Here is a 250,295-nt window from a genome sequence, read left to right on the forward strand (position 1 = left end):
TGTCGAAGGCCGAAAAAAATACTTGGGATCGGGTCCTTACGATGCCACTTTGTGAATACCTTCATAAGACGTTGCTCAATCAAGATACACAGGTCATTTGCGGGCACTCGTAGAAGATTCGCCATAAAAAAATAAAACTTAAAAAATTGAAGAACTCAACTTATGGTCCTATATCGAAGGCCAAAAAAAAAAACTTGGGATCGGGTCCTTACGATGCCACTTTGTAAATACCTTCACAAGACGTTGTTCAATCAACATACGTAGGTCATTTGCGGGCACTCGCAGCATATTCGCCATAAAAAAATAAAACTTAAAAAGTCGAAGAACTCAACTTATGGTCCTATGTCGAAGGCCGAAAAAAATACTTGGGATCGTATCCTTACGATGCCACTTTGTGAATACCTTCATAAAACGTTGGTCAATCATAATACACAGGTCATTTGCGGGCACTCGTAGAAGATTCGCCATAAAAGCAGAAAACTGGAAAATTTTAAAATCTCAACTTATGGTCCTATGTCGAAGGCCGAAAAAAATACTTGGGATCGGGTCCTTACGTTGCCACTTTGTGAATACCTTCAGAAGACGTTGCTGAATCAAGATACATGGGTCATTTGCGGGCACTCGTAGAAGATTCGCCGCAAAAGCAGAAAACTTAAAAAAATTAAAAACTAAACTTATGGTCCTATGTCGAAGGCCGAAAAAAATACTTGGGATCGGGTCCTTACGATGCCACTTTGTGAATACCTTCACAAGCCGTTGCTAAATCAAGATACACAGGTCATTTGCGGGCACTCATAGAATTTTCGCCAAAAAAAATGAAACTTAAAAAATTTAAAAACTCAACTTATGGTCCTATGTCGAAGGCCGAAAAAAATACTTGGGATAGGGTCCTTACGTTGCCACTTTGTGAATACCTTCAGAAGACGTTGCTGAATCAAGATACACAGGTCATTTGCGGGCACTCGTAGAAGATTCGCCATAAAAGCAGAAAACTTAAAAAAATTAAAAACTCAACTTATGGTCCTATGTCGAAGGCCGAAAAAAATACTTGGGATCGGGTCCTTACGATGCCACTTTGTGAATACCTTCACAAGACGTTGCTCAATCAACATACGCAGGTCATTTGCGGGCACTCGCAGCAGATTCACCATAAAAAAATAAAACTTAAAAAATCGAAGAACTCAACTTATGGTCCTATGTCGAAGGCCGAAAAAAATACTTGGGATAGGGTCCTTACGTTGCCACTTTGTAAATACCTTCAGAAGACGTTGCTCAATCAAGACACACAGGTCATTTGCGGGCAATCGTAGAAGATTCGCCATAAAAAAATAAAACTGAAAAAATTGAAGAACTCAACTTATGGTCCTATATCGAAGGCCAAAAAAAAATACTTGGGATCGGGTCCTTACGATGCCACTTTGTAAATACCTTCACAAGACGTTGCTCAATCAACATACGCAGGTCATTTGCGGGCACTCGCAGCAGATTCGCCATAAAAAAATAAAACTTAAAAAATCGAAGAACTCAACATATGATCCTATGTCGAAGGCCGAAAAAAATACTTGGGATCGGATCCTTACGATGCCACTTTGTGAATACCTTCATAAAACGTTGGTCAATCATAATACACAGGTCATTTGCGGGCACTCGTAGAAAATTCGCCATAAAAGCAGAAAACTGGAAAATTTTAAAATCTCAACTTATGGTCCTATGTCGAAGGTCGAAATAAATACTTGGGATCGGGTCCTTACGATGCCACTTTGTGAATACCTTCAAAAGACGTTGCTAAATCAAGATACACAGGTCATTTGCGGGCACTCGTAGAAGATTCGTCAGAAAAAAATAAAACTTAAAAAATTTAAAAACTCAAGTTATGGTCCTATGTCGAAGGCCGAAAAAAATACTTCGGATCGGGTCCTTACGATGCCACTTTGTGAATACCTTCACAAGACGTTGCTAAATCAAGATACATAGGTCATTTGCGGGCACTCGTAGAATTTTCGCCAAAAAAAAAATGAAACTTAAAAAATTTAAAAACTCAACTTATGGTCCTATGTCGAAGGCCGAAAAAAATACTTGGGATCGGGTCCTTACGTTGCCACTTTGTGAATACCTTCAGAAGACGTTGCTGAATCAAGATACACAGGTGATTTGCGGGCACACGCAGCAGATTCGCCATAAAAAAATAAAACTGAAAAAATTGAAGAACTCAACTTATGGTCCTATATCGAAGGCCGAAAAAAATACTTGGGATCGGGTCCTTACGATGCCACTTTGTAAATACCTTCACAAGGCGTTGCTCAATCAACATACGCAGGTTATTTGCGGGCACTCGCAGCAGATTCGCCATAAAAAAATAAAACTGAAAAAATTGAAGAACTGAACTTATGGTCCTATATCGAAGGCCAAAAAAAATACTTGGGATCGGGTCCATACGATGCCACTTTGTACATACCTTCACAAGACGTTGCTCAATCAACATACGCAGGTCATTTGCGGGCACTCGCAGCAGATTCGCCATAAAAAAATAAAACTTAAAAAATCGAAGAACTCAACTTATGGTCCTATGTCGAAGGCCGAAAAAAATACTTGGGATCGGGTCCTTACGATGCCACTTTGTGAATGCCTTCTGAAGACGTTGCTCAATTAGGATACACAGGTCATTTGCGGGCGCTCGCAGCAGATTCGCCATAAAAAAATAAAACTAAAAAAATTGAAGAACTCAACTTATGGTCCTATATCGAAGGCCAAAAAAAATACTTGGGATCGGGTCCTTACGATGCCACTTTGTAAATACCTTCACAAGACGTTGCTCAATCAACATACACAGGTCATTTGCGGGCACTCGTATAAGATTCGACATAAAAAAATTAAACTTAAAAAATTTCAAAACTCAACTTATGGTCCTATGTCGAAGGCCGAAAAAAATACTTGGGATCGGGTCCTTACGATGCCACGTTGTAAATACCTTCACAAGACGGTGCTCAATCAAGACACATAGGTCATTTGCGGGCACTCGTTGAATTTTCGCCAAAAAAAAAAATGAAACTTAAAAAATTTAAAAACTCAACTTATGGTCCTATGTCGAAGGCCGAAAAAAATACTTGGGATCGGGTCCTTACGTTGCCACTTTGTGAATACCTTCAGAAGACGTTGCTGAATCAAGATACACAGGTGATTTGCGGGCACTCGTAGAAGATTCGCCATAAAAGCAGAAAACTTAAAAAAATTAAAAACTCAACTTATGGTCCTATGTCGAAGGCCGAAAAAAATACTTGGGATCGGGTCCTTACGATGCCACTTTGTAAGTACCTTCACAACACGTTGCTCAATCAACATACGCAGGTCATTTGCGGGCACTCGCAGCAGATTCGCCATAAAAAAATAAAACTGAAAAAATTGAAGAACTCAACTTATGGTCCTATATCGAAGGCCAAAAAAATACTTGGGATCGGGTCCTTACGATGCCACTTTGTAAATACCTTCACAAGGCGTTGCTCAATCAACATACGCAGGTTATTTGCGGGCACTCGCAGCAGATTCGCCATAAAAAAATAAAACTGAAAAAATTGAAGAACTGAACTTATGGTCCTATATCGAAGGCCAAAAAAAATACTTGGGATCGGGTCCTTACGATGCCACTTTGTAAATACCTTCACAAGACGTTGCTCAATCAACATACGCAGGTCATTTGCGGGCACTCGCAGCAGATTCGCCATAAAAAAATAAAACTTAAAAAATCGAAGAACTCAACTTATTGGTCCTATGTCGAAGGCCGAAAAAAATACTTGGGATCGGGTCCTTACGATGCCACTTTGTGAATGCCTTCTGAAGACGTTGCTCAATTAAGATACACAGGTCATTTGCGGGCGCTCGCAGCAGATTCGCCATAAAAAAATAAAACTGAAAAAATTGAAGAACTCAACTTATGGTCCTATATCGAAGGCCAAAAAAAATACTTGGGATCGGGTCCTTACGATGCCACTTTGTAAATACCTTCACAAGACGTTGCTCAATCAACATACACAGGTCATTTGCGGGCACTCGTATAAGATTCGACATAAAAAAATTTAACTTAAAAAATTTCAAAACTCAACTTATGGTCCTATGTCGAAGGCCGAAAAAAATACTTGGGATCGGGTCCTTACGATGCCACTTTGTGAATACCTTCACAAGACGTTGCTAAATCAAGATACATAGGTCATTTGCGGGCACTCGTAGAATTTTCGCCAAAAAAAAAATGAAACTTAAAAAATTTAAAAACTCAACTTATGGTCCTATGTCGAAGGCCGAAAAAAATACTTGGGATCGGGTCCTTACGTTGCCACTTTGTGAATACCTTCAGAAGACGTTGCTGAATCAAGATACACAGGTGATTTGCGGGCACTCGTAGAAGATTCGCCATAAAAGCAGAAAACTTAAAAAAATTAAAAACTCAACTTATGGTCCTATGTCGAAGGCCGAAAAAAATACTTGGGATCGGGTCCTTACGATGCCACTTTGTAAGTACCTTCACAAGACGTTACTCAATCAACATACGCAGGTCATTTGCGGGCACTCGCAGCAGATTCGCCATAAAAAAATAAAACTGAAAAAATTGAAGAACTCAACTTATGGTCCTATATCGAAGGCCAAAAAAATACTTGGGATCGGGTCCTTACGATGCCACTTTGTAAATATCTTCACAAGGCGTTGCTCAATCAACATACGCAGGTTATTTGCGGGCACTCGCAGCAGATTCGCCATAAAAAAATAAAACTCAAAAAATCGAAGAACTCAACTTATGGTCCTATGTCGAAGGCCGAATAAAATACTTGGGATCGGGTCCTTACGATGCCACTTTGTGAATACCTTCAGAAGACGTTGCTCAATCAAGATACACAGGTCATTTGCGGGCAATCGTAGAAGATTCGCCATAAAAAAATAAAACTGAAAAAATTGAAGAACTGAACTTATGGTCCTATATCGAAGGCCAAAAAAAATACTTCGGATCGGGCCCTTACGATGCCACTTTGTAAATACCTTCACAAGACGTTGCTCAATCAACATACGCAGGTCATTTGCGGGCACTCGCAGCAGATTCGCCATAAAAAAATAGAACTTAAAAAATCGAAGAACTCAACTTATGGTCCTATGTCGAAGGCCGAAAAAAATACTTGGGATCGGATCCTTACGATGCCACTTTGTGAATACCTTCATAAAACGTTGGTCAATCATAATACACAGGTCATTTGCGGGCACTCGTAGACGATTCGCCATAAAAGCAGAAAACTGGAAAATTTTAAAAACTCAACTTATGGTCCTATGTCGAAGGCCGAAAAAAATACTTGGGATCGGGTCCTTACGATGCCACTTTGTGAATACCTTCACAAGACGTTGCTAAATCAAGATACACAGGTCATTTGCGGGCACTCGTAGAAAAATTTAAAACTCAACTTATGGTCCTATGTCGAAGGCCGAAAAAAATACTTGGGATCGGGTCCTTATGATGCCACTTTGTGAATACCTTCACAAGACGTTGCTAAATCAAGATACACAGGTCATTTGCGGGCACTCGTAGAAGATTCGTCATAAAAAAATAAAACTTAAAAATTTTAAAAACTCAACTTATGGTCCTATGTCGAAGGCCAAAAAAAATACTTGGGATCGGGTCCTTACGTTGCCACTTTGTGAACAACTTCAGAAGACGTTGCTGAATCAAGATACATAGGTCATTTGCGGGCACTCGTAGAAGATTCGCCATAAAAGCAGAAAACTTAAAAAAATTAAAAACTCAACCTATGGTCCTATGTCGAAGGCCGAAAAAAATACTTGGGATCGGGTCCTTACGATGCCACTTTGTGAATACCTTCAAAAGACGTTGCTAAATCAAGATACTTAGGTCTTTTGCGGGCACTCGTAGAAGATTCGTCATAAAAAAATAAAACTTAAAAAATTTAAAAACTCAACTTATGGTCCTATGTCGAAGGCCAAAAAAAATATTTGGGATCGGGTCCTTACGTTGCCACTTTGCGAATAACTTCAGAAGACGTTGCTGAATCAAGATACACAGGTCATTTGCGGGCACTCGTAGAAGATTCGCCATAAAAGCAGAAAACTTAAAAAAATTAAAAACTCAACTTATGGTCCTATGTCGAAGGCCGAAAAAAATACTTGGGATCGGGTCCTTACGATGCCACTTTGTAAATACTTTCACAAGACGTTGCTCAATCAACATACGCAGGTCATTTGCGGGCACTCGCAGCAGATTCGCCATAAAAAAATAAAACTTAAAAAATCGAAGAACTCAACTTATGGTCCTATGTCGAAGGCCGAAAAAAATACTTGGGATAGGGTCCTTACGTTGCCACTTTGTGAATACCTTCAGAAGACGTTGCTCAATCAAGACATACAGGTCATTTGCGGGCAATCGTAGAAGATTCGCCATAAAAAAATAAAACTGAAAAAATTGAAGAACTCAACTTATGGTCCTATATCGAAGGCCAAAAAAAAATACTTGGGATCGGGTCCTTACGATGCCACTTTGTAAATACCTTCACAAGACGTTGCTCAATCAACATACGCAGGTCATTTGCGGGCACTCGCAGCAGATTCGCCATAAAAAAATAAAACTTAAAAAATCGAAGAACTCAACATATGATCCTATGTCGAAGGCCGAAAAAAATACTTGGGATCGGATCCGTACGATGCCACTTTGTGAATACCTTCATAAAACGTTGGTCAATCATAATACACAGGTCATTTGCGGGCACTCGTAGAAGATTCGCCATAAAAGCAGAAAACTGAAAAATTTTAAAATCTCAACTTATGGTCCTATGTCGAAGGCCGAAAAAAATACTTGGGATCGGGTCCTTACGATGCCACTTTGTGAATACCTTCAGAAGACGTTGCTTAATCAAGATACATAGGTCATTTGCGGGCACTCGTAGAAAAATTTAAAACTCAACTTATGGTCCTATGTCGAAGGCCGAAAAAATACTTGGGATCGGGTCCTTACGATGCCACTTTGTGAATACCTTCACAAGACGTTGCTCAATCAACATACGCAGGTCATTTGCGGGCACTCGCAGCAGATTCGCCATAAAAAAATAAAACTTAAAAAATCGAAGAACTCAACTTATGGTCCTATGTCGAAGGCCGAAAAAAATACTTGGGATCGGATCCTTACGATGCCACTTTGTAAATACCTTCATAAAACGTTGCTGAATCAAGATACACAGGTCATTTGCGGGCACTCGTAGAAGATTTGCCATAAAAGCAGAAAACTGGAAAATTTTAAAAACTCAACTTATGGTCCTATGTCGAAGGCCGAAAAAAATACTTGGGATCGGATCCTTACGATGCCACTTTGTGAATACCTTCATAAAACGTTGGTCAATCATAATACACAGGTCATTTGCGGGCACTCGTAGAAGATTCGCCATAAAAGCAGAAAACTGGAAAATTTTAAAAACTCAACTTATGGTCCTATGTCGAAGGCCGAAAAAAATACTTGGGATCGGGTCCTTACGATGCCACTTTGTGAACAACTTCAGAACACGTTGCTGAATCAAGATACACAGGTCATTTGCGGGCACTCGTAGAAGATTCGCCATAAAAGCAGAAAACTTAAAAAAATTAAAAACTCAACCTATGGTCCTATGTCGAAGGCCGAAAAAAATACTTGGGATCGGGTCCTTACGATGCCACTTTGTGAATACCTTCAAAAGACGTTGCTAAATCAAGATACTTAGGTCATTTGCGGGCACTCGTAGAAGATTCGTCATAAAAAAATAAAACTTAAAAAATTTAAAAACTCAACTTATGGTCCTATGTCGAAGGCCAAAAAAAATACTTGGGATCGGGTCCTTACGTTGCCACTTTGCGAATAACTTCAGAAGACGTTGCTGAATCAAGATACACAGGTCATTTGCGGGCACTCGTAGAAGATTCGCCATAAAAGCAGAAAACTTAAAAAAATTAAAAACTCAACTTATGGTCCTATGTCGAAGGCCGAAAAAAATACTTGGGATCGGGTCCTTACGATGCCACTTTGTAAATACCTTCACAAGACGTTGCTCAATCAACATACGCAGGTCATTTGCGGGCACTCGCAGCAGATTCGCCATAAAAAAATAAAACTTAAAAAATCGAAGAACTCAACTTATGGTCCTATGTCGAAGGCCGAAAAAAATACTTGGGATAGGGTCCTTACGTTGCCACTTTGTGAATACCTTCAGAAGACGTTGCTCAATCAAGACACACAGGTCATTTGCGGGCAATCGTAGAAGATTCGCCATAAAAAAATAAAACTGAAAAAATTGAAGAACTCAACTTATGGTCCTATATCGAAGGTCAAAAAAAAATACTTGGGATCGGGTCCTTACGATGCCACTTTGTAAATACCTTCACAAGACGTTGCTCAATCAACATACGCAGGTCATTTGCGGGCACTCGCAGCAGATTCGCCATAAAAAAATAAAACTTAAAAAATCGAAGAACTCAACTTATGGTCCTATGTCGAAGGCCGAAAAAAATACTTGGGATCGGGTCCTTACGATGCCACTTTGTGAATGCCTTCATAAAACGTTGGTCAATCATAATACACAGGTCATTTGCGGGCACTCGTAGAAGATTCGCCATAAAAGCAGAAAACTGGAAAATTTTAAAAACTCAACTTATGGTCCTATGTCGAAGGCCGAAAAAAATACTTGGGATCGGGTCCACAGAACACCCCACTAGAAGCCAAATGCAAGCGATATTGTTCGAGACGCAAATCACCAATCCTTGCGGGGTGAGGCGGGCGCGCACGGTGCTGCCATTGGTCGTTTCAAATAATGGCGCGCCTTTATGATTAGCAGTAGGGATGGGAATGGGACATGTCTATTATAGACAATGGTACCGGTACCAGTACTGTGGTGAATTTGTTTTGCAACAAATTATAATATTATAATTAAATTATAATAAGGCCTAGTTACCCTTCGGGTTGGAAGGTCAGATGGCAGTCGCTTTCATAAAACTAGTGCCTACGCCAAATCTTGGTAGTAGTTTCCAAAGCGGACCCCAGGCTCCCATGAGCCGTGGCGAATGCCGATGCCGGGATAACGCAAGGAGGATGATAATTGTGATAGCATCTCAATAAAAATCATTCTAGTAACAATAACTAAACTGTGCATTTTTACTTACGTTTACTAAGTTAAATAACCAACTAAATATTCTAAACTAATCAATGAACTAAATACCACTACAGACTCTACAGATTCTAGATAATTATTCACTATTACAAATCTGCTTTCTTTTATATTTCATAAAATGGTAGCACATGGTACGAACGGCAGTACGAAGTTCCCGCAACAGACATAAACTAACATGGCCCCATGCCTAGTCGTTTACGTGAAAGGGATAGCATATCACATTGTTAACTCGGTAAAGAGGGATGGACGCGCCTCGGCGCCGCTCAGCACAACCATATTGACCAGTATAAATGAACTCCGCGGACAATAAACAATATTCAACAAAATAATTAATTTGACTTAACTGTGGAATGTTGTTCCATCTTTTTTAAATGTAGAAGTGTTAGAAGACTTGCCACACCACTTTATGCTGTAAGAGACCATTGTTTGCAACCAAAATTGATTATTTAAGATTTTTTCCCGAGCGGACACGGACACTGTTAGCGGGTCGTATACTTGGGCACTACTGATCGGTGTCGCACGCGTTCAAACTTTTATAAACCTGATTTGTCGTATGCTTGGTGACCGCGAGTCGCCCTGTAAGGGCCATCTTGTTGTATTGATCTGTGGATCGGGTCCTTACGATGCCACTTTGTGAATGCCTTCACAATACGTTGCTAAATCAAGATACACAGGTCATTTGCGGGAACTCGTAGAAGATTTGGCATAAAAAAATAAAACTTAAAAAATTTAAAAACTCAACTTATGGTCCTATGTCGAAGGCCGAAAACATTGCTTGGAATCGGGTCCTTACGTTGCCACTTTGTGAATACCTTCAGAAGACGTTGCTGAATCAAGATACACAGGTCATTTGCGGGCACTCGTAGAAGATTCGCCATAAAAGCAGAAAACTTTAAAAAATTAAAAACTCAACTTATGGTCCTATGTCGAAGGCCGAAAAAAATACTTGGGATCGGGTCCTTACGATGCCACTTTGTGAATGCCTTCACAATACGTTGCTAAATCAAGATACACAGGTCATTTGCGGGAACTCGTAGAAGATTTGGCATAAAAAAATAAAACTTAAAAAATTTAAAAACTCAACTTATGGTCCTATGTCGAAGGCCGAAAACATTGCTTGGAATCGGGTCCTTACGTTGCCACTTTGTGAATACCTTCAGAAGACGTTGCTGAATCAAGATACATAGGTCATTTGCGGGCAATCGTAGAAGATTGGCCATAAAAGCAGAAAACTTAAAAAAATTAAAAACTCAACTTATGGTCCTATGTCGAAGGCCGAAAAAAATACTTGGGATCGGGTCCTTACGATGCCACTTTGTGAATACCTTCATAAGACGTTGCTCAATCAAGATACATAGGTAATTTGCGGGCACTCGTAGAAGATTCGCCACAAAAGCAGAAAACTTAAATAAATTAAAAACTCAACTTATGGTCCTATGTCGAAGGCCGAAAAAAATACTTGGGATCGGGTCCTTACGATGCCACTTTGTGAATACCTTCACAAGACGTTGCTCAATCAACATACGCAGGTCATTTGCGGGCACTCGCAGCAGATTCGCCATAAAAAAATAAAACTTAAAAAATCGAAGAACTCAACTTATGGTCCTATGTCGAAGGCCGAAAAAAATACTTGGGATAGGGTCCGTACGTTGCCACTTTGTGAATTCCTTCAGAAGACGTTGCTCAATCAAGACACACAGGTCATTTGCGGGCAATCGTAGAAGATTCGCGATATACGATTCGAAAATTTTAAAATCTCAACTTATGGTCCTATGTCGAAGGTCGAAATAAATACTTGGGATCGGGTCCTTACGATGCCACTTTGTGAATACCTTCAAAAGACGTTGCTAAATCAAGATACACAGGTCATTTGCGGGCACTCGTAGAAGATTCGTCAGAAAAAAATAAAACTTAAAAAATTTAAAAACTCAAGTTATGGTCCTATGTCGAAGGCCGAAAAAAATACTTCGGATCGGGTCCTTACGATGCCACTTTGTGAATACCTTCACAAGACGTTGCTAAATCAAGATACATAGGTCATTTGCGGGCACTCGTAGAATTTTCGCCAAAAAAAAAATGAAACTTAAAAAATTTAAAAACTCAACTTATGGTCCTATGTCGAAGGCCGAAAAAAATACTTGGGATCGGGTCCTTACGTTGCCACTTTGTGAATACCTTCAGAAGACGTTGCTGAATCAAGATACACAGGTGATTTGCGGGCACTCGCAGCAGATTCGCCATAAAAAAATAAAACTGAAAAAATTGAAGAACTCAACTTATGGTCCTATATCGAAGGCCAAAAAAATACTTGGGATCGGGTCCTTACGATGCCACTTTGTAAATACCTTCACAAGGCGTTGCTCAATCAACATACGCAGGTTATTTGCGGGCACTCGCAGCAGATTCGCCATAAAAAAATAAAACTGAAAAAATTGAAGAACTGAACTTATGGTCCTATATCGAAGGCCAAAAAAAATACTTGGGATCGGGTCCATACGATGCCACTTTGTACATACCTTCACAAGACGTTGCTCAATCAACATACGCAGGTCATTTGCGGGCACTCGCAGCAGATTCGCCATAAAAAAATAAAACTTAAAAAATCGAAGAACTCAACTTATGGTCCTATGTCGAAGGCCGAAAAAAATACTTGGGATCGGGTCCTTACGATGCCACTTTGTGAATGCCTTCTGAAGACGTTGCTTAATTAGGATACACAGGTCATTTGCGGGCGCTCGCAGCAGATTCGCCATAAAAAAATAAAACTAAAAAAATTGAAGAACTCAACTTATGGTCCTATATCGAAGGCCAAAAAAAATACTTGGGATCGGGTCCTTACGATGCCACTTTGTAAATACCTTCACAAGACGTTGCTCAATCAACATACACAGGTCATTTGCGGGCACTCGTATAAGATTCGACATAAAAAAATTAAACTTAAAAAATTTCAAAACTCAACTTATGGTCCTATGTCGAAGGCCGAAAAAAATACTTGGGATCGGGTCCTTACGATGCCACGTTGTAAATACCTTCACAAGACGGTGCTCAATCAAGACACATAGGTCATTTGCGGGCACTCGTTGAATTTTCGCCAAAAAAAAAAATGAAACTTAAAAAAATTAAAAACTCAACTTATGGTCCTATGTCGAAGGCCGAAAAAAATACTTGGGATCGGGTCCTTACGTTGCCACTTTGTGAATACCTTCAGAAGACGTTGCTGAATCAAGATACACAGGTGATTTGCGGGCACTCGTAGAAGATTCGCCATAAAAGCAGAAAACTTAAAAAAATTAAAAACTCAACTTATGGTCCTATGTCGAAGGCCGAAAAAAATACTTGGGATCGGGTCCTTACGATGCCACTTTGTAAGTACCTTCACAACACGTTGCTCAATCAACATACGCAGGTCATTTGCGGGCACTCGCAGCAGATTCGCCATAAAAAAATAAAACTGAAAAAATTGAAGAACTCAACTTATGGTCCTATATCGAAGGCCAAAAAAATACTTGGGATCGGGTCCTTACGATGCCACTTTGTAAATACCTTCACAAGGCGTTGCTCAATCAACATACGCAGGTTATTTGCGGGCACTCGCAGCAGATTCGCCATAAAAAAATAAAACTGAAAAAATTGAAGAACTGAACTTATGGTCCTATATCGAAGGCCAAAAAAAATACTTGGGATCGGGTCCTTACGATGCCACTTTGTAAATACCTTCACAAGACGTTGCTCAATCAACATACGCAGGTCATTTGCGGGCACTCGCAGCAGATTCGCCATAAAAAAATAAAACTTAAAAAATCGAAGAACTCAACTTATGGTCCTATGTCGAAGGCCGAAAAAAATACTTGGGATAGGGTCCTTACGTTGCCACTTTGTGAATACCTTCAGAAGACGTTGCTCAATCAAGACACACAGGTCATTTGCGGGCAATCGTAGAAGATTCGCCATAAAAAAATAAAACTGAAAAAATTGAAGAACTCAACTTATGGTCCTATATCGAAGGCCAAAAAAAAATACTTGGGATCGGGTCCTTACGATGCCACTTTGTAAATACCTTCACAAGACGTTGCTCAATCAACATACGCAGGTCATTTGCGGGCACTCGCAGCAGATTCGCCATAAAAAAATAAAACTTAAAAAATCGAAGAACTCAACTTATGGTCCTATGTCGAAGGCCGAAAAAAATACTTGGGATCGGGTCCTTACGATGCCACTTTGTGAATGCCTTCATAAAACGTTGGTCAATCATAATACACAGGTCATTTGCGGGCACTCGTAGAAGATTCGCCATAAAAGCAGAAAACTGGAAAATTTTAAAAACTCAACTTATGGTCCTATGTCGAAGGCCGAAAAAAATACTTGGGATCGGGTCCTTACGATGCCACTTTGTGAATACCTTCACAAGACGTTGCTAAATCAAGATACACAGGTCATTTGCGGGCACTCGTAGAACATTCGTCATAAAAAAATAAAACTTAAAAAATTTAAAAACTCAACTTATGGTCCTATGTCGAAGGCCAAAAAAAATACTTGGGATCGGGTCCTTACGTTGCCACTTTGTGAACAACTTCAGAAGACGTTGCTGAATCAAGATACACAGGTCATTTGCGGGCACTCGTAGAAGATTCGCCATAAAAGCAGAAAACTTAAAAAAATTAAAAACTCAACCTATGGTCCTATGTCGAAGGCCGAAAAAAAATACTTGGGATCGGGTCCTTACGATGCCACTTTGTGAATACCTTCAAAAGACGTTGCTAAATCAAGATACTTAGGTCATTTGCGGGCACTCGTAGAAGATTCGTCATAAAAAAATAAAACTTAAAAAATTTAAAAACTCAACTTATGGTCCTATGTCGAAGGCCAAAAAAAATATTTGGGATCGGGTCCTTACGTTGCCACTTTGCGAATAACTTCAGAAGACGTTGCTGAATCAAGATACACAGGTCATTTGCGGGCACTCGTAGAAGATTCGCCATAAAAGCAGAAAACTTAAAAAAATTAAAAACTCAACTTATGGTCCTATGTCGAAGGCCGAAAAAAATACTTGGGATCGGGTCCTTACGATGGCACTTTGTAAATACCTTCACAAGACGTTGCTCAATCAACATACGCAGGTCATTTGCGGGCACTCGCAGCAGATTCGCCATAAAAAAATAAAACTTAAAAAATCGAAGAACTCAACTTATGGTCCTATGTCGAAGGCCGAAAAAAATACTTGGGATAGGGTCCTTACGTTGCCACTTTGTGAATACCTTCAGAAGACGTTGCTCAATCAAGACATACAGGTCATTTGCGGGCAATCGTAGAAGATTCGCCATAAAAAAATAAAACTGAAAAAATTGAAGAACTCAATTTATGGTCCTATATCGAAGGCCAAAAAAAAATACTTGGGATCGGGTCCTTACGATGCCACTTTGTAAATACCTTCACAAGGCGTTGCTCAATCAACATACGCAGGTTATTTGCGGGCACTCGCAGCAGATTCGCCATAAAAAAATAAAACTCAAAAAATCGAAGAACTCAACTTATGGTCCTATGTCGAAGGCCGAATAAAATACTTGGGATCGGGTCCTTACGATGCCACTTTGTGAATACCTTCAGAAGACGTTGCTCAATCAAGATACACAGGTCATTTGCGGGCAATCGTAGAAGATTCGCCATAAAAAAATAAAACTGAAAAAATTGAAGAACTGAACTTATGGTCCTATATCGAAGGCCAAAAAAAATACTTGGGATCGGGTCCTTACGATGCCACTTTGTAAATACCTTCACAAGACGTTGCTCAATCAACATACGCAGGTCATTTGCGGGCACTCGCTGCAGATTCGCCATAAAAAAATAAAACTTAAAAAATCGAAGAACTCAACTTATGGTCCTATGTCGAAGGCCGAAAAAAATACTTGGGATCGGATCCTTACGATGCCACTTTGTGAATATCTTCATAAAACGTTGTTGAATCAAGATACACAGGTCATTTGCGGGCACTCGTAGAAGATTCGCCATAAAAGCAGAAAACTGGAAAATTTTAAAAACTCAACTTATGGTCCTATGTCGAAGGCGGAAAAAAATACTTGGGATCGGGTCCTTACGATGCCACTTTGTTAATACCTTCTGAAGACGTTGCTCAATTAAGATACTTAGGTCATTTGCGGGCGCTCGCAGCAGATTCGCCATAAAAAAATAAAACTGAAAAAATTGAAGAACTCAACTTATGGTCCTATATCGAAGGCCAAAAAAAACACTTGGGATGGGTCCTTACGATGCCACTTTGTAAATACCTTCACAAGACGTTGCTCAATCAACATACACAGGTCATTTGACCATAAGTTGAGTTTTTAAATTTTTTAAGTTTTATTTTTTTATGACGAATCTTCTACGAGTGCCCGCAAATGACCTGTGTATCTTGATTTAGCAACGTATTGTGAAGGTATTCACAAACTGGCATCGTAAGGACCCGATCCCAAGTATTTTTCTCGGCCTTCGACATAGGACCATAGGTTGAGTTTTTAATTTTTTTAAGTTTTCTGCTTTTATGGCGAATCTTCTACGAGTGCCCGCAAATGACCTGTGTATCTTGATTCAGCAACGTCTTCTGAAGTTTTCACAAATTCGCAACGTAAGGACCCGATCCCAAGTATTTTTTTCGGCCTTCGACATAGGACCGTAAGTTGAGTTTTTAAAATTTTTAAGTTTTCTGCTTTTATGGCGAATCTTCTACGAGTGCCCGCAACTGACCTGTGTATCGTAATTGAGCAACGTCTTGTGAAGGTATTCACAAAGTGGCATCGTAAGGACCCGATCCCAAGTATTTTTTTCGGCGTGCGACATAGGACCATAAGTTAAGTTTTTAAAATTTTCAAGTTTTCTGCTTTTATGGTGAATCTTCTACGAGTGCCCGCAAATGACCTATGTATCTTGATTGAGCAACGTCTTATGAAGGTATTCACAAAGTGGCATCGTAAGGACCCGATCCCAAGTATTTTTTTCGGCCTTCGACATAGGACCATAAGTTGAGTTTTTAAATTTTTTAAGTTTTATTTTTTTATGACGAATCTTCTACGAGTGCCCGCAAATGACCTGTGTATCTTGATTCAGCAACGTCTTGTGAAGGTATTCACAAAGTGGCATCGTAAGGACCCGATCCCAAGTATTTTTTTCGGCCTTCGACATAGGACCATAAGTTGAGTTCTTCAATTTTTTCAGTTTTATTTTTTTTATGGCGAATCTTCTACGATTGCCCGCAAATGACCTGTGTATCTTGATTGAGCAACGTCTTCTGAACGTATTCACAAAGTGGCATCGTAAGGACCCGATCCCAAGTATTTTTTTCGGCCTTCGACATAGGACCATAAGTTGAGATTTTAAAATTTTCAAGTTTTCTGCTTTTATGACGAATCTTCTACGAGTGCCCGCAAATGACCTGTGTATTATGATTGACCAACGTTTTATGAAGGTATTCACAAAGTGGTATCGTAAGGATCCGATCCCAAGTATTTTTTTCGGCATTCGACATGGGACCATAAGTTGAGTTTTTAATTTTTTTAAGTTTTCTGCTTTTATGGCGAATCTTCTACGAGTGCCCGCAAATGACCTGTGTATCTTGATTCAGCAACGTCTTCTGAAGGTATTCACAAAGTGGCAACGCAAGGACCCGATCCCAAGTATTTTTTTCGGCCTTCGACATAGGACCATAAGTTGAGTTCTTCGATTTTTTAAGTTTTATTTTTTTATGGCAAATCTGCTGCGAGTGCCCGCAAATGACCTGCGTATGTTGATTGAGCAACGTCTTGTGAAGGTATTTACAAAGTGGCATCGTAATACTCGATCCCAAGTATTTTTTTTGGCCTTCGATATAGGACCATAAGTTGAGTTCTTAAAATTTTTCAGTTTTATTTTTTAATGGCGAATCTTCTACGATTGCCCGCAAATGACCTGTGTATCTTGATTGAGCAACGTCTTGTGAAGGTATTCACAACTTGGCATCGTAAGGACCCGATCCCAAGTATTTTTTTCGGCCTTCGACATAGGACCATAAGTTAAGTTTTTAAAATGTTCCAGTTTTCTGCTTTTATGGCGAATCTTCTACGAGTGCCCGCAAATGACCTGTGTATTATGATTGACCAACGTTTTATGAAGGTATTCACAAAGTGGCAACGCAAGGACCCGATCCCAAGTATTTTTTTCGGCCTTCGACATAGGACCATAAGTTGAGTTCTTCGATTTTTTAAGTTTTATTTTTTTATGGCAAATCTGCTGCGAGTGCCCGCAAATGACCTGCGTATGTTGATTGAGCAACGTCTTGTGAAGGTATTTACACAGTGGCATCGTAATACTTGATCCCAAGTATTTTTTTTGGCCTTCGATATAGGACCATAAGTTGAGTTCTTAAAATTTTTCAGTTTTATTTTTTTATGGCGAATCTTCTACGATTGCCCGCAAATGACCTGTGCATCTTGATTGAGCAACGTCTTGTGAAGGTATTCACAACTTGGCATCGTAAGGACCCGATCCCAAGTATTTTTTTCGGCCTTCGACATAGGACCATAAGTTAAGTTTTTAAAATGTTCCAGTTTTCTGCTTTTATGGCGAATCTTCTACGAGTGCCCGCAAATGACCTGTGTATTATGATTGACCAACGTTTTATGAAGGTATTCACAAAGTGGCATCGTAAGGACCCGATCCCAAGTATTTTTTTTGGCCTTCGATATAGGACCATAAGTTGAGTTCTTCAATTTTTTCAGTTTTATTTTTTTATGGCTAATCTTCTACGATTGCCCGCAAATGACCTGTGTATATTGATTGAGCAACGTCTTGTGAAGGTATTCACAAAGTGGCATCGTCAGGACCCGATCCCAAGTATTTTATTCGGCCTTCGACATAGGACCATAAGTTGAGTTCTTCGATTTTTTGAGTTTTATTTTTTTATGGCGAATCTGCTGCGAGTGCCCGCAAATAACCTGCGTATGTTGATTGAGCAACGCCTTGTGAAGGTATTTACAAAGTGGCATCGTAAGGACCCGATCCCAAGTATTTTTTTGGCCTTCGATATAGGACCATAAGTTGAGTTCTTCAATTTTTTCAGTTTTATTTTTTTATGGCGAATCTGCTGCGAGTGCCCGCAAATGACCTGCGTATGTTGATTGAGCAACGTGTTGTGAAGGTACTTACAAAGTGGCATCGTAAGGACCCGATCCCAAGTATTTTTTTCGGCCTTCGACATAGGACCATAAGTTGAGTTTTTAATTTTTGTAAGTTTTCTGCTTTTATGGCGAATCTTCTACGAGTGCCCGCAAATGACCTGTGTATCTTAATTGAGCAACGTCTTCAGAAGGTATTCACAAAGTGGCATCGTAAGGACCCGATCCCAAGTATTTTTTTCGGCCTTCGACATAGGACCATAAGTTGAGTTTTTAAAATTTTCCAGTTTTCTGCTTTTATGGCGAATCTTCTACGAGTGCCCGCAAATGACCTGTGTATTATGATTGACCAACGTTTTATGAAGGTATTCACAAAGTGGCATCGTAAGGATCCGATCCCAAGTATTGTTTTCGGCCTTCGACATAGGACCATAAGTTGAGTTCTTCGATTTTTTAAGTTTTATTTTTTTATGGCGAATCTGCTGCGAGTGCCCGCAAATGACCTGCGTATGTTGATTGAGCAACGTCTTGTGAAGGTATTTACAAAGTGGCATCGTAAGGACCCGATCCCAAGTATTTTTTTTGGCCTTCGATATAGGACCATAAGTTGAGTTCTTCAATTTTTTCAGTTTTATTTTTTTATGGCGAATCTTCTACGATTGCCCGCAAATGACCTGTGTATCTTGATTGAGCAACGTCTTCTGAAGGAATTCACAAAGTGGCATCGTAAGGACCCGATCCCAAGTATTTTATTCGGCCTTCGACATAGGACCATAAGTTGAGTTCTTCGATTTTTTGAGTTTTATTTTTTTATGGCGAATCTGCTGCGAGTGCCCGCAAATAACCTGCGTATGTTGATTGAGCAACGCCTTGTGAAGGTATTTACAAAGTGGCATCGTAAGGACCTGATCCCAAGTATTTTTTTGGCCTTCGATATAGGACCATAAGTTGAGTTCTTCAATTTTTTCAGTTTTATTTTTTTATGGCGAATCTACTGCGAGTGCCCGCAAATGACCTGCGTATGTTGATTGAGCAACGTGTTGTGAAGGTACTTACAAAGTGGCATCGTAAGGACCCGATCCCAAGTATTTTTTTCGGCCTTCGACATAGGACCATAAGTTGAGTTTTTAATTTTTTTAAGTTTTCTGCTTTTATGGCGAATCTTCTACGAGTGCCCGCAAATGACCTGTGTATCTTGATTCAGCAACGTCTTCTGAAGGTATTCACAAAGTGGCAACGTAAGGACCCGATCCCAAGTATTTTTTTCGGCCTTCGACATAGGACCATAAGTTGAGTTTTTAAATTTTTTAAGTTTCATTTTTTTTTGGCGAAAATTCTACGAGTGCCCGCAAATGACCTGTGTATCTTGATTTAGCAACGTCTTGTGAAGGTATTCACAAAGTGGCATCGTAAGGACCCGATCCCAAGTATTTTTTTCGACCTTCGACATAGGACCATAAGTTGAGATTTTAAAATTTTCCAGTTTTCTGCTTTTATGGCGAATCTTCTACGAGTGCCCGCAAATGACCTGTGTATTATGATTGACCAACGTTTTATGAAGGTATTCACAAAGTGGCATCGTAAGGATCCGATCCCAAGTATTTTTTTCGGCCTTCGACATAGGATCATATGTTGAGTTCTTCGATTTTTTAAGTTTTATTTTTTTATGGCGAATCTGCTGCGAGTGCCCGCAAATGACCTGCGTATGTTGATTGAGCAACGTCTTGTGAAGGTATTTACAAAGTGGCATCGTAAGGACCCGATCCCAAGTATTTTTTTTTGGCCTTCGATATAGGACCATAAGTTGAGTTCTTCAATTTTTTCAGTTTTATTTTTTTATGGCGAATCTTCTACGATTGCCCGCAAATGACCTGTGTGTCTTGATTGAGCAACGTCTTCTGAAGGTATTTATAAAGTGGCAACGTAAGGACCCCATCCCAAGTATTTTTTTCGGCCTTCGACATAGAACCATAAGTTGAGTTCTTCGATTTTTTAAGTTTTATTTTTTTATGGCGAATCTGCTGCGAGTGCCCGCAAATGACCTGCGTATCTTGATTCAGCAACGTCTTCTGAAGGTATTCACAAAGTGGCAACGTAAGGACCCTATCCCAAGTATTTTTTTCGGCCTTCGACATAGGACCATAAGTTGAGTTTTTAAATTTTTTAAGTTTCATTTTTTTTTTGGCGAAAATTCTATGAGTGCCCGCAAATGACCTGTGTATCTTGATTTAGCAACGGCTTGTGAAGGTATTCACAAAGTGGCATCGTAAGGACCCGATCCCAAGTATTTTTTTCGGCCTTCGACATAGGACCATAAGTTTAGTTTTTAATTTTTTTAAGTTTTCTGCTTTTGCGGCGAATCTTTTACGAGTGCCCGCAAATGACCTATGTATCTTGATTAAGCAACGTCTTCTGAAGGTATTCACAAAGTGGCATCGTAAGGACCCGATCCCAAGTATTTTTTTCGGCCTTCGACATAGGACCATAAGTTGAGATTTTAAAATTTTCCAGTTTTCTGCTTTTAAGGCGAATCTTCTACGAGTGCCCGCAAATGACCTGTGTATTATGATTGACCAACGTTTTATGAAGGTATTCACAAAGTGGCATCGTAAGGATCCGATTCCAAGTATTTTTTTCGGCCTTCGATATAGGACCATAAGTTGAGGTCTTCGATTTTTTAAGTTTTATTTTTTTATGGCGAATCTGCTGCTAGCGCCCGCAAATGACCTGAGTATCTTAATTGAGCAACGTCTTCTGAAGGTATTCACAAAGTGGCATCGTAAGGACCCGATCCCAAGTATTTTTTTCTGCCTTCGACATAGGACCATAAGTTGAGTTTTTAAATTTTTTAAGTTTTATTTTTTTATGACGAATCTTCTACGAGTGCCCGCAAATGACCTGTGTATCTTGATTTAGCAACGTCTTGTGAAGGTATTCACAAACTGGCATCGTATGGACACGATCCCAAGTATTTTTTTCGGCCTTCGACATAGGACCATAGGTTGAGTTTTTAATTTTATTAAGTTTTCTGCTTTTATGGCGAATCTTCTACGAGTGCCCGCAAATGACCTGTGTATCTTGATTCAGCAACGTCTTCTGAAGTTATTCACATAGTGGCAACGTAAGGACCCGATCCCAAGTATTTTTTCGGCCTTCGACATAGGACCATAAGTTGAGTTTTTAAACTTTTTAAGTTTTATTTTTTTATGACGAATCTTCTACGAGTGCCCGCAAATGACCTGTGTATCTTGATTGAGCAACGTCTTGTAAACGTATTCACAAAGTGGCATCGTAAGGACCCGATCCCAAGTATTTTTTTCGGCCTTCGACATAGGACCATAAGTTGAGTTTTTAATTTTTTTAAGTTTTCTGCTTTTATGGCGAATCTTCTACGAGTGCCCGCAAATGACCCATGTATCTTGATTCAGCAACGTCTTCTGAAGGTATTCACAAAGTGGCAACGTAAGGACCCGATCCCAAGTATTTTTTTCGGCCTTCGACATAGGACCATAAGTTGAGTTTTTAAAATTTTCCAGTTTTCTGCTTTTATGGCGAATCTTCTACGAGTGCCCGCAAATGACCTGTGTATTATGATTGACCAACGTTTTATGAAGGTATTCACAAAGTGGCATCGTAAGGATACGATCCCAAGTATTTTTTTCGGCCTTCGACATAGGACCATAAGTTGAGTTCTTCGATTTTTTAAGTTTTATTTTTTTATGGCGAATATGCTGCGAGTGCCCGCAAATGACCTGCGTATGTTGATTGAACAACGTCTTGTGAAGGTATTTACAAAGTGGCATCGTAAGGACCCGATCCCAAGTATTTTTTTTGGCCTTCGATATAGGACCATAAGTTGAGTTTTTAAATTTTTTAAGTTTTATTTTTTTATGGCGAATCTTCTACGAGTGCCCGCAAATGACCTGTTTATCTTGATTGAGCAACGTCTTATGAAGGTATTCACAAAGTGGCATCGTAAGGACCCGATCCCAAGTATTTTTTTCGGCCTTTGACATAGGACCATACGTTGAGTTTTTAAATTTTTTAAGTTTTATTTTTTTATGGCGAATTTTCTACGAGTGCCCGCAAATGACCTGTGTATCTTGATTAAGCAACGTCTTGTGAAGGTATTTACAAAGTGGCATCGTAAGGACCCGATCCCAAGTATTTTTTTCGGCCTTCGACATAGGACCATGAGTTGAGTTCTTCAATTTTATTTTTTTATGACCAATCTTCTACGAGTGCCCGCAAATGACCTGTGTATCTTAATTGAGCAACGTTTTCTGAAGGTATTCACAAAGTGGCATCGTAAGGACCCGATCCCAAGTATTTTTTTGGGCCTTCGACATAGGACCATAAGTTGAGTTCTTCAATTTTTTAAGTTTTATTTTTTTATGGCGAATCTTCTACGAGTGCCCGCAAATGACCTGTGTATCTTGATTCAGCAACGTCTTCTGAAGGTATTCACAAAGTGGCAACGTAAGGACCCGATCCCAAGTATTTTTTTCGGCCTTCGACATAGGACCATAAGTTGAGTTTTTAAAATTTTCCAGTTTTCTGCTTTTATGGCGAATCTTCTACGAGTGCCCGCAAATGACCTGTGTATTATGATTGACCAACGTTTTATGAAGGTATTCACAAAGTGGCATCGTAAGGATCCGATCCCAAGTATTTTTTTCGGCCTTCGACATAGGACCATATGTTGAGTTCTTCGATTTTTTAAGTTTTATTTTTTTATGGCGAATCTGCTGCGAGTGCCCGCAAATGACCTGCGTATGTTGATTGAGCAACGTCTTGTGAAGGTATTTACAAAGTGGCATCGTAAGGACCCGATCCCAAGTATTTTTTTTGGCCTTCGATATAGGACCATAAGTTGAGTTCTTCAATTTCTTCAGTTTTATTTTTTTATGGCGAATCTTCTACGATTGCCCGCAAATGACCTGTGTGTCTTGATTGAGCAACGTCTTCTGAAGGAATTCACAAAGTGGCAACGTAAGGACCCTATCCCAAGTATTTTTTTCGGCCTTCGACATAGGACCATAAGTTGAGTTCTTCGATTTTTAAAGTTTTATTTTTTTATGGCGAATCTGCTGCGAGTGCCCGCAAATGACCTGCGTATGTTGATTGAGCAACGTCTTGTGAAGGTATTCACAAAGTGGCATCGTAAGGACCCGATCCCAAGTATTTTTTTCGGCCTTCGACATAGGACCATAAGTTGAGTTTTTAATTTTTTTAAGTTTTCTGCTTTTATGGCGAATCTTCTACGAGTGCCCGCAAATGACCTGTGTATCTTGATTGAGCAACGTCTTGTAAACGTATTCACAAAGTGGCATCGTAAGGACCCGATCCCAAGTATTTTTTTCGGCCTTCGACATAGGACCATACGTTGAGTTTTTAAATTTTTTAAGTTTTATTTTTTTATGGCGAATTTTCTACGAGTGCCCGCAAATGACCTGTGTATCTTGATTAAGCAACGTCTTGTGAAGGTATTTACAAAGTGGCATCGTAAGGACCCGATCCCAAGTATTTTTTTCGGCCTTCGACATAGGACCATGAGTTGAGTTCTTCAATTTTATTTTTTTATGACCAATCTTCTACGAGTGCCCGCAAATGACCTGTGTATCTTAATTGAGCAACGTTTTCTGAAGGTATTCACAAAGTGGCGTCGTAAGGACCCGATCCCAAGTATTTTTTTGGGCCTTCGACATAGGACCATAAGTTGAGTTTTTAATTTTTTTAAGTTTTCTGCTTTTATGGCGAATCTTCTACGAGTGCCCGCAAATGACCTGTGTATCTTGATTCAGCAACGTCTTCTGAAGGTATTCACAAAGTGGCAACGTAAGGACCCGATCCCAAGTATTTTTTTCGGCCTTCGACATAGGACCATAAGTTGAGTTTTTAAAATTTTCCAGTTTTCTGCTTTTATGGCGAATCTTCTACGAGTGCCCGCAAATGACCTGTGTATTATGATTTACCAACGTTTTATGAAGGTATTCACAAAGTGGCATCGTAAGGATCCGATCCCAAGTATTTTTTTCGGCCTTCGACATAGGACCATATGTTGAGTTCTTCGATTTTTTAAGTTTTATTTTTTTATGGCGAATCTGCTGCGAGTGCCCGCAAATGACCTGCGTATGTTGATTGAGCAACGTCTTGTGAAGGTATTTACAAAGTGGCATCGTAAGGACCCGATCCCAAGTATTTTTTTTGGCCTTCGATATAGGACCATAAGTTGAGTTCTTCAATTTTTTCAGTTTTATTTTTTTATGGCGAATCTTCTACGATTGCCCGCAAATGACCTGTGTGTCTTGATTGAGCAACGTCTTCTGAAGGAATTCACAAAGTGGCAACGTAAGGACCCTATCCCAAGTATTTTTTTCGGCCTTCGACATAGGACCATAAGTTGAGTTCTTCGATTTTTTAAGTTTTATTTTTTTATGGCGAATCTGCTGCGAGTGCCCGCAAATGACCTGCGTATGTTGATTGAGCAACGTCTTGTGAAGGTATTCACAAAGTGGCATCGTAAGGACCCCATCCCAAGTATTTTGTTCGGCCTTCGACTTAGGACCATAAGTTGAGTTTTTAATTTTTTTAAGTTTTCTGCTTTTATGGCGAATCTTCTACGAGTGCCCGCAAATGACCTGTGTATCTTGATTCAGCAACGTCTTCTGAAGGTATTCACAAAGTGGCATCGTAAGGACCCGATCCCAAGTATTTTTTTCGGCCTTCGACATAACGTATGCGGAATGAAATCTGGACAAAATTCAATGTCTTATAAAATTAATATAACATAGTTTATTTTTGATATCTTTCGTGATTTTAATTATGTATTGAATATCGATAAATAAAAGAGTTAGTTTTCGCCAATGTGAAGCTTCTAACAGAACTTGTGATACTTTATGTCCATCGGTGTCGACAAAACCAATGTTAGCATTTTTTAAGGTCCAAATTTATCTTCCATGTGATAACTTTTTAAAGAAGCTTCGTATGCTCGACATTTTTCACATTCTTGTCCGTAGGATCATTAGTGTTCTCAAAATAATAGTTTTCTTGTCGTGAAATTCCATTTACTCGACATATTATTAGTCATTCATAAACCCAGAAATGCAATAATAGCTGTTTTTTACATTTTTTGACTTAACGGCGTAGCAGCATTTTCAAAGTTGTTTATTTTATTTTTGAAGACTATAGGCCTAACTTTTTTTGAATGTGTATCGATACTCATGTCTTCAAGATAATTTTTATCACTTTCGCTGCCCCATTCGAATGCTGTCTCGAGCTCTCTGTGAGATTTTGTGCCTTAGGGGGCCGACATTTCTTTTAATTAAATCTCTCCCAGAAAACTTGCCAATGCTGTAATGTTTTCTTGGACCACGCTTTGTTGCGGTAGTTTTTGTATAGAAAAAGGACGCAAAAATATTATAAATTGACTGTTAGCTTCTAACCCTTCCTCCAAAACTTTCCTCGGGCTTTGCATTCGGTCACAGAAAATTGGTATGTAGAAATTACAAACAGTTTCGCTAGGTCGTCCTTCTCGATTGACCATCATTTCGAGAAAAGGAATCCAATACTCATGAAACTTACCAGTTTAAATGACAGATATGTAAACTTTAATCTGGCATTTATACATTATTTTAGTTTATTTATTTACTTACTCTGTACGATATCAAAACTTTGTCCAGATTTCATTCCGCATACGTTAGGACCATACGTTGAGTTTTTAAATTTTTTAAGTTTTATTTTTTTATGGCGAATTTTCTACGAGTGCCCGCAAATGACCTGTGTATCTTGATTAAGCAACGTCTTGCGAAGGTATTTACAAAGTGGTATCGTAAGGACCCGATCCCAAGTATTTTTTTCGGCCTTCGACATAGGACCATAACTTGAGTTCTTAAATTTTTTAAGTTTTATTTTTTTATGACCAATCTTCTACGAGTGCCCGCAAGTGACCTATGTATCTTGATTAACCAACGTCTTCTGAAGGTATTCACAAAGTGGCATCGTAAGAACCCGATCCCAAGTATTTTTTCGGCCTTCGACATAGGACCATGAGTTGAGTTCTTCAATTTTATTTTTTTATGACCAATCTTCTACGAGTGCCCGCAAATGACCTGTGTATCTTAATTGAGCAACGTCTTCTGAAGGTATTCACAAAGTGGCATCGTAAGGACCCGATCCCAAGTATTTTTTTGGGCCTTCACATAGGACCATAAGTTGAGTTCTTAAATTTTTTAAGTTTTATTTTTTTATGGCGAATCTTCTACGAGTGCCCGCAAATGACCTGTGTATCTTGATTGAGCAACGTCTTGTGAAGGTATTCACAAAGTGGCATCGTAAGGACCCGATCCCAAGTATTTTTTTCGGCCTTCGACATAGGACCATAAGTTGAGTTTTTAAATTTTTTAAGTTTTATTTTTTTATGGCGAATTTTCTACGAGTGCCCGCAAATGACCTGTGTATCTTGATTAAGCAACGTCTTGTGAAGGTATTTACAAAGTGGCATCGTAAGGACCCGATCCCAAGTATTTTTTTCGGCCTTCGACATAGGACCATAACTTGAATTCTTAAATTTTTTAAGTTTTATTTTTTTATGACCAATCTTCTACGAGTGCCCGCAAGTGACCTATGTATCATGATTAACCAACGTCTTCTGAAGGTATTCACAAAGTGACATCGTAAGGACCCGATCCCAAGTATTTTTTTCTGCCTTCGACATAGGACCATAAGTTGAGTTTTTAATTTTTTTAAGTTTTCTGCTTTTGTGGCGAATCTTCTACGAGTGCTCACAAATGACCTATGTGTCTTGATTGAGCAACGTCTTGTGAAGGTATTCACAACGTGGCATCGTAAGGACCCGATCCCAAGTATTTTTTTCGGCCTTCGACATAGGACCATAAGTTGAGTTTTTAATTTTTTTAAGTTTTCTGCTTTTATGGCGAATCTTCTACGAGTGCCCGCAAATGACCTGTGTATCTTGATTCAGCAAGGTCTTATGAAGGTATCCACGAAGTGGCATCGTTAGGACCCGATTCCAAGCAATGTTTTCGGCCTTCGACGTAGGACCATAAGTTGAGTTTCTTAAATTTTCAAGATTGTTTTTCGGCGAATCGGTTTCGAGTGCCCACAAATGGATTAACTGTCTGCAATCAGCACGGTCTTCTGAAGGTATCCACAAATTGGCATCGTTAGGACCCGATTCTAAGCAATTTTATCGGCCTTCGACGTCGGACCATAAGTTGAGTTTTTAATATTTTCAAGTTTTATTTTTTTTCGGCGAATCGGTTTCGAGTGCCCGCAAATGGCTTAACTATCTGCAATCAGCAAGGCTTTATGAAAGTATGCACAAAGTGGCATCGTTAGGACCCGACCATAAGTTGAGTTTTTCAAATTTTCAAGTTTTTTTTTTTTGGTGAATCTGTTTCGAGTGCCCGCAAATGGCTTAACTATCTGCAATCAGCAAGGTCTTATGAAGGTATCCACGAAGTGGCATCGTTAGGACCCGATTCCAAGCAATGTTTTCGGCCTTCGACGTAGGACCATAAGTTCAGTTTTTCAAATTTTCAAGTTTTATTTTTTTTCGGCGAATCGGTTTCGAGTGCCCGCAAATGGCTTAACTATCTGCAATCAGCACGGTCTTCTGAAGGTATCCACAAAGTGGCATCGTTAGGACCCGATTCTAAGCAATTTTATCGGCCTTCGACGTCGGACCATAAGTTGAGTTTTTAATATTTTCAAGTTTTATTTTTTTTCGGCGAATCGGTTTCGAGTGCCCGCAAATGGCTTAACTATCTGCAATTGGCAAGGTCTTATGAAGGTATTCACAAAGTGGCATCGTTAGGACCCGATTCCAAGCAATTTTTGCGGCCTTCGACTTAGGACCATAAGTTGAGTTTTTAAAGTTTTCAAGTTTTATTTTTTTTCGGTGAATCTGTTTCGAGTGCCCGCAAATGGCTTAACTATCTGCAATCAGCAAGGTCTTATGAAGGTATCCACGAAGTGGCATCGTTAGGACCCGATTCCAAGCAATGTTTTCGGCCTTCGACGTAGGACCATAAGTTGAGTTTTTCAAATTTTAAAAAATTTTTTTTTTCGGCGAATCTGTTTCGAGTGCCCGCAAATGGCTTAACTATCTGCAATTAGCACGGTCTTCTGAAGGTATCCACAAAGTGGCATCGTTAGGACCCGATTCTAAGCAATTTTATCGGCCTTCGACGTTGGACCATAAGTTGAGTTTTTAATATTTTCAAGTTTTATTTTTTTTGGCGAATCGGTTTCGAGGCCCGCAAATGGCTTAACTATCTGCAATCAGCACGGTCTTCTGAAGGTATCCACAAAGTGGCATCGTTAGGACCCGATTCTAAGCAATTTTATCGGCCTTCGACGTCGGACCATAAGTTGAGTTTTTAATATTTTCAAGTTTTATTTTTTTCGGCGAATCGGTTTCGAGTGCCCGCAAATGGCTTAACTATCTGCAATCGGCAAGGTCTTATGAAGGTATCCACAAAGTGGCATCGTTAGGACCCGATTCTAAGCAATTTTTGCGGCCTTCGACTTAGGACCATAAGTTGAGTTTTTAAAGTTTTAAAATTTTTTTTTTTTTCGGCGAATCTGTTTCGAGTGCCCGCAAATGGCTTAACTATCTGCAATCAGCAAGGTCCTGTGAAGGTATTTACAAAGTGGCATCGTTAGGATCCGATTCTAAGCAATTTTTTCGGCCTTCGACGTCGGACCATAAGTTGAGTTTTTAATATTTTCAAGTTTTATTTTTTTTCGGTGAATCGGTTTCGAGTGCCCACAAATGGCTTAACTATCTGCAATCAGCAAGGTCTTATGAAGGTATCCACAAAGTGGCATCGTTAGGACCCGATTCCAAGCAATTTTTTCGGCCTTCGACGTAGGACCATAAGTTGAGTTTTTCAAATTTTCAAGTTTTATTTTTTGTCGGCGAATCTAGTTCGAGTGCCCGCAAATGGCTTAACTGTCTGCAATCAGCAAGGTCTTATGAAGGTATGCACAAAGTGGCATCGTTAGGACCCGATTGTGTTATGAAGGTATGCACAAAATAGCATCATAAGGTCATCATGCAGGAGCGTAAGTTGAATTTTTCAAATTTTCATTTTATTTTTGGCAAATCTAAGGAGGTCCTAACGATTCTAATATGTGAACAAACGTCAACTTATGAATATCTGTCGATTGAGATCAAAAAAACTTGCAATAGGTGGTTTGGGGTGGCTAGCGTGAAGACAGCCACCCCACTTTGAAAAAAAAATAAAAAAATGAGGAATAGGGTCCTAACGATTTTAATATGTGAACAAACGTCAACTAATTAATATTTATCGATAGAAATCAAAAAAACTTGGAAATTTGACATTCAACAATTACTGTCATTTTGATTTTAAAAAAAAATGATGTTAGGAGTCAGTACTTTTACTCATGAAGAATAGAGGTAAGGAGGAAAATCTGTTGAAGTAAAAGTAGCAAAAATGACCGGCTGAGGCCTTAAAATTGCAGTTCTCTTCTTCTTTCTTTCCGCTTGGAGCACAATGAGCGCATAACAGGTGTCCCTCAAGGACGTTAGAAGTTATTAAGACTAGGCTAATTTCGTCAGGATGAGCAAGTATAGACGTAGCCTTGTGCGTAGAAGTGCACTGGCTTCGTTATTCAGATGTTATCGGGTTCTATCGTGGATATCGGTCTTTATGTTTTTTTCATATTTCTATTTTCTTTTTGTGTATTTTTATTGTATTCAGTTATTTTTTTATTTATATAAATAATTTTACATAACAACTTAATCCCTTTTACATTGTTTGCCCCATCTTTAATGTTGTAAGTAATGTTGTAAGTGTTGTAAGCGAATGAAATTACCTTTATATTTTTGCATACATTTCATTTTAAAGTTGTAACACCTCCGATTGCAGCGCCGCCTATCTATTGCTTTATATCTGCACTTCTGATACATAAAGATACTTCTCCTTTACCTCTATTCTTCATGCTTTTACTGTCACTAGTGTCACTGTCACTGTCAATAGTGTCAATGACACACAGTCAAGTGTGTGATTTACATACCACCAAACCAAACATACAGCCATGTAAAAGTTAACCAGACACTAAGGCACGCCTCAGACAGTCTTAAAAATTCATAATCTTAAAAAAGATTTGTATGCAATCTGTCAGTTCAATCTGAAAATTCTGTCAGTTTGAACCACAAACTACTAAGAAGATATGGTTTGAACTGACAGGATGCATGCTAAACTTTTTTAAGATTATGAATTTTTAAAACTGTCTGCGGCATGCCTAATTGGACTAAATGCCAGTTAAATAATGTACTCAATATTTATTGCGTTTCATGCGCAATTGCGCACATATTATGATCTTTAGCTAAGTACAGGCGTATTATATTCTTTGATACAGTCTCAGCATGAACCCTGTTATGGTTTAATCATGGTTTAATAGGCATAATACTCATAGTCATAGTATTTATTATTCAATAACAATGCAGGAACAGCTGGAACAGTGCTATGAAGCCCCGACTTTCAAAGGTTGACATTGACATCCAGAAAAATATGCAAATATAATAAGATTTGTACATCCGACGCGTCGCCAATAGGCGTACTTTCCATTTCGTAGTAAATGCAGAAAGCGAATGACTAAGATTCGACTCGTCGAGCCTAGTGGACGCCAGCCATTAAGTTGTAAATACGACTCTGCTATATTAATAGGCCCGAAGATAATGCAGAGTGTACTAATCTACTGTGACTCTACCACCGTATGATCAAGCTAGGAACATACTACGCGGACGTCCGTCGTAAAACGACCGCGACCGCGACCGAACAGTGTGCACGGAACAAAACATCCAGCGAGCCAGATTTCGAACGGACGTCCATGCGCTCAAGGCCACGTCCACATCCGTCGACCGATAGTTTGCACGGTTATGTGTAATGTCATTGTCCAGATTCCCGTCCGCGGTCGATTTACGACGGACGTCCGCGTAGTGTGTTCCTATCTTAATGCATCATTTTGGTTGTACATTAAAGTTTTTTTTTTCTAAATAATGGTGTTGCCATTAAAAGGTATTCAAAATCAATCATGATTTTATTGGTGTAAGATAATTAATGTAAGTGTTGTATTGTCAAGATATCATTTTTATTCTGGCTTTTGAGTTATGTACTTTTTCCAACTCATTTTAATTTATTACCACATTATCAAATCACGTCGTCATCAAATTAACTCAAAACTGTAACTGGCAACATTGATAGTTTGTGGCTTCGTTTTCTAGGGTGAGGTGCGAGTATATTTTTATGGATTATTTTGATATCGTTATCAAACGAAAATGCTGAAATAATATTCGAAATTAAAAAGTGCTCAAATATGTGTCGTGAAAGTGATTTAACATTACATAGTTTGTTTGAAGTGTAGTGATCAACATGTTTCGATGTATACCTTTGTTCAAATGTAATCGCCAAGTGGAATGTGTAGACAAGCGGCACTGCTCGTTGCCAACAGTACCCGAAGATATTTTGCGGTATTCCAGGAGTCTAGAGGAACTGTTTTTGGATGCGAATCACATAAGGGATTTACCGAAGGTTTGTTTTCTGTAACCTAAAATATAAGATCGTGGGCGTTCACCTTATCACTGAACTGTAAATAATATTAAAACGACTACAACGGACCGTTGCTTGTTTTACTTAAATTTGCACAGAAGTTTGTGGTATTTTACTACATTAGTCACGCAAAAATATTAAAATATATGTGAAATGCATTAACCAATAGTTTTATTCGTTATATACCAGGTAATTTAAACCTAGTAAACAAACCAGCTTCTATTTTATTTTGCGCAGCAGTTGTTTTGCACACTTAAATTGTTCCAAGATCTAGAAAGACTACTAAGTATCTTATAATATGAAAGGTCTAAGTACCTAGAATAGGCCATAAAAATCAACACAAAACATTGGTATGTGAAAACATTGAATTAATTTATTCAATTTCATCTAAACCTTACAGGGGAATGTTAAGTTAAAATTAAATAATTATTGTGTTTTTTCTTTGAAGCATACTAGCATTTGATTTTGTTGTTTGTATTGTACACATTGCCTCACAGAGGCACCCTAGATGTGAAACCAGCTAATAATGTTAAAATGTGTTATACCTGAAAAAAAAAATGGATTGACTTAGTTAAGTGCTTGATTGATTTAGGATTTGGATCAGTGGTGGGCAAACTTGTTTCATTGGGGGCCGAAATATAAAGGAATTTTAGAGGCAGGCCAGTTACATGTAGTGTGAAAAGATTTGCCTTCGTATTGTTACGGAAACGTACGAACGTGTCATGCTATTTCAATCAGTCTCAGTACAAGATGTACTGACATTGACTGAACTAGCATGACAAATACGAATGTTTCCGAAGGAAACCCTTTTCGCACTACATCTGTAGTTGTGATTATCCCGTCATTAAGTGATAGTGGATAGTCCACCCATCATAAGCTTTAAACAGCTGATGCATGATACTGAACATGATGGGTGTTATTTAATTATTTTATACTAGCTTTTGCCTGCGGCTTTGCTCACGTTAGAAAGAGACAAAAAGTAGCCTATGTCACTCTCCATCCCTTCAACTATCTCCATTTAAAAAATCACGTCAATTCGTCGTTCCGTTTTGCCGTGAAAGACGGACAAACAAATAGACACACACACTTTCCCATTTATAATAGGACGTATTTATTCAAAATGGAACCAATCCACGGATGAATAATTTTGAAAATCGATTTTATTGATTAAACAAAGAAGTAAACATTTGAATGTAGTTTTCATGTGGGTTGGTTCCATTTTGCATAAATACGTCCTTTATTAGTATGGATCTCGGGATGAGACAGCTATTATTCCATAAAACTACCAGTTGTAAACTGCTAAAGTATGGGGATATTTTCACACCTTTTTTACATGCACTTTGATGTTTGTTCTTCCTAATGACTACAATATTTGTATAATTCAATAACATTAACATTCATTAACAAGATAGTTGAAGGGACAGTGACATTTGTTACTTTTTGTCTCTTCCTAACCCCCTACTTCCTAAAATGGGGTTGGTGGAATTTTGTATGGAGCATTTCGCAATTTTCCAATTTAACGTGAGCGAAGCTGCGGGCAAAAACTAGTCCTTAGTATATTTTTTTTAATTTTAACATTTGATGAAACTGAAATTGGATATGAAAACATATTTTATTGTCACGATTTTATTTTATTGCCCGTGTGGTGACGGGTTAAAATTTCACCACCCCCTTTCTTCCCGTGGGTGTCGTAGAAGTCGACTGTGGGATTTGGGTTAAATTCTGGCGTAGGCGAGAGGCTGGCAACTTCCTTTCAACCCTTTAATTGCCAAGAGTGGCACTGAGACTTTTTGTAGTTTCATGTGCTCTGCCAACCCCTTTATGGGATACAGGCGTCAATGTATGTATGTATGTATTTTATTGTCATTGTAACAGGTGTTCTAGACCTAGTTCTCATATATAGCAGGTTATTTGAGTTGTTATTGTCATAACGAGGAAATCATTATGTGCCTATACTTGTGTCATCAACCTCCAACAAGTATACTGTATTTTTAAGTACAATTTAAAGTTAAAAAGTTTATAATATCCCTTTTTTGTTACAGAATTTCTTCAGACTTCATCGACTAAGAAGATTAGGGCTTAGTGACAATGAAATACATAAACTCCCACCAGACATACAGAACTTTGAGAACTTAGTAGAACTAGACGTCTCCAGAAATGGTGAGTACTAATAATAAATCTAATTATAATTATGCTTAGGGCAAAAAACTTCAATAGAGATTAGAGTCTGGCTAATGAAAGTTGAACCCAGTATTTTTTTAAAACAGCAACTCTGGATGTCATATCATTGATTGTCATCTGTCAGTGTGACTGTCGCTTTAACGAATTTCGGTAAAAGTTAACAGCGAAATCTATAAATAATAATGAATAACACCATAAAAAATAGTAAAGTAAGTGCTGTAAATTAATTAGAATTAATAAAAAAGAAACCATGTTATCAATGTGTTGCCCTTGCCAGCTTCAATTTTTTTGAAATTGACACGTTTTTTCGGGCTCAACTTTCATTAGCCAGACTCTATGGCACAATATGAAACCATAGTCTGAAAAAGATGCCAAAAATAATGCACATAGAGTATAAAACACTAATATTATATGTATATCTGTAGAATTGTTTTTTTTTTAAGAGCAATAGTATTTTTCATCTTTACATTATTTTTATTCCTAATTCATGCTCTTCTCGTGTATGGCAGTGCAGTGACAAATGGAGTTTTTTTCATGGTGCAAAATCTGGTTAATATACAACCTGTTTTTATTGAATTCCGTTAACTTTAAGGGAAGATTCTTTAGATCAAATACAATTAATTTCTCTAAGAAACTAGCGTCTTAACTCTTACGGTTATTGAGTTATTAAAAAAATAAAGATAATTACTGAACATGTGTGTGACAGCCTTTACCAATTCCTAATGTTATTTTTTTGACATGTGCCGTCAATCACTTGACACTAACTTGAATGTTATTCTTAAGGGTCTCTCATACTAATAAATTCATTTATTATGTATGAAAATGATGAAAATTTTTTTTTGTTAATTTAACTAAAAGTGATATACAGGATGGTTCCTGATAATGAACGTACGTAAAAATTCGACACGTACGAACTACGTGTCGAATTTAACGGAAAACAAAAAAAAACACGGTGTATATAGTTAAGTCAAGAGGCACACTGCACTGGGGTCATCCTATTAAGAGTAATTAAATTGGCAATATATAGGCAATTAGGCAGCCTATTTTATATATGTATAATAATAAATATTATTAAAAAATTAAAACACGTATTTTACCAGTTTACCGACGACCGTGACGAGGTTAATTGCAGTTGTGCATGATTTCTTATCTAAACATTACATAATGTACCTGTACATGATAACTATATCTTCTGGTGTTTTTAAAACTTAATGAAAACTGTCACAATACCTTTGATTACCTGTTATATTGTTGGCTACTTATTGCAATCTATATTGGAAATTACAGTACATTACTCAGGTAATTAGTAAATTAGGTAACTTATTCAAATTAATGTTAATGAACCGAATAATAAGTTTTATTCTTAACCCAAGAATTTCGGAAATTAGTCAAATATGAATTCTGTCAAATTGTCAAATAAAGTCTAAACTATGGTGGTAACTATAAATATATATTATAATATAGTGTTTGCTTGCATTGGTGTCCAATAAATTCCTAGAGTTCCGTACTTGAAAAGATAAAAAAATCAACCCTTTTTAAATTACCTCGTCAATCTGTTATAAAAAGCATCAAGTTCCTTGTATCGGTAACGCGTAATGGTATCTAGTTGAAGTTAAAACGAACGATGTAGGGAATAAAGGAAAAATAAATAGAGAGCTAAAAATTTGTCAGAAATAAAAAAATAAGTTTAAATTTTGCGCAACCCTCTAGAAGTTAGTACGACTTGCACTTGTCCTATTTATTTATAAATTCGTGTCTCCGAGGTTCAACCTGTCGTGTCGTGTAGTTTACAGACCGTTAAAAAATGGCTACCAACCAATGATTATAACATAGAAAAATAAATAAAGAAAAAACATTCACGAACGTAACCATGCACGTCGCGTGCTTCTAATGCGTCACCGCATATCTCCACGTCGCTTTAGGTACGGCTCAGGTGCGAAAACAATAGTGCTCGTTCAATGAAAATTGTCCTTCTCCTTACTTAGTTCCTACCACGTCACTGATGGTTGTAAAAAAACATAGTTTACACGTTCTTAGTACACAGTAGCATCGTCATTGTTGATTGTTCTCGGGTTCTCAGGTAAATGATAAATTGCCACTAATTTGATGACCTGCTTTTATTCGTTGTAGCATTTTTGAACGCAGTTCGCATAAGCTCCGAGTGAATAGCGAAATGAGTTGAACAGAAATAACAGAATCTTGTAAAGCAGGAAAATGAAGTTAGCTTGAAATGAAATTGTTCGTTTTCTGGTAAATTGAACTTCTGAGAATATTAAATACGACGTGAATGTCTTTTATGGAAGCTAATTTAATATTTCTATTAATTTCGTCTGCGAAAGGTTAAGATGTTTTACTTACCGCTTCTACGGGCCCTTAGCTACACATAAGTTATGTCTGTTGAATATATACCAAGACAGTATTTTGAAAATATAGCATCATCTTCATCATCGAGTTGGCATCGTTTGTTACCCGAACTAAGGCTAACCTTTAATCATTAGTGTATTCAGTAGCTATGCTGCACCTCTTTTACGAGATTGACTGCCACCTAAGATCTTACATTCTAGAGAGGAAATTCACTAATAATACCTACATAATAATACAACATACCGCGAGCAAGCGCACGGATCCAATTTTATTATATTGTGTGAAAATGTGAAATGCAAAGGAGCACCCATTCAGAGTTCAAAAATGAAAAGTATCGGGACTGCTGATAGATATCTAATCAATTAAGTATGCCGCTCATACTTTTATTAAAAATAATCGTCCTTATATCCCTTAAACACATTTTCGTACAGAGATCGCCTGTTCAATAAGATGGTACTATAAAATTTGTAGTCCCTTCGGTGTTGTAGATAATTTAATACAACTTAGAACTGGTACATTCTGCACCTGTGAGTGATGACAATTAGCTCACATGAGGTTTCCATCGACCTTGCGAAGTGCGCGCTGACGGTCGACTCTACGCAGAAAATCTCTGCTTAGCACCTTCCCGTTAGTGTCACTATGTATGTATGTATGCCTGTGTGGTTACATATTTTTATTTAAACAGCTATCAATTTACTTTTCCTAAATAGTTTTTAATCAAATGTAAAAAAATATTGTTAGTCTTTTATACACATGACATGAGCCTATTTGTGATTGTTCAGGCCAATGCTCGAGGGAAAAAATGGTTGAAGTATTTCATCATCATTCAGCGTAATTTGTGGTTTCCTAATAAGAGTTATAATATGTGAAAAACCTGTGATTTACAAAACGTGAATAATTGAATACCCGACCGTCAAACCGGTTAACTTTGCCATCTAACAGGCACAGGACATAACAGGGTCTGATCAGGTATCGTGCTTATATTACCCGACCCACTAAAAGTATACGTTGTAAAGGAAGTGGCAATACTGCATTCCTCGCCATTCACAGTATATTTTGTTGCACCGGTTTATATGTGCGGCGTTTAAAAATAGAGTAACAAGTCCAACAAGTGTGACATCGGTACAATCGTTTGGGAATTTACTTGTCCAAGGAAACAATGTTCATATTTTTATTGATATTGACAACACGGACATTCGGATTAAATATGAATAAAATGTATTAAATAAATTATTTATTTAGAGAGATAATAATAATAATAAAAATAAACTAACTCATCCAAACTTCAACCCATAGACCTGATCTATTCTTTCCATTTTATTGACAATAGTTTCCAATGCCTGCTGAAACCGGTTCACGGGTATCTATTCATGTACCCGTGAATGGGTTCCAGCAGGCGTTCTACATGACATCAAATATCTCCAAACGGCCTCTACGTGTTGGATCTATATCCCCACGCACGCCTTATAAATGACCGGGCTCGAAAGACCCGAGAGTTTAAAAACGGAGAAACAAATAATAATAAAATACTTTTCTCAAACATGGTATGAAATATTGATGTTATGTGCCTTATAATTGGCAGCGAAGTATGACGTTGCAGGTGCGGCTAGGACGATTGATAGAAATGGAATTTCATACAAACCTTGCAGGCCAAGGCCGGCAAAGTCCTCTTTTTTAATTTCCAAACACAGATAATTGTGACATAACATCCAGGTATTTAGCCAATTAAAAAAAAAAACTATAAGGGGCTTTATAGACGTGCCGACTGCAACTGGTACGGGCCCTAGACAATATTTGATTTTGGGTGCGTTTTCATACAAAAAAAATTTTTTTCGTTTTTTTTGAATTTTTTTAATTAATTTTGTTTTTTTATAAGCGTATACTAACGTAGCGTATTAATTATGCGTATACGGGGTATCAAAGGGGAACGAAAATTCAATTATTTTTGCGCTACGACGCACCGTTTAGGAGATACAGCCATCCAAAGTTACTATTTTCAGTAGACTTTATTTATTTCATACCATGTTTGAGAAAAGCACTATACATACCTCGGCGGGAAATGGGGTTGCCCGCCTCAGACCTATCCTGTCTATATGTCTTCGGCCGGCAACCCCCTTTGTCCCGGCCTCTGTAGTAATGTACTATTATTGCACACTACAGAAGAAAAAGAAACATAATTCAGAACAGATACAACGTGGTAGGTAACAACAGGTGGTCTTATCGCTAAAACAGCGGTCTCTTACAGACAACCTTCAGATAGTCGAGTGGCGATCGGAATAAAATTTACGGGTGGTGCAAAAAAGAATAACAGAAGGCTAGTATCTAAATGTACAATATAATAAAATACATATACTACAAATATAAAAACTATGATAGACTACATATACTAATAAATACAAAAATATATGAGATATAACTATGGAGACCATTTCAACGACATGAAATTTCTTGGAAAACAGAAAGTTTATGAAGTAGACAAATAATGATCCTTCAACATTTAAAAAAAAATGGGTAATGAAGTTGCACGTCTAATATTAATGGGCAGATTATTCCACAGTCGAACCGCACGAAAACTGAAAGAGTTGTTGTAGAATTTTGAAGTGGAAGGAGGTGGGACAAGCAGCAGATTTTGCGCACATCTAAGGGAAGAAAGAAACTTAAATCGGGATTTGAGATAACAAGGAGTATTAGGGTGAAACAAGGTGGCATACAAGAGAGAAAGAATATGAGTATTGCGTCGGAGACGAATAGGTAACCACTTGAGCTGTGCTCGAAAACTAGAAATGTGGTCAAATTTGCGCAACCCAAATATAAATCGAATGCAAACGTTTTGGAGCCGTTCAAGTTTGTTCAACTGCTCTTCGGTGATATCTACATAGCAAGTGTCAGCGTAGTCCAAGATGGGCAGAAGGAGAGACTGGGCAAGCGCAATTTTAGTAGTCAAAGGCAGAAAGTTACGGACTCGGCGTAAAGAACCAACAGTAGCAAAAATCCTTCTGCTCACCTCGCTGATCTGCGGAATCCAGGATAGAGTACGATCAATAATTACGCCTAAATTTTTAACATGATTTGAAAAAGGAATCGATACTCCATCGAACAAAACACCAGGGAGGTTTTCAAAATCAACTCTTGCTATGGTTCTTGGGCTGCCAATTATAATTATAATAATAATATAGATAATTATTATAGATAATTATTTAGTGGCTGAAATGATGTGTATCAGTTATTGTACTATGAAGGGAATTAACAATGATGAGTAGGAGGACCTAATTTGCCTCACTTTTATGTATCTACTATACAATATACAATAAGGCACTGGTCTCACGAAAAGCGAGTAAGCTATGAGCTATCGGCGGCGATAGAAACGGACAAAAGATAGTCTCTCCCTTGTAAATAAAAGAGACGCGATGATAGCCCGACGATCATTACTTACACATAAAATGTACAGTTTCATATTCAAAGTTGCCTATCTAATTGCTGCACTTTACTTAAAGACGTTTTAGGTTAACCTAAGAAAGTTCAATTAGCTACGATATAAAGAACACAGCGGAACGTTATGGATACCGTTTTAGAACCGTGCCTCGGGCGAGGTCTCGCAAATTATGCTTCTCGGTGTAAGACGCGAACGCTGCAAACTGCAAAATAGAGCACAGCTATTTGCATATTATTCTGCTATAGGAAATACAGCCAACCAATGCTTCCATTTTTTTACGATTAATATCACTTCGTGTTTTTAAAGATTGGGAATTGGTTCACCAAACGCGAGTGTTTTAGGGAAAACGTCCCACTTTCTCGATAATGGAGTTCCTTTCCTAATACTATGATCTAAATCTACGTAGTTATTAGAGGATACATTAATAGATAATGGCATTGCATATGCGTTAACATTAGATGATAGTATTGAGTAATGTAATAGCTGTAATAATAATGGTTCCAGATAAATGTAGAGCTAAATGCTATTCTTATCAAAAGTTAAATACAATTAAATAATGTGTATTTATTGTATTTTAGTACTATAGAAAATAAGAACACTTGAAAACAGATTCTTGCGCCGCAGTATTCGGTTCTGTACCGCTAGATCGACGTCAGTTTGCATTTCGAGAACTCATTGTGTTTAACAATAATTCCACACCGCGGGTGCTAAGCAATGTTGCCTTTGGTGGGATATTTTGTAAATAGTGTAATCGGTCGGTGTATCGTTTTGTATATTATGTATGGGCGATGTCATGTAGCTATAGGCCAACCGGTCGACCATGGTTATATTGACCTTATAAATTGAAAATAGATATCATACATGGGGGTGGGGGGTTAGGAACATATCACGTGTATTTTTTTTGTTACACTAACTTAAAGAAAAAATCATATTTCTGAGCCATTTTTATATCAACTTTTACAGTCAGAACTTGCGTTGTGCAGTGCAAAGAGAACAGAATAGAATAGAATATAATTTATTCGTGAACACAGTCAAGATTAATTGCACATTACAACACAAACAGAAAGGAATGAAGTGCCACGAAATGGCCTCATCTCAGCGTGTTGCTGGTGACTTCCAGCGCTGATCTTCCGATGAGACCATCAAGTGAGAAAAATAGAGCTGTGTGCAGTCAGTTATTTTTAATTCTCAAAGATTCTTTTAGTTTGCCCTCATCATGTGTACACGGACAGTCTGTTATAGACGGTCAACCTAATCATGGCACTGAAAAAAGGCGGCAAATTTGACAAATGTAGAGCTCACCGGCCAACTGTCTTCAAAAAACGCATGCCTTCCTAAACCTTGACGTTGGCGGAATCATAGAAATAAATAAATAATTAAATAAATAAATAAATAATTAAATATTACAGGACATTCTTACACAGATTGACTGAGGCCCACGCTAAGCTCAAGAAGGCTTGTGTTGTGGGTACTCAGACAACGATATATATATATATAATATACAAATACTTATATACATAGAAAACATCCATGACTCAGGAACAAATATCTGTGCTCATCACACAAATAAATGCCCTTACCGGGATTCGAACCCGGGACCGCGGCGCAGCAGGCAGGGTCACTACCGACTGCGCCAGACCGGCCAAGTGTGAGTTGGATTCGTGTTGCAAGGGTTCCTTACATCACAAGAAGAGCTTAAGCGCCTTAAGTCATTTTTGAAAACAAAATAATCGATATTTTGAACAATTTATAAAAAACCGGTCAAGAGCGTGTCGGGCCACGCTCAGTGTAGGGTTCCGTAGTTTTCCGTATTTTTCTCAAAAACTACTTAACCTATCAAGTTCAAAACAATTTTCTTATAAAGTTCTACTTTTGTGATTTTTTCATATTTTTTAAACATATAGTTTAAAAGTTAGAGGGGGGGGGGACACTTTTTTTTTCCTTTAGGAGCGATTATTTCCGAAAATATTAATATTATCAAAAAACGATTTTAGTAAACCCTTATTAATTTTTAAATACCTATCTAACAATATATCACACGTTGGGGTTGGAATGAAAAAAAAAATCAGTCCCCACTTTACATGTAGGGGGGGTGCCCTAACAAAACATTTTTTTCCACTTTTTATTTTACCACTTTATTGGCGTGTTTGATATAATGATACCAAATTTCAGCTTTCTAGTGCTAACTAGTGGTCACTGAGATTACCCGCCTTTTAAATACGTATAAGGGCCATTTTTTTTCAAAGTTGTCCACCCCATTTTTTTTGTCACATGGGTATTTTTTACGCGATTCATATTCAGAATCGCGAGGTCTTTTGATCGTGATAGGAGAAAAAAATGTCCCAAGATTTCCATATTTTTTTTTAGACCTTCCATTCCGTTACCGCCATACAAAATGTATGAAAAAATGGTAAAGGAATAGAGAAAAACCTTGGGACACTTTTTTACTCCTATTAGGATTGAAGGAGCCCGCGATTCTGAGTGGAAAGCACATAAAAAAATCCAAATAAAAAAAAAGTGGGGTAGACAACTTTGAAAAAAAAAATGGGCCAATTAACGCTCTTTCATTTGATATGTAACACGCTAAAAAACTATTTCAAAAAACTTTGATTTCTAATTTTCACTTTTACCCCCCAAAAGTGGCCCCTATAGTTGTTTTTTTTATTTTATTTAAATTACATGCCCGTCTTTGGGTCATAAGTTTACATAATTATGTGTGCCAAACAACTTAATCGGTTCAGTTGTTTCGGTTCAGTGGTTTCCTTTTTGAGGTACGGTTTAATTCTCATAGAAAATTTGAATTTCGTGCCAAGATTTGGTTGATTCGTGAGTTGGAAAAAAGTCTACTTAAGTTGCCAAAAAATCATACACGAAAGAAAAAACGACAAAGCCCACGCACTGGTGGCCGAGCCGGGAATCGAACCGCGGCTAACGTCTTTACCACTAGGCCACCCACCCGCCGTGGTACCCGACGAAATTTCTCTAGTGTATGTTATCTCTGATAAGGCTAGGCGCCTTTTGACCAACTCTAAGGGCGAGCAATTAGTGCTTGCACCTCCTATATGAATCCTTTGCAGGATTACGATATAGCGAGAGAGATGGTGCTGCCATCTATACAACTAGGGAACAAATCAAATTATTTAAAAATATTCAATAAAATAATTTGATTTGTCCCCTAGTTGTATATTGACCTTGAGTGTACCTACTGAATACGTTGTCAATGTGTTTAACTGCTCAACATTGTCAACCCAACCTTGCCAAGCATACTGACTAAATAAGCTAGTGATGTGCCACTAAATAATATTTATATACTCACATATAGGTCTTATTCAACAATTTCTAATAAACATAAAAAGCTGTTCGCCGTCAAACACCAACTAAAAAAACATCTTGCCTACTGCACCATCCAAGTCTTTACTTAACTATAATTTAACCGAAATGACGATAACATTTGAACTTTGATCCCACTTCTTGGCTAATTAAATTTTGTGTATTTTAGACCTTCCTTGCTCCAGCACAGAGAGAGTAACTTGTTTACGGTGGTTTAAACATAAGCAAGTTTGAACTTGCTTATGTTATTAACTTGCTTATATTAACTTGAGTTAACGAGGTAAACATATTAATATGTATGAGCAAGTTTTAATTAACCCAAATTAACTAAACAGAGATGAGTAACGTAAAACGTTGAGGAGTTAGTGCTACCGATTCACGTTCACTAACCTAGAGGATGTACCTTTGCATTGTTCACAGTTATAGGCTCCGTTCTAAATTCAAAACAATGACGACGCTTTTCCAACTTTATTATATAGCCGTTAAATAGCGAATCGGCACCAAACGGCTTACTGGACGGTTTATAGGCCATCCGCGGTCCACGAATATAATCATGTCATCAATCAATCATTGCATGTAAAAAAGTTTATTGCAAAAATTTCATTTTTGGCACAAGCGTTTATCGCCGACTGTACATTTCTTTCAACAGTCATCTACTGCTCTTCGAGACGTTTCTAAAAATCCCTTACTCGATGGGTATACGACATTTCATTAAAGAGTTCCTAATATGGCCACCTTTCTGTCACGTGATTTACAAATTTTACAATGTGTGCAAAATTTCAGCTCAATCGGTTAAAATTGAATTCTTCTTCAAAATTGAGTCGCAAGATTTCACCCGAACTACATACATACTTTCTTACATTGCAAGTTAAATAAAAGCTTGTAAAAATTGCATTACTTTTACAAAGGCTTTTCTTCTTTAAATCGTTAGAATAAAACCGTTAACATGTAGACTACCGCTCAAAAGTATTTAGGCACTATTCAAATTCAGGTAATAGTTAATAACAACAAAAAATTTAGTTTTATTTTTAAAAGTATAAATAGTTGAATACATAATTACAAAGAAAATAAACAAAATTATAGTAGAAAGAAAGCCTGGCACCAATTAGTCGCCATCCAGATGGCAAAGCATTCTCCTCCAAAAAATTTTTGTCATCCCTTTTTTCTGAGTTTATGAAGTATAATAGTAGTTAAAATACAAATACAAATTGAATTGATTGACTACTTAAAATACAAATTGAAATATTTTCTATGAAAATAATTTAATTTGTTCTTAGAATAGGATAGAATTCTCCCCGAAGAGGTTTCATTTCATTTGCATTCACTATTTCTAATCTAACTTAGTTTTCCGGTCTTCGCTTATCGCCATAAGAATGCAGATTATACAGAAAGCTCTACACGGTAAATACTAAATAGTTGCAATCGCGGCGCCCCGCTGCGATATTAACTGCAACCTCCTAACTCTCAGGGGTTTCCAACCGTTATCTTGTCTGGGATTTTTTGTTCCTCATTAAACATCAAAACTATTGCATTGCATTCTCAGCATCAATCGATTACGAATGAGGCTTAATATTTTAATTTAATACACAAAGACAAATTACATTCATCTTTAGTTACTTATTAAGGACATTGCAAGTTTAGTTCAGGTTGAGAACTGCTGCATTAACAGATCGTAGCTACGATACTACGCGATGCGATAGGCAAGTTATCCTATACCTACGTACGGTAAAACGTTTTGGGTCATTCATACAAACGAGTTTATTCTAGGTACTTGGAGAATTAAATTATTGCATCAATGCCTCGTTGTTAAATTTTGGTCTAGTTTTGCGATTATGCATTTTTATTTGAATTGTTGCAAATATTTCGTATGGAAAGTAATTAGAAACTTTTAATTTTAAGATATTTAGAATTCCTTTCCGCATTTTTACCAAATGCTCTTAAGTAGATAAGAACGTTAAAAAATGATGTCAAGCGATTAACCACACGGTTCTTAGATAAAGTTAGAGCTTTATGATAAGTGATAGTGTTTGTTGACATTTCGCTTTAAACGATAAGCCACAAATACAAGCTAGATTGAAACATAACGTCGAACTCGATTTATTGTTGTCGAAGGGTATAATCGTAAATCAGTGGGTAAGGTTAAACGTCGTCGCCGTTGGTTTAGCGGTCGTCTGGGTCGGCAGAGTGCTGCTCGGGCTTCGATGGCAGATCACTCGGCTGTTGACCCTGCCGCATTGTCCCCGGCGTATGCTTCCAATGCTTACGCAGGTGCGGGCGAGGTGAGTTCTCCAGCAAACCAGCGTCATGTGACCTCGAAATGCGTAACAACTATTAGTAGTCTGTCAGGACCGTGATACTGGTTTGTCTAAACCTTTGACTCCTCCTTATTCGATACGCGATTTTAATGATTGTCTCCCACGCCGTTCACTCCGCTCCCGGCGCTCGCGATCCGTGTCAGAGCACATCGTATCCCCATTTCACACATTCCTATTGCATTTTGCAAAATTTAATTAAGTTTACGTTTCATTGTGCTTGTTCGATTTCGTACAATCCATGTTGATGCGCACGCTGTTGACAATTATAATTATATATTTTCCTTCTTTACTGGGTTCTGATTTCTGATGACGAATTTAATGAAATGCATAGCAATTTGCATGCGCTACCATAGTAATTTAGGTATAAACTCCCCACTCAAGGACTCACGTCAGTGCGAGATTTGTTAAAATTGTTTGCATCGACAGTTAATTTTCGAATTAAATCGTCATTTCGACCGATATTAGCCTAGAGGTCATATATCAAATTTATTTGTTTCTGAGAGTTGTACTAAGTTACCCGTAGTTACTTCATTACAGTATCGGTTTCCAATATCTCAGAGTTAAAATTAGTTTTTACTCTCGTACCTTTATTTGTCACTTACAGGGTTGTGCACCCCTTAAAACCCTACCTTATAGAAGTTATAGATGTCAAAACAATTCTGTCTTTTCCCCAAAGACGCATTTGTGCAGACACGCAGTATGTTTTTGGCACCTTAAAAACGATCATCTGTAAATATATATATTTTTAACACATTTCATTGCTATCAACTTATCAAACAATCAAATTACACAATCACTGAACCATAATAAGAATAAAATGAATATAGACATGTTTTTCGTTTTTAATTGTCATGTTTCCCGCCCGTACTCTTGCTACTGCTTGAATGTGTCAAAATCCAGTAAACAGTGTGTATTTCAAGAAAGTTCTCTAGAATAACTTTCTTCTTCTTTCTTTCTTCTACCATGGATTGTCGTTTTTGCTCATATTCTAGTGAAGTTATGATACTTATGATATTTATGATGTTGATGTGGAAAAACTTCCTTGAAATTCAATAATGTTGGGTTACTATGCAGGTCGAGAAGGCTAACGTGCGAGAAAAAGCTAACCACAGTAACGACTATACGAAACTTGAAAATAACCAGACAGTGAGGTCATGGGGAACCGGTTCATGGCCATAATAGCGTTATGTATGGTTACGTTACGAGCCATAACATTTAGGAATTCATAATTATTTATTATTATGGTTGCTTTTTACCAATTTGTATTGCTAATAATGATAACAAACTGTACATATACTTAACATATAAAGTATTATAAAGTGATTTTTTGGTAACTCTACTTACCTATAACTTATGTTGCGGTACTTGGGGATATCAATGTTTCATTTAAGGTCGACATGCAAAAAGCCAAACTTGTTTCGTTACTTTTTTATATTGTCCGGAGTATCTTTAGATCTTTACATATTTACCAACTGAGGCCCGAGTCAAACTTGAAACGTACGAAGTTAGGTTCATTATGTGCTCAATGGCCTCTCTGGCCCTGGGCCCATGGCATTTGGCTCGATCTGCCGCCACACGTTACGCCACTGGGTTTAACTATCGTACGCAGTGTTATATTATACCTATCCGGTCAAACGCACAGTTTACGAGCCATAAATTGTAGCTTAAATATGTACTTACTTTACTCTTTACTGATAAAGAATTCGTATGTTACTGAAAAGGAATGTAAATTAAATCTCTTACACCGTGCACGTGCAATGTTTGATAACCTTTTAGGCTAGCTGCTATCGGCCAGCTCCCTGTATATTCATCATTTTGCTGAACAGTAGCGAATTTCTTCGTAAATGTATGAATGTGGTAATTTATTTCTTACAATTCCGAGACACTAGAACTAATTTAGAGGCCCAAAGTGGAAAACGCGGGTTTTATCTATTTCCACGCCATGACTACACTGTTTCATCTATTTCACACCCAGCAACAGGAAGACAGAATCAGTACACAGTAAAATCAGCGACTTAAAGATGTAACCTGGAGCAATGGCCGTTTAGTCGCAGGTGTGCTGAGCCTGTGAAGTTGTGACTTGTGACGAATCCACACCCATGCAAAATTACCGCTGCTTATAACTTTATGACCGATTTACATTACATTGTATAGTGTTCAGCTGTTAAATTAAAATTCCTCTTCTTGCTAATCTTGAGTTACAATATAAACAAATGGAAGTGTTTGACTTGGAAACGGTTACGTAAGCACGCAGGTTGGCGTAAACGCACGTATTGCGAACAGTCTATCGTCTAGTTATTTGTTTATCCTGACCGCATAGCACCACGTTCCTATTTTCTTTTTATACCAGCCAGCCTTACCTACTTTATTTCTTGGATGTATTTGCTCACATTAGTTGTTGTAATACAAAAACACCACAATGACCTAATAAGGTAAATTGATAAGTAAAATCTTAGAATGGACTATAATTTTATTAGTGGCAGAATAAAGAAGAAAACAACAGCTAACATAATATCTTAACAGCAACATAGATATACCATACCATGGCTGGGCTAGCGCTGTTCTACCAGTATATCCATTATTATTAATTTATTAGTACAAAAAATGTTCATTACTCCTTATTTAGGGGGCTCCACACGGTTTTCACTTTTCATCGATTTTTGACAACTTTTGAGTTGAAATTCCTAAATTTGCACTACAGATACAAATATAAGACCGACGGCCATCGGTTCTTCAATATTTTATCTCTATTCGTAAGAGCCATATTTAAAAAAAAACCGGCCAAGAGCGTGTCGGGCCACGCTCAGTGTAGGGTTCCGTAGTTTTACGTATTTTTCTCAAAAACTACTGAACCTATCAAGTTCAAAACAATTTTCGTAGAAAGTGTTTATAAAGTTCTATTTTTGTGATTTTTTTCATATTTTTTAAACATATGGTTCAAAAGTTAGAGGTGGGGGGGGACGCACTTTTTTTTCCTTTAGGAGCGATTATTTCCGAAAATATTAATATTATCAAAAACGATCTTAATAAACCCTTATTTATTTTTGAATACCTATCCAACAATATATCACACGTTGGGGTTGGAATGAAAAAAAATATCAGCCCTCACTTTACATGTAGGGGGGGTACCCCAATAAAACATTTTTTTCCATTTTTTATTTTTGCACTTTATTGGCGTGATTGATATACATATTGGTACCAAATTTCAGTTTTCTAGTGCTAACGGTTACTGAGATTATCCGCGGACGGACGGACGGACGGACGGACAGACAGACATGGCGAAACTATAAGGGTTCCTAGTTGACTACGGAACCCTAAAAAAGGCATTCCTATTTTTGAATGAATTTTTTATACATGGTCTAAAAAACACTTTTATCGAAATTTGATTTTAGTGAAGGGACATACATAAAATCCACATGTTTTGGATAGATCTTTGACTTTTCTAAAAACTGAAGAGTTTTTAATTTTAAGTTAATTAAAACAAAAGTTATGACCAAAAAAACAGTTTTTGACTCTAAAATTGTTCAACTTTGATGCCAAATATCACAGAAACAATGAGATGTGAAGTAATTATGAAATACTATTATAATATCAATGGATTCAAATCGAAGGTCATTGGCGCAGGGAACGCCCTTAACACTTTCGCTACCAAGAACCCGACTGTCGGGTACACCGCTCGTAGAAGCGTAGCCGATTACATGGGTTTCCCCGTATGTAGCGAAAATGTCGTAGCGCCGCGTAGAGCCCGGTTTCGAAAGTGCATAGGTTTACTAGTTTCAAGACTTTCAAGGCATATTAATAGGATGAAAGCAGATCATTAGCGTAATGTTGTTTAAGTATTAATCTATCGAGTTATTAATAAGAATGGTATTTAATTTATAAATAGTATTCATGGTATGTCAGGAAACTCGATGAAGATAAATAAAACTAAATGAGGCGAACCGGTCTACATGGAACAATGGAATAATAACATTCTGTTGCTCTTGCAGAACGCATCTCATTTCATTTTACACTCTACTGACTAAAATACTCTGAGAACTGACTATAGTATTTGTTATACAAGGGTGCAAAGTTGTATTTTAACGCCGAGTGTGGAATTGAAAAACGAGCAAGTGAAAGGATTCCATAGTTGAACCACGAGCGAAGCGAGTGGTTCGAAAATAGAATCCTGAACTTGGCGAGTTTTTCAACACACGAGAAGTAAAATACATTTTCCCCTCACTGGCTCGGAAACACGTGTTTTATCCTTTAATACCAGCGGGTAAAAACGCATTTTATCCACTAGTGGATAAAGTAATTTGACCTTGAATATAGTCAAATTCAGTGCTTTAAAATTAATAAAAGTGGGTGAATCTAGTGATGAAGATGATTTACCACCTGTGGAACTACTGGAAGCAGTGATAAACGCGTTTTTTGCGTTGTACTTTCCTCGCTATAGTGAGGGGGAAAGTTTTGTGTTACGGAACCCTAAAAACGCGTTTATCACTGCTTCCAGTAGTTCCACAGGTGGTAAAACATCTTTATCACTAGATTAATCCACTTTTTTCAATTTTAAAGCAGAACATTTGACTATATTCAAGGTCAAATTACTTTGTCCACTAGTGAGGGGAAATAAGTTCGCTTTTATCACCACATATCTTCTCTACGTTCTGATTCCGAAAAGAAAACAATTGCCCGTGTACCTACTTAATATTTTGTCATCGTTATCGTCAGGGGCATTTACAATATAACGTATTTATGAATTTCGTAATGTATTACAATCTTCATTGTTGCCACAACAAAAACGATTCTAACAAAATACAATAGGTACATAAAGCTATAGGCAAAGACCTATATAACTTCGTAAAGACCGATAAAGTCTAAGAAAAAAACGTACCCCAAAACCATACAGAAAAAGGTACGGTGAGCTAGATGGCGATAGACCTTTGGGGTACGCTCGGCTAGATGGCGCTAATATTAATATTTGACATTTTAAAACATATCAAGCTAAGAATATGGGCCAAATTGTCAAAACTGAGGTTCAAAAGTTTTAAGCTTGTGTCGAGAGATGGCAGTCTATGCACTGTGATTACACATTTTACTTTGACAGTCATTCTCTATAATACTCGATCCTCTTTGGCTATAGGTTACATGCAATCTGAAGGCGCTGTTGCGCGACGTACATACCCTTATAATAAGATTTTTGCCCGCAAGCTGTCTTTTGTGTCCAGGGTATTAATAAGTTTTTGCATTACGAATGTTTTCCGCAAGCTGTCTTGTATATTTATTTATTTATTTATTTATATATATATATATTTATTTACACTTTGTGTCCAGGGTGGGCATTGCAATCGCTCGTCATGGATGCGGATTACGGGTGGACCGCAGTGTCCCGTTTAGCACCGCATTACGAATGTTTTCTACGGATCTCCAGGTCACGATCAAATGGTTATTATTTTATCCAAGGACTTGGTCAAGCAATGGTAATACACGGTCAGCTGGCCCGGCCAACCACGTCCATTAAAGCTGACATTCGATCGAACAACTCTACTTGCTTTGTGGAAAACTCAATAACCACCCTAATGGGATTCCATCCAACGTGGCGAGCCGCGCGGAACTTCCAGTTCGCTGTAAATAAACCTAGGTCATAACTTAATTGGTTCACTTTGTTTAACGCGCAGTCAATTTGCTTATCTATAAATAGATCAGTCACTGCTTTTAGGTAAAGCTAAGTATTATATATTAATACCAATAATAAGACAAGGGGTGGCCCGTATATGAACATAGTTTCTTGTTACCATATGCGCACTGACACGCGATATTCCAGTAGACCGTATTGCACAAATCTCCGTTGGCACTTGGTATTAATACCTGTTTCAGGCGAGGTGTGTTCTGGCCAGTTAGTGGAATTTTCGGTTTGCGAGATTGTGTAAACATTGTAGATAGGACAATCTGAATCAAAATGTATTGATTACAGAAATTAACGGAATTTGTTTGATAGAAAGGAATGATAATATAGTACATTACACCAGAGGCCGGGAAAATGAGGATCTCCGGCCAAGTGGGTATATACCGGATAGGGATACGAGGCCGGGAATCCGTTTTCACGCCGAGGCATGTATAGTGCTTTTCTCAAACATACAATTAAATAAATAAAAAAATGCTCTAAAGGACAATATTTTATAAAAAAAGTTACTTTGCAGGCCTAGGCCTAAAAAATAATATGAAATCCCTTTACAGTCCTCTCGAGTTGTTGCGCCCAAAAAGCGATAAAGCCCATTTTAAGGAACGTAAAGACAATATTTCATTGCATGTTTGAGAAAACATTATTATAACTATTATAATATACAATAGTATCAGTCGAGATGGTCTTTTTTATTCGAAATTAAGTGTTTCAGATCATCAGTTACAATTTTGATAAACTTTGCAGGTTACTTGAGACCGGACGATATGACCCATGCATCGGTCCCGACTCTAGTTTTTTAGTCTCAAAACAACTGTGGATGCGTGACATTCGTGAAAAGTTTTCATTTGCAGCCATTTGACGTTTAGTTGATCTTTTAATTACCTTGTAATTATATGGGCAATTTGTTGTTTTTATTGTTGAAGCTTTTTATATGGAAAATATAAAAAGCTTCAACAATAAAATAATAAAAAGCTTGAATTCAAGGCCCAAGCACAAAAGTCGGTTGCCCTTCTAATATTTGGCAATATTTTAAGGGATAATGGGTTGACCCAACTTCTTTTTATTGTGAGGGAAATTACCTATTTGACTTACTTACTTGACTTAATGTCCTGTGTCCCCTAGATGGGGCAGAGGGCATCCACAGTGCGTCGCCATCCCGAGCGGTTTTGAGCTTCGCGCTTTACTTCGCTCCAGGTCATCCCTATCGCCTTCGCTTCTGCAGTGATCGTCCTCCGCCAGGACTGCTTAGGGCGGGCACGTCTTCGCTTTCCTTGGGGATTCCAGTCTAGACTGGAATCCCCAAGGAAAGCGAAGACGTGCCCTAGCCCTAGGAAGCGAAGCCCTAGGGCTTGCCTCGGTATGTGGTCGGGGTCCCTTCGGAGCGTATGGCCAATCCAGTTCCATTTGCGGCGTTTGATCTGCTGGTTGATCGGCGTCTCACCGCAGCGTTCCCACAGAGCTGTGTTGGAGATTTTCTCGGGCCAGTATATTTCGAGAATGCGGCGAAGACAGCGGTTGACAAAGACCTGGATCCGTTGCGAGATGTCCTTAGTGACCTTCCACGTCTCACATCCGTACAGCAACACGGGTTTCACGTTGGACCGGAATATCTTGAGCTTAACTCTCCGAGTCAGTTTCCGCGATTGCCATATAGGACGGAGTCGTGCGAAGGTTGCTCTCGCCTTGGCGATCCTCGAAGCGATGTCCTCTTCGGTCCCTCCAGTTTCCGACACTACACTACCAAGGTACGTAAATTTGTGGACTATCTCCACACCCTCTGTGCCGATGAGCAACGGTACCGAACTGGTTGCTCTGCACCTCATGTCTTGGGTCTTCCTGGTGTTGATTTTGAGTCCCGTCTCCAAAGCCTCTCGCCGTAGGTCGTCCAATTTGGCTTGCATGTCGGCGCGTGTGTGGCTCAATAGGCATAGATCATCGGCATAGTCTAAATCTTCCAGCACGTTGGACAGCCCCCACTCTATGCCGCGGCGCTTTCTATTGGTCTTGACCATGATGCCATCGAGGACGACCAGGAAGAGGAGAGGAGAAAGAAGACACCCCTGTCGTACACCGGCCTGAACCGGTATGTCCTCCGAGATGAGACCGTCGTGAGTTACTCTACAGGAATAGTTCCTGTAGATGGCCTTAATCAAGTTTGTTATTTTCTCGGGGACTCCAATTTCTTGTAGCCGGTCCCAGATACAGTTCCATCTCAAGGTGTCGAAGGCTTTTTCGAAGTCCACAAAGGTCAGGTACATTTCCCTCTGAAATTCTGATGCCTGTTCGAGAATTATGCGTAAGGTGTTGATCTGGTCCGTACACGATCGGTTGGGCCGGAAGCCAGCTTGCTCTTTGCGCAGAAGAGGTTCTACGGCCCTCGAGAGTCTATCCAAGATGATCCTGCAGAGCACCTTGGAAGGAATCGAGAGCAAAGTGATGCCTCTCCAATTGCCACAGTCACTGAGGTCTCCCTTCTTGGGTACGGTGATCAGAAGGCCCTTGCTCCAGTCACAAGGTAACTCTTCGGCTGACCAGATGTTCCTCAGGAGAGGCGTCAGCGCGTTTGCAGCGGTAGGGATGTCGGCTTTCAGCATTTCCGCTGTGATGAGGTCCTCTCCTGGGGCTTTCCCATTGCCTTTTTTAATTACCTATTTAATGCGATTTTAGTCTACGGTATGGTATTTATTAAGTCTCTATTTCAATACCTAAGGGCCGGTTGCATCAAACCGTCTGTCACCGTTAAAGCGTTTGTTAAATTTTATTGTATGGGAAGTTCCATAGACATCTGCTGCGTGACGATGATGTGTCTGTCAAATGTGGTTGATGCAACTGGCCCTAAATAAGTTAGTAGAATATGACAACCGGTAAAGCCGAGATCCCGGGTTCGAATCCCGAAAAGGGCATGTATTTGTGTGATGAACACAAATTTTTGTACCTGAGTGATGTTTTCTACATATGTACATAATGTATTATTTATGCACATAAGTATGTATATCGTCGCCTATATCCTTAGTACAAACCAGCTATGCTTAGTTTAGGACAAAGACATATATAACTCCGTATAGACAGATAAAGTCTAAGAAAAAAAGTACCTCAATACCATACAGAAAAAGGTACGGTCGCCTAGATGGCATTACACCTTTGGGGTACGCTCAGCTAGAAGGCGCTAATATTAATATTTGACATTTTAACACATATCAAGCTAAGAATATGGGCCAAATTGTCAAAACTGAGGTCCAAACTGAGGTCCAAGGAGGTCTGTGTCAAGAGATGGCAGTATATGCACTGTGATTACACATTTTACTTCGACAGTAACTGTCTATAATACTCGATCCTCTTTGGTTTAGGACTAGGTCGATTTGCGTAAAATGCGCCGCCAATATTTAAGTATTTATGTTTTTTTATATATGATGAAGTATCCATTAGTCAAACACGTATCAAATAGCGCACTCAAATAATATTGACGATGACTTCACTCGAATTTAGTTTCTAGATAACACGGGTTTATGAATGGGCGACTGATTTACAAACGCGCAACCAGCGGCCTTCTCAGTGGGTTACGGCGCGGCCTAATTGCGCGTGCCATTAATTTGATTGTCTGGAAATCAGCGATCGTCTGCAGTCAGTTGTTGCGTCATCGCGCACATGTATCGCAGTTATTCATATTTTACGTGACCTACTTCCACCGGCATGGGTAACGGAACAATTGGGACAACCCTCTCCCTTTTTTAATACAAAGACGTTCTGTAATAAACTCAATACAGTCCTATTCTGAACATCGTACTTGAAAGTCACCCAGTTCGATAAATTCGTTCGTTAAGTGAAGGCAAATGAGATTTTCTTTTGCGGTTCGGGAATGTTCTTTGAGTTGAGAGAAGATAAGGTTGTTTTTTTTACTGACCGCAATGTTACGTTGAGCAACATCTTGATTACGGATTGACTTGTATATCATATTTGAAGTATGTATACAAAAACTCATATGTCCTGATTCTGACGGTATTCTTACATCCATAAATAGTAGGTACTACAGTACTTATCTACTGTAGTTGAAGCAGTCTGAGTCTGAGCTTTAATGAAGACAAAACAAATTAACGTTATTTCAACTTGGTTCCATTTTAATTAAAACGGGATTAGTTTTCATGCTTTAATTAATATTACTAATAGTATTTTCGCTCTGGTTTCAATCTCTAACAGTTTCAAATGATTGTTGCCATTAAGCTCTACCTAATCCTACATGTGTTGGTTTGTGGTTGTTGAAATTAATACTTATTTTTAGAATCCGACGTATGTATGTGCACTTATCTAAGAGTATCAACCTAAAGTTAAAATATATCTATGTACAAAACAAGGATTTTCTACCACTCATCCACCTACATTGTAAATTTATAAATGTATGTCAGAGTAATATCATCTTACTTACGCGACTTATGATTTTTTTACTTCATTCGGTAGTCATCATTGCGTACGCATGTGTGGGAAATAGAATTTGGTTTAGCAGGAGTCACTCTGCCCGGTCGCAGAAATGGGCGCTGACCGTAGTAAAGTATTCAATATTTTTGAGGTCCTATTTTACGGATCCATATGCGAGAGGTATCGTTTCAAAGCTAATTAAACCTACTATATTTTTTTATTAATAACTATAATCATAAAGGTAGCTGTTTAGAAAATATTTGAAAATATGTGTTTTATAGACCATGAGTCGCACAAGTACCTACTGGTAAAAAATGCTTCTTAATCAATAAACAACAACTTTTCCGGAATTGATGTTAGTATAAGATTTACGCGGAATTTTGTGCGCTTTCTAATAACATAAGTTTTATTGGTGTATGATATTATATAACCAAGTAATTACAAATATGGTTAAGTAGGGGCCACAGCGCCCGGCCACGTATGGATGCTGACCGTCGCCAAATTTTCTATATTTTTCAGATCCTATTTTATTTAACAGGAATCTTTTGAAAGCATATTATGCGTACTATCATTAGTTCTCAATAATTTTAGTTGTAACTGTAGTAGCTAACAAAATATTTGAAAATATGCATTGGAACCGATGTGAGTAAAACATGCTTCTAGCTCAATGAATTATATTTTTTCCGCAATTGATATAATAACAAAATGAACGGCGAAATGTATGACCTTTTCAAATAATAAGTTTTGTCAGTATTGCATAAACAATTAATGTTAATTTATCCATCATATACCATTTTCGTTGCCGTGTTCATAATTTTTAAGATTGTATCTTGGTGCATGACCAATAAACAATAACTTTACCGCAAATAATGTTATGATAAGATTTACAGGACATTTCATATGCTTTCTAAAAATATAAGTTTTATTGGTGTATGATATTATACAACCAAGTAATTACGAATTTGGTTTAGCAGGTGTCACTGCACCCCCGTGACGTAAATAAGTGCTAACCGTCGCCTAATTTTACGTATTTCTCAGATCCTATTTTAGCGATAAATTTGTGAGAGGTATCATTTGAAAGCATATTATGCGTACTATCGTTGCTTTTTAATAATTTTAGTCGTAATTGTAGAAGTTAAAAAAATATTTGACAATATGTGTATTTTTACTGTATATGAATAGCATTCGCACTGATACGAGTGAAACATGCTTCTAGCTCAATAAATTATATTTTTCTGCAATTGATATAATAACGAAATGAACCGCAAAATGTATGGCCTTTACAAAAAATGAGTTTTGTTAGTTTTGCCTAAACAATTAATGTTAATTTGTCCACCATACCCACTGCGCACGGTCAATCGTCATATAAACGGATGTCCACCGCCGTTGCCTTAATTTTTTCATCATTTTACAGATTTTATTTTACTGATCAATTAAGTATATAAGTAAATTCGATACGTGATAGATTATATTTATTATGAATATACGATTAGTGAAATAAAATCTGAAAAAGGCAACGACGGTGGACATCCATTTATATGATGGTGCGCAGTAGGTGAGCTGAACAAATTCAAATTAATTGTTTATGCAATACAAACCAAACTTATTTTTTGTGTAAGTCATACATTTTCCGTTTATTTTGTTATTATTTCAATTGCGGAAAACTATAATTTATTGAACTAGAAGCGTGTCTTATCAATGCCAATGCTATTCATGCACAGTAAAATACACATATTACTAATCAAATATTTTGTAAACTTCTACAGTTTCGACTTGAAATATTAGAAATAAAGATAGTACGCATAATATGCTTTCAAATGATACCTCTCACAAATTTATCAGTAAAATAGGATCTGAGTAACGTAGAAAATTTGGCGACGGTCAGTCAGCACCCAATATCGTGACAGGGCGCAGTGACCCCTGCTAAACCAAATTCGTAATTACTTGGTCATATATTATCATACACCAATAAAACTTATATTTTTAGAAAGCGCATGAAATTTCGCGTAAATTTTATAATAACATTAATTGCGGTAAAGTTATGGTTTATTAAGTTAGAAGCATTTTTTATCTGTATATGTGCAACTCGTGCTCGAAAAAAAAAGTCATGTTTTCAAATATTTTGTAACCAGCTACCTTTATAACTATAGTTATTCAAAAATAATTATAGCAGGTTTAATTTGCTTTCAAATGATACCTCTTACATATGGATCCGTAAAATAAGAACTTAAAAATATTGAATACTTTACTACGGTCAGCGCTCATTTTTATGCGACCGGCGGAATGACCACTACGAAACAAAATTCGTAATTTAATGGTTATATTATCACTTACCAATAAAACTTATATTTTTAGAAAGCTCATGAATAGTGGCGTAAATTTTATAATTACATCAATTGCGGTAACGTTATTGTTTATTGACTTAGAAGCATTTTTTACCAGTACTTGTGCGATTCATGCTCGATAAAAAACACATATTTTCAAATATTATGTAAACAGCTACCTTTAATATTATAGTTAAGTGTAAACAATTATAGTAGGTTTAATTATCTTTCAAACGATACCTCTCCTATAATAGCGGTGGTTGCCGGAATTCCGAGCGCTCGACTAATTTCCTAGGCCCGACCCTCACCGCCGACGGATATTACTTGCATCGTACCTTACCTTCCCATATCACACCATCTAGAACCATGTGCTTTATCATGATCTACCCATGTGCATACGGATTTCTGTGTTGACTATTATAATGCACATTCAACTGGTTGGACCATCTTATCACTGGAGATGAAAAATGGGTCTTATATATAAATCACACACGCAAACGTCAGTGGCTAGCTCCAAACGAAAAAGGAATAGAGGCACCAAAAACAGAGCCTCACCCGAAAAAAGTTATGCTGTCCGTTTGGTGGGATATTCATGGTATTATTCACTGGGAACTCCTACCAAGTGGAATGACTGTTACCGCATCAGTATACTGTAATCAGCTTGAAAATTTAAACCAAAAAATCTGTCAGAATCGTCCACAGCATGCTAAAGTTTTTTTTCTTACACGACAATGCTCGCCCACACATTGCAAAAGTGACTCGGCTGAAGCTATTGGAGCTAGGTTGGTAAGTGATACCTCATCCACCGTACTCTCCAGACTTGGCACCTACGGATTACGCATTGTTCAGATCTCTAAGCAATGCCTTGAATGAAAAAAAGTTCGATGATCAAGCCCATCTACGACAGTACATAGCTGAGTTTTTTGAATCTAAACCTAAGAACTTCTTCGCCGATGCTATTCATTCTTTACCAGAACGATGGAGACAAGTAGTAGATAACGAAGGCCGTTATATTTTTGATAAATGATTAAAATAATAAATTAAATAAAAATTACAATATTGGTTATGATTCGCTCATTACTTTCTTACCAACCCAATAATTTAAAATACACCTACATACATAATGATTCGGTCAAACTGTTTTTTGAAAAAAAAAAATTAAATCCAAATAAAAAGAAATGCGGTTTGATACCTTAGGGTAAGGTGCTTTGCGCACACTATAGCGTCCCCTCCCCCCGACCTGACGCAACCCCCCCTTTTACCCTAAAATATGGCTCAAAATTCAGTTTTTCTTCATTTTTTGGGAATGTATACATTTTAGAAAAAAGTTGTCAATAATAATAATAATAAAAAAAAAAAAAAAAAAAAAAAAAGTCACCACCCTCGCCCGCCTCGTCCGTCTCCTCGCAACCGCCGTCGAGTGACGAGTTCGCCACCGCGGCCGACACCAGCGAGTCGAGCGACGAGAGCGGGCCGCCGCCGCCGCCGCCACGACCACCTGCGCGACGAGGGCGGCCACCGCTGCCGGCACGCTTGGGGCCTGCGGGACATCCTGCCCCGCCCACGGCTCCCGCTGCCGGTGGTGTAGTGCGTCGCATGACATGGACTCGAGAAATAAACGAGAATGTCATGCGCGCCTATTACGGGGCCACAGAGGGGGGAACCCGGCTATCCGCGTACCGTTCGAGAATGCTGCCTCTGTTTCAGGCACTCGAGCCATCCACCACCGTATCGGAGCAGCGGCTATCGGATCAGGTGCGCGTCATTCAGCGGTCAAAGCGTTTGGATGACGCCACACTTGATCGGCTCCGCCAGGAGGCTCTCGCTACTCGCGCGGACCCTGCCTCGGGGCGGGATTTGCCCGCCATGTCGCCGGACCCGGTGCCCGAACCCGACCTGGCACCGGAGGCGCCGCGGGTTGATTCCGGTAACGACGGCGGGGACTTCGCGAGTCAGAGCGAGAGTGAGCCTGCCAATGAGCAACTGAGGAGGTCTTTGGAAGAGGCGATTACGCAGTATCGCTCCACAAGCAATCCTAGGCCACGATTACCACGTCTGCCCATGAATAGACGCAATCTAGCGCTAATAGGAGCCTTAAATGCTTTACTAGATCCATATATGCGGACTAGTAAAGATCTAGATGATACACACTCGATCATGTACTGCGGGGCCATCGCGGCGTGCCGTGTTGCTCGAGTCAAGTTTCCGGACGCTGACCGTGCAACTAGGACCGCCGAAGGTGTCCCTGCATGGCAAGTACGGATCGAACGTCGTATCAACTCGTTTAGGACTCTCATTGCAAAGCTGATCTGCTTCAGAGGGGGTAATAATCGCCCCCGAGTAATGCGCTTTGTGAACCAGGCGTTCGCGGGGACGGACATCAGGCCCCGCGACTATTTGGCCAATGTCACAGAGCGCATCGACTTCCTGAAGCAGAAAGTCTATGCATGGGCAAGCCGTATTCGCCGCTACAGAAAGCGTGTGGACCGATTCCAGCAGAATCGTCTTTTTCAAAGCGACCAAAGGAAAGTATACCGAAGGTGGGAGGAAACCGACCCTCGTGTGTCTGACGTGCGGCTGCCGGATGCTACTGCCATGTCTGATTTCTGGCGTAGCATCTGGTCGGTGCCCGTCGAACACACGGAGGGTGAGTGGATGACCGTTGTCGAACGCGAGTGCGAGAGCATCGAGCCTATGGGGGCTATCACCATCAGCCCCGACGACGTAAGTTGTGCTACCCGTACGGCCCAGAACTGGAAAAGTCCTGGACCGGACGGATTGCACAACTTCTGGCTAAAATGGTTTCGATGCTCGCACTCGCGTTTGGCAACGCAATTTCAACAAGCCCTCGATCTTGGTTCTCTCCCACCTTCCCTAACAACTGGTGTTACTTTCCTGCTCTATAAGTCCGGTAGTACCACGGAAGCAAAAAACTACAGACCCATCACGTGCTTGCCTACACTTTACAAGCTCCTTACATCCATTTTGAGAGCAAAAATTAACGCGCATATTGTCGCTAACAACATTCTGGCTCCCGCTCAAAATGGATGTAGGGTTGGGTCCCGTGGTACTAAAGAGCTCCTCCTCATAGACATGACCATCTGCCAACAAGTTCGGCGGAACAAGGGGGCCATTTCGGCCGCTTGGATTGACTATAAGAAGGCCTATGATTCGGTGCCTCATTCATGGCTGAGAAGGGTATTGGAGCTGTATAAACTTGATGCAGCTTTAATATCCTTCCTGGCTGCATGTATGAGGCAGTGGACCACAGTCCTTCGTCAACCAGGAGGCAGGGATGGCCCCCTGGCCCGCAGGACTTCATAAGGATTGAGCGAGGAATATTCCAGGGTGACAGTTTGAGTCCATTATGGTTCTGCCTAGCTCTGAATCCCCTCAGCACGCTGCTGAAGGATTCTGGGCTAGGTTGCCGGCTTCGGAGAGAGGGTGAAGTCATCTCTCACCTTCTGTACATGGACGATCTCAAACTATTTGCACCGAACACCCAAGACCTGATGGTGCTATTGAAAACCACAGAAGTTTTCAGTACCGCCATCAGAATGGAGTTTGGTGTCGATAAGTGTGCGGTCATGCATGTACAGCGGGGGAGGTTGTAAATTCAGAAAATTTACAACTTTCTGAGACGATGTCGTTCAGATCTATCTCTGAATCAGAAACCTATAAGTACCTTGGTATGTCACAGTCGTTGGGTATTGAGGATGTTGGCATTAGACGGTCGGTGAAGGAGCGCTTTTTCAGTCGGCTGACAAAAGTCCTTAACAGTCTTTTGTCAGGAGGCAACAAAGTGCGCGCCTTTAACGCCTGGGTAATGCCTCTACTCACATACTCCTTTGGCATACTACGGTGGACCCAGACTGAGCTGGACGCCCTGGATCGGAGGGTCCGCTCACTGCTTACCACACACCGTATGTTACACCCGCGCTCGTCTGTTATGAGATTGTACATCCCACGGAAGTGCGGAGGTCGAGGCTTCCTAAACGCCAAAGATCTCCACAACCGTGAGGTGTACAATCTCAGGAATTACTTCCTTAACAACGAGTGCGGGATGCATCGTGATGTGGTGGCAGTGGACGGAAACCTCACGCCGCTCTCCTTGGCGAAAGAGAACTGGCGCAAACCTGTGGTACTAAATACTGCGGACCGCAAGGCGGTATGGGAGAGCAAGCAGCTACACGGGCGGTTCTACAAGGCCCTCACGGGACCCGATGTAGATCTGCTCGCATCGGTGAACTGGTTACGATTCGGGGACCTCTTCGGAGAAACCGAGGGTTTTGCCTGTGCAATTGCGGACGAAGTTATGATGACGAACAACTACCGGAAATATATCCTGAAGGACGGTACGGTCGACATTTGTCGGGCATGCCGCCGTCCCGGAGAGTCACTCAGGCATATTATTTCCGGTTGTTCTCATCTTGCTAACGGCGAGTACTTGCACAGACATAATCTCGTAGCCAGGATTATTCACCAGCAACTTGCTCTTCAATACGGCCTTGTGGACCGCGAAGTACCGTACTACAAGTACTTACCTGCGCCAGTTCTCGAAAATGGTCGTGCCACGCTCTATTGGGATCGATCTATTATCACTGACAGGACTATTGTAGCCAATAAGCCTGACATTGTGATAATAGATCGACTGCAACGCCGGGCAGTGCTCGTTGACATCACCATCCCCCATGATGAGAATCTCGTGAAAGCCGAGAAGGACAAGTCCAGTAAGTACCTAGACTTGGCTCACGAGATAACCGCCATGTGGGATGTTGAATCAACGATCATTGTTCCGATAGTCGTTTCAGCGAACGGTCTCATAGCGAAGAGTCTCGACCAACATCTTAAGAGACTCTCGCTAGGTGGCTGGATCAAGGGCCAGATGCAGAAGGCGGTGATCTTGGACACAGCGCGGATAGTTCGACGGTTCCTCTCTCTGCAGCCCTAACCACCGGCAGCTTGGGCCCTGCCCCGCTGCTGGCGGCACCCTAGGTTAGGTTTTTTATAATGTGTTTATATGTGTTTTATATTGTTTTGTAAGTGGTTTTGTATTTTACTTTGATATTCATATTATAAACAGCCTAGCCTAAGATTTGAAAGAAATAAAGAGAAATAATAATAATAATAATAAAATTCTTTATTCAAATATAACACAACTAACAGTTACATTATTGGTAGATAGGTATCAACAACTGTCCGATTTACATAAACAGTAAAACTAATTAGTTGCAAGTTATAGGTACATAATGCGAAGAATGAGTCCAACCCGCTAAGGAAGGATTTTTCAAAATTCATCCCCTAAGGGGGTGAAATGGGTGTCCAAAATTCGTATGAGGATCTAGCTTTATTTTAAGAATATAAGCTTGAAACTTCGCATAAAGACTATAAAGGTTATATTAAAAGGGAGAGACTAATTTTAGCGTTTTTGGATTTTTATCCTTTAAGAGCGTTAAAATGAGGCTGGCTGAAGTTTGTATGGGGAACAAGTTTTATTTCAAGCTACAAGCATGAAACTTGGTAAAAAGGTACTTCAGAAGGGCAAAAACTAGTAGCTTGATAAACATTGACAAAATTCAGAAATTAAACCACTGATAAACATATTACTATTTCATTAACTACTGAGTTATATCGAACTTCAACAAGCTAATGCACGAATATGGTAAGTGGTTCAAAAAAATGCATATAACCTTTTTTGTTTAAAATTTAATAAGAATTAATTCTTTCATAAACACTTTTTTCCTAACTGATACTTTTTTAAAAATGAAGAAAAACCGTAAACCGGGACCTATTTCGTGCTAAAAGGGGGTTTTGCGTCAGGGGGACGGTAGGGGACGCTAGTGCGCGCAAAGCACCTTACCCTAAGGTACCATAGTCCATATTACATTAAAATTTAGCTGGTTTTTTTTTTTAATTTCCCATACATTCGAACACAACTTGACTGAATCAATAAGGGCAATGCATGACATGACAAATGTGCACAATACACAACTAATATTGTAATTCAAATGATGTGTAAATATGTTGATCAGTGCAACATGCACAATAACGACACTAAGAACTTCATAAACAATTAATGCAACAGCGCAGCAGTACGTGCCTTGCCTTAAATATGTACTCCTGATCGGAAGTGAAGCTCCATGGTTACGGCACCTAAATAGTTGACACTAAAACACTTCCGTATCGCTTTTAAAAATAACTGTACAACTTACACTGCGTTAGTCACCAACTACGGGCGCGGGCGCCAAAATGTTACACTTATTATTCACCTAAAGCAACAAATTAATGTAATAAATAAACAAAGTACCGATGCTTGATTCCTCCCATACGGATTTTACGGACTTAAAATAAACTGACCAATAGCTTTTAAGTTCTTCGTTGCATCGAGCGGAAGCGCTATTTGCCGCAGGCTTATGCCCTTTGAAAGTTTGAATAGACGCCCCATCTGATAAACAAAGATGCACTTAAAGCAGAATCCTTGTGGCTGCATACCGTTCTTAAAATAGCTGCACGCTATTACAAGTTGTACTTACGGCGCTAACACCCTCAAAACATTCACCGCATTCTTAAAACAAATAACTAAGTAGAAGTTTGAGCTCGCTCGTACGTATTCAGTAGAAATTGATATCAAGACACGAAGCAAGAAATTTTAGCTTACCGAACAATACATGAGTCTGTTTTTCAACGCGCAAAGTAAGTTACTATAAGCAAGTACATAAACGTGACGGCCCCTGTAAAACACTAATTGTTTGACTTGACCCAGGAAATGTTGAAACATTGAGAGCTCTTTTACATAACCACCGTTTGACCTACTTCCTACTCCACAGTTTATTGGAACTTTTAATTCAGACGGCTTCATTGTATTTACCCATGGATTACTCCCTCCGCTCCGCTCTGCTTGACAAATTATTGATGATGACACGCCCGTTGGAATTCTAGCCCGCGAACCGGAAACCGGGGCGCACTACCGTTAACATAGAGAAATTATCAAACCAGCCGAGAATTGCATAGTTATAAAATGCCTATTTTGCTAATCACTGTCGCAATGAAGATCTCATCAGAATGAATTTAAATTAAACAGTAGAATTACCGTAACTCAAAAAATTTAGAAAAAACGAATCTGTAAACATACATACATATCTATTCCTATTACTAATTATAGGCTTAGGGAAGGTAGTTACTCCTTGCATTACATACGTTGGTACAGTTAGAATAACTACATAAATTCCAAAATTAATTTGAATAATTTTTATACCGTATCTCCTACTATCTGAGTTTGGTAAATTCGTTACGAATCAAGCCCCGTAATATTCAGCTTAAAGAATATAGCCATAGGTTGTTTTACCTGGTTAGAGTTATAACCGCATGAATGCCAAATGCAATTAACTTACTTAGCGCAGTGTGAAATAAAACAATCGCTAGCTAGAGCTGCCTTTATCAGTCAACATCTGACGTTTCCGCCGCCGTCGTGGCGCACTTTGTAATTATAAAATGTCATAAAGATTGCTGTATTTCTTGTACATTATTGAATTTTATACTTGTAAGACATTTTCTTCTCCAGAAATAAAGATAAACTATTCCTACCGTATTCTAGAGTAAAGCTTCACAAAAATAACTCGTTCTGTATGGCAATTCAAATTTATAACCAGCTGCCTAAATCGATCTTAGAATGTCCTACAGATCGCTTTAAGAAATCACTTACGGAATGGCTACTAAACAAATGTTTTTACTCGGTAAAAGAATATTTAAGTTACCAAGATCTCAATTTAATGTAAATCCTGAAATTAAGTAATTTATCTATGCCTATATTTGACATCTTAGCTGTGTAATTTATAAAATGTAATAAATTGACTCAATCCTTGTGTTTATTTGTAATGAATTATTGTGTAGCAAATTATATTGACATTATATTGTACATACTTGTAAATAATTGTTAAATATTGCATGCCTTGCTTGGTAGAACATAAGAACTGCTATTCAATGTTATCATCTTATGTAATCTCACTATGTTCTTGCAATAAACTATTGACTTTGACTTTGACTTCTGCCCTCGGCCCTAAATCGACGTAATGAATGGAAGGCGCCAAATATGTTAATCTGACGGTGACTCCGTCGAGTAGACTAAAAAATCCCCTCTTGGCTTGGGCTCTCTCAAAAACTTCATTAAGCAAAAAAGTGTCCACTTTCGCTTATCATTTTGAATACTTGGTTCGCGTAACAACGCTGACTTATCAATTTCTCTTGCTTCACCGTGCATGCACTATTATCGTGACACGAAGATTCCTTCGTAACGTACGTGACGCCCAATAGTTTTATTTACATCTTGTACGGAGTGCCGTCAATTGGAGCCAATTTATATCTATGAAGATCGAAATGTGTACCACATTTCTCACTTAGTGATTTGATTTCGGTTGTTAAATAACAATATCATATCAATCCCCTTTTTAACCGTCGCCTCATATCTCTCAAGAAGGACGGTTATCAAGTCGTCTGGAAGGTTTTTTTTTATTTTTTTTTTTTTAATGTTTGTTCCTCGATATCTCCGTCGTTACTGGACCGATTTCGATTTTGATTGAATGTATATGCATACAGATTGGTCCCATTTTTCTCAGAACCCAGTTCTGATGATGGGATCCTGGAGAAATCGAGGGAACTCCTCGAATCTGAAAGGCATACATATGGTGATTTTTGTGTTTTTAAAGGAACAGCATGCATTTAGGTACGGAACAGTGACATTTGGTGCAGTGGAACTGCTGATGATGGCCAGAACGGAACTCTTCAAATCTGAACGGCACGCTTATAGTGACTTTGGTATTTTTATAAGAACAGCATGCACTTTCGTCCAGAACAGTGACATTTGGTGCAGTGGAACTGCTGATGATGGCCAGAACCAAACTCCTCAAATCTGAACGGCACGCTTATAGTGACTTTGCCATTTTTATAAGAACAGCATGCGCTTACGTCTAGAACAGTGACATTTGGTGCAGTGGAACTGCTGATGATGGCCAGAACCAAACTCCTCAAATCTGAACGGCACGCTTATAGTGACTTTGTCATTTTTATAAGAACAGCATGCGCTTACGTCTAGAACAGTGACATTTGGTACAGTGGAACTGCTGATGATGGTCAGAACCGAACTCCTCAAATCTGAACGGCACGCTTATAGTGACTTTGGTATTTTTATAAGAACAGCATGCACTTACGTCCAGAACAGTGACATTTGGTGCAGTGGAACTGCTGATGATAGTCAGAACCGTACTCCTCACATCTGAACGGCACACTCATAAGTGACTTTGGTATTTTTGTAAGAAAAGCATGCATTTAAGTTCAGAACAGTGACATTTATTTAGTTATGTTTGTTAAGCATATTGAGTTTTCAAGTCAAAGTTTGTCAAGCTTCGATTTCTTATAATATAATCGGATTCATGAGGAATTGAGGAAACTCCTCAAACCTTAACGTTATACGTATATTCATTTGTGTTGCCATCTAATAATTAAAGCATTAAAAGCAGTTTAAAAAATACCTACACATTTCTACATAATCCAACATTCGCAAGTAACTTTCACCAGAACCCGAAAGGCGACGGTTTTTTTTTCTTAAAAATTATTTAACATCAAAATGAACAACACCTCGTGTGTTCATAAGTTTTGAGACGAATTTAAAAAGTTGAATTTGAAATAAGAACATGCCCGCAGCTTGCATCCAGTGTTTCAAATTTTGAATTTGGAACCAATGAAATTAAAAAAAAAAATGCTGTAAAGGACAATATTTTTAATTTGCAGGCCTAGGCCTGAAAAAAAAAGGATATTTTATTCGATTATTTGTCATTCATGTTTTATCGAGATGGCGGGAAAGAAACAGTTACGGTCAACGGTGATTTCGTTGTATGAAGCCGGTGCAAAACCTATGGAGATTTTCAATCAGATTAAAAGTATTGGAGCTAGTCGCAATTTTGTATATTATACCTTGAAGAGGTACAGGGACACCCAATCAATTGCTGATCGACCAAGAACCGGCCGTCCGCGATCGGTAAGGACTCCAGCAAATATTAAATTGATCAGGGAACGACTCCGCCGTAATCCGTGCCGTAAACAGAATTCTTAAATATGATCTTAAGTAAAGGCCTACAATCGGAGAAAAGTTCATTATTTAAATGATCGCCTTCGAAAAATGCGGCATGTTCGATGTCGGATGCTGCTAAGGACACACGATCCTAAAAAAAATTTATTCACTGATGAAATAACCTAACCACAAAATTACAATTTTGAAAAAACCCCCGACTGCGACATAAATGACCGATTTTCATGAAACATGGCTAAGAACACTCCCGACTGACTCAGCTTTCAGACAAAAAAAACTAAATCTAAATCGGTTCATCCGTTCGGGAGCTACGATGCCACAGACAGACACACACACAGACAGACAGACAGACAGACAGACGGGACAGACAGACAGATAGGCTGACACGTCAAACTTATAACACCCCTCCGTTTTTGCGTCGGGGGTTAAAAATATTTACAGTTGAAAAATTTAACAGACAAAATAACAAAATCTATGCAAAAAGCTCGAAGGACAACCAGGCTAACGTGCGAAACGTCCAACGTACCCATCACCCTGCTAGTGCTAGCGTCATGGTATGGTGGGGCGTTTCGTATGAAGGTGTTACTCTGCTACATTTCTGTCAACAGGGGGTCAAAGTCAAGGCACAAAATTATCAGAATGACATACTAGAGAAAGTTGTAAAACCCTTATCCCACCTTATTCACTGGAAAAGACTGGATTTTCCAACAAGATTCTGCCCCGTCTCATAAAGCGAAATCTACCCAGAAGTGGCTAAAAGACAATTTACCCAGCTTTATTAGGACTGACGAATGGCCTTCGTCAAGCCCCGATTTAAACCCGTTGGATTATGCTTTGTGGACAGAGTTGGAGCTAAGAGCATGCCGAAAAACACATCCGAACTTTCAGTCCCTAAAACGCACGCTAGTGAGAGAATCGAAACGAATCCCCATAGAAAAGGTGCGTGCCGCTATTGACGAGTGGCCAGCCCGCTTAAAGGCCTGTATAATAAAAAACGAGGCGGTCATTTCGAGTAAATTTTATTTATTTATTAGTTATTTATTGTATATCGATAGTCCTATGTTTGACATATTACAATAAATTGTTTCAGTTTTTTATAGTGTCAGTTTTTTTCTCGTCTCAAAACTTATGAACACACGAGCCGACACGAGGTATAATATATTGTTGCTGTTTGTTGGAATCAATTTGATCCCAAACTACGGGAACGATTTAGTTGTTATTTAGCAGACAGAATATATAATATGTTTTAAAAATTTGACTGGCTGACTGCTATTTTAGTAAGTATTAAAAAAGTACAGCAAGGAAATAATAAGTAAAAGAAAATGTTTTATATAACATTAAAGTTAATCAAGACACGCTTTCGTTTTCCTGGCTTTGCCTCTACAACGCATTTTCGTTACATACCGGTACCGATAAATCTACTTAAATAAGTACCTAACACTCTTATACACATGACTTAATAATTAGCTCTAAATATTCACGAAGTAAATCATTAGTGAATACATAATCTTTTGAAATAAAGTTTCTTGCCCTAGTACTCTTAACGGTTAACAAACTTTGTTAACGTTATCGTAAAGAACAGACGGTCTGATAAATATTCTAATTCTACTAAATTTTGTTCTATGAAGCTAAGAAATGAACAAATATTTTCTTTAGCGAACAAATTGTTCTTCGCTTCTTTTAAAAACGAATTAAGTAAATCGAAAACTTAATTTCGAGCAAATTGAATAAAACATTTCGAACTTCTTGTGTAACAACACAATAGTTAGCAAAAAATAAATTTAAAAATAAAGCTGTTTTCTTGTTCATGTGCCGAGTACGTCAGCCTTCGATTACTATAAACGTCCAGTCAAAAGCATTACAGATGCAGAGAACGTTTCGCGAACCCTTTTATAGTCATCATTTTCAGGCCATGGTTTTGAACTTGCCTGACTAGTCGGCTACAAATAATTTAATCAAGTTTATGTTATTAAAGTCCGAGTAATAAAAGTCAGAAAGATATTAAATTAGAGCCATTTAAGAAAGCAAAAATATTCACTAATTTATACACATGTTTTAATTATTAGAGAGTATTTTAGGTCACCACTGTCACCAGTGTATGTTACCCGTGTAACATAACATGGCAGACCTAAATTAAACCACATAGGGATGCCCTAAGTTACCGAAAAGTAATCGTATAATGTGTCCACTTGTTAATATTCCCTGTTTCCCCAGATATTCCCGACATTCCCGAGGACATCAAGAAGCTGCGGGCGCTGCAGATCGCGGACTTCAGCAGCAACCCGATCCCGCGGTTGCCGGCCGGCTTCAGCCAGCTCCGCGCTCTCACCGTGCTGGGCCTCAACGATATGTCGCTCACCAGTCTACCCAGTGATTTTGGCAGGTGAGATGCCCGATCTTCTTCTTCTTCAACCTAGCGTTTTCCTGGCCTAGCGCCAGCGTCCGCTTTCCGGCTCAGTCTTCTCCACTTTGCCCGGTATTCGGCATCCTTAGGTGTGAGATTGTTCTGATGACCTTCATATGAGTGATGCAACTGATTACATACACATAGGTAACCCTGAATGATTTGAGTATTAGTCATGATGTTGACCGCTCATTATCGTTCCTCAATGCTATCGAATGGACAGAAAAATTGTGAGGTCTTCAATAACGACCATAGCTAACAATATACCATTGTTATCAGATTTTTTTGCATCTACGATACCCTAAGCAATAAGCAACAAAGTATCATTTAATTTAATAACAGAGGTACAATCGCTTACGGTCATGCCATAACAAATACTTTTTTTAGGAAATGACATAATGACGCGACGGTAAAAACCCCAAATCTTTGTCCGAGTTCAAATCGTAATGACTCGAGGATCACTTAGAGATCAAAGCAATTTATATCGGTTAATTTGTGGCTGTGAAAGTGATTGGCTGGTTGAAAATGTTCACAACGGGATTTGTATGCAGTAATCACCTGGGTCTATATATAAGTACAAGTACCTAAGTAGGTATGTACATGCGAAAGCGAAAGTTTGAACGGGAAAGTTTTGGAGCGGTCGAGCGAGCTTGATAGGTGGACTATACTGACTATACAAACACTATGGTGAATTCATTTGTATGCCTATTACCTCAATTGTGCTATATCCTTAAATTTTCATCAAATCATCGCTGTTTATTCGTTTTCTTTTTGTAATAAATTTCTATCTCTGTTTTCTGAAATATAGGTTTTTGAACTATATTATATTTCTTAAGAAAACATGACTTGGTTAGTTCACTGAATTCTTTAGTGTGACAAATAAGGTCAGTGGTCTTTATTTTGTAATACTTGCTTATCCAACCGAGTGCTCTGTCGTCTCGTCAGCTCGTTACAATAGAAACAATTAGAACATCATTATCTTAACTTGCTTACTTTTTACTTGCTCATTCTAACGGCCTTTTCTGTATTATTAACGCATGTGGTTTCATAGAATTGTCTTGTTTTATAAAAATCAAGAACACGCGGTTATCTTGTCATGAAAGGTGATCCTGTACGTTCATGTTTTCTGTCACCGTCAATGTCGATTGGTCACGCTTGAGATGACTAATAATATTACTCCATAATATCAGTGCGTATTTATTTATCGATTCTAATTATTGTAAAAAAAAAACCATATAAATTCATTAGTATATACCTCACATAAAATGAGTAAGTTCACTAAATGCCTAATTCTTCACATGCACATGCAATGTCTGACAAATGAGACACTCCCTCTGAACTTTTCTACCCGTGGTGAAAAGGTAAGGGTTCTTGAAACGGTATCTGTGGGACCGGCAAGTGGCGACAAGCATATGACCTCATTGAAAGATTCCACATGTCGAAATGTGTAGAAAAATCTTGTAAGGCGTTCTTACTAACGCCCTTTTTATATCGTAGTTATGTGACAAATGCCGGTGGCATGTCACTGAATTGTTCAGATAGATTAATAGATCAAAATAAATATAGATCACATGAGGATAGAGGAAATTATATTTCAGGGTTCGAAAATATCCGATATTTATAATAAATATCAAAATATCGGATATTTATGATATATATCGGATATATATCAGCTTTGATATATATCCATTTTGTATGGAAGGCATAGTATTATTTTGTTGCATTATTTATGAATACAACTTTAGATAAGGAAAATTCTACTAAAAAACATAACATTTAGTAGAAGAACAGTAACAAACACAAAAAAAACTATATTTTTAACAATGTCACATTTTTTAAACCATTTTTGTATTGCAATATTTATAAACAAATGATAAATATCGGATATTTATATCCATTGATATATATCGTCGAACCCCGCTTGATATATATCCGATATATATCCATTTATATATATCCTCGAACCCTGTTATATTTTAATGAAACCATGTAACATTAAGCTACCCAATGCTTACATTACATACCCTTAGTAAATACAGTCGCCATCAGGTATACATATAAGAGGCTAAACAAATTCTCAAAGCCCAACATAGGCGACATACAAGACAGGTTTAGCAGTTTATTTAAATCAATATCTACAGGGTTTAACATGTTGAAATCACAAATTCTAAATCTGTGTCTAAAAATATGTCTGTCTGTAAATATGTCATTAACTGAATCACCTCGTCTAAACAGCCGCCGCGTGGATTTAGATAGAATTGTGTATTAAATTAAATACATTAAAGTGGTATAGATTTTACCACGGAATGAAACTAACAATCAGAAGTTAGTACATTACATTATATATTTGTGAATTACTTTTCACAACCTTCTATTTAATGCTTGAAGGGAACTTATCACAAAGCTTGCCAGTTGCCTTTGTAGTCATTAGAGATGGTTTAACAAGGCAGTTTGAAATTACAAAGTGCTTCAGTTTGTTTGTGCTTTCAGGGAGCATTTTGGGGATAAGCAGTATTAAGTAATTAATACAAGAAATATGTTTAATTAGTAGCAACGCAAGCAACTGTTATTATTCATTTGAATCCCACATCTACTACTAGTATATCTTTAAAACAATTTTTGGGATGCAGTCCGTGCAGTCAGTGTAGTCCGTGTTTGTTAATTTGCTTCAAAATCAAGCGATGTTGTTGAATGATTGGCTTAAAACTGGCGTGTAAACGGTGCAAATACTTTGAGTGCCAGTGCCATGTAGCCGTACCCACACTTTTTCTTGTAACGTAAGAAGTTACTCTTCGCTATGCGTGATCCAAAACGTACTTTGCCGTTTTTTATCAGGCAATTATGCGTGTCTTTAGTCTTTAGTAACAATTCAAAAAATATTACACTTAAACCTAGTTTAATTATGATTGTAATAAACCTAGATTTCAAATGCTAATAAACCGTTCTCGTGTGGCTATTGCGGTCCGGTAAGATGTAAACAAAAGCGCCTATTTGTGCTGCTGACGTCATTAAAAAAAAATGTATTTTTGTAGTGTATATTTATCAAAAGACTGCGTGCTATGTATTCTTTAATAATAAATAGGTATGAAACTGGAAAAAATGGATGCACATCATACTTGAGTTAAGTAAATAAAATCTGTCATTGATTGATAGGAGAAAACATTTCGTTTATTGTACAGTCAAAGTGTTTAGTAATTGAAGCATTAGTTGCCACACTTGCCACAGGTTTCTAATGATCGTAATGGAATAACCAAGTGTAAATGTACAAACGCATCGGAATGACGTCTGTTGATGATTCACCCTAGGTTGTCGTACTTGCGGTTCGGAGGCTAACGGAGGCACAAACTACGACATCTGCCTAGGAATGCGGTTCAAGGTTCTAAATGTTTAACGTTCATATAAATATTGTTAGTCAGTAAACAATTGGTGCTCATAATGGCAATGTCATTGAAGAACAGTACAATGACATTCTGTCAGTGACAATGCTAAATCTCATTATGGAGCATTAAATGGACAGTTGCGGAAACTAAAGCTTCTGTCACGACATAGATAAGTAGTTTTTCACTAAAAGATATTTTTTGACTATTGGTGTTAAATGTAAAACAATTGCGTTTATAATAAACTAGCTTTTGCCCGCGGTTTCGATCGCGTTAGAAAGAGACAAAAAGTAGCCTATGTCATTCTCCATCCCTTCAACTATCTCCACTACAAAAATCACATCAATTCGTCGCTCCGTTTAGCCGTGAAAAACGGACAAACAAACAGACACACACACTTTCCCATTTATAATATTAGTATGGATAATTATTCTACATTTTTTTTACTGAAATCAATTCAATTGATCTTTTTGCTTGAACCCCACATGCACGACCTCGGCCTACTTAGTTGTTTCCGACAAACCTAGAAATGCGTTTAACACCTCTTATCAGTAACGTGTTGTTTATGCGAACAGTTTCACGATATTTGTAGTACGAGTACGTGAAACACGTTTTATCATGGCTAGCTGTACAGTTCAAGTAAACACACATTACAGCATTTATTTTAAGACGTCGTATAACTGGTTCTGATTTAATTATACTACTGTAATAGGATTTATGCTGCATAGCCTACATTCTTTACTGATAGAAATATTCTTTACTGCGTTTTGAGAAAACTATGCTGAGAAATTTATTCTCGTATATTAAATGCTCAGCAGGCACATACTCTACAATGAAAATTTATAGTTGTGTTTATGTGTTATATCTATGTTCACAAATAGTGTATATATTAAGTATTTAAGACATTCAGTACAGCGTGTGCTGATGGTTGGAAAACAACTTTTTAAACGTCGAAGTTGTTACTTTTCGGATTCGTCAAAAAATATATATCTAAATATATAAAAGAAGAAGCTGACTGACTGACTGACTGACTGACTGACTGACTGACTGACTGACTGACTGACATATCAACGCACAGCCGAAACCGCTGGTCCTAGAGATTTCAAATTTGGCACGTAGGTTCCTTATATAGTGTAGAGGAGCACTAAGAAAGGATTTTCCAAAATTCACCTCCTAAGGGGGTCGAATGGGGGTTCAAAGTTTGTATGGGGAAACAAGATTAGTTTGACTATTTTATTCGAAACTTCACAGGAAGATTCCTTAAGACATATGAATTAATACGTGATTCAGATTTTTTGAAAATTTAACCCCTAAAAGGGTCAAAAGGGGTTAATAAAGTCAAAAAACCAATATGGGTATCGTTTTTATGGTTTATCGGGTCGCTGATCACGATAAATACAACGTTTTTTAAATCTAACGAGGCGGAAGTGAAATACCTTCTCCCCTGTTGTGGTGCAATGGGGTTTAAATATAAAAAATATATAGACTGACGGACATATCAACGCACAGCTGAAACCGCTGGTCCTAGAGATGTCAAATTTGGCACGTTGGTTCCTTATATAGTGTAAAGGAGCACTAAGAAAGGATTTTTCAAAATTCGCCTCCTAAGGGGGTCAAATGGGGGTTCAAAGTTTGTATGGGGAAACAATGTTAGTTTCACTGTTTTATGCGAAACTTCACAGGAGGATTGCTAAAGACATATGACTAAATACGTGTTTCAAGTTTTTTAAAAATGTACCATTTAAAAGGGTGAAAAGGGGTGATAATGTCAAAAAACCAATATGGGTATCGTTTTTATGGTTTATCGGGTCGCTGATCACGATAAATACAACGTTTTTAAAATCTGACGTGGCGGAAGTGAAATACCTTTTCCCCTGTTGTGGTGCAATGGGGTTTAAATATCGAAAATAGCCATATGGATTTCTTTTTTATGTTTACTTCTGGTTCAAGAGATTTCAAATTACACGTAAGTTCCTTAGAAGAGCACTAAGAAAGGATTTTTCAAAATTCACCGCCTAACATGATAATTTGACAGGGACAGGAACAGGGACGGGGCGGGGCGGGGCGGGACGGGACGAGACGGGAGGGGACGAGCCGGAACAGGGATAAGGGTAGGGATAGGGATAGGGATAGGGATAGGGATAGGGATAGGGATAGGGATAGGGATAGAAATAGGGATACCCTCCCCTACGGGGACGGGGAATATATATGGTAAGCGTGTTCAGTGGATACATGTAGAAGTATAATGCCCCGCTGCACCTTAATCGAAATAATTGCGGACAAATGTACCTACATAGAAACCTACGAATCCAAATGAAAATCTTATTTTTTGTAAACGTTTGAATAAGAATACTTTTATTACGCGGGCGAAGCCGCGGGTAAAAGCTAGTATCTAATAACGTGGAATTGCAGACGGCGGAGGAAAAAACAGGTCATATTTCTTATTTTACTGTATTAGAACTATTATAATGAGTTTTGAGCAAAATGTTGTGTATATTTCTACAGATTCATAAAGTAACGTTTTATTCAGAAAAGTTGATGGAATACCGGTAGAGTGCAGTGGGAGTCCAATCGACACTTAATGTCAGCAATTCCATTGTGTTTCCACCTCGCTGACTTGTCTCATCAAACTATTATGTCATATCATTATGGTAATATGCTCGCAGACATTGAGTTTATTTAACATTGAAAATACATACAATACATGGATGCCTTGCGTTAACAGAAGTGCGAATTTGTACTTATCCTCTTTTATTTTCATTTTCAGTTTGATCTCCCTTCAGTCGCTGGAGTTGAGAGAAAATCTACTGAAATCTCTACCCGAGTCCTTAAAAAATCTAACCAAGCTAGAGAGGTTAGATTTAGGAGATAATGAAATCGAAGAACTGGTAAGAAACATTTGTTTTGATTATCCTTATCTGTGAGTCACATTGACAAGAATGTTAAGATAAGTTAACATATTTTCTTGTACCTTTTCAGCCTGGGTTTATCGGAGAGCTGCCTGCACTTGAAGAATTATGGTTGGACCACAACAAATTACAATATTTGCCGCCTGAAATCGGCAACCTGAAGGCCCTTCTTTGTCTAGACGTCAGCGAAAACAAACTAGAGAAACTTCCAGAGGCGATCGGTGGGCTCTGCTCCCTAACAGACTTGCATCTCTCACAAAACATGCTAGAAACGATACCAGACGGTACCGGAGAGTTATCCAAGTTAGCTATACTAAAACTGGACCAAAATAGGTTACATACGTTAAATGAAAATGTAGGAAGGTGAGTACGCCAAAATGCTTGCCTATATACACCGTAGGCCCAAATAACCCGAAAGATTTTAACCACGCCTTTTTCATGTAAAAAGAAACAAAAAATATTATATCACTTTTGTACTTATTTCTAAAAACCTCATTTTTGACATCTATCAATGAGGAGGATAGTGACTATTCTCCATAATGGCATCAACGCCATTAACCCATTTCGGACAAACAATAAAGACTATGATTATTATGATTGTGATTAAAAACGCCTTTTGTACTGAGTAACAAGATTTTTTTTTAAATTGGTTATAAAATATTTCTGAAACTAGGCGATATCCAGAAAAGTTTATATGACAAATTAGTCTCTAAATGTGGTCAGGAATACACTGTTAAAATCTTTCGGGTTATTCGGGCCCACTGTGTATGTACTTGTAAAGCCCTTATAAATGTTGACTTTGTAAGTTTCATAACCTCAATTTGAGTAATTTACTTCTAATATCGTCAATAATAGCTTAATATCGTTTTGTTTTTAAACGTTCAATTAGATTGAGTAGTAAAAAATCTATCACTGAAAAAAACCATTTTCTACTGTAATATAAATTGCTTTCCATACTGTTAGCCGGAAGGAAGTGTATATTATTTTAACGTTGTTACATTGTTAGTTTTTGACACTACTTTACACTAATCTGTTATTCTATTCCTTATGTTCCAGGTGTACAAATCTACAAGAATTAATATTAACGGAAAACTTCTTGACGGAACTGCCTAAATCTATGGGGAATCTCAAAGAATTAACTGTACTGAATGTAGATAGAAATTCCTTAGCAGAAATACCATTAGAGATTGGCAACATGACGTTGCTGGGTGTGCTGAGCTTAAGAGATAACAAATTAACGAAATTACCTAATGAACTAGGTAACTGTAAATCGTTGCATGTGTTGGATGTTAGTGGGAACAGGTAAGGAAAAACCTCTACTGCACTTTATTTATAGGTATTTGTAACTATTCTCTTAATTGACACGGTGTTGTTAGAGAATCATCGCACGCCATCTTATTCTGCTCTTGCTCATCCGTCATATGGAGGCTAAACCAAATTTGTTCTCGAATAGTCGAAAACAGAAACCATTTTACAAAAAAAGTGTAGCCATATAAGGATCCTCCACACTATTTGGGAAATATTTTTAATACATGATGACATACCAAACTTATCCTCGTTTATCGAACATTGTCCAAAAGTTCACCCTACCATGTTGGTATAGCGAATTAGATAGATTGGTGTCGGTTTAAGCTTCTTCTGTCGATTGATTCTTAAAACATTTTTTACAATTTACAGGTTGCAGTACTTACCGTATGACTTAGTGAATTTAGAGTTGAAGGCCGTCTGGCTGTCAGAGAACCAGGCTCAGCCCCTGCTCACCTTCCAGACTGACAATGACGAGGCCACGGGGGAGAAGGTCCTCACGTGCTTCTTATTACCGCAGCTTAGTTACACACAACAACCTGGTAAGACTAATCTTCTACTAAAAATCTATATTTTCCTTATCATATTCACTAAACACACGCACACGAAAGAATATATTTTCCTAAAGACAAAAAACACTTTCATTAGATTTATAATGCCACGATACCCACGTAGTTCCATATTTGATACTAAGTAACTTGTTAAATGTAATGCGACCGGTAATCCTCTGGGATCCATTGATGGCGAAATTTATAGGCTTCCTCATTTCTTACGAGTAGCGTTTTCCATTATTCCTTATTCTGTCTTCTGTAGGCTTTATTCTGAGGTTCTTCCTCATCGGGCTTTTTAAATTTCTGATATCTTTTTGACGGAGTATTTTCGTCCCTAATTTAAAAAGGTTTTATTTTTCCAATAATCTGTTGATTTCTGCCATTCAATGTTGTATTACATTTTAAGGGTAATTTGGTATTTAGGGAATAAGACATTCATTCATTTTTGCGTACAATTACATCACTGCGACAATCTTGTTGTTTTTTATCGCTTTCGGTGTCGTATGTCGCATATCATTAGACATTTTAGTTTAATATTTTTATTCAAGCACCTAGCTTTTATCACTTTTACCTACCATTGCATGCCATTTAAGTGATTTCAATATCAGCGTGAAATTAAAATTGAGGATAACATACGCGTTCAATATTTCGTGTGATACACACGGTGTACTGTCTTACTCCTAATACTTTTATACCATTTATCATAAAGGAGTGAGGCGGATACTTACATCCTGAATACAAATCCCTATTATAATTTTACTTATATTTTTATTAAATAAAACTTGTTTATATCGTCAGGATAATTCAAATAAAAAAAATGAACATGAATTCCTTAAGTGCGTTTTCACATTATGCGATCCAATATCGGATGTACGACCGATATCCCATACATTTAACTCGCCATCTTTGATTTTTGCCTTTGAAATCCTTCCGATATCGGACCGGATAATGTGAAAACGCACTAAGGCTGACGGAGTATAAGAGACTTCGAAATGAATGTTATTTTTCTTTACCATTCATGACTACCGACCGAAAACTTTAATAACACACCTATGTTATACATGCGCAATTGCGATCAAGACTTATTTAATTTACGAAATTAAATTATCTTGACGATATTACTCTAAAGTCTAACTACGATGTTTTCAATGTTCCTAACTTGATGCGGGCGACAGACAGCTGTCGTTTTAATATATTTACAAAAACTAACTTGTATAAGGTTATGATCAGAACAGTAAACTGAGATGACAGCTGCCATCTACATCAGACAACGATGAAAACAACGTAGCCATAAACTTATGAACCTCAACAAACCGAAAAACCGAGCATTCAATTCTACCTCTAATCTTGATGTTGTTTTGCTGAATGGTTATTTTTTGCATACAATGTGATGGTGAGGCATATGTTTAAATGTTGTTTTTTGCATATGCTTTTGTGCTTCTGTATAATTCTGCTTGTACCGGTGGCAATCTGCAATAATTTGACCTATCTGTATCTGTATCGAATTGAATCCTGAGTTTTGACTTTAGGTCATTAGAAAAAAAAATTACTATCCCCTAAAGAAAATTTAACAATTTTGCGCAAAAGCTTATACTTAAAAGGTAGTAAATTGCAGATTGCCACTGGCACTATGTTGTGTTTTTGTTTTTGCTGTGTAAATACTAAATGTCCTTTTGACACACACCATAAATAGAGCTGGATCACACATCAGAGGTCGGCAGTGGACACTGGTTCAGGAATCACAGATTTAATTCACAGTCGCAGGAACTAGACGCGGACAGAGGTGAGGCTTATCTCAAATATCTCATCGTAATTTGTAAACTAACTGTATAAAAAGTATACAAAATTTGATTTAATTTCACCGCCAGAACTTAGGGGTACAGTTTCTGTAAAAATGGCAAGCTTTTATTACTATCTGCTTTATTAGATGCACAAATACAATGAGGAGGCACACTGACATTTTATCCCGCCAGGCGGCGCCTGTGCAAGTGAAGCATAGACATGTCACTGTCATTCGTATGTGAGAAAGAGAAAAAACATATCATCTTCTCGTTCTGACGCATGAAATTCTTTATCTGTGCAATAGACTAATAGGGTGGCGCCGTCTGTCATAATTTTTGAGTGTGCCTCCTCATTATGAATTCATCTCTCACAAGCACAGCACTTCTTTATATCATTTCGAGCCAATATAAATAAATAGAAATTTTTGTCCTGTATTGTTGTACACTTACGAAAGCTGGCGTAAATTAATGGGTTAGATAATTAGATAAAGTCATTGTGAATCTTTATATATATTCTAACTGCCAGAACAGACATTGTGTCAGTCATATACTCGTAATATCAATCCTACCATTTACGCCAACTTTGGGGAATTTAAAACTCCTGTGACGATTCTCCTTTAAATGTTGATGTATTAAAATCGTATTTTAAAGTTACTGTTCGCTTTCATCTTATCAAAGAGCTTTTGTTTTGTTATATTATGTTGTACTCGTAATACTAGTTTTGTGTCTTAGGCGTCTAGCGGTCTAAGGAGGTATTTTATCTACATTCAGCATAGTCATTGTAAACAAAAGGACATATGACGCATAAAGCAGTAACACATTTTGCTGTTACAACAAATAAATTAGTTTAAGTACAAAAGACGTGTAACGTCGTGCAGCAGCATATAATTGGTCTATCGGATCAGTGTCTACATGCTTTGGATTATTGTACTAGTTTTAGGGTCAGTCGCACCGCACGAAACCGCCCGTGATTCTTAAAGCTTCGCAAAATTTTATAGTATAGGATTTTTTATAGTTTTTAGAACTGGCCCTTTTTTCCAATACATATTATCTACATCTAAATTTATGAAAAAAAAAAAATAATGTTTCTACCACATATCCAAAAATGCTAAGATAATTTGTTTCAACAGACACAAGTATGCGTGAGCGGGACTCCGACAGCGAAGACTGGGAAGAGAAGGAGGCTTCTCGCACGCACTCCGTCAAGTTCACGGACGACGTCTCCGAAGCGAAAGAGGTGAGCATTTGCTGTTGTTACTTGGTGACGGTGACCGGCGGCCGGTGGACGCGGCGATCTCTCAAAAGCACACACGCTTACAAATCGCTCCGCTATGATCTACCTCTATGCTTCCACAATGTAGGCGTCACGATCAGAAACAAATGCATAGATTTACGCTCTTGGTTTAGAGTTAACGTCTCACAGAGATGTACACGGCACAGGGCTTATATAGCAATAAGCTCGTTACTCGTAGCTTTAGAATAGGTAAATGTATTTTGGTTGTGTATATTGACACAACATTGCATGAGTTTGGAGGGTATTTTATTATTTATGTTAAATGTTTTGTTACATAAGTATTGGGTTGGTAAGAAAGTAATGAGCGATCGATTGAATTCCACATAAAATTTTTGAGATAGATCTAGAATCTTCTATGGTCGAAAGTATATAAAGGGCGAGTCGCACAGTTTTTCGTCAGTCATTCACTAGCTGTCGCCGAGCTAATATAAGGAAGAAAATGGACGAATTAAAAGTGCATGTAAGGCATTGCTTACTATATGAATTTCAGTCTGGCCACTCAGCCGCCGTAGCAGTGCGTAATATATGTCAGCGTGTTGCTCCTGAAGTTGTGTCTGAGGCCACGGCGAAACGATAGTTCCAGCGGTTTCGTAGTGGCGACTTTTCATTATCAGATCAACCTAAGTCTGGTCGACCGGTGAAGATTGATGTAGCCAAATTAAAAACCTTAATTGAAGGAGATCCGAGGCTAACGAGTCGTACTCTTGCTACCGAGTTAGGCTGCTCTCATGTCACCATAGAAACACATTTACACGAGTTGGAAAAAAACTACAAATACAGTGTTTGGATACCGCACGAACTTGATAGAGATCAACTAAACCGCCGTGCCGATATCTGCATACAACTTCTGTCTTTTCGCCGCACATTCAACTGGTTGGACCATCTTATCACTGGAGATGAAAAATGGGTCTTATATATAAATCACACACGCAAACGTCAGTGGCTAGCTCCAAACGAAAAAGGAATAGAGGCACCAAAAACAGAGCCTCACCCGAAAAAAGTTATGCTGTCCGTTTGGTGGGATATTCATGGTATTATTCACTGGGAACTCCTACCAAGTGGAATGACTGTTACCGCATCAGTATAATGTAATCAGATTGAAAATTTAAACCAAAAAATCTGTCAGAATCGTCCACAGCGTGCTAAAGTTTTTTTCTTACACGACAATGCTCGCCCACACATTGCAAAAGTGACTCGGCTAAAGCTATTGGAGCTAGGTTGGAAAGTGATACCTCATCCACCGTACTCTCCAGACTTGGCACCTACGGATTACGCATTGTTCAGATCGCTAAGCAATGCCTTGAATGAAAAAACGATAATCAAGCCCATCTACGACAGTACATAGCTGAGTTTTTGAATCTAAACCTAAGAACTTCTTCGCCGATGCTATTCATTCTTTACCAGAACGATGGAGACAAGTAGTAGATAACGAAGGCCGGTATTATTTTTGATAAATGATTAAAATAATAAATTAAATAAAAATTACAATATTGGTTATGATTCGCTCATTACTTTCTTACCAACCCAATATAACATGCTTTAGAATTGTCACTTAAGATTGACTGGTTGTGGAGATTTATTTAGATTTAGTTTTACTTTTTTTCTAACAATTCTATTATTATTTTAAATATATTTTTATATACATATATGTGCTAAATAAATTATACTTGTTTGGTGTTTGTTAAGTTTTATTTACCACTCCGTCTATCTCGTCATCCGCACAATCGTAACTTTATGATGGTCAATAATAGTAATAACTTGACGTGTGACATAACTGAAACTGTTTGCAGTTATTGCTTTAATTTTAACTATTGGCAGTAATTTCGGTCTCCAACATAAAATCAAATGAATTTGTGGATTAACGAGACCAAATTTATTTTATAAGAATACATTTGTAAACCCTTACGGCCCAGCCACGACATTGGTCTAAGCGCGACAGCGGTGAGCGACAGCTATACGTGCGAATGAAAAGTCCCATCGCTGTGTCTCGCTCCAATGTATGGCCGCCGCTCACCGCTGTCGCGCTTAGACCAATGTCGTGGCTGGGCCGTTAGGATCGCCGCTGATCGAACTGATTAGCTAGGAACTATAACTATTGGTGAAAATTTACTACTTATTACATTAATGTACTTAAGTAAAATAAAATCACTTCTATCTCTATCTTTTTATATCTTTTACCTGAACCTAAAACCAACAAAGGCGAGCGATAGATAGTGAATATAGAGGTATGTAGTAATGGGTATTCTTTGTCTCTTTCTTTGTCTCGTTCTATGGGAACCAAATTGCAGAGTTAAAATATTGAATACATAGTGATGACTGGCTTGTGCATAGAAACGTTGTCTTTATCATCCTCTCGGGATATTAAAATTATAGACAATATTTTACACATGAGCGAAAAATTAACAAAAAGCTTCTAACTCTTAATATTGTCATAGCAGATTTGACACTTTCTCGTTTTTTTTAGTATTAATGCTACTCGGAGATGCAAAAAAACATTGAAAAATAATGGCTCTCGAGTGGATTCGAATAGTCAATCTGGCTTGTGCGTGTCTAAAGGATATAATAATAAATCATAAATATCATAATACAGATTGTACAGATATGTTGCCTATAGAACGAAATAAAGTAGATATAAAGTCATAACATAACTGACAACTCTTAGCTTTCAATACTTTAAACAAACAAGGAATGAAGAAATAAATTGAGAATAAAATGAATGTATTTATTTTCTTGCTTTTATACTTTTTATTTGCATATTCTAAATTATCATATAAATTGATAATATCGATATCAGGCTGTAATACTTTACCTTTATGCTCTGTTTAATTAGTCATATGAGTAATCCCCGTCTCCGAAACGTTAAGATTAGTTAATGTCACTTAGTTCCTTCGAAGCAGTGTTTTCGTAGAAAAAAGGATGTTTGGTTTTAAGGTCCCATCGATACAGGAAGACAGCGAAGAAGCGACCGTTTCCGAGTCTTTCGCATCCCAGGCCATGCTCGGCCTGCGGCGGCCTATAAACGTAGTGCGCAAGCTAGTCACCACGCAGCGCCGGACCTCGCTGCAGCGACTGTCCTCCTCCATTACTAACCTGGCGGAGGTACACGGCAAAGCGCCTGCCGAGTGCATTCACATATATCTGGGTGTTTTCATTTAATTACGTACCGTGGCCGATTAGCGGCCTCTACACACTCGAAACTGATGCAAAACACCATACCGTTCACAACAACGAATTTAGGGATGACAGACTTGAGAAAAGTACAAATTAAAATGAAAATGCCCATTTACAGTTCTTCCAGTGTCTTGCCACCCCACTCTGAAAAAAAAACCGTATTATATTTTACTATAATATTCGCATGCAGTTTCGCCTTTAGCCCTGACGAATAAACATAGTAATACTGTACCTTTCTTTAATTTTACACGTAAAGATAAGGAAATGGAAGTAGGTTTATGAGTATAAACAAGAAGATTTTTACACCAGTTGATATATTACGTATGGCAGGCTGTTGTTTCGTTTACTTCCTGGCGTATACTTGACCCGTAAACGACAGCTCTGTTTGCTAATGCGGTGACGTAGTCAGCCTAATCCAAATGCTCAAGCATCGTAATCCATTACTCATTGGTCACTCCTATTCGACTTTACTACGTCGACCTGAAACAGCAAAACGTCTACTTTACATACCTACTCGACTTTTATTATGTTTGGGCAAGGAAAACAACACATTATACCTACAGTCTTTTAGTTACACGCGCGATGGCGCTATTATGAAAGTAATGATAAAATATTGTGAATGCACTCATATTTGTCGGAATGCGCTTACCGCCTCAAGCCTCTTGTATTTTCGTGTTATCACGTTGAAATGCAATTAGAGATTAGATTTTATTTTCGTTAATTTAGTCTAACTTTATAGATAAATGTTGTGAATATTCTAAACACACATTTACTATACTACCTTCGAGTTCAGTACTCATAATGACTAACCACTCATCGCAAAAGGATTAGGACACACAACACAACAATATTGGAATTTTAATTTATTTAGTATTTTTTAGTAAAGCGAACTCTGTACCAATTACTCCGAACACTTAAAATTTAGTTGAGAATGAGTAGTACCGCACTGAGTAAACTGCACTTAATGTAGATTAGCTTGGTATCTAGGAGACACGTCGTATTACCGCCAAGGAGAGGTGGCGTATGATATCATGTACTGTAATTCACTCCGCCTCCGCACATTATTGCATTACGGCTTATTAGGTTAAATATCACTTATCATTTTTTCGGTCCAACGTCATCGTACCTTCTCACATTCCAGCAACGTCTACAAATACTTTACACGACAGTCCTCTTATATAAGTTTTATATAAGGTTTTAGTTTAAGAGATGTATTTTGAAAATATGTGTCCAATAAACAAGACGTAATAAAACAGTGCATTACACGACCTTTTTCATAATTTTATTTGATTTTTAGGAATAGTGTCCATACCAAATCTAATTCTTTACATACCTACATTTAATTATAAAATATGTTTAATTGTATGATGTATTATTTTTGCAGCTTTAGAGCTTAAGAGCTTTTTAATTTGCATGTGCATGCGAGCAATGATAATGTATTTTCTTCCACTAGAATCATCAACTTGTTTTAGTATAATCAACGCCTTCTGTGCGAGCCCCGTTTTACCTCGGGCTACAATCACTGCTGTTGCCTGCTCAAATACACACTCAAGTCGTGCACGCCTTAGGTGTGTCTAGTGAATAAATTCATTCATAACATACAACTGAAGATGTACTGATACTTCTCGTCGCTTCCGAACATTTATCTTATGCCTGCTGGAACATTTCTTAACGGGACTCGCACAAACACTTATTAATATTTTTGCTAATGATATACTTGATTTGCAGACGCCGTTCGTTCGCCAAAACACGCCTCACCCTAAAGACCTCAAGGCGAAAGCACACAAGCTGCTTGCAGGCCGATCACCTGAAGCTGTTCAGTCCGAGGAAATGCCCAAAACACAAGCACCAACAACCAACGGACTTCCTATGTCGCCTACCGAAGCAGTGCATAATATTCCCATCGAAATTGTCGAAGTAAGTTAACTTCCTTCTTATTCATATTTATTCTTCTTGTTTCTTTGTTATTCCGTATTCTCTTTTTATTTTTGCCAAATACTTACCTACAACTAAGTGCAAGTTAGAGTTTGTGCGAAATAAGACGAAATGGAAATATCAACTGAATTCTGTGCAAGTGCCACATAAATGTGATCGCCATCGAATATCGATTGCTGAATTAGAAAAATTGGTTCCTTTTTACCGATTAAATTTCACAGGGTTTTCATCTCTTCACTTTCGGCACTGACTAAAATGAGGAATGTAAGCGAACTGGTACAGCTTGCCTAATCTCATACCTAGGTGCCAAAGATCTTGATATCAGTATTAATAAGGAAGCGTGTTAACCTCACACTTTAGTTTCGACACTCATTGATTTATCACCTTAAACGTACATAAAATTAACAACAATTGATTTCCTACCAGTGGCGGCGCGTGAAAATTTTCGTTGGTAAAGCCGGAGGGGTTTTTGGCATCTGTTTTGTATGGACTTCTACAGATACTAGAGAATTTTAGGGAACCCGTTGGGAATCGAGTTGTATCGACGCTCCACCACTGTTTCCTACATGTTATTATTGTTGCCCAGCCGGAGCACACGTCAGCGCCCACAGAGAGTCGAGACGAAGAGGACGATCAAACCGCGGCCGACGGCCGGGAATCTTCGGAGGGCGAGAACGATGACGACTCAGACGAACTCGAGGTAACGAACGCTGTCCAATAACAATATCTGCTGTGGGTTATTAATATTGTTCACTCATTTATGCGTGCCTGGTATATTTGACACAGAAAATCCAGAAATCACAAATGGACAAGTCATGTAACTGAACATGGAATAGAATATTACCCAATCTAATGATTATTCTCCATTCATTATACGATGAATACGATGATGCTTCTAGTTGACTGAATACTTAATTTTCTCATTTTCATAAAATATACTGTTGCGCATAAATGTGAGTACAATTTCCGTAGGCACGTAGATTTAGTACCTACTTAATTTAACAAACTAATGCCCCAGTTGCGTGAACGCTAGTTTTTTTTTTAGAAATTACTCCATAAAATTGTCAAACTCTGAATTTCCTGGTCATGGAAAGCGCCGTACAAGGCAGTAACTGGTAGTTGTTTGACAATTCGTGGACCTGCCGTGTATTGCCGTCTTGATTCAGTAGATACAAATATACCATAAAAACATAGTAACTTATCAATTTTAATATTTGCTTTTGTTTTTAATCAACATTGAATTAGCGTTTAAAGCAACAAGGGTAACGGTAAAATGCTTTGAGGATTTATATAGATATAACAAAAAACTTTACTAAGTTGAATATAACAGTTGGTAATTGTATGGCATATTTTTGGGTGAGGTTTATTAACATGTTGGATAACATTTGTCTATACATTTTTAAGACCTTTGCACTGTGTCAGTAAAGAAATGAAATTGGATGTCTCAGTCAATATTTTGATTACAAAAATTCTCAAGACTTGTCTGCGAAAGAAGATCGAGTTGATGATGTTTATTATATTTCTGCTATGGAATTATTTATGATGGTGTGTTGAACACGACGCACAGTCGTTTTGTGTAACTATGCATTCATCATTAGTAGGTATCTATTGTGTACGTGTAAAATGACGTACATTTATCGAAACGTCGGGATATGTGTACTCCTCGAATAGTTAACTTAATAATAAATGAAAGACAAACAGGGTTTGTAAACTCAATAACTAAGTGCACTACCGCCTGTTTAGTTTCCATTTTGGTACCTATTTTCTACGAACCAGTTTCGCCTAGATTGTAAGTAGACGTGAAAATGAAGGGGTTGTTGGGTTGGGCAGAGAGGCACGCGGCGCGTGGCGTGGCGTGCAGGCGTGCGCGAGCGCGCCGCGCCGGCCGACGCGGGCGGCCGCCTGCACCGCCGCGACACGCCGCACCACCTCAAGAACAAGCGCGTCAACCAGATGGACGCCGGCCGCGCCAGAGACCTCATCGCTCAGGTGCGAGTGCCACCACGGACAGTCCACCGATAATATGTTATTCAACGAAGCCCGCAATAATCTGACACGATCTTTGCTGCGGAGCTATAAGAGCGTGTCACATATTTTTGCGGCTTTCGAAGAGTAACTTAATTATGGCTGGTGACTAGACGCCGCCGTACCCAAAATGACATCGTAGTTAAGGCACTGGTCCCACCGCGAGTTAGTAAAGTATAAGCTATCGGCTATAAAAAACGAACAAAAGATAATCACTTCCGTGTAAATAATAGAGACACGGCGATGTTTATAGTTATTCGCCCAGCGGTGAACTATCAATATCGCCGTGTCTCTTTTATTTGCACGGGAGTGCTTATTTTTTGTTCGTTTTTAGCCGATAGCTCATAGCTTATATTAGCTCGCGGTGGGACCAGTGCCTAACACTAATCGAAAAGTAAAAATGTATAGGGATGACAAATGTAACGAAAAGTTCATTGGCGTCGTCTATCCATATATTATTTTAGTTTCGGTTGGCGTTTTCTATAAACGACTGTCACGCTAGCTAACCAGGCAGGCAAGCATGGTCGCGGGATCATTGATAAAACATGAGGCCGTCCCTATCGCACTATTTGTAACTGCGATAGGGACGGCCTCATGTTTTATCATTTCGCGCGACGATGTTTATAAGCCAGATCTACTTACCACGGGTCGGATGCATCTGCCAAATTAAAATTTTAGCTTTTATTTTAACCACAAAATTAAAATTTAGTCTAAATCGGTTCATCCGTTCGGGAGTTACGATGCCACAGACAACACACAGACAGACAGACAGACAGACACGTCAAACTTATAACACCCCGTCGTTTTTGCGGCGGGGGTTAAAAAAACCGGCCAAGAGCGTGTCGGGCCACGCTCAGTGTAGGGTTCCGTAGTTTCCCGTATTTTTTTCAAAAACTGTTCAACCTATCAAGTTGAAAATAATTTTCCTAGAAAGTGTTTATAAAGATCTACTTTTGTGATTTATTTCATATTTTTAACCGACGCCTCAAATTTCTCAAAAGAAGGTGGTTCTCTATTCGTCTGTATTTTATTTTTATTTTTTAATGTTTGTTCCTCGATATCTCCGTCGTTACTGGACCGATTTTGAAAATTTTTTTTTGACTTAATGTATATACATACAGATTGGTCCCATTTTTCTCAGAACCCAGTTCTGATGATGGGATCCTGGAGAAATCGAGGGAACTCCTCAAATCTGAAAGGCATACATATGGCGATTTTTGTGTTTTTAAAAGAACAGCATGCATTTACGTACGGAACAGTGACATTTGGTGCAGTGGAACTGCTGATGATGGTCAGAACGGAATTCCTCAAATCTGAACGGCACGCTTTATAGTGACTTTGGTATTTTTATAAGAACAGCATGCATTTACGTCCAGAATAGTGACATTTGGTGCAGTGGAACTGCAGATGATGGTCAGAACCGAACTCCTCAAATCTGAACGGCACACTTATAGTGACTTTGGTATTTTTATAAGAACAGCATGCATTTAAGTTCAGAACAGTAACATTTATTTAGTTATATTTGTCAAGCATATTGACTTTTCAAGTCAAATTTTGTCAAGCTTCGACTTCTTATAATCGGATTCAGTTTAAAAAAATACCTACACATTTCTACATAATCCAACATTCGCAAGTAGCTTTCACCAGAACCCCAAAGGCGGCGGTTTTTTTTCTTAAAAATTATTTAAACTTATGGTTCAAAAGTTAGAGGGGGGGGGGGGACACATTTTGTTTTACTTTAGGAGCGATTATTTCCGAAAATATGAGCATTATCAAAAAATGGTTTTAGTAAACCCCTATTCATTTTTAGGGTTCCGTAGTCAACTAGGAACCCTTATAGTTTCGCCATGTCTGTCTGTCCGTCCGTCCGTCCGTCCGTCCGTCCGTCCGTCCGTCCGTCCGTCCGCGGATAATCTCAGTAACGGTAAGCACTAGAAAGCTGAAATTTGGTACCAATATGTATATCAATCACGCCAACAAAGTGCAAAAATAAAAAATGGAAAAATATGTTTCGTTAGGGTACCCCCCCTAAATGTAAAGTGGGGGCTGATATTTTTTTTCGTCTCAACCCCAACGTGTGATATATTGTTGGATAGGTATTTAAAAATTAATAAGGGTTTACTAAATACGTTTTTTGATAATATTGATATTTTAGGAAATAGTCGCTCCTAAAGGAAAAAAAAGTGCGTCCCCCCCCCCTCTAACTTTTGAACCATATGTTTAAAAAATATGAAAAAAATCACAAAAGTAGAACTTTATAAGGACTTTCTAGGAAAATTGTTTTGAACTTGGTAGGTTCAGTAGTTTTTGAGAAAAATACGGAAAACTACGGAACCCTACACTGAGCGTGGTCCGACACGCTCTTGGCCGGTTTTTAAATACCTATCCAACAATATATCACACGTTAGGGTTGAAATGAAAAAAAAAAAAACACTCCCCACTTTACGTGTATGGGGGGTACCCTAATAAAACATTTTTTTCCACTTTTTATTTTTGCACTTTGTCCACATTGGTACCAAATTTCAGCTTTCTAGTGCTAACGGATACTGAGATTATCCGCGGACGGACGGACGGACAGACAGACATGGCGAAACTATAAGGATTCCTAGTTGACTACGGAACCCTAAAAACTAGATAATTTGTAATTTTCATACTTCAAAATAAATATCTTGCTTAGATCGCGTACGCTGATGTATAATGTGTTGTTACTGTCTACACAACGCATATGGTTAGTTGCATCTCATAAGAACCTATTAATTATTACTTGATGTCAGTTTCGAGGCTATCACGTCCCACAAGATTTTAAGGCTGCTTTCAAAAAAAACGTCAAAATAATGTAAAATTGATAGTTTTAGTCGGTGAAATACTACACTTTCCGTTATCCAATAGATTTATTTAATTCAAGTTCCAGTTAGAGCATCTTATTATCTTGATTTTTATAAGACTGGATTTTTGAAAACTAACTCACTAAATTAATTATGAATTTTTCTCTAATGCACGTTTAGAAAAACGCACGTATAGAGCTGAATCAGTCGATCTTATTTGTAAAATTTGGACAATTTTGAATATTAAAACGGGTAAATTTATAATTCGTATATCCTGTACCACAATCATTTCAGACTAGATTTTTTTTTTAAGTTTTTGAAAAAGAGTAAACTAGCAAGGCGAATTCAATTTTTTTCAGAAATTACCTAAAATTAAGTGACAATTTCTTTGAAAATCTACATCACATCGAAGCAAGTTTTGTACTAAATTAATCTGCAACGTTTACTTAAATTGCTGTTATGCCTTAGTGATTATACATTGCTATTATTGATTTTTGCCAATTTTTTGAAAACGAGCCTTCACCGGTACAATTATTACCACTTTTGGACATTTTCTCATATTTTGTTAGACCAAGTAGAAAAAGTCCTATAATGTGATATATATTTATAAACTACTCGCAAAGCCCTTTAATTTGATACCACACACGGTATGATCGAGCGCTCGGTTGCGATTTCACTATGTTTAACACGAAAGCCCTCTTAATAATGACCTATTATATTTTGCCAATATTATTGCAATACGTAGGAAGAATGTTTGCATCGCCAATAATACAAAAGCCGTCAATGATTACCTACTTTTAACTCTTTGAAACTTATTTATTCATTGATACATAACATAATTCATACCTACGATTCTTTTTGGTAATGATGTATCTGACCCTGTAAGAAGTGGTGGATCTAGGTCTGTGTCGAGTGCATGCTGCTCAGTGTAACTAGTGTTGCTACTCATAGCTACATTATACGCTGTTTACATGATGGATGTCAATTTTCCCTACAAACAACATGCTATGTTTTTTCATCAAAAGAATAGACGTAATTAGGAACCTTGTCAGTATATGGCTCTCATATAATTTATTTAAGATCGTTGAATAGGGATAACAAAGTTATTCAGTTTCTCATCGTGTAAAGCTACGCCCACGGGCACTAATGACAGTGGTAACTAATGAGCAAAATGAATAACTCGCCATTTCTCACATGTAAATACAAGTGAAGCTTCCTTGCGAGCAAATGAGAGGGCGCTCTAATGATGCTAATTGATACTTATAGTTACACTATTCTTACTAGATGTCACTACCGTGTTAATGAGATGCTGTTGCGAGAAAAATAACAGACGTGATGGCAACATTAATGGAGCAAATGTACAGAGATGCGGAGCAAAATGTATCAGTTTATCAAAGAGACGTATAGCGCTCTAACTTGCCGCTAATATATGTGGCTAGATAACTCAACACATCCATCTTCGTGAGGGCATTTGCAAACTAGGTTTCGCTCGTTAGGGAGCTGTTTGAAGGGCGCAACTAGACCGTACACCGAGGAGTTCCAATCATAGAGTAGGTACTACTCACCACACCTTGAAATGATCACATGAATGAATACAAAATTATAGCCTCTCGGTCTGCGGTCTAGCTAGTTCACCCGCACTTGGATGCTATTACTGTATTTTTATGGCATCTTCTTGTAAATTGCACTAACATACACATTATGCTTCATTACAGTAATTTTCTAACAAATTTATATTGCACGCGCATGAAAGCTCTTAGCATTATTGCTGCCTCCCATGTAATTAACTGTCTGATTAATTAACCTTTCTTTGTGTTGAGTAATGGTAGACATTATACTTTGAACGCATTTCACACTGAGAGTCGCATTTTAGAATCATTTATCATATGCTGTAGAAATGTATAGGTAAAGTGAAACCGGATCCTACTTAGATCTACGCTGCGAGTTATCTAACGAACGTATCAGTTCGTTTAAAGGATATCTGCGAATGTCAATTCGTTTCCGGCATAATTTCCCTTCTTTGCAATCAGTAGCTTATCATACTTCAACGTTCATTTCTGCTATTGCCGTTTGATAAAAGTTCCTAACGAGGTAAAAGCATACTTTGAATAAGAGCCTGTATATTTGCAACTTTGTGAGAATATTGTGTATGTATTAATTAATTAATAAATAAATAAATATTCCACTTATACGTGTGCCAGCTACAGGCACCTATTGTTATTTTAGATAAAAGAGAAAGTAAACACTGAAAGTTTACGGAGTTCTGTTATTGCTATTATTCAATTTACATAATCACTGGAACGAATTTTGTAGGTATTAATAACTAAATTTTAACTTCTGTTACAAATGAACTTACGTAAGTTATGTAAGAGAAGTTGAATGTTTATAAATCTATAACTTGTAAAGGTTGGTGTGATTAACATTTCATTATAACATTATTGCAGATGAGAACCTTGAGTTTCAGAGTTTGAGGTTTGAGATACTACTTTTGTTATACTTAAATAACTAAGTAATAAAGTCGGGAGGTAAAAGTACTCGCCGTCCGCGTCGAAATTTCTTGTATGACGGTGAATCGCAGAAACAATAGCGCTGTGAGACCTGCTTCTCGTTCACACCGCCTGCGAACATATTAATATAAAGCGATTCGCTTAGCGAGTAACATCCCCGTTTGTCAAAAATAACTTTAGTAAAACCTCTAACTAAGAGCTTTAGCAAAGCGGTTTATATTCGCAAAGCTTTTCTATTTTTGCACTAAAAGTCTAAACAAAACGTAGCAGAAGTAACGTATAAATCTTGTTACAAATCGCTCCGTTTCTGTAAGCACGACCCAGCCGTGGGTAATTGCTGGAGTGGTGCGGTGTTCCGGGCTGGTGCGCGCGGGCCCTCGACTTCGCCGCAGCTCGCTCGGTGTCGGTAGACCCTCCGCGAGCGCAGAAATGACTGCTCCGCATCGTGCCGAACCAACTCGTAACAATGCTTCGTGTACCGAGATTAATCGATAAGTGAAGTGCCGCTTTCTCAATACCAGTGTACTAGTGTAGTGTTAAATAAATCTGCTATAAACAACCGGCAATATCCGAAGTGTTTCTATCGGCGCTTATTAAAATGAGGTGCTTGAAAGCGGCAGGAGGATGGCTCGCCCGGGTGAGATGCGTAGACGTGATACGGCGACATTCAGCGCGAGATTTCAATTTAGATTTGATTGCATTTTGTTTGGCATGCCTCGCTTGTGTACTGTGATATTATGATCATTCCATGTTTACTAAACTCATTGCGAAAAGACTTTCACATTGCTCGACGTCACATAGCATGTTCTGTATACCAAGATAAAAGTTTGGAATGGGCCCTGAGCAACGTTATTTTTACAGGCCATCAAAAAAAGAGAGCTGCCAGAGGACCAGAAGACTGACGAAGATGAAAATGTTGAAGATATGCCTGACGGTGAGTGTTAGAATAATAAGGTTTAGTAAAAAGGATTCATTTCTTAAATTTTTTTGAGGATATGAATCCTTTTTCTTAAACTACAACTTGGTCTGAATTCCACCTGCAGTAGGTTACGCCTGCCAATCTTCCGGTAGTGCACGCTCTGCCGGTGGATTAGTGCATGCTCGCGACATTATTTTACACGGTCGTGACCATGCGGGGTCGTCTAACGATCACGAGCGCAAGTAAATCGGGCTCGATCAGCCGTCACTCTCACGTCACAATTCACCGTCGCCTTTATTTTTGTGAGAAATTTAACTCTCCAACTCCATTCGATCTGTTTCTTTTATTAGCCTGTGTTAGTGTTAAATTAAACTGTTGCTCTTAAGCACGAGCCAACACTCTATAATTTAAGAATCTCTGAGTTGGGCTTCTCATTAATGAATTAGTTTATCACTTAATGCATTCTTAAATTAGGTCTGTTAGTCGATCTCGATGGCTCGTGATATGATATAGGATGCTCGTTAAGTAACGGACAAGCTTCTAACCATTGACAGTAGTATTATTTTAGTCATTTTTTTGTTAATCAAACTGCAATCTGATGTGTTCCGAGTATATTTATCAATAAATGTCAATGTTTAGAACCTTGTCTATTATACGAGTAACAATAAAAACAAATTCACCAACCGCAGAGGTTAAAATGTAGCCTAAAACTACCAAATGGTTGACACCTTATTTTTACACAAAACAGTCTAGTCTTTTGAGTTATGGTATATAAAGGTGTACTTAGTGACCCATACAGACGTACTAACTTTGAAACTCATTATTTTCTCTCTTCGGTCCTTGATCTTAAACATCCGGCGACGTGTACCTACCATAGTTAAACTTAGAAGTTGAATCTTGTGCACTTAAATACAGCTGTTCCTAAAATAAACTTCAGTGGGTTTGTTCAGTGGTGCTTCCTGATACTGATTGTTGTATAAAGGATTGCTCACGAACTGCTCTACGTCCGTTGTGTATGTGATTGGCTTCAAATATTGGCTACACGTTTGCACCTTATTCCACTGTAAAAAGGCGAAAAATGTATACATATCTTTGACATTCTCCGTTCAAAAGAGCTATCGCTACGTTATCAGCTTATCTACCGCGCTCGGCGTGCCATTTCGCTCCGCTGAATGAAACACCGCAGTATTCGTTCCACCTGTGCCGCTTGTACCTGATTCCAGCCCTAACTAGCGAAAATAATATAGCAGTCTGTAGCGCGTGACACACAACTCACTTAGCTGTAGGAACTAGGTGATGTGTAACCAAGTGATACGTTGCCAGTGAATGATTCACTCTCGGTTTGCATATCTACGTCTGATTTAATCAACTCTGATGGTCGTCTGTGTTTTTATTTAGTGACGATTGTGAACTGTGCAGAATATAGTGTTTAGTACCGATTAGGAGTGTGAAACAAATCGAAGTGATGGATTTCGTTAGTACTCTATCCTTGCTTTGCACAAAACGATAATACGCTTTGCCAGAAACCTCGCACCTACGACGACATATGAAGGTCAAGCTCAGTTATTGTTATGTCGTTAGTGTGCCGTACTGGTAAACACAGCATGACATACTTTTCGGTGACAAACTGACTGTACACTGCTATTTTCTTTCCATCGTTACCTTGTATTGCGGAAGCGTTGATGTGGTCTATTTCCTTTAAAATCGCGGGTTCCTTTTTCTTACATGACCCGAGTTTCACTCTGCTTGCAAGTTTAATCAAATCATTTATAGTATTGGTTAAAGAAGGTTATAAAACAACCATTAATAAAATATATGAGGTCATAAAATCTACCACATATCTGTGAAGCGCTGATGTTAACAAGGACAATTTTAAGGCGTGGAATTCTCTGCGAATGATTATTACCGACATACCGACCAAATGTCATTTAATTTTTTTCGATACAAGAGTTCACTGCAAATGATTCCTTGCCTATTTATATATAAAAGAACAAATTATACATACCTAAATACAAAAGTATATTCATAATTGAAATAAGACATCTTGTCCTAGACTTCCTAGAGTAAGCTTTCCCACGCATGGATCAAGGAAGTCCTCATCGCATTTCGGAGGTCCTATGCTGACAAGGCTTTGTTGAACTACGCTCGGTTGCGTGCCGCTGTGGTCATTCTTAGATAAAAAATTAACTGTTGATTCACAAGCAGTAACTTGTTTCCCAACACTACACACATCGTTTCGAAACGTTTGCATTTCACGCCCATCTGATAGCAGATTAAGATCATATTCCTTATCCTCTCTGACACACATTCGGTAGGGTTTTCCTTATGTGTACTATATGATGTGTTGTGTTTAATTTCTAAATCAGTGACCTAATAAGTTATTCACTTTAACAAAGACATATGTAACTCCGTATAGACGGATAAAGTCTAAGAAAAAAAACGTACCTCAAAGCCCCAGAGAAAAAGGTACGGTGGCCTAGATGACGTTACCTTTGGGGAACGCTCGGCTAGCTGGCGCTAATATTAATATTTGACATTTTAACACATATCAAGCTAAGAATATGGGCCAAATTGTCAAAACTGAGGTTCAAAAGTTTGAAGCTTGTGTCGAGAGATGGCAGTCTATGCACTGTGATTACACATTTTACTTTGACAGTATCTCTCTATAATACTCGATCCTCTTTGACTTTAATAAAGCCATAGATAATTTGAGCTCTCACACGAATAGGTTCTAATTGCCTCCGATATCGAGCTCTTTAAATTGGATATTATGCTTGTACAGTGCACATTGTAATCATCGAGGGTTTTCATTAACAGTGTGTCTATTTAATTTAGCCTTGCCCTAGTAATACTGTGAAACACAAGGTAACGATTTTGTTCAAGTACACAATACATCCCAGCACGTGCCACACATATTGAAGCTATAAAACCTTACGATTAACAAACAATAGCCACTGACTATCCCCGTATCTTTAGGGAATTGAATGCTCTTGTTTGTTCGAGTTCGAGATACTTGAAGTGACGACATATCTTATCAGTCCCAATAATAAATGCGATTCGTTACTCCCTCAGTTGCATGCTGCTGCATTCATTAGACAGTAGGGTGTATAAACGGTGTGAATAATATTAACTGGAACATAAACATTTTTAATTTTTTATTTGATTTGGTGGTTGCGTGATTTCGACTTGTTTCTGACGGCGCTTCCCTCCAAAATTTGTGTGTTTAGAATTTGTGCTAACTTGCCGGTATCACAAATCGTCTGTCCCGTGTCCTTCCTTTGTAACTATTTGTAGAGCTTCTTAATATTTGGTACTTAATAACTACTTGTTTATTCAGTTCATCCATTAATGTGATTGAAACATCTTGCTATAAAAGAATAATAGAGCAATTAACTTATATCAGCAGGCTCTCTGTATGGGGAAAACGTAATTGATTAGTCTCACGCTATATTATGTCGATGTATTTTCTCCCTTTTAAATTATTATTCTTACCTGTCTACATCGGCTCTGTTCGAAGATTGGCAGTGCCTTTGTCTAAAAGTCGTGTTTCGTTAACTCTGTTCCTTAGGCTCAATTAAGTCTGACAACGGCGAGCGTGCTTTCGGGCTTGTGATTATTTACTAATACACCAAGGGTCATTACTCATCGCTCATGAAGAGCGTTGTAAACGTCATTAACTTTCTTTAGCTTGATAGGTACATTACTTTGTTGTGCAATAATCGCCGTAAGTTATAAATTATAATTAATTTGTTGTTATGCTAGAGAGTGCATCGAATAGCGGCGGTTTAAATGTCAAAGATGATCATGACTTAATCCATACTTCGATCACCTAATTACTTTTTAAAAGTGTTTAAAAGACAAGACAGTGGAAAGTGTGAAATAGGAAAATATGAAAGATAAAAGATTAGAAGTGAAGTTGAGTATTCGCGGTGATGGTTCATTAAGTCGAAATAGTGCAAGAAGTAGCAACAGAAGCAACCGTAGCAATGCAAGCAACAACAGCCAACAGTTACCTGTCAGTGAAATATTTGCTATAGACCGCTTCAAACCGCCTCACAACAGATCTTTCGATATTCTCGACAAGTACCGACGACAGCCAAATCAAAGTGGATATCCATCGCAAAGCCTACAAGTTTTAAATCAGCAAGAAAATTACAACGGAAATGGATTCCGTGATCGAAGGAACCCGTACATAGATTATAGTCAGCCGGTCAGATCTTATAATCCGGGGCATCAAAACTTCGACGGAACTCGATACCAAAGTGTGTACGAGAGTGATCCGGCGGCTCAAATATACGGCACGCTACCTCGCACTCCGCTTTACCCGCAGTATCGGAATGCGCAGGAGGCCGGCTTGTACACCCTGCCCGCGAGGTCCGGCCCAAGACGAGTCCGCATCAGTGAACAGGCTATTGTTCACGGTTACGGTATGTTGAAGGGCCATTTTATTCAAAGTTGTCCACCCCGAAAAAAGTTGATATGAAAATGAAACCGATAGAAATTTATTAAAAGCTATTTTTATAGATTTTTTAATAAATCAATTTATATAAAATATAGAAGGTTCACTTGAATTTTAAGTAATTAATGAAAAAAATATGTTTTTGTTGAGTTGAGGAAAAGCGAGTGTTCCGTTCCGCAACCAAATTTAATCGCAGATAATGTAAATATAAAAGGTTTGGGAATTTTACAATATGTTTATTATTCATTCTAAAATAACAAATGAAGAAATTACACTTTTATTTTCACATAAATGCGGACTACTATTTTTTTAAACCCATATATATATCCGTTCCGTTACTTTCAGTACAAAGTAGAGGAGAATTTTTAAGATTACTATACTGTTTCAAAAGTTTATAGGATGCCATCACTTGTAATCAATAGTTTAAACGTTACTATTTCAATATAAAATAACGGAAACGTAGTTTAATAACAAATTGTATTTAATTTTTGCAAATAAAACTATTTGAAACATGGGACAGTAACGGATCTGACTGTATGGGTAACGGATGAAAGCTAAGGTCTCGTCTACACTTGAACGTGAGTACCTAAGACCTCCAAAGCATATCGCGCATAATGACTAAAACAACCGGAGTGTGTAATCCGTGATTGATTACCATATTTTAGATGAATTAGTTTTAATTCCATACGTTTTTCTTTTATTTCCCGCAATAAAATTAAACTAAAACATCACATTAAAACCACATGAATACCGCTTTATACTTCCATTCCGATACGTTTTTCTTTCCGCCTATACGAAACCAACGATCTAGTATCGGATCGGAAGTAACGGAACGCTACCTCCGGCGATATTTTACTTAATTATTTATTAAATAATCACAAATCTTGCTTTTAATTGGCTTATTTGGTTTCAGTATTAGTGCTTTGTTTTAGGAATCGATGTTAAAAGGTTGCATATTACGTATTTACCCGCAAATTTGGTTTCGGAAGGTGGAATGAGAAAAAGTTACCCCTAAGTACGAGCTACTTTGATGCGTGTTTGGCGGCAACTGGCAAATGCAAGATAGCGGTATTGAGTAGTTTTAAATTAATTTTGCCAAGCTGAATAAAATGCTACCAAATGTTAGGAACTTTCTTTTAATTTTAACAGTCATTCTGCGGTTTCGGAATGGAAAATTCCACAATTACCAGATTCCGTCCCGGCAAATTATACTTAATTTTAAATAGTACGTTTATTTATTAACATGAAATATTTTATAACATAATAGCGTATAACTCAATCTTTTCAAATTATGCCGTCATCAATATTTAGTACAATTAGTTGTAGAATAAAATCCATAACAAAAACGATATTTGACGTGGGACAGCAAAAAATTGCCCATTTTTTATCACATTATAATTTTTAACAAATACATAATTATAATAAAAATTTAAATGAATATTGTAAATTACTGTCAACTAAATTTGGGTTCGAATAAAAAATAGTCTTCATTAGTTTAGACTCTTTAAATACGCTAAATATTATATCAAAAGTATGGGACAAGCCAAAAACGGGGTGGACAACTTTGAAAAAAATGGCCCACCTACATGTCATATCAATTTCAAATATTTACCTGACTGTATATTCTTAGGGCCAGACTTTATTCCTAAAAAATCTAAAAATTATAAGTTTTTTCATACCATTTGACGTTTTCTTTGAAGTATGAACTTCGTTAACATTTATAGTTATTAATGTTGTTGGTACCTATGTAGGTAAATGAAAAACTGGTATTTTAATATAAAGCTTTTTCACAATTTTATTACCAGTCCACATGTAATGAATACCTATAATTGTGAGTGTGCACGGGAAAACGTCCCACTTTGTCGATTGCTATAAAGCCGCTATGTTAGTTTATTCATATAAAGATACAAGTAAATCTCGCCTTAATGGTAACCGACAAAGTGGGACGTTTTATTAAACACACTCACATTTAATGAAATTTCTCTTAGAAAGCTTGTTTGAAAATTTAATTGTGTTGTTATTGTATACACATACTTAAAGTTATTGTTTATGTTACATCATATAAATTATTGAATAATCTATATAGGCCCTTTGCAATTATGTTTGTTTACATAATACAAAAACCATTGCAATGATACCTTCATTCATGTATCGGTTGCTGCTTAATTTGTAAGCGAAATAAGAAAACGAAATGGTGAAACATGTGAAGGTCAATGTTATAAGTTATAATAAGTGTAAGTAGGACGAGAGCTAGGCCAACCCTCCCTCGGGACGGACAACAATAGCTGCAGCAGGCACTCTCTCCCGAGTTTACTGGTGCGCTCTACTGAGCCAAACCGATATCAGGTGCAGGTCCCGCCCGTGTTCAGTACTCTACGCACCTCGCTGCGATACATAATCCCTCTACAACTCAATTTAAAGTGTAATATTATAGCTATCATAAAATCGTGCATCAGTTGTATATATTTTCAATTTAAAAGATTTTCTAAACATGGCGGTCACGAAATCAGCTGTGCGCGGTATCATGTGTTCGATGATGGAGTTCACCTTTAAAGCAAGTAAGCACTTGCGGGACATGACATTCCATTGTACTATTTTTATCCCTTCTTTCTTTTGGTGCAAGTGAAAGTGAGACAAGAAACTGTTTGTTATGTATTATATTTTTATACGTTAAATTTGCTTCAATATTCGTTACTTTACTATGCTTCAGAGAATAATAAAAAGTAATAGGTACCGTTATGTTTCGTTCCGCTTGATATATTTGATGCAATAATATTTTTGGTATGTGATGTGGTACGATACGAGTACGTAAAAGTTATTCCGGATGCCGGTGCTTCGAAGGCCGTTCGTAAATTAATAGGGGTATTTTTGGCATAGCGGTTCAATTTGATGTGCTAAGGTTGTATATATGGCATAATGGTTCATGTGTAATGCGTCTATTCATAGCGTAACAATGACGGTACTGTTCTTATATTTCTTATGTCAACTTTCAGTCTTTGGAAAGTTCGCGTCGCATTATACTTTTTGTAAGATTGTTCATGATAAACGATGTTGATGTAAGTTTCAGTCGCTAACGATACCATTATTAACAAAACTTATCGCTGTATAGTAATTTTATTCTATTGACAGTTATCAGATAGAAAGTATTAACGAGAGCAGTTGTTAAGGCTTGCGGAATAATAAATTGTAACGGATGAGGTTCGTTCGGACGGCGCGGCGGCGGCGACGTGCGGCTCCGCGGGAAGCGCGTGCGTCGCGGTCGTGCGTCGTGCGCCGATGCCCGATAGAGAGGAGCCGGCCACGATTGGCACTGTGAACCCACGGGTTTTATTATAATAACACCGCCCTACTTCGCCCTGCCTGTGCCTGCCTTCACCTGTGCCATCTAATAATTTACTATTAGATATTGCCACCGCATCGCACTGATCCTGAGGCAATACTATAATTTACACCGATATCGTTTGTCTTGTATTGATATCCAGATTTCTCTTCTGCCAAATGAATTGTAATTTAGTGTTGCATTAGTTACTTTATAATAAATAAATAACGGAATCAGATTCTTTAACTTTTTACATTATTCATTTGACGTTTTATTGACGTCGTCGTGAAAGTTGATGATATTGTCTCTTGGCCTTTTATTAGATAATTATAATTATTGTAATTCACAGCCAAACACGTCAGTCATACTTTTGCTACTTATTTTTAGTTCCGTACTTTGTTTGTAGGTACAGCAAGGTCTATTATCGTCACGTTGGCATTTTATCTCGGGCGAATAATCTTAAATCGGACTCACCTTTATCTTGCCTTTTGTGTCAGTCAGGCCCTCTCTAATTCATTTCATCTGCCTAAATCAATCAAATGTAATGATACTTGGTAAGCCCTAGCTTGAATTTCTCCTATTGTTTTTCCATGAGAGCCAACAAGCTAGGGTTGTCGTGTTTGATTTAGTAGTTTAATTTGAATAAATGCGATAAATGTTTATACATGTATAAAGTATCTTTCTTATAGTTACAATAGTATACAGGTGTTTACAGTTTTAAGTTATCTATGTAACTACTTCAATATTTTGCTTGTCTCGCTGAGCAGCCAGCCCTGCTGTCTGTAGCAGCCTGCAGCGGTTAGGAGTAAGGTACGATACAAACAATCAACGTTGGGAGCTGTTCTGTGGTTTTACATCCGTGCTCCGGGCCCGTGGTTCGAAAGTGAACCTGTGAAATGAGTTATTGAAGCGCGTCGACAACACGATATCTTGCGAACATGATAGTGTAAAACTATAATTTCATTGTAAAGCTTGTACTTATATGTATAATTATGCAGGGACTGCGCGCGTGCGTCTAGATTGGTCTTGTTTGTATTATTAATCTCGTGGCACTGAGGAAATCAATATCTTAATGTATTTATGTATGTTAGTATTGAAGGTACGAGATGTTTATCCCTATAAACTGATCCATTAATAACGTAAATAAGGTATTACATAAAATTCGGTTATGAATGGTTTATTGTTCATCAATAGTATAACATCAATCATCGAATATAGGAGTCCTTATGTAATAAAACTTAGCTATAGGTATCGCTTTTACCTAACCAAACTCTAGTATTATAATTCATGAGAACAATAAATTCTAATTTTATGATTCAGCTGAATCGTCCAAGACTATAAAATTGAGTATAGCTTTAAACACACTTCTATAAATTTTAGTATCCGCCTTAAAAATAACGGTAAACCAGATCGTGTGACATGCTCCAAGATTTGCATCACCGCAACCGTTACTTAAATCGCAGATGCATAAACGTTACCACGGTGAAAATTGTCCTTTCTCATGTATGTTAGCTAAAGTGTGATATTAAGTAGTCGCGATAGTATCCACTACGATGCGTGCCGTATGCCGTATCTGATTGGCATCCTTGCATATATTAATCATATGAAACAGTGCAGTATGTCCACCGCCGGTTATAAAGTTTCTTCAATTGGAAAGCTGAAAGGCATATCCTGCCCGGTAAATACGCTAAGCTTTTCAGATTGCACGCACCGTGTCGAACATTTTCTTATTTTCCTCATCATTCAGTAATTGCTAGGCTGTAGTTTATCTCTCGCTGTAACGCGATTTATGAAATTAACTTCAATTATACAGCGCATTAGCGACAATCTGTTCACTAAGTCGTAACTTTCCTCTTTTAATTGAGATTACCTTCTTGATCTCTCATGAATATTGCACAGAAGGTTGTTTAGCAAAGTAATTAAGTACCTATATTTACTATGGTCTCATATAAATGTCACAATGTTTACTATAGAAGTAGTGTTGTGGTCCTCTGCAAACGTAAAACTATAGTCTCAAAGACCTATCCTAACCCAAAATAACTGATCCAATTAAAACAAAAATAACTGATCCAATTAAAATTAATACTTTGACGATTTTAATTTTGTATGCATAATGTCGAAACATTGAATCGGTGTTTTATTGCGCCCCATAAATCGTCTCGCTTGATAAAGGAACCGTTTTAAAGACAACTAAAAATATTACAGGGCAGGGCACAATAGGTTAAATAAATACGTACAAATCATGTACGCATCACTTGAGTTTATCCCAGTCAAAATAAGAAAACAAATAATATTAGTTTGCTATTTGGTGGATAAAATAAAATGCAACTTCCTCAATAATTTGTTAATAATAAAGGAAGTTTTTACGATCTGTTGAGGTGAAAAATAGTTGCACTGTCGGCCTCTTCAATTCTGAATGATGTTGAATATGATCGGAAGCGAGAACTCGCGCTCGATACATAGATACGATCAACCGATGCAGATAATCGTCGGGTAATGCCAGGGTAAAAATAAAAGGAGCGTGTACGGGTTGTGACTTTCTATTTTTATACGAGAGGAGAGGACGCGGCGCCGGCGCCACAGCCTCCCGAGGTGGTTGCTGCGCGCGCATTCCGTCAGCGCTTGCGCCTCGGGTAGCGCGCGCGCACGAGGCTCATCTATCCCGGTTCAGTGATCACGATATATTCTATCTATTTACATACAATCGAAACTTAGATTACCATTTGTTTTATTTTCGATAAAACTTAAATTCTTATAGTGAAGAACAGTTTTTGTTTTTGGACAATGCCAGATCTGGAATGCATTAGGGCTAACTGGCTAGTGCTTGAAGTTGATAGACGTTAGATTATAGATATTATCGGGGCCGGTGTTCGCGCTTCCGCAGTTAGCCCGGCTTATAGCAGGAAGCGGCAGAACTGCCTGAAACGAGGAAATGGGTGTCATAAGAAGGAAAAAGCGTAAGTGCACTTTCCTTCGGAAACATTTACGAGTGCAATAGTGTTGTGACTGTTGTGAGCCAGTGATTACGGGGATTTATTTTATTTACCTGATTATTTGTTGTATTTAAGTGTATGTATTTAAATAGGTTAGTAAACCATGTAGGTAGGTGTAGAAAACCATGATGGTGCATAATTTTCAATATAAATTAGTTTATAAATAATATATTTACATAAAATGTTCAAAAAAGTCTTAAAAGAGGTCTTTTTAGTAAAATATATTTCAACATGTAGGTAATTATACAATCAACGACACTAGCATAAACACATCTACTGATAAGCGATAACAAACGCAAATTACATGGTGGACCTGAAAGCTCTATAGTTGCATCTTTGAATTGTATCAAAAATATGTTGGAATCGATCGGAGGTTCCATTCATTGTTTACGTTTGGGAATCAATAAAAATATGACTTAATTCTGTCAAAGCATTTTACTCATCCTGATGTGAGCCAATTGCCAATTATATGTTTTGATATAATATAAATTATGATACCTACTGGTCAAGAAATGTACCTGTTTTGTATAATCGCTATCGTTCAATATAAACTTTGACCCAGCATCGCTTTATTATACGTATCTATTAATATATTTCGTATTAACATATTTAAAAATGTGCCAAATAAATATTTATTACGTACCGTTAGTCTTATAAACCGGGGCAACATCCTTCAAAGGATCGGTCAGAGCATCTGTTGTTTTATATCAAACCGGCCAGCCGCCCACCACCTGGCGGGCAGGACTCGTAAACCACATCAGAAATGCAATCTACTTTCTTAATGGAAGTTCACGCTCATTTCAACACTTGAACGTACAAATGTTTGCACTTATAGCGGAATGCAAATTATCAAAACAAGTTGTTAGTCTTTACATATATGAAATAAAAAAAAAAACATTTTTAACTGCTGTTCCACTTTAAATCTAGCTCAATTAAATACCACACAGTATTATTCGTGCAAAAACACTTTGTCAAATATGCAAATTTTCATTGTAAGCTAACCTGTACCAGGGCATAGACCGAATCGTGCACAGTAATATTAAAATAGCCTGTCGTTTCTGCTCAATAGGTCATACGTAATGTTTTTAGTTTTACGACAACCTGTTCATTGGCCATGTCGCCGAACGAAGGTGAAACAGTAATCTTATATTACCTATGCGGTCATCGCTCACATATTTGGGCGATACTCGTGTTGTTTGTTCTGCCTTGTTTCGTAACTTGCAATAGGTGGTCATAATTTGGCTCCTTCAAGTGCGCTACTTGACCTATCCTCGTTTGCTAGTTTGTAGGCCTGTAGTGATTGTGTCATCTCCCGATTTAGGAGAATACAAATTCTTAGCAAGGTCATGTTTTTCGTGAATGAGTTTACTTTAATGGGATGGGATGTTAACAGTGCTGTATCAAAGCGCTTATACGGTCAGCAAGTAAACATAAAGGGTTTCAGTTCTATGTAGGTCACATGAGCTGTATATGAAGTCATTCGTATTATGGTGTTAATGGTGTTATAACAACTATAGCGTAAATTGTTGTTGCATCAACAAGAAGTTATCGTTAAAAATCTGTATTGGGGTTAATTAAGAATTTTATGTACCTATATGTATATTAACACTCATAGTAAGTGTGGTGTGACAAGAATGGATAAGATAAAGAATGAGTATATAAGAGGAAGCCTGAAAGTTGCACCGATAGTAGAAAAAGTAAGAGCGAATCGTCTGGCATGGTATGGGCATGTGATGCGAAGGGATGAAAGTCATGTGACGAGAAAGGCATTGCGAATGAGTGTGGAAGGAAGTAACGGGAGAGGAAAAGTTGGATGGATTGTGTGAGAGATGATATGAAGCGAAAGCAAGTGAATGATGAGATGACGGACTCGGAGGAAATAAAGACTGTATCGTTAAATATGGAGACAACTTTGAGTAGCCGTATTTATTTGCTATTATATTTTTTTCTTATAACAAGACATGGGCTTAATAAGGCACATAATAAGGTACGCATTTTGTCCTAGAAACTCGACGTAAAGCATGTGGTTTAGACAGCATTGACTTAATCCTCCCGAGTAACGATTACGATTTCGGACAAATGCTACTAGAAAATTCACAAAGTGCGTACAACAGCAGTTCCCGTCAACTTTGTACATAGCCACGTCAGCAAATTTTAATTGATCCTTTTTTGTTACCAACATTTAGTAATATAAGTCGACTTTCGTAAGATATATCTGTATATATCTTACGAAAGTAACCTGTGTTAATTGTTATAATTAAGAAAATATAGATTCTAGAGAACCTTAATGACGAAATAAAACTTAATAAAATCTCAATTAATTAACAAAATCTTGGTAACAAAATAGGAATTAATAAAAACAAATTTAACTTTTTCCTTAATTTTTGTACAAACTTTTCGAGAATTGCTGACAGAAAAAAAATTGTACAGTACGAACCTCAACGACACATGATCCACAAAGCAGAATATCTAGACATAGTCTAGCCACTGTTATTTAAAAAAAATAAAGTTCATGATCTGTGTATGGCGGCCATTTAGAGAATGTGGCATGGTGCTTACGCTAACTCCGACTTTAATGTCGAATTTAACTATCATACACTGTTTATATCGATCTGGTTTAGGCACTGTTCAAACACCATGAATGTCTATTAGACATTGGCCTATGCCTAATTTTTTTTATCTATTTCTCTCATCCTGCTTGTATCAAAAATTTACGGCAAACCGGAACGTTGCTCAAAAATGCGTTTTTTTAAATTATATAAATTCACCGCATTTATTCTGCAAGTACCCAATTGAATAACCATGAAGAGGACTCTTAAAAAATATATTTTGGCAGCATATTAACCTTTGTTTGTCGAAATAGTACAAAAAGTCTTTGAGATATTCTCAAATTAAGCCAGATTAGGGGTTGTCCGAAATGTATTTGCTAGACCTTAATGAAAGTACCATAAGGTCCCTAAAATAAAAAAAATATCAGACCTTCTTATATCAAATAGTACTTACCAATACCTTCAGATCATACTCTCGGACCATAATAATACAAAATTATGCACATGTCAACATTTAGACGAGGTTTGTTGTGTCCCTATAATTAACGATACAGTCCTTATAAACTGGAGTAGCCTTCATGTTTCGTCTACGTACAAATAATTCTGCCAAGATTCGCGGGAGGTGAGGAAATAACACATGTAAAGGAGTAATCACAAATGCAAAAAATATTATTGTCAATACACACGCACATTATGATAAAAAAATAACACATGCTCATTATCATGCACACAGACATATCACACATGGAAATACTTCGTAGAAACACAGTGTATACGGACACTAAATGCGCACGTGTGTGTCTCAAACTATAGGGATGAAGCAGGCATCGATAACTGAAGTCGATAATAATTAATCAAGCAAATTATAATTTTAATGATGTCGTTGTTTTTTCTAGATCTGTTTAATGTTTGGCACTATTATCAGGGGCGGCTCACTCGGCGATTCTATCGCCGCGCTACAAGTACATGCGGGCGGCCGCGAGTTCGCGGCCTAATCAGGGGTGGCGCGCGTTCTCACGGAACGCACGTTCGCACTTTCTAATGTTACTTTACGGCGCGAGTTTTTTTTAAGGTTCATATGCGATGTCCGCGTGTGGAATGGCTAGTAATGCTTAGGTAAATAGATATCATGAAGAAAATAAATACCATAGGACACTTTACACAGATCTACTATTGATTAAGTTCCTCGAAAAGATTCAATAAGGCTTGTGATGTTAGAACTTAAACAAAAATATATAAATACTATAAATATACCTAGAAATTATCCAAGACTTGAATATAATAGTGTAACGTTTTATCTGAGTATTAATTCGTTTTAAGGCATAGGCAACCCTATCGCCGGGCGCCGCGCACGTGCGGCTCGTTTCTTTGTTAGAATTTTGTAGGTATTTAAAAAGGCGGCATGTCGTGAACATCAAAGCAGTGGGCCTTCTGTACTTGTACTATTATATATTCTGTGCTATTATAATCATATTAAAATTCACTAATGACAATCCTGGGTAGTAGGTATCACGCGGGTGGACTAGCGATGGATAATAGGATTAGTAGGTAAAGAAATATTTGACATTTTGACAAAACATTAATTTATTTTTCCAGACTAACTAATCAACAACGTTTACTGCGGTTGGTGGTACTAAATCATTATAGACAAACTTGGTTAACTGTTATCAATACTGGTTCAAAGTGAAAAGTTTATTAATTACATGTAATAAAACTCAAATCATTATCTTTCGGAAAATTGCAAATATATTTCAAATGAATATATTTAAAAGTGGAAAAAATGTCTGCCTTGGGTGAGACTTGAACTCACGGCCTCTGGATCGATACTCCAGCGCTCTGCCAACTGAGCCACCAAGACTTCAACCAAGCCAGCGAAATTTTCCACCACTTAGGTCAATAGGACCCGTAGCGACATCTACCGTAAGAGTGTTAAACTTCTTAAACGGCAACCGGAGTTCCAAGTCATATTGGAAATTCACCAGTTACGATGCGCTAACCATGCTAAATTTTAAAATTTGCTGGCTTGGTTGAAGTCTTGGTGGCTCAGTTGGCAGAGCGCTGGAGTATCGATCCAGAGGCCGTGAGTTCAAGTCTCACCCAAGGCAGACATTTTTTCCACTTTTAAATTTATTTTAAAATTTAGCATGGTTAGCGCATCGTAACTGGTGAATTTCCAATATGACTTGGAACTCCGGTTGCCGTTTAAGAAGTTTAACACTCTTACGGTAGATGTCGCTACGGGTCCCATTGACCTAAGTGGTGGAAAATTTCGCTGGCTTGGTTGAAGTCTTGGTGGCTCAGTTGGCAGAGCGCTGGAGTATCGATCCAGAGGCCGTGAGTTCAAGTCTCACCCAAGGCAGACATTTTTTCCACTTTTAAATTTATTCTAAGTCTAATGGCATCGATTGCAGACGTTTCTGCTAATTAGAAGTTAAAATATTTCAAATGAATTGTGTGATCAAGGTTTGCAAATAATACTTTTCTATCGATAGTTGGTATTTCATCGACCATGCCCACATCTCTACGACCAAGTCTCGGGCAGGTGAATTTTCTAATTTTCAATTATCCTTTTCAATATTATTATATGCTCTATTCTTATTGCAATTAGGTTAATTCTTACAAAATATAAAAATGAAGTCTCGTGGGGAGTGCGCCTTTTCTAGATTTTTTATGAATAAATTGATATATAAATATCGACCCTATTTTAAACCACATTAGGTAACTTCTTAAACAGCAAAAAATCGAAGTCTCGTGGGGAGTGATCGTGACGTAATTTCTACCCACCAACAAATTTCAAATCGATTGCATTCGATCACATAAATCGATATTCGATGATGTATGACAAAAATATTATCATTTAGATAATAAAAACAGTAATACAACAATATTAAAATTACTTACAAATGGAATATTATGCCATATTTTTTTTTGCAAACTTGAGGTATTTGAGCGCTTATTACAAGTGTTCACAGCACACGCGGGCATTTTTAATTACCAGTGATATGTGTCGTGGCGGATGACGGATGATAGGGAGGTATGGAAGCGGAAGACATGCTGCGCCGACCCCAAATGAATGGGATAAGGGCAAGCGAATGATGAATAAGTGTAGTTTAAGTGTTCTTTAAAAATTTCATCCTTTGGAATATATTGCAATGCATTGTGAGACTTACTCAGCAAACTTCAATAACAAATTGTAATCTGTACGGTTCTGTAGCAATATGTACCGGGATATTCCTTGATTTAGTTCCTTTGTCGGGCTCTGCGGGGTAGCGAAAGCTTCTCACAGTAAACACTTACGCCCATTAAGCTTCGCCGTATTCCATTAAATCAAATTGCCTGCGTTAATACAATGTTAACGGCCCGCCTCTTACATTCAATCATCATAATTGTAAGTTCTTACGTTGCTGCTGCATTTTCTCAGTTAGATCGAGTTCATTGGGTACGCGTTAACATTTAAGTGTCATTTGCCATTTCCTACTTGTTATTTTAATTGATTTAGATAGTTACAATTTTATCGTTATATCCTGTCATTAAAAATTAATTTCAATTCCACTTAGTTTCTCTGTGTAATATCAAAATGATTATAATTGTTATTGTTTTAGTCCATCATCTTAGTGAATTTATAGAGCAATCTTAATTTGGTTATAATCACAAGTAATAGTTTCAAACTGTACCTTACCGTTATTTATTACTACAACATTAAAACGTGGCAGAGAATGTTGAGCCAACGTGTTGTTATTTACGCAAATTGAGCTCAAGCTGAGCGCTATTTGCTGCAGCATATGAACGCTCAAGATATTATCGCAAGATATGCACTTTATCTTTGCTACGCATGTAATCTTGTGCAAATACACGATAAAGTAAACTGTATTAAACTACCGAAACCGACTTTCACCTGTCTGTTACATTTCGATTGAAACTAAATTACCTACTTTCCTAAGAAACAGCATTCCCATTAAAATAAGACTACTGTAAAACCAGAGTCACGAGTCCCTCAGTGATATCACGATCAGTTGGAAATATAATGCATAGTTGCATTATTATTCTATTAAGATGATCCGGGGGTGAAAGCATCATGACTGATTGGCTATTGTCGAGAATTCTACTCAGGACGCCGCTGCGTTGAGCCCGGACCACGATTCCACTGCCCCCATGTTTGTTTATCTCATCAATTGTACATTATCGTGAGAACAACTCTGACAATGCGTCAGCTCATTTCATATTCAAGTTAGCGCGGATTTTACCAACAATTTAACGGAGCATTCCAGACGTCAATGACTCTAAAAATATTTTTGATTCCATTTTTTTATCGATCGACATTATTAGAACGATACATAATCTTATTTAACGTTAAAATCATCCGTCAATGTAGCCGAAAGCGGCTCGGAGAGAACGTAACAATGGATGTATCTACGTATACACCTAATGGCATCGTTTAGGGATAGCCCGCCGAAGGTTGGACGTGTGAAAGTCAAATTCTGTCTCATCCGGTGAACTTTGTCGCTCAATGTCGTGGCGAAATCATTCGTGATCGCATGTTAACCTTGTGACACTGCATTATGCAGCAATGCATCCTTTGACACATTGTTCGTGATCAATTGTAACATAATTACCGCCAATGGCCGCTGCGTTTACAACGCCCACGATCAATTAAATGGACCTCACGGCTTAAAATAATTTAGCTTAACGTGTCTGCAATGGCAGTTACTAGCTGCATTGTTATTGTCTAACATCAGTGCACCAATTAGAGTAGCCGACTAAAGACATTAAGCTCGTTAGCCTATTGACTCTGCAAAGTTTCTCTAAGGCATTTATATAACTATTTAGTCCGCACATACATTTTAATTACTATTTTTCCATTGCGTAATATGAAATTCGTTAAGAAACAATGGTCGGTGCATAAAAAGAGATAACGTGTCTGTTTTATCTTCGACGTTCCAATTATTGATCGGCTGTTTACTGTTACGGTTCATTGCCTCTTTTAAATAGAGCTGTCCCTTCCTGGTAGCTATACATCTATAGTAGATGTTATCAATTTAAACCAAACAAACCACAACCTGTATAAGATTGATGATAGATACGGTAACAGCATACTGTTAATGTACGGTAATTATACACTTGATTTTGTGATGACTAGATGTCATAGGTAATTCGATGTTGATACAACGGTGAATCAACGACTCTATTAACATTAATTTTAAGCATGAATGATGATATTTTCCATTGATGATGAAGATGATGATATATTGTGAGTGTACTATTGGTCAGCAAGCGTTTAAGGCTGTATTATATCACAATTGTATAAAATACTATTTACTCATAGTTAATGTCATTTCATTTCACCGTAAACTTCGCAAGGAATTGCAAAAAGTAGTACATTACATACCCTAGGTCAATAAAATTGTGCTCGGGCTTTCTTATTCTTTTGCCCGATGTGTGCATACATACATACTATACTAAGTTATCTGTTCCACGGAACCGAAAAGCGGCAATTTCGTTTAGCGCAGTTTGGTTCGACATTTTCCGCACGCAGAACAGAAAAAAAAACTAAAAATGCATCCTTCTAGTCTGAAGCATAAAATAATGTTGTGTTGAGATTGTGATGTGCAACTTTAGCGACAAATAATAGGTACAATTATAATTTGTGGCTAAATAAATGGCCATGACTACTTTAAATTTTATCCGCAGATTTGAGTTTTATCACTAAATATTAAGTAAATAAAATATAGGTAGGTAAATTTAACTTTGATAGGAGTAATTGCAGTCACTAGAGACTTAACAAAATTAACTATTTTTATCAAACTGGAAACGTCTGCATCTGCAATCTTTGTGGAGCGTCGTTCCAATCGTTTTGACTAACTCCTCCGTGGGCTAGTCAAGGCGAATGGTTCTTTAATTTAAAAATAAGAAACTAAAAATTGTCTGTTTTCAGGTGAATCAGTATCAGACCGAGCCGAAAGCGTAACTCAGTTGGTGAACGAGCAGCGATGCATCGAGGTGCGCATAGCGCGCGCGGCCGGCGGACTCGGGCTCAGCATAGCGGGCGGCCGCGGCTCCACGCCCTACATCGGCGACGATGACGGCATCTTCATATCCAGGGTCACCCCCAACGGACCCGCATACTTGGCGGGTCTTAGAGTGAGTAACACCAAACCTCAGAAACGCTAAGACAAATATACTTATGCTTGTTTATTGTAGATGGCGCCAAATCTTTGGTTTTATTGATATTCGGTATACGTGAAATGCTGGCTAGTTAGTTTATGGGAGTCGGACTTACCCACCAGTCGGACTCTCCCGGGTCAGTGGGATCCATAACGGATTCCCCCTGGGTCAACAAAAAAAAAACTTGTCCTCTCGCCCGCAAGTCCATTCCTGAAGTCACGTTTGAGCTACAATTTACTCGCGCGCGAGAACGCAAAATGTGCTAAGCCGCCTGAAGTTCTATGAGTTGGCAGAACACTTTCGAAACCGGGCTCTACGCGGCGCTACGACATTTTCGCTACATACGGGTTTCCCCATGTAATCGGCTACGCTTCTACGAGCGGTGTGCCCGACAGTCGGGTTCTTGGTAGCGAAAGTGTTAATGCGCTGTGACTACAAAATCTACTAAGTAACCGTAAAGCCCTAGTTGACATCATTACTGTAACCGGAAACCAATTAAAAATAAGTCTTATCTGTGTTGATTTTTACTGTTTCGGATTCAATGACACGCCAGGAGTTATTGTCATTATTTATCTATAGGCTTTAATAAACAACAAGAAATTGGAGCGATATGAATGGAAATTAAACGCTTTCTTTTATAACCTGAAACAGCTTTTTCTGAATGTTGACTGAGCTTCCATAACAATGTCACAAAACCCAACTAGCAAATCGCTTAGTGTCGTTTGTTTGTAGGAAGGCCAGCTTTGTACGTCAAATAAGTTTCTAATGTTTCTTTAATATCTAACAAGTTTAGAATCATCTCTCCGACGCACGATCCAATCCTTAATCCTTGACCGGTCGTATTGCGAACGAAGTCATTGTAAAAGGTAATCTGACTTGATCTCCTTTGGCTCAGGTTGGGGACAAGGTGCTGTCGGTAAATGGAACATCGGTGGTGGATGTCGACCACTACTATGCTGTGGAGGTGCTCAAGGCCAGCGGAGCCACATTGGTGCTGGTCGTCACGAGGGAATCACCGAACTCCACAAGGTAAAAATCTAAGGTTCTATGTAAAAATAAAATTCGAAATGTTTGCATGGTTATGGAATCATATTGGACTACATAAAATAGCTTATTAACATCTCCTAGACTTTCCAGTAATAAAATTCGCACTAAACATAATTTGAAAGACTTATATCGGTTAATATAATCTTATATACGAGCATTGTTGACACCTTTATTGCGGGAACTTCAGAACCGTTTTATTATCTAATAAAAGCGATCTTTTATTGATATGACCTGCCCTGCTGCCATTCACTTGAATGATTCTGGATGTAAATAGTCTTTAATGTTTAAAGCAAACCATTCATTCATTTATAAATTTATAAAGCAATATGACATGCTCAATTTTTTTCCTCGACAATTTTCTAACACCGACTCAAACGCGTCCTCGCCGCTGAAGGAATGATTTTCAAACAAACATATCTCGCAAATCACCAATAATTACGTTACTTATCGTTTACCATTTGTCGTTAAAGTTGCTCTACTACCATACAATACAGTGCATAATGGGCCTCTACCAAGACTCGCTTGACGTAGGTAATTTGAACAAAATATCTTCCGGAACATGGTAATCGATTTTGTGCATTTACTCGCAAGTAGACCGTCTAACAGGTTCAGTCCAGGCGGAGCTTAGCGTTGTTCTTTATCCGTGCCGCGCAATGATTATACACAGCAAGAAAACAGTTTACAAACGGTTTGAACACAGTTTTGTTTTTCACAGAACTCACAGCAGGGCACCGAGTGGAGCGAGCCATCATTCTGTGTCGAGCACGACCGACACTGTGTCGACCTTGGAAAATGGACAGGTAAACTATAATACCGCTTAGTTTGTTTATATTACCACTTGACAGATGTATAGGAAGTCAATGTTTACATTATTATTAAAATTTGAAGACATTTAAAATTTACAGATATGTAAAGAAGATGATGTCATGCTGACGAGAAGTTGAAGTTGTACATTTAAAATTTTATCATATCGCATATTTCGAAGTATTTTGAACATATTAAACGCTTGTAGCATGGTAACTCTTCATGATTATTATTCGTATTAAATTATAGGAATCTCTCGCATCCCGTATGATGTTATTTATTGATACTTGGATTTAGCAATACGAGAGTTCTGTCTATAATTATTTACTGTAATTAATTGCACAAACCTTAAGAAAACCATTCATTCAGTCATAGCCGTATCTCAAATCACATCAAGATGTACCGTGAAAGTAGGTATTTTAATGCAGTTTACATTTCTTAGTTATGTTTAGCTTAGTATTAGGTAGGTAAACTTATAAGAAGAACCAACCACAGTAGCATTAAATAGTACTGGAAATCTTAAAGAGACAGAAATAAACTAGTTTAACGAAATAGTGGACATATGAACCGCAATTTGTCGATAGTCAGCCAAATTCTAACTTCTTCAGATACCGACTGGGCGCGGCATACCCACCAAGCCGCTGATCATCGGTAATGCGTACGCGCAGGAGTTTGAACCGGAGCACAAGCCCTCCAACAACCAACATGTCAACTTCAGTCCCTCGCCCACCGGCCAGGTCACCACCGACACCTACCACCGGCTCGAGGCCTCGCCGCCGCCGCTTACGCAGCCCTACATCCCTCCAGGTAAGCCTTAGCACAGTATAATAAAGAGTACTCGTACAGTATGGTCATTCCCGCTCCCCGCTGCAAGTGCCGCCCACCCCTCTCGGTTATCTCAAAGTTACCGCCTCTCAAAATCGCGAACAGTCGACCTATCATATTTCACTTATCCAAGCATAGTACGCATTCACCTACGCCGCCTACGCGAGCTTAGACTGTGTGCTGGGAACGCGCCTCTTTCATATGTTTGATCGCCAGTGTCCGAGGTGTGGCCTTAGTTTAACCATCCAAAAGTCGCTTACAAGTCCAGAGGTTCCTAAAAATATGAGTGTACAGATTTCATCGAGCTCATTCCACAGCCGGAGCGTTCGCGGGAATATTTAAAGCCTAGACAACAACGGAAAGGTTGTGTGCAGGTATCATTACGCTTGCACGGCTTTGTAAAACGCGATACAATAACACGATAGTAGCTTATCAGTCGATGATCTAATGTTGTCTTAACATGTTCAAGGGACTGACGCAGAAACACACGCTCTTTATCTTTTGAATTAGTTTGTTGGAAGCTTATCTAGGTACTATGTTTTCATTTGCGAGCAGTTTTTAATTAATCGTACTTGACATAATATTCTTATTTTAGTAACTAAACTTAATCAAACATAACAGACGTAACCTAAAATTGTCATGAACTTTGGTATATCAGACAATATGACGATGGTATATCAGGCAATGGAAAATAGGTAAACAATTTATATAATCATACATTCTATGTTTAATCCGGATGATGTTTAAGATAACATTATCAACTCATGAGTCATTATGTCATCATGGCCACGTAATTTAGTCATTGTTTTGTTTATAATCGATTGGGTGTGTAATATTGACCTCGATTCGGAATTCTTTGGATGTACTCAAATCAAAGTCAATGCTCATGTCATTTAATATTCGATAGCATTTTAATACGGTTCCTGGAGTGTCCAATAATTAAGCTGAAGGTTAACTAAGTAATTGACCTCCGAATTGTATCGTAAATCAAGTTCAATAGACTGTCAAATAATGTATCTAGAAGTTACGTATGTTATATTTTTGCAAGTCATTATTGGTTTCCATTAACCATCGAACTACTTTTTATCTAAGATGTTTCGATGAACAATCGTAAAAAAAGCGTGTAATTATTATATAAAGCGAAGTAATGGAATGTGTAGGCAAGCGGATTATTTTATTTGCTGTTAAGCCATCGTGCGTATCTAATATACCTCTAGTTCGTGTTTATTTTAACAGCCATTCTTCAGACGGAAAAAAGTGAGGTACTGAATGCCTTCCGATATTAATTACGCTTTTACGTTCTTATCTACGACACATATTAAAATATAAAATAATTTGTATTACAGCTTATCAGCAGAAAGTCCTAGTTCACACGACCCTGATTCGCGACGGAGCCGGTCTCGGGTTCAGCATAGCCGGAGGCAAGGGCTCGCCGCCCTATCGGGACGACAGTGACGCCATCTACATCTCGCGTATCTCACCGCAGGGCGCGGCCTCCAAGGACGGCAAGATGATGGTCGGGGACAAGGTCGTTTCGGTGAGTGGCATTATTATTAGATTTATTAGCCATACTTACTTTGCAACGAACGAAGCCGAGCTAAGCACCGCCGGCAGCAAAGGCTTGCCCCTGAGCCGAAATTGGCCATGATGTCACCTACAACTCATGTATCTCACCCCAAGGCGCGGCCGCCAAAGACGCCTGTTGGTCGGGGACAAAGTCGTTTCGGTGAGTTGTATTCTTAGCCATAACTAATTTGCAACGCATGGAGCCGAGCTAAACGTAGCTGGCGGCAGGGCTTACCCCCGCGCCAAAATGACTGTGACCTATGACGTCATCTAAAACTCGCGTATCTTGCCGGAGGGTGCTGCTGTCAAGGACGTCAAGGTGATGGGTGTTTCTTTGAGTTTCGCGATATTTTACACTATCATACCGTGATGATTTAGATTTGGATTTCTTTATTTCATGATAAAAATTACACTATAAATGATAAAAAATTACACTATGTTTATCTTCTCATCATGATCGTCAAAAATTACATTATAAATTGAAAATAATAAAAGGAATAGTTTCTCCCAATAAGGATCGTCATTTACAAGCAGAAATACACAAAGCACAATAAAATTTACGAATGAAATAAAATCCGAAGTCAGATATATTAAATTATTGAGCTAAGATAAGTTTGAAAACTGACTTCTAATGGCACTGTTTTTTAAGACATTGTATAATTTAGCATGAGCATTTGAGATAATACTTCGCATTGTTTAATACGAATGTATGGATATATTTGTTTTAAAATAAAATGTTATCGTTATGTATCATGAATCTGGAAACCGAGAGAAACAATGGATCGTAAAATACTGTTTTTACTCTTTTACTGCACACACTTCTGCCAATTAAACCGAAGGTCTTTATTAATTTCCATTCGAAACTAACAATATACTATTTCTATCGCTCTTCATTATCAACTCAACTGTTATCGTGATAGCAATGCTTTACTGAGAAACAAATGGTCGGTACTGCGAATCGTGACTAAGAGCACATTTACACGGCGCTCGAGTTCACATGCAAGGTTCATTACATTGCGATATTTTCTGATATGTAGCACCTGAACAGTCAGCGATGTATCTAAAATAGTACTTAATATACTAATAAATATTCATTAAGGTATAGCGGGACAAATCTCGACTGGGGGGCAATTGTAACTAATCCATTTTTTTTTTCATTATTACACCATGATGTTGAGTTCTACAACTACATGTACCCACTGAACACGCCTACCATATACACGGTGTTTCCGGTATCACTCAAAACCTCAGACACCCCAACTGATTTTTATTTTTTTAAACTCATCTAGAGTATTCATTTTTTAATCTGATCGTTACTTTTTTTTTAATTGAATTTTTAATTTTCTGTACAGCTCTACTTGACTTTTAGCTCTACACTCAATAAAATAATTGCTAACTACCATCATAAACCATAACACTATTTATTTGTGTACGTTACTGCAACGACATAAGGTTTACCAATAGACAGCTAAGATGTCACTGTAAAACACTTTAAAGCTTTGTCACAGTAAACTTCAAATTGGACAGGTAATCGCAGTAAGCAAATAAACTCAATATTCAAAATGACAAGGTTGTAATTAGGTACGAGTTCAATTTGTTATGACTTATGATAAACATTAAGATTAAACTGATAAACAACGTCAAACTAGTAGCGGAAAAAATAATCGTCCAAGTAACCGGCCAGTATTAATACCCCTAAATACTGAAAAAAGGTAAACAACCTCTAGCAATGCGATATACACAATGTTGTATTACGAGTACAATAGAATGGGCACGTAAAAAATAATTAATAATACTAATTAAAATAAAAATATTACCCCCATCAAGATATAGCTCAATCGATTCTACCCATTCATTACTTTGTGCTAATGTTAAGAAATGTAATAATTCATTTGAATTTAGTCAAGTAGACTCTGTAAATATTGTTAAAACATTCAAGTCACTCAATTTAAAGAAAACGGAAGACTTATGGGGAACATCAGTTAAAGTAATTAGTCATGTCATAGATATAATAGCACCTTACTTGGCCGTAATATATAATATTTCAATTTCACAAGGCACCTTTCCAGATCTTATGAAATGTAGCAAAGTCATACCGCTTTTTCAATCGGGTGATTCGAGTGATATAACCAATTTCCGTCCCATATCAATACTTCCTGTAGTAAGTAAAGTCTTTGAGAAGCTAATGTTAAATGATCTACTGGGACACTTCAACAGACATAGATTACTTACAAGCAAACAGTTCGGTTTCACAAGGGGCCGTTCCACGACCGATGCTGCTTCGGTACTCATTAAACATATATATAATTTTTGGGAAAATTCTTGTGATGCAATTGGCATATTTTGTGATCTTTCAAAAGCCTTTGATTGTGTGGATCATGGAACGCTCATTTTGAAATTAGAACACTATGGTTTGTCTATAAATGCCCTAAACTTTATGTCTTCTTACCTTAGCAATAGAACACAAACAGTAGTTGTTAACAAAACTCGCTCTAGCGGGACTGTAGTCCAATTAGGAGTGCCACAAGGCTCAATTTTAGGTCCATTCCTGTTTTTGGTTTATATAAATGATTTGCCATGTATAGTGAAAAACTTTTGTGAAATAGTACTTTTTGCTGATGATACATCACTGCTTTTTAATGTTGACCGAAAATCTACGGATTACAATGTAATTAATAGCACGTTAGCTGATGTACTGCAGTGGTTTACTGTCAACAATTTACTTCTTAATTCTAAGAAAACCAAATGTATTCGATTTTCTCTGCCGAATGTTAAACCAATCGATACAAAAATACTTTTGAATGATGAATGCTTAGAGATGGTAGATACAACACTGTTTCTTGGTTTAACATTGGACAAAAATCTACAATGGAGTCCTCATATAAAGAAACTAGCAAGCAAATTAAGTTCAGCCGCATACGCCGTTAGGAGAATCAGGCAACTGACTAATGTTGAGACAGCTCGCCTAGTGTATCATAGTTATTTTCACAGTGTAATGTCATACGGTATTCTGGTTTGGGGCAAAGCAGCTGACATACAGACTATCTTTGTATTACAAAAGAGAGCCATTCGTTCTATTTACAACTTAGGAACACGTGAATCAGTAAGAGAACTCTTCAAAGAAATTAATATCTTAACTGTAGCTTCCCAATACATTTATGATAGTATAATTTATGTTGTTAAGAATTTAGACTGTTTCACTAAGAATTCTGATATCCATAATTATAACACTAGAAACAAAAATAAGCTTGCCATAAAGAAGTTTCGTGTCCGTAAAGTACAGAAGTCATTTGTTGGGCAATGCATTCATTTTTATAATAAGTTACCTGACACTGCTTTGAGATTACCCCTCCCAGCTCTTAAGAACTACTTAAAAAAATCATTGATGTTAAAGGCTTATTACAGAGTCGAGGACTATTTGACAGACAAACATGCATGGCCCGAACCAGAAACTACAAAAAACGAATAGCAATTAAAATAATTGTATTATGTATAGAGGACACAGTTCAGATAAGAAAGCACATCAAATATTTTATATTTTATGTTGTGTAGGTAAATAACATATTTAATGATATTGAGATTCATATTATCTTTTTCTTCTATGACAATTTGATATGTTTTCTCTGAAGAAGAACGACGTATTATTAAGCAATAATATAATTTATTGAAATTGATTTCCATAGAGTACCTAGTCTGTTCATATTCTTTGATGAATACTTTTGCATGTTAAATTGTATGTTGTTATTTAATGCATGTTAATTATAAGATGTAATGTTTTGAAAAGAAGTTGCCCGCCGAGTTTCTTGCCGGTCCCATAGTGGATACCCCCCTCCCAACTGAGGGGGGACTGAAATCTTCTCGAGGCTGAGGCGTAGGGTTAGAGCCGGCGTAGCTTTATTTGACGTTCATATGCGCATTGTAATATGCCTACTTGAAAAATAAATATTTCATTTTCATTTTCATTTTCATTTTCATTACTCTCGATTCTGAACAAACTGTTTTCAGGTTTTTAGTGTTAAGTGAAACACGGTTTATTTAACATTTATTTCAAATAATTTACACGGCATCACAGCTTAAGCCAATACACCGAATAATTAAACTAATTACAACTATAATTGCAGAATATGTATTAAACTAGTAGTGTAAAATAAAAATCACAAAAGTAATAAATAAAACCTCAGACAATTTACATGCAAGTGCTGGGAAGCCTATCGTCCATCTTCTCATAAAATATATAACGCACAATATATAACGGGTGGACACTATTTCAAAATGCAAACATTGTAAAACATGGAAAAAATGGACCAGTTACATTTGCCCCCCAGTTGAGATTTACCCCGCTGTACCTTATATTAATATTATATTAATTATAATAATATATTCATAATTATCACAAAAGTAGTCAGAAAAAAAGATTCGCATTGTTTACAACAGGTTACGTTATGAGGTACAGTCGTGTTCATAAATATGTGTACATTTTTCACCTTATTGCATAGAGTTAAGGTGAAGAAATGTACACATATTTATGAACACGACTGTACAATGATTTCACGTTCAATAAATTAGTGTCGAACGGGTGTTCAGCTAGCTTGTCTTTTGGGTGATACCTAAAGTTCGACACTCGGCAACCACATATTGCGGCAATTTATTATCATCACCAACCCATTACATGTGTTACATGTGTTAATTGGAGGCATTCTTCCAATTTATGATTAATACCTACAGATTAGCAGCCTTTAGAAACAAATGGTTAGTACTGAGAATCGTGACTAAGTAAGTTTAACTTGCAGATCAACGGCGTGGAAATGGAGAACGCGCGTCACGAGGCGGCGGTGTCATTGCTCACCGGCCACGAGCGGTTCGTGCGGCTGGTGCTGCAGCGAACCATCACACCCGAACAAGGTGCCTGCCCTAGCTTGTTTATTTAGCCACTATTCACTTAGAACTAAGAATACCTCACTTAGAATAAAGAAAAGTTTTTCAAACTCGTCGACTACTCGATGGAATCAGGCGTTACTTTGCGGAAATCCACGTTAATCCAAAACTCTTCCCACCGCAAAAATAAATATGCAAATAAGTATAACAATCCACCACACACACGTGGACTACATTCATATGGCAATCGGCGAATATGATTTACTCACAAATTTAGCTGCAGCCAGCGGACCATAAAACTCAGACCAGTATCTACTGTTGACGTTGACACACGTTTTTCGACAATATGTAATATAGCTCATTAGTCAGAGTCAGAATATGCTTGCAAGCAGATGTAGTATATACGAATCTATCAATCAGAATGTCGTAGCTTACAAGTGCGATCACGTGATTGTAGTCGATACGATGCTCTATTGCTTTGAAATATTACCTTGTCATATATATTTTAAATTTAAATGACTGTAATCCTTATGATTACGATGTTCGTACGAAATGAAACATTCGTAAGAATCATACATGACATGTAAGCTTGGCTTTCTAAAATTTATATTTTAACCACTTTCTGTTTCGTTCAGGAGAAACGCTCCCGCGCAAATCGACGTCAGACGAAGTGAGAGAGCACAAGACCAGCCTGTCCAATGTGAACGCTCCGGCACAGAAACCCACCAACAACATCAGTGCACCCGTAGCCAATCACACTCTACCGCGTGACGCACACGTGCATGTCGCACCCGCACAGACACAGGCACCCGTACTCGTACAGCCGCCCCAGCATGCGCAGAAACAGACCGCCTTCGCACCCGCCGCGCTCCCGCCGCAGCCCGCGCCCCGGAGGCTGAGCCAGCCCAACGGACAGGTGAGGCTTGTCCGCTCCGTGCGACGCTTTGACAGCCTCGGTCCTTTGAGCCACCGCTTATAGAGTGCACTTCCGTACTTTCCTTAATTAAATTCTTGACTAAGTTTAATTCAAAAGGCTGTATGAAACCCAGAATTTAATTTACGAAAACACGCACATATGTAGAATTTACTTAGTTCTGAAAGCACTAATTTTTGCAGGCGACTAGTAACCAACTATAAATATACATAAAAGAGAATTAAAGTACAATCTGTTCTATTTTGAACTGTAGGATGATTATTAATAACGATGTAAACAAATTGTTACTACAGGCCACGAAATCGTCGACTAACAGCACTAGCACGCCCCTAACTCCCGGCGCCAATAACATGCACGGATCTGCCGACGACGTCTTCGATGATATTCAGGTAAGGCTCCATTTACTTGATGTAATGCCCAACGTTCGCAGGTGATGGTTACATATCGGTTTAACACGTTCACATCCCGTGCTTGTCTGATACAGCTTTACACCATTATTATACGTATTCTATATCACTTTATTCGTAGCATAACGTCACGGTTTCCAAAATGGCGGCGGAAGATGCCTCGTCTTACGCGTCTCGAAATATAGAGCTCATGTTTCGGGATGGCGAGACCCGGTTATCCTACGCAACCGTTGATAACGAACCGTTGGCATTTTAATTTGTACATTTCATTTTACTTCAAGTTAAAGTAACATTATTTTACTTTTTTCAGACATTTAGAAGAGAGACAACGCACAATATTTAGCGTGATGTTTCTCAAAGCTATTTGTGTGATTTGCGGCACCGCATGGACAGTTAGACAAACATTTTACTTGCAAATACATTGAAATTCAATACATCTCTCAATATTATTATGTAGCGTATACTACTGCATGATGAAATGAAAGGAGCACCGATCAAGAATATTCAAGAATAAAATTATGCGTATATGTAGTTACGACAGTATTGTTGACTGGGATGAAGTGGCATGGGTAAAATTTGCAAAGGGTTTTGCTTCTACATGGGAATGCATAATTATTATAGTAATATTCAATTTTTTCCCTACCTGATTGATAGAGGATGCAACCTGTTCCAAAAGTGGAATAAGTAGCTCTTGTTTAGACGATTGCTACTAGTACTACAGAGTAATCTGATATAAATGTATATTTTCAGAAAGCAAGTGGAATTTTGTGTCGTCAGACATTCCAACCTTGATCGTGGGGTGTGCTATCAGTTTATCAAATCTTATCGCTTTAGGGCGATACGTAGTACTTGTTGTGAATAAGCAATATGGCTCAATTCTAGGGACTGATAATACATACTACTAAGGGTGTTTCCTGTATACAGATAACTTTAATGATGAAACTGGCAAATTCGTTTCAACGCTGGGTGCGCCACAAAGTTATGAAAACCAGGAAACAAATTTTTACATATATCGCATTGAGGGATATGTTTATTCTGTGCTTCTATAAAACTATTACTACTCTTTCGAATCCCAGTTCCTTTATGGAACTCGTACTAAGCACAATAACTGAAATGATTTATGCCCTCGATATGCCTAAGATGGCAGTGTTGGGCATAATTCAATTATTTTGTAATTGAATTACAAATTAAATTATATAAATTGCAATTACTTGTAATTAATTATGTTCGTAATGGAATTAAATGTAATTGAAATTACTTGGTAATTTATAATTGAAATTACATTAATTTGTAATTTGAATTACGAAATTACGTTATGTAAATTTGATTATTACTTACACAAAAATACCCAATTTACCCACTTGGAATGGTTAAGGAAAACAATTAAGCCCCATTTAGATGGTACGAGTTTCTCGCCTCGAACGTACGATTATCGAAGTACGAGAAAAAATATCGCATCATGTAAACTATGCGTACGATATCGCACGGGAGGAGGCGATAATCGCCTCGCCTTTGATGTTTGTATGTCTCCGTGTAAACAAAACACGTATGCGAGAATCGTATACGAGTTTATGCGCTACTCAGTCGAAATGAATTCTCTTTACCTAGAAACAGAAATCATGTAAATATTATATTATTGTTTATATTTATAGCTAACTCTCAGTAACTGCTAAAACCAAAAATAAATTAGGGTTATCATTATCAACATTATGTTTACTGGCATTATACCCCATATGGAGTATAATGCTATGATTTAAAATAAATCTTATCTATATTCTATGCTCAATTATATCCTAAACCTAATCGCAATTATCGCAACTAAGATATTATTAGCTAGGTAACGCTACGGTCGAATTCATTATTTTCCCTATTATATAATTATTATTTAGACCGTCATAAATAATTTATAGTATTTTTAATATTATTGGGTACTATTCAACTTAAATTCAAAGTAAATTATGTTCAATATTATAAAAAAGCATATAATATATGTATTTATAATTAATTAATTAGCAACTAAGCACGCAAGTTGACAGGCAAAACTCGCATGAAAATCGGTTCGCCCCGATTCGTGCAATAATCGCACGTTCGAGAAGAAATGTCATACGAGAACCGGTTTAGACGAGTCGAGAAATGTTATGGAATTATCTCCCGAAAATTCAACTTTCCGTCTAAACTATTTCGCCTGGCGATAATCGCCTGGCGAGTATCGCATACGATACTCGTATGCGAGTTTTTATTTCTCGCACGAATGTAAACGTTTTCGTACGATAATCGCCAGGCGATAATCGTATACGATAATGTCATACGAGTTTCTCGACCAAAACGGGCGAGAAACTCGTACCATCTAAATGGGGCTTTAGTGTAGTTTAAAACATTTATTTAATAAACAGTTACGATTACCTACACAATTTAAATTACTAATATGGAATTTAAAAAAGTACTTAGGTACATTTTTTTTTTTTCAATTTTAGATTGTCTGTATATTTTTTATTGAGAGTACCTCAGCTGTAATCACCCCGAATTTCATAAATATCGGAGACACGTTATCGTCTAACAAACTATCAAAATTGAAATTAGTAAATAGCTCACATCCGAAGTAAAATGTAAGAGCTAAAATACGTACTAAAAAACTTAAACAAGTATGAAAAAAAAAGAACTATTTTTTGTTTTAATGTTTCTAATTCTAATTTAATACCTAATATTATATTGAAACACAAACCCACAAAAAATATACTTAGTAGCAAGCTATATTAGGACAGTGAAAATCTTTTTCCTAGATGAATGTAATTTGTAATTTATAAAGTAATGAATTACCAATTAAAATTACAAAATTAATTTGTAATTGAATTGCAAATTACATTTTGTAATTTAGTGAAAACCGTAACTCAATTAGAAATTACATTTCTGTAATTTCAATTTATAATTTAAAATTGAAATTACATTCTGTAATTGCAATTTGTAATTTGTAATTCTACGTTTTGCCCAACACTGGCCTATGGGTAGTTCCGAGAACGTGCTCGTGTTTTTATGTTTGTGTCCCACCAGGATTTAATTTGGAAAACAAGAAATAGAAAGACGTACCTAATACCTCCTAAAGGCCAGCTGCATCAACCACAGTTACACACCACCCAGCTGCATCAACCACAGGTACACAGGGTGTATTTTGATGCCAGCTACCAGATCCCGCGCTGTTACCAGAAAACTTTAGTATTTTTTTTTCGGATTTGGCAAAAACATACAGATGAGAGAAAGGGATATTCTGGATAGGTACCTTTTTCTTTTTTTCTGCCAATCGATTCCATTCTTATCCGATAGTATTTCAGTCCTACGGTAATGCACCAAAAAGCCACAAAAAATGTGAACTTTTTTCATACATTTACTATGGAAGAAAGGTTCAATTTAATTCACAGTTCTCTATATGGCGGCGGCGACGGCGGGAGGCGTGAGCTTTTGGTTGGATAGGTGTACAAAATTAGATGTTTTAAGAAACATATCAAACCATAACTTGGGTCTGTTTTATGCCAGACAAATAAATTCTCAGTACAGGTCATTATCATGTCATTAACTATAAATTAAACATATAAAGTTTCAATTTCATAGCTCTTATGCTTTTGATTTTTTTATGTTTTCACTGCTGTGAGGTGGAAAATATTCATCACTATTATACAACAGTCCTAGGTATAGAGTCTTGAGTAGCGCTTGTAGATTTAGAAACATGTTCTACAGAAGATCTAATAATTTTTTGACAGTGAGGCCTGATAGATTCGTCTTAGCACTATTTTACTTGAAAATGTTTTCGTGGGATTCATATTGGAGGATCTGATACTTTTATATTAGGTAACATGGGTTGGTAATATTAACTAGCCGCTATTTACAATATCGTCATTGTTAGAATAATTATGATGAACATATCAGATGATTTGAAGTGGATAATAAATACTAAATAGAAAAGTTAAAAATAGAACGTAATTTTATTTATCTGTTTTTTACTAAGAACCCTGTATGACCAATAACTAACTTTCTGAGTTTCAAGTGTTTAATGACTCGCGAGCTTGGAAGTTTCGAGTGAACTATGCGCTAATTTTAAACAGATCAATTGCGTAAAGTTGTGTAATAAAGCAAGCCCTTCTTCATAGCTAAATTAAGTATTTTCGTGGTCAATAACATCATGCGGTGTCAGCAATTAATCTCGTTAGAGCAAACATCCAAATTCTGATTAAAAAGAGTGTTCTATGTCTGATGTGAACGTGTTAACCGCGCAGCCCTCTCGGCCGATAACGAACGAGGAGTTCCAAGCGATGATACCGGCGCACTTCCTCGGCGGGCGGCGGCCGGCGGCGGAGCCCGTGGAGCGCGGCGTGCGCGTCACCGTGGAGCGGCCCGCGCCCGTCGTGCTGCCGCCGCCGCCCGCCGCGCTCGGCCGCGTCACCGAGACCATCACCAAGTCCACCTTCACCGAGACCACCGTCACGCGCATCACCGACAACCACCTCGTCGCGCCGCTCATCGTCGAAGTAAGATATCTCAGTACGCTCAGCGTTTATGTGTGCCCGCTTCATTGATGAAAAAGCTTTTCTCGTCGACTGTAATATAGGTACTGGTTTAATTAAGATTTCGTATACTAAATTGTAATAGCGCACTTGTGTATGTACGGATGAAACAAATCGATAGTTCAAGGTTACTTTTTGTTTTAGTTTGTACAGTATAAACTATTTTAGTGCTTCATGGGTTAGAAACGCGCATGTGACAATCTTTTTATGGTAGCGGGCACATATTTACGCTATATTGTAGATTTTTTTCGAACTGCCTGCAAAAAAGGCTTCGACGTTGCACCGAGACACCGCTGCTGCTGCACGCTCACTACTAGAAAACATTCACTGAAGCTTATAGTTTTAAGTTTACTAAATAGGTTCTAAACTGGGTACTTAAATGGGTTTCATAAACACTGCTATGTATATAGAATTCTAGATATTTCTAGAAAAACAAGCTTTGCAAGTTACGAAAAAAAAAACAAAAATGATATTCCGAGTCACGTGAGAACGCATCCGTTTCTCTCGTGCGTTTCTGAGAGTATACACTCACAACTGACTTGTGCTATTAGTGCTAGGCATTGCAATTCCTCGGATGGAGAGCTACCATCCGCTTGGAATTGGTTTTGCAAATGAAAATCCAGATCATCACTTAACCCTTTTCCAGACATAGTTCATTTAGCGACCACATGCCGACAGAAATGTCTACTTTAAAGTTCCGATTTAAGATTTATATTAGATTGGTCTTTCTGAAAATGAGATTTGTATTTGAATGAATCTACAGAGCTAGCTAGTTCCAGTTATCTTGTACAATGGTGGGGTCTGGAAAAGTGTTAAAATGCAATATTTCCTGCTTCAAATGATGCTAAAACTAGTCAATAGGTTAAACCATTATTTCACCTACACCTACACACACTTTGAAATAAAAATCTATTTGCTATCTCAACCCCTCTAAATGATTACGGTAGGGTAAAACTGCTTGAAGCTTCAAAGCTCCCGCTGCAGACTTAATAAGTATATTGTATTACAATTTATTTTCATTGTTGCAGGATGTGGTTTTGGTAAAGGAAGGAGGCTCTCTTGGATTCAGTATCATCGGTGGTACGGATCACTCGTGTGTGCCATTCGGGGGAAAGGAACCTGGAATATTTATTTCCCATGTAAGTATTGCCGAATAATAATAAAAGCTTCAGTTATACGTTAGTTCGGTATAGGGGTATAGTCAGAAGATTGAAGATGATTTAGGTTCTAGCCAACATTTAATGGAGACTCATTCTGCCAAGCACCGTGTCACTTTAACCGTTAAATAAACCCTGCTACGCTACATGCTTTCGGCCCATATTATGTTGGCCCATATATTCGGTATATTGATGTTATTAACTGACTTGTGAAGTGAGATAGTACAAGAAGAACACACTATTTTCTCGAGGTAAGTTCTCTACTTTATCCTATACGGCCCTACAGTAGGTCACTAGTCTGCTGGACGATATCGGCCTGTCTGTTTACAGTTGATCTGATAATCTTTGGCCCTTTAACTTCATTTGTCAAATAATTGTCATTTATATATCAATCATAATCAAAGAGGATCGAGTATTATAGAGAGTTACTGTCAAAGTAAAATGTGTAATCACCGTGCATAGACTGCCATCTCTCGACACAGGCTTACAACTTTTGAACGTCAGATTTGACAATTTGGCCCATATTCTTACCTTGATATATGTCAAAATGTCAAATATTAATATTAGCGCCATCTAGCTGAGCGTACTCCAAAGGTGTAACGCCATCTAGGCCACCGTACCTTTTTCTGTAAGGTACTGACGTACGTTTTTTTCTTAGACTTTATCCGTCTATGCGGAGTTATATATGTCTTTGATCATAATAAACACAAATCTAAAAGTTGAAAATAAGTATTTGGAGTAGATCTGCTCCTAAATTCACCAAAGTTTAATAGTGAAACGGCACATGAATGTAACTGAAATACATTCAGGTGGTGCCCGGCGGTGTGGCGGCGCGGTCCGGTAAGCTGCGCATGGGCGACCGGCTGCTCAAGGTGAACGGCAACGAGCTGACGGGCGCCACGCACCGCGACGCCGTGCAGCTGCTCCTGCAGCCCGGGCCCACGCTCACGCTCACCGTGCGCCACGACCCGCTGCCGCTCGGCTTCCAGGTCAGTACTCACCACTACACTGCTCCTACTGAGGTTGGCAACGGCTTCGAAGATACGGCTGTGGCGCAGACAATCTTATCATAGTCTTAGGGTGGGTCGCATCGAACACCAAGCAATATAACTGGCTGATCAACGCCAATCAGTAGTGGAAATAAAAAATTGTAGCAACCGATAAAAAAAGAATACGACCGCAGTATAATTAATTGTTTAGTGCAGACAGTTTGGTGGACCTGATCCGATGTACCAAGATGAATAAGAGTAGTTGGACAACTCGGACATTTTGTGTTAATGGAATTGTCAACGTTCACCGAATGACAATCTCGTGACCGCGGCATGCGACCGCCCAATAGTTGAAATCTTCGACTTTGTATGTGCAATGTTGGAATATTTTGTCTGTGCTACGGTCAGGAGAGATTTATAATCCACTGAGAAGAAAGTTATTACCATTCGATTAATAGCTTACAGTTTGAATATGTAATATTTGCTCGAATCTGCCATTGAGTAAAACTCATTGACAAGGTTTGAAAACCAAATGATCAAATATAAGTTAAACATTTATCAATAAACTAAAACCCAATTAGAGGAAATGCACATGAATATGTATTAATTATGTTTTTAATTTGTATGTACTTACACGCAAGTAAGTCGCGCAGTGTTTTGCATGAAAGCGAGTGGTCGGGTTGTGAGTCATTGGATGACCATTAATATATACGTAATGTGGTTATAAGTAGACAAATTGAGTATTGCTTACCGTAGTATTTGGCAAAATTGCAGTGAACGAAACAGAAGTATTTTGCATATCGCTTATCATATAAGGTTTATGTATTTTACTACAGAGGTTTTAATGAAAACTTGTTTAGTTAATACTATGTACGCAAACTGTCGCTTTCCGCTGCAAGTAGTCAGAAAAGATACACGTGTACTCTGCCACAACTGTAGCGCATTCTCTTACATCTTATCACGGGCCGTCAATATTACATATCCATTTACACACTGCAAATCTCTACGGCTTGATATTTCTGGATGCAAACCTACATTTCCACCCGAATTGTGTACAAGAGCGACTAACATACATAAATAATGGGTACTTGTTGCCAAATGGAGAAGTATATTCTATCTGCCTCAATGTCTGGTATTAGACTCGCGTAATTAAAGGAGTAGCTTTAAACCTTTGCTATAACATCCAAATCGTTGTTTTGTTCCACACGTGCACTCGACGACCGCGCGGCGTTCGTTCAGACACTCGTTCAAGTTGAGATTGTTGACGCAACTGTAAGTCCTCACCCGGCGATCTCATGTGTGTTACTTTACCAGATATGTGTGTCGACCGTACCCCTCCCACAGTCACTGTGCTCAGCTAACGTCGTTTTGAATGGTTATAGTATGATGCTTTACACTCTACGTAGATGTACTTTCAATATTCAGTATACCCCGCCCCTTTGATTGTTCTCGATCCAAATGATTAATTAAAAAAATCATGAATTGGAATTGCTACAGACATAACGAACGTAGCGCGAATGAGAAAGCCTCTTCTTTCAGTAGATATGTTAGTGGACACCTTATTCCTACAATTTAAGATTTAAATTGAGACCCTGTTTTATTTTTATACTATAGCTTTTTATAAAATTATATTATTTTATTCTGTGATGTTGTTTCGTATTCCGGATGAAGTTAGACTGTCTTGTGCTAGAATATTGTTATGTTTAGTGCATGAAATGTTGTGTATTTTTGCATGAGCAGTCCTTAATGTATATTTGTATATGGCGAGGATGTGTATATACTCCAGGATATCTCATATATATCAAGTTAGTACATATATAAACAGTTCTACACTGTGAAGTGTGAACGTATTAAAGTCCCATATTACATGCCGCTCTCTTTGTTAACTAGAGCTGTATCAGATCGTTATGATCTCTGGGCTCTATTATTACCAAAGGTATCGCCTGAAATTTACAAACTCTAACTTCTAAATGTGATAATTATGAAATCGGAGACTTTCTCTCAATTCTTATACTAGTTGATCTTAGGCGATACGCTTAGTAAGTTAATGGGAAAACTTACTCAATTGTTTTGTGATCAAATCCGTTAAACTTGAACTTTTACCAAACAGGACCTAACGATAGTAAAGCAAGAGGGCGAGAAGCTCGGTATGCACATAAAGGGCGGACTGAACGGGCAGCGCGGCAACCCCAACGACCCCAACGACGAGGGCGTCTTCATATCCAAGATCAACAGCGGCGGCGCGGCCAGGCGCGATGGAAGGCTCAAGGTAAGGAAAACTTAACTACCAATGTATGTACATCCTGGGAAAAATTCATAGAGATTAGAAAGAGACAATACCGTAGTGACGTCCCGTTTTCTTACACAAATCGATATGAAAAGGACGACACTGCTATACCACTTGCCACTTCTCTTCTTTGCCAGATTGCTATGTTATAACCGATATATGCAGTGAATATCTTTCCCGTCCTAGTTTTACATCCTAGTTTTTGTCAACTTGACTGATTGAAATACCAAGCTTGTTAAATGTACATTTTCGAGATGAGAACATCGAAAATGATTATTCTCTTCATCCTTAAGTAGTTGCGGAATAAGATTTCTTCACCTTTATACATACACAAAAGCATTCGACTCTGATGCGGACTTATACATTGTAAAACAAAATGGTTAAACGTTGACTTATTCAGGTGGGCATGCGCCTACTGGAAGTGAACGGCGTGTCGCTTCTGGGCGCCACGCACAACGAGGCGGTGAACGCGCTGCGCTCCGCCACCAACGCGCCGCTGCACCTCGTCGTGTGCCACGGCTACTCGCGACCCGAGAAGTATCACGTAAGTCTCGCTCATCCTACTCTCATAATATAAGGACTGTTTAGCTGTCATTTCAAACTTCAAGCCATAGAGTTGTCTATTGTTTATCATGGAACTAGAAAAGGGGGCTGTCAAGACAGCAGTGTTATGCCATAAAAACACATCTACCTAAGCAGGAAAATGCGGCTATAATATATTAAAAAATACTCCGACTTGTAAAGTTTACAACGTAAACGAAATTCTTACACACATGTATGTAATGTGCGACGCGCCACGCCAGCCAAATCTGCGCTAAAATTCGACACAAATATTAAAATAAGCTTTTACTTATAGCCAGATTTATATTTATTAACGCATCATACAATACTTATTTGAAAATATACAATATTTAAATATTAATGTTGTTTGGTCCTAAACAGACTGGTAGCGAAAGCGGAACGGCGGACACTGGCGGCTCTCTATCTCACTCAACATCCAGCTTAGATCGGGATGATTCTGTACACCAACATCAACAGGTACTTATATTATTTATTCTTGTACTTACTTACCTATTCGTACGTCATTTTACTATTGACCAACTTTAAAAAGCTAACCATGTAGTTGGGATTTTTTTGTTTCTTTCGATTATATGTATAAGATTAATATTATAATCCAATATTTAATTGTAACTAATATTTTTTAGCAGGAGCAGCATTTCCAAAAGGAGCTAGTTGAGTTTGAACATGAGAAACAAGTCGCAGAAATGAGGGAAAAGTCTACACCTGAAAAGGTAAGACGCAATTTCGTTTGATATTTGCATTTTTTGTCTATATTAGAACGTATGTGTATGTAAAAAAAGAAACATTGTTTTTGTCCGATTGCCACAGGATATTTACGAAGAATACAGTGATATCAAGTTGGTCAGAAAGCTCGAAATCTTTATAATGCCTTACTGTGGAACCAGCTTTTTAGTCAAGGGGAGTCGTGCGATTCAAATCTACTTTTTTCGCACGGGGTAACGCATGGTTAACTTATTGACCCAGCCCAGAACCTAAGGGCCTCCCTCGCCCTTTTTTATAACCATATATGTACATTTTTTAGTTTTTTTTCTCGACCTGTCTATGAATGGTGACCTACTCTAATAAGTATCGTATTACCTATCTCATCATCATGTTTCACTTGTAGGTGCTGGACATAGTGCACGCCGTGGAGAGCATGGCTCTCGAGCCGGCGCCGCCCACGTCGCCCGAGCCGCAGCACAAAACCACCACTGTCGTCATGTCCAAACACACCCTCCAACCTCAGGTAAGCGTTGTCTTCCCCACACAACCTAGACACCTTTCGTAGGCTCTTTCAAAGCGCAGGCTCTCTTATTTACAAAGCTAAAAAGTACTGCAAGTCTCTTTACGAAATTCCGTTCCAATTAGAGGATATAACTATCGAGATTTTTTTGTCAACGATATTCTGATCAAGTGATCATCACTTATATTTAAACAATATTTAATTTAGACATCACAACGAACTCATGAAATGCCTTTTACTTAGCTAAGTACACTGAGAGTTTTACTAGTGACCATTTAGAATAAAAGGGAACGCAAATTTGTAAGGAAACTGCCAATAGGTCTATCGATGCTGCATTACTCTCCCACTTTGACATCTTTGAAGCTAATTTAAAAAATATTTTTAACGTCTTTCAACATCTGCTAGTAATGAAATTTCAATCGATAATATTTCGTTCTTTGATTTTTTTAATTACCTATATGCATGATATTTAAACCCAGCATTTTGATAATGTGTTTTTCTCGGCTTCATAATTTCTAATTACAAGTTAAAGTAAAATTACAGCATGATAGTTATTTGTAGCTTTATATTAACTAAATTTTAAGTCTAATAGACTTGAATTATTGGCACAATGATTCTTCCCTAACTGCAGTTTGTACAATAGATATTTAGCATGCACTTTGTATATTTGTAGTATAAACCTATTGCTTGCATGAAAATATACTTGATTTTATTATATGGATATTTTAAACGTACCTATTTTCTACTTATAAGTATCTTAATAACCTTATCTTCCAAAATAAATGTTATAGTATATTTACGCAAAGCCTGTTATTATGTAGATTGATTAATTTAATGTGGAAAGGTGGCACTTAAATTTATAACTGCTGTTCCTTCCTATAGATAGACCAATTCTCTGTAGGATCTCTGTTAAATGTACCTTTTAGTTCATCAGTATCGTCGATCAAGTGACGAAATGATGTGCATGTATGTACTTTCTATATCCTTTAAACCCTAAGATGTTATCCATAAAAATGAAAGAATAAACTATACGAGTAATTATTACTTTTGTTTTTCAAAACGGATGAGAAGTGTCTGTGGTTATTTTAATTTAATGTAGCTTAGCTCAATGTCGTCGTGTGTTAGCTTAATGTAACAGTGACAAGTGCGTTCTAGCTAGTTTATTGACAAACAAATGTTACATCCATTGCAGAATGCAAACGCAGAGGAAATGGAGGGAAACACATAGCTCATCAATTTAACTTTTGTATACTTTGTAAATAATTAATTTAAAAATGTCATGCTTATAATAAGACGTTACTCTACAACAGAACATATGAAGTCAAGTGTCATTTTTAACCCGTCCTTTATAGAACCGGCAAGCATTGAAAAAATTGTGGTTATGTCATCTTTTGTTATTATCCCTATTATGCCAATTCAGAACTGTGTGTATTCTTTATCATTCATTTCGTACTGTGGTGTTCCATAAAATTGTCTACAACTTTGTTAAATCGTAAATATTTTCTTATGCGCTTCCAAACGCGTGGTTGAGAATTGGCGTACTAATTGTAGTAAACAAGAAAGCGGTGGTGCACATTAGCCCTTCTTAAATATATAATTGTGATTGACTACTTTATTGAAAGTGTATCCTGTATAATTGTGTAGGGGCACTAGGTACCTATTAATTTAACGTGGTTTGATGCAACTTCCATCATAGGGCTCATGTACGCTCCCGCTAACAGCATACCCAATATTCCGAATTTAACTTTGTATATTGAATTTACCTGTACCACACCTCGGACACTGGCGGTCAAATATATGAAAGAGGCGCGTTCCTAGCACACAGTCTAAGCTCGTGTACGTGAACGCGTACTATGCTTGTATGAGTGACATATGACAGATTGACTGTTCGCGTTTTTGACAGGCGGTAACTGTGAGGTAACTGATAGGGGGTGGGCGGCACTTTCAGCGGGGAGCGGGAGTGGCCATACTGTACGATAGTACTCTTTATTATACTGTGCCTGTACATATACTAAATTTAACATTTATACGAGACTAGAGTGTTTGAGGAGCAAAGTAAAGCTTTGATAATAACTATAATTGATTGCGAGATTGATAGATTGAATGCTTATCAGTCCTATGTTGCAAAAAGCGACGGTACTTAAGGGAATCATGTGGCAGGATCCTAAATTGTCTTGTATATTATCCCTGTAAAACGTGAGAAAATATGTCATATTAAGTAATGAGTGTTAGGGCCCAGATGCCAGACACTATGAGATCAGCAATAATTCTTCTAACAAACGTACGCCGCTCGATATGTATGTGTGCGCGCCGTGTTGTACATACCGCGCGGTGTACGATTGTCAGAATAGTTACTTCTGGCCTTATACTGTGTCCCAGTGTGGTCCCAGATCACCAGTTCGCCGGACTATATCGGCCTGTCAGTTATTCGGCACTGTCACCTGTCTGCCCGATATTGTCCGGCCAACTGATAATCTGAGCCACTTTACTTTTTCAACGGACGGATGGTTGACCTGAATGGTGTTTAGATGTAAACCTGTTAATAGGATACCTGTTTCACCATTTGTTCACGCTGTTTGTGTGTGTACGTACAATTATGTATCTAAAGTGTGACATTATACTTTAGTAAACTTTGCTCAAAACCTGTAGAAAAATATCAGTCAATTTTATTGAATGATTTATGATTATGAAATCGACATAACTTCAAACAAAGTTATCAGTACGTTTTTGACAACTTCCAGAAACCGTCGTAAATCTATGATTATGCATTGCTAGTATACATAGAACTATTTAGCTTGAATCACTATTTTGGATCCCAAATTTTAAAATAAAAATCAAACGTTTTCCTTGACCGTTAGCATACTTATATAAGTTTAAGTAATTGTTATTGACGTGCGTACGTTAAATTCGTTAGTTATTTGTATGTCTATATATTCTAAATGAGCATAACTGCATGTAATACCTACGTTGTTGACTCGATTACAATTGAACTTCACTTTTGATAGACTGTACCTTATGTGAAATTGTGTATTGTGGCGCGCTCCTCCGGACATTATCTCTTGACATCTAACCAAACGTTTTATGACTTATTTATAAATGTTAACTGTTGTAGGAATTTACTGTGTATCCGTCTGACCAATTTTGATATCTGTTTATCCACGAATCTTGTACTTTTCTGTACCTGTTTGAACTCATACCTGTAGAAACCGAATATACCTAGATTGCAAATGTTATCGTATTTAATATCCGAATCGTTAATTGCCATCATGTGTAAACATATCTATTTAAACTTACTTAAAGAATATCACGTATTTTAGTTAAACTTAAATGTTTTTTATTTGTATAAGCTTATTATTATCAATTAAAATTATTCGGCCAAATTAACTGCCAATTACTTTACAATAATTACATATACTTTTAAATATTATACTTAAATAATTGGTTTTTAAAATTATTGTAATTGGCGTTATGTTTAAAACGTTGCATTAAATACACTATGTTTCAAAATTACGCGTTATGTTTTTTAATAAATTTGTTTTAGTTAAGCCTATTTTCATTACTGACATTTATTTTGGAAGATTTTACTTTCGTTTAGTCTAAGCTTTCGTTCAGTTCGGCTCGATCTAGCAGTTTTCTATCGCAAGTTATTTTCGTGCAAGTAGCTTCGCTATTCGAGTAAATCGATCGGCTCAAGCATATGTAGTTTTCGGTGGCTAATTCGGCCGCATTAATCCTTTATTGGTGCGGTGTAGTACAAAAGTATTGGTTTGGTTAGTCGTCCAGTTTGCAAGCGGCGCCGCCGTCACCTCTAGCGGTGTTCACACAACAGAAGGTCAAGTCGCCTACGCCTCCGGCCGCGCCCGCGGCCTTGGACAAGGGCACCGCGGTGGACCTCCCGCCGCCGCCGCCGCCGCCGCTGCAGCGGCCGCAGCACAACCCGCCCCCGCCTCCCGTCAAACCGAAGCCTCAAGTGCCACGCAAACCGCAAATGAAGCGAGTTAGTTTCACTGAACAGCCACACGACGATCACGAACGACACGCTATATATAACAGCGATGCGAAAAGTTTAACTCGACCCATAGTGCATGAGGCGGAGCATGTTTCTGGCCCGAGTATGCCTGGAACGGTTGACACTAACGATGCATGCACGGGAACACATAGATCTTTTCTAAAATCGAAAGAGAGAGAAGTCTCCTCGCCGCTCCCATACGTGAGTCCCGTTCCTCCCGGTGACGTCATCATCCCTCCTCCGCCTTTGTTCGATACTAATGTAAGTGATAATGTCATGCTTAGCGATAACGAGTACGAGTCGAGTCCAACACCCATCACCGTCGTACCCGACAGGATAGTTCTGCCGGAGACGCACGTGACCGAAACAACCATGCAGTCTACCGACTCGACCGACTCACCAGAATCTGAAATCCCTCCCCCCGTCAATTACAACGCTCACCCTGTGTTGGCATCACAACCTGTTTCAATAAACCCACCGTCCCGAGTAGCCATAATTTCCGAAGTGCCTTCACAACAAGTCTTCCGAACGCCAAAGATTTCCTCCGTTAGCAGTGATGAGTATTATAATGAATTATCTGTAAGTCCTGGTAAGGTACCTGAACCACCCGAATTGCTACATGTGCAATATAAAATACTGCCCACAGTTTCGCATATACCAAATTCACTATGTAGTTTACATCCCGACGAAACTTATTCAGATGACGTACCTACCCATATTCCGACACATTATTCGCTCAGAGATATACGTGCTAGAAGCCTCTCACCGAAAATGGTACATTCTTCAACCTACCCACCAATTAATCCATATCCATCTTTGACGACGGTGGCGGGCACTTACAATCCCTATACTTGCACTCATCAAATGTGCTTTTCCAACCAAAATAGGCTCACCAGTCAGGAGCCACAAGTGTCACCGTCATTTCTTAGTAATTTAGGAAACGACATAAATGCGAACGTTACTCAACCAGTTCCAATTATTTTAAACGAAGTGCCTAAAAGTGTTCAGTCGGAGAGAAGAGTCCGTTTCGGCGAAGTGACGACTGCTCCTGCGCCCGATTCGTTGTCGAACAGTTCGGAAAACTTGAGGGCACGGAGCTCCTCGCCCAGCCCCGACCCGAAACCCGCATGGAGCAGCAAAATCAAAGCCTTCGCCATCGGCGAGGTAATCACCACTGTTCGCCATCTCATCCATCACGGCTTCTTTTGATTGTGTTCGTCGACAGCCCAACTACCCCACCCACTTGATCAAACATTGTCATCTACACTCTCATCCCCACGTACCTACCTACCCGATTTATGTTACTTACTTACTCGATCGATACTGATATTAACTTGTGATTTAACTTATTTTGCATGTTATAATTTATTTACCTTTCATCAAGTTACTATATATTTTATTAACAAATTTGCCTTGGTTATAACAACAGTTTACTGACTGCATGGGTGTGAACAGCCTGGAAAAGGGATATGCAATGGCTTGTACATATCATGAGCTTATTATACTCACTAACAGCATTCACTTTATCTAAGTATACGATACGCTGCCGTGCTGACTATCGACTCTGTTCACAGGCTTCCCCTCCTCATTCTGGTAATTTTGTGAAAGCTTCTGTCAGTGACAAGAAGAAGTTCTTTGAGAGTGCGATGGAAGAAAGTCACAAAGCATCACCTAAACCAGGTAAAAACCGGAGATAAATTATATTGGTGAGATCTATTTCTCAGTGTGGAATTATTGTTAATCTCTTGTTATTTTATTATCAACAGAGAAAGTTTTCACATTTCTATCGGCGGATGAGGTGGAGAAATTGAAGCAAGAAGAGGAAAGGAAGATGGCGTCGCTATCGCGAGCTGAACTCCGCTCGTGGTCCCCCGGGGAGGACCGGCACAGCGGATACAGCTCGCACTCAGACGACGAACCCTGTGAGAACGGACACAGGTAAGCGCCACTTACAACTTCAAAAAAAATCATCTCTGCCGCCAATCATGGCCCAATGGAGAAGACAGACACTTTATTCACAGCCCGATCTTATTTTGTTTGTCAGCGAAATTAGTACAACAAAATAATCTAAATAAAAAAAGATTTCCATTTTGCTATAAATAATGAAATAGGTTTATATGTATTACAGAAAAAAAATAAGGACGACTCGAGTTTATAATGCTTTGCCGCGACAGCAGCGGTGAGTGGTGACTCCTATACAATAGTGGTCCAGTCATGTATATTGTCGAGTTGTCGTGCATCCGTATAATTAGCGTATTCAAGGAAACCTCTCGCCTAGCAAGCTTGATAAACCTTACCATCTCCTGTACCTGCAAACATTTTATTCGAGAGTCTATTTTATGCCCCGTCTCTATACCCGTTATATGTGTAGTTAAATTGTATTGATAGTTATTATTCGACAGCTAAATATTTTGAAGTAACTGTTAGAGGGACGCTGTTTCGATTTCAGCCAGGGGACTGGATCCCTTAGGCACTATTTCTTAGTATCTCCACTATCATATGTTTATCATAGAAATATGATCATAGGTAACATGCCGTCCTTTTTCTTCACGTTGGAGTAAAATCATATTTCTATGGTACACATTATGATAGTCGAGTTTCGGCCTATGACATGTATGTCTTTCCCATTACGGAAACCATCGGGTGTTCCGGACCTTTGGGAGGCGTGCGCGGAGTCGAAGCCAACACTTTTGACACTTTCATTAAAGGTACACTTTAATTAAAGGTACATCGAGTATATGACATTATTATTAGCTAATTGAGTGAAGTACAGCGCTATTTAAATTTATAATTTATATATAGTAGTGTGACTACTTGAAAAAAGAACAAATCAAAAAATCTAGTTGTGAAGTACAGCTAGTTCACTGTTTAAAAAAAATGTCATCCGCTCCCTTTCTGATCTAGGTCAAGCAACATCTCTAAATACTCGCTAATCCATTACGTCTGTAATACATAAATGTGTACATATGGTTTTGCAGTGCATCGGCGGGCGGTGTAAGTCCGTCGGCGAAGTCTCGACGACGCGCGGGCGGCGCGGACGGCGAGGACGCCGCCGCACGCGCAGCCAAACGCGCCGCGTGGCGAGCTGCCAGGCTACGCTCACTAGAGCAGGTAATACATTTGTATACACCCTCACTGACTCATCTGATACAGGTCAATTTATAAGAGCTGGCATAAATAGAACGAATGAGTGAATGAAAATATGCATGTGTGACAGATTAACCAATAAAATGGTTGGGTAAATTGCCTGTAACTGGCCACCTTGTACTAAAAAATAACTCTGTATACTGTTAAACAGAATTCAGTTTAGCATAACGTGGCCAGTTACTGAAAGTTGGCCAGTAATAGAAATTGTATGTAAAAATAAGCTCTATTTATATGTAAAGAAATTTTTTTAGTACCTATAGGGTGGCCAGTTATTGGACACTGGCCACTTACTGGCAATTTACCCTATCTCGCGACGTTACTGTATTTCGATATAGCTGTCACTCATACAAGTCATACAATCAAAATTCTGATCATTCCATTCGGGCCAGCTTTCGTAAATTGACCTACACGGTCGCCAATGCAAAGCTTAAGGTTGCTAGGCAATCGACATTTGCTCTAGTTGGACTACTTGTACTGGAATATGATATGCAAGTTGTACATTTCAAATTAGGGCACTCACAAGACAATTTTAAATAGATATTAAAAAAAACAACGTGGCATTTTTAATCAAATTTGCTTGGAATACTTATTGATATACTTACTTTATTAACCAGTGAATCATTTTGGCAGGAAGCGATAGAATCACAAAAAGTAATAAAAAGCATGGTCGGGCCGGCCTCTGAAATCATAGGAGAGGTTCCGTCGAGAGATAAGTCTCCGTCCGAGGTAATTATTGTCTAATTTCCTACCTTCTATTGTGTAACTGTTGTCCTATTAATATTAAATGCAAAGTCAATATCAAAAGAAAATTATACAGTCATGTCAAAAATGTTTGAATACCTATCTCGATCTCACACCTTCAAAAAAATAACCTCTTGCCGCCCAATGTACCTGGGCGTTTTCCAAATTAAATCCCGAAAATCGAATTTCACCAGATCTGGACGTGTCTGGGCTCATTCTACTCAGAATCACGAGCTGATTCGATCCCGACGATAAAAAAAAGTGTCCTAATATTTTTTTCCTTTTACGTCACGATTTTAGTATGAACTTACTACGAGCGTGACGTAGAAGAAAAACTCGAATTTTGTATGGAAAATTTGGGACACATTTTTTTATCGTCGAGATCGAATCAGCTCGTGATTCTGAGTAGAATGAGCCCAAACACGTCCAGATCAGGTGAAATTCGATTTTCGGGATTTAATTTGGAAAACGCCCACCTACACTCAGATGTACATTTGGTCTCAATGGAATTTTAACTTTCATGTAAACAAATAAAGTCGCATTTCTTTTGTTTCTAAAATTTTTCGAACAAATTAAACTCAACTCAATTTCAAGTACAACTAGAATCAAAATTCCCTTGCAAAAAAATTATATGGTGGGCTTTACGAGGATGAGTGAGGAGGAATGTTCAAGCATTTTTGTTGTACCCTTACACGTTTTTGATATTGGCGGTGCTAAGAAAATCAATGTCAATATGGAAAGAACGATCAAGACGTATCTCGCTAATTTGTTTGAGGTTTTAGTACCAATTTCATACCCGGTCATTCAACTTAATATTGTGTCATATCTTTCTTTCCAAAATTAATTCCGAATGTGTTGTAATGTAATCCAAATGATTGTTTGTCCATAACCTTTAACATACAAATGTTTATTAACACTAATGATTTGCTGGTGTTTCATAGACGAATGCATATCGTTTGAATGAATATCCATCCACTCCCTTTAGAATGAAATTCATCAAAACATTGAGTCATTAGCACTATACCAATTAAATTTACACATTCACCTAATTCATGAAATTCAAACTGCTACTTGCCAAATGGTAATTTAAATCTACTGAATAACTTAAACAAGTAACATTTTGTGATCGTATTTTTGTGTGGGTGGGAATCAATGTGTCGCTTCGCTGGCAATGTTGTTCGTTCTTCTGGGATGTGTATGTCACAATTGGCTTTACAAATTATAGAAATGGCCCCTGCCACGTATCGCGTTACGTACAAAACCGGGCCAGATACTAGCCGTGAAGGAGAAGGAAAAACTGTTAGACGAGCGCATTACCTTCCGCTCGGAGGAATACGTGTGCCCGGCCACCGGCGAGACTAAAGTGCGAACCGTCGAGTACATTGAGAAAGTCATTGAGAAAGAGGTACCGTGTCGTCGCGAACTGTACATTCCGCTACACTAAGTATACAAGACGCTGTACACATGCAACGCCGTATTTTGCGCGTATTGGTTTTTTTATTATTATTATATCTGTTTTGTATATGTTAAACGCTTAGCTTTCTACGTGCAAGTATAAGAGAAATGACGCGACGTGGACTTTGACTGCAACAGATTTACTTACTGAAGACTTATTACAGAAAACTACCGATTTAAAGAACTGACAGACTATCGTGTAAAAACACCAGATAATTGTAAATGTAATGGGGCGGTCTATGTAAAGTAAACGCACACTTCGCACTCGTGAAACACCATAACTTGAACCTAGAGAACCGTAGATAGACACGTTAACAAAACTCACAATAATGTTAATCTGATGTGGTTATAGCAGGCTTCGTCCATATATCCTTGGCTTCTAGTGTAAATCTGCTATACTCACAAATATTATTGTAGGCTAATATTGCAAATTGATGTTTTGTACATTGATCAATCTCGAATTATTTAGCATGCCTACATAAGCCATCGATATACGAACACTATATACGTAACAATTTATACATATACACATATTTTTGTGATTGTTCTTAAGCGTTATAAATATAATGTTTATATTGAAATCTATATATTTGTTTATGTGAATTTACTTATGTATTTTGTATTAGTTTTCATGTAGCTTAAGTCTTAGTAGAATCGAAACGCTTTTGCCGAATCCAATAATTCCACTCTTGCTTATGTCCGGCAATGAGGCACTGTAAAGTAGCTAAGTTAAAACGCTGTAAATTACCTTGTTGAATGTTATTAAGAACACCTCATATTAACGTTAAGAATTTTTAAAACTTAATTATTATCGTTAACAGAACTTAATCTCCTATAAATAAGTTATAAAACTGACTTCCTGATGAAGAAGCGATTAAGTTCAGTTTATAATTTTATTTATTAACAACGCCTTGTAATTTACCTGTTGATTTGTCAGTCTTAGACATGAAAGACTCATGCTACATGAACTATATTTTATATGTTTCCCCACTTGTCCTGCATGATATTTCAGCATGGCATGATAACGTATTGATGTATGTTTTACCAGGCGATACCTGGATTCTAGTCACCGAATCTTCACCCCGATCAATGGTTTGTTGTGTTTTATACGATTTTAGTTTAGTGTGGTGTGGCTGCTTGGGAATGCTGGTTAATTTGTTTATTGTTTCTACTCTAGACAAAACCCCGTATTTTCATTATTACGTGATTATATTACTAAGAATATTACAAATGTTACCAGTAAATAATGCCTGTATGAGCACCTATGGACGTGGTCTATATTAGAAACAACACGCCTAGTTTACATTTGGCAATACTAAAAACTTTGCATGTGGATTTATGTTTTGTATATGTTGTGATCTGAAATTAATTACGTACGCACGTCCTCATTTTTATTACCTACTTAAGTCATCGATTTACATTTCATCCCAATTCAATTACACTATTTTAGTCCTTAACATAGTTACTAGACGAATTTCTAAAACGATTTTGGCTCGTTCTAAATACATACAAATAGTTACCATTTGTACTCCTTTTGTGCTATTAAACCTTACAACTTACTGCCTCACAAGGCACAACATTTTCATCAGATTTTAACTAATCAACATTCCATCATAGTAGCTAACGAGCACAGCAATCGTTGTCATTCAGTATTTCAATAAGAATAATGTGAATAAATCGTCAGGTGGAGACGACACAGGAGAAGATAATATCGTTGGAACTGACAACTAGCCCCAGCAGCGAGACGGCGCCGAGCGACGTGGGCGCGGAGGCGGAGGCGGATGCGGAGATGAACCTGGGCGAGGCGGAGCCGGACGGCGACAGCTCGCTGCAGCCCGACATCGTGCAGGTCGTCAACCCGCTGCTCGACGGCGGCGCCGGCCGCGTCACCGCCATCCCCGTGGGGCCCGCGCACCGCCTCACCGCCTACACCGAGACCGACCAGTAGGCTTCCGTCTCCCCTCTCCCTCTCCCTCTCCCGCGCCAGCGCCACCACACCACCCTTCCATCACACGACCACGAGCCGAACTGACCACTTTATTTTATTTCACTCGACTCCCGGTCCACCGGCCGGTGTAGATTTCTTCAAACGACCGAACGGATTATGATTACTATGACGCGCGAGTTTCCATCCTAGCTTTGTATTGTAACTGTGATAATAAGTTAAATATTCCACCGACTTCTTATAGAGGGGCTCCTTGAAGAAATCGACCGGCGTCGCTTACTCGGATCACAATTTTTATTTTTTTATTTTATTTTTGCGACGGAGATTGCTAGTTTATGGTAGGTATTCATCTATTTTGATATAGTATATACTTTGAATACTTTATGTATTTAATATTGATAATTTTCATTCCGTGCAAGTTTTTAATGTTTGACTTCTTGAAAACGCTATTAGGTATTTATTTTTATGTTGAACTGTACCTGTTAAGTGGTATTTGTTAGGGTAAATGGTTGAATATTATGTTCGAGCGGCAAACCGGCTCTCATCACGTCATGAACGCGTCTACCTCTAGGGACCCGTATTACACAAACACATTATTATTGAGAAACTGAGAATATCGATATTATCGCGTATTTTATAATATTTTGGTTATTCTACATCATATATTCGCATGATAATAGTGGTGATGTAATACGGGCCAATGGAACTTCACTACTCCGCCGTGAACAGTGACATTCAACTATTCTACTTATACCTAATCAATATTTGAAATTTTATTTGTGCAGTGTTATTAATGCAGTATTTGTGTTTAGCGTTGTCGTAGTATTTTTATTGTAAGGATAAGGATTTTAGTTCATATCTATGTGGTGCCGTTATTTCTCAAAAGGTATTAATGTTGTAATGTTACAATGAATTTGTGATTTGAATTTATTGCATTTTATTTGATGTCAATTATAAGGTCTGCCAATATATTGGTAGGTGTATTTCATTTCCAAGTCGGTATCGTATTTCATGGAATTTGATATTTGAAAACTTTTACCGGGGTTGTATGTACTACGTCCAATAGTCAGGCCCCTCGGGACACTTTTATACATTTTTTGATTGGCGTTTACTGAAAAGGAATTTTCATCGGTTTGGATAGTGCGTATCCATTTTTAAAATTTATTTGTATGTTATATCATTAATCTCATGTTGTATATTCCGCAAATGACTGTATGAACTATAATAGTGAGTATTTAATGGGAGATGTATCGTATTTAAATAGGCTTGGATGTTTGGATGAAATGTTTCTATGTGTGCCCTTTATACCTTTTTAAGGTTCTCTAGTGGTAAATGAATTGTAAACTAATGAAAATATTGTATGTTTGTCCCAATTAAATGGTTTAATATATATTTTAATAAAACATTTTTGTGTATTATTTATACTTTTAATAAACATAAATTGTAATTACATTTAAATAGGAACACAGTTCCTTAAACAGTCTATAACGAAGGAAATATTTAACAAGTTTATTTCTTTGGAGCGATGATACCCTCTAGTTGAGCCTGTAAAATAAAAAGATGGTGAAAATTTTTTTCTTAAAAGTCATCACTGCAATAATAGACTAAGCGCCTTGGGCCGCCAGACCTTCCTCAAATTCTGAAGGATGAAACTTTGGGATACTGTAGAGTTCGTATCGAATGTCTGCATATTTTCTAGTTCGGACCGACGCCGACGGCCATTTTTTTGCATTAAGTGCTAAAGGTAAAAAAAAAAGTGCTAACTTTCCTTAAATTCTCAAGGCTGATTTTTATGTATGTGTTAGAGCACGTTGTTAGAAATTGGTTATGATCAATGCCAGACCGTTTCCGCCGGCCGTAACTTTTACCAGACGCGACAAAGTTGACAAGAAACGACTCTAACTTTCCTCATTTTCTCAAGCCTGATTTTGATATATGATACACAGGGATCTATAACTAGACCGTTTGTAAGCAGCCAGACCAATCGGGTGGACCCAACCATCTGCCAGACCGACTTAAAGTTTCGCTATGAACATCAGTAAAATCGTGATTATAGATAGTTAGCCGAAACTACAAAACCTAAGAAGTTGAATTTTGCACAGCAGTTTACGTTTATAATGTACATTAGACGTTAGAAGCAATTCTGAAAAATGTTACCCCTAAGGGGGTTAAAAACGGGATGTCAGTTTGTATGGGGATCCAAATTTATTTTGAGTTAGGAACTTGAAACTAGGTAAGAAGATAATAAATACAAATGGAAGAAAAGTATTTTCAGCGTTTTTTGATTTTCGTCTGAGGTTAAAAAGGGGATGGGAGTTTGTATGAGGATCAAATTTTGATTTGAGTCAGGAACTTGAAACTCAGTGCGAATTAATAAATAAAAATAAAATGAAAGTGATTTTGGCGTTTTTTGATTCTCGTCCCCTAAAGGGTAAAAAAGTGGATGAAAGTTTGTTTGTGGATCACATATATTTTTGAGTTAGGAACTTGAAACTTGGTGAATAGATAATAAATACAAATAGAAGAAAAGTAATTTCAGCGATTTTCAATTTACATTCCCTAACAGAGTTAAAAAGGGAATGAAAGCTTGTATGCTTAGTCGTTTCATTTTATCTCTTGTACACTTTATAAATGCAATGATTAAAAAAAATCAAAATTCGCCAAATCTTGGGATTAGTTGTCACAGCGGACCCCAGGCTCCCATGAGCCGCGGCAAATGCCGGGATAACGCAAGGAGGAGGATGATGATAGAAAACGCTGAAATTAATTTTCTCTTATTTATATTTATTATCTTTTTACCAAGTTTCAAGTTTCTAACTCAGAATATAATTTGGTCCCCAAACCAACTGCCATCCCTTTTCCAACCCACTAAAAGGACGAAAATCGAAAAAAAACTGAAATTACTTTTCTTCTACTTCTATTTACTATCCTTTTACCAAGTTTTAAGTTTCTAACTAAAAATAAAATTGGATTCCCATACAAACTTACATCCCGTTTTTTTTTCAGAATCGCGATTTTACTGATGTTCATAGCGAAACTTTAAGTCGGTCTAGCGGATGGTTGGGTCCATCCGATTGGTCTGGCTGCTTACAAACGGTCTAGTTATAGTTCCCTGAAATTTGCCTGTACCATTGAAATTTAAATCAAATTACTGAATAAATAGGGTAGATTTTCCTTTATATCACGATTTAGGCAAAACATAAAATAGTATTGATTTATTTAAACTTTATTGCACAGTAAAAAAAAATGTACAAAAGGCGAACTTAATGCCAGAAGGCATTCTCTACCAGCTAACCTTTGGGCCAAACAGAGATCTATAAGAGCTTAATAGGTGCAGGAAATATCGCAATGACGAGAAATGGAATACCTACTAAATAACCATAAATGATTAAAAATAAATGATTGAAAAATATAGGTATTTATAAGTTCCAAAAAATGGTAGGTAGATAATGTCTTTTTAATAAATCAAATTGGGCAGGACTAGGTTTAACAATCTGATGTCAAACGTTGCTGCGGTCGGAAAAGCGCTTGTTCTTTGGCAGCTTGGAGTTCATTATTTGTTCAAATATCAAGTTATCATAAACTTACCTTGAGCTGCGCATTGGTCTTCTTCAAAGCCAGGAGTTCCTCCTGGTGTCTCTTCTCCTCGGCAGCACGCAGCTCAGCCGCTCGGCGCTCGAGCTGTTCCGTCTTCTGCTTCAACTCTGCACAAGTCTTCTCGAGGGCCGAACGCTCCGCTTCTAGTTTCGCCACTTGTTCCATTAGATCGGATTTGCCTTGCTCTGACTGTTTAACAATTTTCAAGTTGATTTTTAGTCTTTAATTGAAACGAAGTAAGATTAAGTAATTGGCTTTCTGGAAGCTATTGTCAGCAACTAGGTACCTAACTATGGGCCATTCATCTAACAAACATCTCTTGGAGGATAAATCTCTTACGTAGTACGTAATAATTAGGGGTTTCATCGGTAATAAAGACGCCACCAAATAGTCTCTTAGGCCCACTTGCACCAACCACATAACTCAGGGTTAGTGGGCTGTCATCTGTCAAATTTCATATAAAATGGTGGGTTAACCCTCCATTTTCGTTGGTGCAAGTGGCCCTTCGTATATAGAATGGCGGAGAGTAGAAATAAGGTTCGAAAGATTATCGCCATCTGATAGGGCATAGGACCATAAAAAACTCACCTAAATATGCGACGATTGAACAATATTAATAATTATGAGGTTTTTTATACTTAACATAGTAATTTTTATATTATTTTATATCGTAGGTTTGTTACCTGTAGAGCTTTTCTCATACCGAAAGCGATTGAGCTACAGTACAACGTCTGATACGCTTCCATCGTGATTCTCGCTTCATCGCGAACTCTCAGAAGCAGGAGACCCCTTTCACCGCAGTTTATCGTTACCTAAAAATAACTCGCCTTAGTTAAAATTTGGTCTTGAGTAATGTATAGTCAATGTGCAGTTTGATATCACGAATGATAGCTTTTTCCCCACCTGTCGTATAAGTTCATCAAAGCACTGCGTATAAAGTTGCCGACGGACTGGACATATACCGGTTTCTCGTGCCTGTCTTTGCTGCAAACGCGTATCCAACATCTCTTGCAGGTTGATCACGTCTAGTCGCGTCGCTGGTGTCGAAGAAATCTGGCGACATTGGAGATAGGTAGGTACCCGTAAGTATAGCCCAAAGACTAGCGCCTTAAAGCATATATGCTTTCTAACTACATACAATATTTCTAAAATATACCTACTGTGATCAATAGTTTTTAACTGGAAGCCGAAAACCTGAATATGTTCTCACTTTTTATGTATGTACATGTACCCCCGAGAAAGGAGCGTACTCTTAACTTAAATGACGTCAACGCACCTACAACCCCTCTTGGGCTGCAGTTGTTTACGGGAGACGGTAATTGCATTAAATCGATGTTGCATACCTATAAATAAATAAATATTGGGGACACCTTACACAGATCAACTTAGCCCCAAACTAAGCAAAGCTTGTACTATGGGTGCTAAGCGACGATATACATACTTAAATAGATAAATACATACTTACATATGTACATAGAAAACATCCATGACTCAGGAACAAATATCTGTGCTCATCACACAAATAAATGCCCTTACCGGGATTCGAACCCAGGACCGCGGCTTAGCAGACAGGGTCACTACCGACTGAGCCAGACCGGTCGTCAAAACCTACTTACCAAGTTACCATCTGTTTTCTACCTCTAATTATATGTATCATTTAATTCTAAATTGATGAATAATACTAGTAAATATAGTACCTACATAAACATTACCACCTCAATTTACTTACCTTTTGAGTCCAGATTTGGCCCTCCTCTTCCCATTCTTTCGGTGGCAAGATGGCGTTCAGTATTTCTTCAGTTTCTCTTTTAGCCTCTGTGGGAATGCATGGCTGCGCAGCTGCAGCAGTCACACCAGCTGGCTGTTAGTTTAAAAATCATGATATATCAAAATTACATCATATATACCTATGCATAATACCTACCTACTTACTGCCTTCTAACACAATGCACATTGTTCGAGTTGAACTCCTAGGACAAAACCCTTGGTGCTGTAGTAAAAATTGACACTATAGTGATTAAAGACAAAAATTCGCAACTAAGTCACCAAGACCTCATCCATATGAGGTCTTGGTGACTTAGTTGACACAGCAGTGGCCGACACCGTTCCAGACAACTTGAGTTCAGGGTCTTACCCCAAGGCAGTAAATGTTACCATTACCACTCTTCAATTTACTATAAATTTTCTCAAAATAATGGCTTGATAACACTAAAGAAGGAGTTGATTTAGATTTTTAGTAGGTACTTGTTATCTACAATTTTGGATGAAAACTAGCCTAGATTGTGAAGGAAACGGGAATTTTCGCGAAAAAAGATTCAAAAACTTTTTTTTGTAAAATAGGTAAATTTAATGTTTTTCCTACTCAGAACTACGAGCCCTTTTCATCCTACTAGGCGGAAAAAAGCGTCCCAAATGTATTTTTTCCACTCCGTAAACTCCGTTACCATTTTTCAAACACTTTGTACAGCGGTTACAAAGTGGAGTGTACCTATGCAAAATAATATATAATTTTGGGACCATTTTTTTGTCCTAGATCGAAAGGGCTCTGGGTGATTCTGAATAGGAAAAACATAATATTTACCTAGTTTAGAAAAAATATTTTTGGTGATTGTTCTCGCGAAAATGCCCAAACGGAAGTTGGAAGGACCTGAAGTAGCACTCACCGTGGCCTCCTGCTTTTTGGTAACCAGCACGGGATTGTCATATCGTATTAGCGTGTCTTCCGCAGATGCAGAAGCCCTCTCACCCATCGTTAATAATATTGATGTGTTGTTTTAGAGAAACTATAATCTGTAACTCGTGGGTTAGGTAAGCGCGTTGACGTAAATATTTTGACACAGCATTGGGAGAAACCATGGTAACGGCTTTTTATTGCTTTCATGCTTGACAAACCGTGCACTCTTGTATATTAGGGTATTTATAATTGTTGTTTGGTGATAAAAACTCTGAAATCACATAATCATCAAATCAAATCTATACCTAGATATCCTGTATGACGTAAAAACACACCGGTATACGGCACTGAGCTGATTTGATTTATACAATTTTTATCCTGTTATGATAATGACTGATCCAGTAGGTATGTGTATGTAGTAGATATTTACTGATTCATTCAGCATCCATATTATTAGGGACTTAGACAGACTAGTAATTAGTGACCTTGATGTAATGTTGCAGGCTTGCAGCACCACTTGAAGACTTAAAAAAATATATACAACTGGAATTTTAGGTATTTGCTTTATTTTTGAGATACTGTATTTAAGGCATGTCAATCTCGCGTAAATCCACTAATATTTTCATCAGATGTTTAGTTATATAATTATATAAATTTGAAATAATTTTAGGCGTCATCCATATATTACGTGTAAGGGGGGGGGTCATACTAAATGTGACAATCCCTGTTAAAGGGATACAAAAAAGCGTGACATAGGGGGGGGGGGGGGTCCAAAAACCTGAAATTTGGTGTGACGTAATATGTGGATGATCCCTAATATTATGGACTTCGCGATTCTGATATGCAATTGATACACTTTACTGTACTAAAGCTTAGAAACTAAACAATATAAAATATCATACACTAACAAGATCACTATTACAGTAAATATTACTAAACAATATAAAAATACTAAGTAACAGTCTTTCAAACTGCAAATCTGTTCAACTTAGGTGAATAATGAAACTGTCCGATCGTCTTAAAGAAATTGAATCATGACTAATAGTGTATTAGTTCACAATCGCGGTCGTTTTCATTGCGAGTCACTACTGGAGCTGGAGCTGGAGTCCGTGGACATGACCTCGACGTCCTCCTGCGCGGGCGCGTCCTTGCCGCGCGCCTCGATGGCCACGGAGTTGCCGCCGCCCACCGACATGTGCAGCTCGCCCGACGGGTGCCACGTGAACTGGTTGCTTGCAGTCGCTGGAACTTAGACGTTACGTCAATAAACATGTTATGCGTCACATAAGTAATTAAATAGGAATTCCTTTCATAATTTGCATGATCTGGAAAATAGTGACTAAGCTTTTAGTAATTGGCGTGTGAGACAGCATTGCACGATTGCCTTGCGTGGCTGTGTATGTCTATGTTATTAGTCAAATTTACAATACAAAAGAGTTGAATTACCTATTCAAAGGAAATAAAAGAGAAAATGCCTCCTAATTATACTTGCAAAAATGCTTGCCTTGAGAACATCAGAATAATCAGATGTATGTCCAAATAATATTAAGATAAACAGGTTTCATCAGCAAAAGTTAGAAATCTGAATTAGATTCAGACTGATAATCCTGTACAAGACTGAAATCTAACTTTCACAAACAAAAAAAAATTGTTTACAATACAACCAGAGCAAAACAAAGATTTGGTATAGCTTAATTCACAAGAGCTGGCACGAATGGAACGAATGTTTGAATGAAAATATGCATGAGTGTGACAGATTAACCAATAAAATGGTGGCTCTTGACAGTTATGACTGTATACCAATACAGGTGTCACTCACACAATCAAAGTTTCGTTCATTTCATTCGTGCCAGCTTTCGTGAATCGACCTGTAGAGTTCCACACAAAGGCTTGTTGTTGGAATATAAAGTTCTTACATTAATATTAAAATGTAAATTTATTCAACTGCCAACATAGTGACCATAATAAATAGCTTGTAACTACAAAAGCTATAACCAGAACCGTTCAACCAAATAAGCTTGTAGCTACAACTGTTAGTAGTCGTTTGTAAGTAGATAACAGAGTAAAACAGTAGGAAAAAATATTAAGTTACAATAAATTCTAAGAACAGAATTTCTTAGTCATAGTGAGTTTGTCTTACCTCCTCCCGTTGTAATTCGATGTAAATCATTCAGTGTTGATGGTGTGTGTCCATTGAGTGGCAGGTCGCAGAGGCGCCCAAGCATTCCCAGCCTCATCTCAAGGTCTGTGGGGTACGGCCGGCGTGGGTCTCCAGGCTGCCAGGACAGAGGTGCACTAACTGCATTTGAAGCACTTATCCTGCAAGCATATTGGAAAATGAAGTAAGTACAATTTTATTTTGTATTGCAAACAATTTAAGAATAAATATAATGTTTACGGTTCGTTACAACCAAATTTTATAATACCATATTCAGAGGCTGTGTTATTTTATGGCAAAGATGTGAGATAATATTTTTCACAGTGCGATGATAATTGGGTTTTCCAGATGGAGGACAAAAACTATTCATAGCTTAATGAAATTCCTAAGATTTGAAGATTTACTCTAGCTGCCCCTTTATCTTGGAAGTGTGCAATCCCTACTCAATCACACAACATAAATTACCATACATACCTGTGGGCAAATTTGATCAGTTCCTCAGATGGCACCGGTCGTTTTCTAGACTTAACTATAGATGCTAGTTTTTGTCTTGCTTGATATAAAGAGGTAGCTAGTATCTGCTCTGCATCTTTCAGCTGTCTTTGCAAATGGTAAATATCTTGATCCTGAAAGAATAAGTAAATATTTACATGAAATCTCAGTACTTGCAGAATCCTATGTGTTATGTTCAGTTTTGTTATACATGTGTATCAACTAATGCTTACGTTTTTATACTCAGTACATTCTACTCGATTTTAGTGCTTTTGAATTTTGGACTATAATGAATTTAAAACAGTTGCATATTAAAATTTACTTGTAATACCTTGTTATCTACTTCAGCTTTAAGTTCATTCATCTTCTGCTGAATTTTAGCTTGTTCATCAGCTAAATCCAATGTTTTTTTGAGTTCAACATCTTTGGCTAGAAGTAAGTCTGTTAGCTGTGCGTGATCGGCTGCCGAAAGTTTCTGGGACTTGGGTGCTATGGATACTTCGATAATTTCTCTAAAACAAAAAACAATCAATAAATATATGAAATTAAAGAAATATATACATGACCAAATATAAAATAAACTCACTTTGCAATTAGTTCAATATCGTCGATTAAGGAAAGCAATCTGTCCTTAGTACTGAGATGAGAAGACATATTGCTAATATATAAAGAGCTGAGTCTTTTTTTACACAATTAGTATACTTATCCGGATTTTCTAGTTTCGACACCACAAGATAAATCACCTAATTTGTTAATTATTCAGCTAGATCAAAGCAAAGCTTGCGTTTGCGAAAAGCAATCGCTTACACAGACATGATTTTGATTGGTCTGTCATGACTGTCACTTAGACATATAGTAAGTCTAGAGTTCCAAATGATACACATAATAAAGTTTTATAAAATCATGCTTATATTGGGAGCTTGTTAATGCATTTCGTCACTTTTCCTTGATATACATCATATTTTAATGATCAAAAAAGATAACTTCAACCTTACAACTATGAAGAGAATTGTGGGAATAAGCAAGAATACTTTATATTAATGTGAGATTTGGACCTTACTTTGACAGCACGCTTCATGCTCGTTGCAAGCGTTCGGATTCTATTAAACTTTAACGTTTATAGAGCAGCAATTGAAAACTTTTCCGTCTCAAAGACCACTAAAAATTATTGTCAATATCAATAATGAAGATTTCTCAACAAAAATATGTTTTATCATAACTTTGCGCTTCTAGTGTAGGTTTGCCTAAAAAATATTTTACATATTTGTGGTTTAAATATGTCTACAAAATCATGTCATGTTACGTTATCTGACGCAGCGTTTTGTCAGAAGAAATGGAGGCAAATTTAAAAAATGTAGGCGTTAAAGAAGCCGATTTGTGTTGATTCAATACAATTTGAATTTCGAGCCTATTCTTCTTACAAGTTGCGTGTCGAATTTTATAGAAAAAACAAACAAGAAACATTACGTTATGTTGTATAATGTTTTGAAGTCCACGAAACCTTGCAGTAACATTATTTTGTAGTTAAAATGTACTTGTGTAGATAATTGTAATAGGAGGCTGTGTAACAGAATAATATACAATATGTTAAGTGTAAGTTATGTAATAGGTTACACTAAGTTACAGTTACCTACTTATATCAGTATTTACGATACGTACCTACGGTACCATGTTTTACGATATTACGACAGTGATTACTACTTGAGTTCGATTATACCATGTCACAAGACTCGTATGGAAAAGGTAAAGTAGGTATTTGCAGGTGATCCATACGAACGAAGTTTATAAATAAAGGCAGGGCTGTGTGAGCATTACGTTATTCGAACGGTGTCCTCAGCAAAAACAAACCGGCATTTCGAGCACGCTGTTACTGCGTGATGCGCGAGTGGGACACAGATATCCAAGTAGAGAAGGAAGGAAAATGATGTCTAGCACGCTGTGAGCATGCGCTCACCACGTGCTACGGAGACTTTATTGTAGTGCGCATGTAAAATACTTACTCATATTTTCGAGATTTATTTGCTAGCTTATACATATTATACTATTTTATTTTCTTTATGTGGATATTTTTGCAATTCATGTTTATTTTATATTGCAAGTGTAATGAAAAACATTGATTGATTGATTGATTAAATCGGAGCGTAAGAATTTTGCAAACTCTAGTCTTTAAAACGCTTGCCGCGTCGCGATTTAAGTTATTGAACTATTCTCGTTAGCAATATTGAACATTCACCCCACGTTCTACAATGTACTAAAGTGCATTAGGGTAATTCCGAATGACAGAAATGCTCGGGTAATTCCGAAAGGGGAATCTTGATATGGTGGAAATAATGGTGATTTTTATGCGACTTTCGAAATCGGACGACTTTCGGAATTACCCTAATGCACCTTATAATGTTTGCTGCTGATGTAGTTATATTCGGCTGTCTGTTTGCCGTTTATGAAATTAATTATTTAAGTAAATTTGAGGTTAAAGTAACAGTAGGGGAACCAATGTCCTTCTTAAACCTCCCGTATTAAAGACTCTGAATTAAATATTCGCCACAGTCTAATTTTAAGCAGATAAAAATAATAACTCTTGCATTGGGCCTATCTATTAAAAGAGTTCTAAAGTTCAAGCAGGGATACTGTACAGTTTTATTTAGAAATACAGATAGTAAAACACCATTAAAATGTATTATAAGTGAAAATATAGCGGTAAAGTTTTAATAATGTCTTTTAGATACTGCATCTTTGCAGAATATTTTTCTACACTGTGGCTAGGGCATTGTTACCTTTGCATGGAGTATGGAGTTTCATGGCAATGTTTTGGAGGGGGAGGTGAAGCAGAGGCGGGGCGTAGTCTGTCGTTCGCCTTGCGCAGCGCGGCGGGCACCGAGTTCGAGTCTGTTCCATTGCTTCGCTGATCGCTGCTGCCATTCAGTGCAAGTTTAGCAGTAGAGGTGAAATTGGCTCCATTGCCAATCTAATGGAACATCGTTCTTTTGAGCAAGTCCCGTCAGCTATAGTGCTCAACAAACTAAACATTCGCGTGAAACGTGATAATTGTCGTAAACAGCAAATTCTGCTCCTGCTATTATGTTGTTTAAACGGATCATTGAAGGAAAGTCGATGTTGAACGCTGAAACCACCAAGGCCAAGTCTCCGGAGAAATGTTCCAGAAGGCGGTCTGAATGCGATGGGTGTGGGGAACATTCCACGTAAGTCGACCCGGTGTACTAAATATCACCGTTTTCTGAAATCATAGTGAAGTCATTGCCACGCAATGTATGTCAAATGGCACATTGGAAAGCTTCGCGATGAGACAGCAATGGCAACATAATATTATTGTTTACGTTTAGGAGATAGTTACGTACCTAATACCTATTAATAATTATAGTAAATAATGTTTTATGACTTATGTTATCTTTTCTTGTTTAATTGTCTTGGGTAAATAAACAGACATTTTACTATATAGGTAATTTAGATCTATGTAGGTTACCTAATATCTTCCTACCGTTAAGTGGAATTAAAAAAAAACAAATTTCAAAGTATTCTTGAACGAATCATTCATACCACTTCAAATTACATAACAGCTGTTCAAAGATTTGAAAGAGTGAGTGAAAGTAGTACTTAGGTGTCATTCGTTTGATTGCAATTACAAGCGCTACTTGGATGCTCTACGATCTACCAGTGATGAGTAAATCACCATCAAATAAATTCTACAGGTATGACCGAGAGCACCCACAGCCGGAAAGATAGCCGAAAACACATGATAATGGATTTGTTCCATAGGGCACTGGAGTCGTCAAACCCCGTAGGTAGTTTCCCTACCTGGACTTCAATTGCGTCAAATAATAGGAAGAGGATACCTTTTACCACCGAAGTAATAAATTTATATTTAAGCCATTCGATCCTGCACAAACAGACGACGAAGACGATAATGACGATGATGGTAGTGAAGAGTATCAATAACATTCTCAAAACGAGTACAAATGTATTGTTATCAATGAAAGAAACCTTTTTGAATACTTTTTGGAAAAAGTAGTCTAAGAAATCCCGGAATCCCGGGATTTCTTCAATGTCATTTTTCTCCCTGTGGCCACGGTATAGGAACTTTTTAACCGTCGCCTCATATCTCTCAAGAAGGACGGTTATCAAGTCGTCTGTATGTTGTTTTTTTTTTTTTTTTATGCTTGTTCCTCGATATCTCCGTCGTTACTTGACCGATTTTGAAAATTTTTTTTTGATTGAGTGTATATGCATACAGATTGGTCCTATTTTTCTCAGAACCCAGTTCTGATGATGGGATCCTGGAGAAATCGAGGGAACTCCTTGAATCTGAAAGGCATACATATGGTGATTTTTGTGTTTTTAAAGGAACAGCATGCATTTAGGTACGTAACAGTGACATTTGGTGCAGTGGAACTGCTGATGATGGCCAGAACGGAACTCTTCAAATCTGAACGGCACGTTTATAGTGACTTTGCTATTTTTATAAGAACAGCGTGCACTTTCGTCCAGAACAGTGACATTTGGTGCAGTGGAATTGCTGATGATGGTCAGAACCGAACTCCTCAAATCTGAACGGCACGCTTATAGTGACTTCGCTATTTTTATAAGAACAGCATGCACATACGTCCAGAACAGTGACATTTGGTGCAGTGAACTGCTGATGATGGCCAGAACCAAACTCTTCAAATCTGAACGGCACGCTTATAGTGACTTTGCCATTTTTATAAGAACAGCATGCGCTTACGTCTAGAACAGTGACATTTGGTGCAGTGGAACTGCTGATGATAGTCAGAACCGAACTCCTCAAATCTGAACGGCACACTCATAGTGACTTTGGTATTTTTGTAAGAAAAGCATGCATTTAAGTTCAGAACAGTGACATTTATTTAGTTATGTTTGTTAAGCATATTGAGTTTTCAAGTCAAAGTTTGTCAAGCTTCGATTTCTTATAATATAATCGGATTCATGAGGAATTGAGGAAACTCCTCAAACCTTAACGTTATACGTATATTCATTTGTGTTGTCATCTAATAATTAAAGCATTAAAAGCAGTTTTAAAAAATACTTACACATTTCTACATAATCCAACATTCGCAAGTAGCTTTCACCAGAACCCGAAAGGCGACGGTTTTTTTTTTCTTAAAAATTATTTAATATAAGCGTATACAAGCAACCTATTGATCCGTGCTGATTGGCAATTCCCAAATCAAAAGACAGAGCCGGAAAAAAATAATAACCAAAATCACTTGATGGCGATTTACTCATCACCGTAGAGCATCCAAGTAGCGCTTGTAATTAGGCTCAGCCTAATAATGGTTGTTTGTTTTAACGCTTAAGCCTTCTAAATTATATATTTAATTGTGTTTTCAGCATTTCACGGGATAAAATTTTCGGAATCATTTTAAACAAAAACTATGTATGATATCCACGCGGGAGTTTTAGTCATGCATTTGTGGTAGAACAAGCTATCCCCTGGTTGATTAAAAGGATGATGTCCGATTTTTGGGCCAAAAAAAAACACTGTGTGCCCTACTCGCGCGATTAATCCCACTAAGTTGTTGCCGGCCCTTTGATTCGCGCCAAAAACCGACAAAATAGGGAGCGGTGGGCATGACGAGGAGCATGACGAGCGGCATGACGAATAGCGCGGCCACACTATGTCTCTGCCTACTTTCCTCACTACTTCCCACGCCGCTCGTCGAGTGTGTGGCTGAGGTATAATAGTGCAGCAGCAGTCAGCAGGCACTTTGTTGGTGGGTTGAGAAATAACGGGTTTTCCTCCCTCCTCCTTTGTATTGTAACATCTTTTAATGTACCATGGTTTGCAATAAACAATATTGATTGATTGATTGATTGACTTTTAAGGAGTTACTCGTCGGATGTGCTTGTATAAGTAGTTAAGTACCTAGGGTTGTCAAAATTATAGTCATTGTCTTATAGTTGCATAACATCAGGACCATAGCTGGGCACCGTTAATCAAAAAGTTAACTTCGTTAATCGCTAATCCGTTACTAAAAAAGTTAACTTCGTTAATCGTTAAAGCGATACATTTCGACAAATTTAACGTAAGTTAAAGTTAATCGTTAATCCGTTAACACGTGAAAAAAAAAAGAACTTTTCTTTAAATATTTAGTTGCATCAGTAATATCAGTATCCACTATAACGTATTATATTTCTGTAAAAGGCCGAAGTACAGCTAGCCTATTGAACTCTAGGCTGCACGTGGAAGGCAGTGATCGCCTGAGCTACTGCCAAGAGCTGTGTCAGGAGAGATGCTGGCGGTGACGGGACTGTTGTGGCACTTTGGGCGGAGGAGAGGCTAGGGAAGCGAATGTGGTCGTAAATAGGGCTCGAATTTGCTGCCCTATCACTACAACAGTCGCCATGGTAAAGCTTAGGATTCACCGAATCAAAGTTAGTAAAATCAAATCCACGTGAAGAATACTTTTTTAGGTAATATTTCGGACTTTTAGCAATCGACATCGGTAAAACCTAGGATTTACCGGCAAATCGTAGGATTTGCTGTACTTTGGGCTTTTATAGTAGCGTTCAGAACGTGTTTTTCGCAGCGCAGATGGCGCCTGTGCCCTACTAGATTAACGATTAACGGACTCGGAGAAATTTAACGGAAGTTAACGAGTCCGTTAACATTTTTTCAAGTTAACTTAAAAGTTAATCCGTTAATCGAAATGTTAACTTCGTAATTAACGATTAACGGATTAACGAGTTAATGCCCAGCTATGATCAGGACTATCAGGAGTATCAATCAGCTTCAATTCCAGTTTCAGGAGGGCGATTTTTGAATCTCGCATACGGGATTTTGTCACTAAAATACCGGTTGAAAACGGTGACTTGCTTATTATTTTCTGAATTCGAACGCGTGAGACTCAAAAATCGGCCCGCTGTAAATCGAATTTTCCAATTGATATACACATTCGCTCCGATTCTGTTTTCTTTGAATCGGATGTTACCAAAATAAAAATAAATAATTTTTAAGAAAAAAAAAACCGCTGCTTTTGGGGTTCGTGCCTACTTGCGAAATGTAGAAATGTGTAGGTATTTTTAAAACTGTTTTTAATGACAAATCTTTGATTATTTGATGGAAACATAAATGAATATACGTATACCGTTAAGGTTTGAGGAGTTTCCTCAATTCCTCATGAATCCGAAATCCGTTTATAAGAAATCGAGCTTGACAAAAATCTGACTTGAAATGTACGTGCACTTTTTGCCCTCGACGTCAATAAGTCCAGTGGGCCTGACGGTATACCAGCTATTGTGCTGGGAACGTGCGCTCCGGAGCTAACCGGTTTTAACGCGCCTTTTCTTGCTTTCATACTGCTCAGGCAAATGCCCGTCATCCTGGAAGACTGCTTGGGTCCATCCAATCCCAAAGAAGGGTGATCGCACAAACCCGGCCAACTATCGGCCCATTGCGATAACCTCCCTTCTCTCCAAGGTAATGGAGCGCGTGGTCAATAACCAGCTTTTAGCGTACCTGTGGTCTTCAACCACCAGCTTATAAGTGACCGACAATACTCCTTCCGCCATGGTCGTGGCGCTGGTGATCTTCTGGTATACTTGACTCATCGTTGGGCCACCGCCATTGAGAGCAAGGGAGAAGCACTGGCAGTTAGCCTAGATATTGCTAAGGCTTTTGACCGGGTTTGGCATAAGGCGCTTCTTTCCAAGCTCCCTTCGTACGGGCTCCCAGAGGGGCTTTGCAAGTGGGTCGCCAGCTTTCTATCTGGCTGAAGCATTTCAGTTGTCATCGACGGACAATGCTCAGATTTCCGGCCAATTAACGCCGGTGTACCCCAAGGATCTGTCATATCGCCGACCTTGTTCATCCTTCATATCAATGATATGCTATTAACTAGCAATATCAATTGTTATACGGATGACAGCACAGGTGATAGCCAGTATACAGGTCGTGCAAATGCCTCTCGAGAGCAGGTATTGGAATGCCGAATGCAACTTGTGTCTGAAATCGAGGCCTCTCTTGAGCAGGTATCCGAGTGGGGTAAACGTAATCTCGTCGAGTTCAACCCCAGTCAGTAAGACACAAGTTTGCGCGTTTTCCGCTAAAAAAACCCCATTTGGCATAGCGCCTAAATTCCAGAACACTCCCCTTATCATCTCCAAAAGTATCGGGATACTTGGTGTCGACATTACGAATGAGGTCCAGTTCCGGGGTCATTTGGAAGTCAAGGCCAAACTGGCCTTTAAGGAACCCTAGGGTACTCAAAGAGCGAAACAGTACTTCACATCGCGTCACCAGCTTTTGCTATACAAAGCACAGGTTCGACCACATATGGAGTACTGTTCTCATCTCTGGTCTGGGGCACCGAAATATCAACTTCTTCCACTTGACTCTATCCAATGCCGGGCAGTTCGTATTGTTGGCGATCCCAAACTCACAGTCGGTTTAGATCCTCTTAGCCTCCGGAGAGATGTTGACTCTCTGTGCTTGTTCTACCGTCTGTACAACGGGGAGTGTTCTGAAGAACTTTTTGACCTGGTGCCACCGTCGTGCTTTTATCACCGCACCTCCCGCCAAAGAAACAAAGTTCATCCTCACTTTCTGGATACGTGGCAAATTAAGAATAAACGGGCCTCTAGCTCGTTTTTGCCCAGAACATGCAAGTTGTGGAATGAGCTACCTTCTGAGGTGTTCCCCTTGCGCTATGACGTGGGAACCCCATGTCATAGCGCAAGAAGCAGGTATTTAGGGTTCTTAAAGGTCGGCAACGCATAAGTGACTCCCCTGATGTTGCTTATGTCCATGGGCGGCGATGACTGCTTTCCATCAGGCGGTTCGTCTGCTCGTTTGCTGCCTATTTCATAAAAAAAATGTAAGCATAACAGAGAGAACAAATAAATGTCACTGTTCTGAACTTAAATGCATGCTATTCTTATAAAAATACGAAAGTCACTATAAGTGTGCCGTTCAGATTTGAGGAGTTCCGTTCTGATCATAAACACAAGCTGTCCTTATAAAAATACCAAAGTCATTATAAGCTTGCTGTTCAACTTTAAGGAGTTCCGTTCTGACCATCATCAGCAGTTCCACTGCACCAAATGTAACTGTTCCGTACGTAAATGCATGCTGTTCTTATAAAATCACAAAAATGACCATATGTATGCCTTTCAGATTTGAGGAGTTCCCTCGATTTCTCCAGGACCAATCTGTATGTATATACATTCAATAAAAAAAAAAAGTTTAAATCGGTCCACGTGGAACAAACATTAAAAAGAACAATTTAGAACCACCTTTCCTTGAGATTTGGGGTGGCGGTTAAAAATCTCAAAGCTTAGTGCGATGAAAGGACATTACATACCTACATCATAAACAAAAGAGGTACTTACACCGACATCTCTATCAACATGTTTATTGAGTTGATGCATAATTCATCAACTTTTCAATACAATACCTGCCATTCACTTTGTTATGTCATTAGTCGATCATGGGTCCTATTCCGTCGAATTAAATTTGTAACGCGGGAGCTTTCAGTTCGCCGCGAGATAGACTAACCCGTCCTTATGTCATTAATACAATTAGAAGAAGACGTGGCATCTATCTCGCGGCGACATACTCCCGCGGCCATCATGTGCTAGGCCTACTGCCATTCACTTTGTTATGTCATAAGTCGATCATGGGTCCTATTCCGTCGAATTAAATTTGTAACATATTCTGCTTTCAGTTCCGATAACACCACACCAGCACAAGCCTACAAAAAACAATTAACTTGTGATATCACAGCTTACCTATAATAATTGCTCTTTGATCGTATCAATGCTGCGCCCAAGAGAAACAAAAATGTTCGAAAAAGATTATAGTCTCCTTATGTTTTAAAAATTGCACAATTTACCACTTTGCAACGACATTCTTTGTAAGTCGTGGTAAAGAAAACAATCTGAGAAAAATTGGACATTAAATCGCGTAGAGGTAAAAAATACTGCTTGAATGCTTAACATCTATGTACATTAATAATTATTCCTCAAAGTCGACCCGAGCTCATTTAAAAGGTACGATTAAACTAAATGCTGCATCAATGGCACGGTGAAGTCAAAGGAATAACGTATAATAGAAAGTTCAACAACCTAAATAAAAAACAGGTTTTTTTATATTTGCAACAAAAGGCTCTGTCTGTTACACAAATACTCTGTCGTATATCATGGTAAAGAGGTTCGAATGCATCATCTTCCTCTGGTCATTTTGTCCAGAACCGTGGTGAAGTTTGTACATTATTGAAACGACTGTTTATTTCTTAACTTTAAATATACATACTTACATAAACGCGTTTTATTTTAAAACAACTTAGGTACAATAGGATAAGCTTGTTTAGTCTACAACGGTACCTAAATTTGATCTTGTTTGTTAAGATCTAGCTAGAACCTTAATTAGAGATAAATAACGGTCATGGGCGTGTGGCCTCTTAAACGTGGATAAACATTGATAATTAGTTGATATCATTTGGAGGTTCCTTATTTAATTACGGAAAGAGGTATGTATTGTGAGATCCATAAATATGTCTAGGTTTTTCCACTAACTAGTTACTTAAAAAATGTGTATTTTAGTACCGCGAGGTTATTATTGTTTATCCGTTGACAGGGTGCTATCATGATGCATTCTTGATTGACATTTCATATTTGTTATTCTCTTTCTGTCGAACAGTATACAATATATAATTATAAAAGTGTAGGTAGGTACCTAAATGTTCAATCATAGTAATCTTTGTTTTGTATAGAGATCCGTAACAGTTCCATTGTTAGACGGGGTCAAAAGTGCCATAACTCTGGTAATATTTTTTTATTACACTTTTGCATCTATAATTAAGATAGGTACTATGTGGATACGGAACCCATTGATATCTACTTATACTAATCAGTTTATCAGCCATACTAATATTAATTAGATGCTGATTAAGTGTGGACAAAGTCTGATCCGCGTAAGAGGATCCGGGGGCTTGTCCCTACATCATCGGAGGCTTGGCTGTTTGATAAGAGAAACAAAACGTAATAACACGAGATAGATATCTAGTGTTATTACGTTTTCTTTCTCTTACTATCGAGAAATGTTAAAGGTCCGACTGTACCAGAAAAGGTCAGGCCGATACCCTTAGCCGCGGCCCCCGATATCAGAATATGTATCTTCTTATATAGTGTTTGCCCACTTGTTTGCCAGTTTTACATCGAACTTAACAGTAATCGTTAGAGGTTCATTCATGTTGGTCGTTAATTACATCTGCCGGTTTGTATAGCCATATTCTAGGTTTGATTGAAAAGTTATTGTCGTAATTAAAATGTGCGCGTAAACGTGATTAATGTTTTGATTGGTCAATGATGCTAAGGTACTGCAGTTAATAACTATTTCCTTCGCATATTGCTTCATTAAACGATGTTCTTTGTATTGTTTCAGTATTCTGGAAGAAATGGTCAAGGTGGTTATGCTGGGAGTTGTGCTGTGGGCGGGAGTGACGTTTGGGAGCCATGTTGCTCCTTACCCGCTTAATCTTATAGTTAATTCTGGTAAGTAGTATAATACCTAAGTATATATTGTAATAGATTTTATTTTATTTGAAGTGTTTTGAGCATTTAAAAAAAAAATCTAATTTATTTTCAGACAATCTTCACCCGCCTCCAATGTACGACTTCCCGTTTCCAAGTGCAGACATGTTAAAAAGACTTCCCCCTGTAACTGGAGCTCAAACGAACAAATCTATCAGTATTAGCAAGTTTTCAATTTCGTTGTTAGAGAGGCTAGAACAAAATCTTAACTCTGCTGGGATCACTCCGAGAGCAGGATCGCCTGGAAAGGGGCTCATGATCCAAGGACTCCCTTCAGATGACGCGATGCTTTATGAAAAGTCATCTATGATTATCACAAAAGCGTCACAGAATCTGGTTGTAACTCGATGCACAAGGTTAGTCACTTGATAAAAGGTTTTTCTTATTCAATTTACTCGTTAAGCTGTTTTAAAGTAATCATTAGGTAGGCTCAGTTAATAATAAGTTGGTAAATCAATTGATGATATGAATTTATGAAACAGTGTATGATAAATGCTTTATTTTAGGTTCGGTTTGGCTAAGGACGAGTGTGCGAGTTATGTCAGTACTTTGAACTTGCGTGATACTGAATATGGGCCGGAGTGTGCTGCGCTGGAAAGGCTGGCGTGTCGTTCGAACAAGTTATCATCACGTTATCGCTCTTTCGATGGCTCTTGTAATAATCCTGTGCGGTCTTCCTGGGGCCAGTCACTTACTGGCTACAAGCGGCTTTTGCACCCAAGATATGCTGACGGCATCGAGGAGGTTAGTATACAAACTCTCGTATTCGCCAGTTCACTATACTACTATACTCATTGTTTATTTATATTTAAAACACATCTATTTTATAAAAAAAAATCCGTTTCAGCCACGTACTTCTGCAAATTATAAGCCTTTGCCGTCTGCTCGTTTAGTCAGCACCAAACTCACCAGTAACTTGGATAGACCTGATGATAAAAAGAGCATTGCCTTGCCTGTTTGGAGTCAGTTCATCTACCAAGACTTGGTTCACATTCCTGTAAGGAAGACAAGTAAGTTTTTGCATGCTAATGTTATTCCATAAGTCGCATTTATTTTAGCAAGAGGTGTAGCCAGGTATTTTCAGTTAGTGGGCACTAGGGTCTATATTTAGCTACGGGTGATCACCCTGGTTGCAAAACCTGTTCTGAGTATAGTAGTCTTTCCAGAATGATTAGGTACTCGTACATCTGTTGATCTTGCTTTGGACTTTGGAGTTGGTTCTATTTTTATCCACATAGGTATCTAAATAAAAAATATGTATTCGAAGTTATTAATTGGATTATACCTTCACTTACATATTAATGTTTTCTTTTCTAGTTCACACCAATCAGGCGATCCGCTGCTGCGACAATGATGGCTCAGCACTGTCACCTCGCTACCTCCATCCGAGCTGCATGCCCATATCTGTGCCTTTTGATGATCCCTTCTACAAAAAGGAATATCAAACCTGCATGGAGTATACCCGATCGGTCACAACCTACAGAGGAGACTGCAGTTTTGGTGCTTCAGAACAGGCGAGTTGCATTATATCGATTACATGCATAAAGTTCAAATTTAGGCTAAAATCAACGTGCATCTCATACATCTCTTAAAACGAATCAATGGAATGTTACTTGCATACATGCCTAATAGAATACATTGTAGGTACCTATTTTGTTTTACTTAGTTTTCTTAAAACGTCTTGGAGTTATGGATTTTTGGTATATTAAATTGATATGACTAAAGAGTGATATGTGTATGTACGCCACACTTTACTGGAAATAGTTATTATCATTTAAAAGTTTACGCTCGGGAAATTACTAGGCAGAGCGTTCTTAGTCGATAACATCGGCATATATATTATATTAACAACATTCCTCTCCTATTTAGAAATTCAAAATAGGTAGCAAATATAGGTAGTATACTTTTATAATATTAGGTCTGAACGATTGCCTTGATAGAAGTTCAACAAGAATCAATTGATGTTCAAAGTACATAGGTACAATTATAATTCGTTCTTATTATTATGATGTATGCTAGCTTGTTCTATAACATTATAAAATATGTATATGAAAGAATATGTATGTACTGGCATACTTTAATTGACAATTGAAAAAGGGTATCTTAAAAATAAAGTATGTATTTGTCTATATTAATTAGTTCAAATTATGAAACAGATGCCAATAGGCATAATAAGTGCGCAGTTTAACTAAAAATAGATTGAAGTTAGGTATTGTTTAGGCACTGGTCCCACCGCGAGCTAGTAAACTATGAGCTATCGGCTATAAAAACGAACAAAAGATAATCACTCCTGTGTAAATAAAAGAGACACGGCGATGTATATAGTTACTCGCCCAGCGGTGAGCTATCAATATCGCCGTGTCTCTTTTATTTGCACGGGGGTGCTCATCTTTTGTTCGTTTTTATAGCCGATAGCTGATAGCTCACTAGCTCGCGGTGGGACCAGTGCCTGAGTCAGTGTATCTTTCAACGTATTTGTCGTTCAATTGTATAAACGCTGGAAGCGTGTAGGTACTTATTTGATGCTTGCATAATAATGGCTGCAATTCATGCAACTCGAGCTCAAGGTAAAACTGAATACGTAAACAAGCGAACTATACTAACAATAACAGGATACTTTGAACCTTATCGAAGTAATTAAATTTTTTAAATATTTTTATTAAGACTTTAATCGCTGACTGTACTAACCTTGTTACAGTTTCATTCAGTTCAGCACTGAATGACAACAGTCGTTCAGTTCATTGCCCTCGTTTTGAGCATTTTGAGGCCTCCGTTAAGATTATTTTCATGTTCGGATTCCGTCAAAGAAACATATGAGGCTGTTAAGTAGAGAAAGTTGCTTATGAATCTTTGCAATGAGGAATATTAATTTATTTAATAGAAATACTGTTGCTATTTCACATAAAATGGTACATAAACAAAAACTAAATGGTCCCTACAACAAAAAAACAAACAATGACTTATAATATATATAGAACTTATAGGTACTAAACGTTTTAAATATATACAACGTTTTAAGTACAACATAAAATAGCGACCGGTCTGGCCTAGCGCGTGACCCTGCCTGCAAAGCCGCGGTCCCGGGTTCGAGTCCCGGTAAGGGCATTTATTTGTGCGATGAACACAGATATTTGTTCCTGAGTCATGGATGTTCTCTAAGTATATAAGTATGCATTTATCTACCTAAGTAAGTTTATCGTCGCCTAGCACCCATAGTACAAGCTTTGCTTAGTTTGGGGCTAGGTTGATCTGTGTAAGGTGTCCCCCAATAAAATAAAATAAAAACTACACAAATAGGCTAGTTTCCTATACTAGAAATAAACTATTTTATGCAGTGCACTAAATAAAGCACCACATAATTAGAAGAAAAATATGGACAGTAAGTAGTTTTGTTTAGACATAATTTCTATTTAATAAGTCAAAGAGAAAGATATAAAGTAAATGAATTGACCGTGACGTCACTCCTCAGTATTTCATAATAAATAAATAAATAAATAAATAAATAAGCCTTTTATTTTTCTCACTTTTTTACATGCATTATTAAAATTACTTAATGTACATGCGACAATTTTTAAAAGATAATTAATAATTTTACATTTTAAATTTCAGGTACATTTTTAGTGTTACTTTTTATTTTTTATTTGTGATGAGAACCCCTCGGTAGGGTAAAGGCCTCCTCCAATTTTGCCCATTGTTTCCTGTCCTTTGCCTTTTCTTGCCATTTGTCTCCCGCTATGTCCTTAATGTCGTCGACCCACCTTCTTGTTGGTTTTCCCCTTCTTCTTTTTCCTTTGGGTCCACGCCACGCTACGGTGTGGCTCGTCCATCGGTCGTCTTGTGTTCTGGCTAGGTGTCCGGCCCATTTCCACTTTAACTTCATAGAGTGGGTTAAGAAGTCGTTTTGTTTGGTCAGTTTTCTTATCTTAGAGAGGCGTACCTTATTTATTTATTTATTTGAAAACATATTTCAATGACATTACAGATAAATCCAATGCGTCATGAAATTAAATAATAAAAAAAAAACATTACAAAGAATAAAAGTATTATAACTAAACAATTGATTTGGGCGATGACGAAACAGCGTGGCTCCGTTGCGTCGTTTGCCCCGGTGTAGGATTCGGCAAGTTGCCCCGGAACCGCCGAAAAAGCACACCTTTCGGCCAGAAGTCTTATCTTTCCTTCGAATTTTTAGGATGGATCGTTCCATGTTTGTTTGACAAATTCTAATTTTATCCTTTATTTCTTTTGTAAATGTCCATGTTTGTGAGCCATACGTTAAACAAGGAAGGATGCCACTGTCCATTACTTTCTTTTTTACAGTGAGCGGCAGATCTCCTTTTAATATTTCTTTGTGGGCCCAGTATTTTTGCCAAGATATGTTTATTTTTCGAGTTATTTCTTCTAGATTATTATCTCTGTGAAACGATACTTGTTTTCCGAGGTATATATAGGTATCTACATATTCAAGATATTCATTATTTATCATTATCAGTGGTTTTAAATAGTTTGTCATGAGTTTAGTTTTTTGTAAATTCATTTCTAGTCCCACACTTGAGCTTTCGATCTGTAACTGATGTATCATTTGTTCTAGTTGTAAGCTTGTATTTGAGAATAGTACTATATCGTCTGCAAAGCGTAAGTGACTGAGATAGTTTTCGTTAATTTTTATACCAAATGTTTTCCAGTTGAGCTTTTTGAATATCACCTCTACTACGGCAATAAAGAGCTTTGGTGATAGAGGGTCGCCTTGTTTTACACCTCTCTTTATTTTTATTTCGGGGCCCTTTGATTCGAGGCTTACCCTACTAGTGCTGTTGTCGTAGATGTTTTTTATTATGTTACAGTAAATTTCTTCTATATTGTTTGCTTTCAGCGCTTCCCATATGGAACTGTGTGATAGAGAATCGAAAGCTTTCTGGTAGTCTACGAAAGCCAAGTAAAGAGGCCTTCGGAATTCTTTATATTTCTCCATAATATTTTCTAGAGTTTGAATATGGTCGATGGTAGAGTAGCCTTTTCGAAACCCTGCTTGCTCCACTGGTTGGTTATTGTCAATCTTTGTAGATATTCTGTTTAAGATACATTGAGAAAAGAGTTTGTAGAGGCTAGGTAATAGACTGATAGGTCGATAGTTGCTTATGTCCTTTGGGTCACCTTTCTTATATAATAATGTTATATTTGATTTTGTCCACTGTTCAGGTACTTTTTGCTCTTCATTTACCAAATTGAATAAAAAGGTTATGACTGGTGTGAGTAGTATTCTTGCTGATTTTAATGCCTCATTTGGAATGCCGTCCGGTCCTGGGCTCTTGTCTGTTTTCAGCCTTTTTATTTCTCTATCTATCTCTTCTGTAGTCCAATTTAGGTTTAGGTTGTTTTGAAGAGGAAAAGTTATGTTTTCGACTCTATCATGTTTTTTTGGTCGTAAAGGTTAGCATAGAAGTCCGTAGCTATTTTGAGGATGTTTTCTCTGTTTGTTGTTGACGTAGAGTTTTCTGATAGGCTTGGTATCCAGGTTTTGTGTGTGCGAAGTTCTTTATATGCACGTTTACAGCTTCCGCTCGTCATTAAATGCTTTTCTATTATTTTTGATCTGTAGTTATTATAGTCTTTTCTGATATTTTTATTTGTCAATTTGTAGATAGAGCTTAGTTGTTGTTTTTCATCGTGGCTCTTTGGTTTCAGAATCTGTAGTTTGTGACGTTGGTTAATTAAATTTAGTGTTTCTTCAGTGAAAATCTTATGTGTTTTGTCTTTCTCTGCATTTTTGTCTATTTTCATACTGTCTAATATGCATTTTTCCAATTGATTGTATAAACTTTGACCACTTGATTTCTCTTCCATTTTTATACACTGTATGTTTTTTTCCAGGTTCTGGAGGTAGCAGCTTACTTCCTTTTGGCTTTTTAGTGTAGAGACAGAAGTTTGATATTTTAGTCGGCTCCTTTTCATGTGTGTAAATAGTATTTTTGCTCTTACCATTCTGTGATCTGATGGAAACTTGATGGTATTTAAAACATGTACATCCTGGAACCTCTTTGGAAAATTTGTAAGTATGTAGTCTATTTCATTCATAGTTTCTTGGTTTGGAGATTTCCATGTCCATTTTTGACTAGGTTTTTTCTTAAAAAAGCTATTCATAAATGACAAGTTGTTTTCTTGGGCGTAATGTGTTAACTGTTGTCCCCTGGGACTTCTTTTCCCGAATGAAAACTTTCCTAAAAACTTCTTTTCTTCTGTGGTTCTCGTTCCTATTTTTGCATTAAAATCGCCCATAACTATCACTTCTTTATTTGACATTTGGTGAGCTTTATAAAGAGTGTCATAAAATAGCTTTATTTCCAATTCTTCAGACTCTTCAGTGGGTGCATACACTTGAATGATGGTAATGGGCAGGTTAATATTTATAAGTGCATTTTTCAGTTCTACAAGTTTGGCTGGACTTGACAGAGTTCTTACGTTGTATGTTCCTATGTAGAGTTGTTTTTTATTGTTTTCATTTCTTGTGTCGTTTAACTTTAACTTTCTTTTTCTTTTTGGAGGGTTTTGGTCAAGAGAAAAATCGGTATTGATCTTCTCCCCCGCGGTGACCAGCCGTGTTGGGTTTTTGAATGGCGGAGGGGCCTCTTTTAGTTGCTATAGAGTTGGTTGTTGTCTATTACTAGATGAAGAAGTTTCATTTTCCGTGCCTTGCTCGACGTCTTTTCTTGGCCTCATAAAAGCATATTTCATAATAGTAATTCCATATTAGCAAATCGTTTTGACAGTTTAAAAGAAGCTAGTAGGAAACTAGCCTATTAATACCTATATATGTATTTACAAATAAAAAATGCTCCCCAGATCATCTTTGGAGGTGATGGTGCCCAGTAGGCTGGCAGCGTTGCCTTTTTGAATGGCCAGACTTATTCGCTGGCCAAAGTTACTGCCAGCCCTCTGGTCACCGGATACGTCAACCAGGCGTTGGGATACTTCCTTAAATATTTTTTTCGCACTTTTACCCCACGGCCCAAGTGTTTCTACTCCAAAAGGCGCGAATAGTACCTACCTAGTCTTAAATGAAAAACGTAACGCATTACTTATTGCAACTTCATAGTTTTTTTTTGTAATCTCTATATCTATTATGCCCACGTTTTATAGAGATAGGTATGATTCGTAGACCGTGGCTTATCACTATCAGGCTATGTGATAATCAGTATTAGTTTTGATAAGAAAGTAGTATTATGAAAACATCGGAAATTTCCGCGATGCAATATTTATGTAGTTTCAGCTGTGACAATGACCTTGTTATTGAAGATTCATGCATTTAAAGTTGATAGGTAGGTATTTAAGTATGTTAAAGCTGTTATTTTTTCTTAAATACTCAAATGTCATTGAATTCGTCACTGTACTTCTCACAATGGAGTAACGACAATACATAACTCAACTTCGTTAGGGTTTTTAAATGGGTTTTAAAAGATTTTAATAAAATGTAGTTAGACAATTTAACATTATACGCCTGATTGATAATTACTAATTTATAGGCAACCTAATATAAAAGTCCCATATATTTAATTTCAGATGAACCAAGCCACTCATTTCATGGATGGGTCTCAGCTGTATGGCACAAACGGCCGCGAGGCGGCAGCGCTCCGCGAGAAGGAAGGAGGCCTGCTCAAGACCTCGGGCCCTGGCGCGAACCTGCCTCCGCTGTCTTCTGACCCATCTGCGTATTGTCTGGCCGGCAGTGGCGAGACCTGCTTTAAAGCTGGTAAGTAGGTACTTAGACAAATTTTAAGGAATTGGTTTGTAAGGTGTAAGGAATTGTACCTATTTGGTAATGACCTCGGGCCTGGCACGAATTTGCCGCGGTTATTTCCTGAGTCAGATTCATTCTATTTAAGGGCGCGAGGACAGCTCAGGACAGTCAGGACTTCAGGTCCTGATGCAAATCTGTCGCCGCTGTCTTCTGACCCCTCTGTGGCGAGACCTGCTTTAGGGCTGGTAGTACCTTAGACTCAGTTTAAGGGACGGAGGCCTGCTTAAGACCCCGGGCCCTGGCGCAAATTTGCCACAGCTGTCTGCTGACGCTGGTGCACATTATCTGGCCAGCAGTGACGAGACCTGCTTGCCTGGTGAGAAGGGTAGACAACATTTTAAGGGAGGGAAGTCTGCGCAAGACATTGGTCTGTTGCACAGTATGTATATACCTACTGCCCCGACCAGAGCTAGCGAGTAGCTTACATCAATTAATCTTAGAAAAGAACCTATACCTAATACTCAAATTCTTACTATCTTGAAAAGTCTGTATTGATAAAATACTACCTTAAACGCAAATTATTGAAAAATATAACTTTTTTCAACTGATCACATTGTGAGCCTATAATACCAAAACGTGATAGTCTAAGATCCGTACTTAAGCTCGATCTTCACCGACGTGTTAACCAGATGAAAATAATATTTTATTAAATAAAATAAGTTTCTGAACATGTCTTACTATGGCAACCTCAATAAAAGTGGTCAAGAATATTTTTTAAAAATCTTTGAAAAATTAATATTTTTAACTAATTTCGCCGACGTGTTTACCAAATGAAACAAACTCCAGTAGAAAGTGTACTCTATACACATTATGCAGCACCTCAGTTGCCTACCTTTTTTTGGTCCCTAAGACCTGGCAGCCGCTGTCAAACAGGTAAGTTGATGGTAGTCGTTGCACCCTTTTGTTAACCAATCCGGGCTAGTCTTAAAATGAGGCCAACTTAATAACAAATAAAGTAGTATAAGGTTGCCTGAGAAAAATTGGTCATAAATCCTAGTTGCCAGACTTTTAAGTTGAAAAATTCGGAGCAAAATCCATGTCTAAGATCCGTACTAAGGTCGATCTTCACCAACGTGTTAATCAGGTGAAAATAATATTTTATTAAATAAAATAATTCTCTGAACATGTCTTACTATGGCGACCGCAATAAAAATGGTCAAGATTATTTTTTTTAAATCTTTGAAAAATAAATATTTTTTACTAATTTCGCCGACGTGTTTACCAAATGAAACAAACTCCAGTAGAAAGTGTACTCTATACACATTATGCAGCACCTCAGTTGCCTACCTTTTTTTGGTCCCTAAGACCTGGCAGCCGCTGTCAAACAGGTAAGTTGATGGTAGTAGTTGTACCCTTTTGTTAACCAATCCGGGCTAGTCTTAAAATGAGGCCAACTTAATAACAAATAAAGTAGAATAAGGTTGCCTGAGAAAAATTGGTCATAAATCCTAGTTGCCATGCAGGCTTTTAAGTTGAAAAATTCGGAGCGAGCAAAAATCCAAGACAAAGAGAAGTTGCGCGTACTTACTCATCGTGATGATAGAAAAGGATACCACGCACCCACTAATTGTGAGAGAGTGCACGTTGAATTACATAGAAACACGAATAGTCAATTCCTGGAACTTGCGGGCGTAACACACCGGCGTTGGGCCCACTTGCACCAACCACTTAACTCAGGGTTAGTGGGCTGTCATCTGTCGAAGTCCGTAATAAAATGGTGGGTTGATCCTCGGGTTCACCCTCTATTTTCGTTGGTGCAAGTGTCCCTAGTTGGATTTATAATCTTCATCGCATCGGTGCGTCCCAATCGCACTTACAAGTAGTTCGAAAAGGATGGCAAATCTATGTAAATATCAACTATCTTAGCAATAGTATGGACTTTGGATTATGTCAAATGGACTCCTTTCTAAAGAAGAATTTTGTGTCATTAGCTCTTAAAATTGATTGTGTGTTGTAAGATACATTTCACCAAGCTTATTTTAGCTTGGTTTCCATGTTAGTTGTTCGTATCTATCACGTTGAGTAGCGACCTCTCTCTGTCTTGACTTTTGCTCGCTCCGAATTTTTCAACTTAAAAGCCTGGCAACTAGGATTTATGACCAATTTTTCTCAGGCAACCTTATACTACTTTATTTGTAATTAAGTTGGCCTCATTTTAAGATTAGCCCGGATTGGATAACAAAAGGGTGCAACTACTACCATCAACTTACCTGTTTGACACTACCATGATGGCCGCGGGAATGTCGCCGCGAGATAGATGACACGTCTTTGTCTAATTCTATTAATGACATAAGGACAGGTAGTCTATCTCGCGGCGACATACTCCCGCGGCCATCATGTGCTAGGCCTGCAGGTCTTAGGGAGCAAAAAAGGTAGGCAACTGAGGTGCTGCATAATGTGTATAGAGTACACTTTCTACTGGAGTTTGTTTCATTTGGTAAACACGTCGGCGAAATTAGTTAAAAATATAAATTTTTCAAAAATTAAAAAAAAAATATTCTTGACCATTTTTATTGAGGTTGCCATAGTAAGACATGTTCAGAAACTTATTCTATTTTATAAAATATTATTTTCATCTGGTTAACACGTCGGTGAAAATCGAGCTTAGTACGGATCCCCTACTATGAAGCCTATGTCCAGGTGACGTCCGCGTGAACATGCATCCATGGCTGACGAGCATGTACGCGCTGTGGATGCGCGAGCACAACCGCGTGGCGCGGGCCCTGGCCGCGCTCAACCCGGCCTGGAGCTCCGACCGCCTGTACCACGAGGCGCGCCGCATCGTCGTCGCTGAGATGCAGCACATCACCTACGCTCACTGGCTGCCCGCTCTTACTGGTAACTACATATGAGGTCATGTTTCGGAATCATAAACACATCCGCTAAAAACGGCTAATCCAAAATATACATGTAAATTGTAAAGCCGCGGGTCACTCACTTATACATAGTCGAATATTGCTCCATATTTCGCCCCATCCCCATACCATTTTCAACGATCGCGCGCGATGGTATCTCTATGTATACGTGAGTGACCCGGTTTTATTTTAAATATTTATTTATTTCACAAAAATACACAAAAATGTACAAATGGCGGACTTAATGCCAAAAGGCATTCTCTAAATATGCCAGTGTCTCACGGAAGTTGTGTCATTAAAACCTGCTTGTATTTAACTTCATTCACCAGTTAAAAATAAGACAATATTTTCAACCAAGACAAATCTCTAATCCAACAATTCCTCCAGGTAAAGCGTTCGACGAGCTATATGACAGCTACGACACGGGTTACAACTCGGACGTGAATCCGACCGTCAGCAACTCGTTCGCCACGGCCGCCTTCCACTTCGTGCACACCATGCTCGACCAGGACATCGAGCTGGTCGACGCTAGCGATGACGTCACTTCCCACCGCCTCAAGGAGACGTTCTTCAAGCCAAACATCGTGCCTGGAAACCTGGAGAAGATTCTGAGGGGCATGGCAGCGCAGAAGAGCCAGGGGATGGATTTGAACTACGATGATGATGTAAGTAGCAGTGGCGGCTGGTGAAAATTTCTGCTAGGCAACACGGAGCAAAAAAACCTACCTACTTAAACATTAGGTACCTTCTAGTACTTAATGAATTTTAGGCAAGCCGGTGGGAATCCGCTTGTATCGACCAGCCGCTGCTGGTAAGTAGCTACTATATTCGGGTAGTGACGAAATGTTGACTTTGAGTTGGTGGATGCTAGTGATGACGTCACTTCCCACCGCCTCAAGGAGACGTTCTTCGAACCAAAGACCGTGCCTGGAAACCTGGAGAAGATTCTGAGGGGTATGGCGGCACAGAAGAGTCATGGGATGGACTTGAACTACGATGACTTGAATTACTTTAGGTACGAGTATTTAGCCTTGTGTACATGACCCTACCGGTTTCAATATTACAATATAGAGATATATATACACAGCTACCTATGGTATAATAAGTACATTGTGCAACAAGGGAGGTAAGGGGGTCATTAAATACGAGTGTTCTGATATATTCACGACAGCCGCAGGGTACATGACACGAGTATTTAATATCCTTACCTCCTGAGTTACACACAATGTTTTTCATCACATTTGAGAGAAAAATACAAAAAAAAGTCATAAGGCAAAACCTTCAACGCAACGACGACGCAAAGACCAATAGTGTATCTTCATCTATATCAGATTATTCACATTCAATTCCATTGATTTGATAACATACACTTTTTGAACGAAAACAAACACGAAAATCCTGCATATAAATTAAATGCAATGTTCAAAAAAGCATATAAATCATATAGTTGAACTAAATTTTTACTTATTTATCATTCATTCATTAATTTTGATCTGTTGTACTCTCCGTTGCTAGGCAACGGTGGGCGCCTCGCGCTGGCACGCGGTCAAGCGCGAGTCGAGAACATATTGTCAGATTGTAAATTATAACGATTTATCTGAGTTAAATTTACGAAATAAATGCAAAACCCACTGAAATAATTCTAAAACATAAATAAATTGCATTTTTCATACCGTATAATATCTTTTGTAGCTTAATAGTAAAATTTTGGTTGTGCAACAAAAATCCTTGGCTGATTGAAACATCCTTTGCCTGAACTATTGTACGGATTGTATTAATTTTTAAAACTAAATCCATTGTACGGATTGTACATTATGCTTCAGTACACGTAGACGCAATGAGACCTTTAAACAGCAAATGTGATGAAATAGTACATTACATCAGAGGCCGGGAAAAAGGATTTCCGGCCAAGTGGGTATATACGGCCGAAGCGTGCGAGCCATAGGGATACGAGGCCGGGAATCCGTTTTCACGCCGAGGCATGTATAGTGCTTTTCTCAAACATACAATGAAATAAAAAAAAATGATCTGAAGGACAATATTTTATTTATTAAGTGACAAAATACAAATACACTCAAACGTGTGACAAGTATCCAGGTCACACAAAAATTAAAAAAAAAGTGACATGACAGTACTGACAGCTTACTTAAAAAAGTTAAGGCCTAGGAGAAATCCCTTTACAGTCCTCCGAGTTGTTGCGCCCAAAAAGCGATACTTCACAGCCCATTTTAAGGAACGTAAAGACAATATTTCATTGCATGTTTGAAAATTATATTACATAATCACTACCATCGTAAAGACAACACGGAAGTTTCGTGTTGAAGAAAAATCAATATTAAATGACGGTACTAACTGTTTACAGAAACGTGACGGTAAATAGTTTAATGTCTATCTTTGTCTTAATAATTTTATGCGCACAAACTGAATCTATTAAGTACCTACTTACACTTACTAAGGTCATTGACCAGTTTGTAATTGCCTTGCCTGATCAACGCGAACAACAGCTAAATTTTGAATATACCCACCACGCCCCCTACAGCTAGGTACCTATTTGTCACTTAAAATAAAAGGGGCCACCGTTTTTTTTTATTTAAGTAGATAATTGGCATTAAGTCCGCCTTTTTAACCGCCTTCCAAATCTCAAAGGAAGGGGTTCTCAATTCGTCTGTATTTTTTAACCGTCGCCTCATATCTCTCAAGAAGGACGGTTATCAAGTCGTCTGTATGTTTTTTTTTTTATATGTTTGTTCCTCGACATCTCCGTCGTTACTGGACCGATTTTGAAATTTTTTTTTGATTGAATGTATATGCATACAGATTGGTCTCATTTTTCTCAGAACCCAGTTCTGATGATGGGATCCTGGAGAAATCGAGGGAACTCTTCAAATCTGAAAGGCATACATATGGTGATGTTTGTGTTTTTAAAGGAACAGCATGCATTTACGTACGGAACAGTGACATTTGGTGCAGTGGAACTCCTGATGATGGTCAGAATTTAACTCCTCAAATCTGAACGGCAAACTTATAGTGACTTTGGTATTTTTATAAGAACAGCATGCACTTACGTCCAGAACAGTGACAGTTGGTGCAGTGGAACTGCTCATGATGGTCAGAACGGAACTCCTCAGATCTGAACGGCACACTTATAGTGACTTTGGTATTTTTATAAGAACAGCATGCACTTACGTCCAGAACAGTGACATTTGGTGCAGTGGAACTGCTGATGAAGAGTGAGCCGCCCCTGGTTAGAGTTCCGTTCTGATAATCATTCTCATCTGTAAGTACTTCAGAATCATCCAAATTTCAAAATTGGTTCAGAAATGACGGAGATATCGAATAACAAACATTAAAAATATACAGACGCATTGATAACATAATCCAACATTTGAAAGTATTTATCACCAGAACCCCAAAGGAAGGCGGTTTTTTTTTCTTAAAAATTATGTACTATAAGTTTTTCTTTCTTTGTGTATAATAAAGATTAAATAAATAAATAAATAAATAATTTAATGTACTATTACGTATGTACCTACATACTTATTTAGCATTAGACAAGATAATAATTATCTACATCGTTTTATTACACAGGTGTAATGCTTTTTTTATCCCATAGCCCAGATGTGGCCCAGTTCGTTTTAGATTCCACTAACTCTCAATAGTTATTTGTTATACAAGGGAGCAAAGTTGTATTTTAACCGAGTGTGGAATTGCAACCCGAACCAGCGAATGGATTCAATGGGTTGAACTACGAGCGAGCGAATGGATTCAATGGTTGAACCACGAGCGAAGCGAGTGGTTCGAAAATAGAATCATGAGCGAAGCGAGTAGTTCAAAAATAGAATCCATATCATTTTAAATTTTATTATAATAATACATTATAATTATCTATTAATAAGTTATAAATAAGTGTATTACAAATTAAACCAAAAATAAAATATTATTATCTATAGTTAGTTACCTACATTAGGTACTTACTAAATTAGTAAATTCTGAAAAACTGTAGAAAGTGTGCTCGATAAGCCATCGTTTAAGCCTAGTTTTGAAACTGGTCAGTGACGGCGCATCAGTGACGTGTGGTGGCAAACGGTTGAACACAGCCGGGCCCATTACATGTGTGAGTTTTGCGGATTTTGCCAATCTATGCTTGACCCCCACGAGCTTTTGGGCATTACGTAGGTTTCGCCCATGGACATCCGCTCCACTTGAGTATTCGTGAAAGTGACAACGCACGTATGTAGCCACTTGAAATATTACTAGGGAGGGCAGGGTAAGTATCCGAAGATCCTTAAAGTAAGGTCGTGCGGACGTGCCTTGACTCACCTGCACAATCGCTCGGACGGCTCTCTTTTGCATACGAAAGACACGCTCCCATTCGGCAGCGCGTCCCCACAGCTCCGTGCCGTATTGTAGGAGAGAGTGTACGGTGGCAAAGTAACAAGATCGTACCACATTTATGGGCACTACTCTCGCTAGGCGGCGCAGGGCAAAACAGGCGCTCGCTAGCTTATTACATAGTTTGCTTATGTGCGATTCCCATTGCAGTCCTCTGTCCAGTTCGAAGCCCAGGAATGTGGTAGTCTCGACCTGATCAATTTGGATGCCCTCGACAAATACTCCAAGATTTCTTGGGCCTCTTCCCCCTAGGTGGAAGTGGAGAAAGTGGGTCTTCTTGAGGTTTAGTACTAGGCCGTTGGTCCTAAAATACTGTGACACCTGATTTGCGGCTTTATTCAGGCATTGCTCAAGGTTGTCGATACTAGGTGCACACACTACCACAGCTACATCGTCGGCATACATATACACTTCTCCCTCCAATATGGCTTCTGGAAGATCATTGAGGAGTAATGAGAAAAGTATATTTGATACCGACGACCCCTGGGCAACTCCCATTGTGGTAGATATAGGCTCAGATCTTACCCTGCCACCATCGGCCACCACGAACTGTGACCGGCCGTGCAGCATATCACAAACGAGTGCGTGAGCCTTACCTTCGATGCCATAGTGGCGTAGCTTGGCAGCGAGTACTCCGTGGTCAGCAACGTCGAAAGCCTTCGACAAGTCGCAGCACAACACTGCGACCTGTTGGCTATGTTCGCGAGCACTCATAACCCGGCGCACCAACTCGCGTGTCATTGCAAATGTAGAGCGGCCGGAGCGATAAGCGTACTGACGCTCGGACAGGGCATCGGTCGCTGTCAAAAACTCCGTTAGGCGCAAACTGAGGCCGTTCTCGAACACCTTAGCCACCGCCGGTATTATGGATACAGGTCTGTATGAGTCAATTTCTTCTCTTTTTCCCTTCCCCTTAAAAATTGGGGAGATTTTACTCACCTTCATAGGGGAGGGAAACACACCTTCTAGGATGCATTGATTATACAGACCCGCTAGAACAGGTGAAAGGGGAGCCGCGGCGATGTATAAACGTTCCATGGATATTCCATAGAGGTCTTTCGTAGTCTTATGCGGAATTATTCGTGTTATTATAGAAAAAACCTCATCTGCAGAGAACGGCCGCAAGCGGATACTGCGGTCAGCGGGCGCACGTGCTAGGTTAAGTGCAACTCGCACGAGCGGCAAGTCAGCTTTCGGCGCGCCACACGCCGCCGCTGCGCACGCGAACCGTTCATTCATCGCGCTCGCTGCTGCCTGTTGGGAGTCGAACCCCGCCCCGCTCGAGTTCACGATAATATCGGTGAAGTCAGTCTGAGGTCGGAGTGACGCTTGACCTCGTTCCTTGTTAACAATTTGCCACATCGATTTTGAAGCATTTTGGCTCTTTGAAATAAAATTCGCGTAGTGGTCATATTTACTCTGCCTTACTAGCTCACTATATTTTTTGTGCGCAATTGAAATAATGTTTTTCAAACGTTCGTCAGAAGGGAATAAATTGCTAACTTTAATTATGTCAAAAAGTAATAATTTTGCATTAAAGATGTCATCAGATAACCAAGTCTCCTGTTTTCGATTATAGATATGTTTTAATGGGAAACAAATGTCATATTTATTGTTGATTATGTTTATAATAGACGTCGCTATGTCGTCAGCAGTCCTACCTCGACGAGTCCACAAATCGCTCCAGTCGATGCTGTAGATGGCATCAATAAAGCTAGCTCGGTTCGCATGGGAGTATGCGCGCGCCAGCCGCCTAGGCGCGGGCGGTGCGCCCGCGCGGTACTCCACCTCGCAGCGCACCGCGAGGTGATCGCTAATGTTGGTAGTCACGGGGGACGCATGCGTCGCGCCGGCTTGGCAGCTAGCGTAAACATGATCCAAACAAGTAGAAGAGTGGCCAGTAATCCGTGTGTTAAAATCTACTAAGCAGTTAAAGTTGTACACGGCTAATAAATCTTTTAAGTTTTTTTGTGTGATGTCATTGCCTAACAGATCAACATTCATATCACCAACGATAATACAGTCTTTTCCATATTCCCCGACCTTAGCGAGCACACTTTCTAAGTGATTCATAAAGTCATTAGCGCTTATCATGTTTGTTCTATACACACAAACAACAATTAAATTATACTCTAACAATTCTATTGCAGATATCTCACAATATAGTTCAACAGAGAGTTGTTGCAATTCGGTCAGTTCTATAGCTCTAACATTCTTTTTAACAAAAATACAAGAACCCCCGTGAATATGTTTCTTTCGGGAGAAAAAGGAGACTAAATAATAATCTTCTAAATTTATGCATGCTATGTTATTATCGGTTAGCCAATGCTCCGTAATAGCTAATATGTCACAAATCAATTCGGATTTTAATAATACCTCTAACCGTTCAGTCTTATTATTAAGTGATTGAACATTTTGATGGCAAATAACAATCTTACGGGTGGCCGGTGCGTCATACTCATACGTCACGTTGCGATTGCAATTGCTGGCGGGCAGCAGGCGCACGGCACAGTATAAAGCAGTAATAACTCTTCTAACAAACTTCACTCCGCGCGGTGTGTCGAAAACTACTCTCCATATGCACCGAATAGATGCGAAACTGGTAAGTATTGGGCTGGACAGTCGGGGCCGCGTTCGCGCGCTGTGTTGACGTGTTGAGTTCGGGAAAAAATGACGTCACCACCGAAGACATATTTTCGTTACTGTAGTGTTTATAGGTGTATGGAGAACAGTTCTCAAAATGCGGAAATGTCAGAATGTTCTTTAGAATTCCTAGACACCCAGAAAAGTAAGTGGTTGTTATATTTTTGCAGTGTTAGGTACATTATTGCTTACGTAAATGGCGTAAAAGTGAGATTTAAAGCTAGAATGACACATTAAAATCAATAAGGATTTATCTGTAACGACATTTAGGTAGATGCTGCGATCTATCTAGCTCGAAAGTTTGGTACCTACTTACTTAAATATTGTGCAAACATCTATTCAAACATTTTATGTTAATACGATTTCGTCAGCAAACACGTACTTGAATCTTTATTAGATAAAAAGGTAGAAAGAGCGTTGGTACTAGCATAGCGCCATACACAGTTACTACGAGTAGGACGGTAGCACAGGTACAACCCTGCGTGACCTTGCGCAGTAGTAACGACCGCGTCGCCGCTGCCGGAGATTAACTACTGATTTATCCTTATACTGTGCGCACGGCCTTATCGTGCGCCGGCGGCGAGTCGACTGCTAGCGGTAGGGGATCCCCGCCCCGAGCGGGGGCGCACGAGAAACCAGTCCGTGAATCTGATGCCCGGCGGCCACACAGTCGGCGTAGTTATTTGTTCGTATAGGCTCTCCGGCATACCTATAACAAATGCCGCGTGCCGGTCTGTTTTTATGTTGCGTTTTTCGACTACGTAGTCATTTGATTGAGCCACTTTGCATAAAAACTCGCGGATTTGGTCTTCAGTAGTTGTGGGTTTGAATGACCAAGCCTGAATATATTTAAGTCGTTCGACAGACTGAAGGCCAGAAACATCACAGCCGGTCCCAATGAATACAGACGTTCTAGGTTTGCGGTTTTTATGTTTTTTGTTTTTAGCGACTATCCATTTCTCACTCTCAATAGTCTCAGTAGCCGGTTCGTGCTCCACGGTTGCATCACAGTCGTTACCCGCTTGTGGCGTTTCAACTAGCGAGTTTTGTGGCTCAACATTACTACATGTTGTGTCATTTGCGTTCGTCGTTACCATGTTCGAAATTGGAGTAGTCTTATTTTGTAAGGGCGCAGCCGATGATATTGTCAACGATGTATTGATCTCCGATTTGTTGGCTCCAACACTCGATGGCGCGTTCGTCAAAGCTCGGGATGTCTCGGGCGTTGAACACAGCGGCAGCGCTGCGTCACTCGACTCACGCAATGCATCACTATGTCGCTTACTTGAAGCGCTGGATTTATTCTTCAACGCCGCGACCGCGTTCAAGCGCGCTTGGCGCGCAGGGCGCTGCAGCGCTTTTGGAGCTTCTGCAATAGGAACTGGAATAACGCGGGTAGTATTTGGTGTTTCACTAGTGACTTCTGTATTTGGCTGGTTAATTCCTCTCATTTGCACTTTAATTATTTGATTTTGCTCACTGATTTTAGTTTCTAAACCACTCACTTTATTTACGAGCATAGTCACTGTTTTCCTCAATTCACTAATTGTATTTTCCAATGTTTTTAACGACATTTTACTGACGTTTGCAATTAAATAAGTTCAGCGTATGAGTACGTGGGTTCTCCGACCAAGGTAACCCGACCGATTTATCCTGAGCGTAGAGTGTTGCAATACACACGAGTTAAAATAACTTTGCATCCCGTGTGTAACACATAACTTTTCACCTCACTAAAGCGAGGAAACACGCAATAATAACCTACCCACAAAATTAAAATTTTGAAAAAACCCCGACCGCGACATAGTGGACCGATTTTCATGAAACATGGCTAAGAACACTCCCAACTAACTCACCTTTCAAACAAAAAAAACTAAATCGAAATCGGTTCATTCGTTCGGAAGCTACGATGCCACAGACAGACACACACACAGACAGACAGACAGACAAACAGACAGACAGACAGACACACACACAGACAGACACGTCAAACACCCCGTCGTTTTTGAAAAACAACTGGAACATAATTGCACAGAAATAAGTCAATTTGCGTTTATTACAATTTCCACGAAGCACCGACCGACACCACAAAAGTTTCAAATTAAGAATCAAGAAGAAAAATCTATTTGGGTGCGTTCCGTTTCACGCGTTTTGAGATTGCAATGTTACTTAAGGTGCGTTCTGAATAAGTACAATGGAAGAGTCAAAAATACAATTTCTTGTACGATTTCAAGTGTCTTATGGTAAAATTATGTTATAAAATTGTTTGAATTTTATGTGTTTAGTCGGATACAATTCGATATGAAATTATTTTTACGTTCGCATCACATGTTTTGTTAAGACAATTTAAGCACAGGGACAAAATTGTCCTGTCTGGGAGATGCCTTTACAAGAAATTATATTTAAAAACCGGCCAAGAGCGTGTCGGGCCACGCTCAGGGTAGGGTTCCGTAGTTTTCCGTATTTTTCTCAAAAACTACTGAACCTATCAAGTTCAAAACAATTTTCCTAGAAAGTTTTTATAAAGTTCTACTTTCGTGATTTTTTTCATATTTTTTAAACATATGGTTCAAAAGTTAGGGGGGGGGGGCGCACTTTTTTTTCCTTTAGGAGCGATTATTTCCGAAAATATTAATATTATCAAAAAAAGATCTAAGTAAACCCTTATTCATTTTTAAATACCAATCCAAAAATATATCACACGTTGGGGTTGGAATGAAAAAAAAATTAGCCCCCACTTTACATGTAGGGGCCCACTGAGCATGAAACTTACAATAACTTGCAGTAAGTTTACATACCTCACATTTGTAAGTTTAGAATGTAAGGTCGGAGAAATATGACAACAACATTCAACTTATTGGTAATTTGAAACTTTCAGAAAATTAGTAGTGCTATATTATTGTAACATGACAAATGAAAACTAATATTATAATATTGCAAGGATGTTTTGATTACAAGTTATTTAAATGTTCATTTATTACATTGCTGCAACAAGGTATTAGCTATATTACATATGCAACGTTACAGCAACATTAACTTTTAAACATCAAGTTTTCAATGTTACTTCAATGTCTAAACTTAAAGTTTCCCAAATGTTCAAAATCAATATTACTGCAACTGACCACTTGAAATATTGGTTTTATGCAGTTGCTGCAATATCACAAATTAAGATTTACTTCAATAAAACCTTTTGATATAACCGGTATATTTTTTTTGTAACATTACAGATAATTATAAATACAATGTCACAGCAATTGCTTTTTTTAAAGAATTCATTTCTCAATGTTGCACCAATTTGTAATATTTACGTTTATTGAACATTTCACATCAACATTACAGTCATTGACCGTTTTAAATATACGTTTGATAATTTTGCTGCGATATCACAAAATTAGCACTCTTTCAATGAGTCTATTTATAAGGGCATAACATTACGGTAAATTATAAACAGTGTAAATGTTTAAGCTAGATTTTTTTACATTGTTTTTCTACTCCTCTTTTGGAGATTTCACATTCGGTTATTCTCGAGAAAATTCAAAATTGTTATTTCTTGATTAAACTATAGTCTGTCAAACAAGTCTGTCAATAAATAAGAACAAAGTAAACTATATGCATCCTATTCTTTAGGTGCGGTCGCTAGACGGCGGACGCAGATCTGGACAATGAATATACACTTAACCGTGCAAATTATCGGTCGACGGTCGCAGACGTGGCCTTGAGCGCATGGACGTCCGATCGAAATCTGGCTCGCTGGATGTTTTGGTCAGCCGAAGCCACGTCCCGAAGACCGTGCACACTGATCGGTCGCGGTCGCGGTCGCTCGACGGCGGACGTCCGCGTAGTATGTTCCTAGCTGTAATAGTTTTCTGTTCTGAGATTAAAGCTAGGAACATACTACGCGGACGTCCGTCGTCGCGCGACCGTGGACGCGGATCTGGATAATGAATATACACTTAACCGTGCAAACTATCGGTCGAAGGTCGTGGACGTGGCCTTGAGCGCATGGACGTTCGATCGAAATCGGGCTCGCTGGATGTTTTCATCAGCCGAAGCCACGGCGTGATACTCTGCAGCCGTACCACCTCGCTTTATTGTGCTCAGATTACCATGGTGGAATGTACCTCTGACGTACCTCTTGTACCTCGTCGGAAATTAAATGTACTGTACATGTAGTTTACCAGAAATATGGGTTTAAAAGGGGTCCGACTGGGGAGTACTACTCCCCAACTTGAAGTTAGGTTCTGTAGACCCTGATGAATAGGTCAGATGGAAAAGGCGGTATTCCTAGGCATGGCACACATGTACCCTTGTTTCGCCGATAAACTTTTCATCGACAACAAATCATCGAAAATTTAGTTCGAGTAATTTTGTTTCAACTACTATTTATTTGAAATTTTCTTAGGTATTATTAGGTACCTACGAGTATAACGTGCGCATCCCGTACGTAGCGGCGTGTGCATCAGTTAGACGGAGAGCTGGCAGGATTTTGGAGTAGGTCCTTGAGGCAACCTGGGAAGGTGCTCAGATGCTTCTCTGATCATAACCAACATCAGGTCTGCAAGTCTGGCAGCTGGGGAGCGGGGCTTTATCGAGCTATGAATTTTTAAAGATTTAATTTTTTGAGGCCCAAAAAAGGTGTTTGAGGCAACCTGGAATTATTAAAAAGTGAAAATAGAGTTCCTCAGAAGTCGCATAGTATTTATGCCAGATCATTTGGCCGGGTCCTTCACCGTGCCAGAACGGTACAAAGTGGTAAAAAAAAAAATTCCAAAAAAGGTTCTTGAGGCAGTCTGTCATTTTTACCAGTGAAAGATGAGGGTCTAAATAGCCATGGAAAAATAATGCCATGACATGAGGTGGGGTCCGTACCCTGCCATTCGATCTTGAAAGTCAATTTTTTAGTTTTTCGTAAATAACTCGTAAACGGTGGCCCACAGCAAAAAAATATGTTAAACAGAAAATATCTACATAAAATTTCCTACAAGAAAGGTTATGTACGTTTTTTCGATAGGATCAATATATAAATGGATAATTTAGTAAGAAAGTTTTTTTTAATCGATTACATGCTCCGTTTTTCGTCAATACCTCGTAAACGGTGGCCCATAGCAAAAAATTATGTTAAACAGAAAATATCTACATATAATTTCCTATAAGAAAGGTTATATAACTTTTTTCGCTAGGATCAATTTTTTAGTTGGAAAGTATTTTTAAATAAATATTTGGGCCGTTTTTTGTTGATAACTCAAAAACGGTGGCTCACAGCCAAAAATAATGTTAGACAGAATTAATCTACATAATATTTCCTACAAGAAAGGTTCTATACGTTTTTTCGCTAGAATCAATATTTTAGTTGGAAAGTATTTTTAAATACATTTCATGGGCAGTTTTTTGTTAATAACTCGAATTCGGTGGCTCACAGCCAAAAATAATGTTAAACAGAATTAATCTACATAATATTTCCCACAAGAAAGGTTCTATAACATTTTTCGCTAGAATCAATATTTTAGTTGGAAAGTATTTTTAAATAGATTACATGGGCCGTTTTTTGTTAATAACTCGAAATCGGTGGCTCACAGCCAAAACTAATGTTACACAAAATTAATCTACATAATATTTCCTACAAGAACGGTTCTATAACATTTTTCGCTAGAATCAATATTTTAGTTGGAAATTATTTTTAAATAGATTTCATGGGCCGTTTTTTGTTAATAACTCGAAATCGGTGGCTCACAGCCAAAACTAATGTTACACAGAATTAATCTTCATAATATTTCCTACAAGAAAGGTTCTATAATATTTTTCGCTAGGATCAATTTTTTAGTTGGAAAGTATTTTTAAATAGATATTTGAGCCGTTTTTTGTTGATAACTCAAAAACGGTGGCTCACAGCCAAAAATAATGTTAGACAGAATTAATCTACATAATATTTTCTACAAGAAAGGTTCTATAAGATTTTTCGCTAGGATCAATATTTTAGTTATACAATACTTTTAGCCCCAAAGCGTTAAAAAGGGAATGTACAAGTTTCTAATGGGGTGGCAACGCGCATGTGACACTGTTTGAGTTGCAGGCGTCCATAGGTTACGGTGACCGCTTTACATCAGGCGGGCCGTATGCTTGTTTGCCACCGACATAGTATATAAAAAAAAATCGTGAATATTTATACTGTTTATCGTCCCATACAACATTTTAATTTCGCGCCATTTTCTATAAATTTATCCTTAGTTTCAAAATCATTGAACATAGTATGACGTTGGTAAGAGAGACCGGCCCCCTAGTAAATCAAGGTCGCGGTATAAAAACAAGGTTTTCCTAGCCGATTAGACATTACACGCGATTTATAAACTAACTAGATTTTCCTGACAGTGCAATAATTAAAAACAAGCAATAGTTATTTGTTATACAAGGGAGCAAAGTTGTATTTTAACCGAGTGTGGAATTGCAACACGAACTAGCGAATGGATTCTAGGGTTAAAATAAAAGAGTCGATATTTCCTACAAGAAAGGTTCTATAAAATTTTTCGCTAGGATCAATATTTTAGTTGGAAAGTATTTTTAAATAGATTTCATGGGCAGTTTTTTGTTAATAACTCGAAATCGGTGGCTCACAGCCAAAAATAATGTTATACAGAATTAATCTAAATAATATTTCCTACAAGAAAGGTTCTATAACATTTTTCGCTAGAATCAATATTTTAGTTGGAAAGTATTTTTGAATAGATTTCATGGGCCGTTTTTTGTTAATAACTCGAAATCGGTGGCTCACAGCCAAAACTAATGTTTCACAGAATTAATCTTCATAATATTTCCTACAAGAAAGGTTCTTTAATATTTTTCGCTAGGATCAATATTTTAGTTGGAAAGTATTTTTCCAACTTCCCGGACCGCCGGCGAGTCCATCAGGGACGCTCCGGGCCTTAGGCCCTACGCGGAACTCGGCCTTCGGCCTTCGCTCGGCTCCGAAGCTCTACCGTTGGGCCTTCGGCCCGCCGGTTACGCTTGTTTAAGACACTTTTGTAAGGAAATTGTATTGGAGCACTTTATGCCCGCAGTGAAATTACTTTGATTTGGCCCGGGTGGGAGCCTAAAGGTGAGCCCCGTTCCTGCGGCCCTCCGCGGGCTCAGCCTTCGGCCTCCCACCCTGAAGCTCGCCCTTTGGGCTCGCGAAAATACTTGAATAAATTATTTTGCCATAACGGCGGCCATCTTGGATTTTCGAAAAAATTTTTTTGACATTTGTATTCTAAGGGCCCATACCTCTCCGCATGCAAAATTTCAGCGCGCTCGGACCAACTTGAAAAAAAAAGTCGGCCATTTTGAATTTTTTTGATGCAACTTTTTTCTACTCGAGCTCCTGTATGACATTTGATCGAGCACCCCCGGCTATCTCTTACGGTTTAAAAGTTGCCATACAAAAAAAGTGGAATTTTTTCCCATTTGTAGCATTTTTCAAATTTTTTTTATATCATTCTAATCTAGACCCTAGAGAGATTCTATGACCAAAATTTGAGCACTCTAGGATAAACTTGAAAAATCGACAAAAAACCAGTCGGCCATTTTGAAAAAAAAAAATGGCGGCCTCAAAAACTGCCCAGGGTCCTCTATGACATTTGGTCGAGCACCCCCCCAATATCTCCCCCGTTTAGCCAGGCCGTCCAACATTTTTTGACCCAAGAGTCGCAGACCAGATTCCATATTTTTTCCACACGTCTCCCCGCTCCCTCTATACAAAGACACTTCGACCGTCGAAATCGGTTTAGCCGTTCTCTAGATATAGGGAGAGGTTAGAAATCAGTGGGGTTGCAGCTATATATAAGACCGTATGCCTGTTTGCCACCCACGGGATCAAGATTTGTTAAGTCGCAGTATACAGCATTTCTCGGAACTATCTAGCTACTTACGAAAGCAAGGAGCGCCGGACGATCGAACGCAAGTCCGTTGTCTACGACCTACGAGCGCTCGGCGCAGACTGAGCGGGCCCGTATCAACACAGTGTATTTTATTCGAATTTTAGGTGCTTTAAAAAAATGTCTGTCGACAGAAAGGTATGTCCTATATGTATAATTTTTTCTTATATGTCAACAAGTTCTAGTTTAGGATAATATTATTTAAGAGTTACAATAAATGCAGGAATCCCAGGAAAAATACATAATGTAAACCTCTTTTTATCGAAAAAATGGGGAAGATACGGAAGGTTATTTATTAAATCCACCATTTCAAATAAATCTTAAAATGTCAAACTATGATTACCTCGTACAGCACGGGGAGCATGGTCGCGCGATAGACGATAAAATAGCAGGCCGTCCCTATCGCACTATTTGTAAGTGCGATATCCGGACGGCCTGATATTTTATCGTCTATCGCGCGACCATGCTTCCCGTGCTGGATATAACAAATAGGATTGTGATCATTTATTACCCCAAATAACATATTTAACAGCACAATCACGATTCTAAACGAGTGATCCCACTACGAAATTTGAAAACGTCTACCGAAAAAACTGATTTGTTTTAAGTATAAAAAGACATATTTTAAAATATTATACTTATTATGATTTTTTTAATAATCACTTAAGTATAGTTTCTTTATAGTTTTGAATGAAAAATGTTACATTTTGCAAAAAACGCTCTTCTTTAGGAATAAGGCCTCTTAACCTTGGTTGATTCCGTTTCGCGCTACTTAGATAGAGGGATGTAGGTGGACGTGCTGTACTTTGATTTAAAAAAAGCCTTTGATCGCGTAGATAACGACGTACTCTTAAGCAAATTATGCAGCATTGGTTTCTCGCCTAAACTGTTTTGCCTTTTTGCTAGTTATCTACGTGATAGACGGCAATATGTGCAGCACGGATGCTATGTGTCGAGTGCCTACCCCACCCGTTCCGGGGTCAGTCAGGGCTCTATTCTGGGTCCTCTGCTCTTTGGTGTTATGGTCAATGATCTGGCCTTGGTGCCTAAGCATGCGCAATGCCTACTCTATGCTGACGACCTGAAACTAATTTACAGGGTCCAGGAAGATTCTGACTTACAATCTTTACAAAGTGATATTGATCGGGTTTATGAATTGAGTCTTGTAAACAAACTTCTGAAACTTCAGTTCAATGTTGACAACTGTGCGGTTATTACTTTTTGTAAAGCGCGTAGTCCCCTGTGTAGGCAGTATCTCCTGGGGTGGAAACCCATCGCCCGTGTCACATTGATACGGGACTTGGGGGTTGTTTTAGATTCCCACCTTAACTTTCATGAGCACATGACAATGCTTGCTGCAGACTGTTACCGCAGGCTTGGGTTTGTTGTCCGCAACGCCAAATAAAGCTTCTTTATACTGCCCTCATGAGAAGTAAGCTTGAGACAGCCTCAGCCGTTTGGAATCCCCATGAAGCGCCCTACATCCTGCTGCTCGAAAAGGTCCAAAAAAACATTTTTGCGTTTCTTTTATAAAAAAATGTACGGGTATTACCGATTCTTGTACCCAACAAAATTCCTTTTGGGGACGTTGGGTTTCTTCTCGTTAGAAGTTAGGCGTAATGTCGTGCTGATGTCTGTTGCATGTGGTATTTTGAAGGGGGAGTCAGATTAAATTCACGGTGCTTTAGTTTTGTATATTGTCATACTGTGTAATTTTCTTTGTGTAAATAAATAAATCTATTTAAATATAATAATATTTTTTAACGTTATCATTATCAATTTTAGGATCAATAGATCCTAGCGAAAAAACGTACAAAACTTTTATTGTAGCAAATTTTATGTTTGTTATTCCCGTTGAAGATTGATTTAGCTGTGGACCACCGTTTTCGAGTTGTTTGCAAAAAACGGCTCGTGTAATCTATTTAAAATACTGTCCTACTAAAATATTGATCCTAACGAAAAATCTTACATAACGTTTCTTGTAGCAAATATTATATAGATTATTTCTGTTTAATATTATTTCTGGAAATAATTTCTGATCCTAGCGAAAAAACGTATATATACAACCTTTCTTATAGGAAATTTTATGTAGATTTTATTCTCGTGAACATTTTATTTAGCTGTGGGCCACCGTTTACGAGGGATTTACAAAAAACGGCCCATGAAATTTATTTAAAAATATTTTCCAACTAAAATATTGATCCTAACGAAAAATCTTATATAACCTTTCTTGTAGGAAATATTATGACGATTAATTCTGTATAACATTACTTTTTGCTGCGAGCCACCGTTTTTGAGTTATCAACAAAAAGCGGCCCATTTAAAAATACTTTCCAACTAAAATATTGATTCTAGCGAAAAAACGTATAGAACTTTTCTTGTAGGGAATCTTATGTAGATTTTTTCTCGTCAATATTTTATTTAGCTGTAGGTCACCGTTTACGAGGTATTTACAAAAAACGGCCCATGAAATCTATTTAAATATACTTTCCAACTAAAATATTGATCCTAGCGAAAAATATTATAGAACCTTTCTTGTAGGAAATATTATGAAGATTAATTCTGTGTAACATTAGTTTTGGCTGTGAGCCACCGATTTCGAGTTATTAACAAAAAACGGCCCATGAAATCTATTTAAAAATAATTTCCAACTAAAATATTGATTCTAGCGAAAAATGTTATAGAACCTTTCTTGTGGGAAATATTATGTAGATTAATTCTGTTTAACATTATTTTTGGCTGTGAGCCACCGAATTCGAGTTATTAACAAAAAACTGCCCATGAAATGTATTTAAAAATACTTTCCAACTAAAATATTGATTCTAGCGAAAAAACGTATAGAACCTTTCTTGTAGGAAATATTATATAGATTAATTCTGTCTAACATTATTTTTGGCTGTGAGCCACCGTTTTTGAGTTATCAACAAAAAACGGCCCAAATATCTATTTAAAAATACTTTCCAACTAAAAAATTGATCCTAGCGAAAAAAGTTATATAACCTTTCTTATAGGAAATTTTATGTAGATATTTTCTGTTTAACATAATTTTTTGCTATGGGCCACCGTTTACGAGGTATTGACGAAAAACGGAGCATGTAATCGATTAAAAAAAACTTTCTTAGTAAATTATCCATTTATATATTGATCCTATCGAAAAAACGTACATAACCTTTCTTGTAGGAAATTTTATGTAGATATTTTCTGTTTAACATATTTTTTTGCTGTGGGCCACCGTTTACGAGTTATTTACGAAAAACTAAAAAATTGACTTTCAAGATCGAATGGCAGGGTACGGACCCCACCTCATGTCATGGCATTATTTTTCCATGGCTATTTAGACCCTCATCTTTCACTGGTAAAAATGACAGACTGCCTCAAGAACCTTTTTTGGAATTTTTTTTTTTACCACTTTGTACCGTTCTGGCACGGTGAAGGACCCGGCCAAATGATCTGGCATAAATACTATGCGACTTCTGAGGAACTCTATTTTCACTTTTTAATAATTCCAGGTTGCCTCAAACACCTTTTTTGGGCCTCAAAAAATTAAATCTTTAAAAATTCATAGCTCGATAAAGCCCCGCTCCCCAGCTGCCAGACTTGCAGACCTGATGTTGGCTATGATCAGAGAAGCATCTGAGCACCTTTCCAGGTTGCCTCAAGGACCTACTCCAAAATCCTGCCAGCTCTTGGACCAAGTGGGGTTCGAGCCAAACCACAGACCACATTAATATTATATATATTGTGGAACTGGTAAAGGGTGTGATGGTGTTCCCTTTACTGAGCGCAGACTATTTAGCTTGAGGTTCCCAATAAGTTGGCACTCTTAAAAGACGGTGAAGGGTTCAGGCCTGGCTAATTAGAACAACAGCAATAGGATTCATTAGTAGGTACTATCTAACACTAATACCGTAAGTGGTATATCTGTACACTGTCTTTGCTTACACTGAACTGCACTTTGACTATGGCCGCGACGGCAGCGGGTGGACTGAAAAGGGTCCGATATCGGAGGCAAGACCGATATCGCATACATTACAGGCGCCATCTTGGATTGTTTTCATCGAAATCCTTCCGACATCCGATATCGGATCGGATAATGTGAAAACGGACTTACTAGGAAAGATACAACGTGTGATCGGAATTGCGACCTTACGCCATAGGTACGCTATTAACTAACTGGATCTTATCTTGGGTAGTTAAGAAGCCTTTCCAAGCAAGCGTAACACACGTTTTTGTATGGGATACAATTCATGTAAAGATGGCAAACAGACAATAAAATTTATCAACGTAGCTACTCATAAACTCATTCAACATTAAGTGACTCATAAACTAAAAGAAAATACTTACCTCATAAACTATTTCAGAAGACGTCGCGTCGCGTCGTTCATAAATGTTGGAGATAAGGTAATATAATAGGTGGAAACTTGAATTCGATCTTTTACTTAGAATACATACGATTATATTTAATTTTACACAATAGGATCTACCGAACTACAGATTATTATAAAAATGCACTGCTTTAAAATGATCACAAAATAAATAATCTAAAATCGGTGCTGCTGCTTTTTTTCCGAATCAGTCTTTACACTGGCTCTAAGACCCCTAACCCTCCATAACTGACTCGAGAAAATTTAAATTTCTTAAACTGTTTTACAGTATTCAACTATGGGACTGACAAGAAACTCGCCATACGTATTTCTTTTACATCTTAACACGTTCGCCCCGGTACTGTTTTACTGAATTGCCTATACTATGCCAGTAAACATTATCTTAATCACACATTACAATACATGCTACTGGTATTCTACGAAATTCATAGTCCTATGCCACTAGCATTAAGGCTGGTTTTAGTGTCACGCGGACGGTCCGCGCGACTAATTTGTATGAAGTTGATGTTGTCGTCCGCGCCACTTTATAATGCTCCCTGAACTTCATACATACATATTACATACATACGTACGAGAACTCGCATACGAGTTTTATTACATTGCTGTATTTGATGGCTGTGCATAATTGTATGTAACATCAACAGCCCGCAATGTGATTAAAATCGCATGCGAGTTCGCACGCCGTCTAAATCAGGCCTAACGATAAACTATTTGTTGCTTATTTGGTTTCTATCACTTTCATCATTCGATATCCGTTATCTTATAATATCCATATTACATATAGATTCTAGGATTATTGTCATAAATAAGTAATGTAGTAACCGAAGACAGTATTATAGAGATTATTTGTTGAATTCATTTAGACACAATAAAACTATGGAAACGGATTATATCGCGTATAATGAATTTACCATTCATCCCGACGTTTCGAACACTTTACAGCATTTGTGGTCAACTGAGGAAAAATTACAATGTGCAAAAGCTACCCACATACAAGAAATATTAATGAAGACACAGTTAATAAAGCTAGTTATACAATATTTAACAAATTTTACATTACTAGGTATGTAAAAACAATTAATTAGTTAATCTACACAAAATTTGCAAAACCAAATGGCGAATGTCCAACACCATACATTCTGGGTAGATACCGCTTCTCCTTAGCAAGAAACAGCTTATCAAACTTTATAGCGTGATTGACTTTATCCATGACATGTTCAGAGACTGCAGACCTTTGCCAACGGTGCTTGACATCCGCTATGTGTTCCTTCACCCATGTGGAAATACTTCGTTTCGTCTGCCCTACATATGACAGGCCGCACTCACAGTCTAACCTGTACCCTCCTGCATTTTGTAGAGGAGTTTGACACTTCATAGACCTCAGGAATTGTGACATCTTCTTCATGGGCTTCAAATAAGTTTTAATGAAAGTCCGTTTCAAGATGTGACTGATCCTATATGTGACCCCTCTAAGAAAAGGCAAAATAGCAAGCTGGCGCTCGACTGTAGGGATCTTCAAACAGGCCTTCTGCTTGACATGCAGTATCTTGAGCTTTTTCGTCAACAGCGCCTGCCTGGCATGTCGAAGCTCCGCGGCCAAATTCTGGTTGTCACATATCCTCTGAGCTCCCTGAAACAAAGATTTGCCCATAGTAGCTAGTTGACAGGGATGGTGGTGAGATTGGCCATTTATGTACCTATCAGTATGAGTAGGTTTTCTATACACAGTGCAACCTAAGCTATTATCAGGATTCCTCAAAATGAGAACATTCATGAAGGGACGAGAACAGTCTTTATCCATAGTAAATTGTATCGTATGACCATTTAAATTCTATCCATAGTGAACTATGAAGAAAGTTGAAACACTACTTTTAGGAAGCATAGTAAAAGTGCCATCTACATATCTTTTGAATATCTTCGGCTGGACGGCAGCCAATGAGAGTGCTGTCTCCTCGAAGTCCTCCATAAAGATGTCGGCAACTACTGAAGACACAGGAGACCCCATTGTCACGCCATCCACTTGAAGGTAGAATTCATCATTCCATAGCAAGTAGCCCATATGTTCTGCTCTCGCACCCTCTTCTTGACAATTTCATTGCAGTCTTTTATATTCTTGGGGCCTTTGGTTTACTTATTTAGTCTTCACTTCTTCAATGTCATAATTTGGATTTCTTTCCACCCCTTTTTGCCAAGAGTGGCACAGAAACTTAGTAGTTCATGTGCTCTGCCTACCTCTTTATGGGATAGAGGCGTGATATCTTTTTCTAAGGCCCATATTTCCCTCTTGTGCCGTCTTCTCTTCTTCAATGGCCCATTGTAGTTATTCAGTACAATATTTTTCTTCTAAAATTTGCTTCTGGACTTTTCCAACCTGCCTTGGTTTATCTATAACAAAGTAATGTTTCAGAATAGAATTGCATAAAAACAATGGGAAAAAAATTGATAGTATATAAAATAAATATTACTAGCTTTTGCCCGAGGCTTCGCATAAGTCACTCTCTGTCTCTTCCACTATTTCCACTTAAAAAATCACATCAATTTGTCACTCCATTTTGCTGTGAAGGACGGACAAACAAACAGATACACACACTTTCCCATTAGTATGGATGGGCCGGACAATGTCTGTCTCATGCACACACAGAGTTGAGCAAAAATTGCCACAATGCGACGAGTCAGAGATTGCTCAAGACCGTGACAAATGGAGATCCATGGGTGAGGCCTTTTCCCAGCAGTGGGACACTATGTAGTCTATTAATATAGCCCGAAGCTTTAAGCAGGGTCACTACACTGGCCAGACATGTCATATTAACATATAATAACTTACATAAAGCGGGATTTCGTCTTGTTCACAATGAGGCCGACTTCCTTTGAGACCATATATTATTTTCATCATCTCAGAACTAACCTCCCTCAATTATCCTGTGGACTGCAAAATACTTAGATGTAGTTTATATTATTAGACCTGAAGTTTAGAATTTTTAGCAGTATGTTTATGATTCATAAGAACTAAAATTATTTTCTTTCTTTGACATTTGCATTACGTTTCATCTTCATCCACATAAAATTTCTTAAAAAAGTTGTATCATTGAACAATGTTGTAGGAAGAATATACATTTAAAGTAATCAATATTAAATACATAATCATGTATAAAATCAATAAAATGTGCAAAATTTCAAAAGGCGTTATGGCCGCTGTACACACATGGCCAACAGTTCCACCAACCCCCTTGGCCATGTGTGTAGAGGGCTACTTGGCCGTAAGTTGGCAGTTGGCGCTTGCGCTTGCCGGCCAACCGATTCGTGTCGGTTTTTTGTCCACACATCAAAGGATCTTGGCGCCAATGGCCAACTGCGTTTACACGTTGGCGCTTCATTCAGTTGGTCGTCAGCCGTCAGAGAGGACGGTAGTGAAATATTTACGAAAATAATAAGTTTATCTATGTCAATAATAGTCTAGATTTTAGGAAATAAAATAACCTTGCAAATGTTTAATGTATTTCCTAAAAAAGATAAATGTTCTTATCATAATATTAAAAAAATTGTTAATATATCAAATAATTAAATTTTACTACGGGGTTATTATTTTTTAATCAAATTTTTCTGTCAATGTCTATGATCTAGAATTTCCTAGACTTTTCCATTCCACGTCCATCTTTCATGAAGAGCCAATGCCAAGTGATTGGTTCGCCAATGTGTAAACAGCGGCTCTTATCTTGGCCAAGGGGTTTCACAAAGGGCTGGTGGAACCGTTGGCCATGTGTGTACAGGGGCCATTATAATATGGACCACGTATTCCGTAAATCGAAACGTGAGAAACGTCAATATACAATGTTGCCAGCTGTAACTTACAATTAACGTAGTATCTTCTTAGTAGTTTGTGCAATTAACAAATTGACAATTTTTATTTGGTAAAATAATTTATTGATTAGCTATACTTTAGTAAGACATTGTTAAACAGACCCTAAATATTTTTAACATCGTCAAAAGATTTTAACAGTGTATTCCTGACCACTTTTAGACTATAATGTTATGTACTTATACTTTTCTGGATATTGCCTAGCTTCAGAGTTATTACCAATTGAAAAAAGATGTTATTGTTAGTCAGTAAAAAGATCCTTTACGGGAGTTGATGCCACTATGGAGATTATGGTCTCATCGCATCGTCTACTTCCATATCGATAAGATTTGATTTCGTATGCGTCGCATCGCCGTCGCGCGACCATCGCCCACGCAAGCCACGGCGTCACTATCCTCATTGATAAATGTCAAAAAGTAAAAAGTAAAATCTTTCAAGAATGAAGTTTTTAGAAAAAAAGTTAAAACTCGTTTCAAGTGCTAGTTTTATGAAAAACATTTACTTTTTACGTGAAAATACATTCAGAAACAAAATTCATGTAATATCTTTTTTTTGATTTACACAAAAAATGGGTGGTTAAATAGTATATTTCGGCTTATTCACTCCCACGGTGTATAAAGGGAATTAAGATATACAAGAAGCAAGGCCTTTGACACTGTCTCAGTTACCTTACCATCCTACTCAAAAAGCTAGAACATTGGGGGATTCGGGGGTCGCATTGGATTGGCTTGCTAGCTTACAGGGCGCACACAAATTGGATCACCGATCCTAAAAACCGGCCAAGAGCGTGTCGGGTCACGCTCAGTATAGGGTTCCGTAGTTTCCCGTATATTTTTTTCAAAACCTGTTTAACCTATCAAGTTGAAAATAATTATACTAGAAAGACTTTTTCAAGTTGTTGTTCAAAAGTTAGAGGGGGCACACTTATTTTTTTCTTTTTAGAGCCATTATTTATGAAAATATTAAAAATATTTTTATATTAAAGGAAAAAATGGAAAAATTTACGCTTCCGGCGGGACTTGAACCCGCACCATTAAAAAATAAAAAAAAAAAAGTTTAGAATCGTTAGCAGACGTTTCTGCTTAATAAAAATTAATTTAATATTAAAAATGTCAAAAAAAATATTTTTGTAAACCCCTATTCATTTTTAAATACTTATCGAACAATATATCACACGTTAGGATTGAAATGAAAAAAAAAATTCACTCCCCACTTTACATGTACGGGAGGGTATTCTAATATAATTATATTTTTTTTCACTTTTAATTTTACTACATTGTCGGCGTGATTGATATACATATTGGTACCACATTTCAGGTCTCTACTGATAACTTCTCTCGTCTTTAATTTTTTGAGGCCCAAAAAAGGTGTTTGAGGCAACGTGAAAGTAGAGTTCCTCAGAAGTCGCATAGTATTTATTCTAGATCATTTGGCCGGGTCCTTCACCGTGCCAGAACAGTGCAAAGTGGTAAAAAAATAATCCAAAAAAGGTTCTTGAGGCAATTTGTCATTTTTACCAGTAAAAGATGAGGGTCTAAATAGCCATGGAAAAATAATGCCATGACATGAGGTGGGGTCCATACCCAGCCATTCGATCTTGAAAGTCAATTTTTTAGTTTTCCGTAAATAACTCGTAAACGGTGGCCCACAGCAAAAAAATATGGTAAACAGAAAATATCTACATTAAATTGTCTACAAGAAAGGTTATGTACGTTTTTTCGATAGGAACAATATATAAGTGGATAATTTAGTAAGAAAGATTTTTTTAATCGATTACATGCTCCGTTTTTCGTCAATACCTCGTAAACGGTGGCACACAGCAAAAAACTTTGTTAAACAGAAAATATCTACATAAAATTTCCTATAAGAAAGGTTATTATAAGGGGTTACCCTCATCTGGCAGAATAATTTTAGTCCGAAACACACTTCGCATAACATGTTTCGCAGTAACACTTTCAGTCGAATTGTTTGTTTGTTACAATACAGTAAAACGGAGCTATTTTGCTCCCCCATGGGTAACTTTACACCACCTTTAAATATGGTTTGATTGCCTCAAGGATCAAAATGTATGGTTGATTAGATGAATTATTCAAATCCACCCTCATACACATATCATAAAAGGGTTACCCTCATCTGGCAGAATAATTTTGGCCAAAAACACACTTAGCATAACATGTTTCGCAGAAAAAACATTCGGTCGAATGGTAATTTCGCAGAAAACTTAGTTGGCATTATTACTACCACGCATAAGATACATTTGGCAGAATATTGTTTTACAGAACATTACTTTGGTCAAATTTGATTTAGCGTGATTGTATGTACCATAATAATCTTATAGCATAATATTACAATAGCAGAATTATTACACGCTATCAAAAAAGAAAAACTGCCCCAGAGTCACTATTAGGTACGACGACGAGCGAAGCGAGGAGGAGTGTTAGGTATCTTGCATCCCAAACACATCCAACTCGCTATCAAATAGCGAATTGCAACTTTATGCCTCCTACATATTATGCACAAATGTTATCTATTTCATGTAATCTATTTCAAAAAACTTACCTACTAAAACATTGATCCTAGCGAAAAATCTTATAGAACCTTTCTTGTAGGAAATATTATGTAGATTAATTCTGTGTAACATCATTTTTGGCTGTGTGCCACCGTTTTTGAGTTATCAACAAAAAACTGCCCATGTAGTCTATTTAAAAATACTTTCCAACTAAAAAATTGATCCTAGCGAAAAAACTTATATAGGTTCACTATTCTCTGGCAGAAACTTTTTACTCATTTGATTCGTATAATAGTTCTTGGCAGAAGTCACGTTTGGCAGAAACACCTTACGCAGAATATGCTTTGGCATAAATCATTTCGCAGATTTTTGTAATACCGAATTGTTTCTTGTCATAATGTTGATGAGCATAATAGTCTTCTAGTCAAACAATACTTTTGCAGATAACATTTTTTTTTTAATGTTTTTATCTCTTTATTTACATGAACATATTTACATAATTATATAAGAAACTAAGACTAAACTTAAAAGCTAGCTAATGTCTAAAATAGGCCCTTGAGGCATTGTACCAAGGATACTGGCGACATTAAATGGGCCGCTTTTTGTTGATCGATTTTGAGATTTGAGTTGAAACTCCTAAATTTGCACTTCAGAAAGAATTATAAGACAAACTTTCCTACTAAAATATTGATCCCAGCGAAAATTCTTATATATCCTTTCTAGTAGGCAATATTATATAGATTATTTCCGGTTATGAGCCACCGTTTTCGAATTATTTACAAAAAGCGGCCCATGTAATCTATTTAAAAATACTTTCCAACTAAAAAATTGATCCTAGCGAAAAAACGTATAGAACCTTTCTTATAGAAAATTTTATTTAAATTTTTTCTCGTGAACATTTTATTTAGCTGTGGGCCACCGTTTACGAGGTATTTACAAAAACGGCCAATGAAATCTATTTAAAAATAATTTCCAACTAATATTGATCCTAGCGAAAACTCTTATAAAACCTTTCTTGTAGGAAATATTATGTAGATTATTTCTGTATACCATTATTTTGGGCTGTGAGCCACCGTTTTTGAGTTATCAACAAAAAACTTCCCATGCAATCTATTTAAAAATACTTTCAACTAAAATATGTGAGTGTGGACGTGAAAACGTCCCACTTTGTCGATTGCTATAAAGCCACTTTGTCAGTTTAAATGCATAAAAGATACAAGTAAATCTCGCCTTAATGGTAACCGACAAACACACTCACACATTGATCCTAGCGAAAAAATGTATAGGACCTTTCTTGTAGGAAATTTTATGAAGATATTTTCTTGTGAACATTTTATTTAGCTGTGAGCCACCGTTTACGAGGTATTTACAAAAAACGGCCCATGAAATCTATTTAAAAATACTTTCTAACTAAAATATTGATCCTAGCGAAAAATCTTATAGAAACTTTCTTGTAGGAAATATTATGAAGATTAATTATGTATAACATTATTTTTGGCTGTGAGCCTCCGATTTCGAGTTATTAACAAAAAACGTCCTACGTAAGCTATTTAAAAATACTTTCCAACTAAAATTAATCTATTTAAAAAAACTTACCTACTAAAATATTGATCCTAGCGAAAAATCTTATAGAACCTTTCTTGTAGGAAATATTATGTAGATTAATTCCGTGTAACATTATTTTTTTTTAGCTGTGAGCCACCGTTTTTAAGTTATCAACAAAAAACGGCCCATGTAATCTATTTAAAAATACATTCCAACTAAAAAAATGATCCTAGCGAAAAATCTTATATAACCTTTTTTATAGGAAATTTTATGTAGATATTTTCTGTTTAACATAGTTATTTGCTGTGGGCCACCGTTTACGAGGTATGGACGAAAAACGGAGCATTTAATCGATTAAAAAAACTTTCTTACTAAATTATCCTTTTCTATATTGATCCTATCGAAAAAATGTATATAACCTTTCTTGTAGAAAATTTTATGTACATATTTTCTGTTTGACATATTTTTTTGCTGTGGGCTACCGTTTACGAGTTATTTACGAAAAACTAAAAAAAATACTTTCAAGATCGAATGGCAGGGTACAGACCCCACCTCATGTCATGGCATTATTTTTCGATGGCTATTTAGACCCTCATATTTTACTGGTAAAAATGACAGATTGCCGCAAGAACCTTTTTTGGAATTTTTTTACCACTTTGCACTGTTCTGGCTCGGTGAAGGACCCGGCCAAATGATCTGGCATAAATACTATGCGACATCTGAGGAACTCTACTTTCACTTTTTAATAATTCCAGGTTGCCTCAAACACCTTTTATGGGCCCCAAAAATTAAATCTTTAATAATTCATAGCTCGATAAAGCCCCACTCCCCAGCTGCCAGACTTGCAGACCTGATGTTGGTTATGATCAGAGAAGCATCTGAGCACCTTTACAGGTTGCCTCAAGTACCTACTCCAAAATCCTGCCAGCTCTTGGAAGTCTTGGACCATTAATTGATCATTTCACGTAAATTAATATTTTCTTCTTTAAATACTTATAAATTATATGCCAGAGACTAATTACTAAGAGGGGCCGTTTCTTATCAAATACAACTTATTATACTGTTCGCCCGTATTAGGTTTACACCCTGTATATACCCGTCCTAGCGAAATCACGATATGCATTTTCGCCACTGACGGTAACGGAACTAAATAATATTAAATATAATTTTCCCTCGGTTTCTGAACACGGTTTTAGAGTTGGCAACCCCGGACCGCGACGCGACGCCATCTTTTATTTATTCTATCGTGGTGCGCGTCCTTCTGTGAGTTAGCTGACGGAAATATGGTGAGATTTGCTATTTAATTACCAATTTACAGCCTATGTGGCAGTTAACTGTTAGATAGTTTATTGTGGGACTAGGTTGGTTTGTGTAATATATCATATTACAGAAAAACGGCTCGTCACGTCGCGGGTAGCGCTTACGCCGCCTTCGCGCCCCACTTGAATCGACGACCTACATGTCGCATCCGCGAATTATTTTTAACATTATAAATCAATATATTTTTATACTGTGTTCAGGTTCAGGGTTGTTTTTGCCCATGCCCCATCATCTGCCGCGATCCTGGACAAGTTGGCGATCAACAACAGGATCCGGCCAGCGTGCAATGGCCAGTGAAGTCTATCCCAGTGCCTGTATTATTATCAAGTCATCACGCTGTCGTCGTCGGACTCGTCGGTTACAAATGACGCGGCAGATCTCTCTTAAGCTTAGAAAGGTATGTAGTTGCGCGTTCCATTTATACGTCTACTTTGATTTCCTTTTTGACTTGTGAATATTGTCGTGAGTTCGTGGCATAATAATTAGTGTTACTTAGTATTATCAAAGCTTGTAAAATCGTAAGTGACATACAGTTAATCTAGTACAGTTGTCGGTACGTAATTGCAAAGGTTGTATTTGGTTCTAATTTATCAACACAGAGTTGTTTTCAAGTTTCCAAGTAACTTGTTATTTACATGCATATAAATTTAAAGATAAACTGAATGTTTATGAAAAAAAAATAGTGTTTCTTTGTTCAGTGTCTGCTACTTTATAAAGTTGTAGTTATCCACCTACGTAAATACGTACAGATACAGAATCAGATTTATCGAATCTTTAGTGCCTCCGTCAGACATTTAGGGCCCAGTTAAGCATAAATTCATTTAGGGCCACTTGTACCAACTGCTTAACTCAAGGTTAGTGGGCTATCAACTGTCAAATTCCATATGAAATGGTGGGTTAGCCTCGGGTCAACCCTCCATTTTCGGTGGTGCAAGTGACCCTTAGGTATGTAGTCAGTTGTGATTGCCTGATATTACAACTTGACAATATAAAGCCGTCGAGGGTACAATATTTGTATCTTGTCTACAACATTTATTTTGTGTTTCATTGTGTACCAAGTATAAAAACGTCACGTCACGTAAATAGTCCAACATGACCCTTTGATAGTCCAAGCTCAGTTTAATTAACCCAAGAGATTTGTGTAAATTAAGCATTTGGGTTCATTTAATTGCTAATTATTTGTGTGTGTTCATAAATATTCCTGGGTTTTCTTATTAACTGTTTCTGCACCTCATTAACTAACACTGCATATTTGCTTCTCCCTGTTATTTTCACTTGCTTAGCTCACGCACCGGACATTTCAGATGGTTGTGGCGCAGTGCTCTGCTACTTCGTGCCACAGGCCATTCTCCAACTGCAGATCTATGTGTCAGCGCGACAGTGCACTCACTCACCTTGTTTGGCCCGGTGGAATTTGGTTAGCTTGCACATTTTACCCTTCTCTTCATTAATTTATTTCTGTATTTTCATTCAGTAAATACAAAATGTCAACAATGACAGTAGTGATAACAAGAGCGAGGATATTGACGAAGCAAAACTTAAATAGAAATTTCCTTTAAAAATAATCTGCCATATTTTTAAACCCAATTTCTATTTAAATCTCATTGAAATTTATAATGATCATAGGAGTTGACCGTGACGTCAGTCGACACGTTTTCGTTTAATTTCCATATCAGCAAATCATTCAAATTCGTTTTGAGAGTTCTTAAAAAGAAACTGATTTTACTAGAAGGAAAGTAGCCTATAATAAAAATGTATTGATAAATAATCATCTCAATCTCACATCATTTTTAGAATTCTATAGTCAACTAGCAATCCTTATAGTTTCGCCATGTCTGTCTGTCTGTCTGTCTGTCTGTCTGTCTGTCTGTCCGTCCGTCCGTCCGTCCGTCCGTCCGTCCGTCCGTCCGTCCGTCCGTCCGCGGATAATCTCAGTAACCGTTAGCACTAGAAAGCTGAAATTTGGTGCCAATATGTAATTATGTATATCAATTACGCCGACAAAGTGGTAAAATAAGAAGCGGAAAAAAATGTTTTGTTAGGGTAAAGTGGGGACTGATTTTTTTCATTCCAATCCCAACATGTGATATATTGTTGGATAGGTATTTAAAAATCAATACGGGTTTACTAAAATCGTTTTCTGATAATATCAATATTTTCGGAAATAATCGCTCCTAAAGGAAATAAAAACCGGCCAAGTGCGAGTCGGGCTCGCGCACAAAGGGTTCCGTAGCAGCAAATATAATAAACTTATTATGTCAATTTATACACCTGGTGAATGGAGCCTAAACTCTCCCGATATTTTGCCTTGTACTTTTATGTATGAATATTAATTAAACCAAAATTACAGTTAAATCAACCTATCTCAAAAACTATAAGAGATACTTTGATCAAACCAAAAATCGTTGAAAGAGTTAATTAGCATGCATCACCTCTATTTTTTTTAGAATTTTATACCCCGTAGTTATAAAAATAGAGGGGGGGGACATACTTTTTACGACTTTGAGAGCTGATATCTCAAAAACCGTTCACTTTAAGAAAAATGTTTTTTAGAAAACTTTATATCATTTTAAAAGACCTTTCCATTGATACCCCACACGGGTATGTACATCGAAAAAAAAATTTTCATCCCTCAGTTACATGTATGGGGGGCCCCACCCCCAATTCTTTTTTTTACTATTTAGTGTCATAATTTTGTAGCGGTTCATACAACACATATTCCCATCAAATTTCATCACTGTAGTACTTATAGTTTCCGAGTAAATCGGCTGTGACAGACGGACAGACGGACAGACGGACAGACGGACATGACGAAACTATAAGGGTTCCGTTTTTGCCATTTTGGCTACGGAACCCTAAAAAGTGTGTCCCCTCTCTAACTTTTGAACCATATGTTTAAAAAAAAAAAAATACAAATGTAGAACTTCACTCTAAGACCAAATTAAATTATTTCATAGGAAATATAGAATGCCTTGGTCATTTTTTCTTTGTATATGACATTTATTTCAGTTTATAATGTAGAACTTTATAAAGACTTTCTAGGAAAATTGTTTTGAAGTTGATAGGTTCAGTTGTTTTTAATAAAAAATACGGAAAACTACGGAACCCTACACTGAGCGTGGCCCGACACGCTCTAGGCCGGTTATTTTTACACTTTACTATGAATAACAAATCTCATAAGTCGATTAAATTTATTGTAGACTAGGGTGGTCCAAAAAAAATGTTTTTTATTGTTTGAGCTCCACATGGTTATTTCTACACGAAAACTTATTAAAATCATGTCAACCAATTTTGAGAACAATCAGACTTTATTTAGAGGTCGCTCAAAATAAAGCAATAATGCCATACTGAAATGTATGAAATGAACTTGACTAAAGAAAAAATCTTACATGGAGGTATTTTAATGGTTTAATTATATTTTTCCCTATTTCATTAGAGCTAAATAAAACATGAACCGGGCAGTTTGCAATGTTTTAATTATTTCGGTTTTTATTTTATTATAGGAGATATCCAATTTTAAATGTATCTTGAGCGACCTGTAAATAATGAGCAAATGGGTTAAAATTTGGTACATAAACTACTAATTCATAATAGAACAAAGGGAACCATGTGGAGAAAGGATTAGTCATATTTATTTTTCTTCCATACAAATGTGGACCACCCTATTGTAGACCATGTTTCAACAAATTTGAGAGCCTTGAATTCGCTTAGGGAACGCACTGACCTGTGGGTCACTCTTATAATATATATAGTTGTCCAAAAACTGGACAGTGTAACTAACGCCGTGTCTTGCGTGGGCGATGCGACGTATACGAAATCAAACCTTATCGATATGGAAGTGTGAGACGCGACGGCGACCGTCGCCCTCGCAAGACACGGCGTCACTAGCAATACTAGCATTAAGTGGAAAGAATAGTCTACTTTCCTTTTAGTCAATTCAGCGTGTGCTACTCTGCGGCGCGGCGGCGGCGGCGGCGCCTTCATAATGAACTTCAACTAACTATATGGTAAAATGATGTACGTAATTACGTATAACGTACAATATGTACGTATGATGTTTATGACTGCACCTATAGGGAGAAACGAAATAATGGGCTTTGATTGTATCAGTACTCATAGATAGAATCTACATTATTTACTTTTTTCTTATGGAAATTGATGTACAAATGTCGTTTATTATGTACGTATTGAAAAAATCATTACTTTCAGTAATTCCGCATTACACCTGAACCTTATGAGCTATTATGCCAGGTGTACAGGTAAGTGAGACGGAGATTTGTTCCTTCCACGCTCAAAGCCCATTATTTCGTTTCCCCCTATACTTAGGAGGCCTAAGCCGAAAAGCGCTATCTCAAACGAAAATCCATAATTAACTTATAAAGTATCTATAGGTATCTGTGGAATAGGTATCGAGACAAACCTTATTGGTTTAACGATACTATGTAAATTAATTAGAGATTTATGTTTGTGATTACCTAAATAAATAATAATATCACTGACGTTTACGTTTCCAAAATCATTTGGTTTTGAGACAGCGCCACTCGGCTTAGCAGGGCAGTATAGGTATAGTCATAAACATCATACGTACATATGCCGCCGCCGCAGAGTAGCACACAAATCAGCTTCTTTTTAAGTTTGCTAATTATGGAAATAGTACGACTTTCGTGTTTAGTGACGTCAACTCATTTAGGGTGCGTTGGGGCAATTTCGAACCACAGAAATGCTCATGGTAATTTCGAAAGGGGAACATTGATATGATGGAAATAATGGTGATTTTTCTGTGACTTTCGAAATTACCCCAATGTACGCTATCAGACATATTCAATAGAAATTTGATTTAAAAATAACTTTTGCCAATGTGTTTCTTATAATTATCTAATGCTTCATTTGTAATTTTGTATGGTATAAAATATTTTAAGTACAGGAAAATTCCATGTACAAAACCACACTGCAAAGTCTCCTCTTGAAGACTTATCAGTTTCTAAGAAATCGTGCAGACGTATTGGAGACTGTGCAGGATGAGAGCAGGCAAATAATAATAATTGGCTAGTCACCGCCTGCCTATTTTTTCATGTTTTTATAACATAATATGATCAAGGCAGGTGCCATAGTCTCCCATAGTACCGGTTACAAGTCCACCAGCAATTCAACCTAATAGCCCGGTTTCTTTTATTTACCTTTTTCTATCAATAGTTCTACACTAACCGGCGCTTGTCCTTGGGTGCATTACTATAGTGCGGACAGGGATAATCGCCGGGTAGTGTCACATTACATTTAGAGTAAATTGTCTAGAAAGCACAGCCGAAGCCAACAGCACAGAGGCCGTGCTGTTGGCTTCGGCCCCACACATGCCTCCCAAATGTCCGGGACCCCATGGTCCCGAGTACTGGAAAGGACAAACAAATAATCAATAAGTTAAATCATACAAAATAATTATCATAAATCCTTCATCTCATCAGCGGCAAACTCATGTTTCATGTGTACAATCAGAATTATAGATTGAATGAATTTATTTTTTTGCAGGTATGTCACTTGAGGCGAGGAGGACTTGAGAAGGTGCGTCTGCGAACGGCCTTAGTGACGCCTCTTCAGCGCGACGGGTGGTCTCCTCAAATATGAGAAGGAGCTCGGGTCCTGCGGGCTCTTAACCGTCGTAGTATTCACGCAGTGTTTTAAAATAGTGTTTGTGTGTATTATGATAACATTTATGTTCAATTCAAATGTCTAACTCTACATAAGTATTCATATCATTTTTCATTAGTATGGTGCTGTTTTTGCGGTCTGAAGAAAAAACTTTAAATAAAATAATTATGTTGTCTGTATATCCATGTTTTTGTTTTACAATCAATGATTTTTGTGTGAGGTATTTTTTAAGTTTGACTTTTTCGTTTATAGTTATTTTGATCATACATAATCATTAAAATTATGCTGGGTAGTATCTGTAAGCTGCGCACGGATCCGAACCTGTCGAGCGTACTCGCGCGCTAGCCTTTGGCTGTCGGCTTTTGGAGAGAATCTAGCTTGTTTCAATAGAATCGCGATCGAATCAAGCGAGTTCTCTTTGAACCGGCAGCTGGCAGCCGCACGAGGCTCGCTCAGGCTCACGCAGCTTGCAGAGCACCTTGCGGGCAGTTATATTTGTGACGTCCTACCAACCACAAAAATCACGTTCCCTGAAATATCCCTATGAAATATTGTGTGAACGGTTCACAAGTAACTTTCACAAAAGTTACCAGTGATTTGTTGACACAACATACCAAATATAATCATTTCCAGAAGTTTCAAATGAAACATTATGAGAGCTACTTTTAGGTACATTACATGCGTAACTTGCAAGGAACTTCATTAGAGTTATTAAAGCAATGTTATATTTGTAACGCATTGAAAGGTATCGGTGAAAAGTCAATACAATATACAACATCAAACTTTTTGGTGTATTATGAATGTAACATTGCCGCAATGAATAGCATATATGTTACGGACAAGTTGCATAATGTGCTATTGATGCAATGTACAAAAATGAACTTCTTAAAAGTTTTCGTCATAACTTTCTAGTAAGTTTATATTTCAATGTATCAGCAACATTGCTATTCAAAGTTATAGAAAGTTGTAAAAATCCGATCTGGGAAACTTACAGGGTTTATCTACAGCGCGGCCGAAAGCGTTTAACATCAATATGGCTCAAACGTTGCTCAAACGTTTCAAGCTTGCAATTGTAAGTTTCAAGCTCCCAGATGTAGCATTGAGCAATGTTACCGCAAGTTCTGCTTGCTTAACGGGGGTACAAAAAAGTAACTAGTGACACGTTCGGATTTCAAATATTCTTTGCACTCTTGTGGATAAAATGCGATTTTGCTATCTGTTTTTAAAAAATAAAAAAGTCCTTTCCGAGCTAGTGAGGTGAAAAATATAGTTACACTTTGGCGAATGCTGCCTCCGTGAGAGTCCCATGATACGCTCGGTATACCCCTTACATATATCCATTGGTTTCCGGAATGGGAAAAACATACAACCAATAGAATATATTTTTAACTGACCTCTTTGTCTATTTTCGCATTAAAAGTAAGTTTCTAATGGGGTGGCAACGCGCATGTGACACTGTTTGAGTTGCAGGCGTCCATAGGTTACGGTGACCGCTTTCCATCAGGCGGACCGTATATTTGTTTGCCACCGACGTTGTATAAAATTTATCGGAAAACATCAAAGTTGCTTAACTTGTAATATATGACGCCATTGACGTAGTCGTAATTACTTTATAGGCGAACGTGTTTTAAGCAAAACGTATGAGTAAGTTGTTGTCTACTTTCCGTGTCCTGCAACCTTGGCTGTCACGCTGTTTACTCGTGACTGACACAAGCGCGTGCATATGCTTAACTTACAATTTATATCGCAGAATTTATTCCTTTGTCTTATCTTTATAAGTATTTTGTCTATCTTGTCTTAAGGCGGCATTAAAATAGCTATATTTTTGATTTTAGATACAGTCACAATCTGATAATGGTGTAGGTATATCGGGGTGACCTACATGCTCGAAAATGATGAATAAAACCGGCCAAGAGCGTGTCGGGCCACGCTCAGTGTAGGGTTCCGTAGTTTTCCGTATTTTTCTCAAAAACTACTGAACCTATCAAGTTCAAAACAATTTTCCTAGAAAGTCTTTATAAAGTTCTACTTTTGTGATTTTTTTCATATTTTTTAAACATATGGTTCAAAAGTTAGAGGGGGGGACGCACTTTTTTTTCCTTTAGGAGCGATTATTTCCGAAAATATTAATATTATCAAAAAACTTATCTTAGTAAACCCTTATTCATTTTTAAATACCTATCCAACAATATATCACACGTTGGGGTTGGAATGAAAAAAAAATCCGCCCCCACTTTACATGTAGGGGGGGGGGGGGGGGGTACCCTAATAAAACCTTTTTTTCCATTTTTTATTTTTGCACTTTGTTGGCGTGATTGATATACATATTCGTACCATATTTACTGTTACTGAGATTATCCGCGGACGGACGGACGGACGGACGGACGGACAGACAGACATGGCGAAACTATAAGGGTTTCTACTGTTCCTAGTTGACTACGGAACCCTAAGAATGGTCTTAGTAGTCTTGATAATTTATTTTTTGTAAAGACCTTGGCCGATTTTATTTATCTGAGGACTGACTATCAAATGTCACTTTTTAATAATGCACATTCTAAACAAAATTAAAAAGAAAAATTTAAGTAACTACCTACAAGTAAGGTACCTACGTATATAAGTACACAGTGAGCTCCGAAATTGCATAGAGAAGTTATGAATGAATTAATTGATAAATTTGCCATGCACTTTTGCAGCTGACTTTACAAACGTGAAACGTTTATTTAAGGGGTCCATTGAGTTAGAAGTAATAACTAACAACGCCAAAGAACAGACAGCCCGCTGCCGTCCGGTGGACTGATAGTAAGCGCTTTTGAGTATTTTTAAGAGTAAATAAACAATGAACATTTTTTATGCGCTAATAATAAAGCCCCATTTATAGTGTTTTTAATATTATTGGGTACTATTCATCTTAAATTCAAATAAATCCAAGGTAAATTATACCCAATATTATAAAAAAGCATATAATATATGTGTTTATAATTAATTAATTAGCAACTAGGCACGCAAGTTGACAGGCAAAACTCGTATGAAAATCGGTTCGTTCCGATTCGTGCGATAATCGCACGTTCGAGAAAAAATGTCATACGAGAACCGGTTTAGACGAGTCGAGAAATGTTATGGAAATATCTCCCGAAAATTCTACTCTCCGTCTAAACTATTTCGCCTGGCGATAATCGCCTGGCGAGTCTCGCATACGATACTCGTATGCGAGTTTTTATTTCTCGCACTAATGTAAACGTTTTCGTACGATACTCGCCAGGCGATTATCGCATACGATAATGTCATACGAGTTTCTCGACCAAGACGGGCGAGAAACTCGTACCATCTAAATGGGGCTTAAGAATGGACGCATACCCATATATGACACCTATTGCTTTTATTTACAATTCAAAGCACTTACAATAGTGATATCATGTTTGTTTCAATGACTGTCAAAGGTTTTATGAATACCACCGTAATTTAAGAGGTCTTTCACGTGAAAAATAGCGAAATCGCAACCGAGCGCTTAATCATACCGTGTGTGGTATCAAATTAAAGGGATTTGCGAATAGTTTACATATAAAATATTATAGGACTTGTTTTACTTGGTCCAACAAAATATGAGAAAATGTCCAGAAGCGGTAATAATTATGACGGTGAAGGCTCGTTTTCAATAAATTGCCAAAAATATATAATACAAATTTATAATTACTAAAGCATAAAAGATCAAGTTTAGTAAACGTTGCAGATTAATTTTGTAAGAAATTACTTCGATGTTATGTAGGTTTTCAAAGAAATTGTCACTTAATTTTACGTGGTTCCTGAAAAAAAATTGAATTTGTTTACTTACTCTTTTTCAAAATCTTATAATAAAAATGTAGTCTGAGAAGATTGTAGTGCAGGATATACGTATTATAAATTAATCCGTTTCAGTATTCAAAATTGTCCAAATTTTACAAATAAGATCGGCTAATTCAGCGCTATTCGAGGGTTTTCCTAAACGTGCATCAGAGAAAAATTCATAATTAATTTAGTGAGTTAGTTTTCAAAAATCCCATCTGATAAGAATAAAAATAATAATATGCTCTAATTGAAACTTGAATTAAATATATCTCTTAGATAACGGAAAGTGTAGTATTTCACCGACTAAAACTATCCATTTTACATTTTGACTTTTTCTTGAAAGCACCCTTAATGCAAACTTCATTGATAACCATTGTTATTCATTGAAATTTAATGTTTAACATTTTTTTTATTCATTTAAGAATGCCAACATATTATACCTTATACCAAAGAGGATCGAGTATTATAGAGAGTTACTGTCAAAGTAAAATGTGTATTCACAGTGCATAGACTGTCATCTCTCGGCACACGCTTAAAACTTTTGAACCTCAGTTTTGACATTTTGGCCCATATTGTTAGCTTGATATGTTTTAAAATGTCAAATATTAATATTAGCGCCATCTAGCCGAGCGTTCCCCAAAGGTGTAACGCCATCTAGGCCAACGTACCTTTTTCTCTATGGCTTTGAGGTACGTTTTTTTCTTAGACTTTATCCGTCTATAAGGAGTTACATATGTCTTTGCCTTATACATATATAAACAGTATGGTTGCTGTGTAGAATTACCTAAAAACTGTTGTTAATAATGCAAGTAATTAACCATCATGTTAATTCGTCTAACAGCATACTATCTTTGATTTAGTTAAAGTATCTAGACCACTTATTAGACTATTTACTAGTAAATATGTAGTAGTATAGTATAATTTTATCGCACAAAAAATGTATGTAAGTAAAGTATACACCCTATTTTATTGAATTCCGTTAACTTTAAGGGAAGGTTCTTTATGTCAAATACTATTAATTTCTCTAAGAAACTAGCGTCCAAACTCTTACGGTTATCGAATTATTTAAAAAAATAATTTGTTCAGACTTCTGAAGATAGCTTCGTTGTACGCGTGAAACTTTGCGTTCAGTATTCAAGTAGGCGCTAATACTGCGCCGCTATTAATATTTTGTATACCTACCCGCCCCTTGCACTTTTTCTAACTAATCATGTAAGACGCTCGTCGTCAATTAAATAGTTTTAAAATATAATTTTGGGTTTTAATCATCGTATTAAGGCTCCGTAATGTACACTACGATACATAATTTAATTACTAAACACGTGTGTGGCATCCCTTACCACTTCCTTATGTTTATGGAGATTAGAAATATAAGGAGCGAAAGCTTTAAGTATCAGAAGTGCACATATAAAAGAAGAGATAGGTGGCGCTGCAATCGCAGGTGCATAAGGGTTTGACAATCTCTTTGCCTTCTCGGTAGTGACCCCGCCTACGGAGCAAGAGGTCCTGGGTTCAAATCCTGATGAGACCTTTTTTAGGGTTCCGTAGTCAACTAGGAACCCTTATAGTTTCGCCATGTCTGTCTGTCCGTCCGTCCGTCCGTCCGTCCGTCCGTCCGTCCGTCCGCGGATAATCTCAGTAACTGTAAGCACTAGAAAGCTGAAATTTGGTACCAATATGTATATCAATCACGCCAACAAAGTGCAAAAATAAAAAATGGAAAAAAATGTTTTATTAGGGTAGCCCCCTTACATGTAAAGTGAGGGCTGATTTTTTTTTCATTCCAACCCTAACGTGTGATATATTGTTAGATAGGTATTTAAAAATGAATAAGGGTTTACTAAGATCGTTTTTTGATAATATTAATAGTTTCGGAAATAATCGCTCCTAAAGGAAAAAAAAGTGCGTCCCCCCCCTCTAACTTTTGAACCATATGTTTAAAAAATATGAAAAAAATCACAAAAGTAGAACTTTATAAAGACTTTCTAGGAAAATTGTTTTGAACTTGATAGGTTTAGTAGTTTAATTTTGAGAAAACTACGGAACCCTACACTGAGCGTGGCCCGACACGCTCTTGGCCGGTTTTTATTTTTTTCTACTAATATTTTTCTTGAATCATTTTATTTTTTTAATGTCCAAAAATATTTTGTTTTGTTACAACTTTTCGAAATTTCATTCGCAAGACTTACAACATTACCGAAGAATCCTAAGATGGGGCAAACAATGTAAAAGGGCTTAAGTTAACATTTCTATGAATAAAACAATAAATAAACACATATAAAATACACAAAAAGAAAATTAATGTATAAAAAAAACAAAAAGCAAAAGAGATCGCTGTCAGAATCGAACCCGAGAATATCTGCGTACGAAGCCAGCGCACTACCACGGGACTACTTCTTGACTTGCTCAGTCTGACGAAATCAGCCTAGAGAAAAGAACGTCTAATGTCATCTCACATCGCTGATCATTGAGCGAGACATGCGCTCCAAGCGGAGAGATTTGTACAAGGCCTCAGCCGGTCATTTTTGCGACTGTTCTACTTCGACAGACTTTCCTCCTTATCTCTAGTCTCCCTGCTTATGTTATTTGTTTTGACATTTGCCGTCAGACGCTTGACACTTACTTTAATGTTATGATTAAGGTCCTCTCACAAATTAATTCATTTATTATGTATGGAAAGGAAAAAAAAATGTTTTTCGAATTTAACGAAAAGCGATATTACAGGGTGGTTCCTGGTGATGAACCTAACTGCGTGTCGAATTTAACGGAAAACAATAAACACACGGTGTATAAAGTACATAGGCGAATTTATCCCTGTATACACACATGTACATTGTGAGTGATAAGAAATACAGCTAGTCGAACAGAAGCCTCGTATATGAGTTTTTAACTCTTGTTTGTTACTCCACAGGTGCGACAAGGTTGGTTAGGCGGACTGGACGCGTTGGCACTAGATGTCCAGCGCGGCCGCGACCACGGGCTGCCCGGCTATGCAGCATACCACGCGCTCTGCGGCCTGCCGCCCGCAACTACCTTCCAGCACTTCACCGACGTCATCCCACAAGAGGTCAGTGTCAGGCCAGCCTCGCGTGTACGACCACGTCTGCCGGGCTACGTCGCTTAACGCGTTTTCACATATTTGCGATCCGATATCGGATGTAGGACGCCACCAATATCAGATCAGATTGGATCATGTGAAAACGCTCTTAGATACACTTCTATTCAAAGGGTTAGTTACGTGACAAACCTACCAGCACCGTTGGTATAATGCCTCAGGCTTAATTTTCTTATGTGATCCAGGGCTGATCTAGCTTTTAGACTCCCCGCGTAGGCCCAACCTCGGCTCCAGCGGGGGGAGGTAAAGTGATCAATTTGTTTGTTCAATCCCAAAGGGACGGGGTCATGACCCCTTGCCGGATCCGCGCTTGATATACACACATGTTCATCTAAATAATAAAAGAAAATACTGACTGACTGACTGATTGACATATCAACTCACAGCCGAAACCGTTGGTCTTAGAGATTTCAAATTTGCTCGTAGGATTTTTCAAAATTCACATCCTAAGGGCGTGAAATGGGGGTCCAAAGTTCTACGTTTGAATTTACTTTTAGTACGTAGATGAAGCCGCAGGTAAAAGCTAGTAGGTTGATGTAACAATTCCTATGTGTTCACAGGTGGTCGACAAGCTAATGGAGGTTTATGAGCATCCCAACGACGTGGATCTGGTCGTGGGCGCCATGGCCGAGACCCCTCTGCCGGGCTCTTCCTTCGGACCTACCTTCACGTGCCTTATCAGTACGTATTATTCTCATACTGGCTCTTCTTCGGATTATTTTTATTCTAAAACTGTATTTTAATGTTTGCGACGAGATGAGATAGGTTTTGCGTGTATTCTCAGAGATGACTGACTTATTAGCAACCGACAAGTATGATTTTGTTAGTTATAAGAAATTACTACGTAAATTATTTTTCACCACACCAAGGCACTTTTGATAAGAATACCTTAAGTACGAGTATTATATTATATGTGTCTGAAATCTGAAGTGAACGGATGAGAAAGTTGCATTTCATTCACAAGAGTACAAAGTAATTTGATACAAATTTTAACTTGATGCCCGAAGCTGGCGGATGGAATTGAAATGAAATGAAATATTTATTTTCCAAGTAGGCATATTACAATGCGCATATGAACGTCAAATAAAGCTACGCCGGCTCTAACCCTACTCCTCAGCCTGGAGAAGATTTCAGTCCCCCCTTAGTTGGAGAGGGTAAACACTATGGGACCAGCAAGACACTCGGAAAGAAATTGATGTTGTGAATTGATTTTTAACCCCCGACGTAAAAACGAAGGGGTGTTATAAGTTTGACGTGTCTGTCTGTCTGTCTGTCTGTCTGTCTGTCTGTCTGTCTGTCTGTCTGTCTGTCTGTCTGTTTGTCTGTGTGTGTGTCTGTCTGTGGCATCGTAGCTCCCGAACGGATGAACCGATTTCGATTTAGTTTTTTTTATTTGAAAGCTGTGTTAGTCGGGAGTGTTCTTAGCCATATTTCATGAAAATCGGTCCACTAGGTCGCGGTCGGGGGTTTTTTCAAAATTTTAATAAAGTATTAAGAGAGCCTTTACCAGTTGGTGTGGTGGAAACTACTATTACGTATCTACTACATGCTTGTATTCCCGCGCAGCAGTTCAGCGCTTGCTCGGTAACAAAACATTGTTACCGAGCAAGCCCGGTTCGGTTGTTCTGATTCTCTTTCTTGGAGCCTGGCTTTATTGAAGGAACACTTGCTTCTTGGCTGTAAGATTAGCTGATATTATGTCTCCCTTTTCCTTATTCCAATGTTTTGAGTAAGGTTTTTAAACATTAAATAAAACTATTTAGATCGCGTGTAAAGAATTTATAATATATTCCGACGTTTCGAAAACCTTCGCAGCGTTCGTAGTCAACTAGTGGCTCGAGCGTTATAACCTTATAACCTAATATTATATGCGACCCATAGTTTTATATCAGACAATATTGAGGTTTTTATTGTTGATTTTTCCTTATCTATGTGCAAATATTTGTTCAAAATACATTACCTAAGGTGGATAATAATTCACAAAATAACAAAAAAAGTGTCATGAAAACAACTTAGACACGCATACAAATTGTTAGTTTAAATGACTTTATAAATGGTTATCGCCAAACAATGGCATTGTCTGCAGCAAAGCTTTCTATTGTTTGCTCGGCGACAAAACAACGAAAATGAAAGGCACTGTTTTAATGGAACAATTACTTGCCATGTTGTATGTTTGAGTACGCTGTTCAAATATTTTGTCGTTCGTCGTATAATATTTATTTTGCATGTTTTATTAAATTAGCGTAACAATAATAGCCTGAGACCGGTAGGTACGATAGTTTTGAAAATAATTCTATAACAGTAGTTTTATTTCATATACAGCGCTTAATCGCAATTTAAAAAACCTATATTTTCGAATCCACCAATAGTTTGGAATGGAAGATATTAAAAAAACGGCAACTATTTAAATGAGCACCAAAAAAAGTTTTGGTACCCCAACCATTGCGACCAAAAAAAGTAGATGAACACCAAAATAATGTTACTTAAAATTATACAACTGCCACCAGTTTTAGTAAACCGTTTACATTAAATAGTAGCACCAAAAATAGTAAATGAGCACCAGATTTTGAGCCCCAAATTAATGCACTTTTGTAACCTAAATAAATAATGGATTACCAAAAAATATGCATATAGGTATATTACCAAATATAATAACACCAAATTTAGTAGCTCCTCACGATAAACCCCCTGCACACCGCACCTCATACACAGCGCTTTTGACCAGTCTCATGAGACAGCGAAGCGATCCATAAACAGACGAACTGCTCCTAAAAAGTGGGTTAGGTTAGGTTAGAACTGCGACCAGCATACAAACGAACTGCTACCAAAAAGTGGTTAGGTTAGGTTAGAACTGCGACCCCTACACAGACGAACTGCTACTAAAAAGTGGGTTAGGTTAGGTTAGAACTGCGACCTCCACACAGACGAACTGCTACCAAAAAGTGGGTTAGGTTAGGTTAGAACTGCGACCCCTACACAGACGAACTGCTACCAAAAAGTGGGTTAGGTTAGATTAGAACTGCGATCCATACACAGACGAACTGCTACCAAAAAGTGGGTTAGGTTAGGTTAGAACTGTGACCCACACACAGACGGACTGCTACCAAAAAGTCGGTTAGGTTAGGTTAGAACTGCGACCCCCCACAAAGACAAACTGCTACCAAAAAGTGGGTTAGGTTAGGTTAGGTTAGAACTGCGATCCATACACAGACGAACTGATACCAAAAAGTGGGTTAGGTTAGGTTAGAACTGTGACCCACACACAGACGAACTGCTACCAAAAAGTCGGTTAGGTTAGGTTAGGTTAGAACTTCGACCCCCCACAAAGACAAACTGCTACCAAAACGTGGGTTAGGTTAGGTTAGAACTGTGACCCCTACACAGACGAACTGCTACCAAAAACTGGGTTAGGTTAGGTTAGAACTGCGATCCATACACAGACGAACTGATACCAAAAAGTGGGTTAGGTTAGGTTAGAACTGTGACCCACATACAGACGAACTGCTACCAAAAAGTCGGTTAGGTTAGGTTAGAACTGCGACCTGTATACAGACGAACTGCTACAATAAGTGGGATTGGTTAGGTTAGAACTGCGACCCCCCACAGACTACTTTTAGGCCAATAGTATTTGAGTATCATTTTGTAATAAAATGCGGTAACAACATTGGTGCTCATTAATTATTTTTGGGTTGACAACGATTATTTTGGGTGTTATGTACTTTAATAGCACGGCAAAATCTTACAATTTTGGTTTCCATTTACATTAAAAGGTGTTTTAATGTTGGCGATCATTTTACAATTTTTGGGTAATTAGTTATTATTTCATTAACAAAAGTTACAATATTTGGTTATAATTTTTCATTAAATTGGTACACTGATTTTGGTGCTCATTTACTAAAATTGGTGCTAGAATGGATTTTATTTGGTGTGAAATGTTACTAAATTAGGTGCTCAGTTAAACATAAGCCTAAAAAAACTACGCCCAGAAAATAAGCGTTTTCTTTCAGCAAAATACCTCACAGTAATTTAATGGTGGAAACATGTAGAAAAAAATCAGTTTTAAGTTTACAACCCGAAGCCACCTAAACATATGACGGGAAATAAGACTATTTTTATTGGTAAGTATAGGATTTTTGAATTTTGTCTAACGTGCTCTAGAGCTGATATAATAACAGATATTTTTAAGCAGAAATGAATAGCACATAATATTTCAGATATTTAACATATAAAAACCACCAACATATTTATATGGAAATAAAAAAATCTAAATATTTGGCCGGGCAAATTCGAAACAGTTAATACTACGAGGTTGACTTTTATTGTCCCTATTTAACAATATTAACAGCATAATGATAATCCACCCAATAAGTTTGACCTTTATTTAATACTTTAATTTAATAATATATTTACATTTTTTGCGTGGTTTGGTTTGGACCTTAGTGTCTTACATTTAGGAATCCATATGGCAAACCACCACGCCAGTGGAGCTGGGCCGAGAGTAGGTGATGAGCCGTGTCGCATGCTTTTTATTCTGTTCTTCTATTACACATTAACGTAAATGAGGAGGCACACTGACATTTTACCCCGCCAGGCGGCGCCTAAGCAAGAGTCTAGGCATGTCACTGTCATTGATATGTGAGAGAGAGAAAAAACATAATTATCAGCTTCTCGCTCTCACGTCTCACGGACTAATAGGGTGGCGCCATCTGTCATATCCTTTGAGTGTTCCTCCTCATTACATGCCTGTTTCTACATAAGTAATATTTTAGATTAAAAACAGACGTTTCCCGCCGATAATAAAGTCAAAAGTAATTAAAAAAATTACATATTTATTTTAGGCATGCGATTTGACAGTCATCGAAAGGAGTATATACTTGTCAGTACATACATCTATATCACGTTTTTATCTTCTACCATTTGACAGATCTCCGTCATCTTGTGAAATGTATTCTTCCATTCTTCAGAATCGTTGAAGCAACGCTTGTTACAAACACGCGAAAGCTATGCAAAGTCTAATTTCGACCCATTTGTCACGGCCAGGTATAGTATAGCCCCGGCGATTATCGTTAGACTTAAAAGCCACAGGTCAGGAGTTCAAATCTCAGTCGTCGCATACGTAGATATTACAGCTTTTTTAATTCATTTTTTAATGTTTTATTTAAATTATAAGTTGATGAGTACAAGCTACTGCAATGACATTAAATACAAGGACGCAAAATTCATAACAAAAATGTTTTAAAAATCTGGGTCTAAATTGCATTTATAACATTCTTGTTGATGCTAATAACGTTAACTTCTTATCTGCTTAGGAAAAAATCGTTCATGCCATAACCAACTTAGTGTATAAAGACCTAATTATCAAAATTGCAAATGGAACTGCGACACACTATAAACTCTTTATCAAAATACCTTTTGTCATAATATGCTCAAATGACTTATGTCAAAATGAATTGCGAACGAATATTGAATGAATGGAGCCGCTACCAATATATAATAAGTATGTAGTTATTAGATATTTCCAATTTATTCCATAATTAGAAATACCTAAAAAAGGCCGCACATTTACTTCTTCATTACATAAACTTTAAAAATACCCTACTGTATCATCTTTATCTTGGTCACTGGAAGGATACAAATTAAAATATTTTCTATGAAAATAATTAAATTCGACAGCAGACACCCCAAAGGTTAATCGGATTTATTTATTATAGGCATTTGTTTTAAATTAAATACCAGTGCGCTTTTTGCTACTACGAAGTATCATTCACAAAACTAGGTGGTTTCTTAATGTGTTATAAAGGTCATAAATTAAAGTAGTCGAATTTAAAACAAAAGTCCTGATACTATTTTCGACTGATTTTTAGTGAATTAAAATAATCTTTTTTTAAATTATATTATACGTTATTATATTATACGAAAACTATACCAAATTACCAAACTTAAATTTTGGTGACATAAAAAGTACTGTTATAGAATTAAGTTATTTTCCCAGTAGTAGCAAGAGCGGATAGCTCTTGGGGTATAGGCATTTACGCACAAGTTGACATAAGTACAATGAATGCACTTTTCATTGTTAGCACGATTGATAGGAATTCCGATGTCGTTTCAGTTTTACTTTATTTTCTGTTTCTGCCTCTTACTATTAAGTAATCCCAGATACCCATATGCCTCCTAAAATTAAGTTTTTAGTTTAATAAACATGTTTTAAATTAATAATTATCTGAAACGTTTCGCCTTTTCGTTTTTTTTTAACTAGCCCAATTCTTTAATTCAGGCAGGCAAGTATGGTCGCGCGATAAATGATAAAACATCAGCACAGTATAAAGCAGTAATAACTCTTCTAACAAACTTCACTCCGCGCGGTGTGTCGAAAACTACTCTCCATATGCACCGAATACATGCGAAACTGGTAAGTATTGGGCTGGACAGTCGGGGCCGCGTTCGCGCGCTGTGTTGACGTGTTGAGTTCGGGAAAAAATGACGTCACCACCGAAGACATATTTTCGTTACTGTAGTGTTTATAGGTGTATGGAGAACAGTTCTCAAAATGCGGAAATGTCAGAATGTTCTTTAGAATTCCTAGACACCCAGAAAAGTAAGTGGTTGTTATATTTTTGCAGTGTTAGGTACATTATTGCTTACGTAAATGGCGTAAAAGTGAGATTTAAAGCTAGAATGACACATTAAAATCAATAAGGATTTATCTGTAACGACATTTAGGTAGATGCTGCGATCTATCTAGCTCGAAAGTTTGGTACCTACTTAAATATTGTGCAAACATCTATTCAAACATTTTATGTTAATACGATTTCGTCAGCAAACACGTACTTGAATCTTTATTAGATAAAAAGGTAGAAAGAGCGTTGGTACTAGCATAGCGCCATACACAGTTACTACGAGTAGGACGGTAGCACAGGTACAACCCTGCGTGACCTTGCGCAGTAGTAACGACCGCGTCGCCGCTGCCGGAGATTAACTACTGATTTATCCTTATACTGTGACATCAGGCCGTCCCTATCACACTATTTGTAAATGCGATAGAGACGGTCCGATGTTTTGTCGTTTATCGTGCGACCATGATTGCCTGGCAGATTAGCACACAAAATTTTACGCATCCTCACCTTATTTATCTTGCTTTAGCAACTCATTGGTAAAGTGACTGATAATAAAACTATCATTAATCTTTAACAGAGGAGCAACTGTGGCGCACGCGCTCCGGAGACCGTTACTTCTACTCGCACGCAGACGAAGCCGGCAGCTTCAGCAAGCGGCAGCTGGCCGAGCTGAAACGCGCCTCGCTCGCGCGCCTGCTGTGTGACAATGGTGGCCTTACCGCAGTACAGAGGAACGCCTTCCAGCCGAGCTCGCCCAGGTAATATACTCACACTTCTACTCTCACTCAGTCGAAGCGGGCAGCTTCAGCAAGCGGCAGCTGGCCGAGCTGAAACGCGCCTCGCTCGCGCGCCTGCTGTGCGACAACGGCAGCCTTACCGCTGTACAGAGGGACGCCTTCCAGCCGAGCTCGCCCAGGTAACATACTCACACTTCTACTCTCACTCAGTCGAAGCGGGCAGCTTCAGCAAGCGGCAGCTGGCCGAGCTGAAACGCGCCTCGCTCGCGCGCCTGCTGTGCGACAACGGCAGCCTTACCGCTGTACAGAGGGACGCCTTCCAGCCGAGCTCGCCCAGGTAACATACTCACACTTCTACTCTCACTCAGTCGAAGCGGGCAGCTTCAGCAAGCGGCAGCTGGCCGAGCTGAAACGCGCCTCGCTCGCGCGCCTGCTGTGCGACAACGGCAGCCTTACCGCTGTACAGAGGGACGCCTTCCAGCCGAGCTCGCCCAGGTAATATACTCACACTTCTACTCTCACTCAGTCGAAGCGGGCAGCTTCAGCAAGCGGCAGCTGGCCGAGCTGAAACGCGCCTCGCTCGCGCGCCTGCTGTGCGACAACGGCAGCCTTACCGCTGTACAGAGGGACGCCTTCCAGCCGAGCTCGCCCAGGTAATATACTCACACTTCTACTCTCACTCAGTCGAAGCGGGCAGCTTCAGCAAGCGGCAGCTGGCCGAGTTGAAATGCGCCTCGCTCGCGCGCCTTCCGTGCGACAACGGCGGCCTTACCGCTGTACAGAGGGACGCCTTCCAGCCGAGCTGGCCCAGGTATCATACTCACACTTCTACTCGCACGCGCACGAAGCCGGCAGCTTCGGCACGCAGCAGCTGGTCAAGCTGAAATGTGGGCTCACTACCGTGCAGAGGGATGCCTTCCAGCCGAGCTAACCCAGGTAATATACTCACACTTCTACTCGCATGTAAACGAGGCGGGCAGTTTCTGCAAGCGGCAGCTGGCCGAGCTGAAACGCGCCTGCTGTGCGACAAAGGCGGCCTCACCGCCGTACAGAGGGACGCCTTCTAGCCGAGCTTGCCCAGGTAACATACTCACACTTCTACTCTCACTAAGTCGAACCCGGCAGCTTCAGCAAGTGGCAGCTGCCCGAGTGCCGCGACAAAGGCGGGCTCACCACAGTTCAGTAGGATGCCTTCCAACCGAGCTTGCCCAGGTAACATACTCACCTACTCGCACCGGCTTTAGAGGGACGCCACCTAGCCGAGTTCACCCTGGTATAATACCGCTTCCGATTACGACCCTAAATAAACTTTATCTGAAGTATCATGTGTATGTGTTGGCTACACTATTACGTGTGACACAAAAGTTGATAAATTTTAGACACTGTTGTTGTTAGGCTTAGGATAAATTTAAAAGTGGAAAATATCTGTCTGAGACTTGAACTCACGGCCTCTGGACCCAAGGCAGACATTTTACACTTTTAAATTTATTCTAAGCCTAGTGGCATCGATTGCAGACGTTTCTGCTAATCAGAAGTTAAAAACTGCTGTTGTTGACGGTAGAATGCTAAGATAACCTACTGCCATTAGGTATCAACATGACAACAACACCAACTCTCGACGTCTTTCGGGGGCTGTATTCTTGAGATTTTACGATTTAGAATTCTTTAGGTACACTACACAAGAGTGTTTCCAATCGCTTTCTCTACGACGCCACTGAAACGCCTAGGTATAAGATAACTAATGCAATTTATTTAAATTTAGAATCACTAATGTTTTTTGAATTATTTTAATAAATGTGAATACAATTCTAAATAATGGTAATCAAATTTAGTGATTTCATACACCTTGAGACCCTTTGAACGGCACGTTACCGTAAACTGGAGCACACGAAGGTTGACAATTTGTTAATGATGTTTGTCTTTTCAGCAACCCCAAAGTTCCTTGCGACGAGATCAAGAAGGTGAACCTGGAGGCGTGGCAGGAGGCGCCGCAGCCGGACCTGCTGTCGCGCACCACCAAGTGGATCAAGACGCGCGTGGCCTCCGACCGCACCCGCTAACTGCACGGCGACTGCACGACTGCAACTGCGTCGACGTTGCGACGGGCCTGTAGCCGTACTTAACCTTGGGAACCAATCTACTAATCAAGACACCTATATTGTCTCGTTCTCAATCAATCGTCGCCTCGTCTTGTGTGCCCGTGCAATATTTATTAGTATTTACGCAACGTGTCTGCCTTAAACAGTTTTTTAAGTAGGTAGTGATCTTGGGTTGTCATAGTCGTACGATTTTTCATAGATGTCTAAGCGAAAATGTATCATAATTTAGACAAAATTTGAGTGAAATTTGCTTTGAAAGTGAGTCTAAATTTTGTTCCGAACCGCAGTACGGAAAGTTCTAGTAGAGACGTTCAGTATTTGTGTATAAAATAAATTACTCGTCTAGGAATAAGTCAGTGCCACGTCCTACCCCTAGTGCAGCGGCTGTGATAGTGGCGGCTTCTTGTATTAGACCCATATGTTAAAAGGTCTAGGGAGCTGCTTAAAACTGTGAAAAACCCATTTAAGTAGTTTCTAAATTTACAAAGTTTAAATTATTTTTAATACCAGACAACTTTTTCACTTATTTTGATTAAGTAGTTAGATATATTCACACTATGTAACAGCGTACTGTGCGCTTTGCACAGTGTTGGAATAATCATTCATAATTAGGACGGTTCTTCGTAGTTCATTAAATATTAATACTCATTGAGGTAAATTATCATCCCATCAAAAGCATAATTAGTTTTATATAAATATCACTTAATATAAAAAGGCACATAATTGATGCTTTACAGCTGAATTGATGACATCGAAAATTCTAATTTTATTTTTAACTGACGGCCTTTCGTGGCCAATGCCAAAGACTGGAATGCAATTCATTGCGTTTATCGAATTTCAATTTAGGATATAACCCAGACGCCTGAATCTTAGCTTGCATTTCCACGTCTAGCGCCGTCGTCTGTTCCGACTAAGATTTAGGGCGTGTCTGAATAGAAGACTTAATATAGTTTAAGGTGTTAAACGGATGAGACGAAAGTTGGGGAAATAGTGAAAAATAAAATAAAATTAAGAAACGCAAAGCATTAGTAAGACACTGATTACACTAGTAGTTATAAAAGTAAAACCAATTTTGATTTAAATTTTTGAATTGTCAATGATACTATACATTCATGTATACGTATTCTAGGTACTTTGTCCACTCAGTCTTTTTAGGGTTCCGTACCTCAAAGAGGAAAAACGGAACCCTTATAGGATCACTCGCGTGTCTGTCTGTCCCTCTGTCACAGCCGATTTCTCCGAAACTACTGAACCGATTTACTTGAAATTTGGCACACGTATGTAAACCTGTGGCCCAAAGACGGACATGTAATTTAATTAAATGAAATTTAATCACAGAGGTCACTTTTGGGGGGTAAAATTGAAAATTAAAAATCAAAGTTATTAAAACTATATTGTGTTACATATCAAATGAAAGAGCATTTTATCAGCATCTGAAATATATTTTTTTTATATTTTTTGTTTTGGTAATTTAGAAGTAATTTAAGAAAATAAGCAAAAAATGACCGTTCCCCCCCCCTTATCTCCGAAACTACTTAGCGTAAAATTTTCAAGAAAATTCACGAGATAGCCCTCTCCCTGTAGATTACAGGAAAACCTATTAGAAATCTACAGTCAAGCGTAAGTCGGACTTAAGAGAAAAAAACTCAGATTACGAATTTCACTCACTGCCGCTGCAAGTAGTTACTAAACGTCTTAAAATTGGGTAAGCGAGTTGGACAGGTATAAAGAAATTCATTTCTGTCTTTTTCTTTTTAGAACTTGTTCAATTTTTTTTTCATTTGTACAAAATGACTTAAGTTCCTACTAAAAAGGAGGCGCTTAAGACCGTTTATAAATTGACTGAGCAAAATTTTATTCAAATCGGTACAAAAAAAGGTGTCTGTTGACGAAAACATAGAATTTGTGCCACCGAAAGCCCAAATCTGAAGTCCATTTTGCTCTATCTCTTATCGTTTCCGAGATATATACGTAAAGTCTTGAAAGTGCGAAACGTTAACTTTGCCATCATAGTCGTTCAGGCGCTCATGAGTTCTTTGTATGGAAAAGTCGAAAACCGACTCGCACTTGACCAATGTTCATAGAACGTTGTGGTTTTTTTTATTAGCAAAAGTGACTTAAGCGCCTTCAGAAGTGCAGGTGCTTAAGACCGTTTGTAAGTTAAAGTTAGCTGTGATGGCTCAACGAAGAAAGAAGATTTCAATATCCTACTTATACATATTTCATTAATTTAACTATACAGTTTTTATTACTCAAGCCAAGCGTTACGTTAGCTATTGCTATTGAAAGGAAAACTTGTGTATAAAGCTTGAAACAACTGATAAGCCGATGGCTTGCGTGGGCAACGGTCGCGCGACGGCGATGCGACGCATACGAAATCAAACCTTATCGATATGGAAGTAGACGATGCGATGAGACGTGACGGCGACGGTCGCGCGACCGTCGCCCACGCAAGACACGGCGTAAGTGTGCACAGTCTTAAAACATTCAGCGCCTCAGATTGCGGTAGGACACAATCTGATTCATCCAAACGCTCAAGGCCACGTCCACGGTTTATGTCCAATAGTTTGCACAATTCATGCAGTGTCATATTCATTATCTAGATCGCGGCAGTGGAGGGCGTTCGTCGCGTTTTTAGGTGATTATCTGATTATCGATGGATTATTGCATCGTTCTAAACTACCGCGCAGCAGCGCGAACTGAATTAAACTTGTGTTGGTTGCAATAAGACGTAGATTTGTTTAAAAATATGCACACCTGCATGCCGCGATGATCACATTTATTAATGTCATAACCGCCAATTGCTTGCATTTGAAATTGAACTTTAATTACTAAGAAATAACGTTGTTTTTGTAAAAAAATGAAAGTAGTTTTTACTACATTGCGAAGTTTTCGTTTGTCAACTAGACGCACACATTTGCAACTAAGCGATCGGGCACTTTTGAGTGTCGAATTTGTAGGTGACAGAGTGTATCTAGCCTCGCTCGTGGCGCCGAATGTACTTTCTAAAGTACATAATGGTTTCAATGGAATTTTAACTCTCATGTAAGCAAATAAAATATAATTTCTTTTGTTTCCAAAATTTTTCGAATAACTGAAATTGAATTCAATCTCAAGTACAATAAGAATCAAAATTCCCTAGCAAAAATTTTGTATGGTGGGCGCCACGAGGCTAGGGAAGTTTAAATCGATGTTATCACATCGATCTACTGAGGGGGGCGGTGCCTACAGCAGTTGTAGTTGTATGCATACCTAGCTCACGCACACAGACGCGTCCACTGGCGCCGCGCCGGTGTCCGCGTGCGCTCTCTGCAATGTCTCTGCAAATTCTATGCACAGCGCAGAATATGCAGAAACCACATGGTGGTCTGTGGCAGAAACTCAATAGACATTTTTAGGGTTTTTAAAATAAGTACCTAGGTACGTGAAGTAACATGGTAAATTAAAAATTATCATTAGATACTTATTTGCGGAGGTGTAAACAATTTCCTTCGTTTTGCCATATATCAATAATTACTTATCTATATTAAATTCATTAATCCGTATACATTACATTTTTACAATTAAGTGTATTAATTATACTTTTTATTGTACGGTCAGCTACATAAATATCTATACACCTGTATTCATTCAATTTTGAACCTTCTTCAGTAATAAGTTTCGATATGTAAAGAAATTGAAGGACGATACACAGGCGGGCGAAGACACCGCGCGCCGCTGCGGGCGGGGCGGGAGGGAGGAGGGGTGTCGATGGACGATGTCACGCGGGATTCGGGGGATCGACTTGAAGGTTTCACAATTTTTTAAATTTTAATACCTACTACCTAAAATTTTAAAAAGTGTGAAAATCTCGAAAACCAGGCGACTTTTACTAAACCTTAATGTCGATTTGCTGTAAGGTGGTGGTTAAAAGGTTGTCGGCTCACGTCTCTCGTTGTCGTACAATCTGACATTATTCAGCTACCTTTTATCGCTTGGCTTTAGTTCGCATATACAAGAGTACCTATAGGTACTACAAGGCCCAAGGCAAAATACAACAATAGATAATGTATTTACTGAATAATATTTATTTAATAATAAGTAATTTCCCGCTAGAAACTTGCGTTATACTATTCTGTATACTTTTTCAGCTACCATAACCAAATTTGGATTAGATTAAAAAAACCTTTAAGTAAAACTTAGAACCTTTCAGATTGTTTTACTCACCCTTTCTGATGTTTACCATACTTATCAATCAATCAATCAATCAAATATTTTATTTCTTAGAATGTGGTACATTGTAGGTTGGTAATACATTTTTGATCAGCACATCCTGCCACATACGGCATAGAAATATTAATGCATGCATGTCATAAAATCAAGTCACTTGCTTATATAAAAATTATTCTTTAAATATCATAATTATTAATTTTAAATAAAGTGTAATTATATTCAGGTTTCATAAAAAAAAAAAAAAAAATACATTTATAATTAGTTCATATTCATATTATTTACAATTAGGCGGCATCTAAGAACTCTTTAATGGAGTAAAAACGTTTTTCAATTAAATATGCAACCAATTGCTTTTTAAATTGATGAAATTGAAGGTTTCTTATTTCAGACGGTATTTTATTGAATATCCTGGGTGCCATTCCAAAGAAGCTATTTCGCATTAATGCTGTTTTCATGAGTGGAACATACAACTGACCCTCATATTGAGGACGTATAGGTAGCCTACGTTTCTGTGTTACATAAATAAACAAGTCAGGATTTCTTTTTACAAAGAGAGCCACTTCAAGTATGTATAATGAAGGTAATGTTAGAAGTCTTAATGATTTGAAAAGTGGATAACAACTCACTCTAAAATTAACCCCACAGATAGCTCTTATACATCTCTTTTGGGCCACAAAAGCGGCCTCTCGATCTACACTACACTTACTTACCCCGTTATTCATAAACGTACACTAAAGTTATCAAGCCGATAAATTTCGTTTGTCCCTTTCCGACGTATTGGTGTGATAGAAAGGGACAAACGAACTTTATCAGCTGGATACTTTAGTGTACGTTTATGAATAAGGGTGTTAAAATTTATAGCTACGAAATTTTACATAAAACACCTACTTTAAAATAAAATAAAAAATGTTGAATTTGGTTAACATTATAAAAGACCTCACGCAAGCTGTGCTAATTAGTTCGCGAATTCGTCGAGAGGTGGCGCTAAACACAATTATGCTCATTAGAGAACCTATACTTCTAGCCTAGCCCAGTCTTTAGAATTATGTGAGTAACGTAAAAGTTTTGTAGGTACGGAACCCTCGGTGGGCGAGTCCGACTCGCACTTGGCCGGTTTTTTTTTAAATCAACACACTCGGTCTGATTCTAAAATTAGTATACGTTTTTGATTGAGGACGTCAATTTTGATTTATACTAATTTATCCTATCTGTACCGTATCTAGAGCTAAAATTTGTCTTACCTATACATAACAGTTCGAATCAGACCGATAATTAGAAATTAAAATATGTAAAGCTGCACATTAGGCTACATTGGCGTCGTACCTACTATATTGTACCCATAATCTAAGTAAATATTTTTCTAAATATATAGAATGTACATTGTACATATTGAACCGTGTGTCGCAAACGCCCAATGTCACAGTTAAGTGAAACCTCAGGCCCCGTAGCCGAATGGCGTTTTTGCGGCGTTTCGCATCGCAGAAATGGCAAGTTTATGTCAGTACGAAAATGTCAATAAGAAATTTGGTTCACAAAATATGTTGTAAACGTGGAGTTCATTTAATCTGCAATACTCATAAATATGAATTGGGTTTAGGTTATGCTTGTTATGAATACGCCTGTGGCGCTCAATGCCTAAATGATCCGTGTGCATAAACCATTAAGGACTTTTCCTTGACGGAAAGTCTCAAATAATAGTTATTTGTTATACAAGGGGGCAAAGTTGTATTTTAACGCCGAGTGTGGAATTGAAAAACGGGCAAGTGAAAGGATTCTATAGTTGAACCACGAGCGAAGCGAGTGGTTCGAGAGTAGAATCCTGAACTTGCGAGTTTTTTAACACACGAGAAGTAAAATACATTTGCACCCGAGTGTAACACAAAACTTTTCCCCTCACTATAGCGAGGAAACTACAACGCAAAAAATGCGTTTATCACTGCTTCCAGTAGTTCCACAGGTGGTAAATCATCTTTATTACTAGATTCACCTACTTTTATCAATTTTAAAGCGGTTAGTTTGACTTTATTCAAGGTCAAATTACTTTACCCACTAGTGGATAAAATGCGTTTTTACCCGCTGGTATTAAAGGACAAAACACGTGTTTCCGAGCTAGTGAGGGGAAAACAAAGTTACTTGCTTTTAAAATAGCGAAAAGCAAACAGAATAAAGGGGAATGGGTAAACAGGTATATGAGTTATGTAAAGGATTTCATTGCGTTCTCCTTGTTCTGTAGGTGAGAGTGTATTTAATAGTTATCAACAATCAATTTCCACAAAATAAAAGGACATTCGTCGTCCACGTTCATTCTCCTTTGTTGTGTTGCCAGTGTCGGCTTATTACGAGTATTGTAATATTTTTTCAACTATTGCTTTATCTTTATTCTTCTCACAATTTATTCCCAAGTGTATTTTACGTCAAATCCATATCTGTTTTTGTAACCGAGGTTGCTATTGTATAATGTTATTGTATTATGTTTCTTTTATACAGTCAATTAAAATTTCGTTTCCTATATCCGGTTGTTTTCGTATTTTACCTCTAGCTATAGCACAGTATAATAAAGAGTACTATCGTACAGTATGGCCACTCCCGCTCTCCGCTGAAAGTGCCGCCCACCCCCTCTCGGTTACCTCACAGTTAACGCCGGTTAAAAACGTGAACAGTCGACCTGTCATATTTCACTCATACATAAGCACAGTGCGCGTTCACCTACACGAGCACTAGTAGTATTAAAATAATTATGACAAAAACGAAACGCCGCGCAAGTTAGTCTAGCTCTGTCGCGCCAATACGCACGAGCGATAGAGATAGATATCTACGAGCGTTTCGTTTTGTGAGCGTTTGTGCCATTCGGCTACGCACCCAGGCTTTACCGTTCACTGCAATTTTATTCTGTTTTCAAAACTTTACAAGTGTTTCTATTGACCTACAGTTTTGTGATTTGATTTTGCTTATAGCATATTTATTTATTTGAGGATCTGTGGAGTATGTGCCGACAACCTCCGATTGCCCAGGAAGTGGCTCTGCGGAAATGGAGATGGATCGGTCATACCCTTCGAAGAGGAGCTACCAACAGCGCCAGTATCGCGTTTGAGTGGCGGCCTCAAGGAGGAAAGAGGGCCCGCAAACACCCCGTACACACCTGGAGACGGAGCGTTGAGAACGAGCTGAGGGAATATGGACTGAGCTGGAACGAGGCCAAGGTGGTGGCTCAAGATAGAAAGGCGTGGAAGGATCTTGTGGAGGCCCTATGCACCTATGGGGTGCCTTAGGACATACAACAACAACAACAACAACATATTTATTTATTGCTACGCTTATATTAATACTGCATTTATGAGACTCGATACTCAGTTTGTGGTGAATAATATTTACCTACTTATGCAGAAGCATTGAACAGCTGACTGTGATAATAGGCTACTAGACTCGTATCGAATTTAGCACATCAAGTTATTGTTTTCTGTAGTATTTGACTTAAGAAATAAATATTTATAGCTTGCGGGCATTAAAAGTGCGCAATGACTGCGTATTTTTAATTAAAGATGTGTGTATGTTTTTTTTAATTATGGACTCCGAAAACGGTGTTGGGCAATGGAGTGACGTCACATAATTCAGATCAACTATGGAAATTAGAGGTCTGATCTGATCTCCATAGAAGCAACCTCTATTGTATTAAAATTCATAGTCGTTGAGTGTGTGACAATGTGAAATATTTTTTCTAAATATACTGACGTCATGTCATAGATATTCTATAGATTTAATAATGGCTGATGTTGTTTTTGCCTGATCACGTAAAAGTAAACTTTAAATAATTTTTTTGCTAGTTTTTAAGTCGTAATAAAATATGGTACTATTCTAGTGTGGAAAGTCGGTTTTAACCAAACAAGTATAGGTGCCCTTTACCTACGGACGAAGTTAGTGTTTTAAACCGCCATGGGTTGAATGGACACTTTTGAAACACTTCGTTTAAGAAATAGACAATACTTACCAGCGGTAGTAGGTACTAACTGTGCAGACTAGATACCTATTAGGGATGTACCGACTAGTCGCCGACTAGTCGGGAAAGCCGACTATCCGGCCACATTTGTAGTCGGCGATTAGTCGGCAAAAAAGGCCGATTAGTCGGCCCCTTATAAGTGATAAAAAAACAGGACAAAAATAAATTAACAGCCTTTATAGTTGTATTTTGTACCTATTGGTTATGCCTTTGTTAGTCAAAACAAGAAATATATGTGATCATTACAGAAATAAATGGCCCTCATTGAAATTCAAACCTAGGACTGTCAGTTTCATAGCCAGGATCAATACCCAATAAGCCAACCCGCTTGTTAAAAGAGAAAAGAACTTAGAACCTGTAAAAATAATGAAAATTGCCATTTAATGATTAAAAAATCTGGTGATTTTAGTCGAAAATTATGTTCTGGCCGACTAGCCGACTAGTCGGCCGACTAATCGGCCACCCAACCGCCGACTAGTCGGTAGTCGGCCTAGTCGGCCAAATCAATAGTCGGTACATCCCTAGTACCTATGCAAATTTCCGCACATTCAGTACCTAATAATAAAATAAACTAGGTACATAAAATAGTAAGTAAGTAAAAAAAAAGAAAAAATATTATTTTACCAGATTAATTACAATATTTATTTACCAAAATGAATCAATCAATTAACAGTAACGTTGTCAGTGACACCCACACTAGGCTGAGCCTGTATCGTGGAAGTCGTTAACATTTATATTATTTCCAAAGACATAGTTAGCGGCTTAAAAAATAAAAATTACAAAAAGCATGCTGACTTAGGACTAATGTACCTACACTTAAAGCTACAAAACAATAAATTTAGTAGATTGAGTACCTAATGCTAAAAAGAAAGAACATAAAATTGTCATTATTTTTATGAAAACTACCTATCTTCGATTTACTTTCTTATCTTTCTACTTTAGTTAAGTAAAAATATATATTAGAACTGATATTCTGACAAGCAAGACTAAAGCAAGTTATAAGTAATTAATAATACTTTAAACAAGTATTTGCGCAATGACACAGTTAAAAGAAATTCTAATGGTGAGAATATTTCCGGCGGATGCCTATCGAACCTGTGAATTTGTTACATTTTGTACTAAATTACGTAATTTATCTCCATAAATCGTCGTGGTTTTGTGAGAGACAAGTTCTAAGCTCTATTCGTACCTACGCACGCACAGTGATTTCGATACTTACGCAATTTGCTCGGGGCCCAAGGCGAAATCCATTCTTTGAGCCACTGGGTAAGTGACGTATTGTGGAGATTTAAACAAAAGCTTGTACATATTAAATGATTTTTTAGATTACAAATGACCTGAGCCTTGATATTTAATTTACTGATTGAGGTTTACTCGTATGGTTATTATTTTTGCATTTGGTGGAGCCGGAATTTGCAGCGTGCGAAAGTTACTTACATTATAATAAGTACTATACTATATAATAAGTAGTGACATCCAAATAATTAGATGGCTCAAGGGCAACATGTGTCGAGCGGTGTGCGCCACTTTCTCCCCAGTGACTGTAAACAGCTACTGTTCCAACTCGGGTCTTATGGGTGTTTCATTTCCACCCCCTGCGAGCATCTCACTCTGGACGGACGGCAAAGACAAGCCACAGAGGAGAGTCCTGTGGCCCTACACAGTGGTTACTCCAGCCGGCCAATGAAGGTAAGCCGAAGAGAGGTGCCTGACCGATTCTCAAGGGTATGGGACCCAAGGGCCAAGGGTCGCCACTTCCTATTCAGCTCGCCACAAACTGCCCTGGGGGTTGTTGTTATAAATTACAATCCTTGTATAAGAATAACATAAGTTTTAATAAATGGGATATTACTGATATAAATAATTTATACTAAACGCCCCTTACTAAAGTAAGTATTTATTATTGTTTGAATAAATGTAAATTAGCAACAACCGCACGGCAGGAATAGTTTACTTTAAGTTCTCGGGCAGAGTCTGAATGTTGATGGTCGAGCTGACTGTTGTCTAGATAAACAGATTGTGGAATAAGGGGTCATAATTATATTAATTACATCACACTTTTACAGGAGTGAACAACTTTGTATATAACATCACTTAAATTAACTTGCAATAAAAAATATAATAAATAACATATATTGAGGTGATCAATAAAGTGCTTGTAAATATGTACTACTTACTATTGTTTTTTTTTGGACCCATAAAAATACAATAAAAAAACATACAATGTAACATAAAGTTATTATACTGTACAAGTACATGAAAGCACTGGTAAATATTGAAATATTGCATTACAAGGGTATAATAATAGATAAATCACGTTAAGGTACATTCCGTTCTGTAAATACATTGATGTCCTTATTATGTCCGTATTTTCTACGTCCGACCGGCTACAAATTAAGAAGGCTAAATTGAGAAGGGCCGACAAAGGAATTTGCAATAGCTATTATTAAATTTAGGGAGGACGCGTATAATCGTGGAAGACGCAAAATAAAAGTTATTTTTTTTATTGAAAACACAAAACACAAAAATTGGGCATAGACCATGATAACGTTTCACAAAACTGCGGAGCATAAAATTACTGTTAAAGATTGTAGCAGCTGCACGTGTCTTGTCAATTTTCGATAAGTAATCATGTATCGTGAGAGGTAACCTGGAGTTTCTCATATAATTACCTACTAATTCCTTACGACTACAAACTGATTTAGAGCGATTGACACGTAGGTATTTTGTTTTAAAGACATTTTAGATTTTGTAAATATGGCGGGAAATATTTTATCACAATAACCACATAAGCTTTAAGAATGAAATTATTTAAAAAAATCTCCTTAAGTACCTTAAATTAACTTACGAATTTCGATATCTATCGACTCACTAATTTCCTATATTTTTCTTACAATTATTTGAAGTTTTAACCACCAAAATAACCACATAGGCTTCATAGACAATAATATTATGGAAAAAAAATCAATTGATAAGTAACTGACGAGCGTTTATGCGCCGTGCCGTGCAGCTGCAGTCGTGCGGCTTGAAACGGACTGGTATCTAAACAGTATTGTGTATGTATAAGGTCAGGTGAGATAAGACTAATAATCCAGTCTATTATCCCCGGGACAAGAGCAACACAGCTTGAGGAGTCCCTACAAGTGTTAGGGCCAGTTGCATCAACCAGATTTGACAGACACATCATCGTCACGCAGCAGACGACTATGGAACTTCTCATACAATAAAATTTAACGAACGCTTTTACGGTGACACACGGTTTGATGCAACCGGCCCTTAGTCTGGCCCCAGTTTGTCTTACACAATCTCACAATACATAAAACACCCAAATTTAAAAGCAGGGGTTCCAAAGGTCATTTTAACTAATTTATTCAGTAGCTGTGGTATGATATAGGTAGTAATTACTCACACCCATGTGCCTAATCATTTATTTAACATAGCATGTATGTATATCGTAGGTACACTTTAGATTAATTACTTTATGTTGAATTAATTAAAAAAGAACAGGCCAAAAGCTTAGGCCATGTTAGTGTTTTGTGCACGGTTCCGTAGTCACCCTCTGAGACAACAGGCTGACATGAACAGTGGCCTATTTCACCACAGTGACATAGACAGCACTGTGCCAGTGTGCCTATTTCTGGGTTAATAAGTAACATTATTCTCAAAGCATATAGTATAATACTCCTATCCATGTGATAATTACACAATTGTCACTGTGGTGAAACAGGCCACAGGATAGGAGTAACTGTCGTAATGGAACAATACTCTTAAGATGAGAGTACTATGTGATGTTTCTTCAAAACAAAAAACTCCATAACACTGAATATCAAGTACATATCATATCTAGATCTATTTCATGGTGGAATATTAACGTTTGAATCGATTGATAACGATATATTTACGGTCCGAAAGTACTTGAGTACTTTTCAAACAAAAGGGACGAGTGCTTTTGCAGAGCTTGTACTTCTTTTTATAAAGATGGGAAGATTTTTTTTTGAGTTGAGTAATTCAAATATGACTGAGCACTTATACTTTAGTTGAAAGTTTTTATTTAGTTTTACTTTCATGATTTATAAAAGTACTTAAAGGAGTCTCATGTTTTTAGGGTTCTCTGTCTCTAACTATTATTTCCAAATATTTTGAGGTAATTTATCAAAAAATACAGTTACAAAACCCATATTTCATTGAAAGGCCGATCTAGTTTATCAAACGATAATCCTATTTTTTCTTTTTTCTATTTTACTTATTTGTGTGTTGATTTATATATAATTATATATCCATGTGAGAGGGTTCTAGTATCAGACGGCCAAGTGAGGAACTTTTATATAAGTGGAACGCTGAAATAGTTTATTCACTTTACCCAGCTGGAAAGGGGAAATTTCATCCCCTTTAGTCCGTTTTCACATTATCCGATCCGATATCGGATGTCGGAAGGATTTCAATGGAAACAATCCAAGATGGCGCCTGTAATGTTCGGTCCTACATCCGATATCGGATTGGATAATGTGAAAACGCACTAGGTGACAATTTATGTTGCCAGTATAAAATATTCAAGCAATGAAAAGAATTTGACCAGTATATAATCGATAATACATGTTTTGTCGAATAAGTGCATACTATTTGTATGTACGAGTATATCATCGATAATTCATAATTATGTAGGAATATAATAATACCTTCACAGATTATGTGAAAAGAAGTACCTATGTATCTGTCACAAGTATGGTAGCAAAGCCAAATTATTTTCCCCTTCGGGCGTTAACACTTGAATCACTCACTATGTTCAGGTTTATATCATAGAACACCTCGCTACACTTCGATAATCCTGATCGATGCAAAGGACTGAATAAATAAATGTACGCAGTTCCCGTAAATATATCATTCTGCTTCCTTGGTCACAATCTACCTACACTATTTATGTACTAGCGTGTGTGATGGCTGCGGAAATGACAATTTTGACGTCAACCACGCTCTCTGTTGCAAAACTGGCGGATTAATTACGCGCCGTCACAACGAAATTAGAGACCTATTCTGTGAGCTTTGCCAGCACGCCTGGGGAAACGTAGTAAAGGAGCCCGTCATCACGGAAGGCGACTGCGGACTTCGAGGAGACCTTTGCTGCCGCGGCGTTTGGGATGCACAGAGGGAGGCGTTATTTGATATCCGTGTCGTAGACACTGACGCTCCCTCTTACATCTCACGTCCGGTAGCAACAATACTTCAATCCGCCGAAGAAGAAAAAAAAAACGAAAATATCTGCTCCCTTGTGAAAAACGACATGCAACATTTACGCCGCGTCTTGCGTGAGCGACGAACCCGCGACGGCGACGCGATGCGATGCGATGCGACGAAATCAAACCTTCTATCTCTATGGACTTGTCTTAGGTGGGCGACGGAACGCGACGGCGATGCGACGCGACGAACTAGCGATGAACATGCGAATGTTAAGCGACGCGATGCGACGCGATGCGACGCGATGCGATCAAACCGCTGTGTTCATATGGGAGTGTCTTGCGTAAGCGACGGCCCGCGACGGCCCGCGACGGCGATGCGACGCGATGCGATGGCGATGGGCGCGCGATCAAGCTATTTGATTTTTAGAAGCAAATTCAATACGTAGAGAGGTCGGACTAGAGAAATAACGATTGATTACTAGTCTCACATTTCATTCTTTATATTTTCTTATAATAAAAATTCAAAATATTCAAATTAACATAAGTTGACCAAAGGAGTAATGTGCCTAAAAAGTAAGGAAATTACAACTTTTGTAACTTGTATTGACAGCCTTTGATTATGTACACGGTGATACGAGATTGTCTGCGTAAAATATTAAAATTTAAGTGTGAACTGTGAACTAAAAATATGAAACACTAGTGCGATGACCTTACGATATATGTACTAGCACTTGACTTTGGTGAATAGGATTACAAAATTAACTAGTTATTACAACGGGCTCGTAGCCTAGCGGTTTCGACGTCTGGACGCCGCGCCAGCGGTGTGAGTTCGAACCTCGGCTGAGGCGTGCTTTTGCAGTTTTATTTTTGTTTCTTTTATTTTCTATTATTTGATTGTTTACTTTTTTCTTTCTGTAAGAATCTTCATTCTTATTTTTATTTTATTTTTAATAACTCCGGCTTTTATACTAACAAGGAAAGGTACCCATACAAAAAAATATATAATTAGACTACTCTTTAAGGGGCGTTCATTGTAATTCCTGCGATTCCTGCATTTATTGTAACTCTTAAATAATAATATTATCCTAAACCAGAACTTGTTGTTGCCATATAAAAAAAATACATATAAGACATATACCTTTGTGTCGATAGATATTTTTCAGTACAGATGGTGTTTTTTTTACGCACTAGTGCGAGAAGTGGTGCATTATATGCCAGGATTGCCAGGTCGAAACTTCGGAGGCTCATCTGTACTGAAAAACGTCGTACGATACACGTGCGAAAAGGAAATTCGTAACTCGTGTCGGGAGTGTTTTAATTTATCGCCACTCGTTTCGAACTTCCTTTTTTACGCACTTGTATCGTAATGTACTATTTTAAAGCACATAAAATTCGAATAAAATACACTGCTGACACGGGCCCGCTCACCAGGGTGGCTAGCCGAATGGCACAATCGCTCACGAAACGCTCACGAAACGAAGCGCTAGTAGATATCTATCTCTATCGCGCTTGCGTATTGGCGCGACAGAGCCAGCGGCGTATCGCTTTCGTTTGGCGTCGGAGAAATGCCATTCGGCTACGGGGCCAGTTCAGTCTGCGCCCAGCGCTCATAGACAGTGGACCTACGTTCGATAGTCCGGCGCACCATGCTCTCGTAAGCGTAAGCAGCTAGATAGTTCTGAGAAGTGCTGTATAGGTACTGCGACTAAACAAATCTTGATCCTGTTGGTGGCAAACAGGCATACGGTCCGCCTGATTTTTACACATGCAATTTTATCCAAGAAATTTTACTTGAAATCTGATGAGAGTTTGAATTATTATTATATTTCGGGACCAGGGGACCGATTTTTGAGTCTCACGCGTTCGAATTCAGAAAATTGTCACTGAAAATACTAAGCAATTCACTGTTTTCAACCGGTATTTTAGTGACAAATCCCATATGTGAAATTCAAAAACCGGCCCCCAGGATGAGGTTCTGGGTTTCATGGTGGAGTCAGGATATGGTCAACAAAACTGCTATTTTACTCATAATAACTCCACTATGTTTGGGCTTATTACATTTGGGCTGATGAGCAGCGTCGATCTCGATGATGTCCAAGGTCACATGATCGAGTCAGGAAATGAATAACAGAACTGCTATTCTACTTATCGTAACTCGACCATGTTTGATCTCATTAGCCGGGCCAATAACACATGTAATTTTTTGCACACAGCTCAGCTCTTTGAAACTGTTTATTTTAAGTTACTTACAATTAGTAGGTACCATATAATAATAATATATTCTTATCTCTTGTAAACTTTACAAAAAAGTTAACACATGAAACCAAAAGAATTGTTACTAGCAATTAAATTCAAAACTATCAAGATCATTCTTGCCTGTGTGTTGCGTTACCGGTGGCTCGCGTACCGAGCACCAACGCCATCTATCAATGGCTATTTCACGAAATTGATGAACGCTCTAAGGAATAAGGGCTCTTAGTGTAGTGGTTATGCCAGTCGACACTAGATGGCAGCATTAAAAAACACTGGGTTACACTGTATGACATTTTTTCATTTCAACATTAAGTAAATAGCATTCGTTATAAGTAAATAGTATACGTTAATTCGTCGCTCAGTTTTGCCGTGAAGGACGGACAAATAAATAGACACACACACACTTTCCCGTTTATAATATTAGTATGGATTAAAATAAACATTAAGTTAATAAAAACAAAATGCAGTATTATTGTGTGCTACTTAAAACTTTCCTTGTTAGTATAAAACCCGGAGTTCTTAAAAAAAATAAGAAAGTAGAATCTTAGAGAAAGAAATAAGCAGGTAAACAAAATCAAATAATCCATACTGATTAAACTGGAAAGTGTGTGTGTGTCTGTTTGTTTGTCCGTCTTTCAAGAGAAGCCGCGGGCAAAAGCTAGTAGAACATAAAAGAAAAAAAGTAAATAAAAATGCAAAAAGATTGCGTGAGCCGAGATTCGAACTCACGACACTCATGGCGCAAACGATTCCACCTAGAAGTCAAACCCGCTAGACCATTTGCACATTGTGAAAGACGGCGAATCTTGTGATTCTAATCACCAAAATGCTAGTGCCGACGTTTCGCGCGATGGATACGCGATGACCTTGAGCCATCGCCGTCGCATCGCGTCGCATCGCGTCGCGTCGCGTCGCGTCGCCCGTCGCTCACGCAAGACGGAGCGTTTACCCCCCTCGTAACATCCGTTGATGGTATCTTCGCACCTCAAATGTCTGCCTTTGTGAAACATCTGGGTGAAGCAATCGCCGAACGATGGGACAGATCCCTCAGCGTGGTTATGAGTTGGCTAAGATAAAAAATTACAATTTCAATAATCCGTGCTACAAGCATGTGTATCCGGGGTACGCGATACAAATTTAACACGTTCAAAAACTTCTTTGGCTTAAATGATGGCGCAGCCCTACCCAATCCTTCCTCCACTTCATAAATTTCCCTGTTTTGTTGATGCTTTGATACGTATTTGTAATATTTGTAACTATTATCTACTTTTCTATGTACTAGCTATCTACACCTGCACGGGAAGCATCACTTATCGCGCGACCATAATTGCCTGCCTTGAATTGGTTTTGTCATAGTGTTTTGTCTTTTTATACCCAATAAATCATTAATGCTTGAAAAATATAACTAACAATGACAGGGCCACATTGTTGCCTACTTAACAAACATTTTAGACGAATACGGAACTTAAATAAGTATCTCTAGCTATCCATTATATTAAACATAGTCCATAATCTGATGCTATTGAACGATATAATAACTTGATAAGGTATTAGGTAATTAAAATTACTGAACACCTACTAAAATGCATAATACATACTTATATTCTGTTATTATTATATTCATTTGTATATATGTACATGGTAAGATATACAAAATGTAGGTAATGGGCACTATATTCATCTGCCGCATCGCATATTACTAGCATTTTGTCCATGTCCTATTTACTAACTACAAATTATTGCAAAAAAGCGGATTTCTTATTTCGAACCAGGGTGGCTAGCCGAATGGCACAATCGCTCACGAAACGCTCACGAAACGAAGCGCTAGTAGATATCTATCTCTATCGCGCTTGCGTATTGGCGCGACAGAGCCAGCGGCGTATCGCTTTCGTTTGGCGTCGGAGAAATGCCATTCGGCTACGGGGCCTGGTTTTGTGTTGTTGAACGAGCTAAATTATTGAAGATAAATTAAAAAAAAAAACTTATAGCCAGGGTGCGTAGCCGAATGGCACAAACGCTCACGAAACGAAACGCTAGAAGATACCTATCTCTATCGCTCTTGCGTATTGGCGCGACAGAGCCAGACTAGCTTTCGCGGCGTTTCGTTTTCGTTTCGCGTCGGAGAAATGCCATTCGGCTACGGGGCCAGGGTGCGTAGCCGAATGGCACAAACGCTCACGAAACGCTCACGAAACGAAACGCTAGTAGATATCTATCTCTATCGCTCGTGCGAATTGGCGTGACAGAGCCAGGCTAACTGGCGCGGCGTTTCGTTTTCGTTTGGCGTCGGAGAAATGCCATTCGGCTACGACCAGAAATAGTATGGCTTTGTCAGGAGGGCGCTGTTATTCTGATTCTGATGTGGTGACAGTTCAGTTTAGTATGAAGAAAATAGTGCTAAGGAAATTCCGCAACATGGCGCGTAGCGTATTACTGGTCGGGCTTTAATTACCTCTATGTATTATTACTTCTACACATATTATACTTTATGCAAATGTAAGTACCTACTCTAGTACGTAATACGAGAGACCTGTAGATGGAACTCAAAAATAAAGTGTAATTTCTACGACTTTTTATCGTTGAATTAACGTAATAATTAACAAATTTGCACAGAATAATTGTAATATAGGCCGATTATATACGATCATTAGCAGATTCTATCCCGGTCATAAAAAAATTTCTCACCACGTGTTTTTGCGTTGTATTAAATAAAGCCTAACATAACATTGCCTATACGCCTGCTGGGCAAATAGACGAACAATAAGATATTATACTTTTTGTCAAAAATTGCGTGGATTTTATTTATTAAAATCGAGCAAACAGCGGGAAAAAATAGCATAATAGCATGATTTATACCTATATGACGATAGTTGATAGATAATAGTTGCGAATTGAAAACGAACGTATTGAAATTGAAAACGAACTTTATTGTTTATCACATGCGTAATATCGTGCTATACGCCTGCTGGGCAAATAGAGGGACAATACGATATTATACTCGTAATTATGTGAATGAAAATTAAACGTTAAATTCTAGTTATGCACAAATTATTTCAAATAAGTAGTTGGATATTTTGTAGTTAGTAATTTAGTTCTTGCCCAAATAGTTAATTAAACATGTTATTAAAAAATTATTGTATGTCTTTTCCATCTCGGAAACCATAGAGTATTCCGGACCTTTGAGAGGCGTGCGCGGAGCCGAAGATAACACGTAGAAGCCCTTTTGACCTTTAAGGGTTACAGCGAATAAAAACGAACATATTTTATGATTTAAGTAGTAAATATTGCCTGTGTTTACAATATTGCTGCATGCAGACTGAATGCATGGATTTATTTATTTTGTAACACCTTTTAACTGTGTTGTATGCAAATAAATTATTTGTATCTTTAATTCTTTGAATTTAACACATATGACATTTAGCGAGATAATTTTTAAGAAAAAAAACCGGCCAAGAGCGTGTCGGGCCACGCTCAGTGTAGGGTTCCGTAGTTTTCCGTATTTTTCTCAAAAACTACTGAACCTATCAAGTTCAAAACAATTTTCCTAGAAAGTCTTTATAGAGTTCTACTTTTGTGATTTTTTTCATATTTTTTAAACACATGGTTCAAAAGTTAGAGGGGGGGGACGCACTTTTTTTTCCTTTGGGAGCGATTATTTCCGAAAATATTAATATTATCAAAAAACAATCTTAGTAAACCCTTATTCATTTTTAAATACCTATCCAACAATATATCACACGTTGGGGTTGGAATGAAAAAAATATCAGCCCCCACTTTACATGTAGGGGGGGTACCCTAATAAAACATTTATTTCCATTTTTTATTTTTGCACTTTGTTGGCGTGATTGACATACATATTGGTACCAAATTTCAGCTTTCTAGTGCTAACGGTTACTGAGACTATCCGCGGACGGACGGACGGACGGACGGACGGACGGACGGACGGACGGACGGACGGACGGACGGACGGACAGACAGACATGGCGAAACTATAAGGGTTCCTAGTTGACTACGGAACCCTAAAAAACCGCCTTCCAAATTCAATTCAATTCAATTCAAAACCTTTAATGTCATAAACAACACATGTCAAAAATACAAAAACAATAATACAATAAATAAGGAATTTAAATAATCTTAAACAACTTAGTCAAAAAATAATGATAAATTTAAATACTAACCATAATTATATAAAAAAAACACAAGAAATTAAAACAAAATGTCAAAGGAAGAAAACACACATTCATCATTTTAAATTAAACTTACTATAGAATTCACGGACCGTAAAAAATGCCTTGTCAATTAAGAAGTCCTTCAGCTTTTTAACAAACAACTCATAAGAAGCCGCCTCTTTAATGTCACGGCTCAAACTATTATATATTTTGATACCCACCACTTCCAATGAGTTTGATGATTTCGCGAGCCTGACTAATACAGATTTAATATCACGATCAGTCTTTCTCTGGTCAGGTCGACGTAGGACATATTCATTCTTGTGTCGATACATATATTTTGCCACTTCAAATATGTATAGACATGGCACCGTCAAAATTTTAATTCACGAAAAAGCCCTGCAGTCGGAGTAAACGGCGGCACCCCAGCCAACATCCTAACAGCTCTTTTCTGCAGTAAGAAGACCCTGTCCCTATCAGCCGCTAGCCCCCACAGGTCAATGCCATAAGCAAGGATTGAATTTACGTATGCGTCATATGCCACACGAAGGTTTTCACATGTAAGTGCCGGAGCAAGTCGGGACAATGCAAATGACGCTTTGTATAGCCGACTGGTCAGTGCATGGATTTGCTTATCCCACTTCAACCCGCAGTCAAAAATAAAACCGAGAAAACGAATGTCATGAACCTGTGGAAGTCTAATATCATTTATTGTAATGTCAAGAGGCGTCGGGTAAAGTCCCCTTAGCCAAAAATGCATAATAGATGTCTTAGTAAGATTAATTAAAAACCCATTAACTTTAAACCAACATGTCAATTTTATTAACGTATTACTAATATTTGCTCTCAAGTCCTCAAAAGTGTCACCAGTCACAATGGCGCATCCATCATCCGCAAACATTATGAAATCCCCATCTTGAAACAGCCCAATAAGGTCATTTACCATTACCAAGAAAAGGAAATTCCTAAGTGCTGAACCTTGAGGAACAGAACAATACACCATAACTTTCTAACTTTCGTTATAATAATATATGATCAACCGAATCAAACGCACGGGACAAATTACAGAAGACTGCAGCAACCATTTTCTTTTGGTCAATATTGTGAAGGACTTTCTGATGGACCGCACGAGCAGCATCCGCCGTCGACTTGCCACGCCGGTACGCATACTGACGACTATGAATCAACTTATTTCTTTCAAAATAATCCATCAACCTATTACAGAGCCCCAACTCAGCCACCTTCGATAGACCCGGTACTAGTGATATAGGGCGAAAATTTTGTATTTCCTCTTTCAAACCCTTTACACTTGTAAACAGGACTAACCTTAACTATCTTTAATGAGCTTGGATATTCCCCAGTGATAGCACATTGATTAAGAAGGGCACAAAAAATATCAATCACATTATCAGGCAATTTCTTTATGATATCAGACGACATATCATAAAAATCCGTCGACTGTTTCGATTTTATTGATTTCAATAATTGCTTTACTTCCGAAATGGTAAATAGGATAATGTCAATTTTAGACACTACCAACCTAGTAGTCTCAGTTAAAAAATGAAGCGCCTTATCCATATCTACCAGTTTTCATTCTGAACTATTTAAATTTACGTAATAGTTATTAATCATATCAGCCAATTGCTTTTGACCATAACTTGATCCCGTGTGAGCCATTAACAAAAGTTCTATAGGATCAGTCAGATTTGAGGAGTTCCCTCGATTT

The 250,295-nt window shown here is 38.0% G+C and overlaps 5 protein-coding genes and 1 long non-coding RNA gene across 29 annotated transcripts; 3 read left to right on the forward strand and 3 right to left on the reverse strand.

Annotated features, from left to right (window-relative positions):
* Window positions 1–31,578: 31,578 nt before the first annotated feature.
* On the forward strand, window positions 31,579–148,452 carry LOC125242358 (protein lap4). 18 transcript variants are annotated; one of them, XM_048151145.1, is made up of 37 exons: window positions 31,579–31,896; window positions 33,957–34,074; window positions 70,232–70,400; window positions 76,566–76,686; window positions 76,778–77,070; window positions 77,764–78,009; window positions 78,385–78,554; window positions 80,257–80,346; window positions 81,475–81,581; window positions 86,538–86,726; window positions 87,331–87,444; window positions 88,575–88,733; window positions 94,963–95,035; window positions 114,273–114,478; window positions 115,398–115,531; window positions 116,265–116,349; window positions 116,962–117,160; window positions 118,525–118,715; window positions 123,535–123,646; window positions 124,255–124,535; window positions 124,847–124,942; window positions 129,226–129,477; window positions 130,542–130,652; window positions 131,480–131,659; window positions 133,770–133,928; window positions 134,347–134,490; window positions 134,889–134,984; window positions 135,152–135,238; window positions 135,634–135,753; window positions 139,526–140,923; window positions 141,334–141,439; window positions 141,526–141,697; window positions 142,738–142,870; window positions 143,537–143,632; window positions 144,873–145,052; window positions 146,151–146,194; window positions 146,787–146,930. In XM_048151145.1, the coding sequence occupies exons 1-36, from the start codon at window positions 31,738–31,740 to the stop codon at window positions 146,166–146,168; spliced, it is 6,564 nt and encodes a 2,187-aa protein (XP_048007102.1). In that variant the 5' UTR covers window positions 31,579–31,737; the 3' UTR covers window positions 146,169–146,194; window positions 146,787–146,930. The 18 variants fall into 18 exon arrangements, with proteins under 18 accessions (XP_048007102.1, XP_048007096.1, XP_048007106.1 ...); XM_048151139.1 differs by lacking the exon at window positions 146,151–146,194 and having other exon boundaries at window positions 146,787–148,452; XM_048151149.1 differs by lacking the exon at window positions 146,151–146,194 and having other exon boundaries at window positions 139,526–140,020; window positions 146,787–148,452.
* LOC125242360 lies at window positions 84,373–85,824 on the reverse strand. The gene is made up of 3 exons (XR_007178857.1): window positions 85,752–85,824; window positions 85,042–85,289; window positions 84,373–84,953 (listed from the first exon to the last, which is right to left on the reverse strand). It is a non-coding gene; the product is annotated as an uncharacterized LOC125242360 (long non-coding RNA).
* A 6-nt stretch (window positions 148,453–148,458) lies between the features above and the next one.
* On the reverse strand, window positions 148,459–153,879 carry LOC125242363 (putative inner dynein arm light chain, axonemal). The gene is made up of 6 exons (XM_048151166.1): window positions 153,308–153,879; window positions 152,374–152,505; window positions 151,548–151,697; window positions 151,328–151,456; window positions 150,636–150,833; window positions 148,459–148,592 (listed from the first exon to the last, which is right to left on the reverse strand). The coding sequence occupies exons 1-6, from the start codon at window positions 153,392–153,394 to the stop codon at window positions 148,557–148,559; spliced, it is 732 nt and encodes a 243-aa protein (XP_048007123.1). The 5' UTR covers window positions 153,395–153,879; the 3' UTR covers window positions 148,459–148,556.
* Window positions 153,880–154,060: 181 nt separating this feature from the next.
* LOC125242362 (mediator of RNA polymerase II transcription subunit 4) lies at window positions 154,061–158,872 on the reverse strand. 3 transcript variants are annotated; one of them, XM_048151164.1, is made up of 5 exons: window positions 156,555–156,855; window positions 156,300–156,480; window positions 155,951–156,102; window positions 155,459–155,637; window positions 154,061–154,560 (listed from the first exon to the last, which is right to left on the reverse strand). In XM_048151164.1, exons 1-5 carry the CDS (start codon window positions 156,620–156,622, stop codon window positions 154,391–154,393), a joined length of 750 nt encoding a protein of 249 aa, XP_048007121.1. In that variant the 5' UTR covers window positions 156,623–156,855; the 3' UTR covers window positions 154,061–154,390. The 3 variants fall into 3 exon arrangements, with proteins under 3 accessions (XP_048007121.1, XP_048007122.1, XP_048007120.1); XM_048151165.1 differs by lacking the exon at window positions 156,555–156,855 and adding an exon at window positions 158,743–158,872 and having other exon boundaries at window positions 154,064–154,566; XM_048151163.1 differs by having other exon boundaries at window positions 154,066–154,566; window positions 156,555–156,839.
* Window positions 155,528–229,854, forward strand: LOC125242361 (peroxidase-like). Of its 4 annotated transcripts, none has more exons than XM_048151162.1 (13): window positions 155,528–155,660; window positions 167,385–167,494; window positions 167,589–167,889; window positions 168,040–168,277; window positions 168,381–168,543; window positions 168,851–169,047; window positions 175,091–175,280; window positions 177,969–178,166; window positions 178,571–178,848; window positions 219,114–219,269; window positions 219,878–219,998; window positions 226,509–226,689; window positions 228,596–229,854. In XM_048151162.1, exons 1-13 carry the CDS (start codon window positions 155,656–155,658, stop codon window positions 228,726–228,728), a joined length of 2,271 nt encoding a protein of 756 aa, XP_048007119.1. In that variant the 5' UTR covers window positions 155,528–155,655; the 3' UTR covers window positions 228,729–229,854. The 4 variants fall into 4 exon arrangements, with proteins under 4 accessions (XP_048007119.1, XP_048007115.1, XP_048007116.1 ...); XM_048151158.1 differs by lacking the exon at window positions 155,528–155,660 and adding an exon at window positions 158,876–159,168; XM_048151159.1 differs by lacking the exon at window positions 155,528–155,660 and adding an exon at window positions 167,117–167,216.
* Window positions 206,245–212,559, forward strand: LOC125242364. Of its 2 annotated transcripts, XR_007178858.1 has the most exons (4): window positions 206,245–206,703; window positions 206,938–207,134; window positions 208,042–208,154; window positions 212,261–212,559. XR_007178858.1 is itself a non-coding variant. In XM_048151167.1 (3 exons), exons 1-3 carry the CDS (start codon window positions 206,877–206,879, stop codon window positions 212,271–212,273), a joined length of 384 nt encoding a protein of 127 aa, XP_048007124.1. In that variant the 5' UTR covers window positions 206,251–206,876; the 3' UTR covers window positions 212,274–212,559. The 2 variants fall into 2 exon arrangements, 1 of the variants encoding a protein (XP_048007124.1); XM_048151167.1 differs by having other exon boundaries at window positions 206,251–207,134.
* Window positions 229,855–250,295: the final 20,441 nt, after the last annotated feature.

This window comes from Leguminivora glycinivorella, chromosome 2, assembly GCF_023078275.1.
Source record: "Leguminivora glycinivorella isolate SPB_JAAS2020 chromosome 2, LegGlyc_1.1, whole genome shotgun sequence".
Taxonomy (NCBI): Eukaryota; Metazoa; Arthropoda; class Insecta; order Lepidoptera; family Tortricidae; genus Leguminivora; species Leguminivora glycinivorella.

What these genes read in the sequence shown, in the direction of transcription:
- LOC125242358 (XM_048151139.1), top strand. Translation starts at nt 31,738, where the DNA reads ATGTTTCGATGTATACCTTTGTTCAAATGTAATCGCCAAGTGGAATGT. An exon ending in ACTAGACGTCTCCAGAAATG is followed by an intron (nt 34,075 to 70,231) that starts GTGAGTACTAAT and finishes CTGTTTCCCCAG; the next exon opens with ATATTCCCGACATTCCCGAG. An exon ending in CTACCCAGTGATTTTGGCAG is followed by an intron (nt 70,401 to 76,565) that starts GTGAGATGCCCG and finishes TTTCATTTTCAG; the next exon opens with TTTGATCTCCCTTCAGTCGC.
- LOC125242363 (XM_048151166.1), bottom strand. Translation starts at nt 153,394, where the DNA reads ATGGGTGAGAGGGCTTCTGCATCTGCGGAAGACACGCTAATACGATAT. An exon ending in CCAAAAAGCAGGAGGCCACG is followed by an intron (nt 152,506 to 153,307) that starts GTGAGTGCTACT and finishes TTAAACTAACAG; the next exon opens with CCAGCTGGTGTGACTGCTGC. An exon ending in AGACCAATGCGCAGCTCAAG is followed by an intron (nt 148,593 to 150,635) that starts GTAAGTTTATGA and finishes TTTATTTTACAG; the next exon opens with GCTCAACTAGAGGGTATCAT.
- LOC125242362 (XM_048151163.1), bottom strand. Translation starts at nt 156,622, where the DNA reads ATGTCTTCTCATCTCAGTACTAAGGACAGATTGCTTTCCTTAATCGAC. An exon ending in GATATTGAACTAATTGCAAA is followed by an intron (nt 156,481 to 156,554) that starts GTGAGTTTATTT and finishes TTTTTGTTTTAG; the next exon opens with AGAAATTATCGAAGTATCCA. An exon ending in AAGCTGAAGTAGATAACAAG is followed by an intron (nt 156,103 to 156,299) that starts GTATTACAAGTA and finishes TTATTCTTTCAG; the next exon opens with GATCAAGATATTTACCATTT.
- LOC125242361 (XM_048151158.1), top strand. Translation starts at nt 159,047, where the DNA reads ATGTTGTTTAAACGGATCATTGAAGGAAAGTCGATGTTGAACGCTGAA. An exon ending in CGAGACCTGCTTTAAAGCTG is followed by an intron (nt 175,281 to 177,968) that starts GTAAGTAGGTAC and finishes GCCTATGTCCAG; the next exon opens with GTGACGTCCGCGTGAACATG. An exon ending in ATTTGAACTACGATGATGAT is followed by an intron (nt 178,849 to 219,113) that starts GTAAGTAGCAGT and finishes GTTACTCCACAG; the next exon opens with GTGCGACAAGGTTGGTTAGG.
- LOC125242364 (XM_048151167.1), top strand. Translation starts at nt 206,877, where the DNA reads ATGTCGCATCCGCGAATTATTTTTAACATTATAAATCAATATATTTTT. An exon ending in TCTCTCTTAAGCTTAGAAAG is followed by an intron (nt 207,135 to 208,041) that starts GTATGTAGTTGC and finishes CGGACATTTCAG; the next exon opens with ATGGTTGTGGCGCAGTGCTC.